This window comes from Rhinoraja longicauda, chromosome 25 (genome assembly GCF_053455715.1).
Source record: "Rhinoraja longicauda isolate Sanriku21f chromosome 25, sRhiLon1.1, whole genome shotgun sequence".
NCBI classification, from domain to species: domain Eukaryota; kingdom Metazoa; phylum Chordata; class Chondrichthyes; order Rajiformes; family Arhynchobatidae; genus Rhinoraja; species Rhinoraja longicauda.
Window position 1 is genome coordinate 22220985 of NC_135977.1, and position 255502 is coordinate 22476486.

At 42.7% G+C, this 255502-nt stretch overlaps 5 protein-coding genes and 1 pseudogene across 10 annotated transcripts; 4 read left to right on the top strand and 2 right to left on the bottom strand.

The window, feature by feature from the left end:
* Positions 1-376: 376 nt before the first annotated feature.
* rhof (ras homolog family member F) lies at positions 377-49225 on the bottom strand. Of its 3 annotated transcripts, XM_078421661.1 has the most exons (7): positions 48067-49225; positions 41081-41245; positions 33057-33239; positions 26980-27067; positions 10598-10707; positions 7766-7900; positions 377-3051 (listed from the first exon to the last, which is right to left on the bottom strand). In XM_078421661.1, exons 3-7 carry the CDS (start codon positions 33189-33191, stop codon positions 2881-2883), a joined length of 639 nt encoding a protein of 212 aa, XP_078277787.1. In that variant the 5' UTR covers positions 33192-33239; positions 41081-41245; positions 48067-49225; the 3' UTR covers positions 377-2880. The 3 variants fall into 3 exon arrangements, with proteins under 3 accessions (XP_078277787.1, XP_078277788.1, XP_078277786.1); XM_078421662.1 differs by lacking the exons at positions 41081-41245; positions 48067-49225 and adding an exon at positions 33688-33736; XM_078421660.1 differs by lacking the exons at positions 41081-41245; positions 48067-49225 and having other exon boundaries at positions 33057-33505.
* Positions 49226-49397: 172 nt separating this feature from the next.
* On the top strand, positions 49398-138528 carry setd1ba (SET domain containing 1B, histone lysine methyltransferase a). Of its 2 annotated transcripts, XM_078421663.1 has the most exons (19): positions 49398-49598; positions 49907-50019; positions 50207-50355; positions 50549-50647; positions 50870-51140; positions 51672-51793; positions 60102-61316; positions 90000-90809; positions 112690-112872; positions 115505-115592; positions 116676-116908; positions 118844-118907; positions 120299-120583; positions 123516-125165; positions 130188-130354; positions 131018-131155; positions 132588-132707; positions 134990-135127; positions 136215-138528. In XM_078421663.1, the coding sequence occupies exons 2-19, from the start codon at positions 49947-49949 to the stop codon at positions 136386-136388; spliced, it is 5979 nt and encodes a 1992-aa protein (XP_078277789.1). In that variant the 5' UTR covers positions 49398-49598; positions 49907-49946; the 3' UTR covers positions 136389-138528. The 2 variants fall into 2 exon arrangements, with proteins under 2 accessions (XP_078277789.1, XP_078277790.1); XM_078421664.1 differs by lacking the exon at positions 49398-49598 and having other exon boundaries at positions 49803-50019.
* A 6005-nt stretch (positions 138529-144533) lies between these two features.
* Positions 144534-158798, top strand: LOC144605660 (C-signal-like). Its single transcript, XM_078421134.1, has 6 exons — positions 144534-145150; positions 146969-147020; positions 151694-151881; positions 154560-154715; positions 156149-156259; positions 157783-158798. Exons 1-6 carry the CDS (start codon positions 145016-145018, stop codon positions 157894-157896), a joined length of 756 nt encoding a protein of 251 aa, XP_078277260.1. The 5' UTR covers positions 144534-145015; the 3' UTR covers positions 157897-158798.
* Positions 158799-159913: 1115 nt separating this feature from the next.
* Positions 159914-187152, top strand: psmd9 (proteasome 26S subunit, non-ATPase 9). 3 transcript variants are annotated; one of them, XM_078421127.1, is made up of 6 exons: positions 159914-160076; positions 162050-162152; positions 165146-165339; positions 173968-174069; positions 176128-176216; positions 183202-183265. In XM_078421127.1, exons 1-6 carry the CDS (start codon positions 159966-159968, stop codon positions 183221-183223), a joined length of 621 nt encoding a protein of 206 aa, XP_078277253.1. In that variant the 5' UTR covers positions 159914-159965; the 3' UTR covers positions 183224-183265. The 3 variants fall into 3 exon arrangements, with proteins under 3 accessions (XP_078277253.1, XP_078277254.1, XP_078277255.1); XM_078421128.1 differs by lacking the exon at positions 183202-183265 and adding an exon at positions 181443-182125; XM_078421129.1 differs by lacking the exons at positions 176128-176216; positions 183202-183265 and adding an exon at positions 185594-187152 and having other exon boundaries at positions 159916-160076.
* Positions 166121-169353, bottom strand: LOC144606039 (CBP80/20-dependent translation initiation factor pseudogene; annotated as a pseudogene).
* A 2549-nt stretch (positions 187153-189701) lies between the features above and the next one.
* On the top strand, positions 189702-242518 carry cfap251 (cilia and flagella associated protein 251). The gene is made up of 22 exons (XM_078421167.1): positions 189702-189827; positions 197785-198348; positions 200814-201065; positions 202254-202394; positions 204692-204801; positions 206932-207040; positions 208730-208810; positions 209936-210013; positions 211435-211479; positions 212288-212502; positions 216303-216497; positions 218350-218600; positions 220249-220400; positions 221263-221424; positions 222503-222687; positions 223399-223513; positions 230094-230257; positions 237614-237704; positions 238572-238715; positions 239214-239442; positions 239840-239932; positions 242257-242518. The coding sequence occupies exons 2-22, from the start codon at positions 197794-197796 to the stop codon at positions 242406-242408; spliced, it is 3519 nt and encodes a 1172-aa protein (XP_078277293.1). The 5' UTR covers positions 189702-189827; positions 197785-197793; the 3' UTR covers positions 242409-242518.
* The last annotated feature ends 12984 nt before the right edge of the window (positions 242519-255502 follow it).

Genomic DNA, 255502 nt, shown 5'->3' on the forward strand with positions numbered 1-255502 from the left:
CTATCTTCAGTGTTATTTTATATGCTCCATAGCATTACTGATTTGCAGCTTTGTGATAAAAATGAGTTGAACTTTTAGAAGCACTGTCACCTGACAATGATTAGGTGATTCACAATGGAGAAAATATTTAATCCAGTTGTAGTGTTTTGAGCTGCAAAATAATGCTTTGTGTTAACAGAATGATTGATAACTGAAGTTATCAGCTAGAAAATGAAAGGAATAATTACAATGGTTTTAAATACTGCCCTAAAATATATTTTATCTTGTTGGTAGAATGAACAACTTCAAATTCAAATTTGTATGGTTTTATTTTAATTATCACATGCTCAAGCTAATATGAGAAGCTCTTCAAACTTGTCAAATGCCATAAAGGATGAAGAAAAATGGTATTGAGGTTAAAGATGTGCCATAGTTCCATTGAGCCAGTACAAGAGACCAATGTCCGAATCCCACTTCTTGTTCCTTATGAACATGGTATGCAAGGTACATTATGGATAAAATTGGTCCACGTAGTATCAGAAAACTCAGCAACAGCTGGCGTTTCTACCACACCCAATTTTCATTCAGTCATGGAGCATGGAACAGGACATCCAGCCCAATTTCCACTTGCTGACCAAGATGCCCCATTGCTCCCACCTGCCCACGTTTGGCGCATATCCCTCTATGTTGTTATAGTAACCTGCCTCAACCACCTCATCTGACAGTTCGTTCCATATCCCCCCTCCTCTGTGTGAAAAAGTTGCCCTTCCTGTTAAATCTTTCCCTTCTCACCTTAAACCTATGTCCTCTGGTTCTTGATTCCCCTACTCTGGATAAAAGACTCTGTGCATCTACCCTATTTATTCCCTTCGTGATCTTGTACACCTCTATAAGAACACCACTCTATTACAATTATATATTACAAAAGGTGATACGTTCTGAGTAATGGGCACTTTCGTTGGCATGGATAAATTGGGCCAAAGGGCCTGTTTCTGTGCTGTGGAACTCGAGAAGTGCAGTTTCTTATCAGACACAACTCAGTTGTTCTTTGCAAGCATTTTTTTTTAATATCAGTTGATAAAATACATCAATGCTAGATGACATTGTGAAATGCAGGATTCAGTTGTTCAAGCTAATACTTTAAAAAACCGGTTTACCTCACAGTGAAGGACTTAAACAGCAAATGTGCAAATTATAATTTATTCTTCAACCGTGGCCTTTGTCATTTAATGAATTTTACTATATACTGGTGCGATACATTCCTACATTTCACATTGTTGTAGCATGAAGTAAGTAATAAGTTTCGGAAAAAGATCTCCTAAAATTTTCCTCAAAGGTTTAATACAAGCCCTGGAAAATAAGATCCTCCAAAATCACACTTTCTTTTTCGATACAGGTGGAGGAAAATTTCTGAAGTACCATTTAGCATTTAAAGGGAGATTCCCTTCATCCTGCTGAACACACAATGACAGAAAATTGTAGCAAATAGTGCAATTTTCCAGAGTTGCATTGTCCTGCATACCCTGGTAATCCCCACCACTGCACCTGGAGTAGGTATGCAGTGTCTCTTTCTCTCTCTTGCCCCACTATGCCTATCAGCGCTTCCTTAAAATTCAGATATTGTAGGTTAATATGCAAGACCATTTTTATCCATTAATTGAGCTCCTTGCTTTTACTTTACTCTGCTACAATTTTAAACTCTCATATAATTTACAAAAACAGAAACTAAACCTTAAAATTTTTAATTTGTACCTAAATCTTTAAATCTTCTCCTTCTGCACGATGTTTTTTTTCCAGAAAAGTGCTTGAAACCTGGGTCAGTTTTAAAGGCAGTGCGTGTGTAACAGGTAAGACCACAAGTCCTGGTTCCATTTCCCATATGTTGTTGAATTAACTCCTCTCAATTGGTGCAGTGGTAGAGATGCTGCTATCAGCATTCATCCCCTCGTGACCGCAGGGGTAAAATAAATACAGATTTTGATTGTTCCTGGAAACTAAATGTTACATAATGTGGAGTCCCCACAGTTGAATAACCGGCTGTTACCCAAGCCCTGGGCTTACACATTGGCAAATCTTGAGAAAAGTACTCAAGAAGAGATGACAAATGGTGTTCCTTGGGTCAGGAAAGGCAAGGGAGGAAAAATGATTTTCTTGAAAGTGCTTTAGTGCTGGTAAGCTGATGGGAAAAGTCTGTAATTGTTTCTCTGACAACCTTAAGTACGTGAAAACAGTTGCTACCTTTCCATTTAATGATAGTTTAGAAAAAAATCATTTGCAATGGTGAGATACATAAGACAAATTGGCATTAAATCCAACTCTCTATTAGCAGCAGTGATGGTGAAGGTGATGTTGGGTGACATACGAATATCACTGTATCTTAATTGGTACACGTGACAATAAAAGACCTTTGAAACCTTTAAAGACCTGTTTTTGTACAAAGTAGCAATGACTAGTTTGGTCAGCATCATGCAACGCTTCAAGCTGACTGTTGCTTCACCCTTGAAGCAAAGCCCTTTCTAGATACTGTTGGGTTTTTTTTCTCTTTCTGGATGCCAAGCGACTTCTTATTCCTTTTGTTTTAGGTATTTCAGCACACAGCTATTTTTTTCCTTTTTATTTACTGGGATAATTTTACTTTTGTTGGAACATTTGTTCCTGGTTATTGGAGAGGCTTGCTTACGATTTATATTTGGGTGTCTTGGCAAAAGTACCTCCAACGTAAGGCATCTGCAAAGCATGGCTAAACTTTTTGTCAAAGTATGTGGAAAAATAAACTCCTGTCAGTAACTGAGTTCATTGAAAAAGTTGTAGAACATATGCAGAGTTATTGACAGCGTTGACAAATTTACAACATACTACATGGCACCTAGTCCCGATCAATGAGATTACAGGCTCGGACTGTCAAAGAAGCACACATTGCTTCTGTTTTCTCTTCCTTTTGCTCTTTTTCTTCTTCAAGGCACTTAAAGCTGCAGTGGAAGCTTCTTTAAAGATGTCCTCTATATTCTCCCGGAATTTAGCTGAGCACTCCAAGTACATGGTAGCATTAATCTGGCGAGCAGTTTCTTCTCCCTGGAATGGAACAAACAAAATTGTTGCAGTCTCCAACTTAACTCTTTTTTCCTACCTTTCTTTCGTCTTTAGACTTTAGAGATACAGCGTGGAAACAGCTGTTTCCAAGCCAGCAATCACCCATTTACTAACACTATCCTATATACTAGGGACAGTTTACAATTTTATCAAAGCCAATTAACCTACAAACCTGTACGTCTTTGGAGTGTGGGAGGAAACCGGAGCACCCGGAGAAAATCCATGTGGTCACAGGGAGAACATACAAACTCTGTACAGAAGCACCCATAGTCAGGATTGAACCTGGATCTACCACTGCATTACCATGCTGCCCTTAATGGCACGCGGTTCTGCTTTTTCATTTTGTGTTTTTGCCCTTCACTAGCACCCTGTGGCCTGGTTTTGTGGACTTTTATAGTTTCATTTAATATTGTTCTCCATTTGTATGTCTTTGGAAAGAGTCCTTGCCAACCTTTTCTGAGACTTCTTTTAATGCAGCAAATATATGATCTGGTGTGTGCTGCAGGAAGAAGCAGTAGGTACCAGGATGATAATTCTTCCTGCTGTTAGACGACTGAAGAGTCCTCCCATAAGTCCTGATCTCCCGACCAGGGGTACTGATTGAGAGTGATCAGCCATGATCGCATTGAATGGCAGTGCTGGCTCGAAGGGCTGAATGGCCTACTCCTGCACCTATTGTCTATTGTCTATTGTCTATTGACCTACCTCAATGCAAACCTTGCATTTTTTTAAATCTGCACTTTCTCTGAAAGTGTAATGTTGTAATACAGCAACACTGTATTCTGCACTCTGGTATATTTTCCTTTACACTACCTGCTACACTCGAGTATGGCTTGGTGGTACTTGTGTACAGTATGATTTGACTGGATGGCATGAAATGTTTTTCCACTGTATCTTCACATGTGATGATAATAAACCAATACCAATTTGTGGCATTAAACGGTTTACAAGAGAATTGCATGGCTAGGAAAGGTTTAGAGGGATATGGGCCAAATGCAGGCAGGTGGAATTTATGTATCTAGATGGGGCATCTAGGTTAGCATGGGAGTTGAGTTGTAAGGTCTGTTTCCCTGCTCTCTGACTCTAGTGTGTGTGTGTGTGTGTGTGTGTTTTGTCTGGCTTAAAGGAGAGAAAATAGGTGCAGAAGGAGGCCATTCGGCCCTTCGAGCCAGCACCGCCATTCATTGTGATCATGGCTGATCGTCCCCAATCAATACCTCGTGCCTGCCTTCTCCCCATATCCCTTGATTCCACTATCCCCATGAGCTCTATCTAACTCTCTCTTAAATCCATCCATAATGGCTTCCACTGCCCTCTGTGGCAGAGAATTCCACAAATTTACAACTCTCTGGGTGAAAAAGTTTTTTCTCACCTCAGTTTTAAATGGCTTCCCCTTTATTCTAAGGCTGTGGCCCCTAGTTCTGGACTTAAAATTGGGAACATTTTTCCTGCATCTAGCTTGAGAGAGGGGAGGGGGACAAATTGGAAGTTTCTTTTCAAGCTAACAGCAACATGATACTCAAAAAGCCTCTGCCTGTGCTTTGAACATTCTATACATGATGAACTGGCCACCGCTCAATTAATAACGTGATTAAGTGCTCATGTTATTTAGGATTAAAATTAAATGTCAAGCTCCCTGGTAAGGAGTCCAGTGGTCCACCACAATTGCGCTCGTTGTTGCGAAGACTAAGGTTAAGCAACGGAAATGTAATTAAGATCATATACATCTGCAGAACAATGGCAAAAGTTTATTGGGGGATTGATATAATGAAGTGTTAATCATAAGTCATAACACTCTATTTAGTTTAGTTTAGAGATACAGTGTGGAAACAGGCCCTTTTTCCACCGGGCATGCCGACCATTGATACTAGTTCTTTGTTATCCCATTTTCATATCCATTTTCATCACAGTAGGGGCAATTTACAGAAGCCAATTAAACTACAACCCGCACATCTTTGGGATTCGTTATTGATGTAGATTCTTAAGAGGTCTGTCTGTGTTTCGGTGAATTTTAAGCAGGCTGAGAAACTAGAAGATGAGAAAAAACTTGCTCTGAAAATACCATCCTATTAAACTCAAGAGTTTATTTGTGCTTTGTACCTATCAGGTGTCAGTCGTAGCTCTGTGTCAATACCCTTGTTTCCGAGTGAGAAGGGAAATGGATTTTGCTCTATTGATTCCACAGTTTGGAAAGATAATGATTTGAGTGCATAAACTTGAATATATAATGCAGTTGACCTCCAGAGGTGATGTCTGTTACATATCACCTCATAACTCAGGGGAACATTAATGAATCAATGACATTATTTAATGGACCAGGGGACTTTGCCTTGTGATCTGGGTAATGTATCCCTCGATCAACATCATTAAAAAAAAGGTTATATGGTCAATTATTATTGTTATTTGTGTGTATGATGTGTATATTGACGGTTCCAATTAACTGTGACGCATGCAAGAACAAGCAAAAGCTGTATAAATGAACTTTTTTTGTTGCAAAACTCAGCTTTATAAATGTTGTAATTAGAAGTTATAAATGTATTGCTTTTAATGTGGTGCTTTTTACAGTTTCTGTGACTTTTCAGGAATCTATTGATTTTCAGATTCTTAAATGTACTTATTAATTTGAAATAAAACAAAATGCTGGAAATACACACAGTACAGAGAAAGGAACTGTTGATGTGTCAGATCAGTGTTTTGTATTAGAATGGGGAAAGATTACAGGAGAATGGTTTGAGATGCAGAAAGAGGGGGAAAACAAGGAGAGAAAGGAAAGGAGAGACAAAGAATTGCAGCTACTGGAATCTTAAGCAAAATACCAAATTCTGGAGTAACTCAGCCAACATCTCTGGAGGGAATGGGTAGGTGACAGTTCGGGTTGGGAACCAGACCCTTCAGGGAAGGTCTATGATCAGGCAAAGGCAGGAAATAGTAGTTGACAAATGGCATGATGGTAATGACCAAGTTGAAACAAGATTGATCTGGAAAATTGTTAATGGAAGAAGCTGAATTGTATCTGAAGTTGTAAGAGGAAAATACCAGGAGACATGAATTGAAAAGTGAAGATGTTGGAAGTGTGTGTGTGAAATTGTTGAACTAAATACCAAATCTGGAAGGTTATACTGTCTGGTTGGAAGGTGGGATAATTTTGTTTTTGTTTTGGAACAGATCAGATATAAAAGTGGGGGGGGTGGTACAGGGAGGCAATGAGAGGTTCATGGTCCAACGTGTGCAGTGAAAATAAAGACGCAAAGTGCTGGAATAACTCAACAGTTCAGGCTGCATCTCTGGAGAATGTGGATACATGATGTTTCTGGTCAGGACTCTTCTTCAGACTGTCTGAGGAAGGGTCCCGACCCAAATCATCATCTATCCATATTCTCGTGAGATGCAGCCTGACGCATTGAGTTACTCCAGCACAATGAGTCTTTTTTTTTGTAAACAATCTCCCGCAGTTCCATGTGTATACAGTGAAAGGAAGGGTTTAGATTTAGGTTTATTATTATTTTCATGTGTAGTGAGGTACAATGAAAAACTTTGTTTTGCATGCCATCCGATCAGATCAAATATACCATACAAAAATACAATCAAGTCAAATTCCAGTACAATGGATAGGGCAAAGGGGAAGATACAGAATGTAGAATATAGTTCGCAGCATTGTAGTGGATCAAATCCATAGACAAAGACCAATGTCCGCAATGGGAAAGAATTGAATCAGACAGCACCCTGACTTATGGAAGGACTGTTCAGACGCCTGATAACAAAGGGGAAAAATCTGTTCCTGACCCAGTGATGATCAACCAGTGATATGTCAAAATTAGGATGGTGTGTGATATGGAGAGTGAGGCATTTCCTTGCACCTAATATGAATGAAAGACTGTCAATATGTTCACAGAAGCGAATAATGCCTAACGTCAGCACGTGCCATCTCCAGAACTATATCTCATCTATTAGGAAATATCATGAGCAACAAATGGGTTGAAAAATTATGTTTTGTGGAAAGATGCAAGTGTGACGTTTTTAAATCCACTACAAGTGAACAAAATTTGGGTGTTTATATGTCAAATGCAAAATGCTGGAGGCACTCAACAGTCTGGCAGCATCTCTAAAGTCCTGTGAAGCCAGTTCTGCAATTAAAAATCAGCTGGTTGTTCTGCTACCTCACAGTACCAGAGACCTGGGTTCGATCCTGACCTTGGGTGCTGTCTGTGTGGCGTTTGTATGTTCTCTCTATGACTGCATGGTTTCCTCCAGATGCTCTGGTTTCCTTCCACATGCCAAGGAACGTGTGGATTTTCAAGTCAATTGGCCCTCTGTAAATTCCCCCTCGTGAGTAGGGAGTGCATGTGAAAGTGCGATAACATAGAGCCAGTGCGAATGGGTGATTGATGGAGGGCCTGTTTCCATGCTGTATCTTTCAATCAATCAAACAATTAACATTCACATAAAAGACAGGTACATGTATAGGAGCGGTTTAGAGGGATATGGGCCAAATGCAGTCAGGTGAGACTAGTGTAGATGCAGTATCTTGGTCGCAGGGGCAAGTTGGGCTAAATGGCCTGATTCCGTGTGGTATGACTATGATAATCTTAATGATAATATACGTATTCACTTTGAGAGGTTGTTTGGGAAGGAAGATGTGATGCACTTTGCTCTGAGGTTGCTGTTCTCAGCCAGGCTGTCCTCTCTGTTATTTTACCTGGTTGTAAGTGATTGGCTCCTGTTGGGCGGCTCTCAGTCTTCTCAAGCGCTCTTTATCCATTCGAAGGTCTGTTTTGCAACCAATGAGGAGGGTGGGGACTTCCTGGCAGAAGTGATTGACTTCAGGAACCCACTATCATGGTGGAAGAAACAGAAATAAATCTCAAACTTTACATCACTTGCAAATATCTTTCATAGTTCGCACTTGACAATTATTCCTTAGAATGTCTCCAAGGTTTTTGCTTCTGTCCCTTTCAATATCGGTCTGACCGTGAATGACTGCATATTTAACAGGACATTTGAAAGCACCTACCATTATCCTAGAGAAAAGAGATCATGAATTTCAGGGAAGTGTTACAACTATCATGGAAACAGGCTCTTCAGCCCAACATGTCCATGCTGACGAAGATGCCCCATCTACTCTAGTTCCACCTGACCGTATTGGCCCATTTCCCTCAAAATCTTTCCTATCCACATACCTGTCCAAATGTCTGAAATGTTGTTATAGTACCTGGCTCAGCTACCTCCTCTGGCAGCTCATTCCATATACCCATCACCCTCTGTGAAAAAGTTGCCTTCAGGTTCTTATTAGATCTTCCCCTCTTACCTTAAACTTTTGTTGTCTTGTTCTTTCTTCCACTACTCTGGATAAAAAGACTGTGTATTTACCCAACCTATCCCCCTCATGATTTTGTACATCTCTCCATGATCACTCCTCAGCCTCCTGCTGTCCAAGGAATCCTAGCATGCCCAACCTCTCCCTTTCGCTCAGGCACCTCAAGTCCTTGCAAAATCCTTGTGAATCGTCTCTGCAATCAATTAATATGTGAACTCTGATGTAGGCACAAGGAACTGGAGAAGCTAGCTTACAAGAAAAGTCACAAAGTGCTGGAGGAACTCAGTGGGTTAGGCAACATCTCTGGAGAACATGGATAAGTGATGCTTCGGGTTGGGATCCTTCTTCGGACGTTTTAGAAGGGTCTTGACCCGGAACGCCATCCATTCCTTCTCTCCAGAGATGCTGCCTGACCCGCTGGGTTACTCCAACACCGTATCTTAATATGTGAACTCGCTGTGCAAAATATTCCAGACAAGGAGTTACAAAGTCATTGTGTCACACAGTACAGGTTCCGGCCCATCTTGTCTCGGCTGACCATAGTGCCCATCTGCACTAGTTACACATTTCACCCACTGTCGAGGTGAAAACATTCTGATTCGAGTCCCCTCTAAACCTGTTACCTTGCACCTCTGACTTCTGGTTGTGGACACCTCAGTTAAGGGTAAAGGTTTTCACTATCTAACCTCTCAAAATACTAGAGGGCATGGCTTCAAGGTTAGGGGGCAGAATTTATAGGCGATGTGTGCTTTTTACACAGTGGATGGTGAGTACCCAGAATGTGTTGCTGGAGATGGTGGGTGAGGCAGATACAAGAGTAGCATTTAAGAGTCTTTTGGATAGGCACATGGATTGGCAGGGAATGGAAGGAGATGGGTTATGTGCAGTGTGATGATGCGTCCCAGCCACAGGATAACGAGCCACCACTGGATTAGATTAATGGTTATTGGACCAATTAATCTGATCCTTGTCCTTGTAAACCCAGCCAGAGGGAGAGGGAGGGGGAAGAGAGGAAGCTGCTGGGATGACTCTAGATGCTGTTTGTTGTTGGAAATAAAGCCCTTCGGGTAAGTTCACCTTCCTGTGTGTGCCAGTGTGGTCATTGTTAATCTGGGGTCGTGCCCGATGCCACAGCAGGTGGATACAAGTTGGTCTTGGCATCATGTTGGACAGATATTGTGGGCCGAATGGTCAGTTCCTGAGCTGCACTGTTCTATGATCTGTTCCGTGTCCTTCACAAATTTGAATACCTCATAAATTTAACTTCAAACTGGTTCCCTCTTGGCCTCCTCTGAACCAAAGGCACCAAATCTGACTATGCCAATTTAACTAAGACAGTGTCATAAATCTGTGCATTTCAATGTTTAAAAATGTTGTTGTGCATTAGTAGGAAACTGATACTTTCTAACAGTGAATGCTAAGTGGAAGTTTTATATTTAAACCATGAGTCTAATAGTTGTGGAGTTCCTCAGGGTGGTGAACTTTTACAATAGAAGCATTGTAGTGCTTCAATAGGAGTTAACACGTATAATGTTTGTGCATCTACTATCTGTTCTGCTATTGAGTTCCTGGTCCCACCTTTGTTACAAGGTGCAGGTGTGGAGCCCGGGTAAGAGTGCTCCCCACAATGGTTTCCTCGGCCACCTGGGCAAAAGGTGATGTATTGCAGACTGTGAACATTGACATGTTAGAGGTGTAGAAAGAAGATCATGAGAAGAATAGATGGGGTAGATGCACAAAATCTTTAACCCAGAGTTGGGGAATTAAGAACCAGAGAACATAGGTTTAAGGGGTGAGGGAAAAAGATTTAATAGGAACCTGAGGTTCATTTTTTTCACACTAAGGGGGGGGGGTTACATAGGATGAGCTGCCAGTAGCGGTAGGTACTATAACAACATTTAAAGGCATTTGGACAGGTACATGGATAAAAAAGGTTTAGAGGGATATAGGCCAAATGTGGATAGATGGGACTAGAGTAGATTGGCATATTGGTCGGAATGGGCAAGTTGGGCCGAAGTGCCTGTTTCCATGCTGTATGGTTCTATTTGCAAAAGATGTGCTGTGCTGGGCTACTAAGATAGAGGAATAGAAATAAAGCAGCACATGTTTTATCAAAATGAGGATTATTTTGGGTCTATTAATTTCAGAAAAATGCCTCAGCAAATGAACATGATTTTGCTTTAGTTGAAAATGGAGTGTGATGTGTGGTCTCACCTTGATACGAACGTTCTCAAAACTTGTGGGGTTTGTAACATCGTAGCAGATTAAGATAACATTTGTTTCTTGGTAGGAGAGTGGGCGCAGTCTGTCATAGTCCTCTTGACCTAAATCAGGCAAGCAAGCACAAGGTCATTGATGCATGTCACTTTTAGTGTTTTATTTTAAACTATTAACCAGCTACTTCATGCCTTGTAATATAACCGGAAATATTCTGCAGCCACAAAATAACAATATTGATTTGACTATTCCGATCTCTTTATTATGGATTAAGTTATAGCGGACAAAGTTTGTTGTAACTGAGGCGCCCGTTCATATTGGGAACAAAGGAACAAATTTGTTATTTCACTTAGTTCGGTTTATTATCATGTACTGGAACATGTCATATTGCCAGGTACAGTGAAAAGCTTTTTGTTGCATGCTATCCAGTCAGGGCAAAGACTGTACATGATTACAATCAAGCTGTCCACAGTGTACAGACACAGATAAAGGGTACAACATATAGTGCAAGATAAAGTCCAGCGAAGTCCAATTCAAGCTGGTCCGAGGGTCTCCAATGAGGTAGCTGCTGGCTCAGGACCATTCTCTAGTTGGTGATAGAATGGTACAGTTGCCTGATAATAGCTGGGAATAATCTGTCCCTGAATCTGGAGGTATGTATTTTCCCACTTCTGTACCTCTTGCCTGATGGGAGAGGGGAGAAGAGAGAGTGACCCGGGTGAGACTCGTCCCAGATTAGGTTGGTGGCCTTGCCGAGGCAGCATGGTGTAGATGGCGTCAATGGAAGGGTTGCTTTGTGTGATGGTCTGGGCTGCGTCCACAATTCTCTGCGATTTCTTGTGGTTTTGGTGCTGTTCCCAAACATGCTGTGATGCCTCCCGATAAAATGCTTTCTACGACGCATCTGTAGAAGTTGGTGAGAGTTGTTGGGGACATGTCGAACTTCCGAAGTCTTCTCAGGAAGTAAAGGCGTCTGTGTGCTTTCTTGGCCATTGCTTCAATGTGGCTGATCCAGTGGTTACAGCGAATCTGGCCTCAAGTATTATGTATTTTGTTTACTTTACTTTTTATTGTCTTATTTAGTGTGTTTATTAGCTGTTTTCCAATACTGTACACATTTACCCCCTTATTCGGTTACAGAAGACAATCGGCAATAATGGAAACCATTGCCCCCCCCCCCCTCCCGGTCCATTATAATGAGGGTTATAAGTAGCTTAAGATGGAAACAACAGATGCTGTTGTTACACAAATAAGAAAGGGTGGCAAATGTATATGGACTGGTATCACTTTAAAACATAGAGCACATAACAACCATTTGTTACATATGTTGTTACAAGAGCTTCAGAGTTTCTGCGGGGGGAGAAACAGGCTGGCTTTGTGGAGGAAGCCACGGTATAAAATGCTAAGTCTCTATTTTTTTTAAAATTAAGCACTTTGAATAAATTTCTATCCTCTGGTATCTTAGAGAGCGAAGGAGAGAGATATTGGGATATGCTGTCATGATATGGGATATGCTGACTGATGAAATACGAACTTTGGCCACTGGGCATGAACCAGAATACTTAATGCCAAGTATGGCTTTTCCCAATGCCAAGAAGCAATGAGCTGTGTGATGCAATTGAAAGAATATACTGTTCAGAACCGAGAACATGTAAGCTGCTGGCTCTCCAAGGAAGTTTGCAGGTTATAAAGAGAGAGATGAGTTTCACTTGACAGTCTATTCCTAGGATCTGGGCAACCATACATGTGAATGAGCTCTGATTGTATTATTAAATTTATGAATGGCAGAACTAGTTTTTTCTCTCTCTCTCTTTTTTTCTCTCTCTCTCTCTTTTTTTCTCTCTCTCTCTCTTTTTTTCTCTCTCTCTCTCTTTTTTTCTCTCTCTCTCTCTTTTTTTCTCTCTCTCTCTCTCTCTCTCTCTCTCTCTCTCTCTCTCTCTCTCTCTCTCTCTCTCTCTCTCTCTCTCTCTCTTTTTTTTTAATTGTTCTTTCTTATCAGTCTCATGTCCTTTTGAACCTATAGAAACATATAAAATTCTTATTGGACAGGCTAGATGCGGGAAAAATGGTCCCCATGTTACAATGTAAGAATAAGGGGTAGGCCATTTAGGACTGAGATGAGGAAAATCTTTCACCCAGAGAGTTATGAATCTGTGGAATTCTCTGCCACAGAAGGCAGTGGTGGCCAATTCACTGGATGTTTTCAAGAGTTGGATATAGCTCTTAGGGCGAATGGAATCAAGGGATATGGAGAGAAAGCAGGCACTGTGTACTGATTTTGGATGATCAGCCATGATCATATTGAGTGGCGGTGCTGGCTCAAAGGGCCGAATTGCCTACTCCTGCACCTATTTTCTGTTTCTGTTTCTATGATGCTATTCATGGCAATACTGTGGAGCTGTGGTTTCCATAGCCAGAGATCTTTGTGCATTGGGTTTGCAAGATGGCGCGGAGTGTGACAATTCTTTGCCCGATGATCCCAGAAGAGGATCTACTATCATCCAACATGATTGCTCCACTCCTTTAGGTCACCGTTCCGGACATTCTGCACTCTGGTTTGTTGCTCTTTGCTCTCTGCCTGTTGTAGTTTAGTTTAGAGATGCTGCATGGAAACTGTGGTATCTTCGGCCCACCGAGTCCACGTCGATCATCCATTCACACTAGTTCTATGTTATACCCCATTTTCGCATCCACTCCCTACAGGACAATTTACAGAGGCCAATTAACCTGCAAACCCGCACGTCTTTGGAATGTGGGAGAAAACTGGAGCACACAAATAGCACTCAAGGTCAGGATGGAACCAGGGTCTCTGGCATTGTGAGGCAGCAGCATGATTATGACTGTATGGCATGTGTTTGGCTTGGTTCCATTCATGTATAATATCTGATTTGAAGGAATAACAAGCAAGCAAAAGTTTGTTGCTGTATTTCAGTACATGTGACAATAACAAACCAATACCAAAATTGACTTGTTGTGATGCCTATAAAAATGAGACAGAGTGCTGGAGTAACCCAGCAGGTCAGGCAGCATCCCTGGAGAACATGGATAGGTGATGTTTTGGGTCTGAAGCCAGGTCTCAACCTGAAATATCACCAATCCATGTTCTTCAAGGATGCTGCCCGGCTTGATGAGTTACTCCAGCACTATTTTGCAAACCATCCTGGTTTCTACCTATTAAACACGGAACCTGCTTGTTACCTAGGGATTGCCTGTATATTGAGAAGCTGGAAAGTTTGAGCTGAAAGTTGAGGTGTTCTTGCAACTCAATGACCGCAAGGTGAGAGAACTGCACCCTGCCATTACCCTGGAAACGTGGAGGTTACACTGTATGCACCACAGGGATGTGCCTGGATATGGAGACCACGTGATATGTTAACTGTCTTCTCACCCTGAGGAGCCGAGAGAATTCTTTAGTACGCTCTTAGTGGAGTTAAATACCTGACTTATGTTCACCCCGTACATACCATCGAATGATTGGGAGATGGGTCGGATGGGGATGGATTTGCCGGCCACTGCGGGTTTCAGGCGTCCCGTGCCGGGTGGGAACGGAACATTTCCTCCTGGCTTCCCTTCCCACCACCCCTCACCTCAGCTCTGGAGCCACAATGGTCGGGGGTTGGGTGGAGCCGAGAGGAGCTGGGCAGACCACTCGCCGAGCCAGTGAGGCTGCTGGCGACCACTCTTCCCGCACCTGCTTGCTCTCCCTTTCATAACCAGGGTGCAGCGGTAGAGCCGCAGCCTCGTGGTGCCAGAGACCCAGGTTCAATCCTGACGGGTGCTGTCCATGCAGAATTTGCACGTTCTCCCGGTGACCGCGAGGGTTTTCACCAAAGACATGCGGGTTTGTGGGTTAATTGGCTTCTGTAAATCGCCCCTAGTCTGTAGGACCTAGAACTAATGTGAACGGGTGATGAATGGTGGTTGTGGACCTGGTGGATTGAGGGGCCTGTTTACACACTTTTTCTCTAAATTAAAACTAAACTAAATTTCTGCTGTCCTCTCCCACACACTCTTGTTAGTCATTTCCAACTTATGAACAGAACTCTGCGGACTTCCTGCAGCTGGGACGGATTACGTCCTCACCTTCTCCATCATGGTCTGGTTTGCCTCAGCCACCAAGCAAGACATCCGGAGGCTGCAGCGCATCATTCGATCAGCTGAGAAGGTTGTTGGCTGCAACCTTCCCCCCATCGACGAACTATACACTGCAAGGACCAGGAAGTGAGCGGGCAAGATCACCTCTGACCCTCTCATCCTGGCCACAAACTCTTTGAAGCACTTCCCTCTGGAAGGCGACTCCGGACTGTCAAAGCCACCACAGCCAGACATAAAAACTGCTTTTTTTCCCATGAGCAGTAGCTCTACTCAACAACCAAAAGTCTGTAGCCTCCTTGTGGTCTGGTATTTTATTTCATTCTTCACATGTTTAAATTATAATGTTTTATTTTTCATTGTCTACTGTATATCGTGTTGTTACTTGCGAGCAAAGCACCAAGGCAAATTCCTTGTGTATGTATGTGTGTGTGTATATATATATATATATAATATATAGCTAATAAAATGTATTCAATTCAATTCACTCTCGGAGCTCAGCCTGAGGAGTCAGCTATTATGTGAGACAAGTGCACACAGAGACGTTAAACTGTGGAGCTGTCCAGAGCAAGGCGAGAAAGTTGGACCAACAACAGGAAGTATCTGTGGGGAAACGTGATACAAAAGCAGAACAGGGAAAATACAGCGAAGGTTGCATTGAATTTGCAAATATTATGCACAGCCATAGTCTGCAGTCCCTTTTGACTCGGTCACTGTATATTGATAGCCAATGGATCTGGTTTCAACTGGACTGTTGTGTGCTGTGATCAGGTGTAAAACAAATACCCAGAGTATGGGAAATATTGTTTGTGATATGGATAGGAAAATCATTCAAACAATGAGCAGGTACACTGATAAATCTGTGGTGGATGAAATAATCTGTTCATGGACAGTTAATTTGGATATTTTATCGGGCAGCATTGTAGCACAGCTGGTAGAGCTACTGCCTCACAGCGCCAGAGACCTGGGTTCTTGTGGTTCTTTCTCCAGTGCTGTCTGTGTGGAGTTTGCATGCTCTCACTGTGCCTTCATGGATTTGCTCTGGGTTTCCTCCCACATTCCAAAGATGCATGTAGGTTAATTGGCCTCTGTAAATTACCTCTAGTGAGTCGGGAGTGAATGAGAAAGTGGGATAACACGGAACTAGTGTTAACAAGTGAGATGGCTGGCAAGGACTCGGTGGGCCGAAGGGCCTGTTTCCATGCTGTATCTCTAAACTAAAAATTTCTGTTTGACTTTTCATTTGTAAAGGAAGGATGCGACAGGTGACGCATGCAACTATGTTTGTTAAAACCTTAAAGACAACAGCATGTGAGTAAATGTTTCTGTGCATCGGCTTCCAGAGTCTTTGAGGAAATGCCGTCTGGTCCCACTGCACAAAAAGCTACAAGTGCTCCAGTATGTGTCGGGGAATGATATGGAGACATTCAAATTTCAGAAAAACATAGTGTTGCCTGGCCAATGCAATCTGTATCGGTCTTTGCAGTAACCCCTAACCACATCCTTTTCCTTACATCATTTCAGCATTTTAGGTGAACAATACATTGAGGATTAACAGACATTTTAGTTTCAAACTTTCAATAGACTCAGACATTTTTCTAACAAACTCCGTCATACAGTCCTGTAATCTGGCCAAAGTCAGGTGCATCTGTGAGCATGACAATTATTCGAATAAGAACAATTCTTAAAGAAAGAACTTCTGCTTTATCATATCCTTGAGTCGCTCTAAATGATTAATACGCAGAAGTTTTGAAATTTCACACAGTGGGTGGTGGCTATATGGAACGAGCTGTCAGAGGAAGTAGTTGAGTAGGAAAGAGGAAGTAGTTGAGTAGGAGCAGATGCTGGTTTAAATCGAAGGTAGACACAAAATGCTGGAGTAAATCAGCAGGGCAGGCAGCATCCCTGGAGAGAAGGAATGGGTGACGTTTTGGGTCAAGACCCTTCTTCAATCTGAAAAAGGGTCTCGACCCGAAACGTCACCCATTCCTTCTCTCCAGGGATAGAAACATAGAAAATAGGTGCAGGAAGGAGTAGGCCATTCGGCCCTTTGAGCCTGCACCGCCATTCAATATGATCATGGCTGATCATCCAGCTCAGTAACCTGTACCTGCCTTCTCTCCATACCCCCTGATCCCTTTAGCCATAAGGGCCACATCTAACTCCCTCTTAAATATAGCCAATGAACTGGCCTCAACTACCTTCTGCGGCAGAGAATTCCACAGACTCATCACTCTCTGTGTGAAGAAATGTTTTCTCATCTCGTTCCTAAAAGACTTCCCCCTTATCCTTAAGCTGTGACCCCCGGTTCTGAACTTCCCCAACATCAGGAACAATCTTCCCGCATCTAGCCTCTCCAACCCCTTAAGAATTTTATATGTTTCAATAAGATCCCCCCTCAGTCTTCTAAATTCCAGCAAGTATAAGCCCAGTCTATCCAGTCTTTCTTCATATGAAAGTCCTGCCATCCCAGGGATCAATCTGGTGAACCTTCTCTGTACTCCCTCTAAGGCTAGAATGTCTTTCCTCAGATTAGGAGACCAAAACTGTACACAATACTCCAGGTGCGGTCTCACCAAGGCCCTGTACAACTGCAGCAGAACCTCCCTGCTCCTATACTCAAATCCTCTTGCTATGAATGCTAACATACCATTCGCTTTCTTCACTGCCTGCTGCACCTGCACGCTTGTTTTCAATGACTGGTGCACCATGACACCCAGGTCACGTTGCATCTCCCCTTTTCCTAATTGGCCACCATTCAGGTAATACTCTGCTTTCCTGTTCTTGCCGCCAAAGAGGATAACCTCACATTTATCCACATTATATTGCATCTGCCATGCATTTGCCTACTCTCCTAATCTATCCAAGTCACTCTGCAGCCTCCTAGCATCCTCCTCGCAGCTAACACTGCCACCCAGCTTCGTGTCATCCGCAAACTTAGAGATGTTGCTTTCAATTCCCTCGTCCAAATCATTAATATATATTGTAAATAACTGGGGTCCCAGCACTGAGCCTTGCGGCACCCCACTAGTCACTGCCTGCCATTCCGAAAAGGACCCGTTTATTCCTACTCTTTGCTTCCTGTCCGCCAACCAATTCTCTATCCACCTCAACACTGAACCCTCAATACCATGTGCTTTAAGTTTGTACCCCAATCTTCTATGTGGGACCTTGTCGAAGGCCTTCTGAAAGTCCAGATATAACACATCGACTGGTTCTCCCTTATCCACTCTACTAGTTACATCCTCGAAAAATTCTATAAGATTCGTCAGGCATGATTTGCCTTTCATAAATCCATGCTGACTTTGTCCGATGATTTCACCACTTTCCAAATGTGATGCTATCACATCTTTAATAACTGACTCTAGCATTTTCCCCACTACCAATGTTAGGCTAACTGGTCTATAATTCCCCGTTTTCTCTCTCCCTCCCTTTTTAAAAAGTGGGGTTACATTAGCTACCCTAATGTAATAGGTACATTAGCTACCCTAATACCCTACCCTACAGGATGCTGCCTGTCCTGCTGAGTTACTCCAGCATTTTGTGTCTACAGAGGAAGTAGTTGAGGCAGGTACTATAAACAACGTTCAGATTTTGTACTTCAGAGATACAGCATAGAAACAGTCCCACTGTGTCCGCACGACCAGCAAACACCCTGTACACTAGCACTATCCTACACACTAGGGCGAATTTACAATCTTACCAAAGCCAATTAACCTCCAAAGCTGTATGTCTTTGGAATATGGACATTTATGTTTAAAAGACATTTGAACAACTACGTGGATAGAAAAGGTTTAGAAGGATATGAGGCAAATGCAAGCAGGTGGGACGAGTATAGATGGAGCACCTTGGGCAAATTGGACCGTAGTGCCTGTTTCAACAATATGACTCTTAATACCTATCGATTACACTATAAGATAAATGCAATGGCATTTATACCTATTGATAACCAGACCAACAAACAGTGAACATTATTTTCTTTTTAGTGGTATTGTTTTAAAAAGGAATCCTGTCAACGATACAAGAAAAAAACACTAGATGTGCCGTTGGATGTTTTATGTAGATGTCGAGCTAAATTTGGCCTCAGTTTATCTACTCCAAACCCCTGCTTGTAAACCCATGCCATCATGTTCAACCAGTAGATAGCACTTCTGACTTCTACAGCAGCCCTTCAATGCTCCACTCTCAAACTTCTTAGCTAGACAAGACAGCAGCACGTTTTCTGAGACTAAATATCTCAAAGAGGGTTGGGTGGTGCAATCATACTTAATGAAACATGCATTTAAAATTAATTAAGACAACATAAGAGTTTTCATTTTAATCTGAAGACATAAGACACTGCTGATGCTGGACAGGCACAAAGTGCTGGGGTAACTCAGTGGGTCAGGCAGCATCCCTGGAGAACATGAATAGGTGACTTTTTGGGTCGGGATCCTTCTTCAGACTCAATTAAAAAAATTCTCTGAATAGTTTAATAAAGACTGAATGGCAAATTTAGCTGTTTCCTCACGATTAGGATTGAATTTGTCATTTCCAGAAGACAAAACGGTTCTTACTAAATCAAGTTACTATGTTTAGGAGATGGCGTGTAGATGTTTTTTGAGTAGAATTGAGTAGCATGTGGCACAAATTAAACTAAATACAATAGACAAGTTGGAGTGTGTTCAGTTATTGGATTAAGATCTGTCATTGGATGAATGCATCATTTAAGAAACACGGTCAGAGATTAAATTACTATTTCCCATCTGTAAAACAAGCAAGCCTAATTTTTCTTGCGTATTTTTTTTTCTGATTAAGTTCATTCACAATCACATAATTTGCAAGCTTTATGACCTTCTGAGACCGTTTGGCTTAGACCGTGCTTCCAGAACTAAATTGCAGCAAGATATTTTCGAGGTGGGCTTTCTCCAGAAAGTGTTGCCACATATAACCTAAGCCAAAGGAAATCTCATATGACCAATGTTAACAAACCATCATGTAAAAGGAAATAACCACTTTAAAACAAAAGGCACAACCCTCTAAAGAGGAAACAACCAGTAAAAATGTCAATATTGATGCAATTTTAATATGTGTAGGAAGATAACTGCAGATGCTGGTTCAAAATTGAAGGTAGACACAAAATGCTGGAGTAACTCAGCGGGTCAGGCAGCATCTCGGGAGAGAATGAATGGGTGACGTTTCGGGTCGAGACCTTCAGTCTGAAGAAGGGTCTCGACCTGAAACGTCACCCATTCCTTCTCTACTAAGATGCTGCCTGACCCGCTGAGTTACTCCAGCATTTTGTGTACCTGCAATGTTAATATGTGATAAACACAAATTACAAATTCCTCTGCAACAAGCAAAACTGATCAAAGACTATTATTTGGCAGATACGAGGAATTGCAGATGATAGAATCTTCCGTGGAATGCAAAATGTAACTCAGCAGGTTAGGCGGCGTCTACGGAAGACATGGATAGGAGATTTCAGTTCGGGATCCTTCACATTCATTGGAGTAGGAGGGAGAAAGCTGGAAAAGAAGTGGGGGTGGGCCAAAGCTTGACAAACCATTAAAGCCAAAATGCTGGGATAACTCAGTGAGTCAGACAGCATCTTTGGAGAACATGGATGGGCGACATTTTAGATTGGGACGTTTCTTTAAAAATGTCGCCGATCCATGATCTCCACAGATGCTGCCTGGCCTGCTGAGTAATTCCAGCACTTTGACTTTTTTGGTAAAATGGCATTTGCAGTTCCTTGTGTCTGTGTCTGACAAACCGTTATTTAGCATAAGAAACAAATCTTCTCATAAACCATGCACAATCTACTATTTTTAACAGAACAAGGAACTGCAGGTGCTGGTTTCCAAAAAAAGACACAAAGTGTTGGAGTAAGTCAGCAGGTCAGGCAGCATTCCTGTAGCACATTTGTAGAGTTGCTGTCTTATAGAGCCAGAGACCTGGGTTCAATCCTGACTATGGGTGCTGTCTGCACCAAATTTGTGCGTTCACCCTGTGACACGCCACTGTGCTGCCCTTCTTTGCTCCTGATCCAAAACATCACCTATCCATGTTCTCCAGAGATGCTGCCTGACCCGCTGCATTACTCCTGCACTTTGTGAATTTTTGGAGACCAGCATCTGCAGTTCCTCGTTTCATTAAAAAATAGTAGATTCTACTCTGGTTTCCTCCCGCATTTCAAAGACCTGTGGGTTTGTAGGCTAATTGGCTTCTGTAAATTGTCTCTAATGTGCAGGATAGAACTGGTCTAAGGATGATCTCTGTATGGCCTGGACTTGTTGGGCCAAAGGGCCTGTTTCCACTCTATATCTCTAATACTAAATCTACGGGTCCAGATCAGAAATGTCACCTGTCCATGTTTTCCAGAGATGCTGCCTGGCCTGCTGAATTACTCTAGCACTTTGTGTCTTTTTTTAAACCATTTTTAAACTATTAATGGTGAAGAAGTGGGAGTGAAAGAGAAAAATCTTGAAGGAATTTACTGCAAATAGCACAGATGTGAAGGCAACGTTATGACTCACCTACACACAGATTGTATGTCGTTTATTTTTGTGAATGACCATTCTGGCCTTGGGCACGAGACAAAGTAATTACCAAAGGGATTAACAACATTCTTGTACCATGTAGTGAAATAACACCTGACTAAGTATTGCAAAATGACCTTTGCCATGTGATTCTTCAGAATCTGTGCTGTTTTACTCGTATCAAAATTGTTCTAGCAGATGAAAACAGTTTTGTGTTTAAATCATTGTGATACAACCAGCATATTTTTGGCAGCATAGTTTTAGGGCCTTTTTAGATTTAGAGATACAGCATGGAAACAGGCTCTTCGGCCCATTGTGCCCATGCCAACCATTCACACTAGTTCTGTTATCCCACTTTTGCATCGTATACACTAGGGGCAATTTACAGAAGCCAATTAATCTACAAACTCTCACGTCTTCGGGATGCGAGAGGATCCCGGAGCACACGGAGAAAACTTGTGCGGTCACAGGGAGAACATGCAAACTCTGCACAGACAGCACCCGATCTCTGACACTGTGTGGCAGCAGTTCTAACACAGTGCCGCCCTATCGTTTTGTCAAAGTTCAAAATGGTGTATGGCCTCAAACCGTCATTTAGTCCGTACTTCCTGTTCCTACCAAATGTAGCCTGGCTCAGACAGGAAATAGCTCTGTACTGCTTTCAAGCAACCTAAGTAACAACATCCAAATCACCCAGTGAATACAAGGTAGAAATGTTCCCTTTGTCACGTACACTCAACCCATTTGCATCACTGAGCTCAATGGAAACTAATTTCAGAATCTGAGTACAATATGTTTATACTATGATATTGTGTGCTTGTCATATGTCATTGACCAATTTTTAATGCTGATATTTTTACAATCTATGGCTAGTTTTATAAAATTATAATCTACGTGTTGCGCTTAACATCTGCTCTCTCCAATTCCAAGCACAAACATGAGTATATTAAAATTCCTCAATGACTCATTAAGATTATATTCTGGGTAACTAAGCAATCCAGAAAACACACAAACAGGCATTGATCTTGTACCAACCTTTGACCAACCATTACCAAGAAATTTCACAACCACCATGTATAGAATGAAGGGTGAGAGCAGAGAAACTTTCAATCTAAATTATTAATGCCAAAGTCAGAGAATTTACCTGAAAAATGAGAATTTCCAAGATCTAATTTGACTGCACAGCACAAAGTTCTGCCCATAGAGTTATAGAGCTGTGTAGACACAACCTGTCCATGCCGATCATGTTGGCTCGCTGAGCTCATCCCATTTGCCCCAAAGCCTTCTAAACCCTCACTAACAAAACCACAACAAATGGAGATAAAGGTTCCTCCTCCCTCGACTCTGTCCAGGGACTCCTTCAGTCCTTTCAGGTTAGGCAGAGGTTCACTTGCACCTCCTCTAACCTCATCTACTGTATCCGTTGTTCAGGTGTGAACTCTTGAACATCGGTGATACCAAACATTGACTGGGCGATCATTTCGCTGAACACCTTTGCTCAGTCCACCTGGAACTACCTGATCACCCGGTTGCTAAACACTTTAATTCTCCTTCCCATTCCCACACTGACCTTTCTGTCCCGGGTCTCCTCCATTATCAGAATGAGGCAAAACACAAAATGGAGGAACAGCATCTTATCGTATGAATATTAATTTCTCTAACTTCATGTAACCCCGGGATTCCCTCTCTCTCCATCCCTACCCCACCCAAGTCGCACCAGCTTCTCGTTTTCACCCAACAAACAGCTAACAATGGCCTGTTTCCTTTATCATCATTACATTTTTGCATATCTTTCATTCATTGTTCTTTATCTCTCTACATCATTGTCTATATCTCTTGTTTCCCTTTCCCCTGACTAGTCTAAAGAAGGGTCTCGACCCGAAACATCCCCCATTCCTTCTCTACAGAGATGCTGCCTGTCATGCTGAATTACTCCAGCTTTTTGTGTCTATCTTCAGTTTAAACCAGCATCTGCAGTTCAAGAATAAATAAAACATTGGTGCCACTTCTGCTCTGAAAAGTGGGAAGCTCTTTACTTATCAGCACTGCCATTTCTGCAACCCAATGTTTTCTTTGCATGCTGTACCAATACCATTTCAAATATGCAGGCAATAAGAGGCTGGTTCAATGATGTCAACTCTGACTGCAGCTCTGACTTACTGAGCAATCAATTATTTTTCCGTTATGTATCACCCACAACTTCCTCTTCAAATACTAAACTCAAGCTAGAATTTTCAAGCTTGTCACAAGTAAAAAGTACTTGTGAGAACTACATCTTCAGCGATGGAGAGGTCTCAAGCAGGTCAGGAATATTGTTCGGCAAGTCAAAATCAATACTCATCTACTAATGAATCTGAAATTTTATTTATCCAAATAATTGCTAATCTCATTAAGATGACAACGGATTCATTGTTGCATAATGATGAAACATTTCCTTTGCTTGAAACCAAATGCAACCGATGACACGATTCAGTGAAAAGGAAATGAAGGTGGGTGGCTATGTTCAGCCACAAAATATGGTAGAGTGATTGTGTTACCCCATTTCAGCAGGTTGAGTTGAAGTATCTCATTTGTGTCATGATTTTAATGTCTTGAAGGATTACAGAGAACAGAAGGGATGGGCATAAAAATAAAGTTAAAAAAATTAAAGATCTGCTTAACAAGTCTAAAAAAGTACACAAAATGCCAGAGTAACTCAGCGGGTCGGACAGCATCTTTGTAGAACATGGATATGTGATGTTTCGGGTCGCTCTGACCTATAGCCTGAAACTACACCTATCCATGTTCTCCTGAGATGCTGTCTGATTCGCTGAGTTACTCCAGCACCTTGTATCCTTTTGTGTAAACCAACATCTGCTATCGCTTGTTTCTAGCTTAGGCAGATGGTAGACTGGACACACGGAACTACAGATGCTGTTTTACAAAAAAAAGATTAAAAGTGCTGGAGTAACTCAGCAGGTCAGGCAACATCTCTGGAGAATGTCGATAGCCGTTGTCCACCATTTGTAAATCAAATCCCCTTCCCATCTATCCACCTTTGCACTTGCCGGGCTTTGTCCCACCCCCACCTCTCTTCCAGCTTTCTCCTTCCCCCCATCCCCATAGTCAGTCTGAAGAAGGGTCCTGGCCTGAAACATTGCCTATCCATGTCTTCCAGAGGTGCTGGCTGATCCACTGAGTTATTCCAGCACTTTAGTACCTTTTGATGGTAGACTATGCTTGCTATGAACTAGTGTATAGGATGAACTCAAATTTATGGAGAGTGGAGCAAGGAAAGAAAAGGCCTATATGATGGTTTCAGCAGTAGATGAGCAGAGATGGGGCAGATTTGCCAATACAGATAAACTCCTTGCCCTTTTTGGCGGTGATGGTAGAAATTAGTTTAAGACAGTACTTTATAATGGAGAACAAATTCTTAGTTACAATAGGAAGCGATTTTGCCCAACAAGAATGGAACAATAGAACCTGGTTGGACTTTGGTCCAAATAAATGTGACAGTGAAAGAATAATTCAATTATTTGGACCGAGGGGAGTAGTTTACTTTAGTTTAGTGAGTAGAGATTAGGTGTATACACATGACCATTATGTATTAGTTTAAATGAGGAATTGGCCACCAAAGATGCAAGTTAAGATGTGGCTCTGAGAAAAAGTATTGTGGGGACCAAATGCCAAATGACAGCTGAAATTATAGAAGTAAAATGGCGTGAACTTCTTCTCAGACTATGCAAAAGAGGAAGAGCTTTTTTTTCAAGGAGGATGTGGGTGGGGTATGATACCAAGAAATGATCAGAGGAAGCCCTATTCTATAGCACGGAATGAAAAGAATTATCAAAGCAACTAACACATTCTTATGAAAGCTGACCTCTTTCATTGTCCTATGGAAATTATTCAAGGTGGTTTCTGTTTAATACCTTCGATAGATGCTCCTAAATGTAAAGTTTTGATGCTTCACATCGCCTTGATGCTCCTAAATGTAAAGTTTTATAAACGGGAAAATAAGAAGTAAATTTTCTAAGTTTGTTACATTTTGTTATTTTAAACAAAACCACTTTATTACCGGATGGTGAAATATTTTCTTTGCAAAGACCTAATTGCACAAACTCAAAATCATCAAATATCTTATCTATTTTAACAGGCATAAAGGCTCATGGAAAATTAACTATGTACCTATAGACAAATGATTAAATCTTAATATCTATTTCCTTTTTTGAACCTACATCTGGTATACAAGAATTTTTGAAAATTTAACAAAAAGTTAATATCAAAAGTTAATATTATGTTTGTTTATTCTTACTTTAAGCAAATTATGCATCTGTAATTACAGAAGTTGATCCTGATTTAGTTTAGATTAGTTTAGAGATACAGCGCGGAAACAGGCCCATCGAGTACGTGTCGACCAGCAATCCCCGTACAATAAAATCATCCTACATACTATGGACAATTTCCAATCTTTACCTAAGCCAATTAGCCTACAAACCTGTACATCTTTGGAGTGTGAGAGGGAACGGGAGCACCTGGGGAAAACTCATGCAGTCAAGGGGAAACGGTACAAACTCTGTACAGACAGCACCCATAGTCAGGATCGAGCCCAGGTCACTGGTGATGTAAGGCAGCAAATCTACCACTGCACTACCATGCTGCCCTTAAAGCATTTTTATTTACTTTGCAATTTAAGAACAAACAAAAATATGATCAGTTTTAATGTAGCACAAACTTCACATGAGTTTTACCCAGCAAAATCACATGTGGGCAGATGACCAACAGATTGTTTAAAGAAGTAAATTGACAGAATGAGAGAGTGGTAAATGTAGGAAGGGAAATCATGGAGATAAGGGCCATGGTAGCTGATAGGATTGGCACCAATGGTTGAATGATTTTTGAGATAGCTTGTGAGATCTTGTAAGTGAGGCTGACACTGAGACCTGATTTAGTTAGTGAGGTCAGAAGTAATGGACAGAAAAGATATTATGCTAATTGGAAATAGGCAACAAAGTTTTGATTGACCTTGAGCATATGGACAGCAGAATATGTGATTGTCAGAGGTAACACGTGGTGTCAAGAACAGATGAGTTGGGCAGGGTTAGCATCAGGTAATGTTACGTTTGTGATATTGGACAGTTTAAGTTCATGTCGTGATACATAATTTCAGCAATAGACTGGTTCCACCAAGATGCAGGACAGTACGCCACAGGAGATCCTCCTTCCCTGTGGCTATCAAACTGTACAACTCCTCATCTTCTGTCGTGGGGTAGACTGAGACAGACTCTCTCCCCCCCACCCCACCCCTCCATCCCCAATCCTTTCCACTCGTCACTTTAATTTCATGTTTCTTGTATTTTGTGTTTTTATTGACTTTTGGCAGATCAATTTCCCTTCTGGGATAAATAAAGTTCTATCGTATTGCATAATCAAAAGCTCTGAGAATTCCTATCAGGTTCAGGAGCTAGAATTTTGAAATTAGTTTACAATCTTTGACCAAAGGTGGAATTTTAACAAGTATTTTTTCCAATCTCAACGAGGACATTGGCACCAATGATGGTATGATTTGATTTGACTGGATAGCACGCAAATAAAAGTTTTTCACTTTATTGTGACAATAATAAACCAGTCCTAATACCAATTGCAGTAATTGAAATAAGCAGATTTGAAATCCAATGCTCTCATTTCTGACCCTGCTTTCAGTGTGAAGTGTGTTGATTGGTGATTTAACAGGATAACATTTTGAGTTAAAGTTTACCCAAACTGGAATAATTTGAAGGATCTTACCTGCCGTGTCATATAGAGTCAAGGTGACTTTCTTGTTCCTAATTGTGATATCGGTCATATACTTCTCGAACACTGATGGAGCGTATTGCTAACAGCAAAACATGGAATGAAGAAACGGAAAATGGAGATTTTTAAAACGAACGAACAAGCTTATTAATGCCATATCCTATTGTCCAACATGAATCGCTGAATAGGATTTCCTATTAATACTTTAAAGTGGAAATGTCTGACCTCATTCTAAATCAATCCAAAATAAAAGAACCACCTGATTTTTTTTTAGTTGGACTTGTGTGACGGCTGTAAATCAAACTGGGAGCACCAACTTGTTGAAGGATACAAATCAAATGGTTCAATGATTTCTTTGTTATCACGTGTACTCAGGTACAGTGAAATACTTTTTTCAAAGTACAGCACAGTAACTTTGCTCCAGAACGCTAAACTCAAGTTGCACTTGTGGAGCGTGAGGCAGGCCCTTCGGCCCATTATGTCCATGCCAACCATTAGGCACTCAGTTATATTAATCCTACACAAAGCAATTTATTCTCCCCATCAACGTCATGCAATCTCCCAAAGTCAAGTATGATGGGTCTTTTCTGAGGGTCGGGATGGCTGAAGAGGCCAATTCTGGGGCCAGAGACTTTATGTCCCTCCAGGTGGATGTCAATGCCTTGTACCTTTTAACAGGAAGAGACTGTTGCCCTGGTTGAAAACCTTCATTTTAAATGCCCCTTTCCCTGCCTTGGGTTGTAAGGGGACTTTGTGGCTGAGGTTAATTATCTCAAGATGGGAGGGAGTCATAGAGTTTCAGAGGACAGAAACAGACCCCTCACCACCATGTCCCAGCACTTCCTGTATGGGACATGACATTCAGTAAATCAGAGAATTGAAAGAACAATGGCGAAATCTAATTCTTTCCAATTTGGCATCCATCGACAAATATTTATTGGCAGGGAAAACAATAGAAGCAGTAAATCCTTGTTTATATTTATCGACCACCCTGACACACCCCACCTACTCCACACTTCCTTGCAAGGCCGAGGTTCTAACATGTTCAGCCACCACTGTATGTGCGGAGTTTGTATGTTCTCCCTGTGACTGTGGGTTTCTTCCGGCTGCTCCGGTTTCCTCCCACATCCCAAACATGCGTGGCTTTGTTGCTTAATTGGCCTCTGTAAAATTTTCCCTAGTGTGTAGAGAGTTGATAAGAAAGTGGGACAACAGAACTTGTGTGTAGGAAGGAACTGCTGGTTTATACCAAAAATAGACACAAAATGCTGCAATAACTCAGCGGGTCAGGCAGCATCTCTGGAGAAATGGAATAGGTGACGTTTCAGGTCTGAACCCTTCTTTAGACTGAAAGTAGAGGTGGGGGGGAAGGGGGGTAACTGGAGGCGAGAAAAGTCCAGAAAAATCAGGGCTGGTAACAGAAGACCTCAGGAAGGGTGGAGTTCACAATTGCATAACAAGTGTGAACGGGTGATCAGCATGGACTCGATGGGTCAAAGAGCCTGCTTCCGTACTGCATCTCTAAACAAAAACTAAAAAAACACTGTCCACTCAACTAATGTGGCACACATCAGCTGAAGTTGCAGTTTGTGGCAAAAGTTGTTTTAGTTTAAGCACAAAGGGTATCTGTTTGCAGATGCTGCCTGCTCATTGTCCACTTTTCCCTGTGGTCGTGGCTTGTCATGAATTTAACAACTGGGACTTGAAATTGACACCAAATCTGGTGACTCTGTATACTGTCAGTGGTACAACTGCTGTACACTCTGGGATGGTTATCTAAGATGTGTTTAAGTGCTTATGTATGGTGATACCTGTACTGAACTGTATACAAATATGGATTTCACTGTACCTCGGTACATGTGACAAATAAAGTTCCATTGATACCATTGATCTGCTGGTGATTTCAGATACAATTTTCTTTTTTTAAAAGCAACCTATTGCACTTAGAGTAGTTTATCTTCTCAATGGTATCAATTGCAGTTTGAAAATTGAATATATATGGATAAAAGGAGCAAGTCTCCCCCACCCCCTGTATCTTTACCCATCCTTGAGTCCCATATTTCTGTATATCCCCCTGCTTCCCCTCCCTCCTGTCCCCTTCCACCCCTACATAGTATATACTCCTCCCTTCAACCTTACATTTCACTCCCCTCCTTATCTGACACCATTTTGACACCTTGTCACCTCTGGCCTTTGTCACCTACTCTAAATTATGCCCCACGTTTGAGTGTAAATGTACTGCGAGTCGTGATCCAGAATTTGCATGAACAACAGTGGCGGGTTAACGGCATTCCAAGTCAGGTTGTGCTTGTTGGCACATGCACAAGTGAACTACAGGTACAATGAACCTCTTGTCTTCAGCAAACCCACAATAATTTGCGGCGCGGAAGAAAAGATGCGAGTTTGATGAGAGATCTGCCAACGGCCTCTAAACAAACAGGGTCCACCAGTCGACATCCCAGTGAATGTGAAGATATTGTTAGATTTATGCGCTAAATATGAACAGGCCACCAGATAATTAGGAGTTCTCTGTCCTCACCCTCGCCTCACTTTTCCAAGCTTTCTCCCCCCTACTCCAACCACTATGAAGAAGGGTCCTGACCTAAAACGTCGCTCGTCCATTCATCCCGTAGATGCTGCCTGACTGGCTGAGCTCCTCCAGCTTTGCATTTGGCAAAATAACAACTGGATTATTGAAGTTGCAGTCCAGTAGAGGGGCACGCTACTTTGGCAGTTCCATTTAAGAAGCTTTCAGATAGTCACATGGATATGCTGGGAATGGAGGGGAATAAATCATGTGCTTGCAGAGGTGATTAGGTTAATTGCCATCAAGAAGAAACGAGGAACTGCAGATGCTGGTTTACAAATCTACACAAAAAGCTGCAGTAACTCAGCAGATCAGGCAGCATCTCTGGAGAACATGGATAGATGACGTTTCGGGTCGGGAGTTACTGAGTTACTCCAGCACTTTGTGCCTTAATTTGTCATCACATTCGGCATGGACATTATGGGCCGAAGGGCCTGTTCCTGTGCTATACAGCTCTATGGATGTTTTCAATTTAAACTTAAACAGTTAATTTCATTACCTCCTTTCTCTCTCCATTCTGTTTGTTATATTATTTAATTCTTTGATATCTTTCTTTCCCTAAATTAATGAATGAGTAATGTTTACGCAGGTGCTGTTCACTTTGTATTTCTTCTGCCTCCAGACGTCATTAGATAAAGAGATGATCTGTTGATCATGTCGTTTACCAATGGCCCAGCTACACTCGTAACCGCACTGCATGATTATTAATCAGCACTTGTACTATAATTTGGCATCAAATTAATTGGAACTGAAAGGTGAGAAGAAAACAATCAATCTTAAGGTGAGGGGTTTAATGTGAAGGAAAGATTTAATAGGAACAAGAGGAATAACCTTTTCATACAAAGGGTGGTGAGTGTACGGAACGAGCTGCCGGGGGTGATAGTTGAGGCAGGAACTACCGCAACTTTTAAGAAACATTCAGACAGGTACATGGATAGGACAGGTTTAGAGGGATATGGGCAAATGCAGGCAGGTGGGACCAGTGTGGATGAGACATGTCGGTCAGTGTGCGCAAGTTGGGCCGAAGGGCCTGCGTTCGCGATGTTTGACTCTATGATTATGAATCTAAGCACATGCTTTCAGATGCTTTGCTCTGAGAAATGATGGGTCTCTCTATATGATGATTCGTGGCATGTGTACCTCTGACTCAGAAGGTTCAAATTCCACATTGGGGACGTAAGCAGAAAAATCTAGGTTAGCATTTCCCCTGGTGAGACTCAGGAAGTCAGATGCATTAACTTTCAAATCTCTGTTATTCAAATGACTGAGTCTGCATCGATTCCGTGTTGGTACAATTATATCTGGTTTGTGCTATAGAACAGAGACAATGCCACTCAGGAACAGACCCTTTGGCTCATAATGTCCAGGCTGAGCATGTTGCCAAGTTAAATTAATCTCTGCTAGCTGCACATGAACCATATCCCTCTATTCCCTGCATATCTAAAACCCTCTTAAATGCCACTGTCATTCAAGCTCTTAAAATAAAGATTCCAGTGGAGAAAAGATCATTAAAGAGAGTGCAACTTGAGAGGGTGATGATTTAACCTGTAACAACACTGACCTCCACACCTCTGTAACCAGCTTCATTTCATTTGTAACTGGGGCATGGCATTTTGATTTTGAGTACTTTCCCAGAAACAAATGTTTCTTTCTTACAAGAAACCCTCCAGACTCTTTCTTCTCTGGTATTTCTTTCTGAAGGGGGGGGGGGGGGGGGGGAGCCTGGCAAGTGATAGGTGGATATAAGTGGGGGGTTTGATTGACAGATGGGTGGGACAAAGGATAGAAGTAAAAAGGAGACATAATGGTGTCAGATAAGGAAAGGAGGAGTGAAATGTAAAGCTGGTAGGATGGATATGGGTGGGAGGGGTGGGGATGCGGGGGTGAAATAGATGTCGAAAGTACTAATACCAACAATAAATATCAAAGTGAATGATTCGGACAGATATGTTTAGGCATATGCTCTGCTGCTAAGCAATATTGGATATTATTTATTGTAAAAGAGAAAAAAAAAACGATTCTGAAGAAAGGCCCTGACTTGAAATGTCGCCTGTCCATTCCCTCCACAGACACTGCCTGACCCGTTGAGTTCCTCCAGCACTTTGTGTTTTACTCAAGACTCCAGCATCTGCAGTTCCCCCTATCTCCAAAGTAGACTTTATCATTTTGTTTTTATTTTAGTTTAGAGATACAGCATGGAAACGGGCCCTTCGGCCCACCATATCCATGCCGACCAACAGTAGTTCTATCTGTACATTAGTTCTATCCTACACATCAACAAACTTGCACGTCTTTGGAATGTGGGAGGAAACCGGAGGTCTTGGGGAAAACCCACGCGGTCACTGGGAAACGTGCAAACCCCACACAGACAACATCGTGGTCTCTGGTCCTGTAAGGCAGCAACCAGAACCAGAACTCTACCACTGCGGCACTGTGCCGTCCTGTTGTAACATAGTTTCTCTGCACGTTTCCATTCCATTTATCGCTGCCATCTCTTTGATAATTCCACCCCTTCGAGATGAGTTAATGTCCCGCTGGACAAATCACTGCTGAGCAGCCTGGCTATGTGTGTGGCTATGTGTGTGGCTGTGTGTGGCTATGTGTGTGGCTATGTGTGTGCCCTGCAGACTGCACCTCCACACTCCAGTGATAGATTATAACTTCACGTTTTCTCTGCGACGTGTATACGGTGCGGCATGCAGAAAGTTCGCCAATATCACAACTTAAATGTTTGCAGGGTGATCTCCCATGATGGCTTCTATTGAATTAATACAAAGGTATAAATAATCTGTCTATATTACTTTGGTCTATATGAAAAACCTGTATCAAAACCATCTATTTAGCTCCACGGAAAAGGGGTATCCTGACATATGGCCCAATCGCGGGCAAATCGGACTAGTCATAGAGTCAGGCAGCGTGGAAACAAGCCCTTCAGCCCAACTTGCCCACGCCGCTCAACTTGCCCACGCCGACCAACATGCCCCATCCACACTAGTCCCACCTGCCCGCGCTTGTCCGGTGCCCTCTAAACACATCTAACTAGCAATGAACTAACATCTATAACCAGCTTAGGTGGGGCATCAAAAGTGACGGGGAGACAGCAGGAGAATAGACAATAGGTGCAGGAGGAGGCCATTCGGCCCTTCGAGCCAGCACCACCATTCAATGTGATCATGGCTGATCATTCTCAATCAGTACCCCGTACCTGCCTTCTCCCCATACCCCCTGACTCTGCTATCCTTAAGAGCTCTATCCAGCTTAACAGAGAATGGGGTTAAGAGAAAAATAGAACCAATGGCGGAGCAGACTGGATGGGCCGAATGGCCCAATTCTGCTCCGATTTCTTATGATCTCGATCGGCATGGACGAGATGGGCCGAAGAGTCTGTGACTGAATGTCTCAGGGCGCTTGCCACCGGTATCACAGCACTATGTTTATCCGCCGTTACATGAGATGGTTAGGACCCAACATTCATTCAACTTACTTCTGGGAAGTCCCCTTTGGCGAACACCATGAGCAAGGACGTTTTCCCACAGCCTCCATCCCCAACTATCACAATCTTCAGCTCGTTTCCACCGGTCGCGGCCGAGTTCCGATCATGGCCATTTGCCACGGCCATGGTAAAGACAATCAATTGGCTTTCCCTCCACTGAAGTGCAATCGGTTCCTGGAAATCGCGCACAAATTCACCCAGGGCATGAATGTGACAAGTGGCGGCACATCTGCTGACAGTACAACCAACCGTACTGGAGTTGGTGGATCACAGGCTTCGCGGGACTTTGAAATATCTCTGAGCCCTTCTTTGTCACCGTTTTCGCGCTTATGGCGATTTGAGCTGTCTTGTCCTTGGTGGCCCGGAAGGATGTGGGAAACTACTGTGCTGTATGTAGCACGGTGTGCGAGTAGGTGCTGGCGTCTCAAGGACCCTCCCTGTCCGAGTTACCCCGCCTCGCTGAAGCAATCACACGCTGCTCTGAGCTGCTCTGAACTCAGACAGGGACGCCTCCCCTTGTTTTAATTGGTTTCCATTGTGTGTTAACCGTTTCTCTGCCGTGTGGCCTTTGGAAAACATAAAAGCTCACCGAAATCACAAATAATGTATAAATGGAACTTACAAAGGGCCGCCTTACAAAAGTGCTGGAGTAACTCAGCGGGTCAGGCAGCATCTCTGGAGAACATGGATAAAGTCAAAGTCACACAGCGTGGGAAGAGGCCCTTCGGTCCAACTTGCCCATGGCGACCAACATATCCTATCTACACTAGTCCCATCTGCCTGTGTTTGGCCCATATCCCTAGATGTGTCGGTCCAAATGTTTTTTAAACGTTGTGAAGATACACGCCTCAACTACTCCCCCCCCCCTCCCCCCTCCCCCCCTCCTCCCACCCGGCAGCTTGTTCCACTCCGATTCCCATTAAATCTTTCCTCCCTCGTTTTAAACCTATGTCCTCTGGCTCTTGATTCCCCTACTCTGGGTTAAACATTCTGTGCATTTACCTCATGATCTTATAAACAGCTGACGTTTCGTGTCGAGACCCGTTCAGGATGATAAGAACTGGTTCTACCAAGCAACATGTGCAGTTTCTTGTTTCTGCAAGATATTGCCTGATCTGCTGAGCTCCTCCAGCAATGCAGTTCCTCGGACGCTGGAATCTTGAGCAAAACACAAAGCGATGGAGAAACTCAACAATTGTTTGGAGAGGGGCCCCGTTCGGAAACGCCAACTATTCATGTTCTCCAGAGATGCTGAGTTACTCCAATACTTTATGAGTCTTTATCTGTGGAAGGAATGGACAGGCGGTGTTTTTGGTCGGGGCTCTTCTTCATTCTGCATAAATAAACACGATTCTATAAAAGGCAGGCACAAGGGACTGCAGATGCTGGAATCTAAAGCAAAACACAAAAAAAACCCAAAGTGCCGGAATAACTGAGCGTAGAAACAACGAACTGCTGGTTTATACCAAAGATAGACACAAAGCGTTGGAGTAACTCAGCGGGTCAGACAGCATCTCAGGCATACACCCACCACCCTTTGTGTGAACAAGTTATCCCCAGGTTCCTATTAAATCCCCCCCCCCCCCCCCCCCTCACCTTAAACCTATGTCCTCTGATTCTCGATTCCCCTACCCTGGGCAAGAGACTGTGCGTTTACCCAATCTATTCCTTTCATTATTTTGTACACCATGATTTTGTAATAAATGTTTTTTTTATTTTAAGGCTGAAATCCACGAAGTTCCATAGAGCACTTTAACGAGATCACACGAGCAAAGAGGTTTCTGTCTTTGATCCCAGGCACACCCACTTCGTGGGAATTTGACATTTAACGCCCTGAAACTATGACTGTTCCAAGCGGGAGGGGTTCTTCACTGGGCAATGTACTAAACTTCAGAGTTGCTTAACCTCGCTTAGAGTCATAGAGTGATAGAATGTGGAAACAGGCCCTTCGGCCCAACTCGCCCACACCGGCCTACATGTCCCAGCTACACGTCCCATCTGCGTGCGCCTGGTCAATATCCCTCCAAACCTGTCCTATCCGTGTACCTGTCCAACTGCTTCTTCAACGATGGGATAGTCCCAGCCTCAACTACCTCTGGCAGCTTGTTCCATTCACCCACTACCCTCTGTGTTAAAACGTTACCCCTCGGATTCCTACTAAATCTTTTCCCCTTCACCTTGAGCCTATGTTCTCTGGTCCTCGATTCCCTTACTCTGGGCAAAAGACTCTGTGCATCTACCTGATCTATTCCTCTCATGATTTTATACACCTCTATAAGATCACCCCTCATCCTCCTGCGCTCAAATGAATAGAGACCCAGCCTACTCAACCTCTCCCTATAGCTCACACCTTCAAGACCTGGCAACATCTTCGTAAATCTTTTCTGAACCCTTTCAAGCTTGACAATATATTTCCTATAACATGGTGCCCAGAACTGAACACAATATTCTAAATGCGGTCTCACCAACGTCTTATCGTTGGGCCGAAGGGCCTATTTAGAAACATAGAAACATAGAAAATAGGTGCAGGAGTAGGCCATTCAGCCCTTTGAGCCTGCACCGCCATTCAATATGATCATGGCTGATCATCCAACTCAGTATCCCGTACCTGCCTTCTCTCCATACCCCCTGATCCCTTTAGCCACAAGGGCCACATCTAACTCCCTCTTAAATATAGCCAATGATCTGGCTTCAACTACCTTCTGTGGCAGAGAATTCCACAGATTCACCACTCTCTGTGTGAAAAAAACCCTTCTCATCTCGGTCCTAAAAGACTTCCCCCTTATCCTTAAACTGTGACCCCTTGTTCTGGACTTTCCCAACATCGGGAACAATCTTCCTGCATCTAGCCTGTCCAACTGCTTAAAAATGTTGTACGTTTCTATAAGATCCCCCCTCAATCTTCTAAATTCCTGCCAGTACAAGCCGAGTCTATCCAGTCTTTCTTCATATGAAAGTCCTGCCATCCCAGGAATCAATCTGGTGAACCTTCTCTGTACTCCCTCTATGGCAAGAATGTCTTTCCTCAGATTAGGAGACCAAAACTGTACGCAATACTCCAGGTGTGGTCTCACCAATGCCCTGTACAACTGCAGCAGAACCTCCCTGCTCCTATACTCAAATCCCCTCGCTATGAATACCAACATACCATTCGCTTTCTTCACTGCCTGCTGCACCTGCATGCCTACTTTCAATGACTGGTGTACCACGACACCCAGGTCTCGTTGCATCTCCCCTTCTCCTAATCGGCCACCATTCAGATAATAGTCTGCTTTCCTGTTCTTGCCACCAAAGTGGATAACCTCACATTTATCCACATTATACTGCATCTGCCATGCATTTGCCCACTCACCTAACCTATCCAAGTCACGTTGCAGCCTCCTAGCATCCTCCTCACAGCTAACACTGCCCCCCAGCTTCGTGTCATCCGCAAACTTGGAAATGTTGCATTCAATTCCCTCGTCCAAATCATTAATATATATTGTAAATAGCTGGGGTCCCAGCACCGAGCCTTGCGGTACCCCACTAGTCACTGCCTGCCATTCTGAAAAGGACCCGTTTATTCCTACTCTTTGCTTCCTGTCTGCCAGCCAGTTCTCTATCCACATCAATACTGAACCCACAATACCGTGTGCTTTAAGTTTGCATACTAATCTCTTATGTGGGACCTTGTCGAAAGCCTTCTGGAAGTCCAGATATAACACATCCACTGGTTCTCCCTTATCCACTCTACTAGTTACATCCTCGAAAAATTCTATAAGATTCGTCAGACATGATTTACCTTTCATAAATCCATGCTGACTTTGTCCAATGATTTCACCACTTTCCATGCTGTAGGATTCTATCACCGCTTTAAATTCTGTAATAATGTCAAGTTGACAAACATAGAGCAAAACACAAAGTGCTGGAGGAACTCAGCAGGTCAGGCAGCATCTGTGGAGGAAATGGACAGACGCCGTTTCGGATCGGTAACCTTCCTCAGACTGAAACATCGTCTGTCCATTCCCTCTACAGATGTTGCCTGACCCGCTGAGTTCCTCCAGCACTAATTCGCGGACGCTGCTGGATTGACGGTGTTTATTGCTTTTATTTCAGATGACTTCAGATTTTCATGAATGCATTTTTTTTTCTGGGGGGGGGGGGGAGTTTTAGGGATACAGAATGGAAACTCAGCCCACCGAGTTCACGCCGACCATCGATCACACAGTTCTGTCTAATGTTTGAATTATCCGTCTCGCGTGAATAGGGAAACGGCAACGGAATAGGGAAATGTCACCCATTCCTTCTCTCCAGAGACGCTGCCTGTCCTGCTGAGTTACTCCAGCATTTTGTGTCTATCTCCCGTTACCAGTGGTCCTGTACCAGTGTGACCTAAACAAAATAGTTTGTTTTTTACCTAATCCCACATTAAAATCCCTCCGTGGAAAAGGTCAGCCTGCGGTCAGCTCTGGCGGTGGTTTTCAGGATCAGTGAATTGATACACTGGAATTTCTCAACTTTAAATATCATCTCTGTGCACACTATTGTGTTTACAGGCCTGTTTGCTGCCGCAAGAATGTAATTGTTCCATTGTCATAAGGTCATAAGTGATAAGAACAGAAGTAGGACATTCGGCCCATCCGCTCTACTGTGTCATTCAATCATGGCCGATCTATCTCTCCCTCCTAACCCCATTCCCCTGTCTTCTCCCCATAACCCCTGACACCCATACTAATCAATAATCTATCTATCAATCACTGCTTCAAAAATATCCATTGACTTGGCCTCTATCTGTTGTTACATATAACAATTGAACACTCACGACTCTTGTCAGACATTGTATGTGAAACTTGTGTGTGAAATTGGATTGGAGATACAAGGAAGGAACTAATTGTAGATGCTGGAATCTTGATCAAAATACAAAGTGCCGGAGGAACTCAGTGGGTCAGGCAGCATCTGTGGAGGGAAATAGAGACTTCAGACCATCAGGATAACAGTGGCGATGCATGGAACCGAAGGGCAGGCCATTCGGCCCAATCAGTGTGAGTGACCCTTTCTCCTCCACACGAGTAGATATAATCTGCAAAGGAGAAGTTGAGAGAGGTGATATTGCTTAAGTCATCATAGCTATAAATCCTGAAATACTTTGGGTGTAAGATGAGGCAGCATGTTAATGAGAAACAGGAGGGAAAGCAGAGGTAGTGGGACTAAAATAGAGTCATCTAGCACAGAAACAGTCCCTTGGGCCCAACTCCTCCATGCCGACCAAGATGCCGCATGTCAACTGGACCCATTTAACCCAATTTAGTTTAGCGGTACAGTGTGGACAGAGGAGGAATGCCAGGGTTATTTGAAGTTAGAGAAATCCATATTCATACCACTGGGCTGTAAGGTGCCCGGCATTCCCTCTCTCTCCATCCCTCCCCCACCCAAGTCACACCAGCTTCTCGTTTTCTTCCAACAAACAACTAACAATGGCCTGTTTCCTTTATCATTGTTACTTTTTTTGCATATCTTTCATTCATTCTTCTTCACCACTTTACATCATCGTCTATATCTCTAGTTTCCCTTTCCCCTGCCTCCTGAAGAAGGGCCTCGACTGAAACGTCACCCATTCCTTCTTTCCAGACATGATTGTTTGTCCCGCTGAGTTACTCCAACTTTTTGTGTCTATCTTCGGTTTAAACCAGCATGAGCAGTTCCTTCCCACACATCCAGGTGAATCTCCTCTGTATACTCTCCAGTGCAATCACACCTTTCCTGTAGTTGTGGTGAGCAGAACTGTACAGAGGACTCCAGCAAAGGATAAATCTGCGCTTTATAAAGTTGTAGCATAACCTCATGGCTCATTCCATGCCTTAAGAACTAGGAACTGGAGATGCTGGTTTACAAAAGAAGACACGGAGTGCACAGGTGACGCTTCGGGTTTGAAGAAGGGTCCCAACTTGAAATATCACTTATCCATGTTCTCCAGGGATGTTGCCTGACCCCCTGAGTTACTCAAGCACTTTGAGGCTTCCTCAACTAATGCAGCCAGGTATCCCGTATGTCTGGTTCAACACCTGATATACCTGTGCTGCCACCTTCAGGGATTCTCAGACTGCTACACCAAAGTCACACTGTTCCTCAACACTCCCTAATACCCTATCTTTCAATGAATATTAGACAAAATGGAGCCGTTGGGCCCAAACCTCTCCTGCATTGGTGCAGCACCCTGTCCTCCCCCCCTTCCCTCTCTCCTCAACCCCCCCTCCCCTCTCCCTTCTCCCCCACTCCCCCCTCCCCTCCTTTTAAACTTTAAAATGTGAATAACTTTAAAAATATAACACCGATTTCAATAAAACTACTTGCATTATCACTAAAGTGACAATGGTGAGTAAGGTGGGCCTCAAATTGTCGTGCTATTGTGTACCGTTTTGGCTGAAGTTCAGTCACAAACAAGATAACAAATGAGAGTTTTAGTATATAGATGTCCTACCCTTGTTGGTCCTCACAAAGTGCATCAGCTTATGTTTATCAGAACTAAATTCCAATTGCCATTGCTCTGCCCATTTTAACATTTGATCGTCCCATGGCCCTAGACAAGCCTTTTCACTATCTGCAGCAGTACTGGTTTTATGTCACCTGCAAACTTACTAGTCATAGCTTTCTATATTCATGCCAGAAGTATATAACAAGCAGCAAAGGTCTCAGCACTGCTCTTTGTGGAACACCCTTGGTCAGAGGCTTCCAATCTCAAAGACAACCCACCCATGCACTGTGAGTTTGGCTTGCTTGTATTTATGTACAGGATTATCTAATTTAATTGGATAGCTTTTCACTGGACCTCAGTACACGTGACAATAAACTAAACTAAACTAGAATACAAAACAAAGCTTTTCACTGGACCTCAATAATAAACCTAAACCGTGTCCTACTACCAAGGCAATTTTGAATCCAATTTGCCAACTTACCTTGGGTCTCATAGCTCTAAATATTTCGACTAGATTTCCATGTTAAAGGCAGACTCAGTGGGCTGAATGGTCTAATTCTGCTCCGATGTCTTATGGTCTTACAGCCAATTTCAGATAGACCACATTATTGCACTGCCATCTGCAATACACTACGGTGGCACAGCGGTAGAGTTGCTGTCTTACAGCGAATGTAGCGCCGGAGACTCAGGTTCAATCCTGACTACGGGCGCCGTCTGTACGGAGTTTGTACGTTCTCCCCGTGACCGGCGTGGGTTTTCTCCGAGATCTTTGGTTTCCTCCCACACTCCAAAGATGTACAGGTATGTAGGTTAATTGACTGAGTAATATGTAAAAATTGTCCCTAGTGTGTGTAGGATAGTGTTAATGTGCGGGGATCGCTGGGCGGCGCGGACTCGGTGGGCCGAAGGGCCTGTTTCCGTGCTGTATCTCTAAATCTAAAATCTTGCATCTTTTTGGTTTTGTCCTCTAATTTGAGGAAGGACATCCTTGTAATTGAGGCAGTGCAGCATAGGTTCACAAGATTGATCCCTGGGATGGTGGGACTGTCATATGAGAAAATATTGAAAAGACTAGGCTTGTATTCACTGGAGTTTAGAAGGATGAGATGGGATCTTATAGAGACATATAAGATTTTAAAAGGACTGGACAAGCTAGATGCAGGAAAAATGTTCCCAATGTTGGGGGAGTCCAGAATCAGGGGCCACAGTCTTAGAATAAAGGGGAGGCCATTTAAAACTGAGGTGAGAAGGAACTTTTTCACCCAGAGAGTTGTGAATTTGTGAAATTCTCTGCCACAGAGGGCAGTGGAGGCCAAATCACTGGATGAATTTAAGAGAGAGTTAGATAGAGCTCTGGGGGCTCAAGGGATATGGGGAGAAGTTGGGCACAGGTTACTGATTGTGGATGATCAGCCATGATCACAATGAATGGCGGTGTTGGCTCAAAGGGCTGAATGGCCTCCTCCTGCACCTATTTTCTATGTTTCTATCTGAAAAAAATTCAATCAAACTGATCAGAAAGGATCATCCCCAAAGAAACCAATGATGACTATATTTGACTAACCTTGCCTCAGAAGTGTGGATTCATCTTGTCCAGTAGAATGTTTCTCGTGTATCCTCCCTACTACTGACATTAGAACAGAGCCCCGTAGTGCTGTGGCTTCTCCCAGCTGCCTTTCTTGTGCAAAAGGGACCACATTTGTTCTCATCAAGTTCGCTGGCACCTCTCCTGTGGCCAACAAAGATTTGAAAGTTGGAGTTTCTCTAGTACTTTGTTTTGTTGCTCAAGGTCTGAAATATGTCGGGGCCCCCAGTTATTTCCTCTTTGCTTTCCATAGAAGCTTCTGATACATCTTATCAGGCCACGGGGACTTCTCCATCTTTAAGGTACCAATATATATTTTTTAATGATGACATTCTAGAATTTCGCCAACTCTTCACTGAATTCTTCAACTGCAATATGATCCTTTTTGAATACATGCATACATTGTCTCTTTGGTTTCTAATAGCCCAACTCTCTCCCTGATTAGCCCTTTATGTTAATATAGTTATAAAATATGTGGGACTTTTGATCAATTTGTTGCAAATATTTCATTTCTCCTCTTTGCTCTCTTCAATTTCTCGAGGTACCACCCTACACTTTCTGTACTTAGGAAGAACCAGAGCTATTAAGTGAAAATTGCAGCATGGAAACAGGCCCTTCGAGTCCACACCGACCACTTGTTCACCTGTTCACTCTGGTTCTATGTAATCCCACTTTCTCATCCACTCCCTACACACTAGGGGCAATTTACAGAGGCCAATTAACGTACAAACCTGTGCGTTCTTGAATGTAGGAGGAAAGCAGAATAGCCAGAGGAAGCTTATGTAGTCACGGTGAGAACGTGCAAACTCCACAGAGCAGCTTACAACCCAGCGGTATGAATATTGATTTCTCTAACTTCGTAACCCGTTCTCTCCCTCTCTCTCCATCCCTCCCCACCATAGTTTCACGGCCCTACAGATTAATTTTTCTGATTTTATGCCTCGTTGTCACCTTACCCTCAGCCAACAATGAACAATTCTATATTTCCTTGATCATCGTCTACTTTGAACTGTCGTTTTCATAACTTACCCTTCCATATCTCTAGTCTCCCTCTCCCCTGACTGTCTGAAGAGGGTTTCGACCCGAAACGTCACCAATTCTTTCTCACCAGAGATGCTGCCTGTCCCGCTGAGTTATTCCAGCGTTTTATGACTAGGAAAGATATGTTTATATTCATTATGTGTAGCTGTTCAACAGTAGTACAGCACCTTCACCACGGTTTGCAGCAGTTGAATCACCTTCAATTGCTTGAGTTCTTCTGGTGAAGTTACGGCGTGGTATTGGCTGTGAAGTTGGGGAGGCATAGTGACGCAGGTGGTAGAGCTGCTGCCTCACGGCGCCACAGACCCCAGTTCGATCCTGACCTCAGATACTATCTGTGTGGAGTTTGCACATTCTCCCTGTGACGGCGCGGGTTTCCTCCCACATCCCAAAGACGTGCGTGTTTGTAGGTTAATTGGCTTCTGTAAATTGCCCCTAGTGTGTAGGGAGTGGATGAGAAAGTGGGATAACATAGAACGAGTGTGAACGGGTACTCGGTGGTTGGCATGGACCTGGTGGGCCGAAGGGCCTGTTTCCATGGTGTACCTTGAAAACTAAACATTTTATATGAGGACTTTCAGGATATTGACTCAAGGTCAAGTTTACTGCCATGTGCACAAGTACGCTGAGGTACAGGAAAAACCTTGGTCGTAGCAGCATCACAGGCACATCGACTGAGAGAAACGCACACAAGAACAGATGATATAAAAATATACAAAAATTTCACTTAAAATTCTAAAAGAAAGAAAACTCTGCAAAAAAAAAGACATTAGTGCTTACATATAATTAGAAATAAAACCAAGTTCATAATGGTGCAAGACTGTGTTAGTGCACGACTTGGTAACAATGAAAGTATGGCCAATATATTTCCAAGTCAGGATGGCGTGTGGGGAAAAGTGAAGCTGAAGGTGATTGCAAGCACCAGCTGCACTTATCCTTCTTGCTGGCTACAGGCTGTGAGTTTAGGAGATTGGAACCGAGAACCAGAGGACATACCTGTAGGTTTGAGATAAGGGGGGGGGGGGGGGGGTAAGATTTAATAACAACTTGAGGGGTATCTTTTTTACACAAAGGGTGGTGGGTGTATGGAATGAGCTGCCGGAGGAGGTAGTCGAGGCAGGTACTGTCACAACGTCTAAGAAACATTTAGACAGGTACATGGATAGGACAGGTTTAGAGGGATATATGGGCCAAATGCAGGCAGGTGGGACTAGTATAGATGGGACATGTTGGTTGGTGTGGGCAAGTTGGGCTGAAGGATCTGTTTCACATGGTATGACGCTACGAGATGCTCTTGGAATAAATCTTTCACTGATGTTAGATTGTTATTACAGATTTGTTTAGTTGTATTTGAATTCTTAATTTGAAAAGGCGGGGTTTGAATTTCTGCTTCCGCGGATGTTACTTGGCTCACTGGATATTTCCAGTGTTTTCTGTTATTTTAGATTTACAGCATCCACAGATGTTTTCTGTTGTATCATTGAATTCAATACATTCCTCCATTCAAACGAATGGATTTCAAGCATGAACAGTATTATTCTTATAATTAAGAGCACAGATTTAATGAATGAGCACAAAGTCTTTATTCAATTGGTTTAAACAATTTTTTGAGCTGACAATGATATTGCCATCTTTGGGCGGCACAGTGGTGCTGGGGAAGCTGCCAACTTATAGCCCCAGAGACCTGGGTTCGATCCTGACCTCCGGTGCTGTCAGTGAAGTTGTGACCACGTGGGCTTCCTCCAGGTGCTCCCATTTCCTCCCACATCCCACATGGGTCTGAAGTCTAATTGGCCTTTGTAAAATTACTCCGAGTGTGTACGTAGTGGATGCGAAAGTAGGATAACATCAAACTAGTGGGAATGGGTGATCAGTGGTCGGTGGGCCAAAGGGCCTGTTTCCATGCTGTATCTTTCAATCAATCTAAAATGTGGAGGATTTTCTGCAAATTTATCTGCATTTCTTGTTCATGGAAATATTTGCCTTTTTATTAAAATATAGAATTCCTAACAGCTATTTAACACTCAATGAATGGTTGAGCTGCTAAAGCAAAGATATTTTTCCGTTCAGTCCTCAGACTGCCCTTGACTGACTGACCTGGACTGGGACGGCAATAGCAGCCTTTGAAATCTGGGAAGCAGTTTTTTCTCTATCAACTATTCAATGGGAACAATGCAAGATTGTCAATTGAGTAAAAGTAGTACAAGATTCATATTTCAGCAAATTATCACTGTTGTTTAATCTTCTATTATTTAGCACAGGACCCACTTCAGAAGAGGAATCTGAGGAAGTGTCCCAACCCAAAAGTCACCAGTCCATTCCTTCCATAGATGTTGCCTGACCTGCTGAATTCCTCCAGTACTTTGTGTTTTGTTCAATATTCCAGCTGCTGTTCCCTGTATCTCTTGTCTACCCAATTATAAAAGTTACCAGAAACCTGTCAGATGTATTTCATCCAAGCTTCAGTACTTTCATTTGATGGGAGGAGATGACAGACCATAAACCACTGTCAGGCAAGCCCATCATATTAAAATGACTGTGCAACTAATTATATGAAGCTGAATTGCTTAAAGATCCCAATCCTTTCCTGCCTGCACTCAAAGTCATACGGCACAGAAACAGCCCCTCTGTCCAACTCATCCATGCCAACTGAAATGCCCCAACTAAGTTGGTATCCATCTCATATCCCTCTCTAATCCATTCCTATTTACATATCTGTCCCAAGAGTGTTTTAAATGACACAGTGCAGGAGTAACTCAGCGGGTCGGGCAGCATCTCTGGAGAACATGAATAGGTGACGTTTCAATCGGGGCCCTTTTTCAGACCCGAAATGTCACCTATCCATATTCTCCAAAGATGCTGCCTGATCCGCTGAGTTTCTCCAGCACTTTGTATCTTTGTTTTGTAAAATAGCATCTGCAGTTGCTTGAATCCCATGTACTTTAAATGCCGTCATAATACCTGCCTCAACTATCTTCCTTGGCAGCTCATTCCTTATACCCACCATCCTCTGATTGAAAAAGTTGCCCCTCCGGTTCAAGTCCATCCCCACATCCCACATGCTGGGTCCAGCAGTAGGAAACAGTGACATCGACATGTAATTGCAATAAAAATAGCACTTGCAATTACATTAAATAGAAACTGAACAGTTAACAATGTCTTTTTGTCATAATAAAGTTAATAAAATAAATACTGTTATTGTTTCACATTGATAAATATTTAACATAGTTATTTACCCTGTATCTGTGTACTGTGGACGGCTTGATTGTAATCATGCACAGTTTTTACTCTGACTGAAATGCGCAAAAAAAGCTTTTCACTGTACCTCGGTATATGTGACATTAATAATAAACTAGACATTCACCCTCATACTTTTCAGGGGCCTTATCCTGCAGAATTTTTATTCTGTCAAGCTCAGGACAAGTCCCAGAATATCTAAGCCCTCTTTCTATCTTTCAAACACATGCATATCCTTCTTCTGTCATGGCCTCTGTGCTTGTGTTGCTTGCGTTTCCCCACTTTACTTTCAGGTTCGCACCTTCTTAGTTCCTTCCACACTTACCAAGAAGCAGGACTTTGAGAAGAAAAAGCCACCGCAAGACTTTGATCCATAAAGCACCAAGGAGAGAATTGATGATCCAACTCCAGCTGAATGAAACTCTGCCTTATCCCAGCAACATCCAGAGGAGCAAGGATATTGGATGACCAATTGGGTAATCAGACAACCAACTTTCATCCTATAATCTTACATGAATTTACTGCTTGAAAGAAAGCTGTTAGAAGTCTGGACTGGTTCCTGGAATGGATTATTTCATGACGGCAGTGGGGGTGGGTGGAGAGCTGAAACAGAGAACTATCCATTGCAGCCCTACCTTAAATAAATGGGTGACGTTTCCACTCGAGACCCGTCTTAGTCTTCTGAAGATGGGTCTCGACCCAAAACGTCACCCATTCCTTCTCTCCGGAGATGCTGCCTGTCCCACTGAGTTACTCCAGCATTTTGTGTCTATCATCGGTTTTAACCAGCATCTGCAGTTTATCCCTACCTAAAATAAACTTGTTTTAAATAGGTCCAAGTAACAAGTGGTAAGAATACTGGACTCTATCACGAAGGAAGGAGTTGCCAAGTGCCAGAGCCCTTGGAAACAAATTCACCATTCATACATACAGCTCTTCAGTCTACATACATGGACCTGCGCCCACTATTTCAGCCACTGCCTTCTGAAACCCCGCCTTTACATATCGAGAGCCACTTGACAACAAACACAGAATGCTCACCGCGATTGATTGATTGAAAGATACAGCATGGATACGGGCCCTTCGGCCCACCACCGAGATCACTCGTTCTATATTATTTCACTTTTCTCAACCACTCCCTGCACATTAGGATCAAGAGGCCAATGAATCTACAAATTCACGCGATCACCGGGAGAACATGAAAAACTCCACACAGACAGCACCCGAGGTCAGGGTCGAACTCGAGCTCTCTGGTGCGGTAGCAGCTCTACCAACTGCGCCAGTTGATAACCACACAACACTCACCGTGTATATGTGAAAGAAGGGACTGCAGATGCTGGTTTAAACTGAAGATAGACACAAAAAGCTGGAGTAACTCAGCGGGACAGGCAGAATCTGAAGAAGAGTCTCGACCCGAAACGTCACCCATTCCTAGATGCTGTCCCGCTGAGTTATTCCAGCATTTGTGTCTATTACCGTCTATATTTGAGCCTCTGCGCCACAGTAGGCTAATTCAGTAATGGCGCTTGGGTGAGATTGCTGCCGGAGGACGATACAATTACTGTGGGATTTAGTTGCTCTAGCGATTGTATTCCGAGTTCCCTCGGTCAAAATATACTCCAGAACAACGGCCTTCATTTCTTTCTCCATGTCTGCTGCAATTCACCAGCCTAATTAAAATTAAAATAAAAAACTACTTTCAGGAATAAAGATACATTTTTGAACTGTGCTGCTTGAAAATTACTCATGGGAAATATTCTAGGCCAGCCTAAAATGGGTTTTTACTTTTACAGATCGAAAGGAGTTTCTTTTCCCCCGAAACAGAAACGCATTTCACTGATCACACACACAGACCGTGGCCCACTCTCGCCTGAAACAGCGGCTCCAGAAATAGCCAGCACCTTGTTTAAACAAAAAGACACAACGTGCTGGAATAATTCAGCGGGTCAAGCAGCCAGCGTCTTTGGAGAACATGGAAAGGTGACGTTTGGAGTCGGGACCCTTCTTCAGGCTGGTCCACAGCACCTTGATTACTCATTCTTAGGGCAGCCACACTATAATGTCAGCTCCATTTTGTTTCAGCAGCTCCATTTCTATGTACAGTGGAAGACCGTCTGTGCAGAACAAAAACAGACAACGCCTATATGGGGCCTCTGTAATTTGAAACTGTTTCAGGGGACTACCGCTGCTCACAACCCAAATAATCTCAGCATTAACCCTGCAAGGGGCTAAAAGTCTCCCTTTCCCATCATCAGTAAGTGATAGCGTGCAGCCCTAACTAAATAAAAACGTAGCAAATATTTCCATTCGTGTTAATGGAATCACTGTCCTTTAAATTATATATATTTAAGCATTATCTCCATAAAAATCAGCTTTTGTGCGTCGATTTTAATTTTTACCAATCTCAAAAGAGTTCATATTTACATTCTATAATCATTAATTTAAAAAAAATCATTATGATGTGTGGATTAAGCGGAAAGGCCTTTTGAGTGAAATCGGAATGCCTCAAACTAACCATACGGTGATATAGTGCTGTTCGTAGGGGATGCAGAAAATGAATTCGAAATATATAATTAAGCTGCGTTTTATTTTTTAGAAAGTGAAAAACTGCATCAACCACACACACAGAAATGTTGCAAACATAGTCCTTCGCAGAATTCGGGTTAAATAATAAAAGTGGTACAGACCTTAGTTTTAATCCAGGTTTAAAATAATGTCACACACAAGGCAGTGTACGGAGACGTCACCTGCCACAAATATATTTTGAGACGAACCTCATGCTTTCTAAAAATATATCTTCGTACAGAAATAGCTTGCCATATAAGAAAGTAGAGAGAGGCCGCCGATAGTCCTGGGCAACGAGTCCATACTTTAATTTAAGAGTAAAAAGGGCATCGGATATTAAACATTGTATATTTGGTCTCTCGGAATCCGCCTTAGAGTAGCACGACTGATAAAAGATATATATTCTGAAAATTTAAGGAATTAGAAATAAAAAGTTAAAAAAAATTGTTAAAAAAAACTTGTAACACCACCATTTTGGACAATGGCTTTAAATAGGCTGTCAATTAGCTGTGTTCCATGATAATGTATTTAAACGAACACACTAAAGTACACAAATTAAAAAATAAAATTCTGGCAGGGTAGCCAAAATGTTTTTAAAACAAGGATAACGCCAATCAACCGTAGAAAGGTTTAAAAAACCCTCCACCATTGAGCAAAATTTGGAAGATATTTTAAAAGTTTTTGCTGCATGCTAAAAAGTAAATATGAGCAATTGACATTTAATCATTTAGAAAAAGTAAAACATACCCAACCTTTAACTTACATTATATTCACAAATTAACATTGAATACTGCAATATTTTAAGAACTCGTTTTTAACATCAAAATTTAACATAAAACGCATTTAAATGATCCAATTCTGCTTCATTTTCCTTCACAAAGGCTTCAATTCAGTATAACAGCAGACGGGTGTGCCTTGACCTAGTTTCGACCCCAAGATGCATTCCAAAAAAACAAAAAATGTGTTAATTTTAAAAAAATCTTCATGTCTTGGAGGGAATGTATCCGTTTCGTCATCAGTTCTTCCAATGTGGCAAAATAGAAATTAGAGAATCTAAGTTAGATTTCTTATTTTTTTTAAAAAACAAGAAATCAGTGTTTGAGGCTGTAGAGTTCGAAGTGTTGCTGGCTGACAAGCAGCGCCGTGCCTACTACTGCTGCTGATGCCTGCAGCGCTCACATTCATACACACAGAGCGCACTCTCAGCCTCTGCTCAGCGACCTTTCACTCCGGTCCCCATGATCCTCATGTGAAACCTTTCCGGATTGGCTGCCTTCGCCAACCACCTTTAAGAACCGAAGACGAGAGAGAGAGAGAGAAAAAAAAAATCGGCCAACCATTCAAACCACTGGGAAGTTGCCCCATTGTGTGTGACAGGCCGACAGAGAGCATCTCCCCCTTCCCCCCCTCCCTCTCTCTATCCCCCCCCTCCCCTCAGTCTGTGCAAACGGCGGACGCCGCCAGCAGCAGCAGCAAGCAGCAGCAACCATCAGTGGCGGCGGACGCCTGGCAGCGAGGGCAATGGCGATGTGGAAGTTAACGCTCAATTGTGCTGCTTAAACTTGAATCACTTCTCTCTCCCCATCTTGTTTGGGGACCCAGTTTGACGCCACGTAAACATGGCGCGGTTTCCCAATCCTGATTCAGAATTGCTGTGAGTGAGTTGGGAACCTTGCACGAATTTATACTGCGCGCCAAGGGTGACACTGTTGCAAATATAAATGTTGCAATCGTTTCGGGCGGCCGAGTTGGGCCGACGATATGTGTGGGGTTTTTTTCCGCAGCTAACCATAGGCGTTGAATGTGCGAAGGGAATGGAGAGCTAGTTAGTCTACCCGGAGCAGGCGGGTGGATTGTGGGATACGCACTCTGAGCAGAAGCACACAATATGTGTTGGCTCGTAAAAAAGGAGGCAGGGGATCCACAATGTAATCTAATCAGCGACATGTAATTGTTTTCCAGATCACGCCGTTCGGTCCAAAACCCGTAGCAATCGACGACAATGTCTTTCAAAGAGCTGGGACCTGGAGAGAAACCGAGGCACCACGAAGATCATGACAAGAAACAGAGTTCAAGTGAGATTGTTTTTTTTTCTCTCTCATGGTCCAGCCAGCTTAGATTCCTCTCATTACCTCCTTCCCCTCCACTCCCCATTTAATGTGCAACGTATTCGGTGGAAAGCAAAGTAAAAAATATATATATATTCTGCAGCACCGAGGCATTTTGCAATCATGTGTGTTTTTTTAAATTTGCCATTTACAGGTTTGATCAATGGGATGGAGCACGCAGGAGGGAGTTCAGCAGAGAAGAAAAGTCACCATTGGCGAAGTTATAAGTTGATTATTGACCCGGCGCTGAAGAAGGGGCAGCACAAACTCTACCGCTATCATGGGCAACATTTCAGTCTCCCGGTGAGTATCCCTGTGGCACTGTAACACTTGGGTGCTCTCTCTCTCTCTCGTTGAGGGATGCTGCCATTGTTAATGTTGCAAGCGAGTAAAGTTACATTGTGGTTTGTCCTGTCAGGTGCTCTTAAACTGATACATCTTCAGTTTGCTGCACGTTCTTCACAACTTTTTTCCCCCCGCCCCGTTCACGTTACAGAATCCCGGTGTTCCACCGGTTGATACAGTCAGAGACCCTCGCATTGGACGCATGTGGACCAAAAGCAAAGAAATTGAATTGCCTGTTCCAAAATTTAAAGTAAGTTCATGAAAAACAAGGATGTCGTCCCCTCCCCCTTCACGACTTGAGCGTCATTTTCAGTCAGTTGCGTGCTACTCTAACGTTTTACCTTGTAATTCCGGAGCAGAAACAAATAAATATTAAAATGTCCAATATATATTTTTAAATGTCCAATAAAAGTTCTCTTTTTGATGAGAGATAGAGAATACATTTGATTAAATGTGCTCCTGGTGCCGACAGATCGACGAGAATTACGTAGGACCCGTACCCCCGAAGCAGGTAACGTTTGCAAAGCTGAACGACAACATTCGAGAGGGATTTCTCTTAGACATGTGCAAGAAGTATGGCGAGGTGGAAGAGGTGGAAATACTCTACAACCCCAAGAATAAAAAGCATCTGGGAATCGCGAAAGTGGTGTTCGCATCAGTGAAGGGAGCCAAAGATACAGTCCAGCACCTTAACAGCACTTCCGTAATGGGAAACATCATCCATGTGGAACTCGATACCAAAGGTGCAAGAAAGTTACTTTTATTTACTTGAGTTCTAACCGATTGGGTGTCACTAAGGTCATGCTCATTTTATCACCGGGACTGTCATGTAAATATGTAATATTGACTCATTTTAACGGCGTTTGCAAGTCACGTGTACACACAAATGCAAGTTGTTTAATGTTGCTAGGAAACAGACACTGGGACTGCTGCAATTTGTAAAATCCTCCCATCCTGTGTCTTTCGGGTAACCTGTTAGATTGATACATGAATGAATGACCGATGGTTTTATTTTGAATCGCGCTGCTTTGATTTGATATGATTCGCACCAAGTTATTTTATAAAGTCGAGACCGTTATTTAAAAAATAAATGCAACAGTCTCGTAAAATTAAGGTCAATATGTTAATTCAAGACTGAGGGGTGCCGCTTGTTTTGTTTTAGTACTGAGGGGTGTCGCGTGTGATCAGTCGGAGAGCAGCGCAGTAATGTCTCGATTTAAGCCTGATTTTTTGACTGAAGGGTCGGTAGTGATCACCATGCTGCCATTCTCTAGGTGAACATCGGATGAGATACTACGAGTTACTGGTCAGCGGTCATTTCACCCCGCAGACACTTCCTGTCGGTTCCGATGCCTTTTCTGACTCGTCTCCCATAATAAACAGTGAGTTTGGACAGGTATGGACCTTTTTTAAAAACAAATTTATAGCTAAATATACTGCCGCTTGACAAATGGCGCGAGGAAATAATGTGTTGCAGTGACCCCCACCCACTGTGCCACTTAATGTCACGTTAGTGCAATCGTTTAGACCGGGTGCAGGAAGGCAGAGAATCAAGTTTTTAATGCGATCGTATCAATGATTCTCAGTAACGCGTGCGAGACTATTTAGAGCTACATTTAGTGCCAATTCTGATGTGAATCTTAGCACCGTTTAGTTGATAGACGTTGTGCCGTTTCAATTTTTTTATTGGGTCAGATTGCCAATTAAGAACGGGACTTTCTGCTTGCTTCCTACGTTTTGGTGGAAATAAAATGGGTCTGAAAAATGTAATGATTTACAACATGGGAATTTAGTTAAATCATTTTCTTATTTTTCCTTTAAAACGGGACATTCTCAGATTCTGGTTGTTTAGAATAAGATGCTGGATGTAAAGTTATTGATGCATGATGTAAGAATTATTAACAATCCTTTTGTGTTTTTATTATTTTTAAATCAAACTCTTGACATGCATGTTAAGATGTGGTGGTGGGGGGTGGGGTGGGGAACCATTGATGGACATGTGTGCACTGAAGATGCACACAATGTTGCCTACTGTATTCATGGAGGGGGGAGGGGGGGGTTAATCCCACTTCTAGATCAATAGCTTTGTAACAATATAGCTAAAATGCTAATTTAAGGGGTTTTAAAATAATACAACAAGGGTTTCTGTCACAGTCCACAGTGGGTTCTGGATTCTTTCCATTGTTTGATTGGGGGAGGGGGGGGGGGGGCTCATCATCCTGATTTATCCATCTCTTGACCTTAAATCTGTGCCTTACAGTTATGTCCTTCCTATTTATTCATAGAGTCATAAAACATGATAACAAACCCTGTGGCCCAACATTCCCACACGGACCATCTAAACTAGCCCCACCTGCCTGATCTTGGCCCATAGGCCTGGATAGAGTGAATGTGGAGAGGATGTTTCCACTAGTGGGAGAGTCTTGGACTAGAGATCATAGCCTCAGATTTAAAGAATGTTCTTTTAGGAAGGAGACGAGGAGGAATATCTTCAGTCAGAGGGTGGTGAATCTGTGGAATTCTTTGTCACAGAAGGCTGTGGAGGCCAGGTCAGTGGATATATTTAAGGCAGATAAATAGATTCTGGATTAGTACGGGTGTCGGAGGTTATGGGGAGAAGGCTGGTGAATGGGGTTAGGAGGGAGAGATAGATCAACCATATATGAATGGTGGAGTAGACCTGATGGGCCAAATGGCCTAATTCTGCTCCTATCACTTTGACCTTACGATATCCCTCTGAACCTACCCTATCCACGTACCTGTCTAAATGTTTGTTAAACATTGTGATAGTACCTGCTATCAAGGTTTCTTTTAATTTTCTACTTTGACGTACTGTACCTGGTAATGCAGTTTTTTGTAATGGACATTATTGAGGAACAGCTATCCAGACCATCATGTTCTTTTAAAAGTGGCATTGAGGTAACTAACTGTGTTACTGGTTTCCTGCACAATTACTGTATCACAGGGAAATTCCAAATTTATTTAAATCATTTCCCCCCCTACTTTTCTTAAATAATCTAGTTAACTTTTGTACACATCTAATTTGACTTCATTAGAGCTATTAAATAATATTTGCTCAGGAGGTAATAGGTTAAAAAAGCGTTAATGCTTAATTAGCATCAAATTGTTTTGAGTCTTAAGTTTCTGAGGTAGCAATACTCTGCAAACTGGATTTTGTTCATAGTTAATGGGAAAGCATTAATACATGAAAAAAATAATTTATTAAATAAAATATTTGTGACATAAGATGTCTTGTTCCAAATTGATTATAGTTAAAATATTTTCTCAGCCTTTAACTCAGATAGATGGAATACATGGGTAATTGGCACAAGGTTAGTTTGGAAATTTGCTTTACTTCAGAGCTGCTGTATATCTATAACGTTATGCCTGGAAGTGTTTGAGGGAAGTAGTCAGTGGGATTTTGACCTCTGGTATTTCCTGGGACCAGCTTTGGAACCTCAAGCAGTTCTTTCATCTGATGTGGCTAATCAATAGGAGCTTGTGGTTGGAGAATCCCAGGTGTCACCCTGTTAGCTATTACTGAAGATCCTTTGGCAAAATATTGATGCACTAGCCTGGCAATGTGACATTTTTTAGAAAAAAGGTGAAGCTCGTCTGCTGGAGAAATGAACATCATCAACAGCAGCTTCACAAGCTGCAATAATGTTGGAGATATCGAATGGGTGTTAACCAGTCTCTCCAAAATAAGCAGTTCAGCACCTGTTACATATCTTGTGCTGACACTTTCCAATTGCGTTAACTTGAACCTAATAACCAGACTGCTCCTATAATATGCACAACGTGCTTTTTATTTAATGACACATTTTAGTATCGATATTGGGAATGTCACAGATTTTGTAATGGGGAAAATAGAATATTACTAAGGTCTGAGGCTGCTCACATCCATGCCTGTTCATTATCAGTTACAGCTAGAAGTATAACATTAACAGTTTAAGTCTGAATGTGGGAAATGTGAATAAAACTTCAAGGCCATTCGCTCTTGTGATTTTGTTTAATTCTACACACTCACACAGACATACCTTATGAAGGTTAATTAATATGAAATGTGAGATATATACTTTTGTACGTTGCAGTTTTGTGGGCTTAAGGCAATATTTGTGAATGTTAAGAATGTTGTGTGTGTATAGCACTAGGAAGGGGAGAATTGGTCACTGCTAATTTATTATCCAGCGACTTATTTTGGATGTGTGGATGTCGGGTGACATAAGAGTAGGTTTGTTTCTGTTCTCTTTGTTTTGCTAAACCCCTAATAATCTTGTTACTTGTTAGCCTTCAGGTAATTCTGAAGCTTCACCTTGGTTTGAGTGTTGGCCTTTAAGAAATCAGAAAAGAAACAGACATTTTTAAAGAAAAGACAAATTTTTAAGATTAAGATAAGAATTTAGTAAAAATTCATAGCTGCAGAGCCTATCTTATTACACTAGGTTTAATTTCACTGATGAGCAAAAATATATTACATTTTGAAATAATTATATGTTTTGTGTGTGCATAATAGCATATTTACTGTTGCAAGCTGCTTTGAAAGGATATTGAGGCAAACACGATTATTCTTTATGCATATAGTTCATGTTCCCAGTGAGACTGTTTTTCTAAAGAAAAAGACTTTTAATGGTCAGCACACAATTGTTCATTACATGCACACTCTATCATAGTCTTAAGACCACATTAATATATTGTTGTATTTTAGCAGTGCCAAAAAAAGTTTTTTAAGAAAGAAATTTGCCTTCATCAGTCAGAGTATTGAGTATTGAAGTTGAGAGGTTATGCAAGACATTGGTGAGGCCACATTTAGAATATTATGTTCATTTTGGGCACCATGTTCTTGGAAAGATGTCAAGCTGAGAAGGGTGCAGAGAAGATTTACAAGGATGTTTCCAGGACTTGAGGGTCTGAGCGATAGGAAGAGATTGAGCAGGCAGGAACTCTATTCCTTGGAGTACAGGAGGATGAGGGGTGATCGTATAGAGATGTTCAAAATCATGAGAGGAATATTGTCTATTGTTTTCTATTGTCTATTGTCTATTGAATAGATTGGGAAACCGCGTAGAGTCTCTTGCCCAGAGTGGGGGGAATTGAGAACCAGTGGACATAGGTTTAAGGTGAGGGGCGAAAAATTTAATAGGAACCTGAAGGGTAACTTTTTAACACAAAGAGTGGTGGGTGTATGGAACAAGCTGGTAATTGAGGCAGGTACTATTGCAACGTTTATGAAACATTTAGACAGGTACATGGATAGGATTGGTATAGAGGGAAATGGGCCAAATCCAGGCAGGTGGACTAGTATAGATGTTGGGCTGAGAGCCTGTTTCCATGTTGTATGAGTCTATGTCAGTATTTTGTGAGATTGTAATAAATATGAAATAATTCATTATTAATGTTGCATTTTTTAAGAAGAAAGGCTTTACTGAGATATAAATAGACAACATTTTATTCTACAACATTTAACTAGTAGAACAGGTACAATAAATTAATCTTATAACCTATTTTTTAATTCCTTTTTATATTCTTGTTTTGTCACCCACTAATTCTAGGCAGATGGTTAACATTAGTACTTAACCATGGATGAGTTTTTATTGTTTTTTCTGTGCATCATAGAGTCTCTGAAAATGATTAGGGTCCAAATTAGTTTTTCCCGTGTTTGTTGAAAAAGTAGTCTGTTTGGTGAAGTCTTGTGTCTCTTAATGGTTGTGGGAATTGGCAACTAACAATATTGGAAGTTATGCACAAATTTGTGATTTTTTTTCTATCTCCAGTTTTATCCACTAAATGCGAATTGCGGGTTTAGTTTTTTTAAAACCTATGTCAAGCTTAAATTCTTGTCCATACCTTTTAAGCCATTGATGAATTAATAATGTTTAAACCATATTCTTAAGAGAAATGTGATGACGAAATAGTTACCGAAATTCAAGCAAATTCTAGATTTGTTTGAATTTGTAAAATGGAGTCCTTGAAAGATGGCCTTGAACAGAGATCCTTTCATCTTCCCACAGGCAAATGAATTATACCAGTACAAATAACTCCCCCAAAACACCCCCCCCCCCCCCCACACCGAATACCACTACTCGCATTTTGCATTCTATGTCATTTCTATATTAATGACAGTAGTTTGGCATTTCTAGTCAATATAAAGTGCCAGTTTTAGGTTTGTTCCTTTTTAATTAAGTAATGTAAAGTTCCGAGTGGCATTGTTGCTGTATGTAGATCTTGTGCACAACTAACTGGTGTAAAGTAGATTGCTTTATTCTGTGGAAGGAGTAAAAACCTACCATTGATAACATTATCCCTGGATTAAGGAGGCAATAGGTTCCTACACTGGAATTCACAGGAAAGTCAGATCAGTCTGAAGAAGGGTCCTGACCCGAAACATCACGTATGTTCTCCAGAGATGCTGCAAGACACACTGAATTACTCCAGCACATTGTGCCTTTTTTCTTGTATAAACCAGCATTTGTAATTCCTTGTATCCCCTTCATACTAGAAAGTACTTGGTTATGGACATAGCAGGATCAAGATTAAACATTAATCTTAGCAGCACAGTGGCGCAGCAGTAGAGTTGCTGCTTTACAGCACCAGAGACCTGGGTTTGAACCTGACTACAGGTGCTGTCCGTACAGAGCATGCACGTTCTCCCTGTGACCACATTGGTATTCTCCGGGTGCTCCAGTTTCCTCCCACATTCCAAAGACGTACAGGTTTGTAGGTTAATTGGCTTTGGTAAAGTTGAAAATTGTTCTTAGAATGTAATAGGGTGATCACTGGTCGGCATGAACTTGGTGGGCTGAAGGGCCTGTTACCGCCCTGTATCTCTAAACTAAACTATTCCTCTTGGGATGAAATAGCTTGTTAATACTGATTCACAGAAGAGATCTCACTTGGATGAGACTACGAACTATGTTATGACAAATAGAGTAGATTGGAAGGGAGGGGAGCAAAGCTAATAAGGAAATGACTGATCTAAAAACCTGAACTGAGTCTATAAATTAAAGCAGTTTCGTGCCTTCATGTGAATTTGTTGCTCTTTGGGGAAATTCCAGTTAAAAACATTTATTTCTGACCGACTTACAGTTTTTCTTTGTGTTTGGAGATAGTCAAAAAACAGGATCTTTGGCCCACCAAGTCATGCCGATGAACAATCACCTGTATACTAGTTCTATCTGACACACAAGGGATGATTTACCAATGCCAGATGCATGCCTTTATGGGAGGAACAGACAAAGCCCACGTGGACACAAGGAGAACGTACAAACTCCGTACGGACAGTACCTGTAGTCAGGATGGAACCCGGTTCTCTAGTGCTGTAAGGCAGCAACTCTATTGCTGCACCCCTGTGCCTTAATGAGTAGTTTTATGACACAAATGACCATTGGTGCTTTATTTCATAAAGAGGTAGTGACAAGAAAAATAAGGCATCTAACTGTGGGATGGTATAGTGGCAGAGATTAGAACTGCTACCTCACACCTCCAGTGAACTAGACTCAGTCAATGAACTTGGGCGCTGAGTATGTTGATTATGCATGTGACTGCATGGGTTTCCCCTTGTGTGCTCTAGTCTCCCCTCAGACCTGGTTGGTCGACTAAGTGCTGCAAATTGCCCCTTGTTTAGGTGGATGTCTGGAGAATTTGCTTGTGTGGGTTGTTGAGGATGCAAGAAAGGGGGGAAAATAGGATTTGCATTAATTGGTGTCTGATGTTTGGCACAAACATGATGGGTAGCAGAGTTTCTATGACTCAATATTTTGGAAAAGTTGTGCTCTGTTTGGGTAATTATGTGCAAAAACATCAGCTATTAGGAGTTGGATCAATTTTTCAATGAATGTAATGAGCTGAGTAGACAAGTTTGGATCTTTGATGCAGTGAATATAGCCATTAATAGATAAGGAAACTGGAGCATTAAAATGAACCAGAGTGAACATTTTGAAGTGCGGTTCCTACAAACTTTCTCATTAAATGCAGTAGTGTTGGTAATTAGATTTAAATCTCAGGAATTTTCTCAGTTTCTGAATGTGATTTGGTTTCACTTTCGAGAATCATGAAAATAGAACATTTGTAGAAATGTATCTGTAATGAAGCTAGAGATTTTATTCACAGTTGATTTATAATTAAAAACTAAATATTTAACAGAAAACATTTAAGATTTTGGAGTTTCTGTAGTTCCTACCACACATTTTCAATTATTATTTTTTTAACCATTTCATTTAATCAATCTTATTTATTGGCAGTTTAATTAGGAAGTTGACTTGGAAACATAGCAGATTTATATGTTGATGTTTCTAATGTGCACATTGTTTAAAAACAAATACTTTATGGTTGGCAATAGTCAAGCATAAGTTCACATTTCAAATTTCCTGCAGTGCTAATTTTTATCAAAGCCAGGCTAGTTGGTGGGAGTTTGGAGGAAGTCATTAATCCACAGTGAATTAAGGTGCAGAAGACCATGTGTCCATGCCAGATAGTGTTGAGTTGGTCAACATGTTGCCTGGTTTGTTTTAATGATCAATTACAAATCTATATTACAATTATTATGAGCATTTGCTTTTAATTCATCAGAAATCATTAAATAGGTGACAAGCCAGGTATAATAGATTTGCATTTTGCCACATTACACTTTTGGAAGGACAGGTGTTGATTCTGCCTGACAGTATTGGCCCTGTTCTTTGTAGGTTCTTTGTAAGAGCTATAGTTCTCAATCGCCAGCAACAGGTGATCAAAAGCTCTGGCAACGCTACTTGTTGGACATCTTCTAAGACCCACTTTTGGAGTGGCTGTAGCTATGGCAAGAGGGGCAAAGTTTAAAGGACGAATGGGGAGAGCTTTTTAGCAGTTGGAATGTACTGCCAGAGATCGTGATGGAGGCATAATGGTGTTTGAGGATTTTTGATAGGGCACGTGGGTATGCAGGGAATGGCGGGAAATGGATCACCCTTTATTAGTTTATCTCGGCATCATGTTCAACATGGACATTGTGGGCTGAAGGGCCGGTTCCTATACGCTACCTTTCTATTTTCTATGTCTTTGATTTAGCCACTTTAGGCTAATGAAGTAATAATGTGAATTACTTCATTTCACTTTAATAAGTAATAAAGTGATTAGTCATTCAATTGTTTTCCACCACGGACCTATTAAAAGAATTATAAGTTGCATTTGGGGGAGAAAAAATATTAATATATAGGTCCAGGTCCACCACAGATTTTCCGGCAACTGGTGGTCTGACCTCTCCTGGACAATCTGGACAAATTCTACCCCCAGATGTCCCGCTAAAAATGTGGTACATAGGCCGCATGAGGCGGCCGATCTCGGCCTCATCCTCATCCTCCGTGAAGGGGGTTGAATTTGGAGGCTGCAGCCAGGGCTCTGGAACTCTGGCCCTGCCAGAGTTGGCAAATCCGTTCCCATAGCCGACTTCCGTGGCTGACTTTGCGGGCCGGTATCTCAGCCCGCCACCTCTGTTGGTCTGGCAAAACAGATAATACAACAATGCTCTGAAACCAAGGGTGCCGGAAAATCGGTGGTGGGCTTGTACCAGTAATTTAAAGCTTTTTTTAAAAAAGAGTAATCAATTTCATCATCTTTATTCAATTCCACCATAATGTGTAAATTTGTTGAGAACATTGAGTTGTTAGGACAGAAAGTTTTCCTTTAGTTCGTTGAGGTCAAAACATTAATTTGTTTCCTCGTTGCCATAGGTCAATGATCTCCAGAAGCCTCGAACTGGTGAAAATTTCCTTCCCATGGGACCGTCTCTAACCCCCAACAGTAGCACCCCCTTTTCCCACGATACTGCTTATTCCAGTTGTCGCCAAGACACACCGAATTCGTACAGCCAGTATACGCCGCAGTCATCGCAAGGCACGCCACATACCCCACGGCTGGGAACTCCTTACTCCCAGGATTCCAGCTATTCCAGTCGGCAGAGCACGCCAGTCTATTCTTACTCGCAAGAATGCGGGTACAAATCGAGGAGACCGGCGGAATCTAATTATCAAGATTCCTTCAGGAGACTGGGACACCACTACTCACATAACACGGGAACATATCGAGGTGCTGAGCTTCCGATTAACACCTACAAGTCGGCTCGTTCGGAGGGTGGATCCTACTCTCACAACCCTTCAGCCAGCCAGTCCGGGACAAACTATCAGTCAGCCTTTTCCCCTTACCAGACCGTGCACTCTGCCCAACCAGTGTTTTCCCGTACTTTGGATCAGCACCATGGTCAGGGATCCAGAGACCACGATTACAGAAGACCTGTGCTACCGTCCGATGCCTTCGGGCACAACAATACCAATGTGGACACTGCGCCCGCAAAGGAAAAAGTAGAAGATCCAGTTCCTGTGGAAAGCACCGTCTCAAACGATCAAACTCCTGCTTCCTCGACCAAATCTCCAGAAAGGGCCGTGACTCCTGAACCTGTAACACCTGAACCAGCAGGTAGCTCAACTAAACCCAACAGTTTGGATTCTCGCATTGAGATGCTTTTGAAGGAGCAACGGACGAAGCTTCCCTTCTTTGACCAAGAATCGGATATTGATATCAAAATGGAGCACAGTCCCATATCTTCCTCTTCCTCTCAGCTTTCTCCGTTACCACTTCCTGGGTCAAACACGCATTTGGTTCAGCAAGGTCCTACTCCGTCCTCGCGGCCGTCCAGCACCGGCCTGGAGGACGTCAGTCCGACTCCTCTTCCAGACTCTGACGACGAGGATCCTGTTTTCGAAGCTGTTCAACAGAACCAAAGCTCACGGTCAACATCGGAGGCCAGTATGACACCTGTTGACCAGTCTAGTCAGATGAGTAGGTTTTCCACATCGTCAGACAGTAGGACTCCTGCAGTTAAAACAGAGAGCTGTGAACCCAACAAAGATGCCGTCGAACCTGCGCCTGTTCCAGATGCACTGGAAGAAGTAAGTAAACCAATTTTGCTGCCATAAGTTTGCATTGTGTTAGAACCATTGTTCAGCAGAACAGAGAACAAGCTATTTGGCATTGGACTCCTGGTTGTATTTGTGATGTATTCTTGAATTTGATCCTAATTTTGTTGATTATGTCAACTTATGATCCAAATGGAACATATTGCAGTAGCCATGCTTTATATTATTGTAAATTTGGTGTCTTGCCTGTGTTTTTAATTTACTTTGCAGTGGCAACTGCCGTAGCCAAAAGGGAAAGGACTTGTTAATCCTAGAAATCCTGGTTAAATGTCATACAGCAGACATTGGCATTACTTTTCATTGAGTTCAGTCTGGGGCATAATGTGTCTGGAGTTCCACTAACTTGTTGGTGTTCAGCTTGAAACTGAAGGGAAAGCAAACAGTTCCACAATCAGACTTGTGTATTTGAAAGTTGTTGGCGTAAGTACAACATCCATTATACCAGTGCAACCCAGCTCAGTGCAACTAATTCCATTGAATTTATAACTAATTAGAATATAACTTTCTTTAGAGTTTTGAGGAAATATCATACTATCTCAGTGCAGATAGAGTAATTAGATCCTTTCTGTTTCTGCTGACTTTTTAACAAGAATGAATCCATTAGTTCCACTCTTTTGGACACTTCTCACAGACATTTTGTGCCAGTTTTTCTGTGCCAGTTTTTTCATAATTCATTTTTCACAAATACTGTAGCTTTATTCCAAATTATAACCCATTACATAAAACTTCCTGTTTTTCCCTTCTAGTTTCTCTTGAGTTGCTTTTATTTCCTAATGTAAAAATCCTTGTAGTCTTTCTTCTAATTGCAAGTTTCACTTTTGTTTCCCTCCATCTGTCAGTCCACTATCACCACCCTCTGGGCATTCTTTGTGTGTATTACTCTGTTTTCCTCCTCATTAAATATCTCACCTTTTGACCATTCTTCCAACCTACCCAGTAACCTGGGCACATTCTTTCCACTATTTAATCCAGATTGGCACACTTGAAAAGTTAAGTTGTTCTTTCATTGTTCATATCATCAATCAATTGTAAAAAATCTCATGGGTATCAATTTATCCTTGGTGCCCCATGCTAAGGGCATCAATTGGTAATTGATCCGACTCATTACCGCTGAAATTTAATAGCATTAAAGTTGTTGTAATTGCTAAACTTCAAGGTTCATAGATCTCTGGGCATAATATATATCGTCAACAGATTCATCATGATTTGTAAATTCTGAAAGAGTGAGATCCCATAACGTGAATGGCTGTAATGTGAGGATACTATTTCTTATTCATCAATTATTGTATTCCCTCTACGATCCTTCAGAGGTCCCAAATATTCTTTCTCTCTTTGATTTCGTTGTCATTGTTTCCTACCATGGTTTGAGAAGCCACCTTTTTACAGCAGCATAACTCAATGAAATGGAAGGGGTAGCGTGGAATTGAGTGATTGCTCTAGAATGCAGGCCCACCGACTCCATGCCGACTGTCCATTGCCCGTTCACACTAGTTCTATGTTATCCCACTCCATGCACATTAGGAGCAATGTACAGAAGCCAATTAACCTACAATCCCGCACGTCTTTGAGCTGCGCGAAGGAAACCAGAGTACCTGGTAAAAACCCATGCGGTCACAGGGAGAACAAAAACTCCATACGGCCAGCACCCGAGGTCAGGATTGAACCCGTGTGTCTGCGCTGCAAGGCAGTTAATTTGCTGTGAATTGAACCTGCACTTCATCCTCGTCTACCTGCCCTGTTTGTGTTTCAATGAGCTGAAGTGATTGAAATGGGCTCTGGTCAAGAGAGAGCTAGATGGAGCTCTTAAGGATAGCGGAGTCAGGGGGTATGGGGAGAAGGCAGGAACGGGGTACTGATTGAGAATGATCAGCCATGATCACATTGAATGGTGGTGCTGGCTCGAAGGGCCGAATGGCCTTCTCCTGCACCTATTGTCTATTGGTCAACTTCAACAGGATTTTCTGCTTTTTCCTTTAGTTTTGCTCAGTGGGTAACCGTGATAACGTACTTGGGGTTTTTGACTGCGGAGTGACTACAGTGGAGATTAAAGTTGTTTGCTGAGAATGCTTCAACAAGATCCTCCACTTTAAACTTTTGCACATTGTTGTAATCAAAATCTCCCCTAATGCAAGTCAGATTTCCTTAAATATTTAACTCTTGAACAGTATGATGAAATGTGTAGGGAAATCAATAACTGCAACAAATAAGTTAAACTTGAATCATAACTTTGTTTTAATTTTGAGGATGTTGATGTTGAGACTTCTTTTGGGTTACTGTTATTTGTTTTGTTTAGCCATGTGGGAACAGGCTCTCCAGCCCACCAAGTCCATGCTGACCAATAGAACACTAGTCCTAGCCTACACACTAGGGACAGTGTTACAATTTTCAGCAGCTAATTAACCTACAAACATGCTCGTTTTTGGAATGTGGGAGGAAACTGGAGCACCCGGAGAAAACCCATGTGGTGACAGGGAAATCATACAAACTACGTACAGACAGCACCCGTAGTCAGGATCGAACCCAGGTCGCTGGCGCTGTAAGGCAGTAACTCCACCGCTACGCCATTGTGCCACCATTAGGACATAGGAACCCACCTAAGCTTTTTCAAGGCTCCTGTATTGCAATCTTTATTGCAACCTTTTCCATAGGAATTCAGCCTAGGTTGAAGACTGTATCAGATTTTTGCGATTTCAATCCTAGATATTGCCCATTGCTTCATTTCCAATGGGACTTTTCACTCTGAGGAAATGGGGGCAATCTGAAGCAATTTGATCTCTCTCTAATTCTGGTCCTGTTTCCGGTTCACTCTCTCCTATCATTCACCTGAGCTTGGGCATGTTAGAACATTTTTTTAAAAGTGTTTTGGGAGAAGAAATGAATCTTTGGTTAGATAAAATGAATGATCGAGTCAACCAAGTATCTGTACCTGTTAATTTTTCTTCAAATTGTTTTATCCATGATGGGTAACAGGGGTGGAGGCAAAGTTTTTATGCTAGGGTCCTGATCGGTGCTGATGATTGACCTTACTCATGACACTGAATGAAAACAACATACAATGCAATGGTAGAGCTGCTTCCTCACAGCACCAGAGACCCAGGTTCAATCCTGACCCCTGGTGCTGTCAGTGTTGAATTTGTACATGCTCCCTGTGACCATGGTACTCCGGTTTCCTCCCATATCCCAAAGACATGTGGATTTGTAAGTTATGTGCCTCTTTAAAAAAATAAAAAAATGTCCCTAATGTGTAGGTAATGGATGAGAAAATTAGATAAATAGAAATAGTGTCAATAGACAATAGTTGCAGGAGTAGGCCCTTTGGCCCTTCGAGCCAGCACCGCCATTCAATGTGATCATGGCTGATCATTCTCAATCAGTACCCCGTTCCTGCCTTCTCCCCATACCCCCTGACTCCACTATCTTTAAGAGCTCTATCTAGCTCTCTTGAAAGCATCCAGAGAATTGGCCTCCAGTGCCTTCTGAGGCAGAGAATTCCACAGATTTACAACTCTGACTGAAAAGGTTTTGACTGAAAATGGGTGGTTGATTGTCAGCGTGGGCTCGCTGGTCCCGAGGGCCTGTTTCCATGCCGTATCTCTAAACTAAACAACTTCATCGAAAGTGCTATCTGACGTTTACATTTTTCTACACATCAACTTTTGATAGGAACTCTTGGTGCAAATCTTTTATTGAATAATACTGTTTATTGACTAATTACATGAAAGGAGAGTGGTAGTGTGGGAGGGGGGAGGGGGTGGTGGGGGGGGGGGAGGGGATATAGTGCATCATTTGGGCCAGGAAATGTACATAAAAATGTCAGACATGAAAAAGAGATTGCGGGGTAGGTCATTTAGGACTTAGACTTAGAACCTTTTCACTCGGAGAGTTGTGAATCTGAGGCATTCTCTGCTATAGAAGGCAGTGGAGGCCAATTCACTGGATGTTTTCAAGAGAGAGTTAGATGTAGCTCTTAGGGCTAATGGAATCAAGGGTATATGGGGAGAAAGCAGGAATGGGGTACTGATTTTGGATGATCAGCCATGATCATATTGAATGGCAGTGCTGGCTCGAAGGGCCGAATGGCCTATTCCTGCACCTATTTTCTGGGTCATTCCATGTTTTTCGGTCATTTGCAAAAGGGAATGCTGCATTTTCTTGAGCCTGAAGGGGTGGGAAAAATATTTTTGATTTTCTGGTTGGTATTGTCAATTAATTTACAAAATAGCATGACTTTGGATTGTGGGAGGAAACCCGCGCAGTCACAGAGAGAACGTACAAACTCCGTACAGACAGCACCCATAATCAAGATCAAACCTGGGTCTCTGGTGCTACACCACTGTGCTGCCCCAGATTACCAAACTCATGTGCAGAAGTAGGAGTTGTGTGGGCCGAGGCACATAGAAACATAGAAAATAGGTGCAGGAGTAGGCCATTCGGCCCTTCGAGCCTGCACCGCCATTCAATATGATCATGGCTGATCATCCAGCTCAGTAGCCTGTACGTGCCTTCTCTCCATACCCCCTGATCCCTTTAGCAAAAAGGGCCACATCTAACTCCCTCTTAAATATAGCCAATGAACTGGCCTCAACTACCTTCTGTGGCAGAGAATTCCACAGACTCACCACTCTGTGTGACCCCTGGTTCTGGACTCCCCCAACATCGGGGACAATCTTCCCGCATCTAGCCTCTCCAACCCCTTAAGAATTTTATATGTTTCTATAAGATCCCCCCTCAGTCTTCTAAATTCCAGCGAGTACAAGCCCAGTCTATCCAGTCTTTCCTCATATGAAAGTCCCTCCATCCCAGGGATCAATCTGGTGAACCTTCTCTGTACTCCCTCTAAGGCAAGAACGTCATTCCTCAGGTTAGGAGACCAAAACTGCACACAATACTCCAGGTGCGGTCTCACCAAGGCCCTGTACAACTGCAGCAGAACCTCCCTGCTCCTAAACTCAAATCCTCTTGCTATGAATGCCAACATACCATTCGCTTTCTTCACTGCCTGCTGCACCTGCATGCTTGCTTTCAATGACTGGTGCACCATGACACCCAGGTCACGTTGCATCTCCCCTTCTCCCAATCGGTCACCATTCAGGTAATACTCTGCTTTCCTGTTCTTGCCGCCAAAGTGGATAACCTCACATTTATCCACATTATATTGCATCTGCCATGCATTTGCCCACTAGCCTAATCTATCCAAGTCACTCTGCAGCCTCCTAGCATCCTCCTCGCAGCTAACACTGCCTCCCAGCTTCGTGTCATCCGCAAACTTAGGGATGTTGCATTCAATTCCCTCGTCCAAATCATTAATATACACTGTAAATAACTGGGGTCCCAGCACTGAGCCTTGCGGTACCCCACTAGTCACTGCCTGCCATTCCGAAAAGGACCCGTTTATTCCTACACTTTGCTTCCTGTCCGCCAACCAATTTTCTATCCACCTCAACACTGAACCCTCAATACCGTGTGCTTTAAGTTTGTACACCAATCTCCTATGTGGGACCTTGTCGAAGGCCTTCTGAAAGTCCAGATATAACACATCGACTGGTTCTCCCTTATTCACTCTACTAGTTACATCCTCGAAAAATTCTATAAGATTCGTCAGACATGATTTGCCTTTGGTAAATCCATGCTGACTTTGTCCGATGATTTCACCACTTTCCAAATGTGATGCTATCACATCTTTATTAACTGACTAGCATTTTCCCCACTACCGATGTTAGGCTAACTGGTCTATAATTCCCCGTTTTCTCTCTCCCTCCCTTTTTAAAAAGTGGGGTTACATTAGCTACCCTCCAGTCCTCAGGAACTACGCCAGAATCTAAAGAGTTTTGAAAAATTATCACTAATGCATCCACTATTTCTGAGGCTACTTCCTTAAGCACTCTGGGATGCAGCCTATCTGGCCCTGGGAATTTATCTGCTTTTAATCCATTTAATTTACCTAACACCACTTCCCGACTAACCTGGATTTCCCTCAGTTCCTCCATCTCATTAGACCCCCAGTCCCCTGCTATTTCCGGCAGACGGTTTATGTCTTCCTTAGTGAAGACAGAACCAAAGTATTTGTTCAATTGGTCTGCCATCTCCTTGTTCCCTATGATCAATTCACCTGTTTCCGACTGCAAGGGACCTACATTTGTCTTAACTAATCTTTTTCTCTTGACATATCTATAAAAGCTTTTGCAGTCGTTGGTTATTCTGTAGACTGAATGTAATTGCAGACTGAATGTAATTGCAGGATTAAGTATTAAGTATTCCCTCAGGAGCCTGAAATAAACACCTTTGCTCCGAAGATAGACACAAAATGCTGGAGTAACTCAGCGGGTCTTCAGTATAAACCAGCATCTGCTGTTCCTTCCTAAACATGTTTACTCCTAAGATAATGAAGGCTGGAGTAACTCAGCGGGTCAGGCAGCATCTCTGGAGGAATGGTTTTGGTTCAAGACCTTTCCTCAGGCTGAGAGTCAGGGAAGAGGGAAACTAGAGGTATGAAAAGGTACAGAACAAATCAGAGAAAGGACTCAAGAAAGGTGGAGCCCACAATGGTCCATTGTTGGCTGTGGAAGATATGATAACAAAGGGGTACAAACAGTAAACTAGCAAGACTTCCACAGCCAACAATGGACCATTGTGGGCTCCACCTTTCTTGAGACACACAGGAACATTAAGTAGAAAGGATACATCAATCATATTTGAATAATTGTGAACGCAGTCTCAATCACACAAACCAACCTCTCTTCCATTGACTTCATTTACACTTCACGCTTCCTTGGCAAGGCCACCAGCATAATCAAGGATGATTCTCACCCTGGTCACTCCCTCTTCTCCCCTCTCCCATCAGGCAAGAGGTGCAGAAGTGTGAAAACACACACCTCCAAATTCGGGGATAATTTTCCTCCCAGCTGTTATCAAGCAATTGAACTATCCTATCAACAACTAGAGAGTGGTCATGAGCTACCATCTACCTCATTGAAGACTCTTGGACTATCTTTAATCAGACTTTACTGGACTTTATCTTGCACTAAACATTATTCCCTTGTATAATGTATCTGTATACTCTGGCTTGTTCAATTGTAATCATGTATTTTCTTTCAACTGACTGGTTAGCATGCAACAAAAGCTTGTCACTGTACACATGACAATAAACTAAACTAGACTAAACTAAACTACCATTAGCTTTTCCAGTCATCATATTGAGGTTGAATATTCATGTTTTAGTTGATGAAGATTTGTCTTGTTATGTAAAATATAGCCACATAATTCAGAATGGACAGAAAACGATCCTTCAGATGCCAGACTCTCATTGAGTAACCAAAAATATGTAGATAATTTATTTTAATCTAACATTTAATGCTGCATTATTAAATGTCAAGAAACTGGACCAATTTGTGCAAATAATGCAAAAATCTGTTTTATACATCAGATGGTTTTGGCATAATATCTGGATTGATTTGTGGTCCAAGCGTGATTCCTGCTTTCCTTTTTTATAACATGGACATCAAATGCATATTTGGTGATGTAATCTGGTGTGCACCTCCGATTTCTGCATTTTAACATCTAATTTCTGCCTGTGAAAGAATAACCTGTGGCCTGCAATTATATCTTGAAAAAACAAAGAGTAAGCTCTGTAGCAGATTGGCTGAGAGACTTGACTTAAACAGTCCCTGTTGTTGTATAGATCAGTGACTACTCTGCATTTGTCAGAGGCAGTTTGGAATTTAATACCATATCTCTTGCATCATTGCACAATTCGTGGCACAGCTGGTTAGAGCTGCTGCCTCACAGCGTTCGAGACCCCGGTTCGATCCTAACATCAGGTGTTGTCTGCGTGGTGATTACAAGTTCTCCCTTCACACGTGTGATTCCTTCCACATCCCAAAGACGTGCGGGTTTGTAGGTGAATGTGAAATTGTCCCTCATGTGTAGGGAGTGGATGAGAAAGTTGGATAGTATAGAACTAGTGTGGACAGGTGATGGTTGACGTGGACTCGGTGGACCGAAGGGCCTGTTTCCATGCTGTATATTTGAACTGTAAACTCTCAGATACCTGGTGTGAACTCAAGCAGCATGATGATCCATGCCTGGCAGTGGCACTGGACCCAACGTGGCAGCTTATTTGTAATACGTTGGGTGGGGTGGGGTGTACTTTGACCGAGCCCACTGAAGATGCATATTTTCACCACTCATTCTCCCCCATAAATTGTGTCCTGACTATAAATATTTTCCCTCACCATCATGGCAGCCTTTCCTGCAACTGTTTCATGGCAGCCATGTAGAGAGGTTCCTCACTGCTCTGACAACCTTCCCCTGTCTCCTGGACTCCTGTTGGCAACTGCCATTGGGAAATGTGCAGCAAACAGGAATCCGATTGGAAAAAATCACCGTAATAATTTCTATTAACCTCCTCTATTGTTTTGCTAATGTTCTAATCCTTTTTCGTGTGCTGCACATTTGAATACATTTCCACCTGTTAGCACACCAAGGAAGGAGACACTGCAATTTCCAGGCAAAATGTTTTGTGTGTCCCTCACTGTATGGTTTGCTAACTTTGAAGATCAATTGGAAGGATTTTATGGTTATCAATCCATACCATTTTTTTAAATCACATAATATTTAACCCAAATAAAGACACAAAGTACTGGAGTAACTCAGCATGTCAGACAGCATCTCTGGAGGACATGGATTGGTGACATGTCAGGTCAGGATACTATTTATGTTCTCTAGAGATGCTGCCTGACCCGCTGAGTTACTCCAGTGCCTTTTCTTTTTGTAAACCAGCATCTTCAGTTCCTTGTTTAATATTAAACCCATCAAACGTTTCCTTTTCCCTTTTACCTTGTGTATTTTTAAAATATATACATACGGGTAAAGACGGTTAGCAGTTCAAAATATAATATGGGAAAGAATCTCTTACTTCCTTGGCTACAGCTTGTAGTCTTCCTGTGAGTCTCCTCTGGAATGCATGCTAAAACACGCTTAAATATCCCCTGTTAAACATAAGTAAATACAATGCAGTTGCTTGTATTCAGTAGAGCCTTTTTAACATTACACTTTGAAATATGCACCCTGTACTTGATAACCCTTCAGTACATTTACTACTGTTCATTACTGCTAATAAGTTTTGTTTTCCTCTCATTAGTAGTTTGAGATCTGTATTCGATTGTACTGTGATTCTAGTATGTTTTTCTTTTTGAAAACACATTGCTTCTGCAATACCATTTTGTGTGTTTCCCAGCAGTAGTTTAAAGATGCAGCATGGAAACAGGCCCTTCAGCGCACCAAGCCCATGCCGACCAGTTCACACTAGTTCTATGTTGTTCCACTTTGTCATTCCATTCCCAATATACTAAGGGCAATTTACAGAGGTCAATTACCCTGAAAAACCCATACATCTTTGGGATGTGGGGGTAATCTGGAGCACCTGGGGAAACTCACACGGTGACAGGGAGAACATGCAAACTCCACACAGATACATGTGAGGTCTAGTCTCTTGGTGCTCTGATGCAGCGGTTCTACCAGCTGCATCACCCTAACATAGATAGACACAAAAAGCTGGAGTAACTCAGCGGGACAGGCAGCATCTCTGGAGAGAAGGAATGGGTTACATTTCGGGTGGAGACCCTTCTTCAGAAGAAGTCTCATTCAGAGATGCTGCCTGTCCCGCTGAGTTACTCCAGCTTTTTGTGTCCATCTTTGGTTTAAATCAGCATCTGCAGTTCCTTCCTACCCTAACAAAGAGTCAGTTTAAGGTGGATTTCAAATATACACTTGGATATAAAAATGACTGTTCCAAAATTGTATATTTTGAGTTTGAAAAACACACCATCTAATGAACAGACCTGGAAACGGGCTATTTGCCTCACTCAACACATTCACACTGACTATCAAATATCCACTTGCACTAATCCTACTTTTCCTCTCAAGACTGCCAATTTCCATGAATTCTATTTTTGTGAGATCATTTCAGTTAGAAATGCTTGAAGGATCGGTATATAGTCCAATGAAGTGACCTTGAAAATAAAGAATTACTGGTAATACATGTAGATTACACAATCAGTCAAGTCTGCTGAGAAAACGCTTATTTTGTCTGCTTCTACTCTTTTATGCCTGTATCTTTTTCTCTCACACTTCGCTGAAATTCTTACTCTTGCCCTGATGCATTTTTTAATGGCTACCTGGACTTTAGTTCACCCAAAAATTCACCCGCAGGGGCGGATAGTGACACAAGGGTAGAGTTGCCGCCTTACAACGTCAGAGACCTGAGTTAACACCTGACTGCAAGTGCTGTATGTACGGAGTTTGTACGTTTCTCTGTGACCGTGTGGGTTTTCTCCGGGTGCTCCACTTTCCTTTCCCACTCCAAAGACGTAGAGGTTCATAGGTTAATTGGCTTCGGTAAAATTGTAAACTGTCGGTGGTGTGTAGGATAGTGCTAGTGTACGGGGATCGATGGGCTGAAGGGCCTGTTTCTATGCTTTATCTCTAAACTAAACTAAAATAAAGCCACTTTCTCCACTCTTGTCACATTGTCTTTTCCTGGAACATAGAAACGTGAATTTCAAAATGTTTTATTTCTGTGTTCCAAATATTTCTATGGCCTCCACAAAATTGTGTTAGTTTTCCTCCTAACCGAGCAAGTATTTTAATGTTTTCTTTAAAAAATCCACCCCTGATAGCTGTTTAAACATTCCAGCTGTCTGCACTGTCACTGTTGACAATTTAAATCTCTCCTTGTGCTTTCAAAATCTTAAAATTGTCTTTTCCCCCGCCCCCCCCCCCCCACCCTGGATTTGGTTGCTAGCTTAGTATCTTTATTTTGACTCGTTCCATTCTTGAATTTTTTACCACGTCTAATTCTTTCTGAATTATGAATTACAGTCTTATTCTATGTGCAGAATTTGATGCAAATAGTTTTCCATGTGAATAGATCCTTCAGTGTCACAGACTTATGCAGAAAGATCATTCTTGTATAGAATTTGTTTTGCAAATCTTGATGATGGAGGCATAACAACAAGTTAGCTGATTTCTTGCAAACGTTTTCTGAATTTGTTTTTGTTATCTTTATTCAAATAAAATTGGTAGATGTAGGGGTAAAACTGAAGATAATGTTGTAAATAAGATCGTTCTTGCCTTCTACACTTGCCTTCTCAAATTTTGCAGAACTCTGGTGTGTATGCTTTCTTGTTTAATGCAGCCCTGGCTGAATGGGCAGTAACATGCTAAAACTTGCATTCCACATTCATCTCTTATTAAACCCCTAACACGCAGCTCTTGATAGGAATGTCAAATTTTATTTCAAAACACGAAAGTACTAGAGGAACTTAGCAGGTCAGATGGCATCCGGGGAGTGAATGGACGGGGGACATTTTGGGCAGGGACCCTTCAAAATTCAGACGTCTTGAGGTCGAAGAAAGGTCCTTACTCTAAACGTTGCCAGTCTATTATATTGCCTTCCTAGATGCTGCCTGACCAGCTAGGTTCCTCCACCCCTTGTGTTTTGCTCAGGATTCCAGCATCTGCAGCTTCCTGTGCCTCTACTATATTTTTTCTCGTTAACCCAAAAATGTTAATTTCCTTTGCTTTGTGGAACGACTTTCTTTCCTTCCCTCTGATGTAAGTGCTTTGGTAATAGTTATTCCACTCTATATACATATGGCCTTGTTATGTAGCTGTTCTAGGGATGAGCGACGGGGCAGGGAGGTGGCATCTGCCATGGGTCTGTTTGACGGTAGGACAACTGCAGTGGAACATTGTTGTGTGGAAGGCTGGAGTTAATGTGCGCCTTCACCAGTCTCTCGAAGAACTTCATGAAGTGCTATGTCAGAGCCGCTGGATGGTAGCAAATAAGGCAAGATGCCATGCTTTTCTTGGGCAAAGGGATGATAGTTGTCCTGTGCTTCAGATGACCACCATCTTCTTATTGTAAGAAAATAACTGCAGATGCTGGTAGAAATCGAAGGTATTTATTCACAAAATGCTGAGGTATCTCAACAGGTCAGGCAGCATCTCAGGAGAGAAGGAATGGGCGACGTTTCGGGTCGAGACCCTTCTTATTGGTTAATAAAGACGGCTTTGAGACATGCCACTTTCCATAAAGAGGTTATGACCTATGATGTACATAAAATTGATTTCACTGTCACATAATATATTTTTAAGACATCATTTTCTTGTCCCAGCCAATCGAATCCGGCGTAACTGTATGAGCTATGATAGTAAATTGATTTGCCTGATCAACTTGTACTAGTGAAAGAAAAAAATACATCTGTATGCAAATTGTTTTACAGTTGAAAATCACCCACATTCCCTGATGTTATTGACTTAAGTAGAACAATGAACTACTACAGACCTGTTCTCGTCGGCAAGCGAGAGGGGCTTTTGGTGGAAAAAGCCCTCATTCCTTGTGCATTTGGGCAAAATTATCCCACAGGAGAAGCTAACACCTGATGTGCTGGGGGCTGGCTCAACTAGGTGCTTTGCTTTTCTCTCTCTTTAAAAACTCACAGCAGTCTTTCTTGACCAATTCATTTTAAATTGACCTGTGGCATCTGTTCTTGCATCTGTATCCAAATCTAGTTGACATTTATCTTGGTTTGGTGATAATGATGGTCTGACATATGGACCTGTCAGTGGGGACTTAATACCCTGTTGAATGGGGTTGATCTGATGATCACAGAACAATCTGCTTTTTCAACCTGAGCAATTAGATTTCCCCAAGCAACTGTAAATTTCCTCTGTTGGCAGATCTGAGGATTTAATTTTATTTGTTATGTTTCCTTAAATGTCAGAGATTTTAGAGCATTGAATAATACAGCCTTCAGCCCACAATGTCTGTACTGAACATGATGTAAATTTAAACTAATCTTATCCACCTGCACGTGATCCATTTCCCTCCATTCCCTGCATATCCATATGTCTATCTAAAAGTCTCTTAAATACCACTATTGGATCTGCCTTCATCACCACCCTGGCAGCAGGTTCCAGGCCCCCACCACTCTCAGTGTGTAAAAATGCTTGTCCTGCACATCTTTAAACATTGTTTGCATTTTAACATGACATAAGATTCAAATTGGTAGATTTGAAAACGATGAAGACTCGCCTTGAGAGATGAAAGGTTTTTAAAGCTTTGTAAAATTTAATATTTAAGAGACTTTTAGGAACCTTCTTCAGACTCTGTCTGACTCAAGTGGGAGAAGGCTCCCGACCTGAAATGTCACCTATCCAAGTCTTCCAGAGATGCTGCCTGACCCGCTGAGTTACACCAGCACTTTGTGTTTATTTCCCAGACTTCTGCGTGCGTGCTATCAATCGGAGGTCAACGATTGACAGACACAGTCAGAAGGCTAAATCTGTCAGTTTAGACTCCCCATAGCCGTGACCCTGACCCCTTGGAGTCCAGCAATGAGCCGCAGTCTTACTGAGATTCTCCAGCATTATGATGCGAGATTGATGTGAACATCTCACCCCAGGTTTAACCCAACGCAGGATCCGAGAGGTCATTCATTTTCACAGGGGATTAAAGGGCAAAGGTTCAGGAGTCAAAGCAGATATTAAATTACTTCTAGCTTGCTTTATTTTATTGTATTCAGTTATTTGGACCTTTAAGTGCTTTAAATTGAGTCGTTTTTTTAAATGTCTGTGAATGTCAGAGGCATTTATTAAAATTAGTTACAGTGTTAGAGCTAGCCATGCCTTATCCTCGGCTTGCCTGGTTGTCAAGGAGTGTTTCAAAGGTGGGGCTCCTACCCAGTGTAGCTAGAGGCCAGGTAACTGCTGAGATGGCCAACAGGTACACCCTCTGTATCTGGTCTCTTTTTTCCCCCCCAAAATAAGCTTTAGTTTTAGAGATACAAAGCGGAAACGGACCTTTTGGCCCACTGAGTCCGCACTGATCAGCGATCACCCCGTACACTAACACTATCCTACACACTAGGGACAATTTACATTGGCAGAAACCAAATAACCTACAAATCTATACGTCTTTGGAATGTGGGAGTAAACCGCAGCTCCCAGAGAAAACCCACGTGGTCACAGGGAGAACGTGCAATCTCCGTACAGACAGTCAGGATCCGTAGTCAGGATCCAACCTAGTTCTCCAGTGCTGCAAGGCAGTAACTCTACCGCTGCGCCATTGTACCATAATGAGTAGTTTTCTGACACTGATGACCATTGGTGCTTAATTTATACTATTGACCAGTGGTGCTTAAAAACCCACTTGGTCACAGGGAGAACGTACAAACTCCATACAGATAGCATCCCATAATCAGGATCAAACCTGGGTCTCTGGCACTGTAAGGCAACAATTCTACCAATGCGCCACCCAAATTCAGTATTAAAACTACAAAACAAGAAAAGTGCAAAGCCGCGTCAGACATTTTCAGCATCTATAAGTTCGGTAGTGTTCGCAACTATCTTTAAACCAAGCATCCTTACTCCCCTGTGTGAGGGGGAGTCCCCACCGGACTCTGCCCCTCAATGACCTGCAGTGGAAGGACCCTAGCCTGTGGTCCTCTGTATCTGGTCCGAGGAAGTGCTGTTACAGACAGTCCCGGTCTGATAGCACCAGACTGGTGTGATCCAGACCACTCTCATTTCAGTTCAGGTGCCGCCCTCATTTTACATGCCTGTGATAAGGTAACAGCTGTGATTTTTAACCTCATCGGCTGTCTTGCGCTTTGTCTGAGCATACTGAACAGATGTACTGCCGTTAGTAACGTGAACTGACTTAAATGTTTCAATTCGCGAGCAGGGACATCAGCAAAAAAAATCCAGAATGAACAGCATTTCTTTTTTACGGAAATGCAGCTAATTACTGGTTTGCATTTTCTATTGACTACGGCATTGATGTAATCATTCAGGGACACTTGAGATTAAATTGTGTGTTGAATGCAAATGAAATGCTAACACTGGAGGGACCCATTAAATCACCTTGGAGTAAAAATGTAGAAACAAGGAACTGCAGATGCTGCAGGGGTCTGAAGAAGGGTCCTGACCAGAATCGTCACCTATCCATGTTCTCCAGAGTTGCTGCCTGACCCGCTGAGTTACTCTAGCACTTGTGTCGCATTGAATGGCGGTGCTGGCTCGAAGGGCTGAATGGCCTACTCCTGCACCTATTGTCTATTGTCTATTGGTAGTAAGGAAGGCTAATGCAATACCAGCCATTATTCTGAGAGGACCAGAATACAAAAAAAGATGTAATGCTGATGCTTTATAAGGCAACAATGGTCAGACTGCATTTGGAGTATTATGAGCAGTTTTAAGCCCCCTAACTGAGGAAGGATGTGCTGGCATTGGAAAAGGTCCAGAGGAGTTTTACGAGAAAGATCCCAGGGATGATTGGGTTAACATATGATGAGCGTTTGAAGGCACTGGGCCTGTACTTGCTGGAGTTTACAAGGATGAGGGGGGACCTCATTGAAACTTACCGAATAGTGAAAGGCCTGGATAAAGTAGATGTAAAGAGGATTTTTCCACTAGTGGGGGTGTCTAGGACTGGAGGCTATAGCCGCAGAATTAAAGGGCGTATCTTTAGAAGAGAGATGAGGAGGAATTTCTTTAGTCAGAGGGTGGTGAATTTGTGGAATTCGTTGCCACAGAAGGCTGCAGAGGCCAAATCAATGGATATTTTTGTGGAGATTGATAGATTCTTGTTTAGTACGGGTGTCAGTGGTTTTGGGGAGAAGGCAGTAGAATAGGGTTGAGGCCATGATTGAATGATGGCTTAGACTTGATGGGCTGATTGGCCTAATTCTGCTCTTTGAATTTATGAAGATAGACACAAAGTGCTGGAGTAACTCGGGGGGGGTGGGGGGGGGTCAGTCAGCATCTCTGAAGAAAAAGGATAGGTGATGTTTCGGGTCGGGACACTTCTTCAGACTTACTTATTCAAATATAAGACTTCTTCAGACTGTAACTAAAGCAAATAAGTCTGAATAAGGGTCCAGACATGAAATGTCACCTATCTATTCCCTCCACAGAATCTTCCTGACTTGATGAGTTACCCCAGGACTTCTGTGTTTTGTTCAAGATTCCAGCATCTAGTCTGGAAGAAGGGTCTCGACCCAAAATGTCACCCATTCCTTCTCTCCAGAGATGCTGCCTGTCCCGTTGACTTATTCCAGCACTTCTGTGTTTTCAGGATTCCAGCATCTACAGTTCTTTGTCTCTCTAATATTTCTCTGTGATTTCCCTCAGCCCTGGCAGTTGAAGAGATTGCCTTCACTCAGAAAACAATGTATTGCCTGTCTTTCAATTAAATTAGTAACTACTGTTTTGATTATCACTTGGGTGGCTGGCTCGAATGCAGTACTTGCTTTGATGTTTCACTGCCTTGCCTGCATAATCGGTATTAAAGGGAGCTTTAAGGAACTGCCTTTCAATACTTTTGTTTATTGCCAACGAACTGATTATTGTCAGTCAGCTGTGATTTTTTTTTGGAGGGAGGGGGTGTATCAGCTTTCATTGTGGGTGCTTTATTTTTCATTTACTTAAGTGATGGATTTGGTGGGCCGGAGTTGATTGCAGAGGCTCTGATCATCAGATTTATGCTTGAGGATTGCGAATAATTGTTTAAAAGGAAAGGATAAAGTGAATAATGCAGAGGCAGTGCAGAATTGAGTAAACAACCACACTTGTTATACATTAATTTTTTGGGGAAATTAGGATTACAGAAAGATTATGTGCAGGAACACTTTTTTTGCTTTGATTTTTCCAAAGCTCTGTCACCATTTAATAGTGGAAAATGTTAAATGTAGGATGCCTTGTGCAAGTCTGAGGTTTTATTTTTAAAAAGATTAATTTGTTTCTGTGTGACTGCAGGATACACAAACACTAGAGAATAAACGGAAAACCTTTCACAACTGGAATGCAGTCAGTAAAGCCAAGATCATTGGTGCTTCATCTGCTGCAACACAGGGTTGCTTACATGCTAAATACCACCAGCATGGTACAGTCAGAACTGAGCAACTCCACAATAGATCAAAGTCCAAAGTGCTGCCACGTTCAATTGTGATGCTGGTGGCAATTAAACACCTTGCAGGAAGAAAAAGCTCCAAGCACATCTGAATCCTCAGCTCACATGCCAAAGACCAAATTGAACATATTTTCAATCATCTGCAAAGCTTGATTCATTTCTACCACCTTCTGCACTCATTGCCATCGCAGAAGCTCGTGTTCAGCCAACTTGCTTCACAGTGAATAGCAAAGGATAGGAGGTTAATAATGTCCTGAATGTGGAAACCATAAACAAATATAGAATTTATGCCACAAGAGGCCAGTCACCCTATCATGTCTGTGCTATTTGAAAAGGAGTCACCCACTCTAATCACAGAAGGTTCCCGACCGGAAACATCACCGATCCATGGCCTCCAGAGATGCTGCCTGACTCGCTGAGTTACTCCAGCATTTTCGTGATTACTGCTCTAATCCCACCTTCCAGTTACAAGCTCATAGTCTTGCAGGGCACAGCCCTTCAAATCATGTGCAAATACCCCTTTTGTGTGATGAGGATTCCTGCCTCTTTTGTCATTTCAGGCAGTGAGTACCAGATTCCAACTGGTAGTATAAGAAAATAACTGCAGATGCTGGTACAAATCAAAGGTGTTTATTCACAAAATGCTGGAGTAACTCAGCAGGTCAGGCAGTATCTCAGGAGAGAAGGAATGGGTGACGTTTCGGGTCGAGACCCTTCTTCAGACCCACCAACTGAACTGTAGATGAAAAAAATCCCTAATTTTACCGTTCTACTAATTACTTTTAAACTATGAGTTTTTAAAAATGTATCCACCCCAAAGCCTTGATGTAGCAGATCTATTAAGAGGAGATGAAAACGGCAGAAAAAATAGATATTGTCGTTACTGGAAATTTAGAAAACAGTGAATGCTGGAAATGTGCAGCAGAGCAGGCAGCGTCTGTGAACATAGAAAAGTAGTGAATCGAGGTCCACGTTTCAATAGGGCTGGCTGGTTCTCATCCTATAATAACAAGGAAATGCAGATGCTAGATTATACAATGAAGAGGGGTCCCAACCCGAAATGTCACCTTTCCATGTTCTGCAGAGATGCTGAGTGATCCGCTGAGATCCTCCAGCATTTTGGGTATTTCTTCAGTTCTCATACTAACTAGAAAGGCTGGTTTTCTGAAATTGTCAAATTCCCTGTTGACCCCTGAGGGTTGTAACGTGCCTATTCAAAAGAGACACGCACAGTTCTTTGATTTACTGTTGGACTTCATTGAATATGAAGCCAGAGGGGAAAATTGAAGTGAAAACTCTGTCATCCTTGCAGATTGAATGGAGGAAGTCCGAAGAGCTTGCACCCAAGTGTATTTGGTTTCTCCATTATAGATGAGACCACTTTACAAACGCCCAATGCAGCACATTGAATTGACAGAATGACAAGTGAATTGCTACTCCACCTGGAGACCAGGAAGATGTTACAGCTCTAGGGATTGCATGGAAACATCCCATGAAGAGGGGGGAGTGTTTGGAGATGAAAGAATGAGTCAGGGAATCATGGAGGGAACAATGCCCTTGGAATGCTGAGTGGGGAAGACAGGTGGTTGTGTCACATCGAAGGTGGCAGAAATCTTGGAGCGTGGTGCATTGAATGATTGAATGTGGATGTTGTTGGGATGGAAAGTGAAGAAACTTATTCTTGTGAAAGAAAGGACTGAGGGTTGAGGTGTGTGAAATGGAACAGAAATGATTGAAAGAAAATGCAATAACTAGCCGTGAAGTCGGGTATTTTCCAGACAAATAAAGTTACTGGTTACAGATCATTCGTGGATTTGGACATCACTGGCAAGGCTGGCACTCGCTACCCATGCCAAATTATCCTTGATTTATTTGTGGGGCCATTTGAAAGACCAATTAATAATCAACTGTGTGTTTGGAGACCATACACTGGGTTAGGACTGCAGGAATCCTTCCATCTAGTTCATTACAGTGTGAACGAAAGGAGTTTACTATAAATGTTTCCAATAATCTACCCAGTGGTGATGGGACATTTATGATACTTTACAGGTACCAGTTGTTAAAGTTTCAAATGCAACTGCTTGATTTAAAGGAGCATGGAGATATTTGATGATCGGCCATTTATTGTCAAACTCAATAGAACTGCATAACATAGAAATTAAAATAAATAGTTCACAATATGTGGATGCTGTCTACAATGTTAGCATTTCAAGTTCATCCCTGTTTACCTCAGAACTAATTAGAGAGTTAAGTCGACATTGATGTATCAGCCAGAGCAGGTAAGGATATCAGATACAAGAAACTGCAGATGATGAAATCATGAGCAAAGCGCAAAGTGCTGGATGAACCCGACACAGTGGCGTAGGGTTAGAATTGCAGCTTCACAGCACCAGAGACACAGGTTCGATCCTGACTACGGGTGCTGTCTGTAAGGAGTTTGTATGTTCTCCCTGTGAGTAGTAGCCCTGAACTGCTGCAATCCTTACTGTGAGTTTGAGTTGAGTTTAGTTTATTGTCCTGTGTGCTGGGATGCAGTGAAAAGCTTTTGTTGTGTGCTAACCAGTCAGCGGAAAGATGATACATGATTACAATCAAACCATCCAAAGTGTACAAATATATGATAAAGGGAATAAAGTGAATAATGTTTAGAGCAAGGTAAAGTCCGATCAAAGATAGTCAAAGGGTCTCCATTGAGGTAGGTAGTTCACACTCCTGTGAAGGTGCTGGATTGGGAGTTCCATTGAATGACCCCGTTGAGAGACTGGTGATAGATTTACTGCCCCATTTTACTATTTTCCTATTCATATCATATCATATCATATCATATCATATCATATCATATCATATCATATATATACAGCCGGAAACAGGCCTTTTCGGCCCACCAAGTCCGTGCCGCCCAGCGATCCCCGTACATTAACACTATCCTACACCCGCTAGGGACAATTTTTACATTTACCCAGCCAATTAACCTACATACCTGCACGTCTTTGGAGTGTGGGAGGAAACCGAAGATCTCGGAGAAAACCCACGCAGGTCATGGGGAGAACGTACAAACTCCTTACAGTGCAGCACCCGTAGTCAGGATCGAACCTGAGTCTCCGGCGCTGCATTCGCTGTAAAGCAGCAACTCAGAAGGGCTAAACACCCAAGGACGTACACGCCACTGGAGATAAATGGGTCTATTGTGGATAGGGTGAGCAGTTTCAAATACTTGGGAGTCCGCATCGCAGAGGATCTGACGTGGGCAACGCACATTGCCGCACTGGTGGGTAAGGCTAAGCAGCGCCTTTACCACCTTAGACAACTGAGGAAATTCAGAGTGTCTCTGAGGATCCTTCATTGCTTCTACTCTGGGGCTGTAGAGAGCATCCTGTCCGGCAACATTACAGTCTGGTTTGGGAACAGCTCTGCCCAGGACAGGATGGCCCTGCAGAAAGTAGTGCGTTCGGCAGAACGCACCATGGGAACTACACTCGTCCCCCTGCAGGACCTATACATCAGGAGGTGCAGATCCAGAGCAAGCAAGATCATGAGGGACCCCTGCCACCCCAGTAACGGACTGTTCCAGATGCTACGATCAGGCAAACGCCTCCGCTGTCACGCTGTGAAAACGGAGAGGATGAGACGGAGCTTCTTCCCACAGGCCATCAGGACTGTCAATTTTTATAACCCCAGAGACTAAATTTTTGTCGACAATAATAGTAACTTATTAACTTTATTTATATGCTGTAACTGTAATTCTTTTTGTGCACAACCCGCAGGCATTGCCACTTTCATTTCACTGCACATCGTGTATGTGTATGTGACAAATAAAATTGACTTGACTTGACGACTCTACCGCTGCGCTACCGTGCCGCCCTATTCATAGATGTAGTCCAACCGGCCTTTATTTTCCTGCCTTCTAACTTGAAAAGTGGTGTTACATTCGTGGTTTAACAATCTGTTAGGACTTCTCAAGAACCTTTGGTATTTTAGTAAATTGCACAAACATTCACACTCTCTGCAGCCACTTTGCAGACCACTTTACAAGCTCCAGAGGACTTGCTGACCTTTCATCCTATTAGTTTGCCCGGCAATTTTTTTCTCCAGTGATTGAGATTATTTTAAGTTTCTTCTCAATAGCTTCTTCACAACCTATTATCATGGTTTTTTTAAATGTCTTTCACCATGAACACTGATCCAAAATATTTATGTGGATTCACTATCAATTTCTCTCCCATCAGTATTTCTCCAAGTTTTCCTTTTTAATTACTTGTAGAACATTACTTTTTATATTATTTGCTAGTTTGCTTTCATGCCTTATGCTTTATAATTTTATTAGTCATTTTTAAAAACAATTCCAAATCCTCTTCCATTCTTTACCACATGTAAAACACCAAGCACTGGAGTAACTCGGTGGGTTAAGCAGCACTGTTGGATGGAATAGGTGACATTTCACATTGGAACCCTTCTTTATGGTTCTGCCTATCCGTTCCCTCCAGAGATGCTGCCTGACCAGCTGAGTTACTCCAGCGTCGTGTTTTGCAGCACCTGGAATGTGTCTCAATCTTTACCATCTTGGGCGCAGATATGGTGTAGACGGAGGAGTTGGGAGTAGGGGATAGAGTCTTTACAGGAAGCGGGGTGGGAAGAAGTGTAGTCCAGATAGCTGTGGGAGTCAGTGGGTTTGTAGTAGATGTCAGTCGATGGAGACAGTGAGATCAAGAAATGGTAGGGAGATATCGGAGATGGGCCAAGTGAATTTGAGTGCAGGATGGAAATTAGTAGTAAAGTTAATGAAATCAGTGAGTTCTGCCTGGGTGCAGGAGGTAGCACCGATGCAGTCGTCAATGTAGAGGAGGTAGAGTTTGGGGATAAGGCCAGTGTTCGCCTGGAACAGTGATTATTCAAATTACCATACAAAGAGGCAGGCATAGCTGGGGCCCATGCGAGTGCCCATAGCTACGCCTTGGATTTGGAAGAAGTGGGAGGAGTCGAAGGAGAAGTTAAGGGTGAGGATCAGCTCTGCTAGGCGGAGGGGAGTGTTAGTAGATGGAAAATGGCTGTTTCTGCAGACAAGGAAGAAACGGAGGGCTTTAAGACCTTCCTGGTGGGGAATGGAGGTGTAGAGTGACTGAACATCCGTAGGAAAGATGAGGGAATGGGGGACTGGAAAACGGTAGTCATTGAAGAGACAAAGATGTCTTGGACATGGGTAGGGAGGGATTGGACCAGGGGGATAGGATGGAGTCGAGGTATGTGGAAATTAATTTAGTGAATTAAAAAACTTGTTTTCAATATCTAGATTCCTCTTGAATGTATCTATGTTTCTCTCCTCATCTGATAGCAGATTGCACATTCTGATCAAAAGATTTATTGAGTAAAGTTCTTCTCTCGAGCATAGGTCTTGTGTTGTTCATTCACATATCCTGCGTTGTACCACCTCCACCTCAGCTACTGACAGATTAACTCCCACAGACCATAACGCACTAGAAACTTGGTCGCTAACACCACAATTATATAAAACAAACATTGAAGAATGAGTTAAAGGGCTTTAAACTAATTTTCAATTTATTACCTGGCTTGAGCTTCAGTCTTGGCAATTCTGTCAGGCGGACTCTGCTAATCAAAGGGCATCTGTCACTGCCATGATTGTTAGGGGGGCATTACAACCATCTCTTCTCAAAACCATTGACATAATCGACTTTTTTTTGGTGAAGTAATGGACAGACTTGGAAGTGAGTAATTCATTTGATATGATGTATATGGACTTTTAGAAGGTTTTTGATAAGGTGCCACATAATAGGCATCATCACATGGCATAAAAAGGCAATTGATAGCATGACAAGAAGTTGGCAAAGTCACAGATAACAAAGGGTTAGGGTGACTTACTTACTGCCCATTATCCCTCCTGGCATGTAGGGCAACCATGAAGGGCCTCCACTCCTGTCTGTTCTGGGCTAGTTTCTGGACTCTACCCCAGGTCAATTCCATAGTTTTCATTTCCTCCTCTACAGTTCGACGCCAAGTGGTTTTGGGTCTCCCTCTTTTCCTTTTCCCTTCTGGTGTCCAGTGCAGGGCTATTCTTGGGATGCTGTCTGGTTCTCTTCTCAGTTTATGGCCAATCCAGTTCCAGCGCTTTCTCATGGTGGTGGTATCCATACTCTCTTGCCGGCATTGAGCAAGGAGATCTTGGTTGGATATGGTGTTTGGCCAAAATATTCTAAGGATTCTTCTCAGGTTCTTAGTATGGACGACTGACAGCTGGTTGATGTCACTCGCTGTCATTCTCCAGCATCCCGAGCCATATAAGAGGGTGGAGAGGACACAGCTCCCGTATATCTTCAGCCTGGTCTTGGTGCTGTATTGCTGGGACCTCCATACATTGTTCAGCATTCTGAAAACATTCCTAGCCTTGCTTAGCCGGTTCTTAATGTCATTTTGTGCTCCGCCATCGTATCTGACTTTACTACCAAGATAAATAAACTCCTCAGTTCTGGGAAGGTCGTTGCCATTCACTTGGATTGGTAAGGGGTTTTGGATGTTTAGTGTGATTAATTCAGATTTTTCTGGTTTATCTTCAAGCCAATTTGTTGTGCAAAGTCACTAAGACGGGATGTTTTTTCCTGCATGTGTTTGTGAGTGTGGGAAACCAGAGCTATGTCATCAGCAAAATCAAGATCTTCCAATGTTGAGAAGAGGATCCATCGTATGCCTCTTGCTTGATCTTCGGTTGTCTGACGCATCACCCAGTCAATAGCAATATTGAAGAGTAGCGCTGACATCACACACCCTTGTTAAACTCCTGTCTTCACCTGAAATGTGTGGTTACTATTCCCTACTCTGTGAGAGAAGTTGGCGTAGAAGCTCTTAATTACTTCGACTATGTGCTGTGGGATCCCATACATTCGTAATATGCCCCAGAGACTGTCCCGGTGGATGCTGTCAAATGCTTTCTCAAAAGTTGATGTATATCTGTCTCTGCCACTCTGTGCACTGTTCTATAATGTTTCACAGGGCAAATATCTGGTTAATGCATCCCCTCCCATCACGAAATCCTGCCTGCTCTTTCCTGAGCTGTTTCCTGCCTGCTCTTTCCTCTACTGCTTCTGAGGTACGTTGTATTATAATTTTTGCCAGAATCTTGCTTGGAATTGGTAGAAGAGTGATCCCTCTCCAATTGTTACACTCTCTTAAGTTACCTTTCTTTGGAATCCTAATGATGACTCCTTCTGACCAGTCGTCAGGTATCTCCTTTCTTTCCCAAATAGCTGTGAAAAGCGGTACAAATACTTCGGCTGCAAGTTCTGGGTCCGCCTTAAACAGTTCTGCATTGAGGTTGTCTTGGCTAGGGGCTTTTCCACTTTTAAGGGACTTAAAGGCTATACCAATTTCCTCCTTAGTTGGTGATTCAGTGCTAATATCTAGGTCATCCTCTGCTTGTTGGGTGTTAGCCTCCATTATGGGCTGTGTTCTATTCAATACTTCATTAAAATGTTAAAAACAATTGCAATGTTATTAAAAAGAGACTGGTGGCTGGAACTAATGAGTCGTTTGGGAGAGGGTCGGTGTGGACACAATGGGCAGAATGGCCTCAGTCTTTTGCTAGAGCTTTTCCATTATTGTAATACAGGTATGTGAATATTATTGCCTTGATGTGCTATAGTGCACCTCTACCCAAACGCCTGTACTGAACATTCCTTCAGTCAGGTTCTTTGTGCCTGCTCGATTGTGACATCAATGAAGCAAACCAGCAGTTGTGCTGTTATTGCTGAAGCTCTGATTATAAATCTTTACAAAAAAAATTGCTTTGTGCTTTTGTACTCAGTGGGAAAGTGCTCTGCAGTTTTTCTAACATTAATGGCAGTTCACTCCCAATTGTTCTTTAATGTGCAAATCTTTTATTGGAAGTCACTTGTCCATCTGCTTTCAATGTAGGTGGAAATTAATATGCTGAGTTTGCAAAAGAACTACATTTTCCTTGCATAAGAGGTCAATTAAACATTGTGAAGGGAATCAATTGCAAAAATAATTGCCATTGAAGCTTATAGTACGTTATATTACGCATTGCATATCGAGCTATCCCTGCCTAAGTGAAGATACTTGCTGCTTGTTCAGCTACTGTTCTTCCAGCGTTAGAACATTGAACAGTGCAGCAGAGGAATGGGCCCTAAAGCCCACAATGTCTGTGCCGAACATAACGCCAAATTAAACTGACCCTCATCTGCTTGTACACGATCCATATCCCTCTATTTGCTCCACTTGCATGTTCCTATGTAAAAACCTCTTAAATGCCACTCTTGTATCTGCCTCCACCACCAACCCTGACAAAGTGTTCCAGGCCCCATTACTCTCTGTAAATGTTTTAAAAACTTCCCCCGCACATCTCCATTAAAATTTCCCCCTCTCACCTTGTAGCCCTCTAGTGTTGGATATTCCCACCCTGGAGCAAATGGTTCTGACTGTCTACCCTAACTTTGCCTCGTATATACTTCAATCAAGTTTTCCTTCAACCTCCGACATTCCAAAGAAACCAATCCACCCATTTCTGCAGTTTTTCTCAGTATTTTGCTTGAGTAACTGTAATTAATGTGCAGGTCCCAGATGCGAATATTGGCAGACAATTCAGTTTCGGACACAACACATATCCAAGTCCTTACCTGCTATTCACAATGCATTTATAAAGCAGGTATTATTGCATAGAGTGGGAGCTACAGTTGATTTTCCTTTCCCAGATTCATGCATCTGCTGGTCATTGGATTATTTTAACGAGCCACTGAAGTACTTAAAACACACGCAAAATGCAATGTTCTTCGCAGCTGTGTGGAACATATTGTGCAGTTATAAAACTGCTAAGTATACTTTATAGTTTTTGTTTAAGATTTAGTGACAATATAAACAACGTAACAAGCTTTAAACAACTGTAGTGAAGCCACTTGTATGTTAGAAGAGGTGATTAAATGCCTACTCATTTCATGAGAAAGTGTTGTTAAAATTGTAACATTTAGTATAGATAGGAAACTTTTCAATTCATAAATATTCCACTATTTTTAAGATACTTTGATGCAAGGATCTGTTCTGATAGGACAGTATGTGTAATTTACAACGTTCAAATCTTGCACACATTATATACAGACGTTATCTAAGAGGTTCCTGAGAACTCACTGTAAACTGATTTTTTTCCTCTTTGTTAAGTCAGAAATTAATAAATTCAATGAGGGGCAATTAACATGAATATATATTTATCCCCTTTTCCCATGCATTAAATGGCCTTAAAGTATCAACAGATGTTGCATTTGATAAACTGTTTTGCAAGTGTCAATAGAAGAGTTTTGCCTTGTCACTTTCCAAAGCAAAACTCTTTGAGTGGCGTCCTGTTGTGATTCTTTTCTTAAAAACAATGTATCTGTTTGATTACCGAAGGCAGATTAAATGGAAACAGTTTTATTTTGAAGACTGGTTGCCCTTTGAAATTAACTACTTGCTACCCTTATTCCAGTAGCTCATGAAGATGGTTGCATTTCTGCAACAAACATTCTTGACTTGAAAAATGCTTTAAAAGTTTATGGGAGAATTTACGTGAAGTCGTATTTCTGTAAGTCAAGTCTTCCGTAACCAGGAGAGTTTCCGTATTGGAATAGCAGGTAGATGATCCAAGGGTTACTGACAATCTTTGCTTAGCTTATTGCTGAGATTCACGCATTGCTGGCGCATGATCGCTAGTTCATCCTTTTGCAGTTTGAACTGTGGTAAAAATGAGCAGCAGGTTTGGATTTGATGGATAGGACACCGGTTCTGATTACAGAGAGACTTCAAGTTAAAACATTTGTCTGCCTGTCGCTGAAAAAATGATCTGTCATTGGATGTCAGTCTGAAGAAGGGTCTCGACCCGAAACGTCACCCATTCCTTCTCTCCCGAGATGCTGCCTGACCTGCTGAGTTATTCCAGCATTTTGTGAATAAATACTTTCGATTTGTACCAGCATCTGCAGTTATTTTCATATACTATGTCATTGGACATGTCAGCTGTAGTACATTTGCAGATTATCTTGGAATTAGTTGCAATCGGTCTAGTGCCAGACACTGCTGTCTGCAGTGAAACTTATACCTCTACTACATTCAAATTGCATAATTTCTTATTAATTGTAGTTCATTTGAGAACTGCCAATCCCTTCACACAATTAGGAGAAATGTTTTGCCTACATGTGATAGGGTGATGGTGCTGCATTTAGTGTTTTCTTAGTAAGGAAACTTGAAGACTTTGCTGGCTCCAAACCATGCCGAGATGAGGCAACAGCTTGGCCAGCAGGTGGTATTCCAGTGATGAGTCCAAAACAAAACGCACAAAGCATTGAGGGAATGGAATTGGAAAGATGATCTTAAATTATAGTGGTTGTGTGACTCAGAGAAATGGTATTTTGTAGAATTTGCACATGGTTATTGTTAGTGACATATAAGGCAGAGGATATTTGAGTGTACATATATATTTCGTAAACATGATCAAAGATAGGATTGATGGTGTTGCATTGTTATCAGGAGCCTTGCTGAAACTTCGCAACGTGAGGTTAAAAATAATGTTAATCCTACTGGGAATACAAACACAAGCTTACTTATATTGTTAAAGGCCTCGGACTTTATTAAACAAATGCTGTGCAGAAGAGCAAGTGGGGAAAATTAATATTCATGTTTTGTAACTTGAGATGCCACAAAGATGTTCTCCCATGTTGACTTGCAATGCAACATAGCTGCCTTTGTTGTTGCAATTCTTTAAAACTATTTATTTAAAATAATACTTGTAAAATAAGATGGGATTGTACTTGTAACATACGATATAACATTTATCCCAGACTGTCCTGCCATTTTATTTATCGCTCCTCCAAATATTTTAAATACAAACTAGACCAAGTGAATCCATTAGGCCCAAATCACTCCTGCATTGGTGCTGCACCCTTTCCTCCCCCTCTCCCCATTCCCCCCCTTTCCCCCCTCCCTCCCTCTTCCCCCCTCCCTTCCTCTTCCCCCCTCCCTTCCTCTTCCCCCCTCCCTCCCTCTTCCCCCCTCTCCCCCCCCAGGGATGCCTCTCCTGCATTGGTGCTGCACCCTCTCATCCCCCACTCCCTCCTGCTCCTCCCCACTCCCCCCTCCCCTCTCCCCCACCCCCTCCCCTCTACCCCTCTTTCCTACTTTAGTAAAAGTTGCTCTTTCCTTATTTTCATCAGGCCTGTTGTGAAAGCCAAGATTGTGAGAAGATATAAAAGTTTGACTTTGTGCTTCTTTCTGCCTTGAGTTTGTTGTTTATTTTGTGGTTCACTTTAACACTGATGCAGCTTTTTCTTGGCAGGTTTTGTCATTGTGGACCTTGCCAAGTTCCTAGAAGTTTCCAAAAGGAAGGATAACACTTTATTAAGCAATCTGTTCTAAATATCTGAAAATCCAAACACGGCAATGGCCATGGAGTAAAATGAAGATTAAAACATTTGTAAATATGGATTATAAATTTGCAGGAATTGATTAGTTAAACTATGATAGCAAAGTAGCTGTTTTCATTTATATTTAAAATCTTTTAATTTTTTTAAAATCCAATTGCTATTTGTGCTCAATGATTTAAAAAGTCAGATATTTTACAAACATTTTCCTTGGTAAATATTTTTTCTGAAAGGAGACTGTTTGAGTTTATTTTTATTTCTCTCTTGTTTTGTCAGGCCCAGCAGTCGTCGGGAGAAGATATGGAGATATCAGACGATGAAACAAACACGAGTCCAATAACCAGTGCGGAGTGCACGGAAACTATAGTGGTCAGCTCCTCGGCTTCTGCCATACCTGTACCGCCACCAGGATTCCATCCACTGCCTCCGCAAACAGCATTTCCATTGCCGCCACCTCTCCCTCCCCCTCCCCCTCCTCCCCCGACGCATCCTGCCGTTTCGGTTCCACCCCCTCCGCTTCCTGCCCGGCCGGACCTGTGTCCCCCTGGGGTGCCTCCTCCTCCCCCACCCCCGCCTCCCCCGCCTCCTCCACCACCACCCCCACCCCCTCCCATGCTCCCGCACCATCATCCTTTCCCTCCCAACATGTACCCCATGTTGTCCTTGGACCTGATGAACTGCATAGGCAACCAGTGGGGGAGCGTGCAGATGTCCTTTCAGATGCAGACTCAGATGCTGAGCCGTTTGATGCAAGCCCAAGGGCCATCTCCATACCCACCTTTCATTGCTGGTGGAATAAACGTCCAGTTTGGAAATATGCAGCCCTACCGCCCATATCTGGTGAATTCAACTCTTGCTCACAGCCAGCCATGGACTCCTTTGCCAAAGTTCGATCCCACTGTTCCACCACCTGGGTATGAGCTCAAGAAAGAGGACCCTCACAAAGCCACCATTGATGGAGTCTTGCTGGTGGTCATGAAGGAACTTAAGAGTATAATGAAGCGAGACTTGAATCGCAAAATGGTCGAGATGGTGGCATTTAGGACTTTTGATGAATGGTGGGAGAGGAAAGAACGCAAAGCAAAGGTAAGACACTTGTTTACTTATGCCTTTTAGTACTATAACTTGCTGTATTTGTGCCAATGCTGATCTTAATATTTCTTGCAATATATTTCACTATTTGGTCTATCAATGGCCCCCTTCTTTGCTGATGCTTTGATACTTGTAAATTGTTTGGTGAATTTCTTCAGAGAATACACAATACAGTGATGTAATCCTGAGGCTTCATAAGGCTGTATTTGGAGTATTGTGACCACATTTGGAGTATTTTGTGCAGTTTTGGGCCCTGTATCTGAGGAAGAATGTGCTGACATTGGAGAGGGTCCAGAGGAGGTTTACAACAATGATCCCATGGATGACTGGGTTAACATATGATGAGCGATTGACGACACTGGGCCTCTACTAGCTAGAGTTTAGAAGGATGAGGTGGGACCTCATTGAAATTTACTGAATAGTGAAAGGCCTGAATAGACTGGATGTGGAGAGGATGTTTCCTACTAGTGGGAGAATCTAGGACCAGAGGGCATAGCCTCAGAATAAAAGGACGTACCTTTAGAAAGAAGATGAGGAGAAATGTCTTTAGTTGAGAGGGTGGTGAATCTATGGATTTCATTGCCACAGAAGACTGTGGAAATCATCAGTGGATATTTTAAAGGTGAAGATTGATAGATTCTTGATTAGTACAGGTGTCATGGGGTTATTGGGATAAGGCAGGAGAATAGGGTTGAAAGGGAAAGATAGATCAGCCATGATTGAATGGTGGAGTAGACTTGATGGGCCGAATGGCCTAATTCTGCTCCTACAACTTATGAACCAATGAATTTTATCATAGGATTCCTCCCTTGGTCATCTTCAGCGGATGTAGTTAATGTGGAAATTCTGGCCACAGTTTTATCTCTAAAAAACTGCAATCTTGACATGCAATTGTCAAATAAACCGTTCTTAAAATGGACAGATGTTGCTGTTGAAAATGTCAAAGTAATACTTGCTTATTTCAATCAGTAAATATATCGGGGACTAGACATTCTGTTTGGTGTTGTTATAATTACCTAATAATTGATTTATTCTACGTATGGGATTTTATGATGGCAATATTATTTCCTATTGTTGACTATGATCATTCGGTTTGCAATTGTGTTCTCTATTGCTGCAGTACTTTTGAGCTCAGAAATTACTCCACAGTATAATTTCCTTGCACCGTTAATAGAACTGGCCAATTGAAAGAGGAAAACAACACCAAAGGATGGCTATAATAGGAGCAGATTTCCGGGCAGGATTGTATGTTTCATTAGAGAGCTGTCCGATTTTAGGATTGTTGTATTATTTGTGAATATGACCGTTGTTTCTCAACATTGAGGCGGTGGGTAAGAACTAATTCTTTACAGGTTTTATTTAACAACATTTTTATTACTTGAATCTGATGATTTCCAGGTGTTTTGTTTGACAGCCAGTGTGCTAATATTATGAAACACATGTTAATAGTTGAGCTACTGTGTGAAGTATTTATCAACCAAAGAAACCCAGATGAGGATGACGTTTAGTGAACCAAGCTGCAGCTTGCACCAAGCAGAAGGGTCTCGACCCAAAACATCACCTATTCCTTTTCTCCAGAGATGCTGTCTGACCTGCTGAGTTACTCCAGCATTTTGTGTCTATCTGCAGTCCACTGAGCTGGATCTCAACTCCCAAAACCAGTGGATTGGAGTCAGGTTTGAGGGTAAAACTCATGGAATTATTTTTTAAAAACTTCAGAAACTCATGCACACTTTAAACATATGTGCAAGAGCGACTCCACAATGAAGAGTTACAGCGTCAAAGGGTCAAACAGCATGGAAACAGGCCTTTCGGCCCAACTTGCCCATGTCGACCAAGATGCTCCATCTGCACCAGTCTCACTTGCTCGTGTTGGGGCCCATATCCCTCTGAGCCTTTCCTATCCAGGGACCTGTTCAAATGTCTTTTAAATGTTCATACACAGGCATCTGCCACTCCTTAGAACTGACATGGAAGCAAGTCATTTGAGGGATTGCCTAAAAGAAGGGATATAATTTGATGAATTGAATTAAATCAAATGGAAAGGTCTCCTTGCTGTTATTCCTGCAACTGGCTCTTCCCACTAACCTCACTGGGGTCACAGTTATGAGCACGGTACTGCTCAGCAGGTAGATTTTTTTCAGTCTGAGAACTAGGATAGCGGTGAAAGTCTGAGCTGCCCCACTGGAGAGTCCGTGGGTGCGGCGCGAGGGCAGGTAGAAGCACTGCAGCATAAAAGAAGATGCCGCTGCCATTTTGAGCAAGTGCAGCGCTGAACCCGGGGAAAGAGGAAAAATCTAACAGAGGTGGTTGATACTCTGGAGTAAGATCCAATAAGTAAGTAAAAGCTCTGAGAGAATATACACTGAACCATGGTGGGAGGAACTCAATATCCTTCAGTTTCTAGATTCCTCTAAAATTTGTTTCTCTCTACCTATGTTAGTGAATCCCTTTACTTCAAATACCCCATGAAGTTAACTCGTCTATAAATGGTATATTTCACATTTAATCTTCACATGAACTTTCTACCATTACCTCAGATAGTCGATCAACATGTTCCTTTTAATCCCTTTCTTTATATCCCTTGTATATGTGTGTGTGCACAAGCAGGCAGACACAGACACACATGCAGACACACACACAGACAGAGGCAGACACAGACACACATGCAGACACAGACACAGACACACACTCTCACCACTAGTTTTAGGAATGCCTCGCCTCATTTGTAAGTGAACAGGATGAAATAGAGGGCACTATGATTTAGGGACAAGTGCAGAGGAAATCTTGTTGGCACTGGCAGTAACTTTTCATGCTGTTTGGATACTAGGAGATTGTTCCAGGTTGGGGATTAATGGTCACTGAAGGATAGTCGATTAATTAAGGGCACTCGTGTGCAACCAATTCAATAGAAATTTTAATGAGGTAGCAGAGCTGACGAGTAATGCATCACTTACAATGTGGTGTACATGAACTTCCAGAAGACTTTTGATAAAGTGCCCTGTAATAGGCTTAACAACATATACCACCGGGAGGCGCTTCGATGGCAGCCTCGTCTACAGTCTGTCTGTCCTTTTTGTCTTTTTTTGTTATTTTTAGTATGTTTTAAAAGTCTGTGTTAATGTTCTCTGGTTTGTTTTATGTGGGGGGTGGTGGAGGGGGGAGGGGGGAGGAAACTTTTTTTCAATCTCTTACCTTGCCGGAGATGCGATTTTTTTTCCCGGATTGTATCTCCGATCGCTCTGCGGCCTAACATCATGGAGCTGGAGGCCTTGCTCGGGACTGACTTTGAGCCACCGCGGGGCGTGGACTTACCATCAGAGCGTGCGATTCCTTGCCTGGATCGATATTCCAACCGCGGCCTGCAGACTTTAACATCAAGGAGCACACAGTCACGGGTTGAGACTGACGTCGGGAAGCTCCAAAAGCCGCACGAAGTTCGACAAGCCCTGACCCGGGTCCGATCACTCGGCGCGGGGGACCTGAGATCCCTCCCCCCCCCCCGGATGCAGGAGCTTGATCGCTCCGATGATGAAGGCCTGCCACCGGCTACGGGAGTAAGATCGTCCCGTCAACAGAAGGTTAGAGGCCCCCAACTGCGGGAGGACAAAGAAGGGAGAGATTGAACTTTTTTTCGCCTTCCATCACAGTGAGGAATGAGGAGGAGTTACTGTGGTGGATGTTCATGTTTAAACGTATTTCTGTTGCGTGTGTTCTGTTGCTTTTTCTTGGTATGACTGTATGGCAAATGAAATTCCTCGTATATTGCAAAACATACTTGGCTAATAAAGTATGATTATGATGACATGGCATGAAAAGGATACTGATAGTCGACTAAGTAATAGACTGCAATCTTTGATATACAAATTCTTTATCTTGTCACCAGTGTGGAATAGATAAAGTAGGTGCATAGTCCTTTAAACAGAGGAGGGAAATCCAAGAACCAGAGGACATGGGTTTAAGGTGAGAGGGGAAAGATTTAACAGGAATCTGACGGGCAACCTTTTCCACACAGACTGTGGTGGGTATATGGAATGAGCAGCCAGAGGGGGTGGTTGGGACAGGTACGATAACAACATTTAAAAGACATTTGGACAGGGACATGAAAAGGAAAGGTTTTAATAGATATGGGCCAAACATGGGCATGTGGGATGAGTGTAGATGGGGTATCTTGGTTGGCCAAGCGAAGTTGAGCTGAAGGGTCTGTTTCTGTGCTGTACGACTCTGAATCTTTGTTAATCTTGCTAGTTCCATCAACTGCATCCATTGCAATATTTAAATATTGGGAAAGTAATAGTAATTTGCTGGACCTGCAGAATTATTCCACCATATGATTCTTGCAGATGCAAAGTCATACTTTCACATACATGATAACCCTGGGAATAATGCAGAGGTTGCAGGATCAATTTATTCCAAAGAGGTGGAAAGACTCTAAGGGGAGTAAGAGACACCTGTGGCTGACAAGGGAAGTCAGGGACAGCATAAAAATTAAGGAGAGGAAGTATAACATAACAAAGAAGAGTGGGAAGACAGAGGATTGGGACTCTTTTAAAGAGCAACAAAAGTTAACTAAAAAGGCAATACGGGGAGAAAAGATGAGGTACGAGGGTAAACTAGCCAATAATATAAAGGAGGATAGCAAAAGTTTTTTTAGGTACGTGAAGAGGAAAAAAATAGTCAAGGCAAATGTGGGTCCCTTGAAGACAGAAACAGGGGAATTTATTATGGGGAACAAAGAAATGGCAGACGAGTTAAACCGTTACTTTGGATCTGTCTTCACTGAGGAAGATACACACAATCTCCCAAATGTTCTAGGGGCCGGAGAACCTAGGGTGATGGAGGAACTGAAGGAAATCCACATTAGGCAGGAAATGGTTTTGGGTAGACTGATGGGACTGAAGGCTGATAAATCCCCAGGGCCTGATGGTCTGCATCCCAGGGTACTTAAGGAGGTGGCTCTAGAAATAGTGGAAGCATTGGAGATCATTTTTCAATGTTCTATAGATTCAGGATCAGTTCCTGTGGATTGGAGGATAGCAAATGTTATCCCACTTTTTAAGAAAGGAGGGAGAGAGAAAACGGGTAATTATAGACCAGTTAGTCTGACATCAGTGGTGGGGAAGATGCTGGAGTCAATTATAAAAGACGAAATTGCTGAGCATTTGGATAGCAGTAACGGGATCATTCCGAGTCAGCATGGATTTACGAAGGGGAAATCATGCTTGACAAATCTACTGGAATTTTTTGAGGATGTAACTAGGAAAATTGACAGGGGAGAGTCAGTGGATGTGGTGTACCTCGACTTTCAGAAAGCCTTCGACAAGGTCCCACATAGGAGATTAGTGGGCAAAATTAGGGCACATGGTATTGGGGGTAGGGTACTGACATGGATAGAAAATTGGTTGACAGACAGAAAGCAAAGAGTGGGGATAAATGGGGCCCTTTCGGAATGGCAGGCAGTGACCAGTGGGGTACCGCAAGGTTCGGTGCTGGGACCCCAGCTATTTACAATATACATTAATGACTTAGACGAAGGGATTAAAAGTACCATTAGCAAATTTGCAGATGATACTAAGCTGGGGGGTAGTGTGAATTGTGAGGAAGATGCAATAAGGCTGCAGGGTGACTTGGACAGGTTGTGTGAGTGGGCGGGATACATGGCAGATGCAGTTTAATGTAGATAAGTGTGAGGTTATTCACTTTGGAAGTAAGAATAGAAAGGCAGATTATTATCTGAATGGTGTCAAGTTAGGAGGAGGGGGAGTTCAACGAGATCTGGGTGTCCTAGTGCATCAGTCAATGAAAGGAAGCATGCAGGTACAGCAGGCAGTGAAGAAAGCCAATGGAATGTTGGCCTTCGTAACAAGAGGAGTTGAGTATAGGAGCAAAGAGGTCCTTCTACAGTTGTACCAGGCCCTGGTGAGACCGCACCTGGAGTACTGTGTGCAGTTTTGGTCTCCAAATTTGAGGAAGGATATTCTTGCTATGGAGGGCGTGCAGCGTAGGTTCACTAGGTTAATTCCCGGAATGGCGGGACTGTCGTATGTTGAAAGGCTAGAGCGATTGGGCTTGTATACACTGGAATTTAGAAGGATGAGGGGGGATCTTATTGAAACATATAAGATAATTAGGGGATTGGACACATTAGAGGCAGGAAACATGTTCCCAATGTTGGGGGAGTCCAGAACAAGGGGCCACAGTTTAAGAATAAGGGGTAGGCCATTTAGAACGGAGATGAGGAAGAACTTTTTCAGTCAGAGTGTGGTGAAGGTGTGGAATTCTCTGCCTCAGAAGGCAGTGGAGGCCAGTTCGTTGGATGCTTTCAAGAGAGAGCTGGATAGAGCTCTTAAGGATAGCGGAGTGAGGGGGTATGGGGAGAAGGCATAAACGGAGTACTGATTGAGAGTGATCAGCCATGATCGCATTGAATGGCGGTGCTGGCTCGAAGGGCTGAATGGCCTACTCCTGCACCTATTGTCTATTGTCTATTGTCTATTGTCTAAATAGCATAAATTCGGCAAATCTAAAATTTGGGCATCCTTGAGCTGCTGGGGGTCATCGGGTCCAACGACATTGCATTCCACATGCCCAAACTATCCAGCAATTTATCACTGCATTCAGCCAGCAATGGCTCAATGAGGAGTGTTGAGGCCATGAATATAACAAATACAGGGGCAGAAAGGTGGCGCACCAGTAGAGTTGCTGCCTTCCAGCGCCATAGACCCGGGTTAGATCCTTACTACAGGTGCTGTCTATACGGAGTTTGTACATGCTCCCTGTGACCTGCGTGGGATTTCTCCGGGTGTCCCAGTTTCCTCCCACACTCCAAAGACCTCCAGGTTTGTAGTTTAATTGGCTTTGGTAAAATTATAAATTGTCCCTAGTATGTGTAGGATAGTGTTAGAGTGTGTGGATCACCGGTTGATATGGACTCGATGGGCTAAAGGGTATGTTTCCGTGCTGTATCTCTAAACTAAACTAAAACATTGAGGAGACAATCATTAGAAACTACAGCACAGGGTTCCATGTATTCTCATTAATTGATAGATACAGCATGGAGAATGGTCCTTCAGCCCACCAAGTTCATGCCAACCATCAGCTGGTAGAATCACTGCTTCACGGCGTCAGAGCCCCATTCGATCCTGACCTTGAGTGCTGCCTGCAAGGTGTTTGCATGTTCTCCCTGTGACCGCGTGGCTTTCCTCCGTCCGGATGCTACTGTTTCTTCCTACACCCCAAAGACGTGCGGGTTTATACGTTAATTGGCCTCTGAAAATTGCCACAGGAGTGGATGAGAAAGTGGGATAACATAGAACTAGTGTGAACGGGTGATCGATGGTCGGTGTGGACTCGGCTTGTTTCCACGCTGTATTTCAAAAACAAAAACTAAATTAATTCTTTATGGATACTATTGCTGGTAACCTTCTGCAGGTGCTCTGGAGAAAGTGGTTGCGAGCTGCCGTCTTAAATTGCTGCATTTGGCGCAGTGTTGCTGCTATTTAGAAGGGCCAATGAAGGGGCTTTTACAGAATGAAACAACAATATATTTCCAATTAGGATGATATGTGACCTGACAGTGGTGGTAGTCCCATGTGCATGCTTGGTCTTATTCCAACTGGTATACTTTGCCATCATGAGGGTAGGGTTAAAATCGATCTTGACTATAATTCAAAGTGCTAGAAGAACTCAGCAGGTCAGACAACATCTATCAAGGGCAGTCCGAAGAATGGTCTCAACCCGAAAAGTCATCCATTCCTACTCTCCAGAGATGCTGCCTGTCCTGCTGAGTTACTCCAGCATTTTATGTCTTTCATCGGTTTAAACCAGCATTTGCAGTTCCTTGCTATGAAGGGAATGGACATGGCATTTTGGGTTGGGACCATTCTTCAGGCAAGGAGAGAAAGCTGGAAAAAAGAGGTGGGGTGAGGCAAAGCCTGGCAAGTTCTCGGCAAGATACTGGTGAAGGGTGTGATTTGCAAGAAGGGTAGAGTAAGTGGCAAAAGCAAGAGGTGGAAAAGGAGACAGAAGGGTTTCTGATAAGGAAATAAATATAAATATAAAACCGGAGGGAGGGATATGAGTGGAAGGGGACCGGGGAGGGGAAGGAGGTGGGATATAAGGCAAATATAAGACTTTGGGATAGGAGATTATTGTACAAAGGAGGGAAATGAGCAGGGGGAATAGATGGTGGGAAATGGTTGGAGGATTATGTGCGCACAGGGGCGATATTACTTAAAATTGGAGAATTCAAAGATGGAGTAACTCAACGGGTCAGGCAGTATCTCTGGAGGAAAAGATACGTGACATTTCGGGTTGAGACCCTTCTTCAGACTGAAAGTAGGGGGTGGGGAGGGGGGAGGGGTGAAGAGCAGGAGGCGAGAAAAGACCAGGGCCAATCAGGGCCAGCAACAAATGATCTCAGGCAGGGCAGTGCCTGGTAGTCCCATTGTTGGCGAGGGAAGGTGGTGAACTGTGGAACTGTTTGTGTCTGGGTTAAAGCATAGTCATAGAGCAGTAGGAATCGCAGAGGAAATGTTCATTCCTCTAAGTTGTAATTTGTATTCTATTGTGGCATAGCTTGTAGCAGCAGTGGCAGTGCATTCTACGCAGCTTAGTGCTGCCAACTGGGGTGAATTTCTAGGCAGATTTGTTTTGTGGATTATCTTTGCTTTGTCCTTCAGTGTTGTGTTACCACAATTAACTGGTCTTTAGAATTTAGCTTAGTTTAGTGATACGGCGCAGAAACAGGCACTTCAACCCTCCGAGGCCACGCCGGCTAGCGATCCCTGTCCACTAGCTCTATCCTACACACCAGGGACAATTTACAATTTTTTCTGAAGCCAAATTAAACATGTACATCTTTAGAATATGGGAGGAAACCTGGGGAAAATCCACGTGGTTACAGGGAGAACGTACAAACTTAATACAGACATCACCCATAGTCAGGATCGATCCTGGGTCTCTGGCACTGTAAGACAGCAATTCTACTGCTACGCCACCGTGCCGCCCAATGCACATATTACATCAGCATTGATCATCTTTTCTTTGAGTAATACAAGCTATGCCTATCCACATTATTATCTTGGTACCCTGGATGGGGCAAGCACAGCTATTTGAGGGCAAAGACAGATGGCGGAATGAGGAATATTCAAAGATAAAATGGGTGACACCCAGAAAGAAGTTTAGAGCTGTGAGACAAAGGTGAATTAGTGACCAAGATAAAGAATGTCTTAGTCCAACAGATAAACGAACCGGTAAACTTAACACAAAGTGCTGGAGTAACTCAACGGGTCAGGCAGCATTTCGGGAGGGAATGGAGAAGTGATGTTTCAAATTGGACCCTGTGAACTGTTTATACTTTGAAAAAGCTTAAAATGGTTCCCAGTAGTCTGAAGAGACAATGGATTGGTTGAAAGAATATGGAATGGAGTCAACAGTATCCAAAATAGAAATTAATACATAATTGAAAGGGAATTACTTATGATGAGTCTTTCAGAGAGGCCACACAAGCAGAGACATAAGGTGCTGATGTAACTCAGTGGGTCAGGCAGTATATCTGGAGAACGGATAAATGATATTTGGGGTTGGGACCCTTCTTCAGACTGACTTCCAGTTTTTGAAGTGTTGAAGAGCAGGTGAGGTGTCTCAGATGGAAGTCAGAAAGGTCTGGACGGGGTGGGTGGGGGGGGGGGGTATAATCGAGGTATTTGGAGACGAGTTCTGTGAGGCAGGAGCAGGTGGAAACCATGGGTCAGCTAGGGCAGTCCTATTTATGGATTTTGGGAAGGAGATAGAAACGGGCAGTATGGGTCTGGGCACTAGGCTTGGAGGCATTCGAGGGGAGCAGGCTTGATGGGTTGAATGGTTTGTTGTGCAATCTGATTCTAAGATTGAGGATTGATAAGAATTTATTTGCAAGAACATGCACAACTGATACCTATATTGAGATAATTATTTGATCAATTATACACAGATTTCAAGTTTTGGCCCTGAGTAAATAACAAAATGAAGATTGTCTTTTTGAAAATGCCCCAATTATCTGACGAAAAGCTTGTGTGTATTTAATATAATCTGGCTATTGTTTCAGAACCTGCAGGACAAGCATTTGAGGAGGAAAGTAATGGATCAAATTTACAATGGTCAATTACTAATTAGTAGAGGAAGTTATTTCAATGCTTTAAATTGTTTTGTGGTTAGACAAAAAGTGAAAGTGTGCTTGTCTCCTGCTGAGCTATTTGCAATGAATGATAAATGCAGCATTCTAAACCATCTGCAAAGGCAATTGTAATTTAAAATAAAAGTTTCTGAAATCCTGGTTTATTTGGCTGTACATATTTCTATTTTTGCATATGTCTGTTTACAAATTATTGCATTAATTGAACAACCCCACATTGGGTAATGTCAGTTCAATAGGATAATATTTCATTGATACTCAAGACCTTTCCAACCTGGAACTTCTACCTAGTTTCCAATGGGGGGAAGCATTTCATCATTTATAATCATTGGTTGGGTCTATTAAGCGGTTAATGCGTAGGCGTTTTATTACCAGGGAAACACACATTGTTGGCAGTGTAGCAAACAGCTGGTGTTCCATTCACTATTACGCTCAGCTATATTGTACTTCAAACAATAGAATGGCAGCATTATCACTGACAGATTGAGCAGAGAGGCTGACTGGGTTACATCTGAGTTATATCTAGTTCCATTTTGATTTGGTATTACTTTAATTTCTGTCGTGATGTGTTGCATATCAGATTAGATTTAGGTTAATTTAGTTTAGAGATACACCACGGAAACAGGTCCTTTGGCTTACAGAGTCTGCGCCGACCTGTGATCCCTGCACACTAGCACTATCCTATACACACTAGGGACTATTTACAATTTTACTAAAGCCAATTAACCTACAAACCTGTACATCTTTGGAGTGTGGTAGGAAACCGGAGCACCCGGAGAATGTACAAACTCCTTACAGACAGCACTGAATTGAACCCGAGTCTCTGGCGCTGTAAGGCAGCAACTCTACCGCTATGCCACTGTACTTCAGATGTGGATCATTCAACAAATTTTCTTGTAGAAATTACATCTCTGAACAAGTGTTATCCTTTGGCACCTGCTTTTCAGAGGGGGGGAAGCTTTATCAGTCTTATCAAGTTTTGAACAATGTTATGATCAAAGATAAGCATTTTTTTGATTTAGGCAGATTGTGAATCCCAAATGGTTTTGCTGCAATGATGGGCTTATGAGATAGGGAAATGGAAATTCTGCCCAAATTTTACCTCCTCCAAGAATCTCACCTCTTTCTCCCCACGTCCCTAGAAGACTTTTGTATTTAGGAATCTTTCTCCTTTCTCAATATATTCGCAGGATGCAGCACAGTGGCACCGTTGATAGAGGTGCTGTCTCACAGTGCCAGAGACCCAGGTTTGATCCTGATTTTGTGGAAACATGAACATTTGATCCCAATGTTCATTGTTGTCTGGCTCAAGCTTTCCTTAAACATGATTCAAAATGCTCCTTGAAATCCACTCCTTTATCTAAGTTTTTGGTCACCTTTCCTTATACTGTACAGTGTCCAATGTTGTTAGATAACAATGTTGTTAGATACATGTTGTCCAATGTTGTGGGCGAGACGGTGGCGCAGCGGTAGAGTTGCTGCCTTACAGCGAATGCAGCGCCGGAGACTCAGGTTCGATCCTGACTACGGGCGCCGTCTGTATGGAGTTTGTACGTTCTCCCCATGACCTGCGTGGGTTTTCTCCGAGATCTTCGGTTTCCTCCCACTCTCCAAAGACGTGCAGGTTTGTAGGTTAATTGACTGGGTAAATGTAAAAATTATCCCTGGTGTGTGTAGGATAGTGTTAATGTGCGGGGATCACTGGGCGGCGCGGACTTGGTGGACCGAAAGGGCCTGTTTCCACGCTGTAGAATCTAAATCTAAATCTAAAATAACGCATGCATGAAGCATTATGGAATGATTTAGTATTTTGAGTGCTATAAAAAAGAAGGTGTTTTTTACATTGCAGCCAGTAGCTGGATGATGTGGAATATATTATTAAATTACAAGATAGTCAATTACAGTCAAATCACAAGATAGACTAAAAATGCTGGAGTAACTCAACGGGTCAGGCAGCATCTCTGGAGCAAAGGAACAGGTGATGTTTCGGATCGGAACCCTTCTTCAGAATTTTTAACATTATGAAGAAGGGTTCTGACCCGAAATATCACCTATCCCTCAAGAGAGGCTGCCTGACCTGCTGAGTTACTCCAGCACTTTGTCTTTTTTCAACTGATGTGTATGTAGCACTCCACCTAGTGTGTGACTGAGAAATGACAATTATAACAGCCAAGGAAAAGCCAGTCAAATTGCTAGCAAAACGGTTCATGTTACCAGATTACCACCTGGCTTCTATTTTGTTGTTTTGTATTGCTTAGCTCTTTCTGTAAAAGGTACTTCCAACTTAAATTAACCACCATTTGAAACACTTACATATACAGTTATCTGCAGGAAATAGTAGCTATTACTTTTTATGTTGGGTACCTACTGGTTACAAGATGTGGGAAGATACATATAAGTTAACACTCTTTAAGGAGGACATTAGTGAGTCTGTTCTTCAGCTTGGCAGCATTTTTAAAACCCGTGGCATTTGTGTTTATTGTTGACGGTGGAATCTGCCATAATCGTCTGTTTCAGAACAGTTCCATTGGATCACATAGTAAAGGCAGTCGAAAGACCCTGTAGCATCACTCTGCTTCTATCTCCCTGAAAAAAAACTACTTGATTAACCCTACTTTCCTGTTTCTTCAAGGGAGTTCTGATTTAGAAGACATAAAATGGACAAAAATCCTTCTTTTCTTGACTGTTAGACGTTTGCAGTCTAGCCAAACACTTGTGTTAAAGTATAATAAATGTACACTGCTTTTAGCTCAGCTTGTCAGATTGGCCCTATATTATGTGGCTGTTATTATAAGTGTAATGTGAACATAAAGTGCTGGAAATACTCAGCAGATCAAGCACCATCCATGAAGATATAGAGCATTTTTAACATTTATTGTGACAAAATACAATTTTATTTTTATTTTTTACTTTTTGTACAGTTAAATCAGTTTCATTATTCCCCTCTCCCCTCTCTCGCCCCATAAACATATGTGTTAATTTATAGCACCACTCTCAAGTCAACATATTAACATACGTTTATTTATACAGAGAAAATCTGCCAGTGGAGTAAAATGCCTAATGTGTAGGAAAGAACTGCAAATGCCTAATGTCTTAATGAGATTAATATAATGGGTGTGATGCTCATTTTTAATATGTTTCGTCGATATTAAATATGAACAAAATAAACATAGCAAATGCTAATATTTGGAAAAGAAGCAAGATACTAAAATGAAGATCATGTGGTGTGCTTTTATAAACAGCCACATCTTAAACAGTTGATCCATTTTATTTTATTCTGGCAATTGATAAATAATTCCATTATTTATCACAGCACCTTTTATAGAGCAGAAATAGATTATACACTATGCAGTACAACCTGTTCAGTGGCTTTAAATTCATTGATATATTAACAACATAATTGATTGAAAACTGGACAATTTATTGCTGATGGTGTACACTCACATGGTGAGTGCTTGTTCAGAAACAAAACCCGACTGAGGAAATTGTTTTTGCATTATGTGGGGTTCATACAGCATAATGCCGCTGACTATTTTGTAACCAAATAAAAGCAGAACTAATGTTTACAATTTATCAATACGTCATCTACATCAATGTAGAAAAGAAGGTTCATTAAATTTGGATTTCACCTGTAAACTTGAATGATTTCACCTTTATCTCGCCAATGCTTAGCTGAATATCAAACAACAGAGAAATCTGAAAATTGAATTTAAAAACGTGCTATTTGTTAACGACAGGGATTCATTGAATTGCAAAACAAGGAATTGCAGAGAAATTATGGATTTGCGGCATTCTTAATGACATGACGGTGAGCTAGATAAACCAGAGTCTTATTGCATTGAGTAATTCCCTTGTTCTAGTTTCACCTGGAGCATTTTGAAGACATAAAAGGTTTTGAGAATGCATTTGAAGTTGACCAAGATGTGGAAAAATGGAAGATTTTAGGAAGGAAGTTTGAAAAACAGGGACAAGTCCATTACTAGAATAAATGGAAGGGCACACAAAGAAAGAACAGAATTGAGGTAATCTGAAGAAGGGTCTCGACCCGAAACGTCACCCATTCCTTCTCTCCTGAAATGCTGCCTGACCTGCTGAGTTACTCCAGCATTTTGTGAAATAAATACCTTCGATTTGTACCAGCATCTGCAGTTATTTTCTTATAAGAATTGAGGTAGTGAAGGTTTCAGCCAAGAAGGTTTCAATATCATACTCCAGTAATATTATATCCTTGAGTGCAGCCAGATTCATTATCTTGGACCTCTCTGTTTGCACCCGCCAGTGGAAAACCTGCCTCTAGTTCATCCCAATGTCACACAACTTTCAAACTCTCCATCTCTAACACAGTCCAAGAAGGGTAAGGTCTGCTCAGAGATTGTCAGAGTTTAAATGGACATAAGAGGAAGACTTAGTAAGAACACGCTGGTAGCTAGGAAACTCACCTGGCAACAATTTGTAGGTTAATGAAAGGCACCCTGGTGCCTTCCTCTATGAGAATATCATCTATCTATTATGTGAATTGCAGAAAGTCTCATTAAAAGACTCTACTTGACAAAGTTAGATGCAAGGAGACACTGATTTACAAAAAAGGTCACAAAATGCTGGAGTAACTCAATGGGTCAAGCAGCATCTGTAGAGGACATAGATAGGTGATGTTTTGGGTTGGGACCTGTTTGGTTTTGGTCTGAAGAAGGGTCCCAACCCGAAATGTCACCTGCCCATGTTCTCCAGAGAAGATGGGCTCAGTGTCCTCTGGGATGTTTGCGGCAAGCTGCCGAGAACGAGGACGGACCCAACGGGTCACCTGCGACCACGTGGAGCGGGAGGTCTGGTTGGCCGCCACGAAGAAGAGCCGCTGCCTGCGGGGGAAGCTTGGAAACCGCTGAGCCCGGCCCTGAACAACAGAGAGTTAAGGAGGAGGGAAACACTGGCAACGACCGATGTAGGGAGTGGGCTGGTAGGAGAGGGACTGGGGTATTGCCTGCGGGGCCTTCGAGGTCAGCCGCGGGAGACGCCCCTGGGACACAAAGGCAGTCGAGAGAGAAAAGGTATGTCGGTTTGCAGGCCAGACCCGTGGAGGGCGAGGGAGGAGGCCCTGTAGCAGCCTAGGGTTTACCTGGATCAAGTACATCAAGCGTCTACGTTCCAGTATATCGAGCATACATTTGAACTTTTGCTCTTTGTAAATCTTGCCTAAATATGATGACTGTGCATGTCGGCGCTATGCAAAAAAGAATTTCACTCTGCAGTACATACGTGACAATAAAGAACCATTGAACCATGGTCTGAGCTACTGTGAACGGGTGACCAAAGGTCAGCATGGATTCAATGGGAAGAAGGGCCTGTTTTCATGCTGTATCTCCCTCAACTAAACCAAACTATCTTCTGCACCACTGTGCCACCCACTGGTGGTATTTGCTTGCCAGTCAGGCAGAGATTCACTTGCATCTCCTCCAACCTCATCTACTGTAGTGTACTGTTCCAGGTGTCAACTCCTGTATATCGGCGAGACCAAGCGCAGGCTCGGCAATCATTTAGCTTTTGGTCGTGACCTAAAACTTCACTCATTCCTTCTCACCAGAGATGCTGCTTGTCCTGCTGAGTTACTCCAGCATTTTGTGTCTATCCTCAGTGTAAAAAAGCATCTGCAGTTTCTTCCTACACTTTGAACCATTGCTGCCTGACCGTTGAGTTATTCCAGCACATTTTTCTCTTATTTTGCCTGATAATTTTGTTCCTTTTACCCATTCTTATCAAAAATGATATTTCTTTAGAATTGTAAGCTTCATTTGCATATGGAAAATTCTGGAATCCTGTTCAAACTAAAACATTCTGTACATAAACAGTGTTAGTCAGAAACGGGCATTATTATGGAGTCTGCAAGTCAGCCAAGAAACGTAAGTGTGACAGGCCTAGTGTCTCAGTGAATTATGCCGTAATGTATCTTACACTTGTATGTCCCTTGTTTTATATACATCAAGGTGAGATTGGAGATGGGAAAATGATTGTTAATGTGACTCTGCCTGGTGCAGACGTCTTGGATTTATACCCATAGTTGCAGCATTACTTTCTCGAGAAGAAAAAGACAATAAAAATACAATTTTGTTATTTTAATGCAGTACTAAACTGTTTTCTGATGGCATTGATTGTTTCATAGTTTGTCATTACATGTATTAATCGCAGATATGACCCACTCTTGTGAGTTATTTCTCTCTCAGTCAGCCTGGTCTTGACTTTGTGGACTGCAAGTGTCAGAATTAGATTGTGTTACAGCACAATCATCCAGATGACATCAGAAAGTAAACAAAACTGACCATTCAAACAAGCCTGTCAAGGAAATAATTCCATGAAGCTTATTTGTGTTAATGTTAATTGCAGCACAATTTTTAAATTGCTACAATTATCTGAAAACACAAACCAAGATTATCTTATTTACAACTCTACACTGTCTCTCCTCCAAGCTAATTTGTTCCTCACAACAAATGAGGACCCTCTTTGCTCAGACCAGTCACATTCTCCTACTTATTTCCTTGTAGCCTATTTTCATTCCGACTTTCACTAACTCCCCCCCCCCCCCCCCCCCAAATCTCCTTTATTCTCCTACACCCCCTGCACTTGAAGCAATTTTAATAGCCGATAACCTACAAATCATTGGGATCTGGGTGGAAAGCAGGAGCACCCAGGGAAAAGCAACATACTCACATGGGAACATGACATTTTATGTCTTATCTCACAGCCTTTTGTATTTTCATCTCTGGCCTATGTCGTCTGCCGATCAAACCCCCCTCATCTGTATCCACCTATCACCGATCAGTCTGAAGCAGGGTCCCAACACGAAATGTCACCTTACCACGTTCTGCCTGACCCGCTGAGTTACTCCAGTGCTCCAAGTCTTTTTTTTTTTGGTAAACTATCATCTGCAGTTTCTTGTGTCTTCACTTATCACTTGCTGGCTTTATTTCACCCCGACTCTCTACCAACTTTCTACTTCCTACTACAGTCAGCCTAATGAAGTGGCCTGACCAAAATTGTCACCTATCCATGTTCTCCAAATATGCTGCCTGACCCACTGGGTTAATCCAGCACGTTGTGTCTATCTTTGTATACCAGCACCTGCAACTCCTTGTGTCTACATACTCACAGGGAGAACCTGCAAACTTCCTGGAGACAATGCTCGGGGTCAGAATCAATCTCGCGTCGATGGTTTTGTGTGATAGCACTGTGCACCTCAGAAGCTGTGGCACGGTGGCGCAGCTGGTAGAGCTGCTGCCTGACAAGGCCTGAGATCCTTTTTTGTTCCTGACCTTGGTTGCTGTCTTTGTGCAGTTTGCACGTTCTCTCTGTGACTGCATGGGTTTCCTTCAGATGCTCTGGTTTCCTCCCACATCCCAAAGTCATGCAGGTTTGTTGGTCAATTGGCCTCTGTGAATTGTTCATGTTGTGTTGGGAGTGGGAAAGAGGATTAACATAGAACTACTGTGAACGGAAAATCAAAGGTCAGCATGGACAGTGGGCCAAGGGCCTGTTTTCATGCTGTATCTCCCTAAACTAAACCAAACTATCTTCTGCACCACTGTGCCACCCACTGGTGGTATTTGCTTGCCAGTCAGGCAGAGGTTCACTTGCATCTCCTCCAACCTCATCTACTGTATCCGCTGTTCCAGGTGTCAACTCCTGTATATCGGCGAGACCAAGCGCAGGCTCGGCAATCGTTTCGCTGAACACCTCCGTTTCGCTGAACACCTCCGCTCAGTCCGCCTTAACCTAACTGATCTCCCGGTTGCTCAGCACTTTAACTCCCCCTCCTATTCCCAATCTGACATTTCTGTCCTGGGCCTCCTCCATTGTCAGAATGAAGCCCAGCGCAAATTGGAGGAACAGCACCTCATATTTCATTTGGGTAGCTTACACCCCAGCGTTATGAACATTGACTTCTCTAACTTCAAATAGCCCTTGCTTTCCGTCTCTCTCCATCCCCTCCCCTTCCCAGGTCTCCCACCAGTCTTACTGTCTCCGACTACATTCAATCTATGTACCGCCCACTCTCCTGATATCAATCTGAAGAAGGGTCTCGACCTGAAACGTCACCCATTTCCTTCTTTAATATACCTGGACTTAAATATACCTGGACTATCTCCGACATCTCCTTCCCATTTCTGGACCTCACCATCTCCATCACAGGAGACAGACTAATGACGGACATTTACTATAAACCCACTGACTCGCACAGCTATCTGGACTACACTTCTTCCCACCCGGTCCTATCCCCTACTCCCAATTCCTCCGTCTACGCCGCATCTGCGCCCGGGATGAGGTGTTTCACACTAGGGCTTCCGAGATGTCCTCGTTCTTCAGGAAACAGGGCTTCCCCTCCTCCATTATAGATGAGGCTCTCACTAGAGTCTCTTCTACATCCCGCAGCTCCGCTCTTGCTCCCCCTCCCCCCACTCGCAACAAGGACAGAATCCCCCTTGTTCTCACCTTCCACCCTACCAGCCAGCGGATCCAACATATCATCCACCAACATTTCCGTCACCTACAACGGGACCCCACCACTGGCCATATCTTCCCATCCCCTCCCCTCTCTGCGTTCCGCAGAGACCGTTCCCTCCGTAACTCCCTGGTCCACTCGTCCCTTCCTACCCAAACCACCCCAACCCCGGGCACTTTCCCCTGCAACCGCACGAGATGCAACACCTGTCCCTTTACCTCCCCCCTCAACTCCATCCAAGGACCCAAACAGTCTTTCCAGGTGAGACAAAGGTTCACCTGCACCTCCTCCAACCTCATCTATTGCATCCGCTGCTCTAGATGTCAACTTATTTACATCGGCGAAACCAAGCGCAGGCTCGGCGATCGCTTCGCTGAACACCTGTGCTCGGTCCGCATTAACAAAACTGATCTCCCGGTGGCCGAGTACTTCAACTCCCCCTCCCATTCCCAGTCTGACCTTTCTGTCATGGGCCTCCTCCAGTGCCATAGTGAGGCCCACCGGAAATTGGAGGAACAGCACCTCGTATTTCGCCTGGGCAGTTTGCAGCCCAGTGGTATGAACGTCGACTTCTCCAACTTTAGATAGTCCCTCTGCCCCTCCCTTCCCCTCCCCCTTCCCAGATCTCCCTCTATCTTCCTGTCTCCACCTATATCCTTCCTTTGTCCCGCCCCCCTGAAGAAGGGTCTCAACCCGAAACGTCACCCATTCCTTCTCTCCTGAGATGCTGCCTGACCTGCTGAGTTACTCCAGCATTTTGTGAATAAATCCTTCTTTCCAGAGATGCTGCATGTCCCCGCTGAGTTACTCCAGCTTTTTGTGTCAATGTTAATTTGTTTTACTGACTTATCAGAGCATGATATGTGCCTAAACGTCTGTAAATGATTACTATAGTGCACTATTGAATGTTCAATGAACCTTGAGCCACAGTGATTCTGCAGCTTTCAACAAGCGTTTGTCAGCTCCATCATAAGTGGAACTTCCAGCTTCAGTGCATGTTTGTGTTGAACTTTCTCAGCACACGATGAGATGGATTGATTCCAGTGTAACCACTGGAGAAATGCTGTACCACTGAAATAACATATTTGTCATCCTGGTCTGAAGTTTGCAAAAAGATTGGGGCGGTGCAGCGGTAGAGTTGCTGCCTTCCAGCGCCAGAGACCCTGCTTCCAATCTGACTACGGGTGCTGTCTGTACGGAGTTCATACATTCTCCCTGTGACTGCGTGGATTTTCTCTGGGTGCTCCGGTTTTCTCACCCGCTGGTTGGCTTTGGTATTTGTTCCGAGTGTGCAGGAAACTGATGGTGTACGGGATGGCCGAAGCGCCTGTTTCCGTGCTGTATCTATAAAGTCTAAAGATTGCTACAGTATTTGCACTCAGCTGTTAATTGATGTTCAGTTTTAAATTGGTCTCTGTTGACCATTAGAATCAATTGCAAAAATGTATAACTTGTGGAGAGGACATTTAATCTGATTTGTTCACTAAATGTGCACCGGGTTTCAGAATTGAATTGGAACGTTTCCAAGCTGATAGAGCTACAGCCTTACAGCACCAGAGACCGGGTTTGATCCTGACCTCGGATGCTGTTCACGTGGAGTTTGCATGTTCTCCCTGTGACCGCGTGGGTTTCTTCCGGGTGCACTGGTTTCCTCCCACATCACAGAGACGTGCAGGTTTGTAGGTTAATTGGCCTCTGCAGATTGCCCTGTGTGTAGGGAGTGGATGCAAATGGGACATAATATAGAACTAGTGTAAATGGGTGATCAAAGGTCAGCGTAGGCTTAATGGGCCGAAAGGCCTGATTCCATACTGTATCTTTCCGCCAATTAATCTAACAATTATATGGATTACTCGGGTATTCCTTCATACACATTATTTATTGTTTTATTTAAATACATGTCATGCATCTTTATCAGACATTAAGAATAGCTAAATAACTTGCTTGTTTAATTTAATCCATAAGCCTAGCTTAGTTTATTGTCACATGTACCGAGGAAAAACTTTTGTTGCAGTCAGCAGAAAGACACCACATTATTACAATCGAGCTATCCATGATAAAGGAATAACATTTAATGTAGGATAAAGTCCAGTAAAGTCCGATTAAAAATGGTCCGAGGGTCTCCTGTGAGGGAGATAGTAGTTCAGGACTGCTCTGTGTTGTTGATAGGATGATTCAATTGCCTGATAAGAGCTGGGAAGAAACTGTCCCTGAAACTAGAAATGTGCGTTTTTACACACCAGTGCCTCTTGCCTGATGGGAGAGGGGTGAAGAGCAAGAGACCTGGGTGAGACTGGTTCCTGATTATGCAGGTGGCCTTGCCGAGGCAGCGTGAAGTGTAGATGGGGTCAATGGAAGGGAGATCTGGGCTGCGTCCACAATTCTCTGCAGTTTCTTGTGGTCTTGGACGGAGCTGTTCCCAAACCATACTGTGATGCATCCTGATAAAATGTTTTCTATGGTGCATCTGTAGATGTTGATGAGAGTTGTTCCGGACTTGCCGAACTTCCTAGCCCTTCTAAGGAAGTAGAGGCGTTGATGTGCTTGCTTGGTTGGAAAATGGATCCAAATCACACAATGGCAGTTTTAAGAGTTTAAATGAAGAAACCTGAAAGTAAAATACTGGAAAACTGGCCGTGTGTGTAAAACATAAAAAGGCCAGTTTGTTCACTCAGTATTCTTACCCCCCTCCCAACCTGTATGGTAGTCGTTCTCACCCCACATTAATGTGATTAACTTCTAACTGTCCAGTCTAAGCCCCAGCTCATTGGAAAGAAGAATTAAATATGATGGACCACTAGACCTCTGTACTGGGCACAATAAAGGCAGCAAACTCTTGTCAATTCTGTAAGCTTATCCTCAAGCAAGTCCAGAAACTGGTGATTTAATAGTGAAAACCTTTGCACAGGTTACTTAAACTGCTGCCATGTGTAGCGATTTTCACCACTCAGAATCGTACAATGAGTTATTGCTCCAGACTGCCTGTTTCATCTTCCAATAAAATGAGACCCATGCAAATTTTGGTTTTAATGGTATGAGACATCAGTTGTTACTCCAATGAACAGCAAATGCACATAATCGGTAATACCGCTGGTAGGTAATAACTCCAATTAGAATATGCTTTTCTGATTTCAGAATACATTGCCTTCAACCTCAGAAATTTTGTTTGCTTCGTGTATTTTTCCTAACAAAATCACAATTTTTTTCCTCAGGCTTCACAGACACCAGTAAAATCAGCAGATCAAAGCAAAGATGAGGAGAGACCAAAGCCTAAGGAACCAGCTCCAACGTCAACGTGTCTGTTGGAGACCTGGCCCAAAGGAGAAGGGCTTGGCTATGAAGGCATGGGACTGGGGATGGGGCTGAGGGGTGCAATCAGATTACCATCCTTCAAGGTAAGTGGAACACGTGAGCACAAAACAATAACAGTGATTTCATGAAATGTCTTATAACAATTTTCGGTTTCTCCAATATTTGAAGAATTCATAAAATTATAAACTGAAGGAAGTGCTTTCATGAAACTTTGGAAAGTAAATAAAATAACATTTGCTCTGCACGAAGTTTCACAACCAGGGCCCCTAGAGAGTGGACTTTCCCTTTCAGTTTTTAAGAGGTTACATGATACCATTCTCGTCTCGACCCAAAACATCACCCATTCCTTCTCTCCAGAGATGCTGCCTGCCCGCTGAGTTACTCCAGCTTTTTGTGCGTATCTTTAGTTTAAACCAGTATCTGCAGTTCCTTCTTGCACACCATTCTTTACATGTTGTGTGTACTAAAACTGTTTGACAAAGTAGTAATGAAAACCCCTCTTCAGTTTGAAAAGCCCAAATAGTCAATTGTTTATTTAAGGTAATTAATATGCAAAGATGTCAATGAGATTTATTTACATCTGAAGAAACACAATGATGGAATAAAATGTCAGGAAAAATGCATCTAATATCACCAAGGTCAATGGGCACTGATTTGGACACAGCTCTACTTGTATTTGTGCAAAATGATCAGTCAACCCCATAGATGCCTCATTCTTACCTTTTTCGATCTAGCAACATTCTTAACTTTCATAAGTTCCAAATATTTTCAAGTTCCTGATTTTGAAATAACTATGTAAATTTTTGCACTGAAATTAATTATGGTTGGATTCTTTCTCCTTGAAAATGTCCAATGTCACCTGTTAGTGCAAACCAACATTGATTTATGCATTGATGAATGAGTACAATTTTATCACAAAGTGAAAACATGGCACTAATAATTAAAATAATGAATCACCCATTTGAAATATGATCCGGATATAGCTCATTGTGTGATCATTAGTTGACTAGAACCAAGCAGAAGTATGGAAAATTATGAGATGCATAGATAAGACAGGCAATTCAAACCTATTTCCCAGGGTGGGAGGGCATAGCTCGAAAGTGAGATGGGCAACATTTAAAGGAGATGTGTGGGGCAAGTTTTTTTATGCACAAAATGTGTTCTGGAACACACAACTAGCCCTTCTGAAACACACAACTAGGAGTGGTGGTGGAGAAAGATATGATGGTGGCATTTAAGAGGCTTTTATGTGGATTTTCAGAAAATAGAGAGATATGGATCATGTGCAAGCAGTGGAGATTAGTTTACCTTGGCATTATGTTTGGTAAGCATTGTGGGCCAAAGGGTCAGTTCCTGTGCTGTACTGTTCTACATTTTATGTAACCCAGGGGATGCATAGTTTATTGTTATTAGTTTAGTTTATTATTATCATCACGTGTACTGAGGTAAAGTGAAAAGCTTTTATTTGCATGTTATCCAGTCAAACATATGGCCACACATGATTACAATCAAGCCATCCACAGCGTACAGATAAAGAGTACAGCACTTAGTGCAAGATAGTCTGAGAAAGGGTCTCGACCCAAAACATCATCCATTCCTTCTCTCCAGAGATGCTGCCTGTCCCACTGAGTTACTCCAGTTTTTTGTGTCTATCTTTGGTTTAAACAAGCATCTGCAGTTCCTTCTTACACATAGTGCAAGATAAAGTCTGATTAAAGATAGTTCAAAGGTCTTCAATGAGAATAACTGTTCATGTTGGCCAATCTTAGCACCTTACTTTGATGCTTTATGAAGCAGCAGCTCGTAAATGTGCAAATTGGTAGCTCACATTTATCAGTTGACACAGGCAAAAGTTACGACATAGAAACATGGAAACATAGAAAATAGGTGCAGTAGGCCATTCGGCTCTTCGAGTCAGCACCACCATTCAATATGATCATGGCTGATCATCCAAAATCAGTACCCTGTTCCTGCTTTTTCCCCATATCCCTTGATTCCGTTAGCCCGAAGAGCTAAATCTAACTCTTGAAAACATCCAGTGAATTGACCTCCACTGCCTTCTGTGGCAGAGAATTCCACAGATTCACAACTCTCTGGGTGAAAAAGTATTTCCTCATCTCAGACCAAAATGACCTACCCCTTATTCTTAAACTGTGACCCTTGGTTCTCCCCCAACATTTTTCCTGCATCTAGCCTGTCCAATCCCTTAAGAATTTGATATGTTTCTATAAGATTCCCTCTCATCCTAAATTCCAGTGAATACAAACCCAGTTGACCCATTTAATCATATGTCAGTCCCACCATCCCGGGAATTAACCTGGTGAACCTACGCTGCACTCCATCAGTGGCAATAATGACCTTCCTCAAATTAGGAGACCAAAGCTGCACTCAATACTCCAGGTGTGGTCTCACCAGGGCTCTGTACAACTGCAGTAAGACATCCTTGCTCCTATACTCTAATCCTCTCGCTATGAAGGCCAACATGCCATTAGCTTTCTTCATTGCCTGCTCTACCTGCACACTTACTTTCAGTAATTGATGTACAAGGACACCCAGGTCTCATTGCACCTCTCCTTTTCCTAATCTGACACCATTCAGATAATAATCTGCCTTCTTGTTCTTTCATCTCCGTTTACTGATGGACGTGTTCAATACTAATCAATAAATGGGATTTTCAAGAAAGTGATTGCATTATGTGTCTGTAATAATTTGCAGGTAAAGAGGAAAGAACCTCCTGAAGCTGCCTCCTCGGGCGATCAGAAGAGAATTAGACCCTCCACGCCCCTGGATGATGATGACGAAGGTTGGTGCTGTTCAAACCCATTTAGATTGCTGTTCGACATTGATATTTATTATTTTATAGACAGAAACTTGGCTGCTTTCTGCTACATTTTCTGAACAGCTCTTTTTAATCTACCCATTATACTCGCCTTGTACTGATCCACCTGTCATAAGTCTGGAACTCTGTCGTTGAGTTTCCCACTGTGCTGCTGCTTCTCCACCTTCAAACACGGCACAACCTTGCCTGCCTTTGCCTTCACATCCCCCCTGCATTCCCCGCCATGTGTTGCTCAATGTTATTCCATCATCATTCTGACCCCAGGACGATTTTGTCTGACACTGTGCAAGGTACCTGCCATGTCCTTCATACAGTGCATGAATGAAATATTCTGCACAGTAAATACTGCTTGCATTGTTTAGTTTAGAGATAGAGCGAGGAAACAGGCCACTTGGCCCATCAAGACCGCACTAACCAACAACCACCCATACACGAGTTCAATTCCACTACTAGGGACAAAATATAAAAGCCAATTAACCTTTTTCTGCACAGACAGCACCCGTAGTCAGGATCGAACCTGGGTCTCTGGCGCTGTGAGGCAGCAACTCTACCGCTGCACGACTGTGCCTCCCATTGATAATTCAATTTCTGGCTAATCTGCTGTAAAAAAAATCCTTATGTAGAATTGTAGGAACAATGTCGGTGTAGAAAATGTATTACGAGATGCATTAGCGGGTGGCACAGCTGCTGCCTTACAGCGCCAGAGACCTGGGTTCAATCCTGACTACGGTTCTCCCTGTGACCGCGTGAGTATTCTCCGGGTAATCTGGCTTCCTTTCACACTCCAAAGACGTATAGGTTCGTAGGTTAATTTGCGTTAGTAAAATTGTCCCTAATGTGTGGGATCGTGCTCGTGTATGGGTGATCGCTGGTAAGTGCGGAATCGGTGGGCCGAAGGGCCTGTTTCCGAGCTGTTTCTCTAAAGTAATAAAGATAAGAAAGGGTTTTCTGAAAGGATGGTATAAATCTTCTCCAAAATACTGGCAAGTGAGCAGTGGTTATGTGGGGTTATTGGCATGTACTCCATCTTTTCGTTGCTTGTTACAGAGTCTGAGCGTGATCGGGAGATGTCGGACGTTGCCAGCCACTCTTCTGAATTATCTAAACGAGATCTGGAGTCGGTAACTGAGAGGCGAAAACCAGCAAAGCCACTAAAGCTGGACAGCGAGGGCGAAGAGGAGGAGGAGACCTCTGGGAAAGAGGAGGAAGAATCTTTATCAGAGAAAGAGGATGAAGAGGAACAGGATGAAGAGGTTTCTGAAAAGGCATCATCGGAGAAGGTTAATTTGTTCATCAATGTTTTATTTACTTTAGACTTTAGAAATACAGCACAGAAACAGGCCCTTTGGCCCACCGAGTCTTCACCAACCAGTGATCACCCCATACACTAGCACCATCCTACACTAAAATTTTTACCAAAGTCAATTAACTTACACACCTGTACGTCTTTGGAGAGTGGGAAGAAACTGGAGAACCCGGAGGAAACCCACGCGGTTACAGGGAGAACATATAAATTTCGTACAGATAGCATCCGTAGTTAGGATCGAACCCTGGGTCTCTGGCGCTATAAGACAGCAACTCTACCGCTGCACCACTGTGCTGCCTTATGTTGAAAGTTAAGGTGGGTGTCCTGTGTTAAAAGCTTGTCCAGTGCCACATACCACTAATTTGAATTCTGATTGTCAATGTTTGTTGAAGTGAAATCACCAACAAAATAGGGGTATCCTTCAGTCCAAAAAGGACCTTGGCTGTACACATTACAACACTCTCAAATTGAAATGGGTCTCTAAATGGTTGGAAACTAAAGTTCAGGAGGAAAAAATAACATTAATTCATTTGTAAACAAATGTATGGTGTTTTGACAGAAACAAACCTATTCAAAATTGAAAAATGCTGGAGATCTGAAATAAAAACAAAAAATGCTGGAAATACTCAGCAAGTCAGGCAGCATTTATCTTCATGCAGCCACACTGTCTCTACTTGATCAGATTATGATTTTTCCAAATGTCCCTCTATTGCCTGGAACATGCTCCCAGGATGGTTGTGGAAACAGATACCATAGTGGTGTTTAAGAGGCTTCTAGATGGTCACATGGATGCACTGGGAATGGGGATACATAGATTATGCGAAGGCAGGTAAGAGTTGGTCTTGGCATTATGTTCGGCACAGACATTGTGGGCCAAAGGGCCTGTTCCTATGCTGTACTGTTCTAGGCTCTATGTATCTCCTTCTTAATTGCTTCTAGTGTCTTTCCAGTGATGAGATGTTTGGTTGAACTAGCCTATGTTTGTCTGCTTTTTGACAGATTCCAGATTAGTAAGGGTGTCAAGGGTTATGAGGAGAAGGCAGAAGAATGCTGTTGAGAGGGATATGTATATCAGCCATGATTGAATGGTGGGGTAGACTTGATGGGCCAAATGGCCTATTCTGCTCCTATGACTTATGAACTCTTAAACAAATTTTTATAATAATAATAATAATAAACATTTATTTTATATAGCGCTTTTCCAAATGCTCAAAGACGCTTTACAAAAACAGTCAAGACATAAAAACAAACAAACGAACTGTCCTGACGGCGAAGCGGCGAACAAATAGCGCCAGCGTCCTCTCACGTCAGGATCCGGCAGTAGACAATAAAGAACACAAGACACACAATTACAATTTTTAACACAAACACCCATCACAGTGATTGCTCCAGGCACACCCTCACTGTGATGGAAGGCAAAGTCTTATCTCCTCCTCATCCTAATTTTTAACCTAAACATTGTACGGGCGGCACGGTGGCGCAACGGTAGAGTTGCTGCTTTACAGCGAATGCAGCGCCGGAGACTCAGGTTCGATCCAGACTACGGGTGCTGTACTGTAAGGAGTTTGTACGTTCTCCCCGTGACCTGCGTGGGTTTTCTCCGAGATCTTCGGTTTCCTCCCACACTCCAAAGACGTACAGGTATGTAGGTTAATTGACTGGGTAAATGTAAAAATTGTCCCTGGTGTGTGTAGGATAGTGTTAATGTGCGGGGATCGCTGGGCGGCGCGGACTTGGTGGGCCGAAAAGGCCTGTTTCCGCGCTGTATCTGAAATATGAAAAAAATAAAAAATAATAATAATATAATCCGAAATTATGTAGCCACCCAAAGAACTGCTTTTGTTGTCGGTGGAGAATTTGTTTTGTTATTAGTGAGTGGAATAAAGTAAATTTTACCAAATGTTTTCAGGAAGAAGATGGTGAAGAAGCAGATGCTGAGACCAGTGAGAAGGAGGGACTGGACTCTGAAGAAGGTGAGATCTTGCTCAGCTGGTGACAGATAGGAGCACATAATAGCTTTAATCTATCCGAGTTTAACTTCACATAAATTCATGTGCCACTCTGCACATGAAGAAAATTGGGAGAAGGCAATGCAGAATGGACATTGGCAATCAATAGTTCTTAAACTGTGCGTAGCGATCCAAAAAGATTATAAGTACACTATAGAATTCAAAAATAGACACAAAGTACTGGAGTAACTCAGCAGGTCAGCAGGGAATTTCCAGTTTAGGTTAGTTACCTAAAATTGGAGAATTCAATGTACATAGTTGTAAGTTACCCAATCGGAAGATGTGGAATTCAAAATTTATTTTATTCCAGTTTGGGCGTCAAGTTTCAGCCAGTGAGCAGTCAGACAGGTCCATAATTAACATATATCAGCAGGCTGGATGTATGCTTTGAAAGTGTAGATTAATACTGTACAGTTATTGGGCTGCATATTGCTAGACCTGGCAATTACTTGGAAATGGTTTCTGAAATCCTGATGTTTACCATCACTGCTTGCCCGATGTCACCCGAGTCAGCTCTAGAGAACCAATTTTGCTGGCCCAAGATGCCTGCAAGTCAAGACACAGAGCTGGAGTAACTTAGCGGGTCATGCAGCATCCTTGGACAACGTGGATAGGTGACATTTCCGGTCGGGACCCTTTTTCAGTGTGAGGAAGGGTCATGACCTGAAATGTCACCTATCCATGTTCTCCAGGAATGCTGCCTGACCTGCTGAGTTTCTCCAGCATTTTTGTCTTTTTTTGTTAACCAGCATCTGCAGTTCCTTGTTTCTGCCCACAAGCCAAGTTATGATGCCCTCACAACATGTAGACCTCGGGTGCTAAAGTACAGTTACCCATCTCAGCAACAAATGACAGACTTTGACAGAAGGCAAAGCCAATATTCAGAGGATTTAAATCTGGGACTAACTTCACTGCAAATCGCCAAATGCCGGTGGGTGCAAAGACCAGTCGATTAATTGTCTTTGTGTAGAAAGGAACTGCAGATGTTGGTTTAAACCAAAGGTACACACAAAATGTGGACTAACTCAGCGGAACAGGCAGCATCTCTGGATAGAAGGAATGGGTGACATTTCGGGTCGAGACCCTTCTAAAGACTTCTTCTGAAGGATCTCGACCCGAAACGTCACCCATTCCTTCTCTCCAGAGCTGCTCCCTGTCCCGCTGAGTTACTCTAACATTTTGTGTCTATCTTCCATTAATTTTCTTTCTTTGATTGAGTTACAATGAAGTAAGATTTCCCATCTGTTGCTAAACATGTATTGCATATTGTATCTTTGCATTACCAATGACTTCTCAATCCCTCGTGACATGAGTGTTGGATGTTGCAAGTAAGATTGTGATTCCTGTGTGTACAGATGAAGTGAACAGCGTTGCATCATCAAAGGTGGAGGTTGAATATTCAGACGATAGTGACGAGTCCTCGGAATATGAGTCCAGCTCGGAAGATGAGGAGGAGGAGGAAGAGAAGGAGAAGGCACCACTATTACGGGAGACTGAGATAGAAACTGAGGCACCAGTGGCGGCAGCAGGCCATGAAGCAGAGGAGGTAGTTAAGCTCCTCAGTGAGAGTATTACAGATGAAGTTCCTCCAGACACCGAGCCAGTGGTAAAATCTGCTCCATCGCCAGTTGAAGTTCCAGGTAAGGTCACTGCATTAAATTACAAACGAAAATCTGACTCTTACTTTTTCATAAATGTACGTGTTCAGATCTCTTGAGCGAGAAACTTCGGCACAAACTGAAGAGTGGTGTGTTGCGGTGAGGGTAGTTGAGGGAGGGGGAGGGATCCCCATGCCGCTTCAGTACAAGATCTCAACGTTCTGATATTCTTCCATGAAGGTGTGGTGTGTGGTGGAACAGGTCGTCAAGCTCAGTAAGCTTTCTGACTGGGGCCAAATCCACAGAGATGGACCAGGGGTCTGTGGACATGAGGAGAGGATTGGTTGTAGTTGGTAGGCCAAGGGGATGATCACGGGAGATGATGGGGACTGAGGTTTGGTGAAGAGTTAATGGGATGAGCAGGGGAATGCCAGAAAGATGATTGGGGCTGCTGGGAGCAAATGAGGCTGGCCGGGTTATTGTGGAGAATTGAAAGAGTGCCAGGTTTGGGAGAAATCTAAGAACCATGAAATTGTGGCAGGAAAGAGGGTGGGTTGGAACACAAATGATCAAAGGAAAACTGCAGAAAATCGACACCTCAAGTTCCAACTCAGGCAGAATTACCCACTTAACTAATACCAGATCAAACCTCGGCACTCATTTGTTTGAGGCCCACAGATCCAGCTCAAGCTTTACGTTTATCATAGAATTTCACATGAGTTAAGTCATGAGTTAAGCCATGTATGGGCATGTCTATTATGTCTCTGGGTCTTTATCGCACGCCTAGTGGACCTTGAACGAATGTTAAAAAAATTCTGGATCTTTGATCAAGGTTTGTGGATTGAGCTGGCATTTAATTGCCCATCCCTAGTTGCCCTTGAGAAGGTGGTAATGTGTTGCCTTCTGCAACTATCACCGTCCTTGTGGTGTGGTACACCCACAATGAGGTCTTCAAGGCGTGGTCCACCCACAGTGTTTGTTGGGGAGAAGGTTCCTGGACTTTGACCCAGCAACAGTGAAGGAACGGCGACATAATTCCAAGTCAGGATCATCTGTGGCTCAGAGGAGATCTTCCAGTGCATTAAATACCCTTTGGGGTTCAGTCAAAATCCAAGATAGTAACTCTTTGGTTGGTCAGAAGATTACTGAGGAAGATTAAATTTGGCTCTCTTTGCCACCCTGTCGACCTGTGTTGTCACTTGCCCTAGGTCTCTCTGTTCTACAACGCACACCAGGGATCTACCGTTTACTACCATTTCCTGCCCTGGTTTGCTTTACCAAAATGCAATCACTCACATTTATCGGAATTAAACTCCATCTGCCCTGTCAAACTCAATCAAATTGATGAGACACAATTTCCCAAGCTGAAAATCTGTAATCAGTCCAGGTCTTTCCAAATGCCTGTAGATCCTGTCTCAACATCCCCTCCAAAAACATGTTGGGTTGTAGTTCCCAGGTTTTTCCTTGCTGCCTTTCTAATAGAAAGCTCAACAATAGCCACACTCCAGTCTTTCAGTTCCGTGCCCGAGCTATCGATGATACAGGCATTTTTTCCCTCACATTCCAAAATGTACCAAGATAAACTTAATTAAGTGTGTCCAGGGCATTGAGATGACCCAGGATACACCTATCCCAGAGGTTTATTTACCTTTTGTGTGTTTTAAGACCTCCAGCACCAGCTCTTCTGTAATACGATACGATAGAATTTTATTTATCCCAGGAGGGAAATTGGTCTGCCAACAATCATAAAACATAACAAGATCCATGAAACATGAAATTAAAGTGACGAGTGGAAAGTCCAGGATTGGGGATGTGCAAAGATTGGGGAAGGTGGGAGAGTCAGTCTACCCCAGGGCAGAAGGAGGAGTTGTACAGTTTGATAGCCACAGGGAAAAAGGATCCCTTGTGGCGTTCTGTGCTGTTTCTTGGTGGAACCAGTTTGTTGCTGAAGGTGCTCCTCAGGTGAGCTGTATTATCCGAGATGCTCCACAGTTTGAGGAGTATCCTCCCCTCCAAGACCATCTCCAACTCCAGCCCCCAGGAAGGAGCCAGTAATGTGGACTCACTTCAAGACATCGTGCTTCACTTCCCCATGTTCCCTAGAATATCTGTCTTTCTCCACAGCAGAGATGTGAAATTTTCTTTTAGGACCTTGCCCCTCTTTTGTGGCTCCGCACTTGGATGACCTTGTTGATATGTATGGACCCAATTCACTCCCTAGTTACTTTCTCTTTTGCCCTCAATATACTTGAAAATCTCTTTGGATTCTCCTTTACCTCATCTGCCAAAGCTATCCCATGCCCCTTATTTGCTCTCCTGATTTCCCTGCCAAGTGTACAATTTCCTCTAAAGAATGTACCCGTCAAGTATTGCCGTTAACTCTTTTGAAGCCAGCTTTTGAACCGTAACTGGGCAGTGTGGTCAGTTGCCAACGAACATGTTTTAAAATAATTGACATAAAAAGCAGCCTTGAGCCTTCTTGCCCCCTGAGTTGTTATTATCTGGAATATACCTGGCTGACCGGGTGTTGCAACCAGATTCAACAGCAATTTTAAAGCTAAACTGGATCTCTAATTAGAAAGGAAAATAGAAAAATACGTTACACTTTTAAAGAAGAGTGTGAATAAACATTCCAACCTGTCCTTGTTCTCCAGAGATGCTGCCTGACTCGCTGAGTTACTCCAGTACTTTATGCCTTATTTGATAAACTAGCATCTGCAGTTCCTCGTGTCTACCGATTATTTTAAAATAGCTGTTTGCAGTCCACTTTTCCAAAATCACTTTTTAATCTGTTGGAATATTTACCCGGAAAGCAAAACACATCCTAAAGAAAAGGCATGCTGGACTCAATGGCAGCCTCTGTGTGATTTCGAGAGTGAAAATAATGATGCATAATGTTACTTGGAGATATATCTTGTTTTGTAGACTGTTTTACTGATATGTCTTCATTATTGAATGATCTTTCTTGCAACAGAGGAGTCTCATCCAGATGGTGAACCGGAACCTGAAGTGACTGAGCTTCCGAAGGTTGACACAGCCGATGATGTTCGAGTTCCCAGGCCACCCACTCCAACGGGAGCCCTCGCCACGCTGTCTGTCGTTAAAGGCAGTGTCCTGAACAAGTCTGACGACAGTGACCCAGAATTGCGAAATAAAATGAAGTTCACCCTGTCGGCCACAGACGAGGATGACGGTCTTCCACGCACGCCCGGCAGAGAGATCACGATCCACTTTGACTGTGAAACCGCCACGTCGTCCCTTGCAAAACCACCTATGTCCATACCAGCTGCTCCTCCAACGCCGGGCAAGCAGGAGATACCCGTGGTCATTAGATCTCCAGTTCCCGAGCACGCGGTTTTGATGAAAACGCCATCTGAAGATGGTCCACCAAGAACTCCTGGGCGAGAGTTTGTGGCCGACCCCGTCAAAGGTCTCATGTCGTCTCTGAGCACCGAGACGATTCCTCAGACGCCGGGCAGCGAAGGGCCATTAACAGGAAACAGTTTGACCCTGAGCTCGCCTCACATCCCTGGCAGTCCATTTACGTATCCATCTCAGTCCCCTGGTGTGACCTCCGGAGTCCCTCGCACTCCAGGCAGGGATTTCAACTTCGCTGCTTTCCCAGAAACAAATACAGCCGCTGTGTCTCCATTACTAGCGTCCAAGAAGTCTTCACTGGACGAGGAAAAGGAAAACCTAATACATAAAGAGCCATCCAGTACTTCCCCATTGATAAGTGTGAATAGTGTAATTTCAACTTCCCTTCCTCTGCCTGTCACATTGGTTACTCTTCCTAGTTTCCCAATGGAGTTGGGGTTACTGCCTGACTCTGCCCTGAGTCCATTAATAAAATCCGAAACAGTGCCAAATAACAAGGAGAAATTGAAAGAGGAAATCAAACTGGAAGCCGAGAGAGTATTAGTTTTGTCAGAACCAGCACCACCTTTGCCTCCTGGCAGTGTTCCCAATGAAAAGCTACCCCACCACAAAATCGCCCATACAAAAGAAAAGCACGCACCTCAAGCACCAGTCCCTGCTTTAGATTCCCAGTTAAAGGAAGAACCAATGGATAACATTGCCAATAAACTCTGGCCTCCTCTGCAGGCTGGCACAGTTGAAGCTGATACTAAAGACCTCGGTTGTACGCGTGTACACGGTCATGTTGGTTTGAAAGACCCGGCAGCTGCTATATTAGACTTTCGGGACGAAAGTGTTGTGAATTATACTGAAACACTCGGGGAGTGTAGAAGTAAAAAACAGCAAAAGGAATCTGACAGGCTGATCCCGAAGGAACTGCAGACGAAGATCAAGATTGAAGACGAGGATGACGAAGATGAAGAATATGAAGAGAAACAAAAGGCTAAATTTAAAGAACGATGGACTCGAAGGCATAGGAAAAAATATGATGAGTGGTATGATGATCTTCCATCATCTGACTCCTCGCCACCTCGGTCGCTGTTTAAACCCCGCTCTGAATTCGAGGAGATGACCATTTTGTATGACATATGGAATGAAGGAATGGACGAGGAAGATATTAAATTCATGAAAATTACGTACGATAGAATGCTTCTGCAGGACAATTGCATGGACTGTCTGAATGACACACTTTGGGTCCATCACCCTTATATCCTTTCAGGTTATTACACTTCCCTGTGCTGAAACAAAATAACAAACATCTCAGCAAGTCAGATAGCATCTCTGGAGAACATGAAAAGGTGACGTTTCGGGTCGGGACTTCGTCAGATGATATGATGAGATTGCAAATATATTATCTTCAGTCTGAAGAAGGGTCCCGACCCGAAACGTCACCTACCCATTTTCTCCGAAGATACTGCCTGACTTGCTGAATTACTCTAGCACTTTGTGATCTTTTTTGTAAATCAGCATCTGTAGTTCCTTGTTTCTACATTCTTACATAAACATTTTTGCTTTTGAAGGGAGAGTTATAGACAATAGACAATAGACAATAGGTGCAGGAGTAGGCCATTCAGCCCTTCGAGCCAGCACCGCCATTCAATGCGATCATGGCTGATCACTATCAATCAGTACCCCGTTCCTGCCTTCTCCCCATACCCCCTCACTCCGCTATCCTTAAGAGCTCTATCCAGCTCTCTCTTGAAAGCATCCAACGAACTGGCCTCCACTGCCTTCTGAGGCAGAGAATTCCACACCTTCACCACCCTCTGACTGAAAAAGTTCTTCCTCATCTCCGTTCTAAACGGCCTACCCCTTATTCTCAAACTGTGGCCCCTTGTTCTGGACTCCCCCAACATTGGGAACATGTTATCTGCCTCTAATGTGTCCAATCCCCTAATTATCTTATATGTTTCAATAAGATCCCCCCTCATCCTTCTAAATTCCAGTGTATACAAGCCCAATCGCTCCAGCCTTTCAACATACGACAGTCCCGCCATTCCGGGAATTAATCTAGTGAACCTACGCTGCACGCCCTCCATAGCAAGAATATCCTTCCTCAAATTTGGAGACCAAAACTGCACACAGTACTCCAGGTGCGGTCTCACCAGGGCCCGGTACAACTGTAGAAGGACCTCTTTGCTCCTATACTCAACTCCTCTTGTTACGAAGGCCAACATTCCATTGGCTTTCTTCACTGCCTGCTGAACCTGCATGCTTCCTTTCATTGACTGATGCACTAGGACACCCAGATCTCGTTGAACTCCCCCTCCTCCTAACTTGACACCATTCAGATAATAATCTGCCTTTCTATTCTTACTTCCAAAGTGAATAACCTCACACTTATCTACATTAAACTGCATCTGCCATGTATCCGCCCACTCACACAACCTGTCCAGGTCACCCTGCAGCCTTATTGCATCTTCCTCACAATTCACACTACCCCCCAACTTAGTATCATCTGCAAATTTGCTAATGGTACTTTTAATCCCTTCGTCTAAGTCATTAATGTATATCGTAAATAGCTGGGGTCCCAGCACCGAACCTTGCGGTACCCCACTGGTCACTGCCTGCCATTCCGAAAGGGACCCATTTATCCCCACTCTTTGCTTTCTGTCTGTTAACCAATTTTCTATCCATGTCAGTACCCTACCCCCAATACCATGTGCCCTAATTTTGCCCACTAATCTCCTATGTGGGACCTTGTCGAAGGCTTTCTGAAAGTCGAGGTACACCACATCCACTGACTCTCCCTTGTCAATTTTCCTAGTTACATCCTCAAAAAATTCCAGTAGATTTGTCAAGCATGATTTCCCCTTCGTAAATCCATGCTGACTCGGAACGATCCCGTTACTGCTATCCAAATGCTCAGCAATTTCGTCTTTTATAATTGACTCCAGCATTTTCCCCACCACTGATGTCAGACTAACTGGTCTATAATTACCCGTTTTCTCTCTCCCTCCTTTCTTAAAAAGTGGGATAACATTTGCTATTCTCCAATCCACAGGAACTGATCCTGAATCTATAGAACATTGAAAAATGATCTCCAATGCTTCCACTATTTCTAGAGCCACCTCCTTAAGTACTCTGGGATGCAGACCATCAGGCCCTGGGGATTTATCAGCCTTCAGTCCCATCAGTCTACCCAAAACCATTTCCTGCCTAATGTGGATTTCCTTCAGTTCCTCCATCACCCTAGGTTCTCCAGCCCCTAGAACATTTGGGAGATTGTGTGTATCTTCCTCAGTGAAGACAGATCCAAAGTAACGGTTTAACTCGTCTGCCATTTCTTTGTTCCCCATAATAAATTCCCCTGCTTCTGTCTTCAAGGGACCCACATTTGCCTTGACTATTTTTTTAGGTCATAACAAATAATATTTGATGCTTAAATTTGTTTTGGTGATAAATGGAAGAGTAATTAATAGAACATAATTAATCATTAACATTCTTGCTCTTCTGCAGATTGTAAAACTGCAATTGCCTATGAAAATATGAATAATGTGATTGATTGCATGTCCAAAAAATGATGTGCATTTAAAATGATTAATATAATCATTAAAAAATGATTTTTTTAGTTTAGTTTAGAAATACAGCATAGAAAGAGACTCTTCAGCCCACCGAGTCCACGCCGACCATCGATCACCACTTATCCCACTTTCCCATCCACTCCCTACACGCCAGGGGCAATTTACAGAGGCCAATAAACCTATAAACCCACGTGTCTTTGGGATGTGGGAGGGAAACAGAACACAGGGAGGAAACCCACGTGGTCACAGGGAGAACATTCAAACTCCAAACAGGCAGCACTCACGGTCAGGATCGAACCCAGGACTCTGGTCCTGTCCTTAAGATCTATGGAAAATGCAGGCATTTTATTCACCAATCATAAATCTCTATGCATTTCAATACTGTTGGCTTTGGTCCCTATTTTGCTAAACCTTGGGTTCTACCACTTTAAAATTTCATACCCAGTTCCTACAATTTACGTACCAGCTTCCTAGAATTCCACTTCCTTTTCAAGAACTTCTCTTTGCTGCTACCAAGAATCAATTGCACTCCTGTACATCTAAAGAGCCCTTCAAAATAGCATTTCAAATTCTAACATCTCAACATCCTCAAATTCAAGTCGGGTACCAACTCCCAGCCTCATCCTTGCCCCATCTATGCTTATAATACAATATTTCTAAAGGAACTGAATAAGCCTACGTTCACTAAAGTGTGAGTAACTGTGATCAATGCAATATGTTTACGTTTATTATTGTCACTTATGCCAAGGTACAGCGAAAAGTTTTGTCTTGCCTGCTATCCAAACAGATCAGATATACAGTACATGGCACAATCAGTTCAAACTCAGTACAATAGATAGTGAAAATGGAAAAGATGCAGAGGGCAGAACATAGTTCTCAACATTGTTGCACATCAGTTCCATAAACAAGTAATTCGCTAATGTTATTGAAAATTATGCAAAATCTTCAGGCTTCATTATATCTAGTTAAATGGTTTATCTCAGGATTTGCAACCAAAACCCTCTCAGTAGAGTTATCTTCATCCAAACATTGCCATAAGGAAACCCAATCAAAACTTCCCAACATTTCGTCGGGAAAGTGTTATGTTAGGATTTCGCTGTCATTATTTATTAATGGAGCAATCAAATTGTTTATAAATGCTCTTAAATTTAATCTTTATTTTTACCATGCTCGTGATCAAAATAGGTTTTGAACAAAGGAAGCAGTTGCTTGATGGTGTTACAATTATCTATTGAATTGTGTGTGTGTCATTTGATCCTTTTGAAGCCCTTCTCTGCAGACTCTGTCCAATATCTGTGCAACATATCTGCCAGAGGAGGTAGTTGAGGCAGATACTATGAACAGCATTTATAAGACACTCGGACAGGTAGATGGATATGAAAGGTTTAAAGGAACATGGGTCAAAAGCAGGCAAATGGGACTAGTTTTGATGGGGGCATGTTGATTGTCATTAATGAGTTGGGCTGAAGGGCCTGTTTCCATGCTGTATGATTAATTTAAATTGGTTTTAAACAGATTAGTGGATTTTTGAAAGCAAAATAATTCCTTTTTGAAAGCAAAACAAGTGCACACTTTTACCTACAAAGAGATTGGAAGACAAAAGGAGAGTCTAGGACTGAAGAGAAATGGTGAACATTTCAGAAACCACAGTGGTGCAGCGGTAGAGTTACTGCCCTACAGCGCATGAGACCTGGGTTCGATCCTGACTACAGGTGCTGTCTGTATGGATATTGTGACCGTGTGGGTTTTCTCCAGGTGCTCTGGTTTCCTCCCACACTCCAAAGACCTACAGGTTTGTAGGTTAATTGTCAATTGGAAATTGTCCCTAGTGTGTAGGTAGCGCTAGTGTACGGGGTGATCGCGGGTTGGCGCGGACTTGGTGGGCCAAAGGACCTGTTTCCACACTGTATCTCGTCTAAAAGTAAATTTACCTTTCTGATACTTGTAATCAATCAGCAACAAAACAAATTTAATTTTTCGAGACCATTAAGGAACTTGCACTTCTCTGAACACATTCCCCTATCATCTGGAGTTACAGGGCAAGTAACCACCCACCATTCACCAATGACATGAACTCTACGTTCTACCTTCCAAACATTTTGCCAGCAAAGCCAATCTTAAAAAAAAACTCTCATGGCAAATAGTCCAGTGCTTCTTCAGCCAAAGGTGATCCATTACTACTGATGAGAACACCATTCCTAACATGACCAAAATCCAGCATCAGACCGCATACCACTAAAACCCATTCTCCAATTCACTGCCGCTAAATATCAGATATTTAACCAAAAATAAATACAGAAATATTAAAGGTTTATAAGTTTCACGGAATTGAAGTCATTGAATGTTATCACTAAATGGCCACTATAAAACCGTAGGATAAAAATTAATATTAGTGGTATTTACATTCAATCACAGTAAACCAGCCAGGCAATGTTTTACCCTGGTATTGCACAAACATCCCAAATATATATTTTTAACTAATTTGCAAGACACCGTATCACGGAAAATCAGTTGCATTGTTTAATGTATTATGTAATGTACACTTTAAATGTAATGGTCTTGTGTAAGTTTCCTAATCACATATTTAATGACTTTCAAAGGAAATTACTGGTTTCAATTTTTTTTAAACTTGATATTATTTGATCCTTGCTTAATTTTATCTTGAAAGAAGATTGTGGGTGAAACCTTTCCTTAACGCCTCGCACATACCAATACCTACACTGTTAAGAAGAAGAAAAAGGAGGATGGAATAAGGGAGCATGTTACTGGCTGTGCCCGCAGTGAAGGTTATTACAAAATCAGTAAGAAGGACAAAGCAAAATACCTCAACATCAGCGGCACGTTAGCTGATGAGCCACCAGCTGACACACAGGTAAGATCACTGTACACAGCAAACATTGTAGAATAAATCTGAAATTGGACCTGATTACTCCACATGTGTTTGTTTGTTCTTTTGGGGCATGAATGGTCAAATAGTATTGAATTCACTTTTAAACTCAGTATTTTTCTTTGTTTATGTGGATAACGGGTAGTTATCAACCATTTTATTTGGGTGTTGGGACTAGAGGACTGGATATATTAAAGCTAAGGTGACCAAAGCAATATATTGTATGATTAGGACTAAATGGATGTGCAATCTTTTAAGTTAATTTTACATCATGCTGTATATATTTTTTGGTGCATGCCAACCACATTGCCTGTGCAATGTGAAATCACAAGACAATGAAAACCAATGATTTATATAATAACCTGTGATAATTATTTAGATTATGAATTATCAAAGCTTTTGATATTAAATGTATTGGGGGAAAAAAGTGATGTTCATCGTAATTCCAGCAGTATCAACAAGTACCAAGTATTACAGTTATTTCTTGTATTATTAATTATTATAAATGGGTCAAATGCGGGGAAATGTGACTAGCTGAGATGGAACATCTTGGTTGGCATAGACAAGTTGGGCCAAAGGGCCTATTTCCTTGCTGTATGACTCTCTGCCTCGATAATGTGATTTAAATATCAATAACGCTCTATACAGGGAATGAGTATTCCAGCCCAACCTCATGCTTCCACTCGAGCAGGCTCAGAGAGACGGTCGGAGCAGCGCAGACTCCTGTCATCCTTCATGGGAGGGTTACCCGCAGACAGCGATCTCCTTAAATTTAATCAGCTGAAGGTTTGTAGTTTCCGTTCTATTCGTATTGATTGCAGCTTTTTTTTCTTATGCAGGACTTTAAATACACATCTGTTACTGGATGTGCTCATTCTTGGTAAGACAGGGTGGGCTTTGTACTTGTACTTGTGTTATTTTATTTAAGATGCTTTGATCATTTGCTGTAAATTATGGGTAGCTAACTATGGAAAATCTTCACTAATGTTGGATGCATTTAAAAGTAATCAACATGTATTCAGTTTTCTTTACCCCTTTCTCCTGAAGGTCTTAAATCATTTTGGGGAAACAAGAGACTGCAGATGCTGGAATCCTGAGCAAAACACACAAAGTGTTGGAAGATCTCAGTGGATCAGTCCCTAAATGGGAAGGGAGCGGACAGACGATGTTTTGGGTCAGGATTATTTGGGTTGTGCCTGATCCAAAACGCTGTCTGTCCATTCCCTCCCTAGATGCTGCATGACCCGCTGAGTTGTTCCAGCACTTTCATGTTGTGCTTTAATTATTTTGCTTGGGTATCATCTCATGGGAACTGAAAGTCCCTCACCAATTGAGGGCACGGTCGTGTAATTAAGATCAGGGATATGCATATTATTTCCAGGCTGGTCAACTGCAGGGAGTTCAAGCAGAGAATTCTACTTTCACCTAATGGTATTAATTGGATAGCACTAGTGATTAGAAACTCTTTCACCCTGCTCCGGCCCAGGGCACCTCCTGTCATTAATATCTCCCCCTGTCCAGGCTGAGCCTGATTAGCATAAAAATGAGCATCGATTTGGACATTCCCAAGTCTTTGTATTTATAATCATCCGCTATCTTATCTCGCTGAGATAGTTTTGAAGTTTCTGAATGTTTCCAGTTCCTTTCCTTAAAAGATAGATTTGAATAGTGTAAAGGAAAAAATGGTAATTTTTAAAAAAAAAGACAAATAATTAAGGACACACAAGGACCTGCAGATGCTGGATTCTTGAGTAAAACACAAAGTGCTGGAGTAACTCTGGATCAGGTATCATGTGTGGAAGGAATAAACAGGAGACATTTTGGGTCATGATCCTTATTCAGTTCCTCCAGCACTTTGTGTTTTAAAAACAATTAGGGAGCTTGTGGAGGCCAATTCACTGGATGTTTTCAAGAGAGAGTTAAATTTAGCTCTTAGGACTAAAGGGATATCGGGAAAAAGCAGGATCGGGGTACTGATTTTAGATTATCAGCCATGATCATATTGAATGGTGGTGCTGGCTCGAAGGGCCGAATGGCCTACTCCTGCACCTATTTTTTAATGTTTCTAATGCCTAAAATGTTCTAGGCCTAGATTATAAAAAATATTGCCACATTCTGTAGAGACCTATGTTTTAATCATTGATCCTTGCACATGGCTACCGCGGTGTTTCATGTTGAGAAGCCTGTTTTCACTTCAATTTGTCATGTTTCTGTGCAGTTCCGTCGGAAGAAGCTGAGGTTCTCTAGAAGTCATATCCACGACTGGGGACTTTTTGCTATGGAGCCCATTGCAGCGGATGAGATGGTCATTGAATATGTTGGACAAAACATCCGACAGGTAACCACCAGTTGCCTGCTCACTGTTTGCTTTGTTATGGTGCCTTTGTTTAGTAATGGAATTCAATAGTTGAGGGCATGATATATGATTCATATTAGAAATGTGCATAGACCAGAATTACCCATGGAAAACAGAGGGTTGTGGTGGAAGGGTGTTATTCTAGCTGGAGGTCTGTGACCTATATATTTAAAAGACATTTGGACGGTATGAGGATAGGAAAGATTCAGAAAGATATTGGCCAAAGGCGGACAGGTGGGACTAGTGTAGATGGAACATCTTGGTCGGCATGGGCAGGTTAGGCTGAAGGGCCTGTTTCATTCCTGTACGTCTCGGTAATGGTTTGGGTATGAAACATGGCTGTTTTAGATTGTACTTGTATTATTTTAAATATATTCGCACCCAGGAGAGTTTCTCAGGCATCCTTTTTTTTGCTGAGAACCGCGCTTTAATGTGGAGATTCCTCCCCTTTAGGAAATCAATTGAGCCACTGCTTCTGCCGTAACATTTTAAACAGGGCACAGCCTACACTCCTGGTTGTAAAACTGCAACTTAGTCCTATGCTTTTGTTCACGAAGAACCAGTTGCAATTGAAACATGGAAATTATATTCTGTTTGATAAACAATATATTAAATGAATAAAGGTCATGTTGAAGATTGTATGGAATGTGCTATATTCTATGAAAAACCACAGCATGAATGATATTGGCCTGTTTATTATTGTAGTGGAAAACCACATTATCCAGGTCTTGACCACTAGGTGGCTCATTTCAGTTATTTTGTTGAATAATGTAGCAAGAAAGAACTGCAGATGCCGGTTAATACACAAAAGGACACAAAGTACTCGAGTAACTCAGCAGGTCAGGCAGCATCTCTGGAGAACATGGACAGGTGACCTTTCGGGTGAGACCTTTTGTTCAGACACGTGAAGACTTCAGACACAGCGATATGAAGATTAGGGTATCACAAAATGCTGGAGTAACTCAGCAGGTCAGGCAGCATCTCTGGAGAGAAGGAATGGGTGACGTTTCGAGTCAAGACCCTTCTTCAGATTGATGTCGGGGGGGCGGGACAAAGAAAGGATATGGGTGGAGACAGGAAGACTAGTGGGAGAACTGGGAAAGGGGAGGGGAAGAGAGGGACAGAGGAACTATCTAAAGTTAGAGAAGTCAATGTTCATACCGCTGGGCTATAAGCTGCCCAAGCAAAATATGAAGTGCTGTTCCTCCAATTTCCGGTGGGCCTCACTATGACACTGGAGGAGGCCCATGACAGAAAGGTTAGACTGGGAGTGGCAAGGGGAGGTAAAGTGCTCAGCCACCGGGAGATCAGGTTGGTTAAGGCGGACTGAGCGAAGGTGTTGAGCGAAACGATCGCTGAGCCTGCGTTTTGTCTCGCCGATGTAGAGAAGTTGACATCTGGAACAGTGGATACAATAGATGAGGTTGGAGGAGGTGCAGGTAAACCTCTGTCTCACCTGGAAAGACTGTTTGGATCCTTGGATGGAGTCGAGGGGGGAGGTAAAGGGACATGTGTTGCATCTCCTGCAGTTGCAGGGGAAAGTGCCTGGGGAGGGATGGTTTGGGTATGAAGGGACGAGTGGACCAGGGAGTTACGGGAGGGAACGGTCTCTGCGGAAAGCTGAAAGGGGAGGAGATGGGAAGATGTGGCCAGTGGTGGGATTCTGTTGGAGGTGACGGAAATGTTGGAGGATAATTTGTTGGATATACTGGCTGATGGGGTGGAAGGTGAGGACAAGGGGGATTCTGTCCTTGTTACGAATGGGGGGAGGGGGAACAAGAGCGGAGCTGTAGGATATAGAGGAGCCCCTAGTGAGAGCCCTAGTGAAGATTCGGGAATTGGAAGTAGTTATATTCAGTAGCTAAGTAGTAGTTCAGAGTCTGAAGAAGGGTCTTGACCCAAAACAACGTCACCTGTCTGTTTTTACCAGAGATGCTGCTTAACCTGCTAACTTAGTCCAGTACGTTGTGTTATTTTGTTGAATAACAGATGCGATGCAATACTGACATATGAGAGGCTTTTGGATAAGCACATGGATATGCAGGGAATAGAGGAATATTGGATCATATGCAGGCAGATGAGATTTGTTTATCTTGGCATCATGTTTGGCACAGACATTGTGGGCCGAAGGGCCTGTTTCTGAACTGTACTGTTCTATGTTCTATACAGGTTGTGTTCATTGGCTTTGCAGGTGACAGAAAATCTATTTCCTCTGCATTGAATGCAGGATGAAACTGCATGAATTTGCTCTTGTTTCCCTCCAGGTTATTGCCGACATGCGAGAAAAGCGATATGAAGATGAGGGAATTGGAAGTAGCTACATGTTCAGGGTAGATCATGATTCCATTATAGATGCCACAAAGTGCGGCAATTTCGCCAGATTTATCAACCATAGTTGCAATGTAAGTATTTATGTTAGATTTTTTAAAAACATTTTATCATCTCACTAAAGGTTACGCGGCTGATGTTAGTTTGAATTATAATGCTTTGAATGATCAGTAACTTACTTTTGGTTAACGCTGGCAAGACTTGAAACCTAAACAAAATTGCCAGGAGTGTCGATCAGGCCAGGAGCACCAGGGGTTAGCTGGAGTGATAGTGGACTGAATCTTCCTGGAGCTGGCCACACACCCAGAGTTCCTGTTACAGCTGCAGCCCACTCTCACCTGCGCCAGCTGCAGAGGTCAACGCTCGGGAGGGTCTCCGTAGCAAGTAGACTTTGGGCTGTGGACCCACACAGTCCGCCCCACACTGACTTCCACAGGAAACAAAATGGGTGACCAAGCTTGTGATGTGTCAGAGGCTGTAATTTATTTTAACAGTTTTAAAATGTTTTGGACATCGAAGGTATTTAAAAACGATTAAAACTGAAGAACATTTACCAAGAAAAATGTTTATAAAATTTTTAAAAACAGCCCTAAACTAAAACTGGAGCTGCTTTTCTGAGAAACTGAAACCTTGCATTTTCTAAGGTTGTATGCAAGTCAAAGCTCCAATTATTTTTTAACCAAGCAACAGAAACATATCACACTTCAGAGGTCAACTTAATTTATTTTTATAGATGAATTCTCAATACAGCAATGATTTATAGAAATCATTAACGGATATTCTCTACACCTACAGAGAATAGTGTAGACATGGTGTAGATGCTGGTTAATACACAAAAGGTGCAAAGTGCTGGAGTAACTCAGCAGGTCAGGCAGCATCTCTGAAGAACATGGATAGGTGATGTTTTGGGTCAAGACCTAGAAGTCTCGACCCGAAACTTCACCTATCAAAAGTTCTCCAGAGATGCTACCTGGGCTGCTGGGTTACTCCAGCACTTTGAGTCCATTAAAGAATAGTTTGTTGACTTCCATTAAAGAAATATAATTGCTAGCATTCAAGATGTCTTCGACTTACAATCTTGGCACAGAAAGAAAGTGAACAAACTCTAGTGCAAGGGGACTGTTCTGACCTACCTAACTGTGATTTCCTCTTTATCATCAGCCTAATTGCTACGCTAAAGTCATCACAGTGGAATCGCAGAAGAAGATAGTGATTTATTCCAAGCAGCAAATAAATGTGAATGAGGAAATCACGTACGACTACAAATTCCCCATTGAAGATGTGAAAATTCCATGCCTCTGTGGTGCAGAGCACTGTAGAGGAACCCTCAATTGAAAGGGTCAGGATGAAGATGCTCTATTGAGAGCAGTAACCTAGATGTGGATGCACTTGCCAAACCAACAATCGCACTTCTGCTGAACCTAAGGCTAAATGCACAATAAGTGTTGGGACTGCATTTAGGATTCAGGTGCTCTTCCTCTGGAAAGAAAGGTGTTTACCACTTTGTGTCACAGTTAACTAGTATAATACTAGTTCCTCTTCCCCATGTCCATGCAATAGAGCAGAGGACCCCACTCTTCCTTCGGCCTGAGTGAATGCTGCTACTTTTTCTTTTAAATTCTTTTCTTTACATTAAGCTAAACAGAAAATGGGAAGAAGTGGCCATTGAATACTTGAAAAGGTTTATGGTTTGCAGCTCAAATTACGTTTCTACGAAGGTAATTAAAGTAGTTGATGGGAATTTGTGGCCTCAACAGTAGCATCACGTGCATCTAGTCTTTGGTGCTTTTACTTTGAAATGCTTTATTCCCCTTTCCTCTACAAGTTTTGATTATAACAATTTTTGCAAATTGTAGATACGCTGGCTTAGCATTTTTTTTTTGTGCTAATGCACTAGGGTTTGGCCTATGAAGGCTTTGTGCACTATTCGCTTTTAGACTTGCACGTGACTTTTGGTATTCACTTTCTCTGTACAAAATTCCAGGGGTTTTTTGTGCTGTAGTGGGTATCCCTAACCAGGAGAGTGTTCTTCCTGTTGTTTATATTGTACAAAGTAATTTCTATCTACAAGAAGAAAAACATTTTAAAAAACTTTCTAACCTCTGACAGAATTTTCACAACAAATTTCATTTATAATTTTTTTGTGAAGTTTTCAGGGATAATTTCCAACATGTAAACATTTTAAAAACAAACAACAAAAAATTTTTGAGAATAATTTGCATCTTGTACATAGTGCACCCAGATTCCTCCTCTCTGAGCATTGTTTCTTGTAGAAACATATCCTTTCAAATAAAAATGATTTTGCTGGTTCCTTTGTACTTCAAAAGCTTGTAAATAATTTATTAAGAAAGTGAATATTGTAATTTGAGTTGTTAAAATACAGCTCTAACTAGAGGAGGCAAATTTTAAAAAAATGTTTAACAATGAGCTGGTAGCAAAATTTTCAGCTTGTGTCAAGCTTTAGTATCATGTAAATTCTGTGTAAATATTACCTCTCAATTACCTAGATTTATTGGAAGCATTAAGGAATACAGTGAAAATGTTGAAAAGGTCAGGCTTTTTCATCTCTGATACCTACTGTGCAAATTGTATTTATTGGAGGAAGAAAGGAGTGTACAGAAATTAGGAAAAATGGCATCTCTTGTATGTGTGTCAGCCAAACATAAACTGGATATCAAAAGTTTTTTTTCTTCAATATCCATTATAATATTTTCTCAACACTGTAAGGGACATGGTACCTAATAAAGGGTTATTATTTAAAAAAACTAGCTAATTTGCTTGTTTTTTTTCCTAAAATTGTATAGATGCTATTATTTTAACCCTTTCACTCATGGATACCAGGTTACCAGCTTTCATTCAGTTGCTTTCTTGATAATATATCTTCATTAATCAATATATGTATAGCTCTCTGATCATCACTATTTAATCATTCAAGCATAAAATAAGTTATAATTTCTGATTGAGATCATTACCAGCAAAAATAAAAATATATTTATTCGTAAAGCTATGATGTTTCTGTCGCCCTCCTATCACTTTTTATCTGTCTTTAGCACTTGACCTCATGCAATTTGCTTATTACTTTGCTGGGAGCAAGCTGCCCCGTAACTGGGAAGAGGTGTGTGAAAGGGTTAAATCTGCAAGGATTGTTTTCCTCTCCGGGGAGGTGAGGGTGGGGGAAACCTAGTGAATTTCAGTCGTGTGCAAAGGTTTGAAAAAAAACAAGAAATATACTTGTTAGGTCTAGGGTTTTGTTTTATTATACAGTTTCTGCTTTGGTGATGTAGGATTACTTTTGTGCTTGCAACTTTCCAAGTGGAATCAACGGAATTTGAGTGTTTTGTTTTGTGCAAATAGAAACTGCGTTAAGTGTTTCATTTTGATGAAAGTGAAACTGTTCTGTGGTTGTGTTTTACTTGTAAATATTTCTTCATATTTTTGTGAATTCATTACTATGTAACAATGTATGATAGTACCTTTTATAAAGCAATCCATAAATATACTGACCTTTTCTTACAGATAAACTGGATCTTGTCATTTATTTTGGGAAATTATTTTTTTCATGCTTTGGGTTCTGAGCATTTGAGATTTGTTTAATTTGACTTCCATTCTTAATAACATTGAGTCAGATTTCTTTGAGTGAATTGTTTGTTTTTTGGTGTGTAATTAAGCTGTTTTGCTATTCCCTATGTATGATACTCAATCCAATTCTCTCCCTCTGAGAAAAGCTGTTTTGTTCGATAACACAAAACCAAGTATTGAGGAATTTATAAATATCCTTTCATTAATTAAATCACATCTATAGATAGAACTAGAAAAATAAATTGAAGCATTGGAGTTACAGAATATTTCAGGGTGGATCCATGTGATATTAGTAAGATAATTTCATTATTTTAGGTGGTTAAACGCAAGAAATCTAACACAGGAGGAATATTTCCCTGCTCTTCGTCTTGTTAGGAATCAGAAGACATTGGCTTTGAAAAGAAAATATTTTTCAACCAAGCATTGTCTTCACATCACTGGGTTTAATTTGCTTTCGTGATTTTTTGGTAAGTATTTGGTTAGGTGGAGAAGGCCAGATTGCGAGTAATGCTGTACATATAATGCGCAGTTGACATCTCGGACAGACAAATGAGTGAGCCTGGAGTTACGAAAGACAGCAGACGCTGTAATCTGGAGCAAAAAAACAAACTTCTGGAGGAGCCCTCTGGGTCAGGGCAGCATCTGTAAAGGGAGAGGGGGGAGGGTTGATATTTTGGGTCAAGACCCTACATCAGGACTTGAAAGTACCTATTTCTATTCACCCAAATGTATTTCTCCAAATTGTTTCTAAGCATCCAACAGTCCTAGAGCTGTACAGCACGGATAAAAGCCCTTTGGCCCATCTTATTCATGCTCACCAGGTTGGTGTATTTTGCACGTCCCATTTGGCCCTCTAAATCTTTCCTATCTATAATATCTGTGCAAATGTCTATCAAAAGTCATAATTATTTCTGCCACAATACATTGGTCCCCATGCCAACTTAACTTGGAGATGCATCCATTTCCCTCTGACCATCCCATTCCATACATTCCCATCAGTCCAGTCACCCTGAATACTCAACATCTTCATTAGTGTCACAATCAGACCTCTCAAACATTGCCTGCCTTGCCGCTCACTCTGGGTATATTCTCTCTACACCTTGTAGAAACGTGATCACACAAGAGGTGGGAGATGTAGGCAAGCGGAGTGACCTTCTAACCATCTCTCAACCAGAGCTTCAAATCCGATTGCCTTGGAAGAAGAGTTTAATGGCATATATTAGCCTCTGTTGGGTTTACTGAGAATGGGGTAGGGATTGACTGCTCTCAGATCCCTGCTCCTTCCTGCAGAGAGGAGACATTAGAGATTGCCCTTCACTGGGGAATCCTATGTCACCCCCAGAACCCACTGCCTCACAGCGTATCTTCAGGAACAGACCCTTTGGCCCACGATGTATGTGCAATTCACGCCTTGACAACCCTCCACTCCCGGGGCATCTGCTAATTCTGCACAATCTGGAGCCAGTTTCCAAAGTGTTATTACTGTAAATATATATTTAAAATCCCACAAATCAAAATCCAACCTATGTCTGGGGGTAAAGACCACCGAGAGAGGATTTGTCCAGCTTCACTGCTTTTGTGATGGGACCTTCATCACCCAGAGTTTAGATAAGTTAAAATTCATCTTTGAGGCCACCCAGACTTGACATGTCTCAGCTTCAGACCCACCCAGAGACGACACACGTCAACATTGAGGCCTTTAGGAAAGGTCCTGCTCCACAGGTTAACTCCTTGATCCTCCTTGGAAACTTTAATCCTAGCTAAAAGAAGACACAACTCTTTTACAAGGCCTGATTGGCAAGGTAGAAGCAGTGGAACCTAATCCCAATAAGTTCTCCTGACAGAAATGATTGTGAGCACCACCTTGTCAGGATAAGATCTCATAGATGCTCCACTGGTCTAGCTATTGGCAATAGTTTGATTATATGATTGCTTGAACGAAAAACTGGAAGGACGTCTGCATCATTCTCACCATGATGGGTACTGATGACCTTTGTGCTGATTACTGCCTGAATCACTCTGAGACTGTTGGAACTGCACTGGAACAGTTTGTCGAGCACCTTGGCGACAACTGGAGCACACCTTCAGCACTGCAGCTGGGAGGTTCTTAGGATCCACTGGTTTAAACTATTTCTTAATATTATGTAGAATTAATTGAAATGGTTTAGAAATGGTTTAGATGGTGGAAGAGATGGATAATCACCTGATGCTTCTGGCTAAGGTGTCTACAACTGGTTTAAGATGACGGGAAATACTTTAGCTGGTTGTGTACTCATTTACTGAGTTCCACCATTCTTCAGGTTGGGGATGCTCCTGGAGTCAACTCCTCCAATGATTATGCTGTTAACTGTAAGAATGCCTAGCTCTACTTTTCCCATCTCTAATCCTGCTTTATCATCAATGTTTGTCAGCTACTACTCTTGCCTTGGTCTTCAGCACCTCTTTGGATGAGGATTTAACCTTGGTTTCACGACGGTGCTGTTGTGAAGCAGACATTGGTCCTGAGGTTTTGCAGTGGAATTTATTCCTATTGCTATGCAAGACCCAAAGTGCCACAAGTTGCCAAAATTTGAACTGTTGAGACATTTTGAACTATATGGTGTCACTGTCCCTACCATTTATGGCTCAGTTCCTTTCCCTATTTCCCCTATAAGCTTTAGCTATTTCCATAGTATACACATACTGGAATATAATTATTTGCTGATTAAATCCCGTTTGAAACATTATGTGCTTTAAAGTATTACTAGTATATATATATTTAAGGACCAAGTTGGATTGAATCAGCTGTCTTGATCACCAGAGGGTTAATAACCAAAATGCAGAGTCTCCAGGTAAATCAAACCATAATGAGTGGTTCATTATTTTTTGAACAAATGCAGTTTGGATGGTCATTTTGCATTGTATCCACTGTCTGAACATGTTGATGTGTCTATTGGAATGTGGATCCCTTAAGTTAATGGAACAAACAATGCACTTGAGGCATTTAATTACTGAAATTGGCCATGCTGTTTTATTGCCACAGTGGGATAATTAACTAAAGTGAGTACAAGCTGAAGAGGAAAGCTGGTGCATGTGCATTCTTTTTGAAGAATCATTAAAGTGGCCCAATTGGGATCAAAAGTCTTGAATGATAAAAGGAATAAAAAATGTTCATATTGAAACTAATGAAAGTGCATGTATAATGTAGTCCTTGTACTAAATAATATTAAGTTGGAATTATTCTTTGGAATTATTCTTGGAAATTATTCAGTTTACTAACTTAACTGAAAATAGAATGTCTATATCATATGCATCACACAGATCTTAAAGTCCAAAATAGCAGAGGGTGTAAGACTTTGTGCTACTTGTGAAAATCTTTCTGAATTTACCATGTTTTGCTTGATAGAACTTGTATAGTGCTACATCTTAAATGTCTCTGAATGATTATGTAAGAAAACTTTTTTTTCGGATCCATGTCTCTGTGCTCAATGGGATCTTAACAACCTTACAAGAAGTTTTCAAATGTAAAAATACTTGGAATGGGTAAGAGATAATAAATACTCTAGTAATTTTCATTATGATTAGAGGGAATTTTTCTAGAAACTCTGAATTCATGTCATGAATTCAACGTAAAATATATCAAGTATTTAATGTAATTTGTCTCTTCATACAGTTAATAAGTACATTTTTAATGATTAGTTAAATTTATAAAGTTGGGCTTCAAGTATGCATTTTCTAATTTCCACAATCTCTGAGTTAATTCACAATATCTGTAATATTAGGAAAATTTAACCCAATAGAATAAAATAGATGACCTATTTTGAAGAACAGATCTGTTGAATAAATGTGTATTTATTTATTTATTTTCATTTCACCAATAATTATTTCAAAACAAACTTTCATACAGTGGATGAATTGTTTCAAATTATAAAACAAGTTATAAATTATAAATAGGTGCAATTATATTTCTGATTTTTAATGGTGGTCACAATGCACAGTTTTGAATGGCAAATCATGATTGAATGGTGGAGTAAACTCGATGGGCCGAATAGCCTAATTTTGCTCCAATTATGGCCATCAACAAAAAATGAATACCTGTACAAGTTGATGACCATTATTTACATAACATTGGGTGGGATTTACGAAGGTGGGCATTGATGTAACTGTGCCAAATATAACAAAGTAAGTTGATTGGAATCGTACAGGTGGTGGGAGTCTGGAATATTTAGTCTTAATAAAAATTTCAATATTGGAAATACTCAGCAGGTCAGGCAGCATCTGAGGAAAGAGAAACAGACTTAAAGGTTCAGGTTTGAGACAGAACTGAAAAAGAGAGATGTGTAGGAAAGAGTTATCTGGGTTAAAACATGGTCGGAGGGCAGGAGGAATCACAGAGGGTAAGTTGCCCGTGCTTTCCCTCTCTCTCCATCCCCTCATCCTTCCCAGTTCTCCTACCAGTCTTATTGTCTCCGATTACATTTTATCTCTGTACCACCCACTCCCCTGACATCAGTCTGAAGAAGGGTCTTGAACTGACACGTCACCCATTCCTTCTCTCCAAAGATGCTGCCTGACCCGCTGAGTTACTTCAGCATTTTGTTCTTCTTGCGTTTGAGGCAGCAGAAGTTATGTAATGCCCTCCAGGCGCTGTAGCCAGTGCAATGTGCTGTTGTCGAGGGCCGTGAGGTCTACCCCTCCACCAGGGGGCGGAGGACAGTGCAGTCGAAAATGACGTGCTGCGCTGTTTGCTGGTCTGCTCCACACACGCAGGCTGCTGATGAACGCTACCCCCAACGATGCATGTTGGCATTGAACCGGCCGACCCCTGTGCGGAGCCGCTCAGGGCAACCCACTCTTTGCGGGGCATGTCCAAGCCGGGTGGGGCTGTGGTGTTCGGTGCGACAGTGAATTGAGGAGGTCGCGATGTCTGTTCCCAGCTGGTTCTCCATGCTCCTAGTATGTTGAAACCGGAGCCACAGAGGGTCGCTGCATGACGGGGGAAAGGGTGATGAGATGACAGGCGTTGAGGTCCCAGTTACTGTGAATCCTGGGCGAGGTGGTGCAAAGGATGTTTGGCGTCCGATGGGGCCTTGCACACCAGCCTATGAGTGAAGAACTCACTGCGAGGCCTGGCGGATGCTATACCTGCGAGCACCGGCAGGAGATCCGTCGGAGTAGGGCGTAGGCAGCCAGTGATGTTCTGCATGGTGTCGTTGAGGGTGGCGTCTAGCTTGCTAGTATGAGCGCTGCGGCACCATGCTGGGGCAGCGTACTCAGCGGCGCTGTACACGAGTGCAAGAGCACTGGTTCGAAGAGTAGATGTCGGACAGCATTTTGTGTCTAGTAGAGATGTGTTAGGTTTTAGTTGCAGACAAGTGGGAGGAGTGAGTAGAACAAAGGAAATATCTCTGATAGGGTCTGACCAAAAGAAACTGAGGTTAAAAAAAGTGCTGGTAGCATGTTCCACACACCCACCACCCTCTTAAAAAAACCTGGCCTGCGTAATTTTAAATTTTGCCTCTCTTACAACGCTATGCTCTCTACACTTTTAATTTTTTTAATTTTTAGGTATCATTCATTGGGTTCTATTCTGGAGTCAGGTTTTTATGGGATAGATTTGGCCAGTAGAGGGAAGGGGGACAGATCTGATGGGGATACCCCTCAAACAAGGGCAGGGATATCACTTTTAAGGGGGTTCTTGTGTGGCAAGGGTGCTTTGTTTAATGACAGATGTGAACACTAAGTATTTTTTGTTTAGTTTATTATTGCCACCTGTACCGAGATACAGAAAAAAACGTTTTATTGCATGTTATCCAGTCAAAAGAAAGGCGAGATGTGATTACAGATGATGTACAGATAAAGGATAAAGTGTACAACATTCAGTGCAATTTAAAGATCGATAAAGATTGACACATAGTGCTGGAGTAACTCAGCGATCCATGCACCATCTCTGGAAAGAAAAAAGGACCTGTGATTTTTGGATGGGTTTGGGAAGTGACCTATCATTTTTCTCCAGAGATGCTGCTTGACCCGTTGAGTTACTCCAGCACTTTATGTCTTGGGCATAAACCACCATCTGCAGTTCTTTGAACTATCTTTAAATCAGACTTTTGGACTTTAACAACAAAGGTCGACGACTGTGTGGAAAAACTCTTGTGCCTACATGGCCACTGAGAATGTATGAAGAGTGTTTGCACAGTTTTTGATGTATTTATTTAAATCCCGAGCTAAGTTTATTTCTGAAGTAAACAGTAGACAGAGCAGAGGGGAGGAGCTGGCACTGCCTGGGAGGGTTAAATAAAGGGACTAGGCATCGGAACTGGAGCGGGACGATCGGCTCAGTTTCTTTCACCCGGAGCTGACACAAGCCTCGGCCTCGGGCTGACGCACGCCCGGCAGAGGGGATGCCGATCGCGGCGCTGGTGACCGGAGCGAGTCGCGGACTGGGCCTGGAGCTGATCCGCCAGCTGGGCCGCGCTGAGCGACCGCCCCGTTACCTGTTCGCTGCCTGCAGAGAGCCAGAGGGAGCCGGGGCGACGGTGAGTAGCATCGGCATGAGAAATGGTGCCATAAACCTGGTCAATGAGGCGACGCTCGGCACCAAGATGGAGCCTCAGTGGTCTCCAGGACAGGCCTGTGGCAGTGGGCATCTCCATTTCAATGGGCATCTTCCTCGACAGGGCGCATCTGCATGACACTGGACAACTCCCTGACACTGGTCATCTTAATGCCAGAGGGTATCTCCACGGCAGAGGCATTTCCATGGCAGAGGGCACCTTCATGGCATAGGGGAACTCCCTGGCACAAGGCATTCCCATGACAGGGGGCATGGCATCTCCATGACTGGGCATCTTCATGGCACTGGGCATCTTCAAGGCACTGGCATCTACATGACAGTGGGCATCTCCAAGGCGCTGGGCATCTACATGACAGTGGGTATCTCCAAGGCACTGGGCATCTACATGACAGTGGGCATCTCCAAGGCACTGGGCATCTACATGACAGTGGGCATCTCCAAGGCACTGGGCATCTACATGACAGTGGATATCTCCAAGGCACTGGGCATCTACATGACCGTGGGTATCTCAAATACAGGGGGCATGGCATCTCCATGGCACTGGGCATCACCCTGATGCTGGATATCACCATGGTAGTGGACATCTCCATGACACTGGGCATGTCCATGACACTGGGCATCTCCACAACATTGGACATCTCTTTTTGCAAAACCAATCATCGACGTCACATTCTGTGGATGCAGTTCCGCAAGAAGTAACTTTAATAAAACAGAGATTAGATCTTTTGACTTGCAAAGTAGAGGTCACATTTATCCCCACAGATAAAGTAACTGGGAATATTAATATAGCTGGGTGAAACAATTTTGTACATGAAGCTCCATTTTGATATAATTATTTTGAATAGAATTTCATGTACTTGCATTTTGATCTGATCTGTCAGTCACAATAATTATTGGCCAGAAATATTTTCATAATGCAGACAATTTCAGACCAATATTTACTGTGACTAATAGATTAGATCAGACTTGAAGTAGTATTAAAAAAAATTATAATATTCAAAGGAGCTTCATGTAGCAAATTGTTTCTCCCTGATGTATTAACATTCCCACTGTTACTTTTTATGTGGGATAAAGGTAACTTTTACTTTGCAGGTCAATCTTTATTCCACATCCAAAACAATTCACAAAACTTCTCCATTGCTTCATTGATCAACATCCTCTCTTTGGGTTACCCATTTGGGCTACCTTTGGGTTTTGTGACCATCTTTGGCATTTTGGAAGGATGAAAAACTAATTTAAACATGTCTGTTACCTTAGAAAATATTTTTTTGTTTTTGAGTAAATTAACGTTAGCATTGGTAATTTTGGCTGCTAGTGTTTGGAATCGTCGTTAAATTTCCTCCTCCTTTACACATCCTTAGCTCAGTATTTGATAACTGGAATGCAACACAATTATTTTGTGATATACAGGAAACATTATGCTCTGCAACATGAGCGGAGTGGAAGGACCAAAGCTCGTTTGAGCCTGATATTTTGTATCAATGGTTTGTAACCACAAACAATGTATTTTACCACCCTGTTCTTGCTCTTTGCCCAACAAATGCAATTTGGCTGTTCTTTCATAATGGCTTTCCTGCTAAATCATTAATCAAAAATATTTGGATGTTTGAAAGTGTACTCTATGTACTCCTTTCCTTGTTAATATCTTTCGTTGGCTGAGTTTGGGGGGAAAGTTCCATGTAATATCTGACCTGGCCATTTTTATTGATCACATTCTATTGGATGATCATGTTGTAGTGGATTTTCTGTGAGATATTTAACTCCTGATTCTGCTCTGCAGGAACTTAAGAACTTTGCAAAATGTTTCTCAAATGTGAAAATAGTTAAGATGGGTAAGTGATTATTCATGCCATACTGATTTCTGTTAAGATTGTGAATCTTCCTAGATGCTCTGACCTAATTTCCATTTTAGGTATCTTTCTATTAGATTTAATTGCTTACAATAAAATTATATAAATTCAATGTATTAGTACTGTTAATATCAGTTTACATTTAAGTAAGATTATTTATTCACACAGTCAATAAATAGATTTATAGACACAAGGAACTGCTGATGTTGGTTTACAAAAAAAAAAAGAAAGTGCTAGAGTAACTCAGCAGGTCAGGCAGCATCTCAAGAGAACATGGATAGGCGATGTTTCGTGTCAGGACCTTCTTTAAACATCGATTTATATTTGTTTCTGGACTAATTAGCTGATTTGGGGCTTAATACTGACCCTGCAATGGTTGCCTCGCCAACAGTCTGTCTATCCCTTCCTTCTTTGTTGTTTTAATAGTATGCGTTAAATGTATGTTTTTTTGTGTTCTTTTCCTTGTTTTATGTGGGGGGGGGGGGGGGTGTGGGGGAGGAGTTGGGGGAAACTTTTTTAAACTCTTACCTCAACGGAGATGCATTTATTTATTTTTTCGTATCGTTTCTCCGTCTGTACTGCGGCCTAACATCGAGGAATTGGTGGCCTTTGCTGGAGACCCACTTCGGGAGCTCCCACCTGCAGGACTTAACATTGTAGAGCTCATGATCCCTTTGCCAGAGATCGACCTCTGAGCTCCAACCGCGGGAGCATGCAGACTTTAACATCGTGGTTAGTGACTGTCTTCGGGAGCACCAAGCCAAAGGGGCTTCGACCGCCCTGACGCAGGTGCTTCGATCGCCCCGACCCGGGAGCTTCGATCGCCCCGACCCGGGAGCTTCTATCGCCCCGACCCGGGAGCTTCGATCGCCCCGACCCGGGAGCTTCGATCGCCCCGACGCGGGAGCTTCGATCGCCCCGACGCGGGAGCTTCGATCGCCCCGACGCGGGAGCTTCGATCGCCCCGATGCGGGGGGCTTCGACCGTGGATGTAAATGTTAACTTTTATGTAGTTGTGTGTCTTGTTGCTTTTTTTTAGTATGGCTGTATGGTAATTCGCATATCACTGTACCTTAATTGGTACACATGACAATAAAAGACCTTTGAAACATTTGAAACCTTTAATGGGGAAAATAGGACTTTCGGTTTCAGGCACACATTATCAAATGTCTTTCTCCTGTGATATTGAAAAGAATGCAGAGAGAGTATTAAAATAACATAGGTGAGCGATTCCATATTACATTTGTAAAGACAGAAGCAATCTAGGCTGTCGTTGTGAATTCTGCTAAATAAATGTTGAATCTAATATTAACTAATAATTCAAAACACCAAATGTATCACACCACAAGAAGTAAAAATAATAAAACTGGAATTAGATTTCCTTCGAGGAAGCTCCTTTGAATATTATTACCATTTTTTAAACAGATTTTCATGCAATTTCAGTCTGATCTGTCTATCGCAATAAATATTGGCCAGAAATGATTTCATATTCTGAACTGTTTCTCCCAGATATATAAATATTCCCACTATTGGGTTCAATGTAACTTTTACTTGCAGGTCAGTCTTACTCTGCATGCAAAACAATTTAAATAAGAAACCAGTTAATTAAAGCTGGGCATTCCTGAGGAAGGGTCTCGTGGACTATAATGTCACTTGTTCGTGTTCTCCAGAGATGGTGCCTGAACCACTGAGTTAACGTAGAAAACAGGGAAAACAGAAAAATAGGTGCAGGAGTTACTCCTGCACTTTGTGACCTTTTGTGTATTAACCAGCATCTGCAGTTTCTTCGTTTCTACACTCTGACATGGAATCATATGCTGTGAACCCTTGACCAAATTGAAGTGTGAGTTAACTGAGTTCATTAAACAAAACTTAAAGACAGATTTTAACAACTACTACCTGATGGAAATTCAGCAGCAGAGGGGCTAAAACCGTGGTGATGGAATTACCTCCACACTCCTGAACTGCTGCCCTGCCTCAGCTGATGCCTCGAATGAAATGCTTGTTGGATGGAGTTTCAACTTTTTGGTACAACCGATGTGTATGAAATGGTGATTTTTATAAAAGCTATTTTCCACCTGGGCTAGAGTATTTTGTCTTGTAAGATTTCTCTTCTCACCTGCTCTTTCCACTCCCCACCAATCACACAGCTTTTTCGAAGTACTGTTACAGCTTTCAACCAAGCGATATGAGCGTTTATTTCTCTAGTTTCTAGTAACCGTTGCATTTCCTCTCTTCCCCCTCCCCCACCCTAGTCGTCCTACTATTTCCACTGTTCACGTCCCTGTATCCCTTCGTTTTCACCTCTTCCACAGACAATTGGCCATTATGGGCTCCACCCTTGGTGATCTGTTGCCAGCCCTGATTTGTTCTGGCCTTTTTCTACCACCAGTTCTCCCTCTCCCCCCCACCTCCTCCCCCCCCCCCCATCTACTTCTGTCTGAAGAAGAGTTCTGAACTGAAACGACACCCATCCTTTTACACAGGAGATACTACCTGACCCGCTAAGTTATTCCAGCACTTTGTATCTATCTTCTGTATAAACCAACATCTATAGTTCCTTCCTGCACATCTTTTAGAAGCTTACTGTAATCACCGTACTACTCACAAGAACAACTGTTTGAACTGACACCAAGTAACAAAGTAACTCAGCAGGTCCATCAGGAACCCTGGAGAACATGCATATGCGACGTTTTGGACCCTTCTTTGGACCTGAAATGTCATTTATCCATGTTCTTAAGGGATGCCGCCTAACCCGCTGAGTTACTCCAGCATTTTGGATCAATCTTTGGTATAACCCAGCATCTGCTGTTCCTTGTTATAACATTCTGAACTGATTTATTTCAACATTTTACTGATTGTATGGCTCATTGTCACCTTCTCCCCATCTAACAATAAACCATTCTACATTTCCTTGATCCTCATCTGCTTTGATCTGTTGTTTTCAAACCTTACCCTTCCACATCACAAGTCTCCCTCTCCCCGACTCTGACTCTCAGTCTGAGTACGAGTCTCGAACCGAAACATCACCCATTCCTTCTCTTCTGAGATGCTACCTGATCTGCTAAGTTACTCCAGCATTTTGTATCTATGTTCGGTATTAACCAGCATTTGCAATTCCTTCCTACTCAGAATGAAATGTGTTCTGCTAATAAAGACTAAAGTATTGCTCCCTGCGCCATCAATTTTTGCATTCAACAAATTGTATCAGAGTGCTGGTTTAAAATGGCTACCAAACCTCAAACTGAAGGGAAACTCAAGAGAGGTGATATAATAGCCCTGATTCTCTAACACACTTATGGCTTGTTGAGCCTGTGCTGGCTTTTTGTAAAGTAATTAAGCTTGTCCCTTTCCTCTGGCTCCTTACCTGCAATTTCTGTTACCAATTACCTGTACTTCCTGAAGTCCATAATTGAATTGGTTTCCAGCACCCTTTCAGGCAATGCATTTGCAAAACCTCTGCTAAACAATTATCAATATATTTCTGAAAACAAAATTAATGGTTTTGACCTGTTGGATTTGAGATTGAATCTGGAAGATTGTAGCTGTGCTTTGTGATTTTATTAAGCTACATGGGAAACTCAGAACACAGGGGTCCAAATGGGGGCAGTAAATTAAATTGAACAGTGGCTAGAAATTCTAGAGTATTGCTACAAACACCAGCTAAAATAATTTTTTCTTTGACCCTCTCGAGTTCCTTCAACAGTTTGCTAGATTTGATTTCCTCCCAAGGAGAAAATCCCTTGAGTGGTGAATACAATATACTAAATTGAAACACTGCAGAAAGTACAGAGATGTTCATTGGATGTTGCTGGGGCAAGAAAACTGCAGTGGTGACATTGAACCTTGTTTGGCTGCACAAAGCAAAGGATGAACCTGCTGCTCATTGGGGCTTTTCATGTCCGTTTGGAACAGGCAGAGAGGAGTGGATGTGTAGAGAATGTTTCCACACTTAGAGAGTCTAGGACTAGAGGCCATAGCCTCAGAATAAAAGGACCTTCCTTTAGAAAGATGAGGAAGAATTTCTTTAGAGGGTGGTGAATCTGTGGAATTCATTGCCACAGAAGGCTGTGGAGGCCGTCAATGGATATGTTTAAGGTGAAGATTGATAGGTTCTTGATTAGTAAGGATGTCAATGGTTATAGGGAGAAGGTAGATCAGCCATAATTGAATGGCTGAGCAGACGTGATGGGCCAAATGGCCTAATTCTGCTCCTACAACTTATGAACGTATGAATATTAAAAATGATATTGATATTATTTGTCAGTATCTTAAAGTACCAAACTCTAGAGACTAGAAAATTCCTAAAGGTTATTAACAATCATGTTTTGGTGTTTGCATAGCTGTAAATAGTGTTCTCAATTAGCACATCAGGACAATGAGAGACTTAAGTTTAGGGACTTAAGTGCCCATCTAACAAGCCAGTTCTCTGGGGAGTAAATAGTTTAAGACAAAAAGGTGATAGTTCCAGAATGTATATTACATCACTACTTCAAGTTTACACATGTTAAACAAAGCTTTTATAGTACAATACCAGCGTTGGCTATAATGTGCAGCTATTTCTTGCACACTGTAAAGTAACGTGAGCTGATTTTAAGTAAGATAAATGCAGCACAAATACATAACCAAGATTTCATTGCGCATGTAATTTTTAGATGTGGATGACCTTAACAGCATTCAAGAGAGTGCTGAACAGATCCAGAAGGTATTGAAAGATAATGGTCTAAATCTGTTAATAAATAATGCTGGGGTCAACTTTGGTGGAGATCTGAATGAAATTACTCCCGAAATAATGATGAAGACTTACTCGACCAATGTCATTGCACCAGTGATGGTTACCAAGGTAACAACATATTTGCATGTTTATCATTTAGTTTTGATTTAAATGTATTTATTGTGTAAAGAAGGGTCTTGACCCGAAACGTCACCTATTCCTTCTATCCAGAGATGCTGCCTGTCCCGCTGCGTTACTCCAGCATTTTGTATCTATCTTCGGTTTAAACCAATATCTGCAGTTCCTTCCTACAGTATTTATTGTGCCGTTTGAATTCCATCCTACTATTTTATTGGCTGGACAGAGGAGATAGAGAAGAGAGTGGTCTCTAAATCTTGCTGATACTGTCTTTCAGAAAGCAACAGGTGCAGGGGAAGGCATGCAAATGTTGCATTTTGTAGCCTAGTTATTAAAGTTGCTTTTTTTCCACAAAAAAATTGATTGTATTGATGGATTTTCAAATCTATTGATGAACTCTTCTTCGTTTCTGTTATCCCTCATCGAATCTTTGATTAAATCAAGTTGAATTAACCTGTCATTGTGAAGTAACAGAAAATGTCATGCAGTGGGAGACTGAAAAGGTGTTAACTAGATTAAGACTTGATACTATTTTGTCCCCTTCTGATCTCCCAAAGCACATTGTAGCCAATTAATGTATTTGGAAAATAGATACCAATGTAGGATACTTAGCCAGTGTGTACACAACAAGCTACAACGTTGACCATGTTATCTATTTCTCGTAATATTGAGTGAGGATTAATGTTGACTCGGTTGCCAAAGTTAACTGTGCAAGTTTTCATTGAAATATAGGTTATTCTCCATCCACCTTAAAACAGCTCTCTGTTTAAAAGACAACGTCAGTACTAGCGCATCGAGCATTCACTGCTACTGTGGCTTATCTACCAAAATTATTGTGCTCTGAAATGGGATTTGAATATTTAATCCCACTTGGAGACAAATCAAGTCAAGTTTATTGCCATAAACTCAAGAGTGGTGAAATACTAGTACAATGAAAATCTTGCTTGCAGCAACATCACAGGCACATAGACTAACAGCCCGCAGAAACATAAATTATTTATAAATTACATATAAATTCTACAAGACAATGAAAGGAAGAAGACTAGTGCAAAACACATTCCGAAAATAAGCCCACGGTAGTCCAAGAGATGGTCCGTTGCTGAGTGGGATTAGAATTGTGCAGGTCGGTTCAAGAACCTGATGGTTGTAGTGATGTGTTGGAGGAACTGCAGATGCTGATTTAAATTGAAGATAGACATAAAATGCTGGAGTAACTCAGCGGGACAGGCAACATCACCAAGGAATGGGTGACATTTTGGCTCGAGACCCTTCTTCTAAAGAAGGGTCTCGACAAAAGGGTCTAGACCTGAAATGTCACCCATTTCTTTCTCTCCAGAGATGCTGTCTCTCCCGCTGAGTTACTCCAGCATTTTGGGTCTATCTTTGGTTGCAGTGATGTAGTGGTTTTTGGCTGTGTGGGATTGCAGACTTCAGTACCTCTTGCCCAATAGTATTAGCGTAAGATAATTAAACACTAAGCAACAGTTGACACAAAAGTACCAGTAAATTTTGGAAATTCTAGGTGAGTTATAGGCATATGGAAAATGCTAATAAAAGCGTTAGGCGCAGCGGGAGATTTGCTTGCTAACAGTGCCAGAGACCCGTGTTCGATCCTGACCATGGGTGCTGTCTGTACGGAGTTTGCACTTTCTCCCTGTGACCACGTGGGTTTTCTCCAGGTGCACCAGTTTCCTCCAACATTCCAAAGGCGTACTGCTTTGTCGGTTAATGGTCTTCTGTAAACTGCCCCTAGTTTGTAGAATAGAACTAGTGTATGGGTGATCACTAAACTAAACTAAAATAATTTAAGAATGACATGTGGTGATAATCTATTATCTGAATTGTCATTATATTTTGAAATTCCACTTCACATCACTGAACTTTATAATATTTTTAACTATGTAGAAAGGTACACTGGAATTTAGAAGGATGAGGGGGGATCTTATTGAAACATATAAGATAATTAGGGGATTGGACACATTAGAGGCAGGAAACATGTTCCCAATGTTGGGGGAGTCCAGAACAAGGGGCCACAGTTTAAGAATAAGGGGTAGGCCATTTAGAACGGAGATGAGGAAGAACGTTTTCAGTCAGAGAGTGGTGAAGGTGTGGAATTCTCTGCCTCAGAAGGCAGTGGAGGCCAGTTCGTTGGATGCTTTCAAGAGAGAGCTGGATAGAGCTCTTAAGGATAGCGGAGTGAGGGGGTATGGGGAGAAGGCAGGAACGGGGTACTGATTGAGAGTGATCAGCCATGATCGCATTGATTGGCGGTGCTGGCTCGAAGGGCTGAATGGCCTACTCCTGCACCTATTGTCTATTGTCTATTGGTTATCAAGCACTGACTGAAATATGACGTTTCTTTATTGTCATATGCATGAGTACAGTAAAGTACTGATACAATGAAAAATCTTGCCTGCAGCAGCATTACAGCTGCATACAGTAGGTGCATATAAACACACAAAGACAAATTATATATAAATTACACAAACTATTCTAAAAGAAAGAAGACTACAAAAAAGACGTTAATGCAAGTTTATTTTTCTTGTTTTAATCTATTTTATTAATTTCAATAAGATTCTTTCATTTTGCAAATTAAACGAATGGCCATTTATGTTTCCAGTGTTTATTTGTACTAATTCTCTTAGCATCTTTTGCTTTTTATTTTGCAGGCTTTGTTGCCAACTTTGGTGCAAGCAGCTCAGCTAAGTGATGAACCTGGCTTCAGCAGTGAGAAAGCAGCAGTTATCAACATGTCCTCTATCATGGCCTCCATGGAGATGTTCAACATTCAAAATGGGAAAACGTATGCCTACAGAATCAGCAAGGTCAGTGTCCCTCACTGCATGCCCAAAGCGTAACAATGCTAGGTAGACACAAAATGCTGGAGTAACTCAGCGGGTTACAAAGGTAACAATGCTGATGCAAATGTAAATGCATTAATTGTGTAAAAGGAATCTCTATAGTATGTTGGAGTCATACAGCACAGAAACAGGCCCTTTGGCCCAACTTGTCCATGCCGACCAAGATGGCCCCCATCTAAGCTACTCCCATTTGCCTGCATTTAGCTCATAACACTGAACCTTTTCTATCCATGTACTTGTCCAAATGCCTTTTACATTTCGCAAAGTTTCTGCCTCATCTACCTCCGATGGCAGCTTGCTCTATATACCCATTACCCTCGTGAATGAAGAGTGAGCTAGGCTCGTATTAAACCTTCCTCCTCTCAACCTTATGTCTTTGATTCCCTTATCCTAGGTAAAAGACCCCTTATCCTGGGTAGCTCAGTCCGTCAAGTTTGGGGAACACCCTCGTAAATCTTCTCTGCACTTTTTCCAGCTTAATGATTTATGATATGTTGTAATAGCAAGGAACTGTAGATGCTGGTTTATACAAAAAATAAACATAAAATGCTGGGGAGACTCAATGGGTCAGGCAGCATCTCTGGAGAAAATGGATAGGTGACGTTTCAGGTAGGGACCCATCTTTAACGTTATCTTTCCATTTTCCACAGAGATGCTGCCTGACCCACAGAGATGCTTCTGCATTTTGTTTCTATCTACAATATGTGTTTGTTCTTATTTATGCATCATCTACACCATCATCAGAAGCATTATTTTGCCAGTTGCAGGTAGTGGGTTTGTTGTCTGGTTGTATTGACCAAGGTGAGGCTTTTCATGCAGTCATAGTCAGCACCAGTTACTTCCAGTCGAGGCATTCGTAAATCCATCATCAGATACAATATAACGAAACACAGAGTCAATCTTCTATTGTTTTTCCAGTAACACTCCAAAATAAAATCTTTGTATCAGAAGGTAGAAAATTATATTTTGCGTAAATATAATCCAGTTTGTAAAGTGCCAGGCGGAGTCCATAGTTTGAGATTAATTGGTGAACAGAGAGATTGATGGGACAGCAAGCCTGGACTAGTTAAATGCATCTGATTTTTTAATTGATGCAGTAGGTATGTAGCATGAGGATTTTTAGATACCTAATAATGTTTTTGCAAAATGTAATTACACCAACACTGGTAATAAAAGGTGACATTTAATGGGATTGCAGAAAGTTGGTTGACCGTCTGCAAACAAAGTAGTGATGGGTATTAGAAAAGATTGGAAATGATGAACATCATTGCTTGATCCAATTTTGTTTTTAGGTATACATGGATAATTTGTGATGTCTTAAAGGAAACTTGTGGAGTGTAATTCTATCCAGATAATAACACAGTCGTATGATTAACCTTTCTGGTCTTTCAAACCAGGCTGCACTGAACATGGTCACTAAATGCTTAGCCAGTGAGCTGAAACCCCAAGGAATCCTTTGTGCATCAGTGCACCCAGGCTGGGTCAAAACAGACATGGGTGGAGAAAAGGTAAGATCATAAACTTATTGATCAGTCTAAAATTATAGTCAAGAGTCAAGAGTGTTTCATTGCCAAATGTCCCAAAATGGAATAATGAAATTCTACTTGCAACAGCACAGCAGGTATATAAACATAGTACTCAGTAGATACTATAACACACAACAAGAAGTTCAGTGATTTTTTTAAAGCATTTCTTATATGCATTTTTGTCATCAATATTGCTAATTTTCTTAGATATGAATATTCATTTCAATCTCAGTTGTTAATCTTTTATGTTATTCATGTTGAAAAGTCAGCACCCAATAATTTTAGAGTCACAGCTCAGAAATAGGCCTTTGGCTCAACTTGGACACATGCCAACCAAGATGCCCCTACTGGCCACATCTTCCCATCTCCACCCCTTTCTGCTATCCGCAGAGACCGTTCCCTCCGAAAATCCCTGGTCAACTCGTCCCTTCCCACCCAAACCACCCCCTCCCCAGGTACTTTCCCCTGCAACCACAGGAGATGCAACACCTGTCCCTGTACGTCCTGCTCGACTCCATCCAAGGACCCCAACAGTCTTTTCAGGTGAGGCAGAGGTTCACTTGCACATCCTCCAACCTCATCGACTGTGTCCGCTGTTCCAGGTGTCAACTCCTTTATATCGGCGAGACTGAGCAGAGGCTCGGCAATCATTTCGCTGAACATCTCCGCTCAGTCCGCCTTAACCTAGCTGATCTCCCAGTTGCTCAGCACTTTAACTCCCCCTCCCATTCCCAATCTGACCTTTCTGTCCTGGGCCTCCTCCATTGTCAGAGTGAGGTCCAGCGCAAATTGGAGGAACAGCACCTCATATTTCGTTTGGGTAGCTTACACCCCAGCGTTATGAACATTGACCTCTAACTTCAAGTAGCCCTTGCTTTCCCTCTCTCTCCATCCCCTCCCCCTTCCCAGTTCTCCCACCAGTCTTACTGTCTCTGACTGCATTCTATTTCTATCCCACCCACTCCCCTGACATCAGTCTGAAGAAGGGTCTCAACCTGAAACATCACCCATTCCTTCTCTCCAGAGATGCTGCCTGTTCCGCTGAGTTACTCCAGCATTTTGTGTCTACCTTCGATTTAAACCAGCATCTGCAGTTCTTTCCGACACAAGATGCCCCACCTACACTAGTACCACCTGCCCACGTTTGGTCCATATCCCTCCAAACCTTTCCTATTCTTTGCTTATTCTATTTGCCACATTTTTCACTTTTTTAAACAAAGAATGTTGTTTTCAACATCTGTGGTCAAGCTTGAATTTCATTAAAAACTGCAACAAAAACAAATGGACATTTTGGTTTCGGATTCTGCAGCTTTTTGTCCTCTTTTCCCCTTTCTCCATCTGCGAGTTATGTTGCCATATTAGGAGTAGTTGAACAGTAGTCATCTTCAGTTCATGGCAATATGTTTAAGGTCATCAACTACGTCCATGCAAAATATATTCTTGACTGGAAGAAATATTCTTTGTACTTTTATCTAACTAATTTTCCATTGTATTTGTTTCACCAGGCACCATTATCCAAAGAAGAAAGTGTGCAGGGGATTCTCAAGGTACTTGCAAGGCTTTCAGAACAAGACAGTGGATTGTTTTTAGACTGGAGAGGTCAACGTTTACCTTGGTGAAGATGAACGTATGAATTATTATGAAATAGAAATGAAAACTATGACTTATGCAGCAAAGCTGTTTATGAAATATTGAAATTTATTATGAAATCTAATTTAAAAGTTTCATTTTGTTCTTGACACTTTTTTAATTGGATAAAAATTATTAATAAAATGATCTCAGTGGTGATTGTAACTGAATTATGTGTATTATTATTTTTATTTTTTTCAATTGAGTTAACTCTCCGCAGCATTGAAACCTGGAAACCTGTCTTGATACTATTGAATGTCATTGCTGAAAGTAATTGATCTGTTCAGCACACAAAGTATCAGCCACTTCTTTAATCCACAGTGGTATTCAGACTAGCAATTCAAAATTAAGTTTAGTTCTGCAGTGGATTTTACTACAAGAGGCTATGATCAAAGGCTAAGTTTAATATTTGATCAATTTCCAGTGTTGATTGAGGTGACACAACAGTTGAGATTCTGTAATGGAGTACAGGCTTTTTCATTGAGCATGCATGCATTTTGTCCCAAGTGTATTAAATTTGATTTAAGGGTGAATATGTCTACTTTTCATTTGCAACTCTGGTTGCTTCTCCTTCTCCCTGCAGCTGGGAATGCCAGAATGGTTGCTCTGAAAAATAAATATAGTTCAGTTGCCTCCAGCAGATAGTTGTAAATTAGTTGTATTTAAGCGGTTCGAATACACATTCTTGCTGAAATTTCTGTGCAGTCCTGTTATCTTTTCCAATATTTTAAAACATCACACCTACCCGTTTATAAGAATCATGGATCCAAAGACAATACTTTGAAAAGAGCAGGGTTCATATTCTAGTATTCCTCAAACAAATTCATTAAAACTGATTTTCTGATGGTGTTTTTTATGAGAACTTACTGCTGTGATTCTGCATTACATCATGACTACAATGTAAAAACATTTAATTGAGTGTTAAAAGGTTTAATAAAAACAACGATTTTTCAAAACAACTGTACAAGTTTAGAATTCAGAATGGTCACTACAACATTTTGAGATCATCTGAGAGTACAATTGTCATAATGCACAAAATGCTTTATGCTGCCCCATTTGGAAGCCTGTAGATTCTTTAAGCATGACTGGAAATCGCCATCTGGAAACTGAAAGGTATAAGTAATCTAACAACCATTATGTTCATGTGAGAATTGACTTGGAATTGCGGTTAATGTTGACATATTCAGAAGCTGTTTGAGTTTGTCAGTGATGCCTGAGGAGAAAACTTTCCCGGCCATTGTTCTAGTACATTGTCCGGTGAGGTGGAGGACGTTTTAATTCATGACCCAGCCACACAGGTTTAAAGACATTTTAAATCAGGTCCCACACCACCAGGTTTTCAGGTTCTTAAGTAAAACACAAAGTACTGGAGTTACTCAGCATATGTGGAAGACATGGATAGGCGACCTAATATGGCTTACAATCGATAAAATGGACATCTATGATACTAAAACTCTCGTTTGTTATCTTGTTTGTGACTGAACTTCAGCCAAAACGGTACATGATAGCGCGACAAATTTAGGTCCACCTTACTCACCATTGTCACTTTAGTGATAATGCAAGTAGTTTTATTGAAATCGGTGTTATATTTTTATAGTTATTCACATTTTAAACTTTAAAAGGAGGGGAGAAGGGAGGGGGGGGAGGAGGACAGGGTGCTACACCAATGCAGGAGAGGTTTGGGCCCAACGGGTCCACTTTGTCCAGTAAGTAATAATGCCGAGATTATTTAATTGGAGCCACGCCGGTAGCCAGAGCTGGTGAGGCTGTCACGAATGGATCTGGTTGTATTTTGAATTGAAAATGCTGAAGTAACTCAGCGGACAGGCAGCATCTCTGGAGAGAAGGAATGGAGACGCTTCGGATCGAGACTATTCAGTCTGAAAAAGGGTCTCGACCCGAAGCGTCGCCCCTTCCTTCTCTCCAGAGATGTTGCCTGACCCGCTGAGTTACTCCAGCATCTGCAGTTCTTTCCTACACATGTATTTTGAATTGCGCGTTTGTGTGTGGGGGCCGTTTGGCAGCTGGCGAGAGCCGTCGGCGGTGGGCGGCAACGAAGATGTCGACCGAGCAGACGCAGAGCACAGCGATGGAGGAGGTGCAGCAGCTGGTGATGAGGAAAGAATCCATGGAGGCGCAGATCAAAGCTTACTACGACATCTTGGAGGGGGTGAGTGAGTGGAGGGGTGAGTAGAGGGGGCGAGGGAGGGAGTGAGTGGAGGGGGCGTGGGAGGAGGGGGGATGGAGTGAGTGGAGGGGGCGGCTTGGCACCTCCCGTGCCCTTCGGAACCTGCGGGTAGGGCTGGAGGTTTTTGTCTCCCGTTAGTACAGCACAGGAACCCACGGTGCCTGGGCTGGCAATGAAGCTAATCCCATCCGTCTGTACATGATTGTTGCCTCTATTCCTTGCTTGTCAGAAAGCCTTTTAAATGCCGCCATTCTGAAGGCATCCACCACTCTTTGTGAGAAATAAAACCTTGCCCCGCATAACTCTTGTAAACTTTCCTCTCTCACCTTTACATGCCCCCTCGTATTTTACATTTCCACCCTGGGGAAAAAGGTTCTGACCATCTACCCTATCTTTGCCTCTCATAGTTTTGCAAATTTCCATCAGGTCTCTGCTCAACCTCCGCTCCAGTGTAAACAGTTGTTCAACCTCTCCTTATAGCTAATACTCTCTAATTTGGGCAACATCCTAGTGAACCTGTTATACAACCCCTCCAAAGTCTCCACATCCTTCCTATAATGCGGAGACGAACTGTACAGAATACTCCAACTACAACGTGACTCATCAACTTTATACTCAATACTCCACCAATAAATTTTGTTGTGTTTTGTGACTGCTGTAATTTCGTTCGGTACTTGTACCGAATGACAATAAAGTTCTATACTATACTATACTAAAGGCAAGCATGTCTTTACCATTGTATATACTTGTGCTGCCACTTTCACGGAGCTATGGATTTGCACCCCAAATCTCTTTGTGTCAGTTGTCTATATAGACTGTTTATAATATTTTTCGCAAAGCTTCTCTCAATCATTCAAATATCATATCAAGACACCAACTCAAAAAAACAGACAGCAACAGAATATTAACCCTGACCAAGACTGCAACCTCAATGCAGCTGAACAAGTTAAATTATTTTATATTCAATGTTATTATTTCAATATTGATGCCTTTCTCGTGCAGTTGGGAGAATGTGAACTTTTTTAATCTACTTTCACGAAGGAGTTTGAAAATGGGGTTGCAAAATCGTTCCTGAATTATTTTAGTTTCCAGTTAGCCTTTATCCACTGTGGGAAAACTTCATGACTTTGCTCCTACCTATGAGACAGAGTTTGTGGCACATTACCTGTTAATTTCTGCTTCTCTTTATGCACTGGTGTCTCAGTGTCCTGACACAGTGATATTAGAAAACAAAGGAGTTCTAGATCCAAGCAAAGAGATTATGGCACACTGGTATTTGGCACTTGCCTTTATCTACAGTAACAATGTGGTCAGCCAGGGACAAAAAGAACATATCCAGTTTTGAGTCCATCAGATTATGTGAATTCCTGACCCTTGCACAGGGATTAAAGACATGTATGATTTGGTGGTACATTTGTGTGCCTTTCACTGCTCAAAATACATGGTTATGCATTTATGTCTGGTGGCATAATGTGTTCAATAATGAAGAGTAAATACTAAAATAGATACAACAATCTACTTCAATTTATTTTGATGCACAAATGAGAAATGGAAATACAGTCAGAATAATGCAGTACAGATGGAATCATTTCAACTCTTGCTAATGTGCAGCTGTTTATTACAGTCAGCTTATTAATTTCACCTCCCCGTTCAATCCATTCCACTTTGCTTTTACTGCAACACATTCATTTCTCAATGTTACTTTTAATCTGCTCCCATCACCTTTTCAAGGAGTTGCTTCCAGATTAAAACTCACTATGTTCAAAAATAAAGTTCTTACCATCTCTCATTCTTTTGACAATTTGAAAATTAGAATTTGTTTTTAAATTCAGTACTATATGGCCCAAATTAGTTTTTTTTCCAATTTCATGCCTGGTCCTAAAACCAAAGAAAGGTGTTTAACATTATATTTGCATTTTAACACTAATTGTGTTGCTGAACCTGTTCTGTTTTAGCAAAAACATGCCGGAATGGATGGGCCATTAGTTGATGTTGAAGGATATCCGCGATCGGATATTGATGTTTACCAAGTTCGAACAGCTCGACATAATATCATTTGTAAGTATTGCGGACAGTTAAAAAAAAAAATGTTGAAATCTGATAAAGGAAAAGTTGTTGCTTTGAGCTACCAATGCAGTATGCTCTCAGCTATCCAGCATCCATGGGATGTGCCAGTTACACAACATCCATGGGATGTGCCAGTTACAGCTGATTGTATGAGATTGTTTAAAAAAATACGCTACATTGCACATACTAGTATTCTTATCATAAACCTTATAAACTGTTGAACTATGTCATCTGCTTATCCTTCTAAATACCAGAGTTTTATACTGCAATTTTATACTGTACGGCTAAATTGTAATAATGTAAAGCACAGTGAAAATAAATCAAATGACTGTACTCACCATCACATAGAATACTGAATGTTGCTGCTAATCAGCCTACGACTGTGTTGTCCTTACCTATAAGCATAAACTAAATATGTATTTTCACACATATTTTGCATGATCATTGAATTAAAAGTCGCTGTTTGAGGAATTTATGAAATTGCTTAATATTCAGAAATTTTTGCTGGTTGCATGAGCATTTTAAATACATAAATACCAGATAAACATTTCGGAATATTGCTTAGAAAATTATCTGCAACCTGATTGCACAATGATTAGGTACTAGATTCTTTCAACTTAATTTACAGTGATCAAAATAAATAACAAGTTACCATTACAATGTCAAAAAACTTTCTCAATTCTGTTAGCTTTGGTGGTTCTTCACTAGGGTTGCAGGATGGTTTGTTATCATTCCATATTGTCACATTGCATAGAGATAGGCTATTCGTCCCACAATATCTATGCTAACCAGTGGAATCCCATCTTCCAGCACGGCGCAAAGCCTTTCAAGATTTCAAGATCAATTTATTGTAGGAAAAAAGACTGCAGATGCTGGCTTACATCGAAGGTAGACACAAAATGCTGGAGTAACTCAGCGGGTCAGGCAGCATCTCGGGAAAGAAGGAATGGGTGACGTTTCGGGTCAAGACCGTTCTTCAGACTGATGTCAGGGGAGGCGGCGGGACAAAGATAGGATGCAGGCGGAGACAGGAAGACTAGTGGGATAACTGGGAAGGGGGAGGGGATAGAGACGGAAAGCAGGGACTATCTGAAGTTAGAGGTCAATGTTCATACCGCTGGGGTGTAAACTATCTAAGCGAAATAGGAGGTGCTGTTCCTCACTCTGGGCCTCACTCTGACAATGGAGGAGGCCCAGGACAGAAAGGTCAGATTGGGAATGGGAGGGGGAGTTAAAGTGCTGAGCCACCGGGAGATCAGGTTGGTTAAGATGGACTGAGCGGAGGTGTTCAGCGAAACGATCGCCGAGCTTGCACTTGATCCCGCCGATGTAGAGAAGTTGACACCTGAAACAGCGGATACAGTAGATGAGGTTGGAGGAGGTGCTGGTTAACCTCTGCCGCACCTGCAAAGACTGTTTGGTCCAAGGATCTAGGACATCAGTCTGAAGAAGGGTCTCAACTTGAAACGTTACCCATTCCTTCTCTCCTGAGATGCTGCCTGACCTGCTGAGTTACTCCAGCATTTTTTTGTCTACCTTCAATTTATTGTCACATGTACCAATTAAGGTACAGTGAAATTTGAGTTACCATACAGCCATACTAAGTAAAAAGCACCAAGACACACAGCTACATAAAATAAAATTTAACATAAATATCCACCACAACGGATTCCACATTCCTCACTGTGACAGAAGGTAATAAAGTTAAATCATCTTCCTCTTTGTTCTACCGCGGTCGGGGCTGTTGAACCATCTGCCGCTGCCGACTGTCTGAAGCCCTCGCGTCGGGACAATTGAAACTCTCTCCGCGGCATGGAGCTCCCGAGTCGGCCTCTTCTTACCAGAGACTGCGGGCTTCACGATGGTAAAGTCCACCGGCCCCGCGGTTGGAACACTCCACAGTCGTTCCTCGGCAAATGATCGCTGCTCCGCGATGTTAAAGTCCGCGCCGTGCCTGAGGCATGAAGCGCCTGGCCGGTCTCCAGTAAAGGCCGCCAACTCCTCGATGTTAGGCCGCAGTGGGGACGGAGATACGATACGGAGAAAAATCGCATCTCCATCGAGGTAAAAGATTGAAAAAAAGTTTGCCTCTACTCCCCCCCCCCCCCCCCCCCACTCCCCACATAAAACAAACCAAGAAACACTAAAACATACTTTTAACACATACTTAAAATAACAAAAACAGAAGAAAGGACAGACACTGTTGGCAAGGGAGCCAATGCTGGTAGCCTTTAAGATGATTCAAGTGTTCATTGACATTGACACTTCTAAAATACAGTTAATGACTCGGCTTCCACTACTCTCTCAGGCAGTTATTTCAGGTACTTGCCCCTGTCTGGGTGAAAATGAACCCCTCAGATCCCCACTAAGCCTTTTACCTCTTACCCCAAATCTATGTTCTCTAGTTTTATCTCCCTCTGATATGTAGAAAAGCATCATACAGTCTACATTATGCATACTCCTCGTAATTTTATGTACCTCAATCATGTTCCTCCTTAAACTCCTCCACTCCAGGAAAAATAGATCCAGCCTTTCCAATCTCTCCTTATAATCAAATTGCTTCGTCACAGGTAACATACTCTGCCACCTGTACAGTATATTCACATCATTGCTTCATTTTGGATTCAAATAAAATGATTGATTCTTCCCAAAACTCTTTTTTTTCATTTTTACAATGATAAAAAAGCAATTCTTATATCCGTTTTTGAAGAAGACATTTTTTGGAGACAGCAAAGGGGTTAATTTAAATATATATAATTTTACCTTTTATGGACCAAATTGAGAGATAATTAGGTTCAGGTTGACATCTTCTGGCAAAGTCTTTTCTCTTTGCTTTATGTTGATAATAAATCTGAAATTAAATGTAGAAAATGCAGGCCCACCTTTTATGTCGTGACACTCAGATTGGGTATGGCAACTTTTGTTCCGACTGAACAGTTGACTGTGCTTTAAATATGTTATGGATGTTTTTGTTTCTTATAAAGGTCTACAAAATGATCATAAAGCCTTGATGAAAGAGATTGAGGAAGCACTGCACAAACTGCATGCACGTGACAAGGAAAAGCATAGAAGCGATGAGGCCGGGGCACATCAAGAAACAATGGAACAGGAAAGTCGAATATTACCTGCTTTTGCCAAAGTAGACACTGTTATTCCAGGTTCGCCAGCCAGTATGTCAGTAAGTATGTAAAAATACAAGTAATCACGATTCTTTCCAAATGTATGACAAATCCTTAAGTTATTTTCTGTGATGCAATTTTTAAAAATTACAAATATGGAATATTCTCGCTAATTAGTTCTAATAGTTCTAATTAAATGAAATTCTGGTCAACTTATAAAACAATTTATTAATTTTTGTATCACTTCTACAGAGTGACACCACCTTATTTTAGGTTTGTATGTTAAATCTTGCACTTGGATTATTATGCTTTCTTATATAAATGGTTATTGTGATAGTTTTCTTTAGGTTTAAGCGTATGAAGAGATTGAAAAGTGAGACATTGTGGATGGGAGCCAGTACACAGGCGCAGATGGTAGAGTTGCCGCCTCACAGTGCCAGAAAACCAGGTTCAATCCTGACCTCGGGTGCTGTCTGTGTGCAGTTTGCTAAATGTCACATTCTGCCAACTGCCTGGCAAGACAACGTCTCAATGGCAGAACAAATAAAACACAAAGCACAAACACATACACACACTCAACACAATACCAGGCCAGCTCCAGCCTTCCGCAAACCACAGGCTTGTGTGTTGTAGATTGATCAACAATCAAAAACACAGGAGGGGGGAAAGGAAGGATTGGCACTTGAATGAAAGAATGCGCTCATAAAATGAGTTGCAGCATGCTGTGACTTATCTTTCTGTTTTTATACACAATACATTCCCCATTTCCAATGAAAAGTCTTTTTTTGTTGTTTAAAAAAAGACAGCACCTTCCTATATTTTGTTCTTCCACCTTCCTGGTTTCTCTTTTATTTTCCCCCCTGCTTTTTTTTTTCCCAGGCTTTTTAAGCTGTTAGTTTCTGGATTGTTTTGTTGTAGTACTGCGTGATGGTGGGGGTTAGTGGGTTCCAGTTGTTGGCGTGCAGCTCAATGACTTCGAGGAGGAGGGACCTTGTCAGTGCTGATTCTGAGGGGTCCAGCATCTTGTCGCGTGCTGCTGCCAGCAACTCTGTCATCATCTCTGGCAGCTGCTCCTCCAGTAGCTTGCCTGTGCTCTGCAGCTCCATTGAGCAGCACAGAACAGCATCTTCTTTGACGTCATGCGATTGCAACAGCTCCCGGAGACATGTGTAGATAGGACAAACAAGCACACGGAAGGGCTCTCCTGTGTTGCTTTGCATAATTCCAAATACTTCGCAGAGAAAGGTGATGAATCCAAGCCAGTGCTCCACATCATTTTGCTGTAGCTCGTTTCTCACCGTGAAATCTTTCTGCAACATATTGAGAAGCAAGCTTCGGAATTTAGTTCCTTCCACCACGAAGAGAGACATTTTATCACACAATCTGGCTGCTGTCGAAGCAAAACTCCTGTCCGTTACGGCCTTGTAGTGAATGGTTTTAACTATCTCGTTCAGCATCTCCTCAGAGTTGGTTGAGTATTGTGCCTCTTGCATGAATATTGAGAGGTTGGAGTCCACATTGCTACAGTTGTTCCTCATGCTGTTAAGGATTTCTATCAATTTGTCCATTTTGGTTTTCTGAGGGTTAGTCACGCTCAAGGAAATGTCACCCTTAGAAGGAGTGCAATTGTTCGCTAGACTGACTCCTGGGATGAGGGGGTTGTCCTTCTCTTTGAGCCGTCTTTTCAGCCTATCTTTGGAAGATTCCAATAAATTAACTTTAGGTTGATCCACCTGCCATTCTGAAATGCTGTCCTTCCGTTTTGTCTCAGAGTTCCGGAGGTTCTGTGGCGTTGGACTGCTGGATGGATCAGCAGGCCTCTGGAGCTCCTCTGTTGTTTGGCCAGAACTTTTTGAGGGATCATCGCCTTGGACGTTATTGCTGTCTTTGGCATTCCTGTTCGACTTGTTGTCGTTGGAAGAATGTTTCTGGTTATGCTGCCATCGGCGCTGCTGGCTGTAGCCGTGGTTCTGCGGACCCTGCTTTCCTGCTGCGTGTGGCGCCGGAGGCTGGTATTGTCTTAAGTGATCCCGGTTGTGCTTTGGGTTGCCTGGCTGGTGCTCCCCATGTTGCTGCTGCTGCTGAGCCTTGTTTCCTCCTGGAGTCCTCTGTTGTCTCCTACGGTCATTCCTTCGCCTCCGGAATAATTTTTTGGTCTGTGCAACTTCAGCTTCATTAGATAATGGCTGGATAATGCATGTTCTCCCTGTGACCACATAGGTTTCCTCCAGGTGAACTCTCACACAACCCAAAGATGTGCGGGTTTGCAGGTTAATTGGTCTCTAAGTTGCCCGCAAATCTGCAGGAAGTGGATGCAAAAGTGAGATAACATAGAACTAGTGTGAACGGGTGATCAATGATCAGCATGGACTCATTGGCCTCTTTCCATGCTATATCGCTAAACTACATTTCTGAAGGATAGGATACAGACAGCAGAATTTTGCGTGAAATTTTGGGGGGATCAGTATTTGGCCAGAAAAACCACAGAATGACTGAGCCACGTCTACAATTACGAGAAACGTGTAGATGTGAAATAACAGGAGCCTGGGACAATTCACGGGACAACTCTACAGGTTAAGGTGGAAGGAGGAAGAGAAACCATCGCTGAAGGTCTCTGACTATGATTCAAACAAAAATGAATCATGGAAATTGTGAGAGGAGGCCATAAACTCTACCATGCTTGTGCTGGTTAAAAACAAAGATGTTATCTAATTGTATCTTCCAGTACTAGATCCATATTCCTGTTGATCAGAGCTTTTCAAGTATGAATCCAAATACATTTTAAATATGAACATAATCTTGTCCATCACAGTCATGTCACTTCCTTCCATCCAGTTCATCTTCATGGTATGTTGCATCAGGAAGGCTGGAAATATCATCAAGGATGCCTGCCACCCTGGTCATTCCCTTTACTCTTTTCTACCTTCTGGGTGAAGATGCAGGAGCTTGAAAGCTTGGAGGTCCAGATTTAAGAATAGTTTCTTCCCACTGCTAACAGTCCCTTAAATCAACTACCTCTTTAACACTCAATGCTTGGAGGTATTGCTATGTATTCCTACCCTTAATTCAACCTCATTTGGTTATTTTGTTATTGTACTTTATCCTTTGGCACAACTCGGATTTTGCACTGCAATTTTTGCACCATTTTACTGCTTTGCATTTATTGTATTTATTGTGTATTCATAATTGTTCTATGTATACTGTTTATTAGAGTAGCCTCATGTGGATTTTTCTTGCACCCTGATGTATATGACAATAGACGAATCTGAGCATTTTGGGATTTTACTGCTTTACTCTTTCAGACAATGAGTTCCAGACCCCAACCTCCTGCAAGATGAAAAACCTTTTCCTCTAATCCTTGTACCAATAACAATCTTATTTCCCTGGTTTAAAGAAAATAGAGTAAAAAAGGGACTGTAGGGACATAGGGATTGGCTAGAAGAGTTCGAACCCTCGGATTGGCTAGCGATGTCACGAGGTGTGATAGCGCGGTAGATTCGGGAGTCTAGCGTTGAACTCTGTATAGGTAAGACGTTAGGTAGTTGTCTAGAGTTGAGTGTTGCGAATTGTCACGGAGTTTTAGAACTATGCAATAAACTTCGTCTGCAACATCCACTCGCTGTTGGACTCACTACATTGGTGACCCCGAACGTGATCCGAAGATCACGAGAACATGTCGCAGGTAGGAGCGAGCAGTGGGCAGCAGAATGTGAGCGGCGTTCACTTACCCCCGTTCTGGGCCCATCAACCGCACCTGTGGTTTGTGCAGGCAGCGTCCCAGTTCCACCTCAAGAAGGTGGAAGAGGACCAAGAGAGGTTCCACCTGCTGGTAAGCTGCCTGCAGCCCGAGGTGGCCGCGCGAGTGGGAAGGTACCTGACCAACCCTCCCCAAACCGAGAAGTACGAGTGGCTCAAGAGGCTCCTGCTGAGGACTTTTGGCTTTAGCCAGAACCAGCGGGCTCTGAAGCTCCTACATTTACCGGAGCTGGGGGATCGGCTACCGTCGGTGTTGATGACGGAGATGCTAACCTTGATTGGCGACCACCAGCCGTGTATGATGTTCGAAGCGGCATTCCGGGAGAAATTGCCCCGGGACGTCAGGTTAGTGTTGGCGGACGTCTCTTTTGAAGACCCGGTAGCGTTCGCAGAAAAAGCCGACGCGCTCGTCACGGAGGGCTCCACACGAGATGACTCGGTAAATCGGGTTTCGAGGCCTAGCAGCAGCCGGCCGCGCGGCCAAGATGGCGGCGCTTCGGCCGCCATTTTGCAGTCAGCCCGCCAAGACGGGGCTGCAGCACCCGCCATTTCGCAGCGGGCCCAAGCAACAGAGCCGCACAGGCGCGGCTGGTGTTTTTTTCACAAGCGGTGGGGCAGTGAAGCCCGAAGTTGCAGGGCCCCGTGTTCCTTTCCGGGAAATGCCTCGGCCGATCGAATGTAGAGGCAGTCTCGATCGGCCGCAACCGCCGCCTCTACGCCACAGATCAAGGTACCGGCACCGTCTTTTTGGTCGATACGGGAGCGGTCGTTAGCATCGTGCCCCCCTACGACTACGAAGTTCGAGCAGGTAGGAAGGGTCCGTCCCTCATTGCGGTCAACGGCAGTCCCATCCGCACCTACGGCAAGAGGGCCATGTCCCTGTCCTTCAGGTCCGGGACCTACCGTTGGGATTTCATCGTTGCCGACGTGGGCCAAGCAATTCTGGGCGCGGATTTCCTCTGGGCTTTTTCGTTGGTCGCAGACGTCCGCGGGAAGGGCCTACAACCCTCGGCTAGCAGTATGGGGCCTGCCACTCCTCCACCTGCCACCCCACCCTGCCCGTCGATCCAGGCCATCACCACGGCTCCCGGTCAGTTCGCTGCGGTCCTCGCCGACTTCCCGCAGCTCCTCGTCCAGCGGTTCGATGCACCTTCCGATAAGCACGGTGTCGTCCAGTTCCTCCCTACCGAGAGGCCGCCTGTATTCGCCCGGGCGCGGCGCCTACCTCCCGACAAGCTGGCCATAGCCCGGGAGGATTTCCTCAATTTGGAACGACTGGGGATTATTCGGCCTTCAGATAGTCCGTGAGGCTCTCCCTTGCATATGGTCTCTAAAGCATCTGGGGGGTGGAGACCATGTGGGGATTACCGGCGTCTTAACGCTGCAACCCGGCCTGACCGCTATCCGATCCCTCACATACAGGACTTCTCAGCCAGCCTTGAGGGCGCTACGGTTTTTTGGAAAATCGATTGGGTGCGGGGATATCATCAGGTCCCTGTCCACCCACCGGACATTCCCAAGACAGCTACGATTACTCCGTTCGGGTTATTTGAGTGGTTGCAGATGCCGTTCGGTCTCAAAAACACGGCTCAGGCATTCCAGCGTCTTATGGATCATGTGGGTCACGGATTGTCTTTCGTGTTTATTTATCTCGATGACATCCTGGTCGCTAGTCGTTCGGTCCCAGAGCACCTGGTCCACCTTCGCACTGTGTTCCAAAGGCTGCAGGACCACGGCCTGATCCTCCACCCGTCCAAATGCCAATTCGGCCTGTCCGCGGTGGACTTCCTGGGTCACACCGGCCGGTGCCACTCCTTTGCCCGCTAAGGTGGACGCCGTCCGCTCTTTCCCCCGCCCTACCACCATCAAGGGCTTGCAGGAATTCGTGGGCATGATGAATTTTTATCACCGGTTCGTGCCTGCGGCAGCTCGGATCATGCGCCCCCTTTTTCAATGCCTCGCGGGTAACCCCGCTGAGTTGGTCTGGTCCACAGCGGCAGAGGCAGCTTTCTCCTTGGTTAAACAGGCCCTCGCCGACGCCACCATGCTTGTGCACCCACGCTCCTCTGCCCCCACGGCCCTGACGGTGGATGCCTCAGACGTGGCGGTGGGTGGGGTCTTAGAGCAGCAGGTCAACGGTCACTGGCAGCCTCTGGCATTTTTCAGCCTGAGCTGAAATACAGTGCCTTCGACAGGGAGCTCCTGGCCCTCTATTTAGCTGTTCACCATTTCCGTTATTTTTTGGAGGGCCGCTCTTTTGACGCCTACACGGATCACAAACCCCTCACCTGAGTTCTGAGTTCACCACTGATGTTCACCACATCGCGGGTAGGCTTAATGCCGTTGCTGACGCCCTGTCCCGGCCGGCCAATTCCTCGGTCGCTGCGGTGGGGGGCGAGGTGGATTTCCAGGAGCTAGCGGAGGCTCAGCGCCTGGAAGGAATTTCCTCAGTGTATGCCTCCGCCGCCTCGGGGTTGCGGTTGGCCCAGGTAGCGTGCGGCCCCACAGGTACTACACTTTGGTGCGACGTTTCCCTTCCCCGCCCTCGCCCGGTGGTGCCGACCGCCCTGCGGCGTAAGGTTTTTTAGGCCATTCATGGCCTGGCACACCCGTCCATCCAGGCGACCTCGGCCATGGTGGCCGCCCGTTTTGTCTGGCACGGCCTGCGGAAGCAGGTGGCCGCCTGGGCCCGGGCCTGCGTCCCGTGCCAGACCTCCAAGGTCCACCGCCACGTCCATCCCCGTACCAGAATTTTGTGGTTCCGCCCGTCCGTTTTTACCACATCCACGTGGATTTGGTTGGTCCATTGCCCTACTCTAGGGGCTACACTCATCTACTAACGGTGGTCGACCGTTTTACTCGTTGGCCGGAGGCTCTTCTGTTGTCGGACACCTCGGCGGCCTCCTGTGCACGGGCCCTGGCGTTACATTGGGTTGCCCGTTTCGGCGTCCCGGCTATCATCACTACCGACCGGGGCGCCCAGTTCACCTCGTCCCTCTGGGCCGCGCTTGCGCAGCTGTATGGGTCCCGCTTGCAGCAGACCACCGCCTATCATCCCCAAGCTAACGGGATGGTAGAGCGCTTCCACTGACAGCTGAAGGCGTCCCTCTGTGCCCGTCTGACCGGCCCTGACTGGGCCGACCAGCTGCCTTGGGTCCTCCTCGGTATTCGCACGGCCCCTAAATCTGATCTGGGTACCTCCTCGGCGGAACTCGTCTACGGATCGCCCCTGCGGGTGCCGGGCGACATTCTTCCCTTGTCCTCCCCCTTGCCGTCGTCCGTCCCGTCAATTTTGGCTTCTCTCCGGGCGCGGGTAGGTTCCCTGGCCCCAGTCATGGCCTCCTGTCACGGGAGTACAGCAGTGCACGTGCCGGCGGACTTGCAGGACTGTGAGTTTGTTTTCCTCCGGCGCGATTCCCACCGCCCCCCTCTACAGCCGGTCTACCAGGGCCCGTTCCAGGTGCTGAAAAGGGGGACGGTCACCTTCACGTTACAGGTAGGAACCCGTCAGGAGCTCGTCTCTGTCTCCCGGCTCAAACCGGCCCACTTGGACCAGGACCGTCCCGTGCTGGTGGCCCAACCTCCTCGCCGGGGCATACCTCCGGCCGACCCACCTGTTTCCCCAGCTGCGTCTCGTCCCTCACCTCTCGGGCCTCCGCCGCCCACGGCTGGGTTCACTCAGCCCTTTCCAGCCACGCCCCTATCGCCTATACCCGCAGCTTCCCCCCTCCCTTCCCCTCCAACGGCGCCCCCATCATCTCCATCGGTGGGGCCCTCCCCGCCTCCTTCGTCGCTGGCGGTACCGGCCTCCCCTCCTCGTACGCGTTCAGGTCGGGCGGTCCGGGCGCCCGTGAGGTATGGCATCGAGGGTTCTGGGGGGGGTAATGTAGGGACATAGGGATTGGCTAGAAGAGTTCGAACCCTCGGATTGGCTAGCGATGTCACGAGGTGTGATAGCGCGGTAGATTCGGGAGTCTCGCGTTGAACTCTGTATAGGTAAGACGTTAGGTAGTTGTCTAGAGTTGAGTGTTGCGAATTGTCACGGAGTTTTAGGACTATGAAATAAACTTCGTCTGCAACATCCACTTGCTGTTGGACTCACTACAGGACATCTTTTGACCTTTATTATTCTCCTTACCTAAGGCTATTCTGTTTCAACCAATCTAACACAATTCTATCGATCTGAACAGTCATGGAAAGATATTACAATAATGTAGTTGCAGAGAGGACAACATGGAAAAATGCTTCACACTGCATCTCATAATTGTTTTTAAGAGAGTTTAGTGTTGTTAAACATGATTCGAGACATTTAAACAGGACATTAGCTAAATGACATTGATTTGAAAACAAAACGTAAGAAAGGGGAGACACAGGAGATTGAAGATGCTAGAATGTGAAACAAAAGAACAAACTGTAGGAGGAACATCAGGTCAGGCAGCATCTGTGGAGAGAAAAGGACAGTTAACCTTTCTCATCTGGTGTTCATCTGGTTCATCAGGACTCTTAGAAATGTTGGAAATAGTGTGTCAGGCTATCTGTGTGAAGAAAAACTGAGTTAGTATTTCAGATCTACTTTGGAACTGAGAAGGAGACAAAAGAAGCTTGCGGGGAGGGTGAGGGAGGGGAATTGCCTCAGAGCAGGTAAAGAAAGGAGAGACTTGATAGAAAAAATGAAATAGTAATACATTATATGGGATAGTTATTCAGTATATTGCATGATTGCAGTAGAAATGTAGACACAGCACAATTATCTGTTCTGTATTTGTTTTCTTGACGTACATATGTGATGGAGAATGAGACGAGGTCCATAGTTACTCCATTTCTATGTCAAATCAAATAATTTGTTTTGGGAAAAATATTGTCCTTAGAATAATTACAATGGCATTTGCAATAGGAGACACTTTTATACATGAATGTTCTTCCTCTTCCAGGGTTTGCAGGTTGATGATGAAATTATAGAATTTGGCTCTGTAAATACACGGAATTTCCAAAATTTGCAAAATATTGCCAAGGTCGTCCAGCATAGTGAAGGGGTAAGTGCCTGTGTCCCAAAATATTACTTTTCATGTTTATAATGCATTCTGTGTGTGTGTGTGTGTGTATATATATATATATGTATATGTGTATATATATATATATATATATATATATATATATATATATATATGTGTGTGTGAGAATTATTTCATCGTGGCTGAAATTCCCTTACATATTTTCTTTGAAAACCTACAACTGGGAACTGTCAACTATATTCACAAATATCTCTTGAGTATTATTTATTTTTAATTAATTTATTGAGCCTGCATCATTCTCTGGATAGGAAGTGATCCTCACTTAACCAGTTCTCTTACTTTTGGAACACATTTGAATATCACTGTACCTTAATTGGTACACGTAACAATAAAAGACCTTTGAAACCTTTGAAACATCTCTGCAACAAAATGTGTTAATTGTATCATGATTTGATCTCTAAATCATCTTGTCTCCTGATCTAATGGAAAATCGTGGCATCATCTTCTCTTCCTATATCCACTCGGATATTACCACCCTCCTGTAAATGTTAGTTTGGCAAGATTAGAAAGTAGAATATATGCCAGGAATGTATTTTTGCTTGTTGGATTATGAACCCTTCCAGTACAGTACCAGAAATAATGATTGAAACTAGGACATGTCAGCTTGGATATAAGAGGCCTAGGACAGAAAGGTCAGTGTGGGAATGGGAAGGAGAATTGCCCTAGGCCTCCTCCATTGTCAGAATGAGGCAAAACGCAAATTGGAGGAACCACATCTCATATTTTGCTTGGGCAGTTTACAACCCAGTGGTATGAATTTGATTTATCTAATTTCAAGTAACCCCTGCATTCCCGCACTCTCTCCATCCTTCCCCCACCCAAGTCGCACCAGCTTCTCATTCTCACCTAGCAACAGCTAACAATGGCCTTTCCTTTATCATCATTGCCTTTTTGCATATCTTTCATTCATTTGTTTTATATCTCTCGTTTCCCTTTCCCCTGACTTTAGTCTGAAGATGGGTCTCGACCCGAAACGTCACCCATTCCTTCTCTCTCGAGATGCTGCCTGTCCCGCTGACTAACTCCAGGATTTTGTGTCTACAGTTTAAACCAACATTTGCAGTTCCTTCCTACACGTGATGTCAAATTAAACTAATCTCTGTCTGCACCTGATCCATATCCCTCCATTCTCTGTCATCTTACAAAAGGCTTTTAACATTGGAATACAATTTTTCATGTGTGTTGCCACTCCCTTGTAATGAAGGCCAACATACCATTTGTCTTCCTAATTGCAAGGTGTAACTACAAGTCTTTCTTTATTTCAAGTTGCCAAAATCTATTAGTTTTTCAATGTTTTAAAAGGTATCTTGTATTTTTTTTCTTTCAACCACATTGAATATGTTTACATTTTCCCCACCATGAACCCCATCTTCCTTCACTCTGTTTCCCTCTGTGGATTCTTTATGTCTTCCTTAAAGTTCACTTTTCCAGATACAGAATAGGTCTAGATAGATATTGGAACTAGTGCCACTCTGTAGGATTAACACCATTGCTCAAATGCCAAGTGACCCATTTCTGTATAATTCATTGTTACTTCTGAATGCCACTTGCAAACCGTGGAATGGCTTAACTTGGATATTTTCTAATTTGTTGACCTGAAACATTACATATAAAATGCTGGAATATTTCTAGCATTTTCTCATTTTGATTTGGATTTTTAGCTTTGGTAACATTTTGCTTTTCTGACTAATTTATTTTCAGAGGTGAGATGTTGAAATATAAAATGGTTGCACTATATGCTTAAATGATGTACACTGCATTTCAAAGTAATTTGTGATGCTTGAAATGCTTCAAAATATTTATGGGGAGATCAGTAAAGCGCTATATAAATACCAGTTCAAAAATACAAATGATCATTAAATTGAAAACTGATTTTGCACACAACACTGATTTCACATTTAAAAGGTGAAAAATTAAATATTCACCTGGTAAATCTATAGTCCGGTTTGTTCTAGGAGTTATGGGAAATTTAAGTACATTTAGTTCTTTTTTTTTACTATAAGTAATGTTTCCTTACAGAAACCCATAAGCATAACAGTCACTCGAAATGGACAGAATATACACCTCAGTCTCACACCGCAGCAATGGAGTGGAAGAGGGTTGTTAGGGTATGTCATATTGTATTAAGATAACAAACTGGAAATTAAGAATGAATAACTAAACAGAATGTTTGCCTTTTATATGTGTTTCTTTAGTCTCAATTGCAGGCTTAAGAAAATGAGTCTCATTAGGAGCATAGGAGCAAACAACAACAATCAATTCAATGTGTCCTTGTATAATATTAGATAGTAGTGAATCCACAACAATTCTTCACAACTTGGTAGTGACAAAAACAAAACAACTTCTAACTGATCACTCACACTTAACTTTTATGCCTGCCTTAGCAGTTTTTCTTGGAAATCCCATCCTTTAATGGCATTGAAAAGATAAGATTAAAAAATACTTTTGAGCAGAATAAGGTTGAGAGGTTATTGGTCGTCTCAAAATGGCACACCAATTCCTTACTTATTTATAGTTTATAGAGAAACAACATGAAGCAAAAGAACATTTTAATTGCCTATTAGCTTGGTTCCATTATTAAACTGATTTTAAAATAATATTTTTGGAATAATCTTGTGGCCTTGATGTTAACCACAAAATGACAGATGGGAGAGGGCTGAGGAGATTTGTCTCTCATCTTTGCCATAATTTTTTATAATGATGTATATTGAAGTCAACATTGACAGAAATTAATTATTAACTGCAACTCTTTAATTCTGATGTTGTGTGCGTTCTTGGGGGTTGTAAACCTTTATGGTGGAAAATATAGGCTGGTGTTAGCTCCACAAATAAAGTCCCTTCTTTTGCGTAAGCAGTCAGCTGTAACTCAGCTGGAAGCACTCTTGCCGCTGATTCAAAGTATTATGGATTTAAGATCCACTCTAGAGATGATGGCACAAAAATCAAGGTGAATGATTAGTGCAAGTACAGTCAAAAGTATTAAATTTCAAACATTAAAACCAGAAGATTGTCTGAAGTGTTCATAAAACACCGTTTCAATGAGAATCTGAGAATTTGCCCCTAGATCTTAGATAAAATATATCCCTTAATCAACACCAAAATAGATACAAAGTGCTGGAGTTGGGCAGCATCTCTGGAGAACATGGATAGGTGACTTTTCGTGTCGGGAAACTTCATTTCATGTTCTTCAGAGATACTGCCGGACCCGCTGAGTTACTCCAGCACTCAAACCGTTTGTAAACCGCCATCTGCAGTTCCTTGTTTCTCCACCTGAAAAAATATTTGTTCAATACCATGCTGTCATTTGTAAGGGTTTGCTGTGCACAAGTTTGTTGATATAGTTCGATCATATGGTTCATTCGGTCCATCGTGTATATTGACCTCCCACTATCGAAACGCATGCTTCATCGAAGATTCACACCATCCTGGGCGTATTCTCTTCTTGTTGCCACCATTGGGAAGAAGGTAAAGAAGCTTGAAAAGTTATTTTCAGGTTTGTGAGAGGATGTATTATTGCTTTTCAAGCGTCTCAAAACAAGAAGAAGCGGGTTGTACAACATGAGCTAGAAAGACAGATAAAACAGTTAGACATAACAAATGCGATTGCTCCCTCTATTGAAATACATAATAAAATTGCTGCTCTCAAATATAAGTTAAATTATATACTCTCAACTCACATTTTAAGGCTTTTTCAATATACTAAACAAATACATTTTGAATTTGGAGATAAACCACAGAAATTGCTAGCACGTCAACTCCGTAAATTAGAAGATGAATCTACAATTCATAAAATTAGATCAGATAACGGAGATTTGCTTAAACTACCCAAGGACATTAATCAGAGATTTTTGCAATTTTATCAGACATATTCATCAAAAATAACAGATAGCTCTGCGCAGATGCAAAACTTTTTGCAGGAATGTAACCTCCCTGGTTTGAATGAGAGTGACAGAAACTTATTGGGCGCAGAAATAACTATGAAAGACGTTGAAGAGACCATTAAATCCATGAAAAATGGGAAGACTCGTGGCCCTGACGGCTTAAATAATGAATTTTATAAAAAATTTAGTGTGTGGCGCGTCGGTAGAGGCCCGAAATAAAGGCAAGGAGCCTGGTATTTTGGGGGCGTTAAGGTTTTAATAGTCGGTTATCAGGCGGGTCGAGTCTGCCGGAATGGTTTTGCGCCCAAAATCTTGTCCTTGTATCTCTAGTACCGGACCGCCCTCCTGGACTGGTCCATTCCCGTGCCGAAGGGTCGGTAGTGGTATGGCCCGACCCTTGGGAGCCGCCACAGGACCCCCCCCCCCCAGAACCGGAGGCACAAAGCGCACTGGTGGTCGCACAACCCGACCGGACTGCGTACGGTAATCGGTCGACAGAGGGGCCGGCGGAGGCACAGTTGGAGGGACAGGTGGTGGGTCCCGGAAGGGTGGGCGACCTCGTGGCCGAGGCTGGGCTGGTCAATGTCTAAGTGGGCCGGCTTCAGGCGGTCAATTGACACGGCCTCCGGCCGGCCCCCCATGTCCAAGATAAAGGTTGTCTGTCCGTGCTCCAGCACCCGTTACGGGCACTCATATGGCCTCTGGAGTGGCGTCCGGTGGGCATCACTGCGCAGGAACACAAAGGCGCAGTCCCGGAGGGCCGTTGGCACGTAAGGGCGGAATGTCCCATGGCGGGACGTCGGCACGGGTGCGAGCTTGCCAACACGCTCTAGGCGCTGTAGGGTGGATGAGGGTGGTTCCTCTCGCCCCGGCAACGAGGGCACGAACTGCCCGGGCACCGTGAGTGGGGACCCGTATACGAGCTCCGCTGACGATGAAGCCAGGTCCTCCTTGGGCGCAGTCCGGATGCTCAGCAAGACCCATGGTAGCTCGTCCATCCAGTCGGGGCCGGAGAGTCGCGCCTTCAGCGCTGTCTTCAGCTGCCGGTGGAACCTCTCCACCAGGCCGTTTGCCTGCGGGTGATAAGGCGTGGTGTGATGCAGCCGCACGCCCAACAGGTGGGCCATGGCCGACCACAGCTCGGAGGTGAACTGTGGCCCCCGGTCCGAGGAGATGACCACCGGCACCCCAAAGCGAGCAATCCAGTGCGCGGCCAACGCACGAGCGCATGTGGCTGTTGATGTATCGGCCAGCGGTATGGCTTCCGGCCACCGCGTGAAGCGGTCCCACCACCGTGAGGAGGTGGGTGATGCCCCGGGACGGCGGGAGCGGGCCCACAATGTCCACGTGCAGGTGGTCGAAACGTCGGCAGGGTAGACCGATCTCTTGGAGTGGCGCCCGGACGTGGCGTTGAATCTTTGCCGTCTGGCACGGAATGCAGGTGCGGGCCCAGTGGCCAACTTGCGCAGACCGTGCCACATGAACTACCAGCTACCAGTGCGGTCGTCGCCCGGATGGATGGGTGAGCCAGCCCGTGGACCACGTCGAACACCCTCCGGCGCCACGCGGCCGGGACGATGGGGCGCGGCTGACCTGCCGACACATCGCACAGTATCGTCGCTCCTCCAGGGCCGAGGGGAACATCCTCAAGGCGGAGGCCAGAGATGGCAGTCCGGTAGGCGGGCATCTCCCCGTCCGTTAGCTGGGCCTCCGCCAGGGCAGAATAATCAATGCCGGGCGCCACTTCTAAAACGACATTGATGGCGGGGCGAGACAACGCGTCGGCCACCCGGTTTTCCTTCCCCTCGATGAAGCGGATGGAGGTAGTGAATTCAGAGATGTACACCAACTGGCGCTGCTGTCGGGCAGACCATGGGTCGGGGACCTTTGCCAGGGCGTACGTGAGCGGCTTGTGGTCCGTGTAAGCGGTGAACGGGCAGCTCTCCAGAAAATAGCGGAAGTGACGAACGGCCAGGTACAGGGCGAGGAGCTCGCGGTCGTAGGCGCTGTATTTCCTCTGGGCGTTGTTGAGGTGTCGGCTGAAGAAGGCCAGGGGGCGCCAATCCCCGTCCGTCAGTTGCTCCAGTACGGCACCAACCGCCAACTCTGAGGCGTCCACCGTAAGGGCTGTCGGGGCATCCTCCCGTGGGTGAACCAGCAGCACAGCCCGAGCCAGGGCCTCCTTTACGTCGCCAAATGCCGTTACCGCCTCGTCGGTCCATACGACGTTCTTACGCTTGCCCGCCAGCAGCTCGTATAGCGGCCGCATGATGTGGGCCGCGGATGGCAGGAACCGGTGATAAAAGACCACCATGCCGACGAACTCCTGCAGGCCACGCACCGAGGACGGACGGGGAAACCGGCGGATGGCGTCTACTTTGTCCGGCAGGGGAACCACGCCTTGCGAGGACACACGGTGGCCGAGAAAGTCGATTGTGGCCACGCCAAAGCGGCACTTGGCGAGGTTTATAGCCAACCCGTGCTCGCTGAGCCGCTGAAAGAGCTGCCGGAGGTGGGCACAGTGCTCCTGCCGCGAGCAGCTGGCTACCAACATGTCGTCAAGGTAGACAAACAGGAAATCCAGCCCGCGACACACGCCGTTCATTAATCGTTGGAATGACTGCGCGGCGTTCTTGAGGCCGAACGGCATCCGTACGAACTCGTAGAGTCCGAACGGCGTGATGATTGCCGTCTTGGGCACATCCTCCGTGTGGACCGGGATCTGTTTGTAACCTCGCACCAGATCCACCTTCGAGAATATCGTGGCCCCAGCCAAATGGGCGTTGAAGTCCTGGATGTGGGGCACGGGGTATCGGTCAGCCGCCGATAATCCCCGCAAGGTCTCCAGCCCCCATTTGCCTTGGGGACCATGTGGAGTGGGGATGCCCATGGGCTGTTGGAAGGGCGGACGATCCCCAAGGACTCCATCGTGCGGAACTCCTGTCGTGCCAGGCGTAGCTTCTCAGGCGGCAGTTGGGTTAAAGATGGAGAAAGAGGATTGTTTACCATTTGATATTGGTGCGATCCTCTTAGCTCCAATAAATTTAAATAAAAAAACGTATGGAGGTAATCCGATTATACATAGTGTTATCCGTACCTGGAAACAATTAAAACTTACTTTAAAACTGAGTAAATTATCCTCTTTCCTCCCTATTGCGAATAACCCTTCTTTTAAACCGTCTGTCTTAGATAGAGGATTTGCTCAATGGAAAAGTTATGGAATTAAAAGGGTGGGAGATCTTTATCATAAGGGAACTTTTCTTTCTTTTCAGGATTTACAGCAGAAGTACGGATTACATGTTAATAATTATTTTAGATATTTACAACTTAGAGATTATGTAAAATTACACTTGCAAGAATATAAATTTAGAGGTCCAGAAACTCTTGATGTATGCATGAATCGACATTATAATTCAAATAAATTAATATCCTTTATTTATAATACTCTCCTAGATACTGACATTCCGTCATCAGAATCATATAGACGAGCATGGGAGGACGAATTGAACCAACTCATAATGCAAGATATATGGGATGAAAGTTTACAACATATACACCAATGTTCATTAAATACTAGACATTCCCATATACAATTTAAAATAATACATAGACTACATTATTCGAAGACGAAATTAAATAGGATTTTTCCTAGTATCTCTCCTATTTGTGATAAATGTCAATTTCAAGAAGCTAATTTAACTCATATTTTCGTGACTTGCATAAAAATGCAAAATTTCTGGTTGGATATTTTAAAAATAGTTTCTAAAGTTATCGACAAGCAATTGGATATGGATCCAAAATTAATTATATTAGGATTATCAGAACATATTACAAACTTTACAACAAGTCAGGGACGTTTCAGTGCCAGGCGCGGCTTGGCCGCTGGACTTAACATCGCCAGCGCGGCTCGGCCGCGGGACGTTTCAGTGCCCGGTGCGGCTCGGCCTCTGGACTTAACATCGCCCGGTGCGGCCGCGGGACATTTCAGTTGCCGGCGCGGCTCGGCTGCGGGACGTTTCAGTGCCCGGTGCGGCTCGGCCGCGGGACGTTTCGGTGCCCGGCGCGGCTTGGCCGCTGGACTTAACACCGCCAGCGCGGCTCGGCCGCGGGACGTTTCAGTGCCCGGTGCGGCTCGGCCGCTGGACTTAACATCGCCCGGTGCGGCTCGGCCGCGGGACGTTTCGGTGCCCGGTGCGGCTCGGCCGCGGGACGTTTCAGTGCCCGGTGCGGCTCGGCCGCTGGACTTAACATCGCCCGGTGCGGCCGCGGGACGTTTCGGTGCCCGGGGCGGCTCGGCCGCGGGGCCTTCCATCCTCTTGCGGGGGCTGTGCGTGTCGGTTGCCTCGGTAGGGGTCGAGCTGCCTGTCCGTGGGTGCGGGGGGAAGAGAGGGGAAGTTTTGTTGCCTCCATCACAGTGAGGGGGTGTTTGGAGTCACTGTGATGGATGTTTGTGTTGGGGTCGGGTGTCCTGTGTTTTTTTCTTTTTTGCTGTGTCTTGTGACGGCTGAAATTTCGTTCGGTGTTGTGCCGAATGACAATAAAGTGTTGTTATGTTATGTTATGTTAGGTACATTTTCTTGATTACAGTTTAATAACGGCGAAAAAATTAATACTTAAATTTTGGAAAAAAACAATAACCCCCACAATTAAAATGTGGATTACGGAAATGACAGAGACCTTGCATTTGGAAAAAATAAGATTTACCTTAATTGACAAACCTGATTTATTTTTAAAAATATGGTCTCCATTTATTGAATTTTTAGAAAAGTAAATGGATTTGACACAGGACTAAAATAATTTTTTTTAATTAAAAGTTGAAACTTGAGTTTAGGGTTGGATGTACAACTGTGGTTATTGTCTCCCGGATCTACCCCCTTTAATTTTTATAGTTATAACTCTTTTTTTTTCTTTTCTTCTTCTTTCATTCTTTTTTATTTTTATTTTCTCTCTTTAAAAATTAAGAGTTATTTTCAGGTTCAAGAACAGCTTCTTCCCATCATCCATCAGATTCTTGAACCAACCTGCACATCCCTACCACACAAAATCACGATATACTTTGCATTACAATGGTTGCTCTACCTATTTTGTTTTTTGCTCTATCATGGTCCAGTTTACTTAGAATAACTGATTTCTTATACATTTATTGTTGTTGTGTCGAAAGTGCCTATGAAGCTGCAACAAATAAGAATTTCTTTTTTTCCGATTCATTTAGGCAATACAAGGAGAAAATATGAGGTACGAGGGTAAACTAGCCAATAATATAAAGGAGGATAGTAAAAGCTTTTTTAGGTATGTAAAGAGGAAAAAAATAGTCAAGGCAAATGTGGGTCCCTTGAAGACAGAAGCAGGGGAATTTATTATGGGGAACAAGGAAATGGCAGACGAGTTGAACCGGTACTTTGGATCTGTCTTCACTAAGGAGGATACAAACAATCTCCCAGATGTTCTAGTGGCCAGAGATCCTAGGGTGACAGAGGAACTGGAGGAAATCTACATTAGGCAGGAAAAAGTTTTGGGTAGACTGATGGGACTCAAGGTTGATAAATCCCCAGGGCCTGATGGTCTGCATCCCAGGGTGCTTAAGGAGGTGGGTCTAGAAATTGTGGACGCATTAGTGATTATTTTCCATTGTTCTATAGATTCCGGGTCAGTTCCTGTGGATTGGAGGGTAGCTAATGTTATCCCACTTTTCAAGAAAGGAGGGAGAGAGAAAATGGGAAATTATAGACCAGTTAGTCTGACATCAGTGGTGGGGAAGATGCTGGAGTCAATTATAAAAGACGAAATTGCAGAGCATTTGGATAGCAGTAACAGGATCGTTCCGAGTCAGCATGGATTTACGAAGGGGAAATCATGCTTGACTAATCTACTGGAATTTTTTGAGGATGTAACTAGGAAAAGTGACAGGGGAGAGCCGGTGGATGTGGTGTACCTCGACTTTCAGAAAGCCTTCGACAAGGTCCCACATAGGAGATTGGTGGGCAAAATTAGAGCACATGGTATTGGAGGTAGGGTACTGACATGGATAGAAAGTTGGTTGACAGACAGAAAGCAAAGAGTGGGGATAAATGGGTCCCTTTCAGAATGGCAGGCAGTGACTAGTGGGGTACCGCAAGGCTCGGTGTTGGGACCGCAGCTATTTACAATATACATCAATGACTTGGATGAAGGGATTAAAAGTACCATTAGCAAATTTGCAGATGATACAAAGCTGGGTGGCAGTGTGAACTGTGAGGAAGATGCTATGAGGTTGCAGGGTGACTTGGACAGGTTGTGTGAGTGGGCGGATGCTTGGCAGATGCAGTTTAATGTGGATAAGTGTGAGGTTATCCACTTTGGTGGTAAGAATAGGAAGGCAGATTATTATCTGAATGGTGTCAAGTTAGGAAAAGGGGACGTACAACGTGATCTGGGTGTCCTAGTGCATCAGTCACTGAAAGGAAGCATGCAGTTACAGCAGGCAGTGAAGAAAGTCAATGGAACGTTGGCCTTCATAACAAGAGGAGTTGAGTATAGGAGCAAAGAGGTCCTTCTGCAGTTGTACAGGGCCCTAGTGAGACCACGCCTGGAGTACTGTGTGCAGTTTTGGTCTCCAAATTTGAGGAAGGATATTCTTGCTATTGAGGGCGTGCAGCGTAGGTTTACTAGGTTAATCCCCGGAATGGCAGGACTGTCATATGTTGAAAGACTGGAGCGACTAGGCTTGTATACACTGGAATTTAGAAGGATGAGAGGGGATCTTATCGAAACGTATAAGATTATTAAGGGGTTGGACACATTAGAGGCAGGAAACATGTTCCCAATGTTGGGGGAGTCCAGAACCAGGGGCCACAGTTTAAGAATAAGGGGTAGGCCATTTAGAACAGAGATGAGGAAAAACTTTTTCAGTCAGAGAGTTGTGAATCTGTGGAATTCTCTGCCTCAGAGGGCAGTGGAGGCCAATTCTCTGAATACATTCAAGAGAGAGCTCTTAAGGATAGAGCTCTTAAGGATAGCGGAGTCAGGGGGTATGGGGAGAAAGCAAGAACGGGATACTGATTGAGAATGATCAGCCATGATCGCATTGAATGGCGGTGCTGGCTCGAAAGGCCGAATGGCCTACTCCTGCATCTATTGTCTATTTCCAGTGGTTACGACAAATAAACACTTTTGACTCCATTGTAGCATGAAATACACTTCAAAAATACTTCAGATGTTCTTTGGTATGTTCCAAGATGTATAAACATTTATTTCTTTCTTGTTGACCAGGACGATTGGGAGTGTATTCGCCCTCTTCTTGTGGTAGCCCTAATATCTAGAGCCAAAATCAGTACTTTCCTTCCCCAATTTCAAAGGACCGTCCAAAGGTTTCTTGGCTGCAGCTTCCTGCTGCAGTTGCACTGTCTTGAACATCACTGAGTTGAGCATTTGGGATTGTGCAATATACTTAAAACTGGCTACTGTATCTTCACAACATCAGTGCAACCTATTTGTATTTCCGATATCAGTTGACAGATTTTCAAATGGTTTCATTTGTATCCAAAAAGTTATAAGCCTAAACGAGTTTAACACAGATATGTATTTAAGATTGAGCAGAAAATAACTCAGAATTTCTTGTTTTCCAGGTGCAATATTGTTCCTTTACAGAACTGAATATCATTGATTTCCCCATAGAAAAAGTCCTCGCCTACAAATTGCTAACTATAGAACTCTAATCTCAAAAAAACGAAGCAAAACTGGATCTTGAAACATTAAAACGGCAACCTATTTTACAGGTTTTCAATATGTTCAATTTGAATATGCAGAAAATGTTTTTTATTTGAGCTGGTATATCTTTATTTTGTTGAATAAGTTTTTATTCATATGTGTTCTTTTTCGTTTGTAATTTCAAATCCTTTCATCATTTTCTGTCACCTTTTTATTTGTCAGCTGAGAATGGGTTTGTCACAAGTAATGTTTTTGGACACATGACATAAGTGATTAAAAGGTAAATTGAGTTCTGCTGTTGTAATATTACTTTAGTTTAGAGATACAGTGCGGAAACAGGCCCTTCGGCCCACCGGGTCCGCGCTGACCAGCGATCCCCGCACATTAACATTATCCTACACCCACTAGGGACAATTTTTACATTTACCAGGCCAATTAACCTACAAACCTGTATGTCTTTGGAGTGTGGGAGGAAACCGAAGATCTCGGAGAAAACCCACGGGGAGAACGTACAAACTCCGTACAGACAGCACCGGTAGACGGAATCGAACCCGGGTCTCCCGCGCTGCATTTGCTGTAAGGCAGCAACTCTACCGCTGCGCCACCGTGACCGCCCTACAGCCCCACATGGGGAGAAGGCAGTTTCTAATTCCAGTCTAGGATGATTTTAAAATCATAACATAGGCTGTCATTAAAATATTTTGGTGGTTTATGGAAGTTAGTGAGATTATATACCTGCATTGGGATTAGGTCAAGTGTAAAATGCTGCACTGTTATCATTCATACACTTAAGAAACACATCTTTATAAATTAAATTCTTAATTGTTTTCTAAAGTAAAATTGCAATATTTATTTTTTGGACTTTGAAATGTATATTAAGCATCACAGATGCTGGATGTGGTTACTTTTTGGTATACTAATTAATTTTACTGGATCTTTACACTTCCAGAATTCTGAGTATTTGTTTTTCAGGTAAATATAAATGCAGTTGAGAAATAAAGTGCAAAACAATTTAAGAATAAAACAAGTATTTTTGTTAATGTGTTACTATTAACGTCACTTTGAATGATTTATTTGAAATATAAGGATTTTTCGTCAACTGTAAAGTGATGCTGTCAAATAATCACATCATATTATGTACTGTTCATTTTTTCCCTTTAAATAAGAATAATATCATGTTCAATTTTTAGCAAATGTGGTAGGTTTCTAACCTTGTTCCCAAGACAATCGTTAACCTAGAAAGTTCCTCTGTCCCTCCCTTCCCCTCCTCCTTCCCAGATCTCCCTCTATCTTCCTATCTCCACCTATATCCTTCCTTTGTCCCGCCCCCCTGACATCAGTCTGAAGAAGGGTCTCGACCCGAAACGTCACCCATTCCTTCTCTCCCGAGATGCTGCCTGACCTGCTGAGTTACTCCAGCCTTTTTTGAATAAATCGATTTGTACCAGCATCTGCAGTTATTTTCTTATACTACAATAGTTAACCTAATTAATACATTGTGGATTATTTAAATATAATTACTGGTTTTGCCAGATTATCTACTGAATAATTTTTCAAAGTTATTTGGATCAAGAGCAGCATAGCTAAGAAAAATTAATGCTTTTTTTCAACATTTTATAGGATCCTAAAAGATTAATTTGAACTGGCAGGGTGAACTTTGAACTGAGGATCCAAACATTAAAGATTGTACCCATCCTTTCGAACTGTTTCATAAACAATATTTTTCCCTCCATCTTTTCAGAAGGTGCTATTTCTTAACTAGGAAATTGTTTAACATGTCATGAAGAAATTTCTAGTACTAGACTTTTTAACAACGTGCTATTCATTTAGTGATACAGAACACAGAGAATACAGAGCCTTTATTTGTCTGATGTGATTTTTAAAACTAAACTGTTACTAGATTAGAGAATATGTATTTCATGGGCCAGTTTTTTTTTGTTTGGAAGAGTAAGAGCAAGTTGATTATAACCAAGCATGTTTAGCGGAAATGGCAAACACCTAGTGCATTTAACTGAAGATTTCAGCTTAATTTACAGGTCTCGATTTCAATATTGCAATTGCTTAGAATAGTCACGACTAGAACCATCTGTAGAAGTTGGTGAGAGTTGTAGCACACATGCCAAACTTCCTAAGCCTTTTAAGGAAGTAGAGGCATTGGTGTGCTTTCTTGGTCATTGCTTCAATATAGGTGGTCTAATTGTGTTTTCAATTAGTTTCCTGGTTTCTCCATTGTGCCTTGCCAAATTCATCAGGATGATTCTGTGTGAATTATGTAATCATTCTCAGAACTTAAGCATCAGCGTAACAATGGAGAAACAAGGAAGTGCAGATGCTGGTTTACACAAAAGGAAGCATGCAGGTACAGCAGGCAGTGAAGAAAGCTAATGGCATGTTGGCCTTCATAACAAGAGGAGTTGAGTGGAGGGGTAAAGAGGTCCTTCTGCAGTTGCACAGGGCTCTGGTGAGACCACACCTGGAGTATTGTGTGCAGTTTTGGTCTCCACATTTGAGGAAGGACATTCTTGCTATTGAGGGAGTGCAGCGTAGGTTCACGAGGTTAATTCCCGGAATGGCTGAACTGTCATATGTTGAAAGACTGGAGTGACTGGGCTTGTATACACTGGAATTTAGAAGGACGAGAGGGGATCTTATTGAAACATTTAAGATTATTAAGGGATTGGACACCCTAGAGGCAGGAAACATGTTCCCGATGTTGGGGAGTGCAGAACCAGGGGCCACAGTTTAAGAATAAGGGGTAGGCCATTTAGAACGACGAGGAAAAACTTTTTCACCCAGAGAGTTGTGAATCTGTGGGATTCTCTGCCTCAGAAGGCAGTGGAGGCCAATTTTCTGGATACTTTCAAGAGAGAGTTAGACAGAGCTCTTAAAGATAGCGGAGTCAAGAGATATGGGGAGAAGGCAGGAACGCGGTACTGATTGTGGATGATCGGCAATGATCACAGTGAATGGCAGTGCTGGCTCGAAGGGCCGAATAGTCTACTCCTGCACGTATTGTCTATTGACACAAAGTGCTGGAGTAACTCAGTAGCTCAACCATTTGCTCTCGAAAACATGGATGTTGACTTTTCTGGTCAGGACCGAGGGAGTGAAACTTTAGCGGCAGTAAGTCGAGAGGCCAGCTTTGTCCAGGACCCTGTTGGGTTTCTGAAGTTGATGTTGGAAGTGCAATTACCCAACATGCAAATTTTAAAACAAAAACCGTAGGAGCTGGAGATCTGAAATATAAACAAAAATGAATATAAATGTTGAGTTACATCAGTATAAGAGTGTAGAGCTGGTGATCTTAAATATAAAAGAGTATGAGTGCTGAGTTACTCCAGCACTTTGGACCCATCAGTGTAACAATGTATGGATCAACACCGACCCCGCAATGAATCGTACCTTCAATTGTTTGCGTGCAATCCAATCAGCTACGTTTTTACTGCCGCTCGACCAGCCCTTGGCAACCGGTTCGTTGTTGCCCGTGTCCTAGCAACAGCAGTGAGCCTGGAAACCGGCTGAGGACCTGGCTCTGGGTAAGTGTGTTCGTTCTAAAGCTGGAAACTGTGGGCAATATTATTGAAAAAGTATCATTGCAAGCCGAGATACAGAGCAGAATGAGCAGGGGATGGGGGGCTGGCCAGCGGATAGACCGGGCTGCAGACCCAGCTAAGGCCCGGGGACCGACCCCTCAGCATCTTCCATCGTTTCGTCGCCCTCGTCCAAAATGTGCTGAATGCAAACAGGCGAAAAATTGCGCAGAGTCCCGGACAGACACAGGGTGCCTCCAGCATTTTCTGTTTATATTTCAGATTTCCAGCTTCTGGAGTTTTTGTTTTTAATTTTGTGTGATGGGTGATTGCAGGTCCGACATCAACTTCAGAAACTCCACATCGTCCAGGACAAAGCTGGGGCCTCTTGACTTGCAATTTACCTGCCGCTAAATTTTCACTTCCTCCACTTCGCAGTATGTAGTTGCTGCAATATGGTCTGAAGCAAGCTGTCAAAGCTTTACATCAATTGCCAGCTAAAGGGATAAGGGTAGCAAGAATATGGGAGAAGCAAAATTCTTAAAGTTTCTACCAACCAACCGCATGTTATAATGAAGACACAATGAACTACAGATGCTGGAATCTTGAACAAAACACAAAGGTGCTGGAGGAACTCAGTGGGTCAGGCAGCATTTGTAGAAGGAATGGATAGGCAACATTTCAGATTGAAACCCTTCCTCAGACTGATGGAATGGGAGGTGGTGAGAAAGTTGGAAAAGAGGGATGTTGGCAGAATAAAGCCTGGCAAGTGATGGGTGAATGCAGGTGGGGGGGGTCGGATTAACAAATGGATGGAGTGAGTGACAAAGGCTGGAGGTGAAAAGGGAAATTGGGGACTCGTGGATTGGAGATGAGTTATGAAGGGAGGAGGGGGGTGTTAATGAATTGGACATCCATTACTTTACCACCGGGGAAAAATTCTGAAGTTATGGAATAGTCTTCATCATATCTTCATCATATCTCATTCCTTAATGAGCAATAAAAATACTGACATTGCTAGAAATGTCCAAAACCTGTACATGACTTAATTGTAATTAGTGAACATGGTTGAAAACACTTCATGATTCCAATCTCAGAATGATTTAGAAAATTTTCTTTTCTCTCAGTGGTTAAATTCCTTCTCAGTTGTGCCTTTTGAGAAAGAGTGTTCTTTGTGGCCATGTGTCTCTAAATTGATTTTAATGAGGAAACCTAAATATGGAAAATAACAAAAATACAATGTTAATGCCCAGTTAAGTGCTCATTAAACTGTGGCCCTTCAATACAAGAGTTGGAGATTTGACAACAATCTGGTCAACAAAAAGAGATAGGGTAGATATTCTATTGATCATGATTATAGATTTTCTTGAATTTGGCATGACCCAATGCCATGTTCTGACCTCAGTACCTATTGCCTTCAGTTTTGCCAGAGCTCCTCAATGCTACACTGGGACAAATGTTGCCTCAATGTCAAGAGCTGGAACTCCCACTTCATATCTAAGATTGAGCTCTTTGGTTATTGTTTAAACTGAGTATGTATTGTGGTCTGAAGCTGAGCAATAATGAAACCTCAAGTATTAGTGAGTAAATCAATGGCAATTGAAAGTTGCATAATAGCACTGTTGATAACACCTTTCATCACTTTGCTCATGTTTGAGAGCCAACTGGTTGGGTGATAGGAATCTAGATTTAATTTGTTGTTTTTGGCAGAGCATGCCTGGCTAAGTTTTCACATTGCTTGGTAGATGTCAGTATTGTAACTGTACCGGAGAGTGGCTAGTTCAGGAATGGAATTTTAGTTTCATAGCTAGCAAGTGTATGGGACCACAATTATTTGCTGCATTCAGTGCCCTCGATCGGTTGTTGATCTCTTCAGGTGAATCTAGTTGACTGAAGAATGGATTTAATGGTGGTGGGGATTTCAGGATGAAGGTCACGTGGAACATCCAATTGGCACAGGAGAAGTTATATGTAGAAACAAGGAACTGCAAAGGCTGGATTACAAAAGTTGACACAAAATGTTTGAGTAACTTGGCAGGTCTGGTATCTTCACTATAACATGGTTATAACATGGTTATATATGGTTAGAACATGGTTATATATGGTTAGACCCCACCTTGCCTAGCAACTACAGATCCATTTCCAAACTGCCATTCCTGTCAAAAGTCCTTGAAAAGGCAATTCTAAACCAATTAGTGCCCTACCTGCACCAAAACACCATCCTGGAAAGTTTCCAGTCAGGTTTCGGAGCCCACCACAGCACAGAGTCTGCCTTGTTGAAGGTACACAACGACCTGCTTCTCGCCATCGACACCGGCGACTGTGCAATCCTGCTCCTTCTCGACCTCAGCGCAGCGTTCGATACAGTGGACCACACCATCCTTATTGACCGTCTCCGGTACGCGGTTGGCATTGATGGCACTGCCTTGAGCTGGTTCGCTTCCTACCTCAAAGATAGGAGTTTCGCCATCAACATAGGCAGTTATTCCTCTGCTCCAGCTAGCCTCTCCTGCGGAGTTCCACAAGGCTCCATCCTAGGCCCCATTCTCTTCTCTCTATACATGCTCCCCCTTGGCCAAATCATTCAAAGGCACGGCATTTCTTTCCACTGCTATGCCGATGACACTCAGCTTTACCTCCCCCTGAAACCCAACAACCAGTCAAATTTAAACAGCCTCTTACACTGCCTTGAGGACATAAAATGTTGGATGGCACAGAACTTCCTCCAATTAAATGAGAGCAAGTCTGAGGTCATCCTATTCGGCCCCCCCCCCCGACTCCATCAAATCGATAACAGGCAGTCTTGGAAGCCTATCCTGCCTAGTCAAACCGCATGTCAAAAACCTCGGCATGATATTTGACTCTGCATTAAAATTTGATAAGCAAGTCAACGCTGTGGTAAAAGCCAGCTTCTTCCAACTTCGTACCATAGCTAAAATCAAACCTTTCCTCCAATTCGACGACACAGAAAAAATCATTCACGCTTTCATTTCCTCCCGCCTAGACTACTGCAACTCCCTATACACTGGGATCAGCCAATCTTCCCTGTCCCGCCTGCAACTGGTCCAAAACGCCGCAGCGAGACTCCTGACGGGTACCCGTAAAAGGGACCACATCACCCCGATTCTGGCCTCTCTCCACTGGCTCCCTGTACGGTACAGAATCAACTTCAAGCTCCTCCTATGCACATATAAAGCCCTAAATGGACATTCCCCCCCCACATCAAAAATCTTCTAACCCACCTCTCTAACTCCAGGTCCCTCAGGTCGGCCGACTTGGGGCTACTCACTATCCCGCGGTCTAGGCTTAAGCTCGGGTGACCGCGCTTTTGCGGTTGCAGCTCCTAGACTGTGGAACAGCATCCCTCTCCCCATCAGAACTGCCCCCTCCATCGACTCCTTTAAGTCCAGGCTCAAAACCTATTTCTACTCCCTAGCGTTTGAGGCTCATTGAGGAGGCGCCGTGAACTGTTTGCGTGCTACTGTATGTTTCATTTTTTTCCTTGGTACCTAATCAGATGTACAGCACTTTGGTCAACGTGGGTTGTTTTTAAATGTGCTATACAAATAAAATTGACTTGACTTGACTTGACTAGAAATGTTTCAGCCTTGTCTGTAGCATTCACCTGCTGGGCTGCACCATCGGAGTAGATCAGGATGTTCTGGTGCTTCCTCCTCCTAGTGTTTTATTAGTGTTATTGTCCACCACCATTCCCAGTTTGAAGTGGAAGGATTGTAAAGGTTTGATCTGAGTGATTGATTAGCTTTATTTGTTGTGGTTGTGGCTTATAGCTTTGCCAAACTGATCCGATTTTAGAATTACCTGCCACCTCTCCCGCAGATCAATCTATACTTCACATTAAATCAGGGTTGATCCTCTTGCTTCATATAGCAACAGTGGTGGGCAATTAAAACCCCTGTCCCACTTCGGCGATTTTCTTAGGTGACTACAGGCGACTAGGCTATCGCCACATGGTCGTCGGGGTGTCGCCTGTATGGTTGTGAGTAGTCTCCTCAGTTGCCCAAAGAGTCATGGGTTCTTTCTGGTCGCCGCTGGATTTTCAGAATGTTGAAAAGTTTTCGGCGACAGTGGGTTTGACGCCAACGAGTGTAGCTTGACATCTCCTGACGTAGGTGCTGTCATAGGTTGTCGCCAGATGACGTAGGTTGTCGCCAGTGCTGACCGGTGAATTCCATTGATGTATGATATTGTATTTCAGAGTAGTGTCTCGTTGCATCACTTTCAAATATTTTAATTTCCTATATTTTGATCAGTAAAACAAACACAAACACAAACATTGCACTGCATTGAAAAGCAATCTCTTTTCATATATTTTGATCAATAAAACAAACACAAACACAAGCATTGTACCGCATTGAAAATTAAACTCTTGGTAGGATGGGATGGCCCTGAAAAGGGGCTTTTCTAGTGGTCTGTTGTGGGCTCTCTTCCTGGAGTGGTGGACTTCTGTTTGTGGTATTTGCTGTTTGCTGCTGGTCTTCAGATCATGTCGTTCTGCCATGGTACACTGCCTAGTTCGGAGTTGTAGTAAGTGCAGAGATGGTCTCTCTGGTCCTTGGCTCTCTTGTTGGGGGTGTTTCCTGGCAATATCTCCAGTCCCTTCATCGGTGCAACCTGTCCTCCAATTCTCCATGAGCCTGGTGTGATGTTGCTTGTCTGGTTGTCCACTTGGTCACCCTCCACCATAGCTGCTGCTGCTGCACTTCTGGTATGGATCAGGTTGTGGAGGACACATGCTGCGTAGACAATGGTCTCTACATTCTTGGGCTCCTACTCCTTTGTAGTCAGCAAGCATCTGAATCTGCTGGTGAGGATGCCAAAGGCGTTTTCCACTACACTCCTAGCCCTGGACAGCCTGTAGTTGAAGATCCTCTGCTCCCTTGACATCCCCCTGTGAGGGTATGGCTTCATCATCCACGACCTGAGTGGGAAGGTGTCATTACCAACCAGTGTGTATGGGATGTCAGGGTTGTCTACTCCTGGCAGAGGTTCTGGATCAGGAAAGCCTGCTCTTCCTTCCAGTGCTTCCCCAAGGGAGGTCTCTCTCCAGATCCCACCATCTGCGACACTGCCAGGTGTGCCCACATCCACAAACAGGAAGTTGTAGTTTGCATCCACCACAGCCATGAGTATGATGGAATGGAACTTCTTGTAGTTGAAGTACATCGAACCTCCATTTGGTTGACACCTGATGGCCACATGCTTGCCGTCCACTGTCCCACATGTGTTCTGGAAGTTCCATCTGGTATCAAAACCCTGCGCCACTCTCTTCCACTCATCTGGTGTACTAGGGCAGTCCATGACTTCATCTTCATAAGCATTGATGATCGGCCTCACAGGTCTCTCAGACAACCTTGCTGATGGTGTTGTGGGCCTCAGGAAAGCTGTAGGAGAGGCTCTTGTAGGAGTCTCCTGATGCCAGGTAGCGGAGGGTGATGGTTAGGTGCAGGCCTGGTTCCAGTGGCTTCCTCATGAAGGTCTCCCTTTTCTCCAGGAGAGGGCCCATCCATGGCTTCAGCTCGTGAAACAGCTCAGGGGGGAGCCTAGTGAAGTTTATGAAGGCAGCCTCAACTTCTTGCTGGAGCTCAGTCATCAGGCTGTCATACTGGCCCAACCTGGGTCTCTTCAGGGACAAGGGCTTCAACCACACAGACCTCTTTAGATTTAGATTTAGAGATACAGCGCAGAAGCAGGCCCTTCGGCCCACCGGGTCCGCGCCGCCCAGCGATCCACGCACACTAACACTATCCTACACCCACTAGGGACAATTTTTACATTCGCCCAGCCAATTAACCTACATACCAGTACGTCTTTGGAGTGTGGGAGGAAACCGAAGATCTCGGAGAAAACCCACGCAGGTCACGGGGAGAACATACAAACTCCGTACAGACGGCGCCAGTAGTCAGGATCAAACCTGAGTCTCCGGCGCTGCTTTCGCTGTAAGGCAGCAACTCTAAGGCGCCACCGTGCCGCCACGGGCTTCTTGGGCTTCTTCCCCATTCTTCTTGTCCTGGCTTGCTGATCTTTAAGCATGAGGGCCGCTGCAAGCAGCAGGGCTTCTTTTTGTGAGAGCAATGGCCTCTGATGATGCTCCATGGTAGTCATGAGGCAGAATGATTGGAAACCCTACCCTACACCTTTTATAGGGAAACTGGGTGATTCCATTGTTCCAAAATGACGTGAATTGTCTTCAGTTGTCGCCGACATGGTCGTAGCTTGTCGTAGCTTGTCGCGGGTGGATGTAGGTTGACTTCGGTTATTGTAGGTTGTCGCCTGTGTGGTCGTAGGTTGTCGTAGGTATCGTCATAGGTTGTCGTAGGTACGGACGTCGGTATATGTCCTAAGTCGCGACGATTGGGCTGCCCGTTGTCGGTAGCTTGCCGTAGCTTGACGTCGACCAGGTGGTAGGTTGTTGTAGCTTGTTGTAGACATTGTCATAGGGGGGTCCAGTCGCCTGTATTTCGGCGACCGACTATGACAGTCACCGGCAGTTGCCTAAAAAATCGCCTAAGTGGGACAGGCCTTTAGGTCCTTTGTGCCTACTACACTATTTAATAAGACCACAGCTCATCAAATATATCAATACCAACTAAATATCCATTGTTTTTGCCTTTATTGCTCAGAACAAATGAGCACAACAGTCTATTTGTAAGGGAATTCCAAAGACTGGGTAAAGTAATTCCTTCTCATCTGTCTTGAACGGTTGAACCTTGTCTTGGGATTGTAACTATATGATTTGAATATGACAGACGGGAGAGACAATAACTTTTCATTTACTGCAATAAACCCCCATAAGAATTTTTGAATATGCCCAGGTCCAGTCTACATTATTTCTCCACATGTGATAAATCCTCCAACCCATGAATCAATTTGATGAACAAGGGGAGAGAAGGAGACTGGGATTAGATTTTTGTTTTGTTTAAAGGCATCCATATTACTTGGGAACAATATATTAATTCTTTAAATCTCAGTTATTACATGTTTACTGTCACAAATTTTGTTGCAATTTTCTAATCTATCATAGCCAATGCACACATTATGTGCATTATATTTTTTATTACGTGTAAATGATGTGCAATTTTCTTATATTCATTTCTATAATATAATAACACTGCCCTAAATCCCCTTAACTGAAAGCTTATCTATTAATACTTCTTCGAGCAGCCAGAACCAAAGTCACATGTTATCACACTGGTTTCTCAGCACACTGATCTGAAATAATCTCATGCATTCTATAAATTCATTCTTCACATTGTTATTGTTCAGTTGTTTTGCCCTGTCTGTTTGCAGACTAAATTCCCCCAATTGTTGTTTTATAATTGATTATTATATTGCTGTAAGAGCATAGTTGTGGACATGCCAGGGCATGATATTCATGAGTCTGAAGAAGTCCCAACCCAAAATGTCACCTATCCATATCCCCCAGGGATGTTACCTGTCCTGCTGAGTTACTCCAGCATTTTTTTTCTTTCCTTGGTAAACTAGCTTCAGCAGTTCTCTGCTTCTACATGATTTTACCAATATTTTTGGAACACAGCGCTGCTGTTGTTTATGGCCTAGAATGTCCCATGAAGGTCCAGTATTACTAAATATCAGTAGGGATCAGCAGTGGGATAGACAGTGCTTGAACCTTGTAAACCACTAGTGAGAGGATCTTAAATCAATCCTCTTGGAGCCGTTGCAGAGCAAAGTTTGTTTAGAGGAGGATAAGAGAAGGTGTAAATCAGAACAGGAAAATTATACTCTGGTTGCATTAAATACTTGAAGGGGAAAGTTTGGAATCTATGCGGATGGAGCAAGAAAGTGAGGCTGATTAAATAGCTGGAGAGTGGATGCTAGGGATCATAAAACAATGATTCTGATGTGGCACCACTGACCAAAATGTTAACTCTGGTTCTCTTGCCACAGATATTGCCTGATTTGCTGGTCATCTCCACCATTTATTATCAATTTTCTAACCTCAGCAGTTGTTTGCTTTTCAGTTGCAATGGACTGCCTCCTCTCTTCTAGGAATGCCCATCTTAAAGAAGTTTTCTTTCTCCCTTTGCTGGGACTTCACCTGTCTTTCTCACTTTGCTCATCTTCAGTGGTTTCTGTTTCCCTTCTTCTCTCAAATAACTTGTTGACAAAAATTCTCTCCTTTGGCTATATCACTGTCCCTATCAAATGTCTCTGCCTCCATCCTATTCCATGCGGATTTCAAATGAACCTTCACAGTTTCAGATACACCCATGATTGTAGGTATATTCAAACCATCCTGAATTCTTGCTTTTGCCAGGGTATTCCTTGATGTCTTCCTTTTCTTCTTTGCACTGTTTCTTTTGAATTGAAGTAATTTATTTCCGTCTTTAATTTACTTTACTTCATCTCCCTGATGGCTACATTTCCAGCCAAATTGCCTGATTGTGTAATCAACTGAATAAATTGTCCACTATTTTCCTTGTTGTTTTCGTTCCACTTTGTATCCACTGCTAACCTCCAATCTTCTACACAGAATACTACAGCTGAGGTGGGACATTTGCAATGTGGGAAGTTACAATGTATGAAACTTTTTTCAGTGATCAAATATGGCTGAAAGTGAGAAGGAACCCACCAATAATATACCAAGTGAAGTTTCAAGTCTAATGTCTGATGAACCTGAAGAATTAATGAAGGATGTTGAAGAACCTTTGGACGAGGAAAGAATATTGAAACCAGAGGAAACTCAAGTTTCAACTCATGTTTCCTCTGACCCCGAAAATGCAGCAGGGAGTGAAAGAATTTCATCTCCTGAAGAGACTGGACAGATTATTAATAATAATGTGAATGGAAATAAAGACACACCAGAAGCAATTGACATTATTGATCAACAGAATGAAATAGTGTTTGAAGATGTAGACTCGGAAAGTGCTGAACAGGAATTCACTTCTCCAACACCTGATGTTGAAATACAATCAGATGAACATACGGAAAACATACAAGATAATGAAAGTGAAGAACAAATTAAAATTGAAGATCAATTGGATCAGGTTAAACCAGAAAACCAAAGTCCACCACAAACCCCAATAACAGATCAGCCCCGGTCTTCCACAGAAAATATTCCAGAAATAGAGAGAGACACGAGTTCCCTGGATACAGAACAGGTCAGTGCAAATATTGATACATGTTATTTATTGTAGGGGTGCCAGGCTGGGAACTTGGGGAAGGAAATAGTGGGAAGAGGAGACGTGGGCAAAGAGAAAAATTAGTGGATGAGGATCACAGGGGAAGGAAAATATGTTTAGTAAACGATGGATGGTGAGAAACTGGAGATGGGGTTAATGGAGGAGCAAGAGCGATTAGGAAAGAGGATAGCAGGGGAGGCTGGGAGATTAGGGAGGGGATTATTCAGAGCAAGTGAAACAGATTGAAAATGGGGAATCTCAGAGGAAGGAGAGATTGGCTGAAAAGATGAATAAGAGAAATTGGTTGGTGGATAATGGGAACTGTGTGGAAGATGATCATGATGGGGTGAGAGAAATCAGGAAGAGGTTCGTGAGGAACCAAAGTGATTGGTAAAGGGCATTAGACAATAGACAATAGGTGCAGGAGTAGGCCATTCGGCCCTTCGATGGCTGATCATTCTCAATCAATACCCCATTCCTGCCTTCTCCCCATACCCCCTGACTCCGCTATCCTTAAGAGCTCCATCTTGCTCTCTCTTGAATGCATTCAGAGAATTGGCTTCCACTGCCTTCTGAGGCAGTGAATTCCACAGATTTACAACTCTCTGACTGAAAAGGTTTTTCCTCATCTCCGTTCTAAATGGCCTATCCCTTATTCTTAAACTGTCGCCCCTGGTTCTGGACTCCCCCAACATTGGGAACATGTTTCCTGCCTCTAACGTGTCAAAGCCCTTAATAATCTTATATGTTTCGCTAAGATCCCCTCTCATCCTAAATTCCAGTGTATACAAGCCTAGCCGCTCCAGTCTTTCAACATATGACAGTCCCGCCATTGTAAACCTACGCTGCATGCCCTCAATAGCAAGAATATCCTTCCTCAAATTTGGAGACCAAAACTGCACACAGTACTCCAGGTGCGGTCTCACTAGGGCCCTATACAACTGCAGAAGGACCTATTTGCTCCTATACATTCCATTGGCTTTCTTCACTGCCTGCTGTACCTGCATGCTTCCTTTCAGTGACTGATGCACTAGGACACCCAGATCTCGTTGTACGTCCCCATTTCCTAACTTGACACCATTCAGATAATAATCTGCCGCCTTATTCTTACCACCAAAGTGGATAACCTCACACTTATCCACATTAAACTGCATCTGCCATGCATCCGCCCACTCACACAACCTGTCCAAGTCACCCTGCAACCTCACACTACCACCCAGCTTCGATCATCTGCAAATTTGCTAATGGTACTTTTAATCCCTTCATCCAAGTCATTAATGTATATTGTAAATAGCTGCGGTCCCAGCACCGAGCCTTGTGGTACCCCACTAGTCACTGCCTGCCATTCTGAAAGAGACCCATTTATCCCCACTCTTTGCTTTCTGTCTGTCAACCAATTTTCTATCCATGTCAGTACCCTACCCCCAATACCATGTGCTCTAAATTTGCCCACTAATCTCCTATGTGGGACCTTGTCGAAGGCTTTCTGAAAGTTGAGGTACACCACATCCACCAGCTCTCCCCTGTCAATTTTCCTTGTTACATCCTCAAAAAATTCCAGAAGATTGCAGGGATATGAGAGATTGGGGGAAAAGAGTCATGAGGTAGGATTGATGGCAGGCAGATTTGGGTAGGCACATAAGTGGGAGGTCTCAAGTGAGTGAGATTTAGTTCATGAGTGGCGATTGAGAAGGGTTGAGATATTTTGGGTGGAGAAATTCAGGCACAAGTATAGCAGGGGATATGGGCATTGTGTCCCTATGGCTTTAGCCCTTGAACCAACTTTGACTCAGCCCTCTGGTTAAGACCTTATCCAGAGGCTGAGGCCTGCTGCATTCATGGTCTCATGTCAACAGTAGAATTTCTCAATCTGATGTCAGTTATTAATTGTCACTCTGTATCCTTGTAGTTCCATGCTTAAATATCTTATATTTAGTTTTGTTTATTGTCACGTGCACCAAGGTACAGTGAAAAGCAGTACATGGAGAACACAGAAAAAAATTACAATTAACTGCTTTTAATGAAATGTATTCAAGTGGTGGACAGTGATATTGTACGTTGCATTGTTTCTGACAAGCCCATAGACATAGGAGCAGAATTAGACCATTTAGACATTGAGTCTACTCTGCCATTCAATCATGGCTGATCTATATTTTCCTCTCAACCCCATTCTCCTGCCACCCAAGTCTTTGCAAACATTAGGAGAATGATTACCATGCATTATTAATTTATCATTCAGATATTGTTTGGATGAAAATTCTTTTTAATTTTAAGACATTTTAGGTTTAAGATAATTTTTGTGTCTGCCTCATCATTGTTCCCAAATGTTTGTATGGTTCATAAAACTAGCTATTCTGCAGGAAAATATATTAGTTGGGACTAATTAAAATTGTCTGTACATTACAGTTTTGAGTGCAAATCAATAATTTTAATTTGTTTTACAGCGAGCAAAGGATGATTTAGGATTAGTTGGTGCTAAAACAGATGGACAGGCACGGGTTTCTTCTGCTCCTGCAAGGCTGGGTACCGATGAGATGTGCCAAGTGGACACAATATTACAGGATTTATTGCGCTGTGCAGTGGCAGTAGGAACAGACGTTCCTCTGACAGAATGTCTGACAGAGTCCTCGGTGGTTGATACAGCAATTTGTGACACTGTGTTTGAAGAACACTCTTATATTAAGCAAAATTCTTTGGTAAGAAGTTTGGTAACAACTACCAAATAACATTGATTTGTCCAGCGGAAAAGAGCTTTGCCTGTTCCCTCCTTCCATAATCTAATATTCTTCTCACCTCTTTTAAATTCTCTCTCCCATGCTACACAATAATCATTTCAAGAAGGCTGACAACTATTGCCAAAACATTATTGTTACGGCTTTTTAAGAAGTCACTGGGAGGTATTTTAGATACTTGTAGGTGAATATCCTTATGGCTATTACACAGTTGAGGTAACATTGTGGAATAAAATAATAATTTTTGAAAAGACGTGTTGATATTCTAATACATTATGCCAATTAGAATCTCATTTTAACATATTTACCTCTTTCTCTGTTATTAATAATCATTTAGTAAATTAAAAAAATATTCTGCTTCAGTTCTTTTGGGTAAATTTGTTTTTGATAATTAATTTATTTCATAGGAAAAGAAATCCACTGAAAATTTTGTACAGATAGTTCATCCAAACACAAGCAATATTTACTTATTTGCAGTTAATATGGTTGTACATTGCAGTCATGCCTAGAGCAATCTCTCTTTGTTTAATCATCACAACCAATAAGGCCATGTCCTTTTACGTTGTATGCAAAAGAGATTTGGGAGGTTTGGCATTACAAAAGAGCTCTCTCTTCCTGCATCCCACAGAATATTCTCCTTGCCCTTCCAACAGGATGTTTTCATGGACCTTGACTTGTATTGCTCAGCAGTATTCCATCTATGGGAAGGCAAAGATTTTAAGCAGACCACAGCTTTTTCCAGACTTAGAACGTAGAACATAGAACAGTACAGCACAGAAATAGTCCCTTTGGTGCCAAATATGATGCCAAGACTAACTAATCTCATCTGCCTGCACATGATCAATATCCCTCCATTCCCTGCACATCCGTGCCTATCCAAAAGCATTTTAAATGCCATTATCATATCTGCATCCACCACCACCGCCAAAGGCAGCCACCAGCCTCTGTGTAAAAAAATGTACATTAATCGTCTCGCGTTGCATGTGGTACAAAAAAAAGCAACCAGAAAATTATGCTTGCATTAAAAATACGAATTTACACACCATGCCTTCAATGTTCACACTTATTTTGCATAATTGTTTAAAATGGAAGGAATACAAATATTTACATTAGGCAATTGAAAGATAGAACAAATTTACTTTCTTTTAATAGAACTTAATATGGTCCTTTGGAATTAATAAAGATTCTCCAGTGTATGCTCTGCATATTGACAACAGGAGGTTGATCCTTTATGCTTCTTCACATACTGCAGTTATGAATAATTTTTCAATTACCCGTCAACATCTCTTGCAGGCAAGTAATTTGGACATAATTTTGTTTTTGTGTTAATAGAGTGATATATGAAAGTGTGGTAAGGGAGTTCAATACTGGCAAAGATCTGTTGGGCCAATTGCTCGGTACTGAGCTGAAATATTTTACAAAATGCTGGAGTAACTCAGCAGGTCAGGCAGCATCTCAGGAGAGAAGGAATGGGTGACGCTTTTTGGGGTCGAGACCCTTCTTCAGACTGATGTCAGGGGGGCGGGACAAAGGAAGGATATCGGTGGAGACAGGAAGATAGAGGGAGAACTGGGAAGGGGGAGGGGACAGAGGAACTATCTAATTCAATATAATTTCCTAAAAGAATTAAGATTTGTCAGACATAACTTGCCTTGTACAAATCCATGCTGAATGTTCTTAACTAAACTGCACTTTTCCCAATATATTAATTTTATCTAGCTTAATTAAGATTTTATACCAATTGGTCTATGATTATCCATTTGGTCCCCTCTCCCTTCCTCAATGATACCGCGTCACCTTTTCCAGCATCAGACCAAAATTTGTAAGTTAAATATTCAAAACAAAAAGTGGCAAAATTTCTGCTATCTTTTGTCGTGTTTTTCAACAGCCAAAGTGTGAATGGAATGAGGACGATGACTTAACTATCTTAGTACGACAAACACTATACACTCATGACTGTATTACTCCATTTACATTCAGAGCTGTTTGACCACAGTCTACAATAACTCCATTTACAAGTTGTAGATGACACCACCACAGTGAGCGGGATTTCAAACAACAGAGTCAGAGTACAGGAAGGAGATGGAGAGCTAAGTAGCATGGTGTCAAGACAACATCCTCTCCCTCAATGTCAGCAAAAGGAAGGAGCTAGTCATGAACGTCAGGAAGTGGGTGGAGTACTCACCCTGCCTGCATCAGTGGTGCTGAGGTAGAGTTGGTTGAGAGCTTCAGGTTCCTTGGTGTAATTATCACAAACAATTTGTTCTGGTCTGACCATATTGACACCACGGTCAAAAAACCACACTACTTCTTCAGAAGTCTCTAATGTTTCTTACAAATTTCTACAGATGCACCTTAGAAAGCACCCTATCCAGGTGCATCACTATTGGTATTGCAACTGTTCTGCCCAAGACCACAAGAAATTGCATAGTTGTGAACGCAGCCCAGTCCATCATGCACTCCCATCTGCACTTGATTCAGCCTCCAACCCCATCTACACTTACCGCTGCCTCGGAAAAGCAGCCAATATAATCCAAAACAAGTCACAGCCCAGTCATCCTGCCTTTTCCCTTCTTCCTTCAGGCGGAAGATACAAAAGTTTGAAAGCATGTACCACCAGATTCAAGAACACCTTGAATGGACCTCTCGTGTGTTAAGGGTCAAGATTTGATATCCCAATTTACCTCAGTGTGGCCCGACTACTTAGACAATAGACAATAGACAATAGGTGCAGGAGTAGGCCATTCAGCCCTTCGAGCCAGCACCGCCATTCAATGCGATCATGGCTGATCACTCTCAATCAGTACCCCGTTCCTGCCTTCTCCCCATACCCCCTCACTCCACTATCCTTAAGAGCTCTATCCAGCTCTCTCTTGAAAGCATCCAACGAACTGGCCTCCACTGCCTTCTGAGGCAGAGAATTCCACACCTTCACCACTCTCTGACTGAAAAAGTTCTTCCTCATCTCCGTTCTAAATGGCCTACCCCTTATTCTTGAACTGTGGCCCCTTGTTCTGGACTCCCCCAACATTGGGAACATGTTTCCTGCCTCTAATGTGTCCAATCCCCTAATTATCTTATATGTTTCAATAAGATCCCCCCTTATTTTCTATGTTCACTTTCTCTGTAGCTGCAACACTATATTCTGCATTCAGTTTTGTTTTCTCTTTTGTCTTACCATGAGATACTTATGTATGGCAGGATTTGCCTGAATAGTACACAAACAAAGTTTGTCATTGAATCTTGGTACACATGGTTATAAGAAACCAATTTCAATAATTTCAGATAGATCTCTTACCAAAGGCAGTTCAGTTGTTCTTGCTCAAGTAGACCTGCATTCATATTACACCGATCATTTGTAAAAGTCCATATGAGTTATTTATTTAATAAGGATACCAATTCAATCATATATATTGAGATTCCTTTTATTCATGAGTAAACCACTATTTCAAAAACATTAAAAATGCAAATTTAAAATGCAATTAGTACTGAACCTTTGAGTAATGTCAACTGCAGGATTGCTATTAAAATGCTAAATTTTGTATATTAAATCCATTTTTAATCTCCTTATATAACTTACGATTCTTTAGGGACATGCTAGCCTCATTTCATGTATAGCTGTGTGCGGCAACAGGAGATGGATAGCAACAGCAGACCAAAGCCCAGAGAGTTTAGTTATTGTATGGGACACTTTCTCAGGGTAAGTTTGAATATGTTATAATTAGTTTTATTAAATTAGTTTTGTATGTGTCTGTATCATTGGTGTACCTTTAACATGCTATATCTAACTTGTTTTAATTGGAGAATTTAAATGATTAGATTTTTCGTCCTTTCTCGTTTAAGTTGGTCTCCATACATTATCTGTATTTAAGAAGGCAGAAGCTCTATTACAACCTATCGTTTGCCAGGTCTTACACCTCCCTCCTCAATGATCTATCTATATTGGCTAAAGTCCTCTGTTCTTCCAGTGCAGATGAACCGTCCCAATCTGAAACATCATCAGTCCACTGAGTTCCTCTAGAGGGTTCTTTGTTTCTCCAGAGTCAAACATTTGCAATCTCTTATGTCTCCTGTTTCCAATGCTGGAATGCAACTGGGATGTTGGATAATATGGTCGCTCTAGTTCTAGATTTTCCATCCAACCCATTTGTGGGGAAATTCATGGTCTTTGGCTGACGTTGCCCATTTATAAATTTTTTAAGTACCCCATCATCGTGAGGTAGTATAGACAGAAGTTTTGGAGATTGAGAAGTATATACATTCAGGACAACATAAAGAATAATAATGAGTTAGAAAATTTGATATTATGCATCTCAAACAAAAATTATAATAATCAGAAAAATGAACCGCCAATATTGGATCAGACAATCTCTCTGTCAAATTGCTATTCTGTACACATTTGTATTTAAAAAAAAATCTATTGTCCAGTAACAGAAAACGTTCCATCGTCGTTGATTACTAGCTTGGTTCTTTAACAAAACCTGAGTGTCTTCATCGTCTCATGTTTATCCAGTCCCCATAGACCTCCATTCCCCATCAGTAAGCCCTTAGGGTTCTTCCTTGAACTGAGACCCAATTAGTTAGCCTCAACTAATACTCTTCTCTGCTTGGCAGAGCTTGCCCTCACTCTTAATAACTTCCCTTTTGACTCCTCTCACTTTCTGTCCTCCACTGCCAGAGTGAGGCCACATGCAGAGTGCAAAGGGATTTTCAAAGGTGGCCTTCCACCACCTTCCCAAAGACTATTAGAGATGCATAAAATGTACTGGCCTTGTCGGCAATGCCTGCATATTTTAAAATTCCTACATTATGATAGTAGGAAAGGGTTTTCTTGAATTTGGCACTTCAGTTAGAGCACTCTTGCTCTTGGGTTATAAGATTGTAGGTTCTTATTTTACTTCAAAAACTAGATCATATAAATCTAGGCTCTCTAGCTCCAGTGATGAACCATCAAAGATGACTGTCTTTTAAATGAAACATTAAACTGAGACACTATTAACCTTCTTGGTGGAATTAAAATATCCAAGGCACTATTACAAAGATTAGATTTCTGGTTTAATATTCATCCTTTGAAATTTGTGAAAGTTGTTTGGTAATCCTAAAGTTTCACTCTTGGTGATAAAATGCTTTGTAATTTACTTACTGTCTTGGTCAATATTTATCCTTGAGGCAATGTCACAAAAATGATCAATACATTATCACAGTTCTGCATGAGTGAGAAGACACAGAGTGCTGGAGTAGCACAAAGGGTCAAGCAGCACCTCAGGAGAAAATGGTCAGGCGACGTTTCAAATCGGAATCTTTCTTCGGACTGCTTGTAGGGGGGCAGGGAAGGAAGCTGGAAGAGAGGAGGGGCAGGACAAAGCCTGCCAGGTAATAAGCTGGAAGATAGGAGGGGCAGGACAAAGCCTGACAGCTGCATGAGTGAGCTTGCCGGGCACAAATTGGCAGTGCGCAGTACATTGGGCAGTTATATTTCGTACATAATAATTACTAAAATTTAGTCAAACTTCTTATGGTTACGGGGCTTTTGTGAGATGGTGAGGCATCATGACAGGTGCTCCGGAAAAACAATATTTCTTTCAAGGAGTGCACGTAAAATTAGCATTTGTGTGAGAATTGAGGAAAATGCACTTTATTAGAATTAATGTCTTTCAGGAATCAATATTTGGTTTAAAAGTATGTTTTTTTTACATATTCAAAAAGACTGATTATTCCTATCATGTAACTTGCTGTCATCAAATATCATAATAAGTAATAACTTTATTTTTGTAAATTGGAGTATTGAACTTAGTTTATAACCACTAAGTGTTTACTTCTTGGCTTGCAGTGTACCTGTACAAACACTTTTTGACTGTCACCCTGAGGGTGGAGTTCGAGCCTTAGCAATGTCTCACGATGCCAAGTACCTTGCAACAATTGGAACAGGAGCAATTCAGGTGCATAACTAATAAGTTATTATTTTCAATCAGTTTTACTGCCTTTCAAAATATTTTCATTTATTAACTCTAACATAATATACAAAGGAATATTTTAACCCTGTATGTACAAACAGCATTTTTGTTGGATATGAGGCAGAGAAGGCTGTGAAGGCCATCAATGGTTATTTTTAAGCCAGAGATAGATAGATTCTTGATTAGTACAGGTGTCAGGGGTTATGGGGAGAAAGGAGAAGAATGGGGTTAGGAGGGAAAGATAGATCAGCCATGATTAAATGGCGGAGTAGACTTGATGTGCTGAATGGCCTAATTCTGCTCCTATCACTTTGACCCTTGTGCAACTTGTTCATTTGTCACTTTGCTATTATTGTCATTGTTTTCAAGGAGTCAAGTAAACAATGAATTGATGTGAAATACTAATTGAAATCATACACCATTAGAAAAAAAAATGGAGAACAATATTTCATTGTTCAAGAAGAGAAAGCAGAATGTTATGTCAAAGACTGCAATATGAAGCTTAATATACCCGGCTACAGAGAGGAATGATAGGTCTGTTAATTTTTGTTAGCTTGTGACCACTGGCAGAAAGTGCAAGCATTGAGTGCTTGGGTGAGGACAGCTTGCACCTGGAAATGATCCCTTTTATTGCTTGGATTAATTGGTCTATTCATTCTTGATGACTAAACACATGTAATAAGATATGTCCACATGGATCAATAATTGTTGGTGTGTAAAACTGTAGCCCAGGGCAACTGAAGCTTCTGGAAAAATGCAAAATGGATAAATAGAAGAAAAACAGCAATTTCTTTATTACTTCTTTTAGTTTCTTACTTAATTTATGTTTTAACCCTGTTAAATTGGTTGCCTGCAGATCCTCTTGTGGGTGGAAGTTAAAGATCAGATTGCTTAATTGTGACTTCTAGCATTCCATTGGAATTCAGTCTACAGGTGACAATGGTATGGAGGAGTGTTTCAGTAGCAGATAAGCTGAGGTGAGTTTGGAGGCGGTTGATGTTGCATGTGAAAGCAAGGAGATTTTGTGTTGAGGATTTGGAGGTTAGGTAAGTTATCAAGCATGCATTCGGGTTGGTTGCAATCTTTGGTTAGGTTGATCAAGTTATTGACGGGGATCCTGAGTTTATAACCATGTATTTCTAATTTATAATATTTAGCTGCAGGAAATTGCAACTCGCCCAGAACTGAGTTTTGAAAGCACTCTAGTAACATAGATAGTAGAGGAGTTGAAGAAGATGGTGGAGAGTGCTAGTTCGCATTGGTTATATGTGACCTCATGACGTTGCATAATGTTGTCAAAGGGTAACATGTGTACAATAAACAGGAGTGCAAAGAAAAAGTCTTGCGAATTGCAAAAACCCAGAGGCCAGAAATTGCTTTAGATGCTGTATTTGATCATATGAGTAGATTCAAATGAAGATTATCTAGTAAACTGGATAACATGTTTTGGGTAAAGAGAGAAAGTATAACACAAATGCTGTTTGTGGGAACTTGTAGTCACAAAGCATATTTTGTGATTCTGGTTTGAAATGTTTTAATGGACTAGATTGGAAAAAATGTCAGATTGGAAAAAAATGAAAATTATGATTTTTGTGCCTTGGAATTTGTCAGACATATTTGCATCCCCTTTTACTTATGTGAATCAAACCATGAATTTTGTGCTATTCTTTTAAGCGAGTATGTATATGGGACTGGAGTTCAGAAAATACAGGATCACTTTGTTCCGTGGACCTGAGTCCTGCTTTCGGCCCTCAGGTATGGTTTAAGTTATTCATTGCAATGCTTTTTTCATAAGTTCATGGAGTTATAGAGTAGGACAACAGAGAAACGTGCCTTTTGGCGATTATGTTCATGGTGGACCTTTTGCCCATTTATATAAATGCCATTCATCCTCATTAAGATCATATCCTTCTATGCCGTGCCTATTTAAATATTCAAATGTATTGGAAATGTATCTGATTTCACAACCTCCTTTGGCAGTTAGTTCCAAAAAGTGACCACTCTCTGTGGAAAACAAAACACCCCTCAAATCCAATTTTAAAACTTTTTCTTCTCACTAAATGTAGTCTTTTGTAGTAGTGTTTTGTAAAGTTGCAAAATAAAATCCCAGTTTTTATATTCTATGCCTGATCTATGAAGGCAAGTTTATTACAGTGCTTTCCTCACCACCATATCAGTAGTGATGAGGAATTTCAAGTACTTGAACTTCAAGGTCTCTCTATTTATCTACATTCCTTAGTTACCAACCATCTACTGTTTGCTTTTCCCGCAAACAGTATTTGCAGTGTGGAGGTATTCTGTTTCTGTGATGTTGTTTAAAGGAAAGACATTTGACAGGACATCAGGGAGAACCCTCCCTCTCATTCATTTCTATTGACAACTTTGTTGGCCCATGAATATATTTTTGTGCCTTGGTTATACTTTTGATTATTCCAAGGCTTACTTACCTTGCATTAAAAGTCAATCTATTGCTATGCTTACAATGTATTTATTGTGAGAAAGAGTCCAGTTGGTCATTAGTTATCAACACTAAATTTCCATATTTCTATGAAGTCTTAATATTTTTTCTGTTGTGTACTTTTTGATCTCAAATTAACTGAATGGGAACATTTTCTAAACTGCAAAAGCCTTGATCTTGCATTGATCATTTAGTTTTTGTAATTATTAACTTAGATTTTAAACATGATAGTTTACAATTGCAATTATCCTTTTATTCAGTTATCAGGAATGAATCTGTATTGGAAATTGATTTTGGATTTTTAACTTAAATCACTTGTCTGATCACATGTTCTGCAGTTCTTAAATCACTTGTTCTGCAGTTGACTTGTAACATGTTGAAAAGTAGATTGCTGGCATATTTTTAATATACTGTTTTTTTAGACTTTTATAGTGTTTAATCCTGAAGATAACACTGAGCTACTCAGCAACAACAAAACTGAAGTTGTTTTCTATAGTTGGGTGAGTAATAAAGAATATTGGCAGAGCATGATCCATTCATTTTCTTTGTCCAAGTTTTACTTTATTTTGAAGATAGACACAAAAAGCTGAAGTAACTCAGCAGGACAGGCAGCATCTCTGGAGCGAAGGAATGGGTGAAGTTTCAGGTCGAGACCCTTCTTCAGACTTTATTTTATTTAGGACAGCAGAAAGTGTTTTTCAGAGAATCTAGAAAACACTTACAGCAATGTTCTGCATGATGCCTGGTAGTATGCAGTTTCATCTAGGATGAAACCTAGTTCACGTTTAATTTATTGACTATTCTATACAGTAAAATACAATATAGTAATTTCATTACTTTGAAAATGTCTTTAGTAAAAGATTTCACAAAGAAATAGGTAAAATTACCTTTGGCACCTTATCTATTTTAATTGGAAGGGATGTAAAATTAAAAAAGGAAAGTTAATTTTTTTTTAATACATTCAAATGCATAGCATCGTAGAAACATACAACGCAGAGATTAGCCATTATAGTGCAGCCCATCCATGCCGACTGTGAAACCTGTCTATGCTAATGTCATTTGAGCATATTAGGTTCATATCCCTCTACTCCTTTCCTATTCATGAACCTGTCCAAATGACTTTTAAATGTTGTAATCGTACCTGCCTCCACTATCTCCTCTGGCAGCTCATTCTAAATATGCATAATCTTCTATGTGAAAGATTTAGCCTTGAAATCCCTTTTAAATTTCTTCCCTCTCATCTTAAACCTGTGCCTTCTATTTTTAGACTCTCCTCCCCTAAGAAAATGGTACGATTCTGGCAGGCTCCTCATAATTTTGTAAACCTCCATAAGATCACCCTCAGCCTCCTTCACTCCAATGAGAATAAATCCAGCTTGTCCAATCTCTCCTTATAATTACAGCCTGCTATTCCAGGCAACATCCTGATGAATTTCTTCTGCATTTTCTCTATTCCTATCACATTTTTCCTGTGAATCTCTTCTGCACTCTGCTCTGTTACATTTTGGTATTGAAGAGCAAGTTTTCATTTGAAAATGGATTAGAAAGTAATAGATAAATGGAATATAATTTAGTCCCTATTTAAAGTCATGCCTTCTATCCATTAGATGAAGTTATTTGATCATATTTAAGATAGAAGATGTATTCTGTAATCACAATCCTTTCATAGGGGATACAAAACCTGTCTGGTGAAGGATGTACTAAAAAAAAATCCTTCCCAAGCAATAGTTCTGCTATTAAAATCCCTAATAAACAGTAATCAAAAACTGAAAGTTGATATGAATAAAATGTGCCTCATGCCGTTAGGAGTTAAATTTGATTGTCATTTTTTGCTTTGTATTTGTACAAATTCAAAAGTCAAAATTATATTTCTTTTACTATCAACTTTTTCTTAATCTATGTCTGCAATGATTGCGTTTAGAAAGAGAACCAACTGGAATTTGCATCGCCAATTCTTACAGATGAAGTAAGTACAGATAATATGTTCAAACATCAAAACTTGAAACAAGCCATAAATGTAAAGGGCATGTCAAAAATTAACTTAGGCTAGAATAACTAATAACCAATTACTCCATAAAATTTCTGTTTAAATTTTTTTTAAATGCCTGGTTTAAAATGAACATAAATCAAATTAAGCTGGAGTTTAGGAGATTTCGGTCAGTGCAGAAAAGTTGTTGAGGTAAAAAAAAAAGCCATTAGTTGAAAGCAGAGCAAGCATGAGTTGCTGGGCGGCCCATTTGTGCTTATACTTCTTATATTCTTCTTGAACTACTCAGTACTTTTAAATATGTCTCGGTTAACTCACTTACAACATCTACAGGGTTGAAAGATGGTATGGTGATGTCAAATGTCAGCAAATGACTCTTGTGTGACTTGGTGGGAACAGGCAGAAATCTGAGTCTTGCTTTGATCAGTTCCTAATTTTAGCAAAGTAGACAAAGTTTGACCTTTCCCTAAAGTGGAAAGTCATATGAGATGGGCAGATGAGCAGTCTCCAACATACCCTGATGGGGGCTGCAGAACCATTATACCACTTGGTGAAAGGCATTCAGCCAAAAGATAAGAGCTATATGTATATAAAACAAACAATAATATAAGCTACATAAATAACTATTAATCAGTAGATATAACCTTTTACAGAGAACACTTTAACCCCTGCTTTTTGAAAATAAATGATGCTTATTCAATTGTTACGATTATAAGGGTATCAATTTTCCACTTATGTTCAATTGTTAACTTTCTAAACTTTATCACTGTGACCTTTTCATTCACAGACATTTAACAAAGTTGTGGGAATCTACTGTCACTCAGTTTTCCATCTTATTCCTTCACAAGTACTCACTGGCACTTCTGCAGGGAATTTGGTTATCTGGGACGTTGTTGGAACAGCTCATGGTCAATTTGATGCAATGGAATTATACAAGAAAAAACCTTTAAAACTCATGAAGCTACAGAATGATGGTATTACAGTGGTCGCTGTAATGGACAGGTAAGGGAGAGATGGGTTTTCATCAGGGAATCGCTATGGAAATCAGATGTGCATTTAATCTGTATTGTAGTCACTCAAAATTGAATTAGAATAGTGAAATATACGTGTTTGATTATTGTTCTCCCCCCCCAAAAAAATCTGAGAAATCACACATTTTAAAGTTGAACATTATATATTTTTTAATTTTGTGAGAATAAAGTTATTCGTTATCAATTTCATAGATAAGCACAATTTACTCTCTAATAGTCAATATGGATTCAGAAGTAACCGGTCAACATCACTAGCTTTAACTGAACTCATTGAACAAATCACAAATTCTATAGATAAAAAGAAATATGCTGTTGGGGTATTCATTGATCTAAAAAAAGCATTCGATACAATAAATCATGAAATATTAATCAATAAATTGGAACTATATGGGATTAGGGGGTTGGCTTTAGAGTGGGTTAGAAGTTATTTAAAGAACAGGAAACAATTCGTGAAGATGGGAGAATATCAGTCTGGATGTTTGGACATTGTGTGTGGAGTCCCCCAGGGGTCAGTGTTGGGTCCTAAACTCTTCATCATCTACATCAATGATATATGTAAATTATCAAAAATATTGAAATTCATCCTATTTGCTGATGACACTAACATTCTTGGTTCTGGTGAAAATTTACAGCAACTTTTGGACAGTATCACCTCAGAATTTTGCAAAATTAAAAAATGGTTTGACATTAACAAATTATCACTAAACTTGAGCAAAACAAAAATTATGATATTTGGGAACAGTAAAATAAACAATCAAGCACAGGTACAGATAGAGGGTGTTAACATAGAAAGAGTAAATGAAACTAAATTCCTTGGGGTGATAATAGATGAAAATAATTGCTGGAAATCTCACATTAAACATATCCACAGTAAAGTATCTAGAAGCATTTCAGTTCTGGCCAAAGCAAAACATTTCCTAGATAACAAATCACTTCGCATTCTGTTCTGTTCACTAGTTTCACCTTATTTAAGTTACTGTATAGAGGTGTGGGGAAGTACATATATAAGTTCACTACAACCACTATTCATACTGCAAAAAAGAGCCATTAGAATAATTCATAATGTTGGTTTTTGTGAACACACCAACTCATTATTTATAAAGTCTAAAATAATCAAATTTTATGACATTGTGGAATATCAAACAGCTCAATTCATGTACAAAGTGAGAAACAATTTGCTACCAAGTAACTTACAGGAAATGTTTTATGAAAGAGAGGGGGGGTATAATTTAAGAGGAACATTAAATTTCAAGATTCGCAATACTCGAACAACAATGAAAAGATTTTCTATATCAATCAGTGGAGTAAAGCTATGGAACAGAATGAATGCGGAATTAAAACAATGTTCAAACATCATCCAGTTTAAAAACAAATATAAACACATGATTTTTTCTAGGTACAGTGAGGAGGGGGATTAACAGTCACCAGGGGTCTACATATAATAACACATCATTATTTAAATAAGTATATCTATATGAACATATAAGGGTGTATGAGTATTTTTGTATTAATATCTGATACTTGATAAATATTGATTAGGTAATGAGGGTAGGATTAAATAAGTTCACACTTCTTCCTACTCCTTTTCGCACATGTTAAGTAGTGGATGGAATTCCTTGTATTTCTTCTGTTTTTTTGTTTATTTTGTTTTTTAATTGATGTCTTTTAACATGTTCGAAATAAAATGAAATGAAATGAAATGAAAAATGAAAAATATATTATGTTGTTTTAGGTTAGTTTGCATACTGGCAGTGCTGACATCAACTGTTCTAAAGTATGATTAGTAATGGCATACATTTTACAGGACTTGCAGCTGTGCAATTATTGCATAATTTATCCAGCTTTCAAATCACATTTTACTTTTAAATTTCCGGTTTACCATTGGTAGTTGGCATGGCATTGAAATAATATGCCCAAAGTACCAGAATCTTTTGGAGGATAAGTATGAGGGTTGAAAGCATAAGTTAACTCTGTAGTTGTACCATTCCAGAATTGATGCTAAATTAATTGACTGCTGGTAGAGAGTACACATGTGCACAAAATAGCAGAATAAAATGGACTAGAGTTCTTGCGCTGTGCTGTTATGTCAAAAATGCATCTTGTTTAATTTAAGCTTAAGTGCGTGGGACACATTAGGGTAGACAGTCAGAACCTTTTTCCTGGCGTGGAAATGTCGAAGACCAGAGGGCATAGCTTTAAGGTAAGATGGGCAAGTTTACTTGAGATGTGGGGGGCAAGATGTTACAAAGAGAATGGTGGATGCTTGGAACGCGCTGCCAGGGGTGGTGTGGGGGCAGAAATGATTTTGGGGGATATTTGAGAGACTTTTAGATAAGTATATGGATATGTAGGAAATGGAGGGGTATAGATCTTGTGCAGTCAGAGGAGTTTAGTTTAAGTTTAGTTTAGTTGAGTTTATTGTCACGTGTACCGAGGTACAATAGACAATAGGTGCAGGAGTAGGCTATTCGGCCCTTTGAGCCAGCACCACCATTCAATGTGATCATAGCTGATCATTCTCAATCAGTACCCCGTTCCTGCCTTCTCCCCATACCCCCTGACTCCACAATCCTTAAGAGCTCTATCTAGCTCTCTCTTGAATGCATTCAGAGAATTGGCCTCCACTGCCTTCTGAGGCAGAGAATTCCACAGATTCACAATTCTCTGACTGAAAAAGTTTTTCCTCATCTCCGTTCTAAATGGCCTACCCCTTATTCTTAAACTGTGGCCCCTTGTTCTGGACTCCCCCAACATTGGGAACATGTTTCTTGCCTCTAACGTGTCCAACCCCTTAATAATCTTATACATTTCGATAAGATCCCCTCTCATCCTTCTAAATTCCAGTGTATACAAACCTAGTCGCTCCAGTCTTTCAACATATGATAGTCCCGCCATTCCGGGAATTAACCGAGTAAACCTACGCTGCTCGCTGTATGGTGAAAAGCTTTTTGTTGCGTGCTAACCAGTCAGCAGAAACTCAATACATGATTACAATCGATCCATTTACAGTATAAGGGAATAGCATTTAGCGCAAGGTAAAGCCAGCAACATCCGATCAAGGATTATCCCAGCATCATCAAAGGGGTAGTTCAGGACAGCTCTCTAGTTGTGGTAGGATGATTTAGTTGTCTAACAGCTGGGAAGAAACTGTCCCTGAATGCGGTGTGCATTTTCACACTTCTATACCTTTTGCCTGATGGGAGAGGGGAGGAGTGGCTAGGGTGCGACTTGTCCTTGATTATGCTGCTGGCCTGGCTGAGACAGAGTGAGGCATAAATGGAGTTGGCATCAGGTTCGGCATGAACATGTGGGCCAAATGACCTGTTCCTGCGTTGTTCTATATTCTATGACACCAGTAGCCTGTGGTATCAGACATCTAAGAAATGTTGTAAACCTCACCCCAGACCTCTGACGTAGCCTCTGTCACAGCTGCAGGCACATGAACTGAATGACATCTGCCTGAGTAAATGTTGGCAGAAGCGAAGGTGGCACATGAACAATTCCAGCCAACATCCTCAATTGGATTAAAGGACTAAATCTCTTGAAGAATTGAAGGCAGTTGCATTCAAAGTGGATGCGTACTGATTTGGTGCTTCCTCAGTCTGAGGGATGAATACAAATGAACGTGATGACCCAAATGTTGATATTTTTACATTTGTGAATATAGAGTGTGTTGAAATATTATTTAAGGCAAGGGTAAGTGGGTGTTCATACGTTGTAAACTTATTATATTTCTTTCGATAGTAATTGGATCTTTAATATTTATTACAGGTACATTGTGACTGGTGATGTCAAAGGTTGCATCAGGTTTTATGATGAAGAAATTTGTTTACTTAATTGGTACAGTAATTTACATCTGGGACCCATCCATTCAATTTCCTTCTCCAGTCAACCAGCTCGCAAAGCGAGTGAGAAATCCTCTTACCCGTCAGAGTCTACCATCAAAGCTCAACAATTTGTTGTCAGGTTAATAACAGTAATACTTTATTTAACTGCTACACAATTAAATAATATGGCTTAAAAATCTTTATGTAATAATTTCTTAATTATATGCAGCATTACACCTTTTAATTCATAGGAATATTATGCATAAATCAGGATAGTGCAATAATTTAAAGCTTATCTTTTCTATCCTGTATTTGTTCTTTTCATTTCAGATATGCATCAATGTTAACATTGACTTTATTTTATAGGAATTGTTTAATTGCTTCTATTGGAAAAATAAACAGTAAGGGCAGAGAAAGAGAGAGTAAAATGTTGTTATCAGGTTCATATGGACAAAGAAAGCATTCACACAGGTTTGAAGACACGAGGAGCTACAGATGTTGGAATCTTGAGCAAACAATAAGTGCTGGAAGAACAGTGGGTTGGGCAACATCTGGGGAGGAAATGGACCGATGATATTTTGGGTCAGGAACTTTCTTCATACTGATCAATTTTGCAGACTTCAAATTCTGAAGAAGGGTCTCAACCCAAAACATTGTCTTTACCATTTCATCCACAGATGTTGCCTGACCCACTGAATTCCTCCAGCGCTTTCTGATTTATTCGCACAAGCTTGATGAGGCAGCAGACCGATTGTCCATATGCGACTGGATTTATTTGGGTATTGTCATGGATGTCCCAGTTTCCAATGCTAAGGTAGACCTAAGCTAGCTACAAAAGGTCCTTTGCAGCACTGGTGGATTCCTTGTTCAGCCTGTGCAGCATAAACCTCTGCTAGTTTCCCAACCATCAGACTGGGAAACCTTGCTGTCCCTGTGCCAGTTTAAACTGTGCAAGCACAGTGTTCCCCATTCAAATCGTTGGAAGAAAATTGTTGCTGGGAAAGTAGTAAGCAGCTATACTTTAAATATTTGCTAGAGTTTTTAATGTTAAATACTAACATCTTTGATAACCAATAGGTACAGGAGGCTGGGGTCAGGGACTTATCAACTGTCAAAACAATTCTTAGTACATACAGCTGTCTGCATTGAGATAGCTCTTATGTTATGTTGAGCCATGCCAGAGTGATGGGAACTTGGCTCTTATCAACGGATCATGCCAGAGAATGTGCTGGAGCAAAGAGAACAATACCAGGCAAGTGGGTGTGCAAATAATTTCAGGAAAATGGCAGTCATGGAGTCATACCCTTCTCTGACTTGCTTATATAAGTGCCTGGCTACCTCTTGAAAGGAATAATTGTATCTGATTCCACTACTTCCTTTGGCATTGTCCCAGATAACAGCCATGTTCTGTATAAAAACAAAACAAACGTACCCAAACATCCAACGTGACGCAGCTGATAGAGCTGCTGCCTCAGAGAGGCCAAGAATCGATCTTGACTTCATGTACTGTCTGTGTGGAGTTTGCACATTGTCCCTATGACCACTTGTGTTTCCTCCAGGTGCTCCGACATCCCAAAGACTTGCAGGTTTGTAGATTAATTGGATTCAGTAAATTGCCCCCTAGGGAGTAAATGTGAAAGTGAAGTGGGATAACTTGGAACTAGTGTGAATGGGTGAACGATGGTCAGCCTGGACTCGCTGGGCTGTAGGGCCTGTTTCAATGCTAACCTGTAAGTTTAATTTCAAATCTCATACTTCTCACTGTAAAACTATGCCCCCTTACCTTTGTACCTCTTCCTTAAAAAAAACCTATCTAACTCATCTATGCATCTTATCAACTCAGCTTCCTGAGTTGTTCCAGGGAAAAGAAACACAGCCTAACTATTGTGTCTCCTCAAGGTGGAACAAGCTATTTACCTTTTAAAAAAGCAAAATTTCACTTATCACATAAGTACTAAAATGTACTTTATTTGTCCATTTATTCCATGTAGAAACTTTGTTGTGTCGACAGTTGACGCTACAGTGGCTCATGTAACTGGAGATGGGTGCAAGCTTGAAATGTTATTGCAGGAGCACAGTGCAGCATTGCATGCCATAGCATGTCATCCCTCTCTGCCTCTCATTTGTATGGGAAGCTATTGCGGACTTCTGAAAGTCTGGGACTATGAGAACAAGAAACCTATTTGCAGCAGGCTGTTTGGAACTGGGAACTTTATTCAATGTCTGACCTATAATAAAGCAGGTATGAGCAATAAATTTAACGAGTAGATATTTTAGTTTTTAGTATTTCAAGCATTCACGGTCAGTATCAAGGTCTTTGATGTCGTATTGGGTGTAAAAGCAGTGCTTATTCAAAAGATCCCAAACAAGAACCCTTGGTACTCTAATGTCATATTTTTTAATGTTTCACTACTGCTAGTCTCTTTCAGTGAAAGTTCTAATTGAGTGCTAATTATCTTGAATTTGACGTTGTGATTCATGTTTGTCAGGTAGTGGATAGATCTTGCCTGTTAGTAATGACTGAATTGATCAGCCAGAGTTAGATTTGCATCTAGGTCCTAGGTTAAAGAACAGTAGATTATTCAATCCCTTGAATCATTGTCCTGGAGTTTGCTGACACATGCAGTAGGTTCTGTGGGTTTCAGCTGATGAACACAATCTTGCTGAGATGCCTCAGACCACTCAAACCACTGGGGTTTTAATTTTTTGATCGTTTGATTGGTTTGATATATCAAAAATTTGATTTCAATAGGCTTGCAGGGCTGGAGAGTAGAGTAAAGTGGAAGATAAATCATTTTTATTAAATATATTATAGATATTTAAATTGAGAATGTTTTTCCCAGATGTCAAAGCTTGCAAGGGAATTTTAGGGGCAGTGTGTCATGGGAGGCCCCACTGCCTCTCAGGCCATGTTGCTGGCAAACAGTACACTTCTGGCTACAAGCTATGCCCCCTACATCTGCCACAGGTAAGTATGGGCATGAGTGTCATGTAGGTGTTTAATTGTCATATAGACTGTTGTAGCATTTGATGTGCTTTATAGGCATATTAAATGCAACACCACACATACAGTAAATGATCAGTTATTTTCAATAAACCATATATTGCAAGTGGATAGCAATATATATTGGATATATATTGGATAGTGCAAGTCATAGTATGTACTGCAACTTTAGTAGTGTCAAGTCCATTGTAGCTTGGTGCGGAAGTAGGGTTATGATTGATGGGAAGAAGTTGTTCCTGAACGTGAAGGTAATGGTTCTCAGACTCCTGTACCTTCTTCCTGATGGCATCAGTGACATAGGAGCATGGGTGGTGTGGGCTTTTGATGATATTACCTTCCTTCTTGTGATAGTGCTTCCTGTAGATCCTTTCAATGGTGGGGAGACTATTCCATGTGATGGACCAGGTAAAGTCCAGTACATTCTGTGGCCTCCTTCTTTCTTGAGCATATAGGCATAAATATATGTTTAGACTGATGATTTATTTCATATCAATGGAGCAGTCATTCTTGGACACTTGAATTACTGAACCGGGTGAGATGCAATCAGTCAGTGAGCTCTCCACTATACACATGTAGAGGTTCCATAGCGCATTTGATGACGTGCCAAATCTCCTCAAATTGCTGAGGAAGTAGAGGCATTACTGAGCTTTATGGAGGATAAGTATAATGACTGGTGACTGTGAGAACCAAACTTGTTCCAACGAGATTTGTCTGTAGGTGTTGCATATGACCTATGTCAATTATAAATTGATAATGGGTTTACACTATATTTCCTTTTCCACACATCTCAAAACTAAATTCATATTTGAATGAGAAAGAAATTTTGTTAAATAATTTAATTCCAAACGTGTTTCTTCGGCAAAATACAAATTCCCTACTTCCATAGGTTCACTGTTGGGAGTTGGACTTACTGATGGATGTGTTTACATCCTTGATGCACTTTCTTTGAATAATGTGCGCTCCGAACCTTTTCAGTACGCCAAAGATGCTATTACTGACATTGTCTTCTCACATGACTCAAGATACCTGGCAACAGTTGTGAGTATTGAAAATATTTTTACAAGTAATTGAAGCAGTGAATCCAGAAATAATCTTTTTTTTTTTGACCATCCAAATATAAAATAGGCTATACATTTTTTTTAGAAATAATTTAAATATATATAATTTTACTTTGTTCTTTCGAACCACATAAATCTTGATAAAGAGACACGCAGTTATAATAATTTTAAGCCCTTCTGTAAACATGTTCTAAAATATTCTAGCATTTCCACTTGCAAGAAAGTGCTTGTGTGAACATTATGTACCTGCAAGGGTGGGCTCAATTAAGATGTAACAAATTAAGAATAGTTCATGTAAATCTACACTTGAGGAAACGGTAATTTAATAAAGTATTGAAGTTACTAGTACTTTTGCAATTGTGTCTCGCCTCTCAATTGAGTGTCTTGCATCGACTCACTATCTGCGATGTTGACATCACTATCTGACATACTGGAAATTTACACCATCTTTCTAGTAATTAAAATATTTGAGAAGACCAATCTAATTTACAAATTGAAATGTTTCAGTGAAACACCACAGGTTGTGCTGAGCACATGGAACTGTAAAGTTATAGTTGTTGCACATTCTATAGGATGGAAGCAAGATAATCGGTTGTGAAAATTGTGGTTTTATATGGTCAACCATTTGAATAAAAAGCTTTATGAGATGATTATTAGTAGTTTCTCCTGAATACAGTATTAACATTTAATTTCCGACTTCCAATACTGTATTGATATATTCAAAAATGTTCTGGATAAATTGTGTAATAACTTGTATTGTCCAACAAACAATTTATTCCAGATAAATAGTAAACCACGGATGATTCAATGGCTCTTGCATTAATATGTTCTTTGTGTTGCAGGATAGTAAAATCACAGTGACAGTGTTTCATTTTCGCAAGAATTCTTGGATGTATTTAGGAAGGCAAAATGCACACTTTAAACCAATTAAAACTCTCATGTTCGGGATATATTTGGATGAAAACCAACCCAGACTATTGTCTCTTGGAGAGGACAGGGTACTGGTAAGTGAATGTTTAATGCTCCATCTTGGGTATCTTCTTTCATTACTAAAAATAATTATTTTAAAAATATTGCCCAGAATAGCAAAAGGGAATATTAAATGTGCAGTAAAACAGTCAATATGATTTAGCAATGAGCAATTGCCTACTATCAAGTTATAAACCAAGTAAGAAATATGCAAGTGCACTGCTGGCTTCATAAATCTGTTGGTCACTCATTTGATGAAATTAGCTTTTGCGCTATTTAGAAAGGGTAGAAAAATAACAGGAGGTAAACGAGAAATCCTTGTTTAATCTTTTCAAAAATGGTTTTGATGTTGATATGTTTCCAATATTGGTCTATTTTATAGTAGATATCCATCTGAATCCCCCTAATTTAACTTAAATATTTTGGAGTTCATCTCATTCTGATTTCCTTCCTAAAGTTTCATAATTAAATAGCATGGATAATTTGTAGATTGCATGTTCAGTATGCAAGATTTTTGATTATACTGGGCAAAATACAGGCAAATGACACCAGCCCATAATGCCAACTTGGTCAGCATGGACAGGGTGGGCTGAAGGGCCTATTTCAATGCTGTTTTGACTTTGTGATTTTATGATTCTTTATTATGTTTTCTACTCTTTATCTGATAGTACAATGTAAGCGTTGTTATTTCATTTCATCCATTTCTTGTTTTATATTTGGTTCAATGGTATTTTATTTGTCACATGTCCAGAGGTACAGTGAAACTCATTTTTGTATACAGTTCAGTACAAGTATCACTATACATAAGCACTTAAATATATCGTAGATATGCATCTCAGATACAGTACAAGTGTATGGCAATAGTACGCTGAGACAGTATACAGAGTCATTAGTTTGGTGGCGTTTTCAAGTCCCAGTTGTTGTAAGTGCAGGGTTCTTGACTTGACCATGAAGGTCCGTTGTCCTGGCCGGCGTTGCCTGGCCAAGCGTGGCTGTGGTGTCCACTTTTACTGCAATTTTAATTAGTGACTATATTATTTTCAAGTTTTGAAAGATATAAGAAAATAATGTCTGTACACCTCATTTAACAAATGTTTTATTTAAATTCCTCAGGTAGAATATGATCTGGTAAATGGTACTGAGGTTAATTTGCGGATCTTGAGTAGTGAGAGAATAGAACAAAATGCTATACCCATGTGCATGGCCTGGTATCCACCGATCACTAAAGAGAGTTTCATTATCACAGCCAACGACCAGTATAAACTAAAACTCTACAACGCCACAACCAAAATGTGCAGGTTTGTGAAACCCATTCATTCATACATCGCACAATGACTTTGCGTCAAACACAAATCTTTTCAAGGCATTCACCTGACAACTGGACCATGCTGATGGTTCTCATCTAAACTGCTATTAGTCTGAAGAAGGGACCCAATCCAAAATAGCGTCTGTCCATTCCCTCCACAGATGATGCTTGACTGGCTGAGTTACTCCAGCACTTTTGTGTCTTACAAAAGATAAATATATTTTAACTCATAAATATTTTGTATTTTCCCCACTATAGTGGTCATTGAGAAAATTCAAGTCTGAGATTGATGTTTTGAAATAAGAAACAAAAAATGTAGGGATTGGGTAGAAAAGTGGATTTGAGATCCAAGATAACTCATTGTCATTTTGAAAGACAGGGAAAGCTCAAGGGAACTGTAACCTACTGTTTCTTATGTTAATTTTACATCTGTTGTTTAGTTCTTTGGATAACCTTTACAGAGTCAATGTACATTCATGTATCAATTCAAGTGGAATTGATCTCTGTCCTTGTATGATTTGGAGAAAGCAACTGTTATCTTTATTTCATTGTGATTTGTTTATTAATCCAATTAAACTCGTGCTCATTTGGTATATTGTTGATTAGAAATTGATTGCAATTTTGTCATTTAAGCACCTGATGTGTGTTGACATCGTGCAATTCTCTTTACCCTGATGTGTTTAAATTGTTTCTTTCTCCACAGAAAGACGGTATTAGGTCCGATCTATGAATCTCCTTTAAAAAATATAAAGATCCTCCCTTTCTCAAGCACCAATGAACCTAAAGTTGGTTATTTAGCCTATATCACAGATGGCAAGGTATACATTCATCTACAATAATGATTGCAGCTGTGCTGCAATTTTCAGTTTTCACTTTGAGAGATTTCTTTTGTAATATTCTTCAGGATGTATTTGAAAGTTTCTGAAAATATTTCTTTGTGGACTCATGCTGGTTCAGTGGTTAAATAGGACTAGTGTAGATGGGCTTCTTAGCTGATGTAGACATAGAAACATAGAAAATAGGTGCAGGAGTAGGTCATTCGGCCCTTCGAGCCTGCACCGCCATTCAATATGATCATGGCTGATCATCAAACTCAGTATCCTGTACCTGCCTTCTCTCCATACCCCCTGATCCCTTTAGCCACAAGGGCCACATCTAACTCCTTCTTAAATATAGCCAATGAACTGGCCTCAACTACCTTCTGTGGCAGAGAATTCCACAGATACACCACTCTGTGTGAAAAAAAACTTTCTCATCTCAGTCCTAAAAGACTTCCCCCTTATCCTTAAACTGTGACCCCTTGTTCTGGACTTCCCCAAGATCGAGAACAATCTTCCTGCATCTAGCCTGTCCAACCCCTTAAGAATTTTGTAAGTTTCTATAAGATCCCCCCTCAATCTTCTAAATTCCAGCGAGTACAAGCCGAGTCTATCCAGTCTGTCTTGATATGAAAGTCCTGCCATCCCAGGAATCAATCTGGTGAACCTTCTCTGTACTCCCTCTATGGCAAGAATGTCTTTCCTCAGATTCGAAGACCAAAACTGTACGCAATACTCCAGGTGTGGTCTCACCAATGCCCTGTATAACTGCAGCAGAACCTCCCTGCTCCTATACTCAAATCCCCTCGCTATGAATGCCAACATACCATTCGCTTTCTTCACTGCCTGCTGCACCTGCAAGCCTACTTTCAATGACTGGTGTACCACGACACCCAGGTCTCGTTGCATCTCCCCTTTTCCTAATCGGCCACCATTCAGATAATAGTCTGCTTTCCTGTTCTTGCTACCAAAGTGGATAACCTCACATTTATCCACATTATACTGCATCTGCCATGCATTTGCCCACTCACCTAACCTATCCAAGTCACATTGCAGCCTCCTAGCATCCTCCTCACAGCTAACACTGCCCCCCAGCTTCGTGTCATCCGCAAACTTAGAGATGTTGCATTCAATTCCCTCGTCCAAATCATTAATATATATTGTAAATAGCTGGGGTCCCAGCACTGAGCCTTGCGGTTCCCTGGTCAACATAACATAACATAACAACACTTTATTGTCACTCGGCACAACACCGAGCGAAATTTCAGCAGTCACACAAAATACAGCAAAAAAGAAAAGAACACAGGACACCCGACCCCAACACAAACATCCATCACAGTGACTCCAAACACCCCCTCACTGTGATGGAGGCAACAAAACTTCCCCTCTCTTCCCCCCGCACCCACGGACAGGCAGCTCGACCCCTACCGAGGCAAACGACACGCACAGCCCCCGCAAGGGGATGGAAGGCCCCCCGGCCGAGCCGCCCCGGGCACCGAAACGTCCCGCGGCCACACCGGGCGATGTTAAGTCCAACGGCCGAGCCGCACCGGGCACTGAAACGTCCCGCGGCCGAACAGCGCTGACGATGTTAAGTCCAGCGGCCAAGCCGCACCGGGCACTGAAACGTCCCGCGGCCACACCGGGCGATGTTAAGTCCAGCGGCCAAGCCGCACCGGGCATTGAAACGTCCCGCGGCCGAGCCGCACCGGGCACTGAAACGTCCCGCGGCCACACCGGGCACTGAAACGTCCCGCGGCCACACCGGGCACTGAAACGTCCCGCGGCCACACCGGGCGATGTTAAGTCCAGCGGCCAAGCCGCACCGGGCACTGAAACGTCCCGCGGCCGCACCGGGCACTGAAACGTCCCGCGGCCGCACCGGGCACTGAAACGTCCCGCGGCCGCACCGGGCACTGAAACGTCCCGCGGCCGCACCGGGCACTGAAACGTCCCGCAGCCGAGCTGCGCCGGCAATGTTAAGGCCCGCAGCCGCACCGGGCACTGAAACGTCCCGCAGCCGAGCTGCGCCGGCAATGTTAAGGCCCGCAGCCGAGCCGCACCGGGCACTGAAACGTCCCGCAGCCGAGCTGCGCCGGCAATGTTAAGGCCCGCAGCCGCACCGGGCACTGAAACGTCCCGCAGCCGAGCTGCGCCGGCAATGTTAAGGCCCGCAGCCGAGCCGCGCCCCGGGGAAGAGACCTAATAAAATAAAGGTTTCCCCCCGCCCCACCCCACCCCACACCCCCACCACACATACACAGCCAAAAACAGAAACAAAAACCATCCCAACACCGACACAAACAAAAAAAAAAGAAAAAAAGACAACAGACTGCCAGAGAGCCGCAGCCGTTAGGCGCAGCCAACTCCTCCCACAATGCCTGCCATTCTGAAAAGGACCCGTTTATTCCTACTCTTTGCTTCCTGTCTGCCAGCCAGTTCTCTATCCACATCAATACTGAACCCACAATACCGTGTGCTTTAAGTTTGCATACTAATCTCTTATGTGGGACCTTGTCGAAAGCCTTCTGGAAGTCCAGATATAACACATCCACTGGTTCTCCCTTATCCACTCTACTAGTTACATGCTCGAAAAATTCTATAAGATTCGTCAGACATGATTTACCTTTCATAAATCCATGCTGACTTTGTCCAATGATGTCACCACTTTCCAAATGTGCTGCTATCCCATCTTTAATAACTGACTCTAGGATTCAGACAAGTTAGGCTGAATGACCTGTAACTCTATGTACTCCTTTGAAGCACAGTAGTTCAATTTACAGATGAGGAATATCCCATTCTGTTTTTCTTTTACTTTTTTTGCTGAATAATATTCAATGCGGTCAAAATATTAGTATCTAGACAGGGGAACAGAAAACAACTTCCGTTGTACATGTTTTAATGTGAATAACTGAAAACATAAAGGGAAATACACCTGCGAATGAAAAATAGTTTTCATCAAAATAATTGAAATGAATCATTAGACACTGATGAGCCAAAACATTATGACTACTGATAGGTGAAGTGAATAACATTGATAATCTTGTTACAATGGCACCCGTCAAGGGGTGGATATATTAGGCAGCAAGTGACCAGTCAGTTCTTGAAGTTGATGTGATGGATGCAGGAGAAATGGCAGGAGTAAAGACCTGAGCGACTTTGACAAAGGCCAAATTGTTATGGCCAGACAACTGGGTCAGAGCATCTCTGGAACAGCAAGGCTTGTGGGGTGCTCCCGGTCAGCAGTGGTGAGTACCTACCGGCAGTGGTCCGAAACCATAAACCAGCTTGTTGGACGCCCAAGGTTCCTGGGTGTTGGGCCCCCAGGGTTCATCGATGCGCGAGGGCAGTAATGGCACCGGGATGCACTGTAGGAAGACAACAAACGGTGGAGGCAGTGTGATGCTCTGGGAAATATTCTGCTGGGAAACTCTGGGTCCAGCCATTCATGTGGACATCAATTTGACATGTGTCACCTACCTAAACATCGTTGCAGACCAGGTACACCCCTTCATGGCAATGATATTCCCTGATGGCAGTGGTCCCTTTCAGCAGGTTAATGTGCCCTGCCACACTGCACACATTGTTCGGGAATGTTCATGGTATTGCCCTGGCCTCCAAATTCTCCAGATCTCAATCCGATTGAGCATCTGTGGGATGTGCTGGATCGACAAGTATGATCCACGACGGCTCCACTTCACAATTTACAGGACCTGCTGCTAATGTTTTGGTGCCAGATACCACAGGACGCCTTCAGGGGTCTTGTAGAGTCCATGCCTCGGCGGGTCGGCGCTGTTTTGGTGGCACATGGAGGACCAACAGCATATTAGGCAGGTGGTCATAATGTTTTGGCTGATAAGAGTATATGTGAATCAACTGATTTTAATTCATATTTAATGAATCGGTTCCCTTGGACCAGGATATATTTGTATATATATTTATATATTTATATGTGGGTCCGCCGCGATGTGGAGCTCTTCTTCCTCCGCCTCCAAGCCTTTTTCCACGGGAAGGAGTCCTCACCACCCAGTGATGACCCCGTCTCCCGTCTCCAGCGGATCCCCTCCTCTTGGACTCCCCCAGCTGGTCAACTACCCTCACTAGAACTTTTCCGGCAGACCCATTGTTTCTGCCTGTTCATGTCCCACCCAATTTATTTCCACCTACCTCGACTCCATCCTATCCCCCCCTGGTCAAATCCCTCCCCACCTATGTCCAAGACACCTCACATGCTCTTCGTCTCCTCAATAACTTCCGGGTTCCAGTCCCCCACTCTGTCATCTTTACCGTGGATGTCCAGTCACTCGACACCTCCATCGCCCACAAGGATGATCTTGAAGCCCTCCATTTCTTCCTCAACCGTAGAACCAGCCAATCTCCATCTACTAACACTCTCCTCGGCCTAGCGGAGCTGGTTCTTGCCCTCAACTACTTCTCCTTCGACTCCTCCCACATCCTCCAAACCCGAGGCGTAGCTATGCACTTGCATGGACCCTAACTATGCCTGCCTCTTTGTCGGATACGCCGAACAATCCCTGTTCCAGACGTACACTGGCCCCATCCCCGAACTCTACCTCCGCTACATTGACGACTGCATTGGTGCTACCTCTTGTCCACCCATGCAGAACTCACTGACTTCATACATTTCACTACTAATTTCCATCCTGCTCTTAAATATACTTGGACAATCTCCGACATCTCCCTACTGTTTCTGGATCTCACCATCTCCATCACAGGAGACAGACAAGTGGCTGACATCTACTCCAAACCCACTGACTCCCACAGCTATCTTGACTACACTTCTTCCCACCCTGTCTCCTGCAAAAAGTATTTCCCCTACTCCCAATTCCTCCGTCTACGCCGCATCTGCGTCCAGGATGAGGTATTTCACAGTAGGGCATCAGAGATGTCCTCATTCTGTAGGAAATGGGGCTTCCCCTCTTCTATTATAGATGAGGCTCTCACCAGAGCCTCCTCTATATCCCACTGCTCTGCTCTTGCTCCCCCTCCCCCCATTCGTAACAAGGATAGAGTCCCCCTTGTCCTCACCTTCCACCCCATCAGCCAGCGTATACAACAAATCATCCTCCAACATTTCTGTCACCAACGGGATCCCACCACTGGCCACATCCCATCACCTCCCGCAGAGACCGTTCTCTCCGTAACACCCTGGTCCATTCGTCCCTTCCTACCCAAACCACCCCCTCCCCAGGCACTTTCCCCTGCAACCGCAGGAGATGCAACACCTGTCCCTTTACCTCCCCTCTCGACTCCATCCAAGGACCCAAGCAGTCTTTCCAGGTGAGGCAGAGGTTCACCTGCATCTCCTCCAACCTCATCTATTGTATCCACTGTTCCATATGTCAACTTCTCTACATTGGCGAGAGAGTGGTGAAGGTGTGGAATTCTCTGCCTCAGAAGGCAGTGGAGGCCAGTTCGTTGGATGCTTTCAAGAGAGAGCTGGATAGAGCTCTTAAGGATAGCGGAGTGAGGGGGTATGGGGAGAAGGCAGGAACGGGGTACTGATTGAGAGTGATCAGCCATGATCGCATTGAATGGCGGTGCTGGCTCGAAGGGCTGAATGGCCTACTCCTGCACCTATTGTCTATTGTCTATTGTCAAACACAGGCTCACCGATCATTTCGCTCAAAACCTTCGCTCAGTCTGCCTTAACCAACCTGATCTCCCGGTGGCTCAGCACTTCAACTCCCCTTCCCACTCCCAGTCTGACCTTTCTGTCATGGGCCTCCTCCAGTGTCATAGTGAGTCCCACCACAAATTGGAGGAACAGCATTTCATATTTCGCTTGGGCAGCTTACAGCCCAGTGGTATGAACATTGACTTCTCTAACTTTAGATAGCTTCTCTGTCCCTCTCTTCCCCTCCCCTTCCCAGTTCTCCCACTGTCTTCTTGTCTCCAACTATATCCTTTCTTTATCCCCCCCCCGACATCAGTCTGAAGAAGGGTCTCGACCCGAAACATCACCCATTCCTTCTCTGCAGAGATACTGCCTGATCCGCTGATTTACTCCAGCATTTTGTGATACCTTTGTATAACACGATAGATATGTAATTTAATAATTCTGCTATTTAAAAAAGGCTACAGATATGTCTACTAAGATTTTCTGGTTGAAGTCATGGATAAAAGCTTAAATTCCCAACTTACCCTCGTCCCGAAGGGATTCTATCGTTTTTTTAAGCACCAACCTTTTATTCACTGACTTTTTACGCATCAACCTTTAAGCACTGACTTTTTACTCTGTCTTTTTTATGAACTGCCTGACCCTGGTCCCGAAGGGATTCTGCAGATTTTTATAGATTCATATGTGGTAGGTGGATGTTGTTGTCAAATCCAACATTTATTGTGCTATTTGATTGTGATCTGCTACCTAAACTGTAGCAATAGAAATTTGGGGACTAAATTTTATTTTGGAAAATGATTGAAAGAAGTTTTATTTTCAGAACGCAAACTTTTAAGAAGAGTAATGTACTAGTGTTGTGCTCTGCTTATTAGTACTGTGATAAAAGCATTTATACCTTATAAAATCTAAAATTGTACATTCTTGCAATGTGTTGTCCAGGTCGGTTTACAAACCCTGCCATTGGATGGAAACCCTCATAAATCCTGTGCATTCATCTGCCATGGAAGTGTGGTGACTAATATTGCCTGCTCATATGATGGTCATTATATTTTTACAGCAGGAGGAGATGATTGTACTGTACATATGTGGAAAGTTGACCTGGAGTAAGTACATTTGTTTATTCCTTCTCGGAAAAATTGTCCTCAACAATAGAACTTTACTAGAATCTCTCAAATTTGCTATTTGTGGACAGACACCAATTGCTGGAGTAACTCAGCGGGTCAGGGAACATTCCTGGAGAACAAGGATAGGTGACGCTTCAGGATAAAGGTTCCGACCAGAAATGTGACCTACAAATATTCTCCAGGGATGCTGCCTGACCTGTTGTGTTACTCCAGCATTTTGTGCCTATCTTTGGTATAAACCAGTATCTGCAGTTCCTTTTTATTGCTATTTGTGGAATTTGTTATATGATCTTTGAAAAGGTGTTTTGAGAAAGTAAAGAACAGCAATAACTGTGGCCCAGTGGTGCAGCGGTAGAGTTGCTGCCTTACAGCGCCAGAGACTCGGGTTTGATCCTGAATACAAGTACTGTCTATGTGGAATTTACACACTGTTCCTGTGACCATGTGGGTTTTCTCTGGGTGCTCTGGTTTCTTCCCACATTCCAAAGACGTGCAGGCTTGTGGGTTAATTGGCTTCGATAAATTCTCCCTAGTATGTAGGATAGAACTACAATTGTCATTGCAGAATTGGTGGGCCAAATGACTTGTTTCCATGCTGTGTCTCTAAATTAAACTGAACTAAACCTCTACTTAGATAATGCTTTTAACATAAATATCTAGAGGCACTTCAAAGAGTGTTATCAAACAAAAGATAATCGTGACAAGCCACATTAGAAGAAATTCATCAAGATTGCTGAAGACTTGGTCAAAGAGTTGGATTCACATAGGAAAACAGAAAGGTAGAAACTTCTTGTGAGGGAATTTCCAAATTCAACATCGTGATAGTAAAGAAATTTAAAACATGACAATCTTAAAAGTTGAGACATTGCCTAAACGGGAGCTAGTGTAGATCAATAAGTTTGCCATTTTCTCTGTGACCCACGGATTTCCTCTGGGTGTTCCGGTTTCCTCACACATGTCAAAGAAGTGTGGCTTTGTAGGTTAATTGGTCTCTTTAAATTGTCCCTAGTTTGTAGGGAGTAGATCCGAAAGTGAGATAGTATAGAACAAGTGTAAATAGCTGATTGATGGTCGGCATGGACTCAGTGAGTGGGAGGACCTGTTTCCAAGCTGTATCTTTAAATCAATTCTTTCAAACAAATACAGAGATGACAGTTTTAAGGCACTAACGGAGTTTTGTGTGACATCAAAATCATGGAGATAGGCTTGCCATGTGTGCATTGGAATAGTCAAAATAAAAGGCAAAGCAGACCAGGGTGAAGGTTTTAGGTGCAGATGAGCAAGAATGGACACGGACATTGTGAAGTTGCCTCATTAGTGATAATTTAGCAGCTCAAATGTAAAATCAAGTTGGCAAACAAACTAGATTTGTTTCATATAGTCGCAGAAAGAAAAGGGAATAAGTGGAAAGGGGATGCAGTTCTTGATGGGAATCCATTACTAAATATCAGGCAAACAGCATAATAATTTGGAGGTCAAGAGAGAAATGGTGAGAAAAAGGTGAAACAAGCCCCAAAATTCTTGTTTATACAATCTTGATTATAAATTATAAATCATTACATTGGTCTATGACTTGAGGTATACACAATTTTCTTTATTTGCGTTGAAAGAGAAATATATTTTCCGGACTTTGCTATCAAAATAATGCTTTACATGTCCGATTTTCTAAAAAAATAAATCATCCAGCAATTTATGGCAACAACTGTACTATGAAGTGAATTGTCAGAAGTGTTGGATGATATGTTGTGAGCCACTAAAAATATAATTCTCAATCTCACTGTTGTATTAAATTATCACATTGTAGCGACCATAGAAAATGGTCCGGGTCGTCGAACCCTCAGATTGGCCAGCAAGGTCACGTGTGAGCGCGACCGTAGGGATTGGTCCAGAGAGCGACATCGCTGATTGGACAGCGTTGTCATGTGCGCTTTTGGCGCCCGAAATGTTCAGTTCAGAGAAGTCTTCGAAGAAGACAGTGAGTTTTTGATGGTTGTCCTTTACCTTGTTGTTTAACCTTTGTATTCGAATATTGCTGCCGCAATAAACTTCTTCTACAACCAACAAGTTTCCGGACTCGCCATATTGGTGACCCCGACGTGATCTGGACGATCACCGACTATGCAGGAACATGACGCCCCGTTGTTGGATGCCGCGCCTGGCACACCGGAGTTAAGCACAGTAAGCGTTCACCTTCCGTCGTTTTGGACACATCAACCGCAATCTTGGTTTGTCCACACCGAAGCCCAATTTCATATAAAGAACATATCGGCCGACGCGACGAAGTATTACTATCTCGTCAGCGCTCTATCACCGGAGACGACCACACGCGTGATGCGGTTCATCGTTAATCCGCCTGCGGAAAGCAAGTACGAGGCAATGAAGAAATTGTTACTGCGAACCTTCGGGTTTAATAGGCACGATCGCGCTGAAAAACTTCTGCACCTACCGGACCTCGGAGATCGACGGCCGTCCGTTCTCATGGCCGAGATGATGATGCTAGCCGGTGAGGATACGGATTGCCTCATGTTCGAACAAGCATTCCGAGAGAAGCTTCCCGAGGATGTCCGACTGCTGCTCACGGATTGTTCTTTTAAGGACCCCGAAGCATATGCAGAGAAAGCGGACGCGCTCATAGCGGCTAAATCGAAGGCAAGCGGTTCGATCAACAAGGTCTCGACATCAGTGACCACCCCACAGCGACATCAAGATGGCGCCGCGTCTCCCGCCAGTTCTCCGAAAGCCCGCCAAAAAGATCCGCACAAGCGCGGCTGGTGCTATTATCACCTACGATGGGGTAGAGAATCCCGCAACTGCCGCTCACCTTGTACCTTCGCGGGAAATGCCTCGGCCGATCGTACATAGGGGCAGTTGCGATTGGCCAGAACGGACGCCTCTACGTCCACGATCGATTCACGGACACAGAATTTTTGGTGGACACGGGAGCCATCGTCAGTATAGTGCCGCCGACCGACCTCGAAACCAGAACGGGTAAGACAGGTCCCACCCTCATCGCGGTTAATGGCAGCCCCATTCGCACTTTCGGTATACGGAAGATGTCCCTTGTGTTAGGCCTCCGCACGTACGAATGGCCATTCATCATAGCAGACGTCAGACAAGCGATCCTAGGCGCAGATTTTCTCTGGGCTTTTTCACTGGTCCCTGATGTCCGCGGTAACGACCTCCGACCCTCCGCCAGCGAGGAGCCCGTCGCTCCGACAACCGCCTCCCCGCCCAGCCCTACTGTCCAGGCCGTCGTCGCGGCCCCTGACTCGTATGCTGAGATCCTGGCGGAGTTTCCAGAGCTGCTCATCCAACGTTTTGACACGCCTTCGGCCAAGCACGGCGTGGTCCATCACATCCGCACCGAGGGCCCTCCCGTTTTCGCTCGGGCCAGGAGACTACCGCCAGACAAACTGGTGGTGGCACGGGCGGAATTTAGGAAGATGGAGGAAATGGGCATTGTCTGTCAGTCCGACAGCCCATGGGCCTCGCCGTTGCATATGGTCTCCAAGGCATCTGGGGGGTGGAGACCATGTGGCGATTATCGGCATCTCAATGCTGTCACCATGGCTGATCGCTACCCCATACCGCACCAACAGGACTTTTCGTCTGGGCTGGAAGGGGCGGTGGTGTTCTCCAAAATCGATTTGGTGCGAGGATACCACCAGATTCCGGTGCGGCCGGAGGACATACAGAAAACTGCCACGATTACTCCGTTCGGGTTGTTCGAATGGTTGCGTATGCCTTTCGGTTTAAAGAACGCGGCACAGGCTTTCCAACGACTGATGGACCGTGTGGGTCGGGGTTTACCCTTTTTGTTTATTTATTTAGACGACATCCTGGTCGCCAGCCCCTCAGTGCAGGAACACCAGGTCCACTTGCGGACTGTGTTCCAGCGGCTCCAAGACCACGGGCTCATTATCCAACCCTCCAAGTGTCAATTCGGCCTCCCTTCTCTTGATTTTCTAGGGCACAGAATTACCCCTGCCGGCGCCTCCCCTTTGCCCGAGAAGGTGGAGGCTATCCGGGCATTTCCCAGGCCCACCACAGTAAAAGGACTACAGGAGTTCGTAGGTATGGTTAACTTCTACCATAGGTTCGTTCCGGCAGCTGCGCGGGTCATGCGCCCGCTCTTCCAGTGCCTTGCGGGAAAACCGGTAGAGTTGATATGGTCCCCGGCCGCAGAGTCGGCTTTTACAGCAGCTAAGGCAGCCTTGGCAGACGCCACCATGTTGGTCCACCCGAGCCCCTCCGCCCCCACGGCCCTGACGGTTGACGCCTCTGACGTGGCGGTGGGCGGGGTCTTGGAGCAGCAGGTCGGTGGCCGTTGGCAGCCCTTGGCGTTTTTCAGCCGGCAACTAAATTCGGCTGAGCTGAAGTATAGCGCATTTGACCGAGAGCTTCTGGCCCTCTATTTAGCTGTTCGTCATTTCAGGTACTTCCTTGAGGGCCGCCCATTTGTGGCCTTTACGGACCACAAACCATTAACATTTGCATTTTTCAAATTGTCTGACCCATGGTCGGCCCGCCAGCAGCGGCACCTGACTGCCATCTCCGAATTTACCACCGATGTCCGTCATGTCGCGGGTAAGCTTAATGCCATTGCTGACGCCCTGTCTAGACCTGCTTTTTCCCCTATTTCGGCGGTGGACTGCGAAGTGGATCCCCAGGAGCTTGCGGAGGCACAGCTTCTAGCGGATACCGCCTCGGCATACCAGTCCACCACTTCGGGATTGAAGTTGGCTCAGGTAGCCTGCGGGTCGGAAGGCACAAAAGTCTGGTGTGATGTTTCCCTTCCCCGTCCCAGGCCGGTAGTACCGCCCTCCCTTCAGCGCCGGGTTTTTGATGCCATTCACGGGCTGGCGCACCCGTCCATCCGCTCCACCTCTGCTTTAGTAGCAGCTCGGTTTGTCTGGCATGGCCTACGGAAACAGGTAGCGGGTTGGGCACGTTCCTGCGTTCCCTGTCAGACCGCTAAAGTCCAGCGCCATGTCCAGCCCCCCGTACAGGAGTTCGAGGTCCCAGCAGTTCGTTTTTTCCACATCCACGTGGATTTAGTCGGGCCTTTGCCTTCCTCCCGGGGCTACACCCACCTCCTCACGGTGGTGGATCGGTTCACCCGGTGGCCAGAGGCTTTCCCATTGTCTGATATCTCGGCAGCCTCTTGTGCCAGGACTTTGGCCCTCCATTGGGTAGCACGTTTCGGGGTCCCGGCAGTTATTACCACTGACAGGGGGCCGCAGTTCACTTCGTCCCTCTGGGCCGCGCTCGCAGAACTGTACGGTTCCAAGTTACAACCCACTACTGCATACCACCCCCAGGCAAATGGACTTGTCGAAAGGTTCCACCGTCAACTTAAGGCGTCCCTCAGTGCAAGGCTTGAAGGCCCAGACTGGGTAGACCAACTCCCCTGGGTCCTTCTGGGCATCCGGACTGCTCCTAAGCAAGATCTCGGTGCGTCGTCCGCGGAGCTAGTGTATGGCTCACCACTTCGAGTACCCGGGGATTTGTTTCCGGACCCCTCAGACCAGCTGCCTCCAGTCCCATCAGTCTTAGCATCGCTCCGGGCACGGGTGGGTTCCCTGGCTCCAGTTCCGACTTCACGTCATGGGTGTCCCATGGTACATGAACCGCCTTCCCTGAAGGACTGTGAGTTTGTGTTTTTGCGAAAAGATTCCCATCGTGCCCCGTTGCAGAGGGTCTATCAAGGGCCGTTCCGGGTTTTGCGTAAGGGGACGGCTACCTTCACCTTAGACATGTGCGGCAGGAGTGAGCTCGTCTCGGTGTCCCGGCTTAAACCTGCACACTTGGATCCGGATCAACCAGTCCTGGTCAGCCAAACCCCTAGGAGAGGCCGGCCTCCGTCAGTTCCGCTCAGTCCAGGACCCCCCGTTCCGGCAGTTCCTCCAAGTCCGGAATCCCCTGCTCCTGTGGTTCAGGCTGCCCCTCTCCTTACTCGTTATGGTCGCGAAATCCGGCTCCCTGCTAGGTTCCGTACCTCGGGTTCTGGGGGGGGTCATGTAGCGACCATAGAGAATGGTCCGGGTCGTCGAACCCTCAGATTGGCCAGCAAGGTCACGTGTGAGCGCGACCGTAGGGATTGCTCCAGAGAGCGACATCGCTGATTGGACAGCGTTGTCATGTGCGCTTTTGGTGCCCGAAATGTTCAGTTCAGAGAAGTCTTCGAAGAAGACAGTGAGTTTTTGATGGTTGTCCTTTACCTTGTTGTTTAACCTTTGTATTCGAATATTGCTGCCGCAATAAACTTCTTCTACAACCAACAAGTTTCCGGACTCGCCATAACATGTTATTTACTAATATGAATATTGACTTTAAATGTTAGGATTGATACTAAACAATTATTAGACCTTTTTTAAAAAGAGGAATTAAATGCCAATAACCCAATCTGATTCCAAAAGCTTAAATGGTGGAGTTTCAATCCTATAAATAGTAAATTGTTCAGAGAATTGTAAAATTATAATTTAAAAGATTTTTTTATTTGTACATTTCCTTTGTCCTTTTCTCTCTCAATCCAGTCTTTCTTCAAGGTCAATAGGTTTCATTGGTCACCTTGATTCTCTCAGCACAAACTGCTGATTCAGTCCGACAGCTGCATCCTTTAGGATTTGACCAGCTACATCATCATCAGAACCCCTCTCAGAGATTGTCATTGATGTTTCCATCCAGAGCACATTATGTGCAATTCTCAGTGCTCCTTTCAAGCATTATTCCACAAGGAAGAACACTAATTCACCACTTAGTGAAGTGGTAACAAACAGATTTCCTTCTCCATATTTTGGCTAAAGTATTGAGGTTTTGCAGGATTCCTCGCAACACTTTCTGACCGTGTAGCATTGTGGCACCTCGCATCTATTGTCCATCCTGGTAATGGCATTGTTCACTTCCAATGATGGAGAAATTTGAACGTTGGCCGACTTCCTAATTTTGGGATCTATGACCATTCACCGCAAGGTTTATTTGATTATCACCATCAATCACTCAGTTTCTATTCTGATTCGCATCAAATAACCTATGTTTGGTTGTGCACAATCATGGGAAAAGTGATGCAGGACCAACAGTACCATCCACATTGCTATGCTTTGGTAATAACTAAACATAACACAACAATATGAGTACATTGTCCAATGCATAGCTCACTAATGCGTGTGAAATTTCTTTCACGCGTAAAGGAGCAAAAGATTATCAGAAATATTATTGTTTCATCAGTAATTATGTTTGCAGTTGACTCAATCTGTAAGTGCAATTGAACTTTTACATTATATCTCATCAGAAGAATAGTTAAATTAGAATAACTGTTATTTTGTGGCATTAAAGGGCTCATGAAGCAGTAATTGCACTTGGAGGGGAGGATTTGATACCATTTTATGGTTTATTGGAAGGTGGAAGAGATGGTGAATTATTTAAGGTAATAACCTTTCAGGATTTTTCTTGATTAATTTGTTGAATTTTGTAAATGACAATGACATTTACAGGAACAATGATGTAATCTGCCTGTTGCTTTCATTGTTCTATTGATTGGCACTTAGGTAAAATTATCCATTTTAACATGATAACCTTGAAATCCTTTAATACATGCTGTGCTCTGAAAAGTAATTAAAACAATTATTTATCCTCTACACAAATATTCACATAGACACATCTATATACTAAAACTCTAGTTTGTTTGTTTGTTCCTAACTACAGCCAAAACGGTACATGATAGTGCAACAATTTTAGGCCCACCTTACTGTTGTCCCTAATGGAAGAAGTTTCATTGAAATTGGTGTTATATTTTTTCAGTTATTCACATTTTAAAGTTTAAATCTATCTCCTGGGGGGGAATGGGGGAGGAGAGGTTGATACACCAATGCAGGAGAGGTTTGGGCCCAACAGGTCTACTTGGTCTAGTACACACTAATATACAAACGTTAACATGCAAGCACACAATTGTAGAAATCAATGTTTAACCTATTTTGAGTCTGTTATTTATTTATCAAGGTTTGTGAATGTAATTCTATATTGCAATGTCCTTGAGATATATAATGCTCACATGATTCATTACATGTATTTTGAGCATAATTGGTTAAAAAAAATCTGTCTAAATAACCGATTATCAGTTCCACATTTTATATCGAATGAAGATGAAAGCTGATCCCCCCCCCCACTTGGAATTAATTGAGAAACTTATTGCCTATGGAACGTCACACTGTCTGAAATGGAAAGACAATGAGCTGGAAATTCTGTCAATATTGGTGTGGTCAATTAATATCTTGTGTTTTAATGTTTCATTAAGGAGATGGAGAATTATTTCTATTACTCACAATTGCGCTATCAGCATATCAGTACAAGGGAGACCAGGGAAGTCTCGACTCATATTCCCCTGCAGGAAATTCCATTTATGATGAGGGCACTTGGATTCTATCCCACAGAGAAAGAGGTACAATGTATACATTAATTCCAGAAAATGACATGCAGTTCTAATATGTGTTTATGTGAAGTTCCTTGACATTGAAGGCTGAACCAAACACGAGGCTGTGCTATCATGCGGTAGAATTAAGATGGAAGGTCTTGGACAAAGAAGTGATGGAACTTTAAATTTGGATTGGTTCAAGAGAAACTCCAGATATTTGAACCTGGGAAATGTGGGAAGCTAGAGTGAAGTTACAGAGAATGCAGTAGAATGTATATGATATTTACAGCTTGTGAACATGGTGAGAAATGTAGAACAGGATAAGATTGTTGTGTTAAAAAGTAGAACAGAACTAAAAGAGAGGATAACAGTTGATAAAAGGTCTCAACTTTCATTGGGAAGGTACCTTTACACAAGATATTTAATTCATGAAAGACACTGTCTCCTACTAATGATCCTGTTGGTTTTCAGCAGATAAGTTATATCTTGTATAAAAGTATATATAACTTTTATTTTTATGTGCAGGTCGAGGACATGCTGAATGAGGTTAAGTTCAGTAAATATGTGGAAACAGGAAAATACGTAACGCATATTGATTTAGGTGATTTTATTAAACTGTATATAAATCATCGCCCAGCTTTTGGTATATCTGCTTCGGACCTGGAGAAAACATTTGATATTCTTGGTTATCAAAATGAGAATGAAGAAAAAGCAATGGCCTTAGAAGAGTTACTACAACTATTGCAAACTAGAGGTAAGTCAAAGAATAATTGAAATAAGCGCTAAAATATTCACTAAATTAAAAATGGTATCTTTAAAGTGGTTATTTACAAAAATATGTATTTAAACCTTTGTGGTAATGTCATTATCCCCATTTTTCCATCTAACTTATTTTTAGATTGAAATTTGTAAATTATAATAACCTACCATGAAGAAAATGAATGGAAATAATTTAATTATATAAACAAACAATATTTATAATTATTATGAACTCAGCAAGTGGATGGAGTCCCATTTCATCTATTTCACTTTTACATGTGTTAAAAAAGCAGAGTTGGAAGTATAATTGCATTGGATTTGCTTTGTTTCTGCCGATATCCAAACCAGGGAACACATTGGATAATGAATCTGTTTTTCATCTTGCTTTCTAGGTGAATGCATGTCGGAGGAAGAAGTTGCAGAAACACTCTCCACACTGCTCGGCTTGAATCCAGAGGGAGGAAGTTCCGAATTTGATGCTAAAGGTGCCAATTGTTTAGAATTTTTACACTTTCTCTATATTTCGATAGTTCTGCTGCATTTACCATTGCTGTGGTTTTTTGATTCAGTAACATTTTAAATGAGAAATAATGCAATAGATGTTCCCAGATATGGAATTTAGAGCAAAAAATAAACTGCTGGCAGAACTCGGTGAGTCAATCAGCATGGTAGAGGCAAAGAGGCATGATAGAGGCAAAGGTTTAGGTTTATTATGGTCACATGTTCCGAGGTACAGTGAAAAACTTTGTTTTGCATGCTATCCAATGAAATCAGTTAATACCATACATAGATACAATTTGTACAAACTAAAAGATACCGAAAGTCTATTCAGCATCATCAGCACAAGTCAGGAACATGTAAAATATTTTCCAGCTCCACAAGATTGTGAATCTTGATATCTTCAAGGTCAAAGTATATCATTTGATTGACTCTCATCCATCACCATGAAAATTGGCTTACTTCATCAATGGCAAACTATGGCTGCAGTATATGATCTATTAAATCCACTACAGTCACTTGATTACTGGTCCATGATATTCCAGTAACATCTTTGAAAATTGTGATCAACACCACCAAGAAAGACTAGAGCAACCAATGCATGGAACGCCACCACCTTCTGGTGTTGGTCAAAGTCACAGACCATCCTGAATGGAGAATATATTTTCACAACGTCTAAATACTAAAAATCCAAATGTAATGGGAGAATCTTTATCTAAAGAGCTGTCAAACTTCAAGAATGTGGGGAACTCCATCTAAGAAAGGCAAGTGGAGATGGGCAATAAATGCTGACCTTGCCTGTAATACTTGTATCACATAAAATCAATAATTTAATAAAAACAAAATATTATTTTAGTTGTATGAATAATGTCACTAAGTTCAAAATGCATTTTTATTCTATTATTCCATTGTACAAACATTTCAACAATGAATTAAACATACAATGACAAAAATGTTAGGAAACTCCCTTGTGATCACAATTTATCTCAACTCATTGGAAGCAAACAATCTGTAATTATTAAGCCAGTTTTTTCATTAGGCTATAGTCAACGTATAATTTAATTATTAGTTGTAATTTTTTTTACTGTGTTTTGCAACCTAAATTAATAAATTCCTGAAGAGCCTTGACTCTTTGGTTTAAACCTCCGCAAGTTCAAAATCACACAACAATAGGAATCAGATTATGTGCTTTGACTGAGTTGCAGTAGCAATAGTTTATAACAGCATAGAGCTAATGTTAACCACATTAAATAGAAATAGTGCTGACATTATTTTACACAGATCTAAATCAGATATTTTACATCTGTGTGTCATAACATTTTTACCTCCAATATAATCAAAGCAATGAGCAAACAACTCCATGGAGCATGACAGATATCATGCTTTTTCATGTACATCACATGGATTGTAAAACCATCATTATATAACAAAATCAGCAAATGCCCTAAAATTTGTCAGATCAAGATAAAATACCATTGATGTTGCATGAATCATTTCTACTGCAACCAAAAGAAAATCATGTGAACTAAAAATTCTTCACAGACTTTGTTCTAAATTCTGGATAGAAAAATCTAATCACGAGACTCATGAGAGATGAGTCTTTGAGAATTTTAATAAAGAGATATATTCCAGGAAAAATAGAATCCTCCCACTACATTTTGGAAAGGATTGGAAAGATCTTTTAAAATCAAGGTAACAACCTACAGGATGTTTATTTCCTGAATGCTAGATGTATTTGCAGTAGAATCACAAACTAAAATCTGAATAGGAGTCCCGACCTGAAATGTTGCTTATTAATTTCCTCCACACAAGCTGCCTCACATGCTGAGTTACTCTAGCACTTGTAAAAACAAGTAACTGTAGATGCTGGTATACACAAAAGGACACAAAATGCTGGAATAACTCGGTAGGTCAGGCAGCATCTCTGGAGAACATGGATATGTGATGTTTTGGGTCAAGAAACGTTTCCAGACTGATTGTTTGGGGGGGGGTGGGGGGGGGGGAGGGAGAAGAAAGCTGGAAGAGAAGGGGCAGGACAAAGCATAGCTGCAGTACCTATTACCACCATGCTTCATCCTGCATCTCTCTCCCAGCATTAACTCCCCCCACCCCACAATCAGTCTGAGGGGTCCCGTTCGGAAATGTCCCCTATCGATGTTCTGCAGAGATGCTGCCTGACACTCCGAGTTACTCGAGCACTTTGTGTCCTTTTATTCCAGCATTTTATGTCTATCTCCAAGCAAGATAGCAAAGGTTGTAAATGTAAAAAAAACCTATATTGGTTAAATTCATTTTGCTTCTGTTTGTTTAGGTTTGATAGATACATCACAATTGCTCGAAGAGCAACTTCCGCAGGAGATGACAAATGAAGTTTTTGTCTATGAAATATTGGGGTTCCCCCGCAATATACCTGTATCCCCTTGTGATGAGGTGATGCCTATGACTGCAGCTCCATCAACATAACTACAGAATGAAATGTGGAAAGAGAAGCTGTTAACATTGATTGTCAAAGTCGCTTGTTTGTTGCATTTTCTTTTTTATTTCGGATTTTCAGCATCTGCAGTTTACTGATGTTCACAAGGTGAATTATTTTTGTTTGAAAATATTTGTATTTCTTCTTTAATTTTAGCTTTCAAATATAAACTATTAACTAAACCCAGAAATTGTTTGAATGTTTGTTAATTTAGTACTTCAATCTATGCCAATACAATATGTTGCAATTTTACATAAATGTAAAGTTGTCCCTCTTCTGCAACTGTCACCTGATCTAGTAAGTCTTTTTTGAGTATATCTTCATGTTGCAGTATCACAAGAGAGCAATTTGTGATTTAGTTGGAGGGGATGTAATTGCCATTCTAAAATATCTATATATATATATATATATATAACTGGCAGATTTTACGTGCCCTCTCTAATTCCAGTGGTCTAAGGCTCAACCTCTGGGCTTAGATCCTGTTTAGTGAGACAAATACCCTGAGAGGAAGCGTGCCTCCAATGTGGTAAGTCATTTTTAATAAATAGAAATTAACTTAGGGCGGTACAGTAGGGCAGTGGTAGAGTTGCTGCTTTACAGTGTCAGAGGCACGGTTCAATACTGACTACGGGTGCTGTCTGTACAGAGTTTACACGTTTTCCCTGTGACCGTGTGAGTTTTCTCTGGGTGCTCCTAAAGAAATGCAGGTTTGGAGGTTGGTTGAGTTCTGTAAAGTTGTCTCTATTGTGTAGGATAGAACTTGTGTATGGGTAATTATTGATCGGCAGGGACCCGGTGGGCAGAATGCCCTGTTTCCACACTGTATCTATAAACCTAAAAAAAACATGATTATGAATAAGATTTTACTGAATTGAATTGAATAGAGTTATTAGCCAAATATGTATACATACAAGGAATTTGCACTGGTGCTTTTTTTGCAAATAACAACACGATATACAGTAGACAATTAAAAATAAAACATTATGTCTTTTATTGGCCTTTACTAGGATAATTTTTGAGCCAGGTAGTGTTTCAATACCTTTATTCTAAATATTGAAATCCTCATTTTGGTTATGTTATGAATTTCTAATTTTGGTTATATGCCCCATTGAAATTGTAGATGCGAGTTCTTGTGTTCCACCTGGTAACGTTTACATGTCACACTACCAGATGCTAGATGTAGTCGTTTTTTTACTTTCAGTAAGATGCTGAAATGAATATACTCATGGTGGATGACGAAAGTGATTTGTTATGTTCGCCTGTCACACTGTTAGGTGATTCTGTGTCAGCCATTTTATCCAAAAACAAAGCATTTTTTCCTGCCTCCCCCCTCCCCCTAATTAAATTGGGTTTTAAATTCTAATTAACTTAATTTCAAGCAATTAACTGAAAACTTCCCACAGGAATTACCTGGCATCAGCTCACCTGGCTTACTTTACCTTACCTTTCCGTAATTGATACAGAACAACATTTACGAGATGCAGATATTTCCTTCACAAATAAAAAATGAAGGAGTTCTGTAACTGTGAATGTGGTGAAATCTAATAATATCACACCATAATCGATCACTTTCCCTTTATACACATGTAAAAAGGGTATTGATACTATACAGCAAACAGCTTTTGATGCCTGTTGTTAAAATGCCAAGCTCAATACTGAGTTATGTAATTTGGTTGGTTGCTTTTTAGATTCTATACAAGTAAATAAATACTTTGAAAACTCTTTATAAGGACCAACCTGTTTGAAGGCAGCTTTGCAACTACATGGCAGGGCCCTTAGGAGCGTTTTATGTATAGAGAGATCTTGGTGTGCCAGTTCATAGCTCGCTGAAATAGATCGGGTGGTAAAGTGGCATATGGCATCCTTGCCTTCATTGGAGAGGGGTATCATTGCAGCTGCATAAAACTTTGGTTGGACCACATTGGAGCACTGTGTGTTCCTGGTTGTTGTATTACAGGAAAGGTGTGAAGGCTATGGAGAGGATGCAGAAGAGGTTCACCAGCATGTTGAATGAATTAAAGAGTCTTAGCTACAAAGAGAGATTGGACGAACTTGGGTTGTTTTCTCTGGAACCTCAGTGGCTGAGTGGTGACCTAATAAAAGTATGAAAATTATGAAAGACGTAAATAGAGTATGTAGTCAGAGCCTTTTACCCCAGGGTAGAAATATCAAATACTGGAGGGCATAACTGGGGGGGGGGGGGGGGGGGGGGGGGAGTTGAAAGGAGACTTGAGACACAAGATTTTTTTTACACAGAGTGCTAAGTGTCTGTATTATCCTGTGAGGAATAGTTTTGGAAGCAGATAATGTAGCAATGTTTGAAAGCCATTTGGACATGCACATGAACAGGCAGGTAATTGTTCAGTTTAAATTGGCATCATATTTGGCACAGGCATCATGTGCCGAAGGGTCTGTTCCTGTGCTGTACTGTTCCCTGTAGATGTAAGATAAAATCAGACAATGCTGGGAACACTAAGTATCTGTGGAAGGGGAAAGAAAATTAATGTTTAAAGTCAATTAAAGAAGTGGGGAAGAAAAGGAGACTTGCCACATATAGTAATTTAGGCAACATTTTAAAAATCTGCATGTTGAAAATCTACAATAAAAACAGAAAATGCTGGTAAATGTTGTGATATTGCAAGGACTACTTTGTTGTATCACAAGGACTACTTTGTTTGCCCGTGTAGTAACATGTATATAAGAGAATTAGGTGATTTGGTGGTCACTCTGGTTCCAGGTGGCCGTGGAATAAACAGCCTGGATTTAAGCTCCAGCTTTCTAACTTTTTAAACACGTGTACTTGTGGTCCGTCCAGAGTCATAACAAAGGTATAATAGATACCGGACCACGAAGTACAACATGGTGGCAGCGGTTTGGTGATTAGCCTAGAAAGGTAAAAATAAAAAAGAAACCCAAGCAAAAAGGTTAAAAAAAAAAAAAATTTTTTAAATACAGCCCTAAAGAAAAAAAGATGAATGCTTTCCAGATCCGTATGGGATGCTAGGAATGCTTCTCGACGGGGGCCACCATATGTATGTATAAGTACCTGATGAGAAGTCAGCGCCGAGCCACCGACGTGACGCTGCAAGCTGATGAGGGAGGTGTGTGAAGGCCCACATCGCGCCTCAGCATCTGCAGGCCCGAGGTCGGAAACCAGAGACAGCTTCTCGGTGAGCCTGACACCCGCGGAGGCGCGGCGACCGGAGAGACCGGCCACCTACGGAGGCGCGATGACCAGTAAGGCCGAGAGACTGAACACTCACCCAGGCGCGGCGACTGGAGAGTCGGGACGGCCCTGGGCCCGAGGCAGCAGCAGCGCATACCGCAGTCGAGACCCGATCGCACCGCGGTTTCAGCAGCTGGGAGCTGCATAGTGCGAGCCCAGCGGTGCAAGCCCAGCGGTACGAGCTCAGCGGTGCGAGCCCAGCAGTGCGTGCCCAGCAGTGCGAGCCACATCGTCTCGGTGAAGCAACAGCCTTCACTCATCTCGAGTCTACACTCCGCTGATCTACACTGCATGACTGCTTCTCGAAGGGAAGATATGGACTAAATATTAGTAATCTGTGTAATAATCTGTGTAATAATCTCTGTGTAAGACTGAAAGCTTAATGTTTTGCATTTGAAGCTCCAATATATGTATGGATAGATGTGTAGATTGCATGTAATTTTATACAGTAATACCAATAGCAAGAGGTGTGTAATCCTGTGATACGTTTGTTTTGAATCCAAATTTAACATTTCAAGTTACCGTGTTTACGCTGTATAGGGCAAGTAACATGAATCGGTTACCTGAAATGAACTGGCAAGTGCTGGACATTGCCAATGAGTTCTCGCTGTTCAAACAGAGGATGAATCTGTGCCTGCAAGACTTAGAAATCGCATCGTAGTCTAAGCAGGCAACAAAGATAAAACTCGCCTTAGGAGTAGAAGGACTCTGTCGTTTGAATGCGTCAGGTCTGAGTGAAGAGGATCAGAACAAGCCAGAGGACATATGGGCATTCTTTGAGGGCCAGCTGAGGACAAAGGTAAATTTCAGAGTCCACAGGTTGGAGTTGATGCGGTATTGCCAGAAGCCGGAAGAATTGCTCGATCAATTTGTGACCCGGTGTCGAGAAAAGAGTCTCCAGTGTAACTTCACTGATCCCGAGCTCAATGAAAGAATCATTGAGGTGATAAACGCGTCAACGCCCTATGAAGGTTTCCAGCGTGAACTTCTGCAGAAGCCTGCGGGACACATCATTCCAGAGGCGCTTACATTAGGCAGGCAGTATGAGGCCATTGCAGCAGGCAGACAGTGCATTGCAGATTTAGAGCCCAGGTCTCGCGATATAGATGCAGTCAAGGCAAGAGGGACAACGAAGCAAAAGCTGCAAGATAAGGAGAGACAATACCCTTGTGGCCAATGTACTTTGTTTCATAAGCCCAGGCAATGCCCGACGTATCGCGACACATGCTGGAAGTGCGGCAAGAAAGGGCATTGGGCAAAATGTTGTAGGTCTAAGATGGATAATATACGCCCATTTAAATTGTCAAGCGGCAAATACAAACGAGTTGACGAGGTACAGCAACAGTCCCAAGGAGGTGTTGCATCGTACTGTGACAGTCAAGATGAAGGATCAAATATTTTTTCAATACCATCGCCATTTCGAATATGGACAGGATGCCTCCAATAAGCGATGAGGCATTTGCGATGTTGAACATCATATGCCCATCGATGCAGGGGCAACATCGACTGAAGGTAAAGATAGACACCGGAGCTGGAGGAAATACCCTTCCCCTTCGGGTCATATGAGACATGTATCCACATGACAAATATAAGCAGCACCTATGACCATGCAAAGTCCGACTGATGGCATATAACGGGACAGAAATCCTTTGTGTTGGAACTATATCCATTTCATGCCGATACCAGGGATCGATGTATTCACAAAGTGCTGGAGTAACTCAGCAGGTCAGGCAGCATCTCGGGAGAGAAGGAATGGGTGATGTTTCGGGTCGAGACCCTTCTTCAGACTGTGGTATCCTCAAGAATTCTTTGTGGTTGACGTGGCAGGACCCGCTGTCATAGGTCTCCCAGGTGTTAAGCGTGTGCTAGCACTTAGCATTGACCAATGTACGACCGGGAAACGCTCGTAAAATTAAACTCGAGCGCTACCGGAGCACTATTAAACAGAAAACTACTCACCGATATACCGATAGAGATCATCAAAGGAGCGCACCGCGGCAGCAGCAGTGGGAGCGCAGGTCAGTGGGAAAGTCGGAAAAAACACCGAGGGAAGCGAGGTGGGATTCGGAACAGGCTGAGAATCCAAGCCTTACGTCCACCTCTGCCCAGCATACTTCTGGCCAACGTCCAGTCCCTGGAGAACAAGCTGGATGACCTGAGGGCAAGGATCAGATTCCAGAGGGACATAAAGAACTGTAACATCCTTTGTCTGACCGAACCATGGCTGACCCCGCTGGTGCCTGACCAGGTGATCTGCCCATCCGAGTCCTTCACTGTTTTCCGGGCGGACAGAACGGAAGAATCCGGGAAATGCAAGGGCGGAGGAGTCTGCTTCTTGACCAATAATAACTGGTGTAATCCTGGAAATATTAAGATGCTTTCTCGTTCCTGCTCGCCGGACCTGGAACATCTGACTATCTCATGCCGACCATTCTACCTACCCCGGGAGTTCAGCTCGGTGATCATCACAGCCGTCTATATCCCACCGCATGCGGACACCGACGTGGCACTGTCGACCCTACACGATGTGTTGTGTCAACACCAAAACAAGAACCCTGATGCGGCTGTGCTGGTGGCTGGAGATTTCAATAGGGGAAATCTCAAAAAGGTCATGCCCAACTTCTACCAACACATCACGTGTGTCACCAGGGGGGAAAGAACTTTGGACCACTGCTACACGCCGTTCAGGAAAGGCTACAAGGCGGTAAGGGTCAGTATCTTCCCTAACCAAAAACCCTGGGTGGACAGGTCTATTCGCGTGGCCTTGAATGCTCGCACCGCTGCTTACAACTCCGGCCTGGCATCCGGCAACATGGATGACTACAAGGGAGAGTCCTACCGACTGCGAAGGGCAGTGAAGGATGCAAAAAGGAGGTACCGGGACAAGATGGAGTCACAGATGGAGCAGCAGGACACCAGGCGCCTTTGGCAGGGGCTACGGACTATAACTAGCTACAGGTCCAGCACCCCCTCAACCGGAAGTGCCGGCTCCTCCTTAGCTGATGACCTGAACTCTTTTTATGCACGGTTTGAGATAGGTAACACCACCAGCTCGCCGTCTAAAAACAGCACCGAAGGGGCGCTGGCTAGCGAGGCTGGAGGGGATCCACCGCCGGGGATGTGCACACATTCTCGGTGTCCGAGCATGAGGTGAGGTGGGCTCTGACGCGTGTGAACACGAGGAAAGCTGGAGGCCCAGATGGTATATCTGGGCGAGTACTAAAGTCTTGTGCTACTCAGCTTGCTCCAGTGCTCACCACAATATTCAACCTCTCCTTGGCAAAGTCCGTGGTCCCTGCATGCTTCAAAAGATCCATCATTGTACCGGTGCCAAAGAATGCCTCTCCAGCGTGTTTAAATGACTACCGACCGGTGGCCCTCACCTCGGTTGTCATGAAATGCTTTGAGAGGCTAGTCAAGAAGCACATCTGCGCCCTCCTTCCTCGCAACATGGACCCACTACAGTTCGCATACCGTCCGAACAGGTCCACGGATGATGCGGTCTCCCAGGTTCTACACACCGCTCTCTCTCATCTGGACAACCAGGGGGGCTATGTGAGGATGCTGTTCATTGACTTTAGTTCAGCATTCAACACAATAGTCCCCAGCAGACTGGTTGAGAAGCTGCTGGAACTGGGGCTTAGCACCCCTCTGTGTGCCTGGGTCCTGGACTTTCTCACTGCCAGGCCCCAAGTGGTCAGGATGGGTGAACACACATCTAGCTCCCTCACCCTGAACATAGGATCCCCCCAGGGCTGCGTCCTTAGCCCCCTACTGTACTCCCTGTACACACATGACTGTGGGGCCAGGTTCAGCTCAAACTCCATCATCAAGTTTGCTGATGACACTGTGGTGGTGGGCCGGATCTCCAACAACGATGAGAAGGCCTACCGGGAGGAGGTGGCTGATCTGGCACTCTGGTGTCAGGACAATAGCCTCCTCTTGAATGTCACTAAAACAAAGGAGCTGATTGTGGACTTCAGAAGGGCTAAACATCCAAGGACGTACACGCCACTGGAGATAAATGGGTCGATTGTGGATAGGGTGAGCAGTTTTAAATACTTGGGAGTCCGCATCGTAGAGGATCTGACGTGGGCAACGCACATTGCCGCACTGGTGGGTAAGGCTAAGCAGCGCCTTTACCACCTTAGACAACTGAGGAAATTCAGAGTGTCTCTGAAGATCCTTCATTGCTTCTACTCTGGGGCTGTAGAGAGCATCCTGTCCGGCAACATTACAGTCTGGTTTGGGAACAGCTCTGCCCAGGACAGGATGGCCCTGCAGAGAGTAGTGCGTTCGGCAGAACGCACCATGGGAACTACACTCATCCCCCTGCAGGACCTATACATCAGGAGGTGCAGATCCAGAGCAAGTAAGATCATGAGGGACCCCTGCCACCCCAGTAACGGACTGTTCCAGATGCTACAATCAGGCAAACGCCTCCGCTGTCACGCTGTGAAAACGGAGAGGATGAGACGGAGCTTCTTCCCACAGGCCATCAGGACTGTCAACTTTTATAACCCCAGAGACTAAATTTTTGTCGACACTAATAGTAACTTTATTTATATGCTGTACCTATAATTCTTTTTGTGCACAACCCGCAGGCATTGCCACTTTCATTTCACTGCACATCGTGTATGTGTATGTGACAAATAAATTTGACTTGACTTGACTTGACTTCAGGTTGTCATGATACATGCCATGGGAACAGAAGAGCACCCATCAAATGCTCGGAGAGAGCAAACGAGGGAAACACTCATACCACATGAGATACCAGTCACACCTTGGACCAAAATTGCAATGGATATGTTTGAGCTTGACAATATACAGTATCTTGTCATGGTAGACTACCATTCCAAGTTTCCGGTGGTGCATAAGCTGATAAGCACCACGAGTGCCATGGTTGCTAATATGGTGACTGCAACATTTGGCCTCCTAGGAGCACCGACGGAAATCATCTCCGACAATGGTCCACAATTTGTTGGAGAACCTTTCAAGTCCATGTGCAGGCAATGGGGAATCACCCATATGACGTCCTCACCTAGGTATCCTCAGTCGAATGGACTGGTTGAGAGAATGGTACGAACGGTGAAATCCGTCATCAAGAAGCCCTTGACAACGGAACAGAGTGTAGCAGCAGCTTTACTCAATTTGCGTACTACGCCGATTGATTCCAAGTTACCGTCACCAACAGAGATGATGTTTGGAAGACAGATTCGGACACCACTACCCACTAACCTTGACACGAACAAGGCATACGAAGGGCAGAGGAACTTTGAGCGACTTGAAGAGTGCAAGCAAAGTATGAAGGCGCATTTTGACAATTCGGTCAAGAGACAAGACTTGAAACCATTACACATTGGACAGAAGGTCCGGGTTCTGGATCAAGCGACTCATGTTTGGATACCAGCAGAAGTGAGAACGATCTGTGACGAACTCCAATCAAGATCTTACAGCATTGGGACGCCGAATGGAAATAGATTAAGGCGGAATTGAGTACAGTTGAGAGATATTCCTCCACTGGAGAAACCAGGTTTCGGTCCCCACTGCGTCACTCCAGACAGCAACAGGACTGAGACCAAATATGAAGAGGAGGAACGACTGGCACATAATGCTGATGGAGATTATGTGACACGTTCAGGACGTGTTAGTAAGAAACCACGTTACCGTTGATAATTGTTACTAGTGAAGAATTATGGGGTTATAAACAAACATTTGAGTTTAGAGTTTGTTGTTAAATATATTTTGTTTTATATAAGACAAGGGGGATGTTGTGATATTGCAAGGACTACTTTGTTGTATTACAAGGACTACTTTGTTTGCCTGTGTAGTAACGTGTATACAAGAGAGTGAGGTGATTTGGTGGTCACTCTGGTTCCAGGTGGCCATGGAATAAACAGCCTGGATTTAAGCTCCAGCTTTCTAACCTTTTAAACACGTGTACTTGTGGTCCGTCCAGAGTCATAACAAAGGTATAACAGATACCGGACCACGAAGTACAACAAATGTTACTATGTTAAGCTACATATGTGGAATGAATGTTTCAGGTTAAAGACCCTTCATCAAAACTGAAGAGAGAGAAAACAAGTTAAAATGTTAAATTGCAGAGAAAATAGATGAGGAATGGATAGGGAATAATTTTGATGGGGTGAAGCTAGCTTGATTAAGAGTTTCAAGAGTGTTTTATTGTCGTATGTCTCAGTTGGAACAATTAAATTCTTACTTGCAGCAGCACAACAGAATACACTGTAAATAATATATTAAACAAGAAAAACGTTCAGTGTGTACATATACACACATTATCCATATTCACGATCGCGCGACAATTTTAGGCCCACCCTAGTCACCATTAGCGGTCTCACTAAATGGACTTTTGTTACTTTTTAAAAACAATTTACCTAATAAACTTTAATAAATGTTTCCCCCCCCCAAGAGGGGAGTACCGACGCCCGTTCCGGCATGCCCCGAGCTTGACCTTCCTCCTGTGGTGGAGAGCGGCGGCAGAGCAGAGGGTCCAACAAGATGCCTGACACCGTTCCCTGCCGCTCGCTGCCATCTGCTGCCGAACAGCAGGAGAGGCTTCGGGTCCACAGCTCGCTCTGGCTGCAGCGCTGGACGCATGGGGCCGCTGTGAGTGCCTCCCTCTCCCCTGTCCCCCCTCGCCCGCTGCACAGCCCCGGGGGACATTCCCCACCCGGCAACAGCTCCACGTATAAGGGTTGCCCGGCTAAACGGGGTCCACGTCCGTCTAGCATATATATATATACACATACACGCGCATAAACATAATAAATAATAATAGTGCAATAAACTGCTGATGAAGTCACTTGGCTGACCTTTTGATACAGAAGTTAAAAGGGAAAAAACAAGGAACACGTAAATGCTGTGAAATTCAGGTGGGGTAAATTTGCAGCAGACCAGGCAATATTAATGGAGGAAGAAAGATTAAGTGAAAGAGATGAATACCGTACAACAGGTTCGTTGTGGGCCTGTTCTGATATAAACAGAGAAAGTAAGATACCCACATTTCTTAAATTTGATGTTGAGTGTGGAACTCAGTAATATGTCTGGACAGAAGATATCACCACATTGGAGATATTCACTTTACATTTTAAAACTATCTTTTACCTCTTTTCCAGTTCTGATGAAGAGTCTTCAAGCTCAGTAATTAAACTCCTCTTTTCACAGACACGGCCTGACTCCAGCGTTTTATGTTTTTATCTCACTGTGATACGGTGGAGCTAAATATTGGTATGTTTAATGAAGTGAAGCAGGGATTGGATCAATTATATCCCTTGAGACAGAGTGCACGCTAGAGCAAATAAATAAAGGCTTCTTTGTATCGCAGGTGCGCAGTCTGGTGCTCCTGGATTTTCTGGTTGTGCAGGTAGAACTGCTTGTCCTCTGAAAATTAAATGCCCTCCAACTCTCTGCCAGCTTTGGTACAGATGCATAAATTTCCAGAGCTCATAGCTCTTATTTGGTTTGTTTAAAATATTTGAAAAAATCCGAACTTCACCAGAATTTACATTTAAATAATTTCTCAACACAAGTTCCTCGTTAGGAAATGTGAATACTTGGATTGGCCTGCAATAGACATTACGTGCTGGTTCATTCTATAAAATTATTCTGAATGCAACTCCATAATTCTCAAGATAGACACAAAAAGCTGGAATAACTCAACGGGACAGGCAGCAACTCTGCAGAGAAGGAATAGGCGACATTTTGCGCATCCATAATTCTTAATATCCCCGATTTCTTATCATCTTAATTTCATATTTCTTAACACAAGTCCATAAGAATTGTTAATGAGGAAGAAGTATTTCTGCCAATTCAAACAGACTATTGTCTGTGGATGAGGAAGTCAAGGATCCAATTGCAGAGGGATGTGCAGAGACCCGGTTCCGTGAGCTTGGTAACCAGCTTTTTTAAATTTTAATTTTTTTATTTGTTTTTGTTTAATCAAAAATATTTATTCAAATATTAAAGTAATATTTACAATACAATAAAATAAAACAGAACCCACCACTGGTAACCAGCTTGGAGAGGATGATAATATTGAACGCCGAACTGTAGTCTATAAACAACAGCGTGGCGGCATGGTGGCGCAGCGGTAGAGTTTCTGCCTTACAGTGAATGCAGCTCCAGAGACCCAGGTTTGATCCTGACTACGGGCGCTGTCTGTACGGAGTTTGTACGTTCTCCCCGTGACCTGCGTGGGTTTTCTCCGAGATCTTCGGTTTCCTCCCACACTCCAAAGACGTACAGGTATGTAGGTTAATTGACTGGGTAAATGTTTTTTAAAAATTGTCCCTTGTGTGTGTAGGATAGTGTTAATGTGCGGGGATCGCTGGGCGGCGCGGACTCAGTGGGCCGAAGGGCCTGTTTCCGCACTGTATCTCTAAATCTAAATCTGTATCTCTAAATCTAAACAGCCTGACATACAGTAAGTGTTTTTATTGTCCAAGTGGTGCAGTGCGGAGTGGAGAGAGCCAGTGAGATTGCATCCTCCGTTAACCTGTTACGGTAGGCGAACTGTAATGGGTCAAGGTTCTTGTTGAGGTAGGAGTTGATATGCACTATAACCAACCTCTCAATGCACTTCATCACCATGGAAGTTAGTGCCACTGGTCAATAGTCGTTGAGGCACATCACCTTACTCTTCTTGGTATTATTGATGCCCTCTTAAAGCATGTGGGAACCTCAGACCTTAATAATGAGAGGTTGAAAATATCTGCAAAAACTCCAGCCAGTTGGTGTGCACAGGTTTTGAGAACTCGTCCGGGAATACCATCAGGTCCATGCCATCAGCGCTTTCCGAGGGTTCACCCCCCTGAAGGGTCTTCTGACGTCGGCCTCTGTATCTGTGACTGTAATACCATCACAGTATGGGGGCTCAGGAAGGCACACCAGTGTTCTCCCTCTCAAAGCGTGCGTAGAACGCATTGAGCTCGTCAGGGAGTGATGCTTCGCTGTCACTTGTGCTGCCTCCTGATTTTGCCTTGTAGGAGGTGATGGCATTCAAGCCCTGCCACAGTTGCCGAACATCCGCCCCATCCTCCAGCTTTGAGTGGAAGTCCCTTTTGGGCTTTTTGATGGCCTTGTCAAGTTCGTATCTGGACGTCTTCTAGACCTCTGCATCACCAGCCCTGAATGCCCGGGATCTGGTCTTCAGAAGAATGCGGATCTCCTGGTTCATCCAAGGCTTCTGTTTAGGAAACACTCGGATGGTTTTTGTAGGAACACCGTTCTCCACACATTTCCTTATGAAGTCTGTAACGACTGTGGCAAATTCATTCAGGTCCGTTGCTGAGTCCTTGAACATTGCCCAGTCTACTGACTCCAAACAGTCCTGTAGTTTCTCTGCCTCCCCAGACCAGCTCAACAGTTCAACAGAGCTTTATTTGTCATTCGGTACCAAGGTACCGAACGAAACTACATAGCAGTCACACAAAAAAGAACACAAGACACATAACCCCAACACAAACGTCCATCACAGTGACTCCAAACACCCCCTCACTGTGATGGAGGCAACAAAACTTCCACTCTCTTCCCCACGCCCACGGACAGACAGCTCGTCCCCGATTGACCCGCACAGTCCCCGCAAGGGGGTGGAAGTCCCCGCGGCTGAGTCGCACCGGGCGCTGAAACGTCTCGCGGCCGAGCCGGGCGATGGAAGGCCCCGCGACCGAGCCTTGCGCAGCTAAGTCCCACGGCCGAGCCGCACCGGGCGATGTTAAGTCCAGCGGCCAAGCCGCACCAGCGATGAAAAGTCCCGCGGCCGAGCCGCACCAGCGATGAAAAGTCCCGCGGCCGAGCCGCACCAGCGATGAAAAGTCCCGCGGCCGAGCCGCACCA

Excerpts from the sequence above, each read along its gene's own strand:
- cfap251 (XM_078421167.1), top strand. The coding sequence starts at position 197,794 with ATGGCTGAAAGTGAGAAGGAACCCACCAATAATATACCAAGTGAAGTT. Across the intron at positions 211,480-212,287 it reads CGCCAATTCTTACAGATGAA|ACATTTAACAAAGTTGTGGG; the intron begins GTAAGTACAGAT and ends TTTCATTCACAG. Across the intron at positions 222,688-223,398 it reads GCCACAACCAAAATGTGCAG|AAAGACGGTATTAGGTCCGA; the intron begins GTTTGTGAAACC and ends CTTTCTCCACAG.
- rhof (XM_078421661.1), bottom strand. The coding sequence starts at position 33,191 with ATGGCCGTGGCAAATGGCCATGATCGGAACTCGGCCGCGACCGGTGGA. Across the intron at positions 7,901-10,597 it reads TTGAGAACGTTCGTATCAAG|TGGGTTCCTGAAGTCAATCA; the intron begins GTGAGACCACAC and ends CCACCATGATAG. Across the intron at positions 3,052-7,765 it reads AGCCAATCACTTACAACCAG|GGAGAAGAAACTGCTCGCCA; the intron begins GTAAAATAACAG and ends GTTCCATTCCAG.
- psmd9 (XM_078421127.1), top strand. The coding sequence starts at position 159,966 with ATGTCGACCGAGCAGACGCAGAGCACAGCGATGGAGGAGGTGCAGCAG. Across the intron at positions 160,077-162,049 it reads ACTACGACATCTTGGAGGGG|CAAAAACATGCCGGAATGGA; the intron begins GTGAGTGAGTGG and ends GTTCTGTTTTAG. Across the intron at positions 162,153-165,145 it reads AGCTCGACATAATATCATTT|GTCTACAAAATGATCATAAA; the intron begins GTAAGTATTGCG and ends TTTCTTATAAAG.
- setd1ba (XM_078421663.1), top strand. The coding sequence starts at position 49,947 with ATGTCTTTCAAAGAGCTGGGACCTGGAGAGAAACCGAGGCACCACGAA. Across the intron at positions 50,356-50,548 it reads GGCAACATTTCAGTCTCCCG|AATCCCGGTGTTCCACCGGT; the intron begins GTGAGTATCCCT and ends TTCACGTTACAG. Across the intron at positions 132,708-134,989 it reads TTGGACAAAACATCCGACAG|GTTATTGCCGACATGCGAGA; the intron begins GTAACCACCAGT and ends GTTTCCCTCCAG.
- LOC144605660 (XM_078421134.1), top strand. The coding sequence starts at position 145,016 with ATGCCGATCGCGGCGCTGGTGACCGGAGCGAGTCGCGGACTGGGCCTG. Across the intron at positions 145,151-146,968 it reads CAGAGGGAGCCGGGGCGACG|GAACTTAAGAACTTTGCAAA; the intron begins GTGAGTAGCATC and ends TCTGCTCTGCAG. Across the intron at positions 151,882-154,559 it reads CACCAGTGATGGTTACCAAG|GCTTTGTTGCCAACTTTGGT; the intron begins GTAACAACATAT and ends TTTATTTTGCAG.